Source organism: Hoplias malabaricus, chromosome 1 (assembly GCF_029633855.1).
Source record: "Hoplias malabaricus isolate fHopMal1 chromosome 1, fHopMal1.hap1, whole genome shotgun sequence".
Classification (NCBI taxonomy): Eukaryota; Metazoa; Chordata; class Actinopteri; order Characiformes; family Erythrinidae; genus Hoplias; species Hoplias malabaricus.
Window position 1 is genome coordinate 62763149 of NC_089800.1, and position 272085 is coordinate 63035233.

Here is a 272085-nt window from a genome sequence, read left to right on the forward strand (position 1 = left end):
CTTAACACACCGAACCCAGCTCATGAAGGGCTTGTTAACTGCTGTTCATTAATTGGATCCGGTGTGCTAGAGCAGAGAATACATTACAATGTTCAGTATTATAAACAACAGATTTAGAAAATAAGTGAGAACTTCTCTCAGCTTCCTCCTGTCCCTTCTGTTGGCAGCCCTCTTTATTCTTAAGATGTTGGCTTTTTAGAACACCGAGGTTAGTTATGCCTGTTATTAATGCTGTGTATTCTTAATGAAATGGCTAGTTTTTTCTTTTTTTATTTTCAGGTGAGCTGTTATAGTTTCAGTAATTTAGGTTTTGACTTAAGGACATTTCATGCAGCTAAAGCACTAATTCAGAGGAGTTCTGTTTTTATAAGGTGCATGGGTTTATATATATGCATTAAGTCCTGTAAAACCTGTAATATATTATTTAATAAAATATTTATTTGGGCTTGAATGCATATTGCAGTGGCAGGTACACTGACAGATTGCTGGAACACTAAGTCATTGATGCCATAGTTTTCTTTTTCTATTTCTTTTTTGTCTTGGTAGCCCTTCGCTTATATTGGCAGCAGTGTGTAGTTAATAGAGTGTGCAGAAACATGTAGAGAGTGTTAGTAATTTTGAAGAGCATCCTTGTGATTTGTTTGCGTGAAATGGCAGTCACTGAAACAATCATTACAAGTGTATGATGCACTTTTTGTATGTGCCTATGAAGGTGTTATATTGGGTTGTGGATGCGGTTGTGGATAGGTTTTAAGCTTTCACTATTTGGTTATGATGGTTTAATGTTTTCTTGTTTTTTACTTCATTACTACACTGCAATGTATTTTTAATTGTACTAACCAACACACACATGCACACAAATACACACACACACTTATGCATGTAGTACTCATGTAATCATTAACTTTTAGTTTATCTACCACATTGTCTGAAATTTGGCTTGGTAATCCCTCTGTCTGCATGACCAAAGAAGTGTCCACCCTGTGGGCTCGCCATGCACTGTCTGTACACTTACGCTGAATGTTCAAAGTGAATGTTTTATCTCTCATTTCACACAGCACTGAAAATTCATCTTTTATTTAAGCTGAGGGCAGAGAGGAATATGTGGACGTTTACACTCTCTTCTGAGGAACTCTTGAACATTTTTATCAAATTTTAAATACAAAGACTTGAGATGTTAACTACCAATTATGAATTTCTATGATACCCCTAGACAAAACAATTAATTCTAAGGTAAACGAGTTCTTTGAACTTTCTAAAATGTTTTTTTATTGTGGTATGCCTTCACTCAAGTAGTGAAAAGTTTCCCCATTGACTCTCTTTGATACATTTTTAGTTCTGTTGATAAAAATTTCAGTTTATTAAGTCCAGACACTGTCCTCTCTGAACAGTCCTCTGTTTGCATTTCCTCATTTTTCCATCACTGCTTATAAGATACTGTAAAATATTATCACTTCTGCTTCATATTCTACTCTCTGCATGTGCTCCAGGAAAGAGAAAACATTACCAACACTCTAATGCAGCTCCAATAAGCTTGAATTATTCTTGTAAATAGGGTCATTATTGTTTGAGATTTGTATTTATGGTTTGTTTTATGTTGTATTTTTGCAGTTTTTATTTACCCTGATTTCATTGCTCCACCATATTCTTCCCAAATTCATTTTGCTTGTGTGCTTTTTGGCCCTGCTTACACTTGGCACAAAAATGCATCCTGTTGATAGAAGTTACCGTATACACAATTAAAAGACAAATGTAACTGCCTTTGTCTTTGAAATCTGTTTGCATTTAACTCCTGATCCCAAGGTAGTCCCAGCATGCATTGTGATCAGATCTTTGTGTTTGTATAAACACATTATGATTGGATCTGTGTGGGTATAAACACATTGCAGCTTATCCACATTCACTACCCTCCTATTCCATTATTGTTATATATTCAGAGCACTGAGATAAGCCTGTTTATTAACCCTTAGTATACGAATACATCCAAGCTTCACTTGGTGCTGTATGCTTTTTTTCAAACTGGTTTTCTTCAGGACATAAGGTGCTTGTGCTGATGGCATTACTAAAATAACTTTTTTTTTTTTTTTTTTTTAATATATTCTTCATGTTTTACATTTTGTTTATACTGGTTAGTACAATTTAGCATTCAGATCCTGCATTTGAAAAGATCAAGTGTTAACATGCCATATTTTGATTGGATAATTATCAGATCATGGTCATTGGATGCTAATACCAAGCGTAAACAGGGACTTTTACGCCGTGATGTTATATGTGTAATATATATGAGGGTTTATCAGATATAGGATGCACCTTTATGTGTGGAATCTATTAAGCAACATACCTTTAATAACTATTGAGCTTCAGAATAAATAAAAGATACCTTTTTTGTTGGCAATCAAAGTGGGAGTATCTTGTGTATCTGGACATTTTTTCTGTCATTGGAGCAGCTAAACCCTCACCGCATTAAGACTGTCCAGTCAACTAGTCGCCTTAAAAAATGTGTGTGTCTTCCCTTTGTGGGTAGGGAGTGATGGGACAGTGTGTTTTAAAAAGGGACCAGCTTCATCATAAACCCAGTCTGGGGCCAGAGGAGATTATATTCTAACATCACTAAAATCTATTACCACTATTGTGATGTAATGAGTGATATTTTTGAGGTGGGGTGTGCAAGATAAAATGGAGGATGTTTTAGACACTTTAAAATTGCTATTGTTAGTCTGTACTTGAGCTTACAATGTGGTATGCCAACACAATGTATATGCCATGTAGCTTTTTTTTTTTATTTTTTTTTTTATTTTTTTTTTTATCAAGTACATAGGTTTGAGAGCCTGTATTCTAGGGACAGTTTTTTTGTTTGTTTCTTTATTTGTTTTTGATTCATTTTTTCCCTCTTTCCTGTCTAAGAAGCATATAGTCACTGACATATTGAAAGTAGTTGTCTCCATCTTTTTTCCCTACATCAGCAGCTCTTTACATTGTGTCGGTATATGATGATAAATGGACAAAGAGAATTGCTTTAAAATTGCTTTGATCCAAAACGTGTTACAAAGTTTTAGTATTAGTATTAGGTTTCCAAAAATGTTTGGGAAACAAAATGCAATGATGAGCAAATCATTTAAACCCTGTATTTAATTGAGAACAAAGATGTTGCAAAATAAGAAATTTTTGAAATTGATGTCAGTAACGCATACCAGAATAGGTGGGACAGGGATATGTTTACCACAGTGTTGCATCACGTCTTATTTTAACAATACTTTGTAAAAGTTTAAGAACTGAAGAAACCAATGGCTATGGCTTTGAAAGTGATATTTTATCCCAGTCTTCCTTGTAATAGGATTTCTGCTGCTCAACAACTCGAGGTCTCAGTTATAGTGTTTATCTTTTCATGAATGTTTTTCAATGGTTGACAGATCTGGAATAGTTTGTTGTTCAGTAGTTAATATTGTTTATATTGAAAGTCTCTCCGGTCATGTACTGTAATGCAAACCCATACCATCACTGATTATGGCTTTGGAACTGTGTGCTTATAACAAGTCAGATGGTCCCTTTGCTCTTTAGCCTAGAGGACATCATGATTTCTAAACACAAGGCATTTTTCCACTTTGTCTTAGTCCATCTTAAATGAGCTCAGGCCCAATCTGCATTTGCATTAACTGTGTTCACATACAATGGATTTAGGAGGTTTCTGAGCCTATGCATTGGTTCCCACTACCTTTCCAGGACCTGAAAATCACAGCTAGTCAGTGTTGGTTTTAGTCCTTGTCCTTGCATATAGAGTTTATATATTATGTAACATAGATGATGAAATACCTAAGGTCTGTGCTATATTAAGTTAAGAAATGTTACTCTTGAATTGTTGCACTACTGTCCTATATATTCTTTCACAGAGTGGAGAACACTTTCCCATCTTTAGTTCTCAAAAGATTCAGCCTCGCTAAGATGCTCTTTTTAAACCCAGTAATATTACTGATCTGTTGCCAAGTAAACTTGTTTTGTAGCATGACACAACTTTAAAAACATTTCTTGCCCACTCACAGTTCTTTTGTAATGTGTTGCTGGCATCAATTAAAAAAATTGAAATATATAAAAACAGTAAAATGTCAACATTTAAAATATTGTCTTTGTACTATTTACAATTAAATATATGGTTTAAATAATTTGCACAAAATTGCATTGTTTTATTTACATTTTAGACAGCATCCTTACTTTTCTGGAGATTGGGTGCATACATAATTGTAAGACTTTTTTGTATTTTTTGCATTTTTATTTATTTATTTTATTTTAATTATTATTGTTATTATTATTATTTTCAATGACTCACTACAGTACTGAATTTTGTTGTATTTAAAATGGAATATTAATGGTTAATTAATCAGATATAAAATACATTTAAAGAGCAGTAATTCATCTTTAAAGAATATTGTGCCCCGTCTAAGGAGAAAGTAGTATTAATTAAACCCATTTGCTGTAATAGGAAAATCTGTAATGCTTTACATTTCTATGAGACCACTCTGTTTGCTCTTTCTGCTGTCTGTGAAACAGTCAGTTTTCTCCTCTGACAGTGTTATTTCAATATTAATGCATAAGAAACCTGTATATCACGGCTTCTGCTCTCACTACATCGCCCACTACATTCATGTTGTCTCCCTTTACTCAGTGTGAGCTCAATGAATCTTCCAAGGGGCTATGTCTGCTATTATTTATGTGACCATGTCTTGTTCTCCAACACCCTAATTTATTGTAATACTTCCTAATTATAGCTTTGTTTATATTATTGATGTGGTTTCCACCCTATGTTTATCATCCAGGTCACCAGAAACAATACTGTACAGCCTCAAAAAAAGAATGTGAAAAAGGAGATAATCCATTGTACATTATTGTAATTATTTATGTTCTTTTTCTTTTGTATCATATCAATGCCTTGTACAGTGTTGTTTTTTCTTTCTTTCTTTCTATTTCATTTGAAATTGTTTTGTATTTTATTTTTATAAACTGGTTATAAATAAAATATACATTCAGCATGCCAACTGATCAACTATATGCTATCATTGCATTGACCACAGCTTTGTGCCTACCAAAGCAAACAATAAGCTGGTTTGTTCACCGGACAGACTTTGACAGTGCCGCATATAATCTGTGAGTACAAACAGCACATAAGGCCAGGTGACAGTCATCAGACATGTCACCAAAGGCTGACAAAACAATGGATGTATTGACAACAAATTGTAAAGCATCCTTGGGTATCTCGAAATATGCTATATATGTGTAATTATCAATCAATCAACCAATAAATACATTGGAGAAAGCACCTTTGGCAAGGAGGAATTAGGTCACAAAGTGACCCCTTAGTAATAAATAAGTAATTTGAATAATTAAAATATAAACAAACAATATTGAATATATACTGTTTTAAAAACATTGTACAAGGTGAACCTAAAAAGTACCAATGGGGCATCTAGCAAAGGTTCATTGAGAGAACACTCAATGAAAAATAAATAAATACATTTAATATATATATATTGAAGTTGTTTTCAAATGATGACAAAATGGTATGCATATTTTTCTGTGCAGTGATGTGTCAAGGTAGCATTGATGTGGGGACATATTGATGTTTCAGAAAGGCATATACTATTATATATACCAATTTTCTTGGGATGTTTATGGTTATTTCAGCAAGACAGACCTCATTCTGCATGTGTTACAATGCTGCATAGAGCCACACAGTGCTTTACTGGCAGTTCTGCAGTCTGTCTCATAAGATCTCTTGAAGAGGATCAGGAAAATCAGAAAAAGGGATGTAATACAGGGATAAAATGCACCTAACTTATTGCACTGCAGATCCTTTAAGGGTTTAATCTCTTATTTCCAGCAGGAAACACCAGTCATTGGCAGCTTACAGTCAATAAGTGGCAGCCACTAGTCAGTCAGTGATAGCTGCCAGTTGGTAAATACAGCCGCCAGTCAGTCAGTGGCAGCTTCCAGTCAATACTGCTGCCAGCCAGTCAGTGGCAGCCACCTGTCGGTCAAAGCAGTGGGCAATCAGGAAAGGCAACCACCATTTGGGCAGCGGGATCTGCCTGTTATGTGTATTCTCATCATCAGTAGTTGGTACACTTTACAGTTTCAGTCAGCTCTGATGAACTTGTAACAGGTTAGCCAGTTAGCAGTGAGGTACCTGACAATTAGCTGACAATTTACAACCATAACATTTGTTTTTCATATTATCATATTTACCATTTTTTCACTGACACTTAATAAAATTAATTCATTGTAAAGTATGTACATTTTAATGGTGTTATGTAATATCACAAGGGCACTATAGGCAGATGGCACCAGGGAATAATTTGGGCTTGGTGTTTCCACGGCCACCCAAATCCCCTTGACACTGGATACTGCCCTGCACCAAATACACAAACACAAACACTATACATTATAACCCCAGTTATGCAAATAACAACCAATGTGTGCCCCCAAACAAAAACATCCCCAAAATATTCCATGAGTGTAGCCGCTAGCCCTCACAGGGGAGCTTCCAGCCCCATAATCCAATTATACATTAGCTTAAATGGATAAATTCAAGAAAATATATGGAGCAGCACGGTGGCCCAGCAGGTAGTGTTGCCGTCACACAGCTCCAAAGTCTTGGGGTTGTTGGTTCGAGTCCCTGCTCCTGGTGACTGTCTGTGAGGAGTTTGGTGTGTTCTCGCTGTGTGTGCGTGAGTTTCCCCTGGGGGCTTCGGTTTCCTCCCATGGTCCAAAAACATACTTTGATAGGTGGATTGGTGACTCAGGTGTGGGGCCCTGAATATTTTTACATTTTTAAATTTCAATTACATTAAACAGAAAAAGATACCCTTAATAAAATTACTTTACATCAAAATTTATGGATAAAAAGCTAAATTTACTTTGGTTGCTAGTGCGATTATAATGCTGTTCAATTAGTTAGCTACACAGCTAACTAATAAAATAGCAGGGCTACCCACAGTAACGCACAGGCCATTTGACCTTCACAAATTGAAATGACCCCTCATCTATGGTCACAGATCCAATTCCAAGGCCAGTGTTGAATATGGGCAGGTGTGGGCTCACACCCCAAACATGTCTCTTGCCCACCCAATCAAAAAGTAAGAATTTTTCTGTCAATGGCAAAATGGTTGATTGGATGTTTTTGGTTGGTGGACTTTTCTCAGACCAGGGGTGTCACAGAGGATTTAATAAACTCCAGCAGCAGTGCTGTGTCTGATCCATTTGTACCAGCTTAACACACTAACACCACCACCACGTCAGTGTCACTTCAGCGCTGAGAATGATCCACCACCACATTATATCTGCTCTGTGGGGGTCTTGACCACTGATGAACAGGGTGAAAGGAGGGTCAGCAAAGTATGCAGAGCAACAGGAAGTGGTCATAATGTTAAGGCTGAAGGGTGTATACCACATGTTCATAAAGGAATTTTAGAAAAGATTTGGTATTTTGCTTCTGGGCTCCCCTTACAGTTGCAGAGTGTAATTCACTTTTACATCACTGTCCTAAAATCAAGGAGGAGGGAGGGCCCGGTGTCCTTCTATCCACCAGAAATGACATACTGCAGTCTCTGCAGTGTTGAGCCTGGAGCAGCAAGGACAGAGTCTCCATTCTCCCTAAGTTAATTTTGTTGTACTGGTAAAGTAGGTAAACATATTGCCTACTGATTCTTTTATACCACCTATAGCAGGTTACAACTGGACTTGTTCAGTTCAAAACCCTGTGTGGAGAAAAACACAGTGCTGGGAAAACACACTGTGATGAAGAAACATACTTTGGCATACAAGGAAATGATGCTACAAGCAAACACCACCAGCCATACATACAAAAAGAAAACTGCACATGACAGGAAAAACACTTGTGCGCACAGAGTGAAAGGACTGATTATGAGTGAAGAAAACAGACTGTGGTAAAATATCTACTCTCTAGATAATAGTAACTGTTCAGAACAACACAATAAAATCACTCTCAATTATAAAAGGTCAAAAAGACCTGCAAATAATTCAGCATAAAATAATACCTAATCAGACATAAATTGCACATGATTTTCTTATAAGGCTCCTCCAGTCATTTGTACAGAGAGCATTAAATTACCACATCTCAATCTAGCTATGCCCAGTCCCTCCATTTTTCTGAGAATAACTTATAAGACACTTTGAATGAAAGTGTCAGTTTAAAGTCATATATGTAAATATACCATAGGCATGTAATTTACACTGACGAAAGTAAAGCAACAACAAGTTCTATTTTTGTACTTTAATATGACTGAAAAATAAATTATATATAGTGTATAATTAAAACAATTAAAGAAATATAATTTATTTTTTAATGTAAGCTGCTTTGTTGATAAAATTATAAATGAACTATATTACGTTATTAAATGAACATTTTATGTTTTACTTTTATTAGCATATTTATTTATTTATTTATTTATTTTTCCAACAGATTTGTTATTGGATTTGTATTTATTTATTTACAAAACACTTTTTTTGAAAGTCAGTGAGAATGAAAAAAAATGTCACTGGACATAACTTCATTGAGACGTGTGATGGAATTGAATTATGTGCATTTGCATTTTTCAGCCTCTAGGTGGCGCTTCATTGTCAGTTGCGATTCACAACTGAAGCCTGACATTGGCAGCTACATCCAAATACAGTGCCAGCGATTGTGAGCTACCATTGACTGCCCCTTCCCGCTGCCAGCTGTCAACTGAAGATTGAACACCCTCTCTGCAGATAACAGATTACTCCATTACCTTGCTTGTAGTAGAATGATATACAACATGATATATTGACTGTTGTATAAAATGTTGTCTCTTTACCCTTGCCACAACATTCTTGGAGTGTGTGACAGGCATCAAATTACACAGTTGTACATTTACAAAATGCAATCGTCAGTGAAAAATACTGAAAAATTGTAATTTGTAATTATGTCAGATAAATAATAATTATCTGTGTAGTTCTCCAAGGTGGGGATTTTGGGCTAAAGTAGTGTCTTATGATTTTTATTATTATTATTATTATTATTATTATTTTGTAACACTTTTGGGAAGCGAAAGAGAATCGCTTCGACACAAGAATTGTGGCAATCCTTGATCCATGATCATATGATCCTTCATCAGCGTTTATGTTTAGCAGACGTCCCAGCTTTTAACTTGAAAAATCAGTCGCCTTCTTCCTGACTTCAGTCGCAGCCCGCCGTTGGGTTACCGTGGAAACCAAAAAGTTGACAAAGGATAACTGAAGTATAACGCCTTGTGTAACCGTGGTTGGCGTGTGATTGTCGCAGAAAATCACAAAACTGTCTGTTGCGGAATACATCATGGACTTGACGACTAATTTAAGCTCTCTGGGATTTGAGCATGGACTCAGTGAACATGAAAAAGAGTTGACGTTTCTCCGCAGTCGGTCCGCGGCTTTAACTCTTAGTGGTTGTGGACACGCAGCGTTTCTCTGTAGAGTCTCCTCTTTAGTCAGGTAATCAGTTACAAAGTAAATTATTCAGTCACGTTGTGGAGGTACGTTTTCATTTATATAGCTAACGTTCATTAAAGTGTCTTACCAACCATACTGTAATGAACTGACTCACATCTTCCACACTTTAGGCCAGTGCAGTGCCTAATATATATATATATATATAAACAGCTTTATTGTTATAATTAATGTAGAGTTTGTTCTTGTTAATGAATTTTTAGTCATGATGGAAATGGCATTGATGTCACAGCCTGGCAAATTTTTAAGCGTTTGCAAAACGTGCATAGAGTATAAAGACAACCCAGCAAAGATGGCTAAAATGAGAGATTATGCTCACTCAATTGTAATTGCAGGGATAACCTTTTCTAATACACAATGAATCATTGTCATTTAAAGGAAGAGTTGCTGAAACAGGGCGCTTGAACAGGTCTTTTTAGACAGAGTAAGAGAAGTGCTTACTCCTTGTGGTGTTTTGAATAAAGCATGTCACAAATGTTTCATTAGTTCCCAGGGAACTGTGTTCCTATGTGGGAAAAGGGCTATAATATTTCCTTCTTCTCTACTACAGGGAGAAATTAAAACAATTTATGGATAAACCCCAAATTCCTGGCCTGAATATTGGCATTCTTGGAGGTGGACACATTGGAAAACAGTTGGCAAAAGTTTTACTAGCCTTGCATCTGTTCAAACCATCTAACATCTGTATCTCAACTAAAAGGCCTCAGACACTGCGTGAGTGTTTGAATCAGCTATACACTTTATAACAGCCCACAAACATTGTGCTGCATTGTCCTTTGGGTATTGAAAATACATTTACTCAACCCTTTGGATTCTGATTTTGATGAAATGGTCAAAAAATATTTCTCACACTTCCCCTTTCACACCTCATTGCTCCCTAGCAGCTACGCACAGACTCATAACAGTCAACAATGTTCTAGTTAATGTGATAACAAAGGTTATTAGGGGCAAATACTGTATTACGCCCCTTTCACATGCTCACTAACCCAGCACTTATCCATACATTATTTGGAGCAGCTGTATGTGTAAACACAAATGCCCATAATATTTAATGTAATGTAATATAATGTCCATAATTGAGCTCGACAATATCCAGATTTTATTGTGCTAGTGCCCTTGTACATAGTCTGGGTAATGTCCAAGTGAACAAATGTAAATAGAGGTAGTTCCAAAGAATCTACAGTGAATGCATGCCATGCCGTCAGCATGTGCTACACAGGTGTTGACCAAGCCTAAACTATTCCAAAACCACACACAACATTGACAGCTGTAAGTATGCATCTGCCCTGTGAAGGACTGGCGCCCCCTCCAGGGTGTATTCCCACCTTGTGCCCAATGATTCCAAGTAGGCTCTGGACCCACTGCGACCCTGAACTGGATAAGCGCTTACAGATAATGAATGAATGAATGAAGTATGCATCTGACACAGAACCCCCCCCCCCCCCCCCCACCCCCCACCCAGCTGTAAGCTACATGTCTGGAAGGGCAACTCCAGAATATGTCTGGACCAGAGTCCTACATTACAATAATTAAACTGATCAGAACTGATGTCCATTCTATCAACAATGGCTAATAAGGGGACTTCTGAAATAATTACACAATCTGTCTTAAATTGTAGAGGAATTCTCAAAGAAGGGGGTGGAGTGCTACTTTGACAACTGCAGACTGGCTGCTTGGGCAGATGTGCTTTTCCTCTGTGTGCTCCCATCATATCTGCCTCAAGTGTGTGCAGAGCTTCACTCTCACCTGCCTGCACACTGTCTTGTATACAGTTTCACCGCTGCAGTGCCATTACACAGGTAATATTTCACATATTAGCTGACACAAACACCAAATACAATAGTGTTTGAATTTTGTTCTATAACTCTGGTACAAGAAGATATCTATATTTCTGGCTTTCCCCCCCACAGACTTGCACTTCTCCTTGGCCACAATTTTGTCCTTAGACCCCATTATGATTTTGTAGTCTGTGATTCTGCTGAGATTTGGCTTCACCATAGTGAAGTATCGACAGCGTTAAAGGACAATGATGTGCTGACTGCCTCATGTCCTCTTTCAATGAGTGGTAAGTTGAAACCACAAGAGTCCCACAAATTTACTATTTGCTTTACTTCCAGAACTTTGAGTCTGTGACAGTGTGTTGGCTATTAAATAACTGCTGTTTTTATGGTCTATGTAAGGTGGTCTCTTTTTAGATCAAAGATGGGTACCTGCTGTGCTGTACAGTCTCCTCAACATGTGCACTTCACAGCATTTGGGATCCAACCCAGCCATCCGACTTCTGAATGAGCTGTTTCAGACTAATTCCTCAGCTGTTTCTTTTACCTATGAAAGCTTTGTCAACTCATCCTGTGCGACTGCACTCATTGGCTCTGGGGAGTGAGTGTCTGCAGTATGAGACTGCAAACTATTAATAGTTTAATTTCTTTTTTAATGTTGATTATTATAGTTATTGTTATTATTTCTTGATCTGCAGGCCCTTTCCCTGGATCAACTTGATTGATGCACAGACAAAGGAGACTCCATTGTCTTCCTTTCTATTGGGATCTAAATCCTTACAAGACTGCATTTCTAGATTGTATAATAAAACATTTTCTGCCCCGTTACATGGGAAGAGCGAAATTAAACAGTGAATTGGGGAAAGCAGGATTAAGAATAGAAAAACAGTTCTACTCAACAGTGGTGGTTAAAATGTATGTAGAGCATAATGTCACTGTAAAAACAATCTCATATTTACAAAACAATCCTTATATGTAATGTATGTTAATGTATTGGGATTTTTAAGTATACATTTTAAGCATTCCTTTTTGACAAAATATAAAGGACAGCTGTGGTTTTAACACCATATGAAAAATAAAGTTTTTGTTCAGAGAGCGACTGTAGTTGTATTGAAGTGAATACAGTTGCCTCATTAAATAGATCCAAAATAGCTAGAGATAAACTGGCACTTAAAATAAATGCTAATTAATCTCAGGGGATTGATGAGAGTGTCTGCTGTAAACCTGCTGTGCCTCAATTACCACCATAATAGTAGTGAACTCTCTGGAGGTTTTCTAGCACTTGTGACCTACTCTGACCAAATATTGTTATGTACTTGCTAAATTTGAATTTAGACAGGGAACAGTTTAAAAGATAGCAAACAGTAAAAATGATCCAGGAAAAGTGTATGTATCCAAGCTGCTGGTTTTGTAATTGTGCATTAATAATTTAATCCTTAAAAAGCCAGTATAAGCTCTAACTTAAATGTGCATTTTGTATACAAGGGTCTTGTGATACATATATGTAATTATTACATTTTAGTGCATTCAGTTATGAAATAGCAAACACAAAAGGCATATTTACATGTACACAAACAAATACAAATGTATGTGTTTGGGAACTGAGGATACACATTTTGAAATTGAAATGTTTTCCCGTACCCATTCGTTGTCTGTGTTGCAACATTTTGCTTCAAATTCTATATATAGTGTTTAACATTAATGATTTTTTGACAGATATGCAGATCACTAAGCCAAATGGAATAATACACCCCCCATACCATCATACAGCATCCACGAGTCCCTGTTCCACTTTGTGGATTGAAAATATTCTTAGGATGATCATAAATGTAACCAGAAAATTTTTGCAGTATTTGCTGGACTCGTGTTGTCTTTTAGACACTTTCATTTATATAAATGTTGGGATTTATAAAATTACTTTTAAACACTAGTATTTATACAGAGAGTGTTGAAAACAAGGTTATAAATTGTATTTTTTAATGTATTATAGTTGTTGTCAATATTAGTTGTGGTAGTGGTCAGAGTGTCACATTAGAATCTAAAACTGACAAATTCAGGCTTTGAAATGTCATCAGCCTAGGTTCCGGTGTTTCAGAGGTGTGTATATATATGTCATTTTGATTAAAAGAGATGTATATGTTATACTCGATGACCGGAGGTGGGGTGGGGGACAATTGTATGTCTGCGCTCCGTGGGACTTGTATTATGTAAAACATTTGCATGGTTGGGGTTGTGCTATGAAGCGGCAGATTCAGCTCCGCCTCTTATTTCTCCCCGGGCTCTCAGCAGCACACACCGCGGTGGAGCTCATAGACTGAATTTTGTTTACAGTTGCGTTTTAGCAGCGTCTTCCAAGCAGCAGCCGTCCAGTCCAGGAATACACAGTTTAGCCGTACTACAATTAAAGGTAAACACTGAGCTCAGTTTTTACCGTGAGTCTACGATACGGATTTGCTCATCGCTGCTTAATTGTTCATTAGCGACATTTTCGCAACGTTAGCTGTGTTTCAGCTGGAAGAAGTCCGTACGTGCGCCTTCCAATTTTAAACGGTGATGTCTAAAGCCGTTAGCAGTCCTCATTCAGGAGTCGTTATGATATCGTTAACTTTTCTACTTTAAAACAGCACCGCGCGCAGTTTTCAGTCTCAGACCGGTGTAACTGCGAGCGAAAGCTACCCAAAGACAAGAATTCGAATTTTCTGTTCCACCTTAAATGGTGGTGTGCCTTCTGGAGCCTTGAATGTTACTGAAGCACAATTTAAGGTGGAAAGAAAAATAAGAATATGAAGTCAATTTCAGCTGCATTTCTTTGGGTAGAGTTCGTGAAATAAGAACCCTATTTGTGCCTCATCAGCAGCCTCCAAAATTATTCATTTATTTCGTGTGACTGTGTTTACTGCAGGCTGTCAGTGACAATAAAGCTTCGCCTGGAATGATGGTAAGGCTTTTTAACCTTAACTGTAGCTAGCTAATTCGCTGACCTAGTGATAACTATCTCGGTTTTGTTATGTGCGTCTGTGTACTCTGATGTTAAAGTAGGGAGTTTTTGTTTTTGTAGAGATGGAGAAACTAGAGGCCACGTCAGAACTCCAGTCCAGGCTGTCGTCCCTATCTGTTTCCTCTTTCTCTGGTATAGCTTCGGAAAACTGCGATTCAAACCCACTCGACAGGTAACTACCAGACTTTGTTCCTCTGCAGCAGTTATAGAAAATAACGTACTTGCTGGCCTTGAGTCGAACAGGCCTAACCACTAGACTTTTAATCTACTAAAACAAAACTGAATCCCCGTTTTTCATCCTGAAGGCTTCAAAGTACAGATCTTTCCCAATCAGTAATATATCCTGACAACCAAACCAAAATGGATGACAACAGCAATACCAAAGGATTACAGCAGCACGGAGAGGTAATTTTCTTAACAGTTTCTGTGCTTCTTTCATTCTGATTTTGTTCGCTGTTCAAGGTGTTTTATTATCCTTTTCTTCTTTTTCTGTTGTCAATAGGATGGAAATGCTACCTCGGAGCCAGCTGCAGGAGTTGAGTCACATGAGAGCAACACCAATGAGAAAAGCTCACTCCCTGGAGAAAGTAAAGGTTAGCATGCCTCTTCCTTGAGGGCCTGTGTTAAGTTCTAGAAACCATCTCATCATCTTTCATCATGGCCCTCTGAGAATGTGCCGTTTTATAAAAAGCCTTGCCTGTCTTAGACACACTGCCACTTGAGGAAATATGGCAGATCACAAAAATTATACAGTAGTGTTGTTTGTCATGCCTTGAATGATGTTAATTCTTTTAAAATTACCTCTCTTGTAGGTTAAGTCGTAAGTTATTTTTCTGTCTGGACCTATTTAGTCAATGGGGGTGAAACAACCCTTCAGTGACAGTAATGAAGGGGTATTCCTGAGCCCAGATCGAAATAATGACAAAAAAAAGCAACACATTATTTAGTTTAGATTTTTTGTTGCCAACACTGTATGTCCATGATAAGAGTTAAAGTTTCTCTACATATCTTAACTAGCTGCTTGTTTGGCAACAGAAAAAGCAGTGTTCAAAAAATTGCAGTGTAAAATCCAAAGAAAAAAGACCATGTGATATGCCATGTGAATCCTCTCATAGATGCTCAATTGAGAGAGGGGGGGTGGGGGGTCAGGTCTTTATTGACTGTGTATACCACTTCCATATGCCATACAATGACAGTGGTTTGCGTATGTTATTTTGCATGGCACTAATATGGCCCTTTCCTGCCAAAGTAGGCAGTTCTGGGACATATTAAGCAACAAAATCCCCTAGGCTCTCTGACAGTAGTCACAAGTCTGGCTTGCAAGACTAATCCAGGCTTGACTAGAAGTTCTGTTGTTCCCCTGATTTGTTGTAAGCTTGCCAACAAACTTTAAATTATTATATAATCCCTGGCTTACAGTACAGGATAACTGGAACTGCTCCTCCTGACTATAGTAAAAGGTCAGTTTGAGGGTGCTCATAAACAATGATCTTCCCAGATCATTCCGTAGTGTGGGAAGTCCATAATCTAATTTTTATGCTTCTGATGGCTGCCTCATTCGTGAATTGTAAATATGAAACATTCAATATTTATGACTCACTATACTGTAGTGTGGTGTAGATGCTGATTCTCTGATATGAAACCCATTATTGACATTGTGCCTGAAAGACTGTCAACTAATGAGAGCCAAATTGAACGGAACTTCTCAGTATGTACAGAAGAAGTTAAAGCATGGCTGCTAAATCCTGAGCAGAGAGCACTCCCCAAAACCATTACAATGGTTTGCAGTCATCCGCCATGTTTCTTGGCACCTAGTTTGAGGAAAGATTTCCCTTGTGCACTTTTGATGTAACAGTTTTTGAAATACACCTGCAATGTTTTCAGGATCTGAGCCATTGATGAGGCATAACCTAAAATTGTGTGGTGTTTTGCACAGAAAAAACAGTAAGAAAATATCATTTTGTATGGGATGTCTTATGTGTTCAACATCAGTTAGGATTTTTTAAATCCTGTTGTGTGGGCCAGGCATAAATGGCATTGGGGAGTGCTTCACCTTGCTCAGAGGTAGGTGCTAGATGTGTGACATTCATACACTTTGACAGATGAGAGAGGGACCCTGCTGTCCTATCTCTCCTAATAAGAGCACAGTTCGTTGCACTGTCAGGAATCATGGCCTCAAATGACCTTTTTGAATGAATTTTACTTCATGTCATTGTATTGCAGACTTACCCCCATTGACACCAGCCTCCACATGGACCTCTATGGCCCTTAAGGAGCTGAAAGTGAAGTTACGGCAAGAGAAGGACAGCATGGTGACTGTATACCGTGGTGATATTATGACGGTCCATGTACCAACAATACCAGAGGCCAAACGTGTTTGCTGGGAGTTTGCTACGGATGGCTATGACATTGGATTTGGAGTTTACTTTGATTGGTCTCCAGTCACCAGCCGAGCTATTACAGTGCACATCAGTGAATCTAGTGATGATGAGGATGAAGATGACGAGCTAGAAGGTGAGGGAATGTATTATATCCCATTTGTTGCCTTTGATCAGGTTAGTTTGTAGACAAATTGTGTCAGCTATCCATAGACACAGCTGGAATGGAAATATTTTGCAAATGCATACTAACACTGGCAATTTTTTGGTGCTGCAGAGTATGTATTAGTCCTTTATTTTATGTAGAATATCTGAATTTTGTACAGAAATCAACTGCAGACCTGTGATGGTTGAACAAAGATATGCCTGTACAAAAACAGTGTTCTCAGCTCTTATAAGTACAAACAGGTTAAGCTAAGCAGCTACATGCACCACAACACTCGATTGTTTGTTTGTTTTTGCAAGTCTGTACATTCTTATTAGATAAAATACATTTTTGTGGCAAAATTAAGTATGATGAATTACTACCACAGCTTTGGAAGACAAATTAAACTTCATCTCACACTCGGTTTTCTCAGTCATCCTTTTCTGTTGGCCTGCCACAAACCTTCTAATAGAAAAGCACTTCATGTATTCAGTAACACATTTTATATTAAGTAATTGAGAGACACTCTCTAACTCTGAAGCAGCCACAGAAGTTGTAAAGTTTAATCACAGTCAAAAATGAAAAGAAGAAAAAATAGCCCATTTTCTGGTCTTTACTGTAAAATGCAAATGACCTTCTGCCAATCACTGAATGTTTTAGTGTGTTCTTTGAGCATCCTGCAAATCATGTTTGATGGTTTGGCAGAATAAAGCAGTAATACACTCGAGATTTGTGCTATAACCTGAGATATTGGCACTGATGTGCTGCAGTCATAGACCGAAGATCAGTACACCAGTGCCAGTATCTCATGTTATAACATTAACCTCGAGTGTATCATTGCAATTATACCACAGTTAGTTATTGCTGTTTTTATTTGTTTATTGTAAAATAGTTTCATTCTGTCCCACATATGCTTTTTGCCCTTTTCCACAAACTCTAGTTCTGTTCAGGAATTTTAAATCTTGGTTGTCTCCAGCGAGCTGGTATACACATTTACACCATTTTAATGGGAACCAAGGCTGGGTTATTCCCAGCCACTCTCTGTCTAAATCAGAACAGAGCCAGAGAGAAACACAGGGTCAATAAAATGTTAACCATTGTTTACAGTGGGTTCAGATCATAATGATATCATATGCTAAACGATGGCATGTTTTATTTAAGTTAAAAGAGAGTATTTTGGAGTATTGCTCCATAGCCGTCCTTCTGAGCTGGTGACTGAGTGATTGAAAAAAAATGCCTCGAGTTGGACACAGTCATAGTATTTTCTTTTGTTTACATATCATAACCGATCCACTGAGCTAGAACAAGATGTTTGAATGGCAACTGAACTGGTTCCTTGTTGGTGAAAATGTCCCAGCACCCCAACCGATGTCTTGTAAATTGCTAGGTTACATGTATTTTGCGGAGTAATACTAGACGTGCTTTGGTCAGAGTGGAACATCTCTCAGCCAATCACACTTCAGGGTCACATTGTGAATGATTTGAAGCAAAACAATTCAAGCTGGCTACACACACCATGTCCAGATTTGACTGTTTTTATTGTGTTCAAAGAATATGTTCACTGCAGCCCTAAATTCTTACATAAAACAACAATTTATGAATTGATTAACGTTTCAGAAAAGAAGCTTGTTTTATGGCCCATGGTCTGTAAATTCATGTAACTGGATGTAAAACAGAAGAATTGGACCATAACAGTCTAAGTGTGTTATTCTCCAGCAGGGCCTGTGATTCCTGGAGATGTGGAAAAAGGGTCTAAAACGGTGGCCAACTCTAATTTGGGAGAAATCCTACCTGTGTACCGTCAGGACAGCCACTTGGCTGTTCAAGGAGGCAGTCACGACTTCCCTGGAGAAGGCACATACCTCCTAAAGTTCGACAACTCTTACTCGTTATGGCGGAATAAAACTCTGTACTACAGAGTGTACTACAGTGCCTGAGGATACAAGATTATGTGCTAATGAATGTTTTAATGATATATATATTTTTGATCATATACATACAGCACTGTATACATATCATTCCAGCTATTCTTAATTTGTACATTGATTTTATTTAGATCCAATCACTGGCCCAATCAGATCAAATACATATGCTAGTGTATATGACATGGTTTTATACTTGAGAGGGACCATGAAGCTTGGTCTGTGTGCAATGTGTTCAGTGTATCTTTCAGATGCTATGTGCAAAGAATTAGTGAAGTGCCCGTATATGTTTTGTACACCACAAATTGACTGTGGCCTCTAATCAGGTAATACATCGGTTCAGGGAAAGGTGGTCTTTCATGCTCATCATGAGAAAGCGGAATAGGAAGCACAGGGAGAAAGACAATGTGTGTGATGTGGCAACATCCACCGTTGAGTCAGGTGATAATGAAAACAAAAGCTTTTTTTACATGTTTTATATTCAGGTTTCAAAGGAATACATAAATAACGCTGGCTATGAATTACATAATATTTAGAACATAATATTTTTGCATTCATGTCAGAAGTTTATGGTACCTCCTCTGCAGATTAATAAACGTGCAACTCTTACAGTGCTTACAGAGAATTTCCAAATGACATATTTAATGTATACAGTTCAAATCCTGCTTTAACTCATGTCTTCTGGCTACAGACAAAACAACTATTTAATCAGTCACCAGGGATACAACTGCAGGGAATGGTCACAGTCTGCCTTTTTATGACTTAAGTGAAGACCTGTTTCCGTCATGAAAAGCTAGTGTTACGTAACTGATTCAATATTTACAAAGCCCTGGATTAGCACCTGTTTAGAGTCTGGATGGTCAGATCTTTGTAGATGTTGACATGTGCCATTTAACAGTTTTTAAAAAATTCTATTATGTTTGTGTGCTGCTTTTTCTGTGTTGGTAAATGTGCAATGTGTTAGACAAAGCTCTATGTTGAGGACTGTAGTGTTGTGTCTATATTTTCATTATTTTTTGCAGATTGTCCATAAATACCAAATGACTTTGTGTTGATGTGATGTTTTGTGAGACAGCATTATGACAAGGGCAGCAAGCTTAGCTCAAGGGAGAGATCTGCTCGCACACCTGACACCTGGTCCCACACGCACCATTTTACGACTTTCTGCATGTCTCCAAAGACTATTGTGCTGCTGAAATACCCAAAACTGCCAATGTGCTTTGTTTGTCTACCATTTTTATGTCCTTTGTGATATATGGAAATGATAATTTGCCTTTGCTTTTATTCTACTTCTGTCTTTTGTCTAATAAATATATTAAGTAGTAAACTTGCTTGTTTTGTTTTATTTGATTTTCTATCATAGTTTTACCCCACATACAGTGGATAAGCTAAAACATGTAAAGTATCAATAAGTGTATAAATAAGTAATGTTTTCTTTACAGTGAATGAATATTCATTTACAGTATCAGTTGAAATTTGAAACATATTAATGCATTAGAAGAGCTTTCTTCCTTGCTGCTATTTCATACATATAGAAAAATAATGAAGATTTTGAAACTATACACAGGCAATTAATAAATATAAATCATAAAAAATTAACACAATATTTAAGGTCATGTGAAACTACAGTGAGGCCAAATCAACGCACTGAAAGTAAACTTGTGGGTGGAGTGTTTGTGACTGAGACTACCTACCCCACAACATCAATGGCTATGTTTGCATGCAAAGATTTCCTCCAATCCAATTGAATTAATACGTCCATTCATTCATTATCTGTAACCGTTTTTCCAGTTCAGGGTCGCGGTGGGTCAGGAGCCTACCCAGAATCATTGGGCGCAAGGCAGGAATACACCCTGGACGAGGCGCCAGTCCTTCACAGGGCAACATAAACACACCTACAGACACTTTTGAGCAGCAAACCCACCTACCAATATGTGTTTTTGGACTGTGGGAGGAAACCCACACAGACACAGGAGAACACACCAAACTACTCACAGACAGTCACCCGGAGCAAGACTTGAACCCACAACCTCCAGGTCCCTAAAGCTGTGTGATTGAACTAATCCAGATCATTATTATTAATTAAGATTGACTATAAATTGGATTATTAATGCATTATCATACTGCATGTAAACATGGCCACTGCCACCCCATCCTCCTGTTAATAATCTCACAATCTCACTGAAAACAAACCTTGCCACAAACCACCACACCCCAACTAACCCATCCATCATCAAACCCACAAACTGCCAATCCATTGCAATTCCCTACACCACTTCACTAGCTTCGACTACAACTATTGTTGTTTTAATCTATTTTTCTGTAGATTAATAATGGTATTCATTTAATTCGGGAGGCGGCTGGACGTTGCATTAATACAAGGGCAGCCGTATTTAGTATCGTATCGTAAACTCCACTGAAAAACCCATTCACTGTACTATTTGGCGGGACTATTATATGATGTCATGGAAACGCCCACGTATTGTGGGTGGGGCTTAATCTCTGCCGGCTGCAGTAGTGAATGACACCCCGTTTAAAAGGAGAGAGACGGTTGGTAATGTGGGGTGAAAGTGGCTGGCAGATGAGTCATGGGGAAAGTTCACTTTTACGCTCTGTGGTCGTTACAAGAAGCCCCTCGTCAGTTTATCAGGTAGAGTCTGGGTTAGCCGAGGGTTAACAGCGGTTTTTAAGGCATGCTGCAAATACTGTCTTTCTTACTGTTTCTTCAGCAACGTGAATCGCAGGAGTTACCAGGTTCAGATGCCGTTGCCATTGCCCAAGCAGCTGATGATTTTCAGCCTTGGAGAATGGACTAAGTTTTCCTGTGACACAACAATTCTAATTGAAGTTTCCGTGAGCCCTGACGTGAAGCCCCAGAAAATTGGCATTCTCTCCCCAAATTCAAGGTAAACACGCAGCATATCTCCATCGAGTACGAGCACCCTGACTGAGGATTGCTAACCTTAGTGTTTCTATTTGTTTGAAAGGTGTCTGGTTTGGGAAGGAGACTGGACTCTCGACATTTTAGCCCACTCAGCAGAGAAAAGCAGGAGAGGTCTATACGCTAAAGTGGTCCTCACTGTTTGTGGAGAGGTATTTTCAGGATTAATTAACTTAGGGCAACGAGTTTCCTCCACACGGGTTCTGAACGGTGTGTAAGGTGTAGGCCTCATTGCTGGTCTGTGACGCATGGGGTTGGGCAGCGTTGCTGCTGGAGGGGCTTATTAAGGTAGATGATGACCCTCCTGCAGTTGAAAGCTTTCTAAAGTCATGGTAGAGGTTTTTCACATGATACCAAAGCTTGATGTCTCTACTATGATAATTTCAGATTGGCAAGTAACAAGCAGTGATTAATAAATGTTTTCAGAATTGCTTGTTATATGAATGTTTCACAAGCCTTTTGGTTTTTTCATAAATGTTGTCACAATGTTATTTCCTGTATTTTATGCAGATTTATTCTATAATATCCATATTCTTGTCAAACGAAATGTAGTTGGCAAAAAACAAACAAGTGACGTGTGAAATTTATAAGTGAACACATGGAGCAAAATACAAATGTTGAATGTTAAAAATTAAAATAATCATGTTAAGTTTTATCATGAGATCTCCCAGTAAGACATCTGAGTCTTGTGAAGGAACAGTTTGATTTCCTGTGTGAAAAGGAGTGATAACAGCTAATGGGGAGGAAATGGGCAGAGATTAGTGTGAATAGTTCAGCTGAAAAACTAAATAAAAATAACCTTTTTGAAAAAATGGTTAATATTTTATTATGAAGGCGAGGCAGCACAGTGGCACAACAGAGTGTTGCTGTCATACAGGTCCTGGTTTCTGGGGATGTGGGTTTACTCCCTGCCTCAGATCAGTGTCTGTGTGGAGTTTGGTGTGTTCTCTCTGTGTCTGCATGATTTCCTCCCACAGTGGAAACTTGGTCAATAAGCATTGTGTTGTATTGAGTGATCTGTGAATCATCCACTCAATGTTTAGTGTGTGCTTGTGGGTGGGGTACACATTGTGCCCTTTCATTCATAATATAGGTTGGAGCCAGCTTTGTTAGTAGTACACCACTGGTTTCAAGAAAACGACGATCTTCCAGCCAGTCCTCCAGACTCTGCCAGATGCTTGTGGGCAGTGGTAGCAATAATGTGAGTAATTTTTAAAGCTGAATCTGTAAGTCTAAGCTGCCTCTTGAGTTCAAGGTATGCAACGTCACAGCTAAAATATTGCTTGGATGATTGCATACAAGTGGCACCAGTTAGTCACATAATTTCATAATTATAAGTTGTTTTTTATTTATTTTTATTTTCTTTAAATAAAAAAAGTGGATATTAAGAACCAATTCGTTTAACGGGGCTCATGTCTTTCCTCAAGATCACATCTCAGAGGTCATTGCCAGAGGACAATGTCAGTTATGCTGATCTCAGAACAAGTAAGATGGAAATGCAAAACACAAGCCTTGGAGTGTGGTCTGTGGTAAGGATCAACAATCTGGCTGTTTAAATAGATAGAATAAACCTACATTTTTAATATTCTTAGTAAGTGTACAAAATTAGCTAATATTACAAAGGCCATAATCCAATAATGGCTCTGTCTTATTATTATTATTATTATTATTATTCTGAAGCTGCTATGATGCAAACATGCTATTCTCCTTATGTCTGAAGGATAAAACCCAGAGGCAGACGGTGATCGGAAACCGAGAATATAATTGGAGCAGTGATGGTCCACAATCACCCGAGACGTTAAGTCAAGCTCCAAGCCCAAAGAAGCTCAGACTGAGCATTATGTCTGCATCACAACATGAGAGGCAAGTTGTCAAAAGGAGAAGGAGCTTTAGAACAGGTAAATGTTTTGCTACACTTTTTGTTTAGCTGATTAACAATGGTTATTGAGGTCTATCAGAATTCATTGATTAGTTGTAGGATTAGTAGTAGTGTTGGGTTCAAGTTGAAGCCATAGCAGGCTTTTTCAGTAAACTTAATAAACTGCTTAAAGCTGCTTTGTAAAATGAAATGAAGGAAGAAATGTTGCTGACCAGTTTTAAAGCAAGAAGATAACAAACTGGCACAGTATTAAAAAAAGCATATTTTGAGAAAGCTTAGTGATTATTTATACATATATTAACTGTCAATGTATCCAGAGCGTCCATCAAAGCGTTGGAGCCACACCATGTGTTTAAGTGACCCAGACACAGCTGTTCTGATTGGTGGAGAGACTGCGGACCAGGTTCACTGTACAGACTCTGTCTGGAAGCTGGAGATTGGTAATTTGAGTGTTGGGTTTGTGGCCTGTTTAGAACATGCTGCAGTAAACTTTTCTTCATGCAGTTTGTTTTAAATGCTATGCTCTTCACTCCCTTTTTTAAATATGTAAACAGCACATTAGGTTTCTGTATGGCTGTAATTATTGATGGTAGATGTGGGAAGTAATGCATTCAGTAATGGGAGAAGATTGGCACATCAACTTAGTCTTAAATTTGTATTATATTTGGAATATATCACCTCTTTACAGATGGTGACTTTTGGCTCCTCATGGATTCCACTGCAGCAGGCCCCTCCCCACCCTGTGCTCAAGGCCACTCTGCAGCCTTTGACCCTGAGAGTAAAGTTGTTTATGTGTATGGTGGGTTGAGAGAAGGTCAGAGATATAATGACATATACATGCTGGACACCTTAACCTGGAAGTGGAAACTCATCCTTGTGAGTCCTGTGTTCTGCATTTACTTAAAAGCATATCCAGAATATTTCTGCAACTATGCAGTGAATGATTATTAGGATATCTGTATCTACCAGGCTAAAGGAGATGTCCCATCATTGGCATACCATAGTGCCACCATCTATAAGGGTGAGCTATATGTGTTTGGGGGGTTGCAGCCCAGTCGTGGCCCTGGAGGCAAAGCATGCAGTAATGCTTTGTACATTTTCAACCCTAAACATGAATTGTGGTACCAACCAATTGTGGAGGGTGACCGTCCTCTTCCCAGGTTTGGGTCAGTGTGCTTCTTCATATCAGTTTTATCCCAAGTCTTTTGAGCATTATTTCATTTCAAGACACTTAATGTCATCTGACCTTTCTCCGCATGCTGATGCTCCTTCACATTTACAAACAGGCACTCCACCACACTGCTGCCTGACAAGCTTGTCATATTTGGAGGCCAAAACACTGCTGCCTACCTCAATGATCTCCACATTTTAGACCTTGGTAGTAGATTTCACTAACTAAAGTATACGGCTAACCAAAATAATTGTAATAACTGAACTGATATCATTCATTTTAATGATTTTTTTTTTTTAAAAGGCTTCATGGAATATGCTGCAGTGAAGTATGAAAACATGCCACCACTAGCCAGAGGGTAAGAATATCGGCTACAGGTGTAACTTTTATTTATATATATATATATATATATATATCTGAAGTACATTTTCATCAGTGTCATTTTATTCATTCAGAAATTGGTGTATAGCTGTTTCTCTCAGTATTGAATATCAGTGTTATGAGCACTGTGAGATTGCTTGTACTAAGTAGAATTCAGATGTCTGGGAAGCATATGGAGTAGTGCAATGATATTTTTCTTGTGTGTGTGGGGGGGTTCAGGTTTCATGCTGCTCTGCCCGTGTCTGACAACAGGGTGCTGATCAGCGGAGGCTGCAGTACTTTAGGAGCTTTAAAGGATCTACATCTTTTCAATACAGGTTAGCAAAGTCATTAACTGATCATTGAAAATGTACTTGTTTTAACTAGAAATACATTGTCAAGAAGCAGATGTGATTGGTCCAAAGCCTGTTTTTTGAATTTTTATTTTTATATATATATTTTTTTAAACAGATACTAATTCCTGGACATCACTGGTGTGTCCAGTGCTCTGCTCAAAACCACGTGCTGGCCACAGTCTTATCTGCCTGAGTGGCACTGCTGTTTCTGATGCAAGAAAGCAGGAAGACTACAATATCTGCCCCTCCACACACAATACTGTATTAGTGTTTGGGGGTTCAGATGGTGCAGGAATTTTCTATGACGATGCCATCAAATGCAACATTGAAATCCCTGCTGAAAAGCAGGGACTAGACACAAGGTGTCTAAAATACTAATTATGGGCTAGACATCTGACTTTTAAGGGGAACTGGAAAAATGTATTTATTTTTCTTTCTAGTTAGAATAGAATTTCATTACAAATTATGAAACTTTTTTTTTTTTTCCCTTCCCCTCGTCATTTTATATTTTAGACTTGAACAGCTGTTTTGCAGCTACGTTAACCGTCTACTGCAGACAATGCAGATCTCATTTTCAGTAGCATTCTGTTTTGCAACTTCAGAAATTTGATAACAACCTGGATGTCATTTGTGCAATAAATACTTTCATGCATCTGCATTTTTTTTTCCCTCTTCACTTCTATTTGTCTTTTCACATTTAGGGGTATTGTTTTGTTTCTTTTTTTTTTAATGTATGTCTCACTGCAGCATGTTTTCTCTGTAAGTTGCAATTAAGCTAATGGAAGTTCAATATTTCAACCAAACAATAAATCACAAATCCAATTTGATTGCTGTATTTTTTTATTTTTCATTTTATTTTATTTATTTATTTATTTTTTGCATTAGTAATTTTAGAATACACCAGGGCCATAATTATGTTCGCAAGTCATCAGGAGTGTCTGGCTGGCAAGATGGATGGCTCACTTTGAAAGCTTCAAGCTCCATTAATGCCTGGTTCAGCTGCTTGATTGTGGGAAACTGGTTAATATCCACTTTGAACCTTTTACCAAAAAAGACCAGAAAACAGTTTTAAAAGGCGTATGGTGCACATTTGACAAAAGGACTGGGAAATATTGTGCTACAATAAACCTGAAAGCAAAATGATCCTGATTAAAACATAATGCATCATGATCAGTTTGCTTATGAAAATGGGAGGAATATTTGGAAAAACTTAGTGCTTCGAGGAGCATTTTTAGTAGGCTTATTTCCCTGGTAATACAGAAAGAACCAGAGGGGGAAAAATGGCTAATGCAAATTACCTGGTTGGCAAGTTTCTTCTGTAATAGCCTCTACATCAATAGAATGTTGAATTATGAGGGGAAATTTCTAATGGCTGTATGGTATATCTGCATAGATATTGCTTAGTGAAATGATAATTGTAGATGGACACTGAACATGGATACAATTTTGAATTGTGCCAATGCATAGCATGACAACAAATTAAATCCTTTTTAAACTGTTTTAATTTTTACATAAGCCACATACCTTTGAGCATTGTAGACCTGTGGTACAAGACAAATGTCTGCCATGGATATCTAAAGAACAAAAATATTAACAAAATTTTATACTTTTAAATTTTTTAGATCGTGGAAAAAATACACAGGGTTCTTAGCATTTATGCAGTCAGATAAAGAATGTAGTATTTCACAATTTAAGCAAAGTTTTTTTTTTTTTTTTTTACTCCAACCCCAGCACACTGGACTGAATTTCTATAAAGATTATAAGCCTTTCCCAAACTGTTCCCTCCTCACTAACACTCCACTACGGCATATGACACTCCGTATGAAGTTATACTCAGTGCAATAGAGGCTTCTTGTTAAGCAGAAGAGTATAAATGCAAATCTCAAAATGTATATTTTACAAAATAAAGGCGCTTTTCTTGTAAAGCATTTTAGAAAAAATTATTTATCAGGATTTCAGAAATGCCAACAACAGTATCACCCAACGTTATCACCCAGACAAGGCTTAAATGAAGGCTATATGAAGTGCACCAATTTTAGTTTCAGAGCACCAAAATTAATACCTTTTTCATGTTTTGTTCCTGGCTAAAAAAAAACCCTGTTCAGTCAATACCCACCTAGGCTACCCTGAAACCACGCTATAAACTACATTGGCACTAATTATATAAACCACAAATAATTCTGTCATATCTAAATTCATCATTGTGTAACAGTGGGCTGGCAAAATAATATTAAAGAATATTTTCAAGTATGTTTCGCTTTCTCATGACACCAAATATTGAACACAATACTACCTTTTAGACTCTGCCTAATGATTTACGTGGAAATATGATACAGAATCACATATTTTGATTTTCCATTCACATTGACCAATACTGATAGTGGACTGCTTTACTGAAACTCAATTTTCCTAAACTCCATACTCAAATGACACATGTCCATATGTTAGCTTTCTTTTGTATAAAATAAACAGGTGTCTGAGAAAAAATACTTCTTGTCCAATTACTTTTTGTGTTTTCAAATGGAAAGACTAAAATAATTTCAAGTCGCCCAATATAGATGTACGTTCCCTTGCTGTAGTACAGAGCCAAAACGATACATACTGTATTGCCTCCCTCTTGAAAATTAAATAATTGAAACAGAGTGTTCCAGGTTTGTATGTGTGTATAGCCAAACACAATTTAACACTGTTTCTTTACCTCATCTCCAACACAGTATTTTCCAGCTGTTTGCTTCAGAATGGGCTCCAGGGCTGCAAAGGAGAAATCTGATTAGCACGTGAAGAGTGTATAGCTTTTGGTCTATTAGAATATGGTATATGATTCATGTGAAACAGGTATGATTTAAAATATTTTTGTACTAAATCTGCTCTAGAAACTCACCCTCAAAGCCTCGGTTGATGAAATGTTGAGCCCACTGTACCTTCTCTGCCTCAATTTTCTGTATTACATACAGATTCTGTAAAAATGTCATCAAAATTAGATTTTAGTGCATTCATATGGGGGATACAAATAAAAGAAACAGGAATTTGTAATTATAAATGATGTGGACCCCCAGCAATGTCCAGAAATATTTCAGAGCTATCCAGACTTTCTCTAACAAGCAAAATACCTGCTTGCAGTGCAGATATATTAAGAGTTGCTAAACGAAAAAGCAATGTCACTGTGGTGAAGTTTATCCTCTTTCATTGATTCAGTCATTCATTTGTAAGCGCTTATCCAGTTCAGGGTTGAGGTGGAACAGAAGCCTAACCAGAATCACTGGACACAAGGCAGGAACTCACCCTGGAGGAGGGCGACACACACTCACACATTTACTCACAAACTCACACCTATGGACACTTTTGAATTGCCAATCCACCTACCCACGTGTATTTTTGGACCGTGTGGGGAACTGGAGCACCCGGAGGAAACCCATGCGGGCACAGGGAGAACACACCACACTCTTCACAGACAGTCACCCAGAGCAGGACTTGAACTCACAACTTCCAGGTCCCTGGATCTGTGTCACTCTCCTCTTTTATTATATAAAAACATCAAATTTAGTGTATATTTTCCATATGTTACATATTTTCAACTATATTTTTTTATTACTTTGTTAAAAAAAAATAAAATGGCATATAATTTCTTTATCACAGCTTTATTTTGTTTATTATTTAACACCTTGTTTCCATTATTTGTGAGCTGTTACAGGCAATGAATGAATCAATTTTGTAGCAGATTCCTAGGAGATAAGAATGCATTTTCCATGAAAGCATCACAATATGAACACAAACTTATTATTATGGTTTAAATGGGATTAGTATGGTTCTTGTCTAGAGAAATGCAACTCCACATTCTGGACAAGCTTCACTGAAATTGCAGTTGGCTGACTTGTTGTCTCAGTCACTTCTAAGCATTGTTTTTCAAGCCAAGGAAATTATTCAAATATATTCTTATTATGTAATATATGTAAAAATATTTCTCATGCAAATCATTGAAATTTTCAGCTTGCAGAGGTGAAATCAATGTCAATTTAGTTTGTACAACCATTTCAACACACATTAATACAATGTAATGGATGTGATTTCTAATCCAATATACATCATTTTTGAATCTTTTTTGGATGAGTGTCCACAGAATTTGCAAACACAGACAGATGTGAAGTTCACCAAGGCCTATTTACATCTAATCTCCCAGCATTCCCAGTGCTTTGCTAGAAAATATTTTTTATACATTGAGGCAGTGCTGCTGTATGTCTGTAATCTGAAAAAAGGTGTATATGAGCAAGGTTGCTTTTCACAAGAATTGGACTTCTGATAATTTTTGAAAGTAGACCACACATCACATTGCCGTTTAAAAAAATTTATGTAAAAGACACAAAATGTCAGGCTGTGGGCAGCCATGGTCTTGAGGTTAGAGAAGCGCGCTTGAGGCTGGAGGGTCCCCAGTTCAATTCCCGGGACCAGTAAGAGAAAATTCATTCACGGTGGAAGTGCCTTTGAACAAGGCACCTAACCCCCAGACTGCTCCCCAGGCTCAGAGGTGTTGGCAGCCCCCTGCTCTGGTTGTGTGCGTGTTCACTGCGCCTAGTATTCGTGAAGAATTACTCACTAGTGTGCCACAGGCGGGTCAAATGCAGAGAAACAATTTCCCTAAGGGGATCAATAAAAGTTTTTCTTCTGCTTCTAAAATGTCAATGATACAAATCAATGTGGAACATTTTGTTAGATGATAGTATCTAATAAAATTACTGCAATAAAATGTCTGTCCCAAGTTCAATGACAATATTTTTCTTGTGTATCGGTGTATTGTTTTCTCCATTTCTCTCTTTAATATTGAGATATCCCTGCTAAAGACAGGAATCCTCACTAATGTGATTACAAATTGCCCTGCATTCACATATTTCCTCCATTTTGATTTGAGCTTTAAATTGCATCAAATTTGGCATTGACTAGGCCGAGGAATATCAGTGTAATTTATACTCAATAAACAAACCTGTAGTGGCTGGATCCCAGAGGCGATGAGGTCACTAATCATGCGCACCTGAGCCCGCCGCTTGGGGTCAGCAGGGAGGAGTCGTGGCCCTGGTCGAGTTTCATCAATGTACTGGATGATGGCCAGCTGGTTGCATAGTCAGGATCAGACATTTACACACTATACCCACGATAAAATTGGTTGCATAGTTTAGAATAAAATTTATAACGTTGAATTTTGTAAATTGTGAATCCTATGTAAAACACATAGTAGAACTTACTGACTGAGACAAAGTAATGCCATCAATGGTAACAGCAGGCACTTGCTTCATTGGGTTCAATGCTTTAAACTGATCTGTAAGCTAAAGTGGGTATACAATTAGAATATATATACACAAAATGCACACTATACTAATAATTCACTGAATTTAATATAACACTGTAATTGGTTTTACATGAAACTCCCTACTATTTAAGGGGTAGTTACTGTAACTGTCTTCATGACTGATAAATGCTATCAGACTCTGACTGGCTGCAGTACTGTACCACATTCAGAAGGCAACAGTAGATGAAACATTTGTTGAATCTTCATTGTGGAGGCTAGGATGAATAATGAGGTAGATTTTGTGACATAAAAAAAGACTGCAAAAAGAGGGCTTCTTTTGCAAATTACTTTCAAACTAGACACAATATCTTATTTGTATCAATTATATGTGTACCCTTTAAATAGATTAAAAATAAACAGAAACTTACCTGCTGACCCCCATCCTTAACAAGGTTTACTGGTATTTGGTCATATTCAATATTCTTCAGGGCAAAAGCTAGTAAAGTGGAACACATTCATATTAACTGGAGAAAGTCCATTTAGATATAGACTGAAGAATTATAGACAAACTGCTTACCTATTCGCACTCTCCACGAGCAAGAACTTCTGAAATATCCATGAAGCACAGGCTAAAAAATGAGAAAAATTTTAATATAGAATTGGCTTTCAGTAGTCAAAGTATTCAAGAAAGGTAAGGATGGCAATGTTCAAAACTAAACCTTAGTCTGAGCAGCCATGGTACTGACATGTAACTGTATAAGTGAAGTTCTGGAGTTATGTGGGTTGAGAAAATCCTTGTATTCAGCCAATGAGGTGGCTTCTCAAATGTTCCTCCTCTTTTCCAGAGACTTTGGCTGTATCTTAAATAGCTCCCTGTTCCCTATACAGGGTACTTTATGAGTTATAGAAATTTGGCTTTTAAAACCAAACCTTGTACTTTATGTTCAGGGAAAAGTGTGCACACGAGTGTGTAAAGCAAATATGTCTTTCCTGTAACTAACTGTTTGGATTCAGGTATCATTAATGTAATCACTACACTGGGCACTACGTAGGGAGCATTTTAAGACGCAGCCCATGAGACAATTGCACTTAGTGGACATAAATGGGGAAATAATATCTGTATATAAAAAATGAAAAACTCCAATTAGAAGTCTTATGAGATTCTGTAGTAGTGACAAGTAGACCATGCTATATTTGAAGCAGGTAGTAAACTAAACCACAACTGCATCATATGTGTATGTGAATTACCTTCATTAAACATGCCAACGAGGTACGCATTGCAGAGCTGGAGTGAGAGGACGAGTTATAATACAAAGTTCACTTCATTGCTTATTAATTACCTGTTACAGAGGGTGTAGAAGCGCCCCTGAATGAGTACAGACTCGGCCACTGGGTTAAATGGCACTACATACATACACACAATGCTAGTTTAAAGCACAGAAATATAATTCAACACAATTGTTCATATCTGTGCAGTAAAATTATAAATCGTTAAATGCTGAAACCTCCCGTCACATCACCTCTCCAATCATCTCCCACTTTACTCACTAAGGACCAGATCCTGAAACAATCTGCGCTATGATTGGCTTACACGCACACAATTCTGACTAATTGTTGTCCGTTTCTGGTGGGAGTATTCGTCACGGGGCTTTTCATTGGCTTAGCGTCGCTCTTGTCCCACCCACTTCCAAAGCGGTGGAGGGTTAAAGGGTAAGTTTAAAGGCGCACTCTGGTGAGCGTGTTCCCGTGGTGCTTTTGGGTGTCCCAAAGAAGGTTCGGCCTTTAATCCCCGTCCTCCATCATGGCAGCGACGATAGTGCGGTCTCTGGTGAAAAAGAGGGTAAGAGATTTGTCCGAGGAATGAGCCGTTATGATAGCAGAGAGCTTTGAAGATGGTTTGTGTGCTCTGCTTTCAGAGTGCTATTAAAGTAACCCGACACTAAAGTTCGTTAAGGTTCAACGGCTGTTACACATGCACCTGAGCTGCACATACTTAACCGTAGCTGCAAAAAAGTGCACACATTTAATCATTTTCAGTGTACTACACTGCTTGCATGTGTACTGTGCTGTCTGCACTGTCAGTAACATAAGCTTCTCTAATCGCTTAATAAGACAATTTCAGTCTTCAGTCCATTAGTCCTTCACCCACATTTCTCAACACTTTCACTCGTGTTATGTTCCTTTTGCGCACACACCTATAAAGTGTAGCCCATTTGCAAGAATGATACGCTGAACGTTTTCACATTGAACATTTTTAGTATTGATTATCCATCAAAGTTCATCAAAATTAGTCATTAAGTGTTTTAACAGTTGTTGAGAATAACTTTATTTGAAATGCTCTGTTTCACAGAAAGCAATTAAGAATGTTTTGCAGTACTGATGAAAGGAATCAGCTGTCTAAGAAATTTACATTTTCACTAGACAGTTCAGTTAATATTCTAACGAGTACAACATGCTTACAACAGCTTAACTCCAAATAAAAAGAAAGTTTAATACATGCATGTAATCTTCGTGTTGTCCAATTAAAAACATGTATCTACACTTTGTCAAATTGTATTGCTGTCCAATGCTTAAGATACCTTTTTTCATTAACTTCCATTGAAAGTTAAAAAAGGTGTATATATATATAAAATCTCAACATGCATGCATTATGTTCCTGTAAAAAGGCTATTTGAAAAAATGTTCTCAGGCACAATTGTCTGTCTTTGTTGTTGTATTTCACCTGTTTGCCCACTGGAGGTCACCTTGACCAATGCACTAGTTAGTTAGGAGTTAGGATGCGGCAGCTAGGAAGTTGAGCCACAACAATTGTCTAGTACACATTTAAAGCCCCAAAAATCTTAATAATCTTATTGTAAATAGTACAGTTGTTACAAATATTCTGCAATAGCGATTTGACTATGATTTGTACTATCTCACTGTATTCTGCAGGTGCCTCTTCGGGTGGGACGCATGTGTTACTCATCCTCTGTGGTAAGTTATCAGTTCATGGTGTTCTGAATATAAAGTGATCAGCCAAATGATTAAAATGTTTGAATCATTGTACATTGTTTCGGCTTTATTAAAGGAACAGTTTGTAGTTTTACAATTACAGAATATAGAACACATATAGTAGATTTTATGTTGCTCTGCATGTTTTGTTAGGTCCCTTGATCACTGCAGAGCCAGTTTTATTTATGTGGTGGATCATTCTCAGAACTGTGTTAATGCTGATTTGGTGGTTAGTCCACTGCTGGACTCAATATTCCACCAACAAAAATGTTTAACTGACACGACCTGTTAGCAGCATCCTGTAACCACAGATGAAGGAATAGCAGATAACTAACATAAACGGAGCAACAACAGATGAGCTACTATTCTGGCATTGTAACTACAGGGTAATAAAGTAGCTATTAGCAAGGTAGATGTGTCTAATAAAGTGTCCAGTGAGTGGGCACTGTGTATAAAAACTAGCAGCACTGCTGTGTCTGTACCTCTCATACCAGCACATCAACCTCAGTGTCACTGCAGTGCTGAGGATGGTCCCCCATCCAAAATATAATGCTTTGTGGTGAAGAGCAACAGGTGGACTACAATGTATGTAGTAGAACTGAATTAAGAGACGCGTCACATTCTTTTGATGTTCATAACTATACTGAGCAAAGTATTTGTATTCATTGCTCTCTGTTTTTTTTTAGCCCACAACAAAGTTGTTCATTGATGGGAAGTTTGTTGAGTCCAAGAGTTCAGAATGGTTGGACATTCACAATCCGGTAAGTACACTGGAACCAAGAGGATTCATAGTACATGCATTGAATGCTCTTAAAGGAAAGATCACTTTGATTTATTAGTTCACGCTCTCCAGTATCTTTGTTAATGGCACTATAGTTTTTTGTCTTTCTGCATTTTAAAGTAAATAAGAGGAAGTGCTATCAGCTGCAGTGTAATTCATGATATGTTTTATTCTTGATCCTGCTATATTATTGCAAAAATGTTCTAAGATTCTTGATAGTTCAATAGAACTGAATGGTAATGTTTACTGTAAGAAGAAATCTCATTTGCCAGTTACAGCACTTATTACAACTTTGACCTTGGTAATCTGCATTGCTTAAAGACAATAGAGCAGTAGCGCATGTCTGTGCCACATATTTCCACTTTCTAGATAAGATTTAAAATGGTACTTAACTTCCATTAGTTTTCTGAGAAATGTTCTGTTGTGTGCTAACAAAGTTAGAGAAGGTCAAATGCACTTGTATTAAAGTTCTGTGCTGAGTATATTGTAGTTCATGATCATTTTGAGTTGGCAAGATATTATTTGCCTTTGTAAATGTTAGATTATTGCTTTTGAGAAAGTTCAGATTCCAAATAGTATTTATTTGCCTAGAAAAGAATTTCCTTTATTTCTTGGGGGCCATAGTTATTTACATATCACACAATATACTACAAGTTATTTGGCTCTATTATTGGTTAAAAGAAATAATGAGATTATTTCATTTGCAGCAAATCTTTTACTGGTTATGGCTACAATTTAGCATCTCATTAATTCAGTAAGTATTAGTAAGGCTAAAGATGTACTGCAGCTAACTGATTGTGGAGAAGCAAAGGCTTAGATCTTTGTGACTAATATTGTGATATTGAAATGAATAGTATAGCATGGTACATAATACCACTGCCCTCAATATGGCAGACTAGACTGATATCAAAACAATGCTACCTTTAGATAGTACCTCATGGAGCTGGCTTGTAACTCACTCGCTCATGCACACTTTCTCATGTTTAGCAAAGGCTCCACAAGGGTGTGTGCTATTCCACAAGGGAGCATTTAGCCCCAAAGATGCTGTGTCTTTATTTTTCTAAATCATTTGAGCATAGCATCTTGTTTTTGCTTTGTATGAATGTTGGATTGATGGACTAAGATAAGTTGAATGTTTTTTTCATATTTCTTTTAGGGCAGAAGGAATACTTCTCATGTTCTTCCCAAATATAAATAACTTCCTTTAGGTCAACTAAGTAATGATTCAGGTATTTTATCTTGCAGGGTGTATGTTTTCTGGCATACCTTTGTGTCATGTTTCTCAAAGGTAAGAATTTTTCATAATGGAATTCCTTGTCTTTATGTCTTTTGCCTCTACTCAGGCAACAAACGAGGTGATTGGTCGTGTGCCCAAGGCTACACAGGAGGAGATGTTGGCTGCTGCGGACTCTTGCTCACGGGCATTTCGCTCCTGGTCTGAGACCTCAGTTCTGACGCGCCAACAGATCTTCCTCCGTTATCAGCAGCTAATTAAAGATAACATTGTAAGTTCTAGTGTATGGTGCTGAGGATCATCAACAAGCCTTTTAGCATCTGTATATCTAATACGATCATTCCACAGTGCCCTGTCCAGGGTGTTTTCCTTCCATGTGCACATGGGTAGGTTCTGGACTCACTGCCATCCTCAACTGGACAAGCAGTTACAGACAATGAATAAATGATCAAATGATTCCATGGTATTTCTACAAAATTATTAACTAGATGTTGGTGTAACAAAGTTTTAGGACCCCGTGTTCTTGGTTGTAAAATTTGAAACAACATACAGTGACCAGCCATGGCATTAGGACTAAATGCATAACTTTGTATAGAATGCCCTCGTACTGCCAGAACAGATCTCAGATGCCAAGGCTTGGATTGCATAAGACCTCTGAAGGTGTCCTGTTGTATGCAGAAATTTGAAAATCTTTGTAAAAGTAAAATAAAATTTAACCTTCCTCTACAGGCAACTCATTTTTTGGCATTTGCTGTCAGAGAACATTTTAGTGCACAGTTTCTATGCATTTGCTGAGCTTGACCAATCGGGGCATGGGTGAAGGTTTTAAATAGAAGAAAATATAATTTAAAGTGATTTTACCCCAAAATTTAGTTCTTTTAAAAATGGCAAAAGCGAAGAATTTTTCACTGCATTTGTTATGAGTTTCCATCAAGGAAAAAACACTGCACTATTTGCTTAGACGATTTATATATAGTGATATTGATATTAGCATTTGGGAATGTAGTGTAGTTATACTTAATTTTTAGTATGTGATTTTTCTTTTAATAAAATAACAGTTGTAATTTTAATACTAGCGGGAGAATGTTTGAATTTTGGATTGCAATTATACTTTACACAAAAACACTTATATACCTAATAACATGTTGCAATTTTTGCCAAATACATCTTTTTTTTCTGTATGTATGTGCATCAAAAACTGCAATGGTGCATTTTCAATTTGTGGAATTGTTCTCTTTTCATAATGTTTAACATTTTTCCTTAGGTAATTGACAAAAAAGGCAGCCAAAACTTTTTGTAAAATTGTATCTATAAAATTGAATGTTCACCACAGTGCTGCCCTCTAAGAATATCCATTTCCATAGTGATGGTGCTCTTGGCTGAGGGTATGTAACTTATTAGTATGCTCTCTTGTATGTTGTATTACAGAAAGAGCTGGCTAAGCTGATCACTCTGGAGCAGGGTAAAACACTGGCAGATGCCGAGGGTGATGTGTTCAGAGGATTACGTAAGTCTTATGAATCGTCTCCCTAATTACCAGTCTTTTATTTATATAGAGGAAACTCGCAGATTTTCCAAAATTCCTGGGTAATTAAATTATTATGACATAAGCAGTTAATCACAGTAGTTTGATATGAACTTTTTCAGTGTAGAGAAATTTGCCAAGAAACTTGTCAGAATGGTCACAAAGGTGATGACAGAAGTGAGACATCCAAAGAGTTTAATGCATATTAAAGCTACAAAAGTTAAGTTGTTATACTAGTTGTATTGACTGATCATTTAAAAAAAATATATATAATAGTTCTGCCTGAGGTATCAGTAGTCTTTTTGGTCAGTGGACTCACTGTGTCACATTACATCAAGGCCTTATTTTCACACCCAAAACCTAGCTGCCTGTATGTAGTGTTATTTATATTCCTCAGTTTCTGTTTGGTTCCAGAGGTTGTAGAACACACCTGCAGCATCACCTCTCTCATGCTGGGTGAAACTCTGCCCTCCATCACCAAAGACATGGACACATACACCTACCGACTTCCCATTGGTGTGTGTGCTGGCATAGCTCCCTTTAACTTCCCTGCCATGATCCCGCTGTGGATGTTCCCTATGGGGATGGTTTGTGGAAATACTTACCTGATGAAGCCCTCTGAACGAGTGCCAGGCTGTGCCATGCTTCTAGCCAAGCTGCTGCAGGACGCTGGAGCTCCAGATGGCACGCTAAACGTCATCCATGGCCAGCATGATGGTATTGACTACTTTATATATCATATTATAGAGACAATTATTTATCAGTTCAGAAGTTCTTAACACTCAGAGCTTAATGGGCAAAACTGTGCCAAACATTTTATTACAACAGTCTTTTTGTAGTCTGAAGCCCTTTATGAAAAATATCTATACATTTTTATGACTACCATTATTTGCAGTGCTAGTGGTAAAAAAAAAAAGCAGGTAGTGTCGCAGTCACACAGCTCCAGGGGCCTGGAGATTGTGGGTTCGATTCCAGCTCCTGGTGACTGTCTGTGAGGAGTTGGTGTGTTCTCCCCGTGTTCACGTGGGTTTCCTCCGGGTGCTCCGGTTTCCTCCCACATTCCAAAAACACACGTTGCAGGTGGATTGGCAACTCGAAAGTGTCCGTAGGTGTGAGTGTGTGAGTGAATGTGTGTGTGTCTGTGTTGCCCTGTGAAGGACTGGCGTCCCCTCCAGGGTGTAATCCTGCCTTGCGCCCGATGATTCCAGGTAGGCTCTGGACCCCCCGCGACCCTAAATTGGATAAGCGGTTACAGATAATGGATGGATGGATGGATAGTGGTAAAGGAAAAATGTCTGTGGACTAATTGTTAGAATGCCAGTTACATAACAACTTGCTGTATAATGTTTGTATTATATACACTTTATAGCAGTTGTTTAAAACTGATCATGTTTTGCTTAATTTAGTGTAGCCCTTAATCTTGCGTTTTCGTAGTGAAAAGAGTCCTTTATTATGGTTTTGCTCTTTCAGTTAGCATTTCTGTTTAACATTCAAATATGTCATCTTGAATTTTTTTTGTCTTTGCAGCTGTAAACTTCATCTGTGATCACCCTGCTATAAAGGCTATCAGTTTTGTTGGTTCTAACCAGGCAGGCGAGTACATCTATACGAGAGGCTCAAAGAACGGCAAGAGAGTGCAATCTAACATGGTTAGACTCTTATATTATACATTTATATCATAATGGTGTAACAATGCATTGAGTAATCGTAATGTAAATCTGTGACTCTGAATTGAGGAAAATGCATATTCTTGCATATGAAGTGTGTTCTACTTGTACTATCCTTGGTGCTGGTCGGCTACAACTACTACTGAAAGTAGTTACATGACCCATTTCATTGGACCCATTACATCCTGAAAAAGTAGAAAAAAATTGTTTATTTACATAGAAAAATCCTACAATCATGGCTCATAGTTAAGTGCTGAAAGCTTTCAGGGTGATTTACGCAGCTTAGCATGTATCCTGGAGTAACTTCAGAGTGAGCACACAGCATTGCCAGAATACCAGTCTCTGTGTAACTTTTGAAATACAAGCTCCAGAGACAATAAATGGACAACTGCCCAAAAACAAAGAATCACAGTCAACATTCAGTGAGTCGAGCATCTCTCTCTCTCTCTCTCTCTCTCTCTCTCTCTCTCCCACCCCCCAACAAATGATTTTTGAAAGTGAAGGTTCAGCCTCTGTTTGCTCTCTATAGTTTAATTTAGATTCCACAATGTACAAAGCCAATTAAATTCATTGATCAATCCTTTTATTAAATGTATTGGTCAGTTTTTATATGCTCTGCCAGTATTCATAGACACTACCTTCTAATTGGTTAATTCCTCAACTTTAAAGACATTTGTGCACACTTTGTGTAATTAGTGTATTATGGTATAGAACAGTGGATTGCAGCAGGTTGGATAATTGCATGAATGTGTTTTATTACATTAAGTGGTGGAATATTAGTTTTCATTAGGCACAAACACAAAAGGCATGTTTGTTGAGTTGAAAACTATACTGTATTGCTGTGATCAAATTGTCCTGCACCAGAGAAATCAGAAAATAGGAAAATATGCATTTGATCAATGTTTGATCAATATTTGTATCTTGCTAACCTGATTTTTGGACTGTACTCTTGTACTACTAACATTAGGTGACCTTGTTTATTTTTTTTTTCTTAAACCATGTAGTTTATGCATGAAATTTTATACCATGGGTTAAACCTTGAGCACTTGAGTCTTGAGCACTTTTGTGTTTTTGAACACATTTGTGTTTGAGATATAAAGACAATTGAAGTTCGAAATAATATACATTACATTGACCTTGGCAGCCATGTTGTTTATTTATTTGTTTGTTTGTAGCTTAATTGTTTGTTTGTTTGTTTTTAAGAGCTGTTAGCCCATGATATGGTCCTCACCCTACTCTTTTTAGTTTTTAGCCAGATGGTGGCAGCATCAGCTAGAAAATGAAAGTCTAGCTTTCTTATTCTTAGGGCTATGAATGCTTGCTCTGTGTCTTCAGTGTTTGGTGAGAACATTGGTAATGATCTCAGGTGTACGTCATGGTGTTAAAATAAATTTAGTTTAGGTATTGTAGTGGAACCAGCAGTTAAATGTAATGTTGTCTAAGAAAATGGAGGAAAACAACAGGTTTTGTTTGTTTTGAAATAAGATGCACATATGTGATGCCAGGGCAAGAAATTGCCCTGTTCAAATTAAGCTTGTAGAGCATTCTGCTGGATTGAAACTCTGAGAACACCGAAACACTCTGCGCTGTGGTTTTGACATTTAACATGCAAGAACACGTATTCAAGCAGTTTCCTGTTTGAATATGATGCAGAGTATAAATGCAGGACTCATGGTCTTTTTATTTTCTTATGCTTTTGGCCAGGGTGCAAAAAACCATGGTGTGGTGATGCCAGATGCTAATAAGGAGAACACACTGAACCAGCTGGTGGGTGCTGCATTCGGAGCAGCTGGCCAGCGATGCATGGCTCTCTCAACAGCCATTCTTGTTGGAGAGGCTCGCAACTGGCTGCCTGAACTGGTGGAACGTGCCAAGTTACTACGTGTTAATGCAGGTACGCAAACGATACCTCTGTTCAGATGCCAAAATTGTTCATAAACTGGAATGTTTCTGGTTAGTGCTCCCCTAAAGAGAGACAGTATATTTGAAATGATATAATGCATTAATATACATAACTGTAGAGATTTGTGATACTGGTCTAATTCTAAATTATTTCTTGCATGTATTACACTATTGGCAAGGTCAGATGAGGATAGAAGAATAGCCTAACACTTTACTTGAATTGGCTAAAATAATGACTAAAAGCATCAGCTCAGAAAACTACTCAAAGGAACATTAGGTCTTTACCTTAAAATTACAGATTCAGTACAGCATGTTTCACTGACCTGTAATAGGGAGAATAGAGTCTCTGTTGTTGCTACTTTAGGCTCAGCACTGCATAAACTGCACTATGTAACTGTTGAAGCAGGGTAGAAAACTACCTCTCCTTTCTCCCCCTCTACCCCACGCCCCTTGATTTCAACACAGTTATGTAAAAAATAATTACACACCAGTGGGGAGCCTAGGAACAAAAATACCACATCTTACACTTGTTCCTTTAAATACTGGGTAACTTCTTGAACTAAATTGAAAGTTTTTGTATATAAAACAAATTTGGTGGATCTAGTCCTCTCATTTTGTTGCACATTTAGTTGGAAATAAAATGACAACCTTCACTTATACAAAGCACATTTCCAAAGTTGTTGAGACACTCTGCAAAATGTAAATAATAAGAAAATGTAGTAATCATTTCATTTTATTTTATATTTTTCGCACATTTTAAATTTTAATGCCAGGTTGCCCAAGAGCTGAGACAGCTGGGAGGTTGCCAGGATCCCAAACAGCTCAAGGGATGTTTGAAAATTTGGGAACAGAGGAGATCAATGGCTTTAGTTCTGAAAGAGAAATATTATCCCTTACTAATTTATTATAAGATTTCAGCTGCTCAGTTCCCACATTATAGTGTTTCTTGTGGCACAGTGGTGCAGCAGGTAGTGTCGCAATCACACAGCTCCAGGGACCTGGAGGTTGTGGGTTCGATTCCTTCTCCGGGTGACTGTCTGTGAGGAGTTGGTGTGTTCTCCCCGTGTTCGCGTGGGTTTCCTCCAGGTGACTGTCTGAGGAGCGTGGTGTGTTCTCCCTGTGTCCGCATGGGTTTCCTCCGGGTGACTGTCTGTGAGGAGTTTGGTGTGTTCTCCCTGTGTCTGTGTTGGTTTCCTCCGGTTGAGTGTCTGTGAGGAGTGTGGTGTGTTCTCCCCGTGTCTGCGTGGGTTTCCCTTGGGTGCTCTGGTTTCCTCCCACAGTCTAAAAATACATGTTGGTAGGTGTATTGGCGACTCAAGCGTCGTTAGGGGTGTGTGTGTGTGTGTGTTGCCCAGTGAAGGACTGGCTCTCCCTCCCTCTGTTTAGAGTTTAGTCCTCAGACCCCTTTACTAAGGGGCCATTCTGCATTGGTCTTGTATTCTTTTCTTCATCTTAAATGAACTTATGCCCAGGGAAGGTGGCAGCGTTTATGGGTGTTCTTTATAATGCAGTACCAGCTGAGGGTTCAGATATCTCAGCCAGGTAGGCAAGGACCTTGTCTCTGGCATAGATCGATTTCTCTGCATTCTTGTTATGCATTACATTTTGGTCCTGAGTCAGAAACTTATTTATCTTTAGTTCAGTACAAAAGAGCCTTCATTCGATTCCCATTTTCTCATTCACAACTTTTGTTATTTCACCATCTTAAAATTTCCAATCTTGTTCTATGTCATATTTGATCTGTTTAGTGTCTATCATTTACACTCATCTTTGTGACATACTTTTTCATTGTTTGATCTAAATCATTTCTTACTCTCTTCCCTATATTATAATTTACTTATGCTATGGATTTGATTCCCGCTCAGTGCTTTCCAGTGGACCACCCAAGCCTGGATGACCGCGCCTCTCTTAAACCATCCCAGCTCCAGATTCAGAACAGCCCAAGGGAAAAGGCTCAATTTCTTGTCCATACCACAATTTGAAACATTGTATGTGGTGTGGAAGATCATAGAGCGGCACGTGTTGTTTGAATGTTTCAGAAAAAGAAAAGATTAAATTTTTCATATGCAGGAGCACTGCACTGAAGCATTGGTGGACCCATGGCAACTGTCAAACAAATCCAAATCTCTCAGAGCAGTGGCCCATGGTGCAACAATCCATGTATGTATATGCAGTGCAAGTAATTTTATTGTCTCACTGCAACACAGTAAGCACAAAGATTCTCCATCTCATGACCTAGGTCAGTTTTGACATTTGGCCTAAAGGAAGCATTCATCTGATGTCATTTGAGTTTTAGATTGAACACATTTTTAAAAAGAAATGTCCAGTGGAGTTGTAGTACTGGCAGGTTGAAAAGAATTGGTGTAGCCTTTACACGTCTTTGACAGTATGTGCATCTCCCTTTCCCAAGTATGTGGGTGTGTGATCACCTGTCACTACCTGCTGCACCATCGTGCAACCCACAATTTTTTACAATTCGGGAGGGAAAAAAAATCATAACTTAAGGCTCATCTTTGTTGACAGGTGACCAACCAGGAGCCGATGTTGGACCCCTTATCTCTCCTCAGGCCAAGGACCGTGTGAACAGACTCGTCCAGAGTGGGGTAGAGGAGGGTGCCACTTTGTTACTCGATGGCAGGAATATAAAGGTCAAAGGTTATGAAAATGGCAACTTTGTGGGACCCACCGTTATCAGCAATGTCACAGTGAGTTCATTGTGGCCATTTAAATAACACAGTTATGCTAATGAAAGTGTACAGAAATGAAAATAATCAACCTATGAGATATTCAACAGTAGCTTATCAGATGAACATTTTCCCCCAACTATTTTTATCTCATCCTTTTTCTCCAGAATGAGATGCAGTGCTACAAGGAAGAGATTTTTGGGCCTGTGCTTTTGGTCTTAGAAGCTGACACACTGGATGAAGCCATTAAAATGATTAACAAGAACCCATATGGAAATGGGACAGCCATCTTCACCACCAATGGAGCTGTAGCCCGAAAGTTCACCCATGAAGTAGATGTCGGCCAGGTAAAGATTTACTCTCAGCTTGAGGACTGACTTTACAGAACTCTTCTGTCTTCAGAAGAGGAAAAACTTGTCTGAAACATGATTGTGAATTCAAATAATATTTCAAGAATTGCTGAATACTACAAAAGAGTTCATGCTGGTGACATTGCCATAATGTGCTTGAAACTTATTGACAATGATAAAAATGCATGATGTATTTGAAAATCTGTAATTATTATATATTTTGTCGCAAAAACTTTCCACATACAGAAACCATTTTTTTTTTTTTTTTTCTAAAATGACATAGACATGTTGTTATAGTAAGCAAAGCATCCGTACATGGTTCATACTCACTGACAAGGCCGTTCTAGGTGAAGCGTTCCAGACACTCTTCAAGAGTCAATATTAGAACATGATGTAAACATAATGTGTAAAATCCCTTTGGCGCCTCTCCTCTAACCCACAGGAGGGAAATTGTCGAGCTGTCCCGTGTTGTAGCCTCAGCTGCCATATCTGACCCAGAGCGTAATGCAAGCCCTTGTCCAAACTTTCATGGAAAAACAATTGGTTTTCCATGGCATATTTTCTTGTTTATCTTGAATTAATAAACCAAGCTTGTTTTAATGCCCCCTTGAAACAAGCTAGCTCCAAATAGCCAACAGCAAATATGTGTTGTTTAATCAAAACAACATCCAAAATATTTAGCTTCTGTTAGTGTATAAAAGGGCACTCAAAAGGGATTCCTTGCAACCTGTTGATCTGGTGGTTGTGTAAAAATGGCTTGCCTTCAGCTCATTTGTTTGCATGGGGCTCACAGTTATGCTGTGTGTTTGCCATTCACATGGCACAGAAGACAGCACAGACCATGTACTGACCTGGCTCCCAAAATCTCTACGTACAATAAGAACTTCTATTGCTTTCTCTTCCTTCCCTCACACCCCACCCCAAACCTGTCTCCACCTTTGGCCCAAAAGGCCTGACTGCCATGACCACCCTTTCCAACATTTCAAGAAGCTGTGCCAGTTTCCAGTCTTCACCCGCCCTGAGAAACAAAATGTTTTGTTTAGTTATCCTCTGCATGCATTGCTTTTCTCACTGTGTACACAAACAAATGATTGTGGGTTTCAGCTTTGTGTCATGGTGTCATTTGAATGAGCTGGTTGTTCAGCACTTTCCATACACAGCAGTCAAAGCTAGGCAGCAATATATAGTTTTATGCGCATTTGGTTAAAACAAAGATCTAACCTTAAGTAAAGTGAGGGTTAACCATAAGTAGAATGACTTGCCCTATGTTCTTTTAGCAAATGAGTGAGAAGAGAAAAACAAGAGAAAATTAGAGAAGTTGTGTCATGCATTTGGTTGCAGTTGACATTTTAATGCTCTTGATAAATAATGCTCTTGATTAAAAAAAAAAGGTTTTGTTTTTAGATTCATGGGTTCTTGTAGTCATAGAGCTGAGCTAACACTGCACACACTGAGAAAGGTGCTAACCTATGACTTTACTGGCCAGTCTGTGTACTCTCTTACTGGCACAGCACTGCATAACGTACAGCTGTGGAAAAGAAAGAGATGTTTGTATTTGACGGTTGTGTTGCTCTCTTAACTGTCATCGGGGTGTGAGTGGTAAGTGGGAGATGGTGGGGGAGCAGTATGGCTCGTAGGGACAGCCTGGGAGCAGCTTGTTTAACAAGATGTTTGCTTCTCACTAGTGTGTTCCATATTCTGATATTTTTTTTATTTTTTCTCTTCAGATTGGAGTGAATGTTCCAATTCCTGTTCCCCTGCCCATGTTCTCCTTCACTGGCTCCAGAGCCTCCTTCCGAGGTGATACCAACTTTTATGGCAAGCAAGTAAGTAGACAGTGCAGGTGAAGTTTAGTCACTAGTTAATAGAGGGATAAAATGAAAGGTAGTCTAAAAACAATGTGAAAGCTGAATACAGCATATTTTAAATAATATGAAATGGGTGGGTTTTGACAATTTGAGGGGTGGGCTTGCTGCAGTTTGTGTCTGTCAATGGGCTGATGTGTCCTGACAGCTCAGCTACTGAGAAGACACTTTCTCCAGAAAAACAGACATGAAGGATGTATAATTTGTGGCCATTCCATTATTGTTTTGAAATGGGAAAATGTAAACACACAAAAAAAATAGTAAGGAAATAAAAACAGGAAAATTCTGTCTGTGTGCTTGCTGGGGCTGTGCTTTGGGTGACTCGAGGAGCACTTTCTCAGGACAGCACCAGAGCAATAGATGCATAAAGTCAGAGTAGAGTCATGGTTAATCCACCATTTACAGCAGGTTAGGATCATAGTAACATGTGATTCTCCTGTGGAAATGTTCACTCCAGAAGGTGTTAGCAAATTCAGACAAAATTCTGAATCATTAGCAAAGAGTTGATCTCGATTTACAAAGAAGCTCCAGAAAGAGCACAGAGGCTCAAACACACAGGGGCTGTGCAGTGAAGCAGTTATATTGCCTGCGGTGGTGTGCTGGGTTAAATACCTGCAAACCAGATGTGTCTGTGCCTTTTTGTTTTGAAATTGGGAAAATAGAAAACAGGAAATGACAGATTTTCTAATTTGAAAAAAGGAAACCACAAGGAAATTAAAACAACAAAAAATTGGTGCATCTGTGTTTTCAGGGGCTTTGGTCGATGCAACACATTCTCTTGACTTTTCTACTTTTGCTATTCTCACTGTTCAGAAGCTCAGAATTTCTCCACATAAACAATGCTCACATTTTAACACAGAATTCTGCATCATTCATGTGTATCATAAATCACTCAGATCTCAAACTGCTGTAAACAATATATATATATATATATATATACACCATGACTCTGTCCTGACTGTGTCTGTTGACTTCTGGCTCTGGTGCCAGATTCAGTGACAACATTGGAACCAGGAAACGCTGCAATGCCATCGGTTGCTGACGTACACTTGGATATCATCAAAGCTGGTGGAGACCAGTTCACTGATTAGCACCACAGAAAAGGCTTAATCTTATAGTAGGAGGGCATTTACAGAACCATGAATCATCAGCCAGTAGCGTTCACTTACAGCAATGGCCCTGATCCCCAGCCCAAACTCTCAAAACCCACCCATTTCAAGACCTGAGCGCATGTATAACTATAAACTTCTGTCATTTGCAGTAATGTTACTCTTTCAGCTAACAAAAAACAAAACACCAAACCTAGACACTTCTCAGTCCTAGACACTTCTTGGCTGAAGTTTATGTAACTTCTATCACTACGAAATAGTCTTTTATAGTCTATGCATTAATAAAAGTTACTAAAAGTTATAGTTAAGGAATAAAGGTGAATATATAAAAGCTAAATATTATATGCATATTTTCCTGTAGGCCAGTCTCTGCTTTGGTACAGTCTTCAAATAAATTTTGACTGGCAAATTTGTTTTGGCTCCAAATTGCCAGTTGTTGTGAATAAGATTGATGTAGGAATAGTTTATTGTCCTGGTAAAAGCAGGCTTGCAAACCACTCCATTTGTCAAGTGAGCTCATTCTGTTTTTGAAAAGGCATTACCAAGAAACAAGTGACTAACAATACTGAGTCTGTGTTTTCATTATGATTCTGAGTGTTCTGGTCCTCTTGCCTTCACAGGGCATCCAGTTCTACACACAGATCAAAACTATCACTTCACAGTGGAAGGCAGAAGATGCTACATTAAAATCCCCAGCTGTGACCATGCCAACCATGGGACGTTAAAATGTTGCAATATGAAGCCTAAATCTTGTGCTCTCTGAAAAGGCACCCCCACCCCCCCCCTTTTTTTTATTTATTTTTTATTTTTTATTTTATCCCCCTCCTCTCTTTCCTTGCTAGTGTACAGATGGGTTTCTTCCAGATAAACTGACATTACCACAGCTAAGCCTTAATGTGTAGTGAGACAGTACTTTGTACAGTGTCTGCAAAGTTTTTCTTTAAAGATCACCATCTTTGTGACCTGTAAATGTAGCTCATGTTCCACTAGACTATTTTGGCTACTTGACACACTCTGATACCATAGATATTTCATTGTTTCTCCCAACTTGCTGCACTTGCTCTCCTTGGCACTGCATAATTTTTACATGGTGCTGCCAACCACTATTATGAAGTTTACAGTTATACCGTTAACTTTTTATATGCTATGGTCTCTACTTTTTAAAAAGACTGTTCAATCTGTAGCTACATAAAGCACTGAGATATTGTCAGGGGGTTCAAACTATTCTTCATCACCTCCAAAGGTTGCTTTATTTGTTGCCAGCAGAGGAGTTTGATGCAGTGTTTCAGCTGCAAAGCAAAAGTGCACAATTCATAGTGACTGGTCATTAGAGCTGCTGCAGCGCAGCCCTTCTGAAACAATGTCTAATCAGTGTTATTCACCAGTAAATGCATTAATGAGTTTGTCCTTCAGGTTTTCTTTTCTTGATCAAACAAGGTTTAAAACGTTCTCCAGAGGTAAGTTAGAGCACATGTACCCATATTCTTTATTTTTATGCTTAACCGTCCATTGGAATATAGTAAACCTGAATGCAAAACAAGGGGTAAAATGCCTGATTTAATCCGTTAATAAATATCAAAATACATCCATGTTGTTGTCATTTAATTGACTCAGAAAAACAAATTATAGCCTTTGCTAACTTTATATATTGGTCTTAGTTTATATCCCTGCACAACGCTCTTTCGATAAAACCTAATTGCTAGGATCAGCTATCTGTCTTTCTGTTACATATGGAGGTGGGACATGCACTAAAATCTGAGTAGATAGAGATAGTATTTTTTCTTGTTTGGTTACATGGTTATGATTACACATCGCTGATGTGACCAAGATTCAGGTTGTTATATGTCTGGCAGGACACAGGGGTTGGAGGTCAGGTTGGACAGTGCTGCCTGGGTTATGAAGGTCTCATGAGATTCTCCATCTGTGGCCCTGTGAAGAAAGGAAAAATGGACAGGACGTGGAATTATACAGCTGGCTGTGGCGAGACATAACAGAAAAGATACCATGCTGTATTATAAATCACTCTAGAAAGATCATTGTCTTTGTGAGAATGCTTTAAACCTGCAACCTCAGAAAGACTAAATCACTCAGATGCTTTGTAATTCTGTGAACAGAAGAAAAAGAAAGTGGCGCATCTCTTGGCATGCTGCTATCTCACCCTGGATAGCTTCCATCATGGTGTCTCTTAGAGGACGCAGTCAGTGCCGTAGGCTCAGCTGCTCTTCTGTGGGAAAGCGCAAATCAAGAGGAACACAACTTTTTTAAAAATACAGTGCAAACGTTGCTCGGTTGTGATATCTAATATTTGCTGATTTGGTCTCCACTGGATTGATGTGTACTCTGCAATTTGTAATTTCCAGTCAAAATGGTCTGAAAATCTCACATTCCAAGTAATCCCATACACATTCAACGATAAGGTCTAGGCTCTGATCTTGGTATGAAAACAGTGCTATCTTTATATCTGTGGAAACGTTCAGACCAGAAGCACAGAGTTATCTATTTATTTCCAATTATTGATGCTTGTTTTATGATCTGTTTAGAAATATTATCAGAAATGAAAAAACCTGTACATAATGAACATTTTGACTGAAAGAAAAATCCCCCAACAGAGTCAGGCTGCAGACATGCACTCCCTGCCAGACACACTATATCTCCCTGACGTCACATGCACATGCATTCTCTGCCACAGTGACAGAAACGCACAGCAGAACTGTTTTCTTTGGTTTCTACTTAACGAGTCGAGAGAGATCTTAAAATGGTATTATCTTTATTGACTTTTGGTGCTATATATGATTATAGCTAGAGAAATTCAATTGAATGTGCTTCATGCAGCAGAGCAGTAGCTTGCTGTTTCTGCTTATATAACAGATCCAGTGACCTTATCGTCATGATTCCATAATCACTATTTCATTCCATTATTATCAGTATAGAGTAGCTATGTATATGATGCATTTGGCAGACCTGCACACTTTGTACTATGTGTACTATGTATAGCCTGCTCCCTCTGTAGATTGGAACGTATCCGGTTCACGTGTGTGTGTGCTGTGTATTTTTACAAGCCGAAGCTCTTAGCAATAAAGCAGTTTTGTGTTGTTTAACTCAAGTCTTGAGCTTGTACACTTGACAATCATTATGACAAAGCTTTGCATGACAAGTTAATAACAAGTTAGTATGACAAATTCATTTTGTACAAATTAGGTAAAACAAAACTAAATCTGTCTTTTCATTTATTAAACGTCAATTCTGAAAATGTATAACATTTTGTTTTTAATTTTAATGTATAAAAGTTAATTACAGCTAGCCCCCTCCAGGGTGTATTCCCGCCTTGCGCCCAATGATTGCAGGTAGGCTCTGGACTCACCGTGACCCTGAACTGGATAAACGCTTACAGATAATGTACATCTAAAACCTACTAAACTAAAATGTAACTTATTTTACAATAAATAATGTGCCAAAAACAAAATTCTAAAGTTACAAACATGTTAGACACATATTACAAACCTTTCACCATAAAGCTAATTATACACCAGACGATACACTGCTTAATCAGTGTAATCTTTAACATCAGCCGCACACATGAAGCACCTATGTATTAATCAACAGACACAAAGTAATTCAGTTTCCAAGGCAAAGTGCACTGTTGTCATGAATAGGCTAGCGGTGCATGTGAGCCAGAGAGTACATGTCAGACCCTTCTTGAAAAATCAGGTGTGGTTGTTGACATTTACACAGTACCGTAGCTTACAATTAATGCAAGCTTATACCTCAACAATTAGCATTCTTGTGCAAACTACATTATTAAATTGTCATGGTCTTGCCTCAAACCACACCGAGTTAAGTAATCACAGACTCATGCTTCGTGCTTCTGGGGTTTTCTTACAAAATTCAGGCTTTAAGATGGCTGTTGTCAAATACTTTTTGTCCAATTATTTCAAGTGCCATACGTCATACAATGGATAATTACTGGATTAGGAACACCTCCCATTATTTTATCAGCTCCACTGACCATACAGGAGCACTTTGTAGTTCTATAGTTACAGACTGTAGCCAACCTGTTTCTCTGCATACTTTTTAAACCCTGTATCCACTCACTGTCCGCTCTGTCAGACACGCCTAGCTTCTTGGTCCACCTTGAAGATGTAAAGTAAGAGATAGTATGTTGTTTGTGTTGGTTGTTTACATTAGTCTACATTAGTGGATATGTTTGGTTGGTGGACCAAGGCCGTAGTCACAGTATATACTGGTGTGGATTACTGAAGTGAACATAAATATTTTATTAGAGTGTAACACAGCCATGTGATGGTTTAGGTATAGAGTATGTATGACACAAATTGAATTAAATGTTTAAATAGTTTTAGCTCCCATGCAACACTACTAAAACAAATTTAAGGCCTCAGATAAATGACTGACTACAGGAGAGGTTCCCAACCATATTCCGCAGTGCCCCCACTTTTGTAGATGAGAATATTTTTAGCCCCCCCAACTCCAACACACATGTACATGTCATTTGCTTCCAGCATCCACTGGAATTTATTTTAAATCACCTTTACAGAGGAATTGTTACCCCACTCCCAACCCCTACAACAGTGTCTGCGACCACACTCTGAGAACCATTGAACTACATATTGTCTGAGGGGACAACTGTGCAAATATTAAGTTTTGCTGAATTATTGCTTTAGCTGTGTAAAAGAATTTTTTAACAAATATAGAAGTTAGCAACATCCTTCTCAACAACGTCAACACGAATAAAAGCTTCTTCCAGCATCCTTCCAATCCCATCTTGCCTCCTGCTCCTTGAATCTCTCTTCCCTTTGTGAAGAGATGTTTTCCAGCTGCCTCTGAAGAACCACAAATGCTCCAAACATGCTAAACAAGCTGCTGGGTGCACGTGAATGCAGGCAGCAGGCTTTAGCTCTGCAGCCAGATGGTTCTTGCCATGGACATGGCCCTGTGGCTTAAGAGCCCCTATTTTTACCCTTGGCCCTGGCTTTCCCTCTATCCACTGTCCCAAAACTGCTGGGTGGCTTTTCCAAGCAAAGAAATCAGCTAGCAAACTGCTCAGGCTTTAGTGTAAAACACAGAAAATAACAGACTCTTGGTGGGAATAACAGGCTTGAGGGGGAAACTGTTTTCATTTTGGGGACATGTTAACAATAATTCCAAATCAGTGGCATTGGGTCATAAATTGAAACAGGAGCATAGGAAAAGACATGGTTGTTTTTAAAAATATAATCTTCTGGGTAGATGGTTTGTGAATGGAAATTTTTATCATGTTTCCATCATGGTGCAGACAGCTTCACATTTGTAAGCCTTACTATGATGATTGCCAGTAAGCTTGTGGTAAATTGAAACTAGTTTAATTGTCATATATTCACAACATATGTATAGGCAGCATTTATAGTATTAAAGCATTTTACCAGTTCAAGTATGTTATTGGACAGCTGAATTACTTTATATAGTCTGCTTCTTGCAAATCTGTGTAATTATTTTTTCCAATAGCTGGATTCAAACATTTCTTGTCAGGATCTCAAGAACAGTACTAGATATGTCCTGAAAGTCTCTGTTTGAGACTTGAAGCAGTACTCCTTACCTTATTTTTAAGCCATTCATTTTTGCAAAGAGCAGTCGCAACACTTGCTCTTTCTGCTCCCAGGTCAGCTCAGAGATGTCCACTTTACAGCTCTGAATGTTGCTCCTAAAACACAATGTATTTATAGCTGTTCAGTGTTGCATTTAGAACTGTGTATTTTCTTGTCATCTCATTGGTAAAATATCATTTACCATCATATCAATATTGTGTGTGTGTTTTTTTTGTTTTGTTTTTTGGTTTTTTAAGTGTTGTATTTTTTGGGCTTTTTTTTATACCTGCACTGAAAACATTTGCACATTACTTTTCATTGTACTGGTTACAATGACAATAAATAAAGAATCAAAGAATTACTTATGCACCTATGCAGGGCTTCATTTTATGTACAAAGCCCATGGAGCTGAGCTTATTCACTGAGTCTGATTAAAAGCTTTTTAAGAAAAACCCAATTGCAGCAAACATTGAGCAAACTCCAGGCCTGACTAACCCTATTGTGGATAAGGGATTAGTGTAGACCATGGGTACTCTAATCCGTCAAGCAATAATCTGTTCTCTCACCATTTCTCAGCTTCTTCTAGGTCAGTGTAAACATTATTTGTGCTGTGGGGAGCCTTGTTGAAGGTTCGTATGCGTGGATACTCCATTCTTCCTGACCGTGCTTCACTCATCCGTCTGCGATATGCATCCATTGCTTCCTGTCTTTATACAGAAATATATCTCACTAAAGATTATAAATAAGTTCAAAATTCATGATTGTTTCAACTGTTCACGGTTTAATCACATACATGTTCAGTCATTACTTAGCTCTTGCCTCTTTTTTTAAGAAATCAAATTAGGTTTAATCACAGCATTTTAGAGCAACTTATGTGATTATGTTTTTGATTAACATCTGAATGCCCCAATTAAAATAAATCTTACCTATGATTATTCATAATTAACTACAGGAGATCCTGCATCATTTCTCTGTGCTAATAGCTCAAGAAGACACTACTCGTTTTCAGCCTTGTGAAATCCAGCTGTCCTCATTTTGTAGCGCATGTGCTGGGTGTACCTGTACTGGAGTTGGCTGGCTCTGATCTCCTGCTTGACCTGAGCGAGAGCCTCATGGAAGAAGAGTTCGAGCTCAGTGCGCTGCTCCAGAATTCCACGAGCCAGCCTCTTCACTCTGCTCATCTCACGCTCACGCATGGACAGCAGCTTTTGGAGCTTCTCCAGCTCAATGCTGCTGGCCTGAGTGCTGACCAGAGCACGCTCCTGCACAGCTGCCTTTTCATGTTCAAACTCGCCCGCCATGATGCCCAGGGCCTGCTCCAATGTGGCCACTTTGGCCCTGAGCTCAGAGATCTCGCTCCGCTGCGCTGCCAATTGGGTCACGTTCTCTTTCATCATCAGCTCACTCGTCTCCTGTGGGGGTAGTGAGTCAGCAGACACTGGAATGGATGGCCATTATGTAATTACATAATATCAGTGTCTGGGTTAGACAGTTCACAAAAATGCATACCCTATTCATTTATGATTTCCACTGACCCCCTCGGCTTACTACACTGTAATGTGTACTCATGTCCACAAGACATTTCAACACAGCTGGACTGGACTTGGCATACATTTGTGAAAATTACTATGCATGTGTTCATTTGTACCATTATAACCACAATGACTCCCATTAATTGCATTTGTCATGTCAGCATAGGCCAGAGTGGACAGCGGGAGACGGCAGACAGAGAATGAGAGACTGAAAGAGAGAAGGAGAGGGAGTGTTGGAAAGTATGCAGCCTGCCAGGCCGCAGGGAGACGGGAGACTGGCTCCCAGAGTGGAGGTGAGGGGAAAGGGCCTCCACAAGCGAACACAAACAGCCCAGTGCAAATAAATGCCTGGGGGGGTTAACGTTCCCAGTATGCCCAGAAGAGATCAGGAACCACCAGAATATGAATATATCTTTAAGTTGCATTTGCCATTTGCTTAATCATTACTTTTAAAAATGGCATCCCTTTGTCTCATGTATGTTGGTTTTGGCTCAAGGAGGATTTCCCCATGTCTGTGCTAGCAATTCAGTAATCATGCTTTTCAGAGCTCCTTCAGTAACTTGCACACCACTAAATATAGCTGTTGCCTTAATTACATTTAGAGGGCATTTATGCTCTGAGGACACTGGGAATGTCTCCAGCCCTCACAAGCTGTCAAATAACGCCATTATCCAAAAATAAGAAGATGACAGTCTGGCATTTTAGCTTTCATACAGAGCAGTCAATGAGAGGCCATATTGGGGGAAACCCTGCATAAGGGGTCTGTCTGTTTGTCAGCTTTTAATTGCAAGAGAACCTTGTGATTTCTTTTTTTTTTTGAGGAGGTATATAAAACATCATTATTCACTGAATATCAATATTGTGTAAAAAGAGTAGTTTGAACAGTGGTCAAGAGACAGAAGCTTTAATGATGGTACCTTATGCAGAGCAAAGGAGGTGTTCTCCTCTACCAGGACCTCATTGGTCCTCTTCAGCTCTTCCACCTCTTTCAAGTGGTACCCCAAAGCCTCGTTTAAGCGCACATTCTCCTTGAAGACAGAGCGGGACGCATCATCCAGTTGCCTGTAAGAATAGACAGGGATGGAGTGCTGGAAACATGTAGGTAACTTAAGATTTTAGCAGCTTGCAAACTATGACACGTATTACTGGTAAATGTTCGCTACATGTCTGTGTATAGATTTATGTCCAGAATAATAAACAAATTTTTCACACAACTGTATAGAGGAAAAAATACAAAAAGTGAAACTGCCCAAGTTTACACACTATATTCTGCCTACCATCAGCCTAAAATGACTAAGACACCAAAAAGATGTCAAAGGAGCAGCAAGCTCATGTACAATATGGCTCAAACTCCTTCAATTTGTCCTGCAATTTCACAGTCGCACAGTTCTGAGCTATTGGCCTCGTTTTGATGTCACTTAGCTGTGACTCATATAACTGAATTAGCCTGACATAAAGTGCTTGGTTTGGGGAAGCAGGTAGAGGATTTTCCTATAAAACACTCTAAAATAGCAACTCCCTGGGAAAGAGTCTTTCTCCCAAAGTGCCACATCAAGAAATGTGATATCAGGTTTGCAGTCATGATTTGGTAAACTAATCATGCAAAACCAACATATGTCGTTTGCTGTGGCTACAGAAAATGTCCTCATACATATACACACATGTTCAGACATGAACACTTTCATACACACTGTTAGGAGCATAATCTCCTCTGTTGAGGATATAATCATTGGCTTACATGGTGTATACTATCTCCAGGAAGAAAAATGTAGTGTGGTCACGAAAATAACCTTGTTTTTCTACAAAGGTTATTTATTTTCCCTCACTGTGTGACGGTGCAGTTTGAAGAGTAAAATTAGCCTGTAATTGGAAGGAGGTAAAAGTGGGAAAGATGGACAGAAAAGACACTCACACAATCGCCTCATTGTGGGCTCTCTCTGCTAGCTGGGCAATTCTCTGCTCTGCTTCCTTTTCCAAACGAACCTTGACAGCAGAGGATACACAAATATCACTTTTTTACCTTCTCTCTTTTCATTTCTCAAAACAGGATCATTTTTGACACGTCTCAGCATTAGAACAGCAAAATATAACTTTCATGTTAGTTTTGCATTATGGAGAAAATTGCAAATGCAAATGAGCCCTGTAGTCAATTGCTTTGTATTTACTTTAAGTTGTGTTTTGAATATGAAAATACCAGATGTTTTTATAATAATAATAATAATACATTTATAATAACAAATCTAAAAGTGCTACAAGGTAAAACAAGTATTTGTCTGAGTCTTGAATATATATATATATATATATATGTGTATATATATATATATATATATATATATATATATATATATATATATATATATATATATATATAAATGTGTATATATGTGTATATGTGTGTATATATATGTGTTTTTTTAAATATAAAATACAGCTCTAATCTGCATACCTTCTCTCTGAAGAATTTGTGCTCCATTCTTGCAAGATTGTCTTGGTGTTCACGGTCAGCAATATACATACTTTCTTTAATCTGGAATAGATAATGGGCACTTGCTATGAGGCATGTCAGACTTGACACCCATTAAACTGCCATCACAACTCCTATCATGATGTCTGGCATCACTGAGATGTTAAATGAGTATTATATCACTGTCCAGTTTGCCTGATGGTCATCATCTGGGACTGAAGCACAATCTAGATGATTTTAAAATACATACAAATATTAATAAGGACAGAAGACATTAAAAAAAATCATAAGTTTCTGTTTACTCTGTGGCAAAATAAAATGATTTTAACGTCTGGATGACACTATCTAGAGCAGCGGTTCTCATACCATTCTTCAGGGGACCAGGACCATTCACATTTTTGCTCTGTTCCTAAGTGTTGGGGGTTGGGATTGAGCAAAAATATGTGCTAGCTTAGGGTCCCTGATGGCCATTTTGAGAACTGACTCTCTAGATACCTGTTTTGTCAAGAAAACACAATAGAAAACTAAGGTGTTACTATAGTGGAAACAGTAATTATGATGATATGTATCCCTTAATTGCCAATGGCGTTAATGTTTTCATTTATTTGTTTAAACAGTAACTTGAAACTACCCCAGCTGAATTCCATAATCAGTATTACTGTACAGTGCTCAGCTCTTGTTCCATCTGGGCCTTCTTCTTGCGGAACTCCTTGATGGTCTTTAGTTCCCCTTGAATCATATGGAATTCATCTGATCTCTTCTTAAACTTCTCTTCCAGTTCATTAATCTTCAACGTATACTCTGCAACCTACAACAGCCAATCAACAAAAACAAATATCACAGCACTCACAATAACAGGAATATCTTATTTTACATTTTTACATTTCATGACAAAACTTTCTTTGTCTCTAGAATTCTGTGAAGCTGCTTTGTGACATCAGTTGTAAAAAGTGCTATACAAATAAATTTGATTTGATTTGATTTGATTTGATTTGAATAGGCTTTTTCCCCCTTAATTGTTCCTCTGCGAAAACTGTCAGTTGAGGCACTAGGAACATAGGGAGGCACGTTTTCTGAGAAATGACTTTTACATACAGGATTTCTCTGGGAGGGCAGACCTATAACCACTGGGATAAGAATTACAAAGTTTTGATTGCCTATGGTCTTTCCTTTCAGACCAAAGCAAAGCATTCATGGCTGCCCACTAGAAAAATGCCAGTAACTGGAGCTATTCAGAGACCACTGTATCCATGCATTAAACTTTCCAAGTGAGCTGCAACTTGATCTTTTGCCTCTTGTCTTGTATGGACCACATACTGGTCACACAAGCCCTAGACTTTTGAGTTTAGAGTTGACAGTGAAAATGACTGAATATAAAAACTATGTGACATCTTTCTTTATTTCCCACTGGCATAGTGAACTTCATCTGTGTTCAGATAATCCTACTGTGCTCTCTTGTCTAAGCTGTACAGTTGGACAGACAGTTAAGTGAATCTATGAATATTCACTCAAGTCTGGCTTAAGTGAAGGATTTGTTGTAAATGCAACATCACATTTAAAAAAATGCTCCACTTCAATGTCTGTTGAAAAAATTCTTCAAATGTTCATATATAAGTGGAGCTGGCTTAAGTTCTATTGATGACAAATTACCAATTGTCAGATTTTATTTTCAAAACTAAAACAACATTAATAAACCTAGCCAGTTTATAGTATAAAATAGTAAAAGTATTGCTTGCAGCACTGGTCCAAATAAGAGTATTTGTGCAGATTTAGCAGCATTTTGTTTTTTATTCCTTTGCTTAAGTGGCACTTTTAATTGCTGTCAGTATGTGGCAAGGGCACAAGGCTACATCTGGAAAAGTCTTGATGAAATAATACTTTGGCTGACTGACTTTCTCCCGCAGCTCAGTCACATGTCAGACCATTTATTTAACAAAAGCAACAACAAAAGCTGGCGCCCCTTTTTTCTCATTTCTTTTTTCAGCTCTGTGACTACTTTAGAGGGTTTCCATTAGCTAAGTCCATTTTCAAGATGAAGTGTTTTATCACATTATAGAGTCCAAGTGGGGTTAGCCTTGAAATCACATCTGAGTCCACCACAACAATGTATTTTCCAGAATAATGCAACATGGGCAAATGTGACAGTGCCATGAGTGTCTAAAAGGGGGATGTTTTAAGTTTGTCCAGACCAAGGGTTTTTTTTCTTCCAACACTTATTGGGACCCATTTTTACCAGCATGAAGTAAGAGATGGTAAATGGAAAACAGCTGTTGACCAAAGTAGTGCATTTTCTAACTTTTTACAGAGACAGCTGCTGTCACATGTTGTCTAATGGTTAGCTACCATTTGGAATTACATAAAAAATCATTGCAATGCATTCATGTTTAGAGTTTGGGCTTAAAAAAGCTTTCATCGACATAATAATAACGTTGAAGTGACATTTGTAATTTGCTACTAAGAAACCGTGAGACACGTGAGTATGAATAACTTGGCGCAGATGCATTCCGAGTGTACATAGGTTTTAATTACAGAGTTTTTGGCTCCACAGGATGGGATTACATGACTGCACATTCTGGGGCTCTGTTATAAAATTTTAACTATTTTTCACTATATATGAACTAACTGAACATGTGTATAATTACAAACTGATTTTTCAAAAACATTGGGACAGTTTTTGATGTGTGTTGCAGGCATCAACTTCTAAATCTTTTTATATTTTACATAACACAATCAACTTGGTCAATGTAATTTTATTTTTAATTAATCACAGATTCACTTTTTTAATTGCACTGGATATCTGGTTGTAGAAGGAAATTCTCATTTAGGGAGCAACACTATACATTCTTGGAGATTCTGGGTTTGCTGTATGTGCCATTAAGCAACCCAACAGGCATCAGTATGTAATTCAGGAAATATTAAAACTGGCAGGAAACTGTCTATTGGACATTCCAGGAACTGGCACTGCTGGCTTTGTCAAAATGTCCTGTGACAAAATCTGACCTGCTTGACGTGATTTATCCATCCAGCCTGTGTTTTGGTGTTCAGCTTGTATGTTTAAATTTAAAAGCTAATTAAACAAATGCTGTTTCACCTGATTATTATTTGTCAGTCTTCCTGTCTGTGGGTACTTACTACAAGCTCTTTTTCTTGTAAGGCTTTTGACTTCTGGTCTTTTAGCTGTTCCTCCAGTGCAACAATCTTTGGAAGCAAAGAAGAGGATAATAAACATTGTGAACAGATCAGAATGACAAGAAGCTATAACATGTTGGCACACATCTGCTGCATGATGAGCAAAAGCTGCATCATGAATTGCCAAACCAGGGCGTGTGCATGCCATTACTTAAAAAAAAAAAAAAAACAAAGTAAGACCAACCTTTGCTTCTTTTTCCAGGTCCTTCATGTTCAGGAAGGCAATTGTGTCAATTGTGTCTTTCTCAGCTCTGTACTGCTGATTTGTGAGCTCTTCGTTTGCCCTGGCTAGTCTGCGAGCAGCTTCACGGTACTCCACTCGTGAACTTTCTGTCGCTTCCAGCCTGGCCTCCCATAGGTCTGCATTAGCCTTAGCCCTCTCCACATCTGACTCTTTTTCTGACTTCAGCTCATGTTTTCCTTCTTTCTGTCCTTTCCTAAAATAATAACAAAAAAGTGATTAAGAAGTGATATGTTCGTTAGTTACTTTTGATAGTTACTTAAGTTTGTTAGTACCTCAGAGAACATTTTTGTTTTCATTATGTTTTTATATAATATTTGTTTTCATATATATATATATATATATATAATTTAATATTATATTTATATTTAATTTATATTACTTGCAGAGGACTGTAATTAATTAATTAATTGGGTGCATTTGGTTCTATGCATTTTCTTCTTTCACATCTTTTTAATGTTATTGCAGAAATATTTTAAATCCTACCGGCCATGTGATTATTGGCTGAAATCTGTAAACTGCATTTTGATTGGGCCCTTAAAAGAAGACCGGAAAAAAGGCGCGAATTTACCGAATCCCGTAAGTCTATTCCAAAGACGTTAGTTTTTAATTACGTATTTTACGCTTACGTATTTAAAACACCGGTATTTAATAATTGAGCTGTAAAAATGTAGTTAACGGTCGAAGGCTGACGCTACTGGAGGAATAGGTCCTGTAAATTGGGACGTCCTAAACTTTGTGGAGTCCTGTTAAGGTAAAAAAGCAAACACATTTAACTAGGATTAATGACACAATAATAAGGTCACAAATTGATGACTTTTTCCCGATGTTTAATATTCGTCCGATAATGTTAATTTGATATTCAAAAGTTTCTTACAAAGTGCTAATTCGCGGAAAATGTCCCGACTCTTATATTTGCGTCCCTACGTATGTGTAAACAAGAGTCGGTTCCTTGATTCCAGGTGTATTCCAGGTTCCTTGATTCCGCTTGCCATAGGTCGACCCCATATTTTTTGACTCGGTTGCATACAGAAATTCTTCAGCTCCAGCGATAAGCTCCCTCACAGAGAAATATCTTCTACCGACATACAGTCTTTATGAAAAATACATGCGTTATCACATAGCTAGGTAGTTGTTCAATTGTTCTGTTTTATTTCATGCTCTTCGCAATGTCCTTGTGTTTATTGAATCTAGTAGATTGAGCATTTGTTCAAATACGTTTTCACAGTGCCTGACGACTCAATTTAGACTGAACACTGCACAGGACGCCTTGATAGCAGTTTTGGTGGAGTGAAAAAAGAAAGGATCTATGTATAGTTAAAATATCTCTAAATGTCTCTTATTGTTAAAGGGAAAAGTGAGCACTGCGTTCTCATGGCAGGCCAAATTGTTAGTAATAGTTAACGATGGCTAGCGTTACAATGACTTCTTGATATCTTTCTCTGAAAAACGTTTTTTTTCCTCACCCTTTCCCCTTCTTTCCCTTCTTTCCCTTTTTCTTCGGCATCTTAGTAAGGAAGCAGTGAACAGTGTGGACCAGCAAGTCTCCACAGCTTTTCTGACGTCTTGTTTACAACTGTTTCCATGGAGACGACGAGAAGCGGAGACTTCTTTGTGATCTCTTTTCATCGGTGGTGGTGTGGTTGATTTGCTCATGGGAGTCAAGCACGCTAATAGGCTTTACATTATTTTGTGGTGCCAGTTTAAACAACACACATTATTGCTACGTCAGTGATAGTTTAGGTGCAAGATAGTCTTAATCATGAACAGCATTTAAGTTTAATCATTTAGATATAACGTCTCCTTTTTGTTTTCTTGGCTCATTTGGTAATTAGATAGTTCAGTGCCAAGGCCTTGATCTGTAGGGACATGCAAGACTGACCATTACCCAGGTTTAAAAAACAAATTCTAACCATTCCTACTCTAAAGGAGCCATTTTGCCAATTTCATACTATTAACATAACTTGAGTTTGAAGAACAATGTTTTGTTCAGATTCTCTTTGATTGCATGAATTTGTTAAATCAACAGCACACATATTTTAAAGTCATTATTTACTAACTGGTAAAACTAGGTATTGGATGATAATCTAAAATAATACAGACTCCACGAGGAGTCTGTACATCCAACACATTCACACATAGAATATCACACTCAATGGAATAATGTTATTTGGTTTTATTCTAATGTTGGGCATTATTTGTTGTTTGTTTGTTTGTTTTTAGCAAATGAATATTTACTGCTCAGATAAATAGCTTTTTAAATCTCAAGGTGCCTAAAATCTTTGCACTGAAGAATCTATGGTTTGTTAATTTACTTACATTTATTAAATAGGAAATATACAAGGGAATAATTTTGAATGTGTGTACAGATTCAAACTTGATTTTATTTTTCTAAATTTATACAAATTTAAGATTTGATGCCTGCAAAAAAAAATTGAGAGTATTGTCTTGAATTGTGCTGCTATCTTTCTTTTTCCCAGGTATTCATTATCCAACCAACCTTATTGTTGGATATTGCATTTATGATATCGCTGCTGTCCAGTTAAAAACATGTATCTCCCAAAATAGTAACTTTACCAGAGAAGAGAAAAACCTCCAAGACTTTCAATGAAGTCAATATAAAAAGCATTTCTGTTGGTTTATCAAGTTTTGGGAGTTGTTAAAATGCAGTGTTAAAATGCTGTGTTAAAATGATACAGTAAATTAGACATCCGCAAAAATGGAGACACATGTTTGTAATTGGAGAGCGATTATATGTTTATTTAGTATTTTTCTTCTTTTAGGTACAGGCACTGATTCCTGTATCAGCTAGTAGATGTATCTAGTTACTTCAACTGTAATTCGACTCTAATCTATTTGTACTGGATGGGTTGCATTCTCTGAGCAGATAACAAAGCACCTCGATATCAGCTAAATTTAACGGGAAATGAAAATGGGAAAGATGGTTACTACTATCTTAGATCACCTTTCCTTTTAATGACCTTTTAATCATTTGGGAGCTGAAGATACTCAATGTTGAAATTAACTTTTTTCACACTGTTTCTTGATACAAAAATTCAGTTATATATAAATCTGTGGTTAGAATTGTCTGATTGACCACTTCATAATGTTCCATACGTTTTCTTTCTTCATTTAAAAATATTTGTATACCGCCTTTTAGTTTTTTTTCCGTATTGCTGTATTTATCACAGTAGAATGACCTTTTTTCATTATGCAATTCTTTCTGAGGACTCAAATTTGAATATACTGTATGTAAAATTTACTATTACTTTGGCCTGTCCCAGTGTCTTGCTGGCATCAGACACAGATTCTTTTTTTTAAATTGTGTTTTAAAATGTTCCAGCTTTTCTAGAAGGTGGGTTTGTAATTCTATTCATAGTTAACGCTTGTATTAGGGGACACACTGATGTGGACATTTTTGACATTGCCAGAGTTTATACCTATTCAGACGACTGGTGGACAGAATGCTTTTTAAGCAGGTGTTTGTCAGTATCGATTATGAATAATAATCTGTTGCTAATTTTCAGATGAACTTACCTCGGACATGGCAAAGTCATTTCGAAACTCCATTCCCCATGAACATTTTTACATTTCGACCACTGCCAGTGCATGGTCTCCAAAGGTCAAAGAACTAAAGATATAAAGGGGGAGGAAGGCTGGGTGCATTTCCCATTGTTGTCCTGAAAGGAACTCGGTTTGGGTGATTGACAGATTGAGACGTCGTGCAAGATGTAAGTATAACTAAAGATTACATAAGCTGCGGACTAGCCACAAAAGTTAAACAAAATTGCAGTTGACTTAGCATTCTCAGAAAGCCAAGCCCTCTGACAAACAATGTAAACTTAGCGCAGAACATCGTTTTGGATCCGTCCAGCAGCACCACCCTGGCATTGCTTGCCTGCACCCAGGCCAGTTGCTGGCTTTCAAACTACTCATTTTTTTATGAGTACTCATTTCTGATGTAACTGGGAGATATCAATAGAACATTCCACAAGCACAAAAAGCCAAAGGAACATATGGAAAAATTTAGGGTGGAGCTACTGTAAACTTATACAACATGTATGCTGTTAAGCAACTAAATTTAAAGCTAATTGCTAAGACAGGCAAAAGCATCCCATCCCCCAGCCCCCTCCTCCTCATAGAAATAACCTTGAAAATTTTCAAGCTGTCATTATCACCAAAATTGTAATTACAAGGTTTTGATTCCTTCAATGGGAGTTGTTGGGCAGGACACCCACAAACAAGGCATTCCTGTGGCATACTATGTCGTATATTTATAATGGGTTTCTAGGTCTGGAAGGATCAACTTACAAAGCAAGGAGGACACCTTATGTTGGTAGGCTCTTGAGCAATTTGAATCTGTAATTTTGTAATTTTGTAGCAATGTTTTGTTACAGTTCTTTATATGTGACACTGGTGACAAGTTTAAAAATGATAACTTCTGTCATTTTTCTTTAAACAGATGACAGGGGCCTTCAGCAAAATGTGACATCTATGTAAGCTCATTTGACCAGATCTAGGTCTAATTGTAAGTACACAAAATTTGTCCCTGACTTGAATGGAGTGAATTAAGTAATATCCACAATGTGTAATTTGTAGAGGATAAAAATGACATTAAGAGCCTGATTTACATACTTCAGTGGCACATGTTGAAATAGCACAGACAATAAACAATGAATCATGACAAATTCATTGCCCAATCACTGGTTTGCTCAAATGAACAGATTGGTTTGCTAAATCAGTTTCTTTTTATGACCAGGCAAACTTTATTTTGTTTCTTATTGTTGCCATTTTTTTATATGCTGAAGTAGTATTCCATTGTTCTCAGAGTGCTTATTTTCACTGTAATGTGAATTACAGGATGCTGATCATCATGGTTGGGCAACAAATTCTTCCAAATTTTCATTGTTCCTCTGCGGCAAAACATCTGTCAGTCCAGAATGCCTAAATGGGTTTTAAACTTGTCAGGCTTTGCCTCCATCATCCCAGCACATTTTTCATCACATCAGTTAGATAATGTACTGTAATTGCTTTGCTTCATGGTGTAAACACAATTTATGATGTATTGTGAGCATCCATGGATGTACAGAATGCTTTGTCAGTAATTGTCTGCAGTTATGCGCACACATAATTATGTGTATGCTTCATCTTAAGTCTGTGAGAAAAACAAGGCAAGTGACTGCAGCCAATACTCATTACCATATGGTCTTATATCTTACACTGTCAAGCAGACTTGATGCTCACTGCAAGAGATTCTGTAGGCGACCGTATAGACAGGGTATAGTCATTCCTTGGAAGAGAGTGAGTGCATGATCAGGACACTAAACTGGCAGCCAGCCATAATTTAAATAAATGATTTACTGAAAAAAACAACAAAAAGACACAATTTCCCACAAAATTTAACTATAGCTGGTCAGCCAAGACATGTTTGGTTCTATGAGCTTTGGTTCTACAATGGTGATATGAGGTTAATTTAACTGAAAAGTAATTATAATTTAAAACTTTTGAGAATGGAAACAATAAGTATGTAGACTAACCATTCTTCTTATGCTATATTGTGTTTCATTAAAAAAAAAACAATAGTTTGACAGTTGCACAGAGAGTATACTTTGAACACTAAGCATGTCTCTGTTGTTTGAGGTAGGGGATAAATGAACAATTCTGAACAATTCTTAACAATTTCTGTAAATTAGCTCATAGACAGCATACAGCACTGTTACCACGGCATGGGCAGGAGTGTCCTCTTAAATTGTCAGAAGTCAATAAGAGGTCCAGCACATGCATGCTTGGCAAGGGAGAAAAGACCATAATGGGGTACCACAGGATTTGAAAAAAGCAGTAAAAGAGGAAAGAAAGTGTAATATTTTTAGGTCCAAATTACAGCGTTGGAACAGTTGCTCTGCTCAGCCGAGTGGCCTGGGACTGGAATGGCATGATGGGAGCACAAATCCTGCCAAACTCCACCCTTACTCCACCCCTTCCCCAAGCCCTCCATCTCTACCTCCCTTTTTCTGCCCTCTCAATGGCCCTCCTTCCTGCCCGGGATCCTCCTTGGCCCATTCCATTTCTTCTCTCTCCTATTTGATTCACGCTTACACAGAGCAGTAGCGGTTCATGGGAGCCATTCTTGAAGCCGCACTGTGTGGTGAACCACGTTCATTTGTAGCAAGAAAAGAAAAAAGGATGCGAGTTGCGGTGACCCACCTAAACCCTACAGAGTCCCACAAAACAATCCATTTGGCAGTGGGGGGTGGGGGGATTTCACTTAACAGGGTGGAGAAAACCCCACACTAAACTTCACAGTTCACTTAAGGTCTCCTTGCCTGCAGCTCTACATCACATCACAGCACATGGCATGCTTGCACCCCAAAGCAAATGAAGAAACAGCAATGTGAAAAATGGCCAAAATACAAATTTTCTCCGCCAGCAAAACACCTACTTATGTAGGAAAGCACAACCACTCATAGTTCTCATGCTTTCTCTTTAAGCCTGGAGATATTTTCTTTTCCAGTTGAAAATCCTGTGGTGGTTGAATGAGTGGGAGGTAGATGAATTTTCACATGCTTTTTGCTGCCAGTTTCAAGCCACATGCACACACTAACTCTAAGAGTGATAGGCATTTTGAGCATTTTATTGAACATTTTTGGTCATTTACTCACAGGCAGTTTTGTAATCCTGAAATGTTTCTTTATTCACACGTTGTGTAATATCAGTAGTCTTCTTGAATATGTAGAAACACCAGCTCATGCCACTTTATGGACTGCAATGTGTCAGGTGGAGAATTAGAAAACAACACATGTAAACGCTATGTCCCAAAATTACTCACAGGCATGTCTGTGTCCCATCGTTTCTGTTTAAGCACTTTCAGAGCTTTAGTTTTAATGATTATAGTGCAATTTTATGATCTTCCCACAAAGTCACACAATAAATTAGATAATGTCTATGTTACTCTGCTTTTTAAACAAAAGGGAAAGGAAAAACTCACATTTACAAGTTATGAGAGGAATAATAAACTCAAATTAACTATGTCTCAGTTAGCTGTCACTGTATGTGTAATGCAACACAATGCACCAGTGAGAAGCAGTTTATGAGCTTATAGTAGCTGATTTGTGCTATCTAAATAATTCTGGGGCATGAAGGCTGACTCAACAGATTAAATTAAATTAATGGAAGTTTGCATTGTGTTTAAAATTAGAAAATGTGGTTAAATAGCAAAAGTGACTAAAAGCAGCAAGTAAGAATTTAAGTTTTAATTAAGTACGCCCATAAAGTTTATTTTAAAAGGCAATGATCATATTCTCAGTAATCCAACCTGTTTTGAAGTCTTAATATATACATTTTCTTCTTTTAGAAGTCATTCTTACGAGCCTTTAAGACACTTTAGATGTTGGTGGGTGCCCTTTGGAGCCTCTGGTTAATAACTGAGGAGAAAGAAAGTGTGCTATTTAGCAGGTATTCCAGACCTTTTCTTTGGTTAGAAAGGGGAAGGGATGATGGGGGATGGCTCCAAGAGGACCTGAGATGCAGAGGCTCAGGATTGGTCGACGGCCTTGCTTGGTGTGGCCCCCTGCCAGGCCCTTATGTCTTTATATACTGTTAACAGATGACCATCCAGTCCTGAGCGTGTGTTCCTTCACCCTCTCTGTCTCTTTCTTTCCTACTCTTTTCTCCTTTTGCTGCTGCTTTTTTCCCTTTTGCTTCTCACCTCTTCTGCTGACCTTTATCTGCATCTGCATGCTCCTCATCCTTCTCCTCTCTGCAACAACAAGCAAAGAACTCATCCGAAACATCTTCCTCCATTCAAAATTGTAAAGAAATTCCAGTCTCTTGTTGCTGACAGTGTAGGCTTGTGAAACCATGCCACAGCAGATGTTGCTCCTTTCGGTGGTGTCTGTGTGGCTTTTGGCTGGGTTCTTCCTAGCAGAGGCTACATACTACAGCCAGCATGCATACAACCTCCGCCACCGCACATATAGCCACCGCGCCAGCAATGTGGACAACCAGCTGCCACTAGAGGTACCCACGGAGATGCCTGTTGAGGTTGAGGTTCCTCACCCACGCAATTACAGCCGCACCTACTACGGGATCATGTTCGATGCAGGCAGCACTGGCACCCGCATTCACATCTACAGATTCATTCAGAAGGACCCAGGTGAGTTCTTTCTTTACTGTATTCCCCTTTTGCCTCCTGTGAGTATGTCCTTAACTGACCATAATTGTTTGTAGATCTTGTCTCATGCACAGGTAAGTCTTTGGTCAGTCTTTAAGCCATAGATTTAAATGTTTCTTGCTCCAGTTGCTCTGTTATTCCAATCTTAAGCACAATCCATCCTCAGGACATGGCATTACAGCCTGAACTCCAAATGATCCTGTGGAGTCCCGCCTTGTACACACAGCTGACTCCTCTCTCTCTCTCTCTCTCTCTCTCTCTCTCTCTCTCTCTCTCTCTCTCTCTCTCTCTCTCTCTCTCTCTCTCTCTCTCTCTCTTTCTCTCTCTCTCTCACTCTCACTCTCACACTCACTCTGTTTCTCTCTAAGCAAGGGCTGTCTCCTTACTGCGTCTGGGCTTACTGCAGCCTCTTTCACTCTGTGGTGCTAAGACAAATAAAAAGCTCCAAGTGGAGGGAGAGAGAGAGAGAGAGAGAGAGAGACGGATATACAGTAGTTTATACTTTGAGACTCTTTAAGTGGAAAAGATTACTGGGCTGGAATGAATGGTGGTAATGGTAATTATTATTTGATCCATCGTTCACATGGACCCATGGCATCAGCCGATAATGTGCATTCAAGAAACTGCTAATTTGCCTGTCGGGAAAAATGTGGTGGACAGCATTCCACAATGCCCAAATATCCAAGCACAGGAACATTAGCATTGTAAGACTTGAAGAAAGGAGAGAGTTGTCCAGAATACAAAGCCAATGTGATCCTTCTTTTAAATAAGGTCTTCTGTTGTTTCACCTGACATTTATGTGTGTGTTTGTGTGTTTGTAACAGCTGGACTGCCAGTGCTTGACCATGAAATGTACCATGCTGTGAAGCCTGGACTGTCTGCATATGCTGACAAGCCTGAAATTGTAAGTCCATAATGTTCTCATTACATTAATAGGGAAACTATTCCTATTACATAAAAATAGCTCTGATGTTTTCCATGAAATATAGACAGGAGAACCATGAAATTACTTGATTTTAACCCATATCCTCAAAGGATTGCTTAATAATAAAATTTTAGTACTTTCAGTAGTTTGGAATCTGAATTCCAGATTGTCCAGCAGTGCATCATTTAATTCTGTGACAACACAGGTATTTTCATAGTGGTATATTTACTTTTCCAGCTTGATGCTGACCTACTCTAAACCAGTAATACTACAGCTGGATTAATTCTCTGTCCTTAACATTCAGTCAAATATTCTACTTTTAATTGATACTTTGTAGATGTTGACATTTACTTGTTTCCTATTGGTCTTGCTCATAAGCATCTACAGTAACGCTACAATTATATAATTGTTTTAATGTTGGAAAACACTTTCTTGTTCCTCAGGGTGGGGACACCATCAGGCAGCTTCTAAGAGTGGCCAAAAAAACAGTACCTAAGGTGGAGTGGCCACAGACCCCCGTGGTACTGAAAGCCACTGCCGGCCTGCGGCTGTTACCCGAGGAGAAAGCCAAAGCCCTGTTGGATGAGGTGAGGCAAAGCTTTCTTTTGCACTCCTTCATTCCTCTTCTCCATCCCTCTTTACTTCAGACAGTTTGGTGGAGAAACCGGACATTCCGCCAAAAGACAGGGGGATGTTAACCACGTTGTTTGTGAGACGAGAGAAAAAGAGAGAGAAATAGAGAAAAAGAGAGGCTACTACTGCATAAAAAGCAGCTGTTCTGAGGCTGTCTGGAGTAAAGGGAGCCAGACTGGCGTTTGAATTATTGTATTTTTCACCACCACAACAACCACAGATGTGGTTAAGATCTCCCCCAGTTACAGATGACTTTGCCCAAGATTGATTCAGTGTACTTCCTTCAGACTCCAGATAAAAGGGATTGGTTTAGTTTGAGGGTTTTGTTTTGCCCTAACATATTCCAATACACAAAGTAAAATACACATATTGAAATACACCATAAACTCTAGAGGTTTCATTCTGTTGTAGTAATTGTGGTCAACAATTAAAATATATGCTTGTATCTACAGGTCAAAGAAATATTTGATGAGTCTCCTTTCTTTGTACCACACAACAGTGTCTCTATCATGAATGGCACAAATGAAGGTAAGTTTTAGGGCTCAAAAAAGTCAGTACTTTTACTTTTTCTCTGTTTAGTCTGTGTTTTTCAGTTTGTCTGTTATAATGTCACAAATTCTTGAGTATTTGATACTTTGAAAGCTGCCTTTCTTTTTACAATGATTTGTTTTCTAATCAGCCTCCCACACATGACTGTGTATTATTAAAGAGTGCTCCACATCCTTCTTCTCAGTGTGGCTGACAAATGTTTTCATTGGGTGCTCAGATGTACATGTCATTACCTGCTTTTATGAGCTGTAAGACCTGTCTGATTACCTAGGCTGGTCCATGATGGCCCTGAACTTTTATTTTTTATTATGAAATTAGATTTGACCTTAATGAAGAAACATGCAGTGCATGCACTCCACATTAGTCTGAGGTCTGTGGCAAAACCTAAAACCACTAATAGCAGGTGGCACAGTTATGGCAATGACTCAGCTCTGGCCCCATATCCTAAAGTAGGGACTAGACTGCCAGCAGCAAGAAATTATACCTTGATAATACAGAAAAAACAGTTATTGTTATCTTGAAACCAGTACTCATTACAGCAAAATTACTCAAAAGCATAAATTATTTTAGGCATACATTTTTAGAGCATTTTTCAGCACTATATTATTAACAAATAGTGACAATTAATGTGAGAAAGTAAGTGAGAAAGTGATTGCAAAAAATTGTGTTGTCTTCCCTGGATGATCAGCCCTTTTCTGAATTTGCCATAGTATCTCAATCTTACGATTTCTCTCTTTGTCTCTCAACAGGGGTTTTAGCATGGGTTACAGTGAACTTCTTGACAGGTTAAGTATTGCTCATGTTTGCTTTAGTGTTGTCCGTGACAGCTAGTAGTTGATTGGTGTGGAGTTTTGTGGCCCATGACCCAATCCACACCATCATCCCCCTATCCATCAGAAATCTCACTTTAAGCAATGCTACCACCAGAACAGATGTGATATATTTAGAAAACTCATAAACTCTGTAACTGACAGATATCCACATGCTACAAATCATGATACTCTATCATGCATCATTCTGTCTTTTGGACAAAATAGGTTCTTGGGGGCTTTAAGTGTTGAATTAAGGGAAATTATGCAAATGTATTTAACAGTGAATGAAAAACAAAAATTGGCAATTAGCATTTATGATGTTAACTAGTAGTTACTAGCTATAGTTATAGCTATAATACCCATGCTAGCATGACCAGTCAAGCTAGTCCTTGTACTACGAAATGGACAGAACTTACTGTTCATGACAGACTGTTTCTGCATATATGCAAATATGGTCAGCCTGACATTTAAATAACAGTCTTTATAAATTTGCTGTATTTTATTTTACAGGTCACTTGTATGCTAAAACGAGAAAAACTGTGGGAATCTTGGATTTGGGTGGAGGCTCCACTCAAATCACATTCCTCCCAAAATCAAAAGTAGGTCTATAATAAATGGATTTATTATGTAAGAGCCACACAATGTCTAATGCAGTTTGTCATATTCTTAAAATTTTCTTTGCTCTTTTTGCAGAAAACTGTGCTGACCGCTCCTCCTAACTACATTGCACGTTTTGACATGTTTAATAGCACCTATGAGCTTTACACTCACAGGTATCCAGTGGAATCTCTTTATATTGTACATTTGTATACTGTAATAAATATTTTTATTTCACACAGTTCCAAAGTTTATTGAAAAATCATTCTTCAATCTCTGTTTGTTTTTTATAGCTACCTTGGAAATGGACTCATTGCAGCCCGACTGGCAACACTTGGTGCACTTGGTGCAGATGGTAATTGTATTTTTTTATTTATTTTTTTTTAAGATTTTATTTGCATTCAAAACAGCTTTCCAATATTGTTTTGTGGTTAAAATACTTTGGCCTTTTTTTCTCCAGGTCTTGATTGGAAGGTTTTCAGAAGTTCTTGTTTACCAAAGAAGTTCAGAGAAGACTGGACTTTTGGTGGGATCACTTACAAAGTCGGTGGAATCCCAGATGGTAAGAGCTTAACGAGGAACGCAACAACAATAAAAATAAATGGCAAAGCTTAGGTGTTCAGGCATGAAATGCAGTAAACATCTTATAAGAATAAAGCAATTACAGTTGTTCCAAAGTTACATGAAATGAGTAACCCATTACACAAGGCTTAGTAGACTGATTTTAAGACATTAATCTGACAGTGGCTTAGAGAGGCATCATTTTGGAATTGTGGAGTCAAACAGCATTTCAGCATTTGGCCTACTTCATGTAATGGTGTGCTGCTCAACAGGCATTTGAACAGTAATAATACTGTAAACATTGTATTTAAGTGAAGGGAAAATTGTTAGTTGAGTTACTCTCTTACCACAGCCATGTAGCCATAGGATTCTGCTTTAGTCACACGCTCATGATCTTACCCTTTTTTGCAAAACAGCAGAATCACGGTGAGTAATGGCCAGCAGAGGGGTGTACATAGTTTCCTGCTGCTAAATGTGAGCATACAGACAGTTCATTTAAGTTCGTTCTAAAGCAGTCTGTTTGGAGCTTCATGAGGGAAACCTCTCTTCTGAAGTGTTTGTGGTAAACTCTTAAAGGAACAGACCTAAATTTTTTCTTAAAAACATTTTCCCCAGGTTTTCAGAGTCATGTGTGCCTTGTGTAATGCTTGCTTCTGAAATTAGATACCACTCTACATAACCTCCCACAGAAACACAACGATTTTGGATGCAATTGACTACATAAAAAATTCTTCAAACTAAGGTTGAAGTACTATCTTGTATAATACAGCCTTGTTCGCAAAGCATTTCACAGAAATGTCTGTAGAATTTGTTTTAAATTATTTATTCATTATATCATTTATTTAATTTACATTGACAAAAAACACTTACATTTATCTGCAGTATAACATTGCTTATGTGTTTTGTTGCCCTTTCTGGTTGCCAAACATGAAGCTATCATTGGGCACTCAGGGAGCAAATGGATTCTGAGAGTTGAATGGTCTAAAACTTCATCAGATCTCATCAGATCTTTTATTCACAGGTTATGCAGGATACAAACTATGCTATTATGAGGTGATGAGGGTGGTGAAGGGGGTCATCCACCAACCCTTTGAAGTGAAAGGAAACAGCGTCTTCTATGCCTTCTCCTACTACTATGACAGAGCCGTGGAGTCTGGCCTCATTGGTATGAAGTGTTTATTTTATTTTATACGATTTTATTTAGACTGTAGTAAATTATAATTTTCAGGTCATGAGAATTGCATAAGTTAATTAAAAAAGATGTCTGACTCTGTTTCAGATGGCTCCCGAGGTGGTGTTGTAGAGGTCAGAGACTTTAAGAAAAGAGCCAAGGAAGGTAAGACTGCAGACTTTGGAAATATTCCCTTGCTCATAATTCTGTGTGGGTCAAAGCCTTTGCCGCACTCACTGTACAAACATAAACTCTTGGTGCTTATTTGCATTCGAGGCTCCCGACAATCGCACAGCCTTCACAAAATGACAGCTCCACCACCACATAAACACACCCTATTCCTCTCCCACACAAATACCTGACTCTGTGTGTTCTCCTGCCCCTGTATCTCCCTAGCCTGCTACCTTGGAGTTTCTGAATATGGCTGAGTTATGCAATTTCTGAGATAATGCCCAACTAAGGGCAGTAAACTAGCTGACAATTACATGAAGCACAGCATTTAAAAAAAGCAGAACTTGACATATGAGATTTATTTATTTATTGCCTAATTAGCCTGACTTAGTCAAATACAGGGGGTCCTCGACTTACGACGTTGATCCGTTCCTAGGTCGCGTCGTAAACCGATTTTCGGTGTAAGTCGGAACATACGTACATACTGTACGTAAATAACATACTGTAAGCACTTATCCTATACTAACACCTGTCCTCCTCGGTCCCGAGCCGCGTAACCGTGTATTCTTCCGCCGCGCACACCACACACGAAGTTCGCCCTACGACGTTTACGACGCAAAACCACTTAAGTCGAAACAAGGCTGTATACAGTAAATGGGAGATGTGTCGTAACCACGAAACATCGTAACTCGGGACTGACGTAACCCGAGGACCTCATGTAATGTCACTTAAATGGCAGATTTATCATGAGGAATGAGGTGGTGTCTTATGTTTAGTGAGAACATTGCATCATGGTCTTGATGGGCCACATTGGGCACTCTAGTCATCCTTGGCAAAAGACATCTCTCTTTGGCTGTTATACACTTGTTGTCTGATATATGACAGGAGGCACCAAGGCTCCATGGCATGCCCACTCTGAGAAGACTTGACAATTTGGCACAGCTTGCCTGTTGAGGCTTGACACCACGTTATAACATGAGCAAGCTGCAGCATGAAACAATTACTTAACATTGTCAGCTAAAGAACGAAAAATCTCAAAACAATGTGTGGGCTTCCATTTCACGACAATGTGACAGACGCTTAGCAAACGTGATTCGCGTTTTTCTTTTAGTGTATTATGCAATTCTTCCCAGAACCCCTGTAACTCTTTTTTCAGCAGGTGCTTAAAAACTGAACTGCAGTTTTCTAAATATAGCAAAGAAAAGCAATCTAAACTAACAGTCTCTTCTCTTTTGAAAAGTTTGCAACAAGATGACCAAGTATCGTCCCATCAGTCCATTCTTATGCATGGACATGACATACATCACCTGCCTGCTGAAAGAGGGATTTGGCTTCAAGGACAGCACTGTTCTGCAGGTGAGTCTCTCGACTGGAAAATGTCAGTGAAAACCAGAGGCTGATGTGTTTGTGTAGCTTCGAATAGTGATTTTCCTTTTAACTTGGCTTTGTAGAAATGCAGTAGATGTCTATTTACGGCTTTGGATGGCAGTAACATAAGCTAATTTAGGTAAAATAATGAAAATGAGCTATAATCTGCCTTTCTATCTCCCACAGCTATCCAAAAAGGTGAATAATGTTGAAACGAGTTGGGCTTTAGGGGCCACTTTTGATCATTTCCACAACCTGAACATTCACTAAGGTCTGCAGAGCCATAGTGACCCTGGGCCGGGAAAACACAGGGTGAAAGCAGGGAACCTCGTCTAAACCCTGAAAACAACCAGCCCTGTACTGCAGCTTACAAACATCTTGCCCTCCTCCTCCCTCACTGCCATGCAAACATCCGGAGAACTGTCCACAAAGAAATCACTATATTTTTGTAAAGATGGCCAGGCCAACATGTTATTTCTACTGTATGTTTAACCCATGATTAGTTTATTTTTGTAACTTGAGCGTTTACATTTTTTTCCCACTTTCGTCTCACCTGAGGCGCTGCCTGTCTATTTTGGCAGTCTTTAAGTTTGTGATGTGTAGTTAGGTTTACTGCGACTATTCACAGCTTTTCAGGGAGTTCAGCTTGTGCTGTGGTTTAGAATTTTTTCTGAGGGGGGAGAAAGCTTCTTTAATGTAATAATTTAATGCTTCCTGTAAGCTTTACATTATTATACTGTCATCTACCTATTAGTACTTGTTGGTATAGTATCAACACAGTAAACTTGTATCAAGAAATAAACGGACCCCATTTAGGAAAATTAAATGATTAGATTTTACAAATCCCTTCAGGCTAATACATAAACGTACTGTAGCTGTTTTTGCTGCAGCAGTAAATGTAGTGTTGATAAGAATGAAACGTGTGGAACACAGGTAGTGATAGATATGGGGTAAATCATCTTGTCACTCAGCTGAGTACATGAATGCTGTTGTATGTATTTATGTACGTGTGTATTTATGTATGTCTGTTTGTATGTTGAAAAGCTTTGCTGTTTAAACATTGGACTGGAATATAGGGTACCAACAGGAAGGCTGCAGGTACTTTGGAATTACAAGTAAGATACTGACAGAACCAGAGAGTAAAATTATTGATCTGTATTACCTTTACTCGGGTTTTCACCTTAACTACCAAGTTGTCCAGTGATGTTAATACACTGTTTACTTAATGTTATATTGTCACATTATAGATAACACCTCCATGAGAACTTTCATATAAACAAATAAGCAAAATGTTTAAGCTTACTGCTTAACACTGCATTTAAAGAAAAAAACTGGGATGCTGTGCAAATATAAATAAAAAATTGAATTTAATATGAAAGGCATTTAAGCCCTACATTTATTTCATAGATAACACAATGATAACATTTCAAATGTTGAAACAATTTAACTTTTATTAATAAAATACTAAATTTACATATATTAAATGTAATTTTAGTATATTTTGAAAAATATATAGCCATACAGAGACTGATGGCAGGAACACGGTTGCCTCATCTCTTTTTTTTTAACTACACTCTTTATATGTTTGGGAAATGAGGAGACCAATTGCTGTAGTTTTGAAAGTTAAATGTTCACAGTCTTGCTCCATATAGGGAAGGTGGTGGTTTCTTTATTCTGTTCACATATTGTTTCTTCTTTGCATGAGTTTTAACTTGAGTTTGTTGATACAATGAAAAACTCTGTTCATAGACAGTTGTTTTTGGAAGTGGTTCTGAGCCCAGGCAGTGGCGTCCACTACAGAAACATGTCTGTATTTGTTTGTAATTTGCACAATATCACAGCTTTTTTTTTTTGTATGAAAGGTGTTTATACTATAGAAGATGCCATTTTTTAAATTACTGTATAAATATTTATTATACATGGATATCCACCTGAATCAGAGCATTCATACTCATTTACGTGTATCTACCCAATGACCATTTCAACAAACTATCCTTACTATGCCTATACATATGTACATTAATAATTACTCTGGTTGTGTGTATATATATATAATTTGTGTTGTTGGGAGGGGGGGGGGGGACTTTCTTCTTATACTGAAAAAGGGTGGCACACGCTATAAATATGCTTATCAGTGTTGCGTTTAAAATATGTACATGCTCCATTATAATAAAAAAAATACATATGTCAACACTCATTGCAGAGCCCTTTTGAATTTCTTAAAAATCACTTCATCACATTAAAAGTGACACACTTCATTTATTAAGAAAATATTGTGAATCTATTTAATGGTGAGCCATTTTGATATGAACATAATTGCAAAACTATAAATAAAAACAACAACTTCCATTGTAGACTATATGATCTGTAATAATACATTTATAACAAGGTGCTTCAAGGCTAGGGTTATGCAGTTAAAGAACGGCAGTTAATCCAACTTTTCTCAAGCCACTGATCTCATATCAAACATCCTATGGTTTAAATAAGTTATAAATGTTGTGAATCGCTGGGCAAAGACTTAAATTCTGGAGGAGGCTTAGAATGTTGTGTCTAGGAATCCTTGGGTTCCTTTTTGTCACTTTCAAAAGACACCAGGCAGACATTTCTTGAGAACTGCTTATACAAGATTATACTGTGAATAGGAATCTTTTAATCCCACACTTGGGCATAATTGGTTTGTAACTTAGATGAAGTCAGAGAATTTTAAAACCTGTTTAGATTTAGAAAATAATTTACATACAAAAACATCATTTTTTTTTGCAAATCATCATATGTCCCAGATCTGCATGAATATACAATTCAAGAACACAACAAGCCCATTTGGATCCGGTTTTTCAACATTCAACTAACAATATCCTCACCCCAGGGCTATACCTCATCTAAAAAAAAGTAATAATTTTGATTAAGGGTGTTTTGATTAGTGCTAGCAGACATAATTAAAAAGCTTACACAAATGCAGAAATTAAAATACAATTTATTAATTTACAATTATACATTACAATAAAATTCACTATGCCATAGTGTAGACCCATTGCAGAGCTGCTTGTGTGCAAAGTCTTTTACTTGCTGGCATATGCAATAATCTGCTCCTGTGGGCACAAGAGAGAAAACATGTAATTAATCTTTGGTCAGCATTTCCTTAGCTGCAACTGCACATACAATTCAAAAAACTGAACGAAATGCCCATTTCCTCCTTTGATCCACAAGGGAAAAGTACATATTCTCTTTGTCACAACCCTACATTCAACTGGCTTAATGGTCTTAGCATCTACCGAGGAAGCCTTTTAGCTTTCTGGGAGAATCCTTTGTGACATATTATGGTCTCACTGGTCAAGATCACTTAGTAAAGGAATGAAGCTGGTTCAGCGGCCTGTAATAAAAGGAGTGTGAAAACACAGGACAACATCGCTTGTGTGCAACCTTGCAACTCCACCCACACACTTTCGGTAACAGTAAATTTGGGGCTAAACTTAGCAGTACTAGCTCCTGACCATGTAAATTACAGGCACAGTTCAACTTATAAAGGCATGTAATCAGAGGACAAGTTGGAAGATGGGTTTAGAGAGAAAGGAGATTTTAGAGGAGCAAAATTCAAAAGATGGAGTAAAATTGGGAGGCGAGAGGAGGCAGAAATCAAACTGAAAAATATGAGGACCTGTTTTGAAAGAGGGACTTTGCTTTTAAATCCACCACAGAAGGATACTGAAAGTTGCACTAGATTTATAGGGACAATATGTCTGTCCCAAAACTTAGTGAGCTGTCTAAGTAGGCACTGACAACATAGGCAGCGTTCTAACGATCATCTGTCCTGATGAGGCAGATTAATGAGAATCTCTAGTTAGAGAACGATATCATTACGGCTTGTTTCTGCCCACTGCACGTGGCAGGTGTTTACAAACCTCAGCAGCTAGCTTTGCCTCCAACGCTACGGATTAACGTCTTCCTGTTTTTATTGGTTTAATTTTTTTTGCTCTGGAAGAAGAGAAATAGATGGGAGTCGTGCTTGCATCATAGGATTGCCTTCGCGGCTGAGGAAGGGTTTGAGGCTGCCTTAAAATTTGTCCAGATTAAGATATTTCAGTAAACAGAATAATGGGGTATCTAAGAATTGGGACTGCCTACGTGTTGGAAGCTCACACACTATGCTCATTACTGAGACAGCTCACTAGGTTTTGGGACAGACCCAATGTATTAACTTCCAAATAAACTGACAATACCGCACTCAACTGAAAAAAAAAAAAAACCTATTTACTGTTCTTCCAAGTAACACAAAAGTCTGAGTGTAGCCGCCATAACTGGGAAATCCAAAGATGGTTCTACAGGGAGGCATAAGTTCAGTAGATCACGGCTGGTCTCTCGCTGGTTGGCTAGGCTGGCCTTCTGTCTTCCCCAGCACTTAGTGCAAAGCTAACCAAGTGAGCATCTGTTAAGAGAACTGGAGAGTTAATGTTCTTCTCCAAGAGTGTTGCGCTAATAGCTTTGTATAAGTTACAATCTGAAAATAATTGGTAGCTTCACGTGTCTTGGAGGGAGTGTATGCTAGCTTTCACTCTCCCAGCTTGGTAGCACTGTGTGTTTGGGAGTTACTAGCAAGTAGATGGAAGCGGCAATTTCTGACTTACCTTGAGGGGTGGCAGTGAATTGGTGGCTTGCAAGCCCAAGGTTCTGAGCAGCACCATGGGTGCAGCATTGGTGGAGTAAAGCCTCTTCATGAGGTCAATAGCTGCCATCATTGGCAGATTGTGTCGCTGCCGCTCAGTCTCATATTCCAAAAGGTGTTGCATTGCTCCTGAAGATCAATGTCACAGCTTTAGAGCAAAGGACTTTTGCAAATGATATACAGCATAGAGGTTACAAAAGATTCAAAACCTGTTCATCAGTCTCCTTAAAGCCTAAATGCCACTTAGCCTGTAATGCTCATACACAGTACCTTGCATTGTGTACTCTTCTCGACACAGATACCAAGATTTCCATTAAAATTGAAAAGTAATGTACATACATAATTAGGCAGAGTAGCAAAGCAAATGTTGTAAAATGACCAAGAAGGCTCTGTATATAATTAAGATTTTTGAATTTTTTTTATAGTTTGAGAAATGGAAAAGGACAGATGAGTGGAACTTCTGACCACACATCAACCAGAGCCTTGAAATTTCATGGTCATTTAATGTGACATGGTTACTCTTGATGGAATATAAATAATAGGTTCTTAATGCATTTTTCTGCTTGTCCCCCATGCAGTGATTACCAATACCCACTCCGCATTTTTGCTGAGACAGAACACAAAGGTTAACTCTAATGCAGTATTCTTCTGTTCCAGTCTATGAATCTAATTTCTGGCTTTGTAATTTCACAGGGTTACACAGAACTGTTGCTCTAACTGATTGGACCTTTAGGTCATGCAGAGCAGTCAGAACAGTGATGACAAATTCCAGAAGCAGACACTGGATTCACAGTTTAGATCTGAAGACCTCTGTTTCAGAGTCTGAAGGAATGGACAGAGAAAATCTGCCTGGCAGTCATTTCTCAATGGCAAATACAACATTTGCTGTTTACTTATGTTTATTAAATAAAAAACAATATTTGAATCTATGAATATAAGACAAATAAGAAAATGAGTGTACACAGACACATTTATCCGGCATGGAAACGACTTACCAAGGTCCTTTCCGTTAAATGCTGCTTGGCTTAGAACCTGTGTCAGACTAGCCACATCCCCAAAGCCTAGATTGGCACCCTGGCCTGCTAAAGGATGCACCCTGTGTGCAGCATCCCTGAAAAAAGAAAACAAAAATAAATAAATAAATGAGAAAGTAAATGTTAGGAATAATCTAACCAGGTTTTACTTATTGCTCGTATGACACACTTAAATACAACCAATCAGCTCCACCAAAAATAGCATAAATCATGAATGCATACAATTGTGTTTAGTTGAGAAATTTAAAATTTCTTCATCTTCAGGACATCAATAGTCTGTTATGTTGTGTCTTTAATGAGCCTTTCAGATTTTTGAAACACTGAAAATAAAGAGATAATATACGCGGATGGAAGTTGTGTTCGTATTTCGCCATCTAGCGGCGACAGAATGCAACTAGTGCAGCATTTAAGGTGAAAGAGAAAATCCTAATGAATCGATTGCTCATCCTTTGTATCCCGGATGTGTGATGATTTAGATACAATATTTACAATGAAAATAAACGTATTTTGGCGTCTGAATTTCGTCTACAGAATTTGAGCAACTTCGAAATGTATTGTTTAAATTTTTTAAGCTTGATTTTTTTAATATCTGAATTTTAATATCTGAATTATTCATTAACCTTGAATAATAACAGTGAAAACATGTTCTTGAAAATTCACAAGTTCAATTCAAGAGCAATTATATTCAGATGCATAATTGCAAAGCAAAATATTCAGAGGTGGAAATCTGAAGAAAAACAAAATTCAGATGCATAATTTCAGTGCTACAAATTCAAAGGTGGTAATATTTCAAAGTCTGATGAGACAGATTTGCTTCCATAGAGGCCAGTGTGGGTTGATGGTTAAGGGTAAGGTAGGACTGTAAAGCTAGCTTGGAGGGGGGTGGGTCTGAGATGCCAGACTTCACTGTTGAGCCTTCTGGAGGTGTCATGGGCTTAATTCAATGAAACACTGAGGAGGGGAGGTGCCTACCTGATGACCAGAGCAAGTGGTGCAGTGGGTGGTTTGGGTACTCAATGAGTAACCGTAGATGTTAAGGGTAGCTGGCTGTTGATCAGATCATAAATGGCCACAGCAAACTTAGGGTGTAGCTGTAGGATTGGAACAATAGAAATTATGTGGCTGCTGGTAGGAAGGGGGTGGGGTGGGCCCTATGTGAAACTCTAATGGATTGGCATAGGATATTTTACATTTCATCTTGTGTATGATTATAATCACTGAATTTGCTTTAGCTCTACAAATTTAGAATGCTAAGTGCCTATACAGTAAAAATAAATAGATTGAGAAAAAAAAATCCACATGGCTTGCAAAACCACCAACTGGTGCCCAAAAAAGCTGCAGATAAACATACCCAATTAGGGCCACTCTGTGGCGAATGTACTCAGAAGCATGGCCCATGCCTAGAGGGAACATGACCCGGCTTTTTGGACCAATGCCTGCCACGCTGGGTGGAAGTTGGCGGGTGGAGGTACCGTTGGGCATCAGGATGGACAGAGCAGTGCGAAAAAAAGAGCCAGCAGCCTCCACCAGCTCTGTCTGGTTCTCATTACTCCACTAAAGAGAAAAAAAAAAAAAAAAAAAGTATGTGATGAAACCAATATCATCATTTTATTTATTAGCCCAAGCTACTTAGTTGGCCACCTTAGATCAAGGGAATAATTCATATAGACATGCTCCAAAGAGAACACTGCATTTATTGGATTGCTTATCATTCTGCATTGAGATTTACAACGTGTCCGTTGTTTAACTCATCACTGTTAATTATTAAATGACTAGCTGGGTTCCACTTACAGGATGACATCAAATACATTGGGTTATTTCTGTGTACAAAGCAATTGTTGGTTAGCTTCCTTCATACTTGTCTGACGTTTTAATCTGTAAACAGGTCTCTATGTTTATGTGCTGCTGTCATGGCCAGGGCGCACTTGTAAATGTAATTTTTGATCTCAATGTGACTACCTTGTGAGTGTCTCCAAATTGGTGCTTTCTGCCGCTGCTACTCTGCTGTACGAGTTAGGCTTTTAATCCCGCTGTTACTTTGCTGTACAAGCCGGCCCAGTTAAGCCGCTATCTTCACTGTACTGCCGACAGAGTGGGTCTGCCTTCCTCACCGTTACTCTGCTCTGCGCGCCAGCCAAGTGTGTCTGATAACTTCCATTTATACGCCAGCTGAGTGTTGCTGCCATCTCTGCTGTACTCAGATTAATTCATGCAGGCTCGTTCTGTATTCTATATTGTTTTGTGTTGTTTTTTCTGTTTATGTCTTTCATTCCCTCCCCATAGCTTGGTAAATAGCTGGATAACTAGCAGCTAGCTTGTTTACCAGCTCACCAGTCTCTTTGACTCAGAGAGGAGGCTTGGCTACGGTAGCAACGTGATTGGTCAGGGTAATGGTGACATAAGCATTACCCACTTTTAGGACTGCCCATTCTACATCGAGAGGAGAGCAGTACTTGATATATTGTATTGCACTCAGTAACTGTATAGAACACAATTCCTTTGCTCTACACTTGGGAATTTTGTTGCACTCTTGATGTTGGATAACGCTTGGTGTTAGGCATGGTAACCTTATGTTTGTGTGTGGCTTTGTTTTTTATTGAAGGATGCATAGCTGAACAATGAGTCTATCTTACTGTAACAGAATCAGTCTAGAAGAGGTGTCTACAACCTTTTGGTTATATAGTGTAAATTAATATTTTGATGAATGCTTCCTTCTAAAGAATACTGGGTCAAGAGGTAACAGAATACATGGGACTAAACAACGCACATTCAAAAGGGTGATATGTTTTTTTCTATAAAAATAAGTTGCCGACCACACCACAATATTGAATGTTTGGTGTGAATAAAAAAAAACACAAAACATTCCATGCAATAATGAACAACGCTGGTAAAGCTTGGGTTTAATTAGCAAACCAGTCATGAGGGCAAGCATGACTCAAACTTCCAGGCCTGTGACCAGCAGCCTCAGTAAAAATAGCCAGCTTGGGAACAGGGGTTTTGTTGGCCTTCAACATATAAAACCCTGTGAGGTATGTGTCTGAGTGAAGGTCATGTCAAAAGTGTTGAGCCTCAATGAAGTGTCTCCATGCCAAACATTTTGTTAAAATGGACAGTGAATGTAGATACAAGGTAGATGTTCCTCAGCTCCACTGACCATACAAGAACGCTTTGTAGTACTACAATTACAGACTGTAGCTTACCAGTTTCTCTGCATACTTTTCTATCTCCATTTCACCCTTCTCTTCATCAGACCCCCAAAGGACCATCAGAAAGCAGGTATAATTTGGGTGGTGGATCATTCCCAGTGCTGCAGTGACACTGACATGGCTGTGATGCGTTAATGTGTGTTGTGCTGGTACAAGTGGATCAGACACAGTAGTGCTGCTGGAGTTTTCAAAGTCCTCTGCGTCACTGCTGGACAGAGAATAATCCACCAACTAAAAACATCCAGTCAACACAGTCCTGTTTGTCCTCTACAAGTTGGACCAACAAGGCAGGTGTGTCTAACAGTAGACACAGTGTTCAAAAACTCATGCAGCACTGCTGTTCTGACCCACCTCATAACAGCACAACACACATTAACACATCATCACCACGTCAGTGTCACCGTAGCGCTGAGATTTATCTACCACCCAAATCATACCTGCTTTGTGGTGGTCCATGTCACCATTTTAGTTAATCTTCCCCAATCAGACCCACTGAAACCAGCTTCAGGAGGAGGATGGGGAAGAGGTGCTTCCTCCACGTTACTTGATTTGTAATTGAATTGGCTCCAAAAACCACATTCCATTTGTTTGGTCACACTACCAAATTTCATAGAAGAGCAGATTGTGTTGACTTACAAATGCAGAGTTGATGGCATCCACAAAGCTCTCCTCATCCATCTGCAGGAGCTCCTCCGCATGCTGGTTACTGGTAGACCAGACAAGGGAGCTCTCTGTATTGGACAACTAAGCACAACACACAAATGCACCTATAGTTAAACAAAAATCATTTTTAAAGAAAGCAAATATTAATGAATATATAGTTTCCATAATGTCACTTTTAGTTATAGCTGGACCACAATCCAAATATTTTCCCTTTGCCCCAAAAGTATTTTATATGCCAAGCCACATTGAATGTGGCTTGATGTGGGAGAAGAGTGTTTACATGCCTAATGCAGGCACTTTTGACATATCAGCAAGAGCATTCTGACTAGTATGCAGCCCAACACACAGCAAACTGGGATGCACTGTGTGTTCTACGTTTTTCTACAGTATATTTTCGATGGGATTTGACTATATGGGCTAGCCTATGATCCCTATACACATCAATGGACTTTGCGTGCCCATGACCATATCACCAGTTTTCCTTTCTTGGACCACCTTGGTAGGTATTGACTGCTGAATAACAAAAACAAAATTGGCATTTTGGGGAAGCTTTAACACATGAACTTGATTATTTACATGCTACCTAATATATCACTCTCCTTTATAATTGCTATTGCAACATGATAATCAATACTGTTCATTTTACACTTCACAGGTTGTAATGTTGTGGCTGATCAATGTATATAAGTAATTATATATAGACAGATAATGCATATTGAAAATAAAACCAATGTAGTTGAGATTACTCAATAACCTAACATAGTTTGAAGCAAATGTGTGATGATTTAGATACAATATTTACAATGAAAATAAACGTACTGTAATCTTCCAGTACTGGTTAGTTACATTAGAATTAGCACGCCAGAACAATATTTAGGCAGCAAATTTACAAAAAAAAAAAAAAAAAGTATCTTGGCTGACAACATTTAGCTACAGTTTCATTTTGCAGCTGACTGGCCTCAAGTGTCAATACTCTTCCACAGTCAGTGACAGCTTACCGGAAGCATTGCAATGGGTCCAGTTGGGAGGAACCTCTGCCATGCCACGTTGTTTTCAGTGGGCTGAAGATATGAGAAACAAAAAACAAGAGAGGAAAGTAATGTTAACTTTGAAACGATTAAACTCTTGGTTAAGTGCCAACAATCATACACAGTGGTGACATAGATGCCAGTAAAATTTTGATTATATCTCTATTCATACCTCCGATAAATGCAAAACCGCTACAACAGCAGACTGGTCATAATTCCAATTGACAGTGGGGATCCCTGCCTCCCTCCGCACCATGGAGTTGGGTCCATCAGCCCCGATCTGAAACAGCGGGCAGCCTAGTACATTACACAAAACCCTTTCATAACGTTCTTATATAATACAAAATGAATCACACACAGACTATATTATTCTCACCAGAAGTTTGGTTTGCAAGATCTGTCCACTGGCTAAGGTCACTTGCACCCAGGGGATGGAATCAGCCACCTGATAAGGTCTGGGCCAGGTATACTTTACCACTCTTGTTCTGTATTTCACTTCAACTTGATCTAGAAGAAACATAAAAAGAAGGCACATTGGAGCGAGTCTTACTTTTTTATTATTTTTTTTTTTACATGCTTGTATTGATTATTACTAGGCTTCAACAAGTAAATGACTCCAGACATGTCTTTGGTATGGGCGGTACGGTGGCACAGCAGGTAGTGTCACAGTCACACAGCCCCAGGGACCCGCTCCGGGTGACTGTGAGGAGTTTGGTGTGTTCTTCCCGTGTCCGAATTGGACACTCAAAAGTGTCACTAGTTGTGAGCGTGTGTGTGTCGCCCTGTGAAGGACTGGTGCCCCCCTCCAATGTGTTTTCCTGCCTTGGGCCCGGTGATTCCAGGTAGGCTCCGGACCCACTGCGAACTGGATAAGCAGTTACAGACATTGAACGGACGTCTTTGGTATTCGACTACATTTTGCGTAAATTGTATAAATCTGAACTATGTCTTTAACTTGAAAATGTTCTTTGTTCCCCATTTCCTCTCAGAAGGTTTGAAAGAATAAGATTTATAATTCCTCTGGCAAGGCCAAGTTCACACTGACAATTTTCTTAATTAGATTTGCAAGCCACACTGCACTGGCTAATCGTGTTTATCTACACATGTCATAAAGACACTCAACAGCAAAAAATTAAGGAACAAATCCACTTTTCTTAGAATCACTGGTGGTCAGTATCCCAACACATGAAAGGATTCAGAATTATGCCCTCATCTGCAGACCATTCACTCCACATAATTGAATGTTAGTCCTTGTATACAAATTGACAAATATTGGCTACTTCAGCTGACTGCAAAAGCACAAGCACTGCCAAATTCCAGCTCACAATATCTGAGCAGTTCTACAGTAGTAACAGAAGCAGAAGCCAAACAGAAGGGGGGGGGGGTGTGACTGAGAAAAGAAAGCTCAACTTGCATGTGAATCAACATGTGCTGCCACATTTATGGTGGGTAAAATTTTCTTTTTTCTTATTTTCCGTTTTAAAAGGATGTTGCCTTTTATTTATTTATTTATTTTTAAAGGACAAAACTATATTTGCAGAGGTGGCCTGAGAGCAGATTGGCTGATTATAACAACAATTTGTTACAGCTAAATACTGTCAGCACTTCAGTGCCCAGTGCCTTTGAGATGCCACAGTGCAAAAATGTGGTTTGTCAAATGGGTCAATAGACCACTGCACGTGTCTGCACATGGCACCACAACCTTATGGAAACTAATTCCAAACAGCAGAAATGTGCTGCATGATTGAAATAGCAGTGAAAACATGGGCTCATCAAAAGAGGCTAGGACTTTTAAGAAAAGCAAAAAACGTTTTAAAAGGAAAAAGTACATGTAAACAAACTGGACAGGAAGGAAAAACTTGTGGTGACATGTGCCAGGGCAGCTGTAGAACCAACTGAGTACACTGCAGGCTTCAGGCCCATTAAGCACCATAGGAAGCTCCCAATATAAGAAGAAAAACAGCAGTAAATAATGAATAGTACCATGTTGTTAGTGGAAAACTGAAGGTTGCACAGTAGCAGGAACCACAACTCACAGTTTTTTAAGTTCCAGAAAACCAATGTTTACTCAGTTTGTACATGATGCTGACCAAACACAGATTTTAATCTCACGGTTCAGTTTTTTGCTTTAATCAAAACCCACAGCTTAACTGTTCATAATGTAAATCCAGAGTACCAAAACAAACACATAAATTACTTGATAATTAATCAAACATCAAAAATAGGGAGTTACCAGAGAGCGTCTGCAGCTGCTTGGTCAGGGCGGCCACGATGACATCGTTCTCTACGACGTACGCCATCTCGTCCAGCAGATTCTCCTTATCAAATGTAATTAGGGCATCTGAACAGGCATCCCAAACCTAAAGCAAAGGGCCAATTACTGCTGTGGTTCACAACTCTATCCTTAGGCGCACTACGCAGCTCCTATTTCTGGACTTCTAAGAGCACAGAATACTTCGAACTAGAACACATCAAAGATATTCAACTATGGCCTAATGTTGGACCAAAAACACCAACCAAACATCAGTCTGGCTTCAGAAAGTCTGGCTTCACCCATTGGGGTTGCATGGTTAACTTGTCTTGAAAAAAAAATCCAATAGAGAAATATGTAATACCATTCTTTATGTAGATTTACGCTTGTGTTTCAAGTTTGTAAAACAATAAATAAGAAATATGTGAACATTACTGTCAAGCTAAAATTTTCTGTTCTTTGTTTGAGGCCAGTATCTAGGGTGGACTGCTTTTCAGTGAGTAAAATATTAGATTTACTTTAACACAAGAGCATGACACAGTTGACATTGTTGACGCAGCTGTTTTTCTTAAGACAGACCGAATGGTTACCATGCAAGCAATCCAGTCCATGGGCAACAAAATGCAAAGGCTTTTTTATCTTTTCGGTCATAAAGCGCTTGGGATGTGCCCATACTGAAACCACTAACAGGGGTGGGTTTGCACTTTTTTGATACATGGTTGGGTGGAAGATTTAAAACGTGACCAAACCCAGAATTACAATTTTACACATAGGAAAAACACAATTGTTGAGAGGTTTCATGTTGCTGTGTGTTGCTATGTACTTTTAGTCACTGCCAAATTAAAAATGCCAAAAATGAGCCTTTTAATGCAGCTATTTTTGCTACAGAGATACTTGAAAAGGTACAGACAGACCACTTTGGAAAGAAAACGCTGTCTGATACCTCTAAAGGGAACCTCCAAAATGCCTTTAAAATATTCTTTTTTGTATGTTGTAGTTACCAACTTATTTGGTGTTTGGTCTCTAACCACTTAATGGAAGAATGAGAGGGATCCATGTTAGGTCGGCCTCAATTCATTGCATTTTTTCCCTTGTCTGAATATAAAACCATATTCAACACAAAAAAGTGTAGAAAAAAAGGTATAGGGGTGAGGGATCTCCACACGGCAACCTCTGATGACATCTTTTAACTTGCCCAAAAACCACAGGATTTCTTTTGGCTTAAGAAAATTTCCACTTCTTATGAGGTGGACCCACATTTCTACCACAGAGCACAAACCAAGGGTCCTTTGCTGCGGACAATCTCGAACTCCTGTTTTCCCACAATTTCTCCTAATTAGTAGATGTGAGAAATAGGTTATTTCAATCTGCTGTGGAGATTGAAGGCAACATATCTCACATCCTCATACATACATACTAAACACAACTCTGTATTTTATATTTTTGCTTTCCAAATTAACTTCTTGTGTTCTGAATGATGACGTTTAAAGCCTTATTTCTTAGCTGGCTTTTTACATTTTTTGGGACTTGCACAATAGACAAAGCAAAATATGACTTCCAGAAAAACTCTGTTCCATACCTTTGCAAATGTAGGAGTTTAAATTTGAAATAATGAAACCTATTTAGCATTTTTATTGTTTTAATGATATGTTTTTGAAAATTGGCATCTCTCTCTTTTAAATTAAGCCTTACTTTTTTCTATTTAAATGTTACAGGAAGATCATCTTAAAGTTTGACCCCTTAGTTCCACATTGCTTGTTTACTATTTGGTTGTGTAGTTTGTTACAAGACATAAAAGTAGTTTGGACCAGAAAGAAACCTGCAATGCTGACCCACCCAGTGCAGATAAGAAAGGCTTTTTCTCCCTCAGCCTATGGAGCATAAAAATGCGTTAACATAAAACAATGATTTCCTGAACATAAATTTAATGACAGTCATTTTGTATTACACTTTATTGTCTGTATATTATTTAATATTGTATTGTATACTAACCTGCATTTTCTGATAGGGTTTGCATCTCAGATTGACAATGTGATCCCAAGCGCCAAGACCTGTTTCAATAAAATAATAGAAGCTTAATCACTGTATTAGAGATAATACAAAGAGATAAACAGAATAATTAGGCTTTGCTGCTGCTTACTCTCACTCATACATAGTTGCCATTCATTAAGGATTCTATTCATTACAAGCTAAGGAGTTCTGACTCTAATTAAAAAGAGGAATAAAAGACCAAAAGAATGTACAAACTTTATAGGTCAAAGGATGAAGGCAAATGTGAAATTATGTTTGAAATTATTACACCAATTATTTACACATGATTAAAAATAGATTTAAAACAGAATGATACATTTGTAGTGGACACATTTTATTTACTTTTAAAAACAGTAACGCAAAAGTGTTCTTTTATTCCAAGTTAGATGACTTTTTATTGGTATATTCACCTTGAATATTTCACATAATGTAAAAAGCAGTCACAGGGCTCGAATGAAAACTGAAGACACGAGGTTATATATAACTTACAAGAACATTTTTAGAAACCTCACTACAATCCCATAATGCACTTAGTGTTTCCAGATATTTTTGGAAGGTCCTGCTAAACCTGGTTCTTGTTTAGATACTGAACCAACAAGGTTGCCCACATGCTGTATTTTTCCTCAAATTGCCCCAAACAGTCTAAGTTAAATGAATATGGTAATGGAACAAAATTAATAGGCACAGAAGCCATGCCTCCAAATTTTTTGCTATGATCGGTGTGCAAGGCTGCCAGTAGGTCATTCACTGACCTACTTCCTGGTGGATCTTCTATACACAACCATTGCTGCAAATAGTCTTAATGACAGGGAGCGTCCTCTCTAAGAACTTTGCTATCATTGGACCAAATGTATTTTTCCCTGCCAGGTACCCATAGATTGAGATAATGCCCCTCAATTAACCAGAGCGTTGGTTCTAAATGAAGCCTTCTATGTTTCATCATACAATCAGCCATTTATTCTTTTACAGGATGACACATGGACAGCTGTGGAGCAATCTAAAATTACGTTTCCTCTGTTTAAAAAAGAAAAACAAAAAATCTTAGTACTGTATTAGTCCGTTCAATGTTTATAAACAAGGCACTTTTTTTGCTCAAAACAAATTAGACAGAACTAGACTGATTCTCCCATCAGACCTAACAATAACACCATGTGCTTGTTTCTAAACTCACTGTCCATTCTCTCAGCTCCACTGACCACACAGGAGCACTTTGCTGTTATACAATTACAGACTGCTATCCATCTGTTGTTCTGCATACTTTGTTTGCTCCCATCTTACACTGTTCTTCAATGGTGAGGACCCCCATGGTGCAGGTATGATCTGCACGGTGGATCATTCTAAGGGCTGCAGAGACGTTCATGTGGTGTTGGGGTTCTAGTGTGTTAAATCAGTATGAGTGTATGAGACAACAGAGTGCTGCTGGAGTTTTTAACACTTGTCAGTAGCTCATCTGAATATTTGTGTTTGGTGGACCATTCTCAGTCCAGCAGTGACAACAATTAGTTTACAAATTCTAGCAGGAATGCTGAAACTCATAACACAACACACAATAACATACATTAGCCAATGTATCCAGACAGTTGCATAGATACACATTATTGCCAAAAGCATTCACTCACCCATCCAAATCATTGAATTCAGTTGTTCCAATCACCTCCATGGCCACAGCTGTATAAAACCAAGCACCTAGGCATGCAGACTGAAAGAAATCGGTGTCTCTCAGTGTGGTACCATGATAGGATGCCACCTATGCAAAAAGTCCAATCGTGAAATTTCCTTGCTACTAATTCCATAGTCAACTGTCAATGGTACCAATTGGGAATGACAGCAACTCAGCCACAAAGTGGTAAGCCAAGTGAGATGGTCAGCAGATGCTGAGGCCCATAATGGGCAGGGGTCACAAATTTCTGCAGAGTCAATCACTACAGACCTCCAAGCTTCATGTGGCCTTTAGATTTACATTAAGAACAGTATGTAGAAACATTGTGTAATGGGTTTCCATGGCTGAGATTCTGCACCCAAGCTTTACATCACCAAGAGCACTACAAAGCGTTGGAAGTAGTGGTGTAAAAGCAAGCCACCACTGGACTCTAGCTCAGTGGATATGCGTTCTCTGAAGTTACAAATCTCGCTTCTCTGTCTGGCATTCCAATGAACAAGTCTGGGTTGCCAGGAGAATGTTACTTGTCTGAGTGCACTGTGCCAAGTGTAAAATTTTGTGGAGGGGAGATTATGGTGTGGTGTTGTTTTTGAGGAGTTTGGCTTGGCCCCTAAGTTCCATTTAAAGGCATTCTTAATGCTTCAAGTATATCAAAAGAGATTGTGGATTTGGGATTGCCCCCTTCCTGTTCCAACATAACTGTGCACCAGTGCACAAAGCAAGGTCCATAAAGACAGGGATGAACAAGTTGGGTGTGGAACAACTTGACTGGCCTGCAGAGTCCTGGCCTCAATCCAAGAGAACACATTTGGGATGAATTAGAATGGAGATTGCAAGCCAGGCTTTCTCATCCAACATTAGTGTCTGACCTCACAAATGCTCTCGTGGAAGAACGGTTAAAGATTCCCATAAACACACTCCTAAACCTTGTGGAAAGCCTTCCCAGAAGCGTTGAAGCTGTTATAGCTGCAAAAAGATGGGCCGACACCATATTAAACCCTATGGATTAAGAATATGTCGTCACTCAAGTTCATAGGCATGTGAAGGCAGATGAGCAAATTCTTTTGTCAATATAATGTATCTGTGGCCTTTTTCCACATTGTCTTTTGAGATACTGCTAAGAAATAATGTTTCTCATAACATGCACGGCATTTTTTCCTTGCATTTCAGTCACAATTTAACAATTATTTAATTTTTAAATATCACCATCTTGCGGAGAGTGTCCTTTATAGTTTATTACTTATGCAAACAGAGGTGAAAAATTGATATATTTATATATCATACATAGCCTTTCTTCCTGTGCTGGAGAGGGTCCCACAGATATTGAAAATCCTGAAGTACGTCACTTCTATGTGTCACGCGGCTAACAGAATCCTGCTTTGTTTTATGAGGAGGAAAAAGCTGTTATCTATTGTTAGCCTTTTTAGCATTTCCATGATTAAATCTGCTTGTGTCTAAATGTGTGAACGTTATTCATTCACATACAAGCTTCAGTAACTGTGGTATTGCACTTGCATTTTAGCATGTAGGAGACATATATATATAATCTTATCAAGACTGTCTGTCTGTATATATGAATATCAAGTCAGTCCTCAAAATTGCATCTACTATACACAATAACGTCATGAAATGACATTAATGATAATCTGAATAAATATCTGAAAAACAGCACAATAGCACTTAAAAATACTTCAAATTTTCAGTTTCTTTATTTGATTTGTTTCTACTTATGGTGAATTGCCGTCTCTCAGTAGCAGCTGCTTAAATGTGCTAGATCCTTTCAGATACATAGCTGTGGTGGTAAACCAGGGCTGTATTAGTGCATTCCTGATTTCTCTATATTTTCAACAATGTTTTTAAGTCCAGTTTTAGACAGATTTCTGACTCAATGTCCTAAAAATTAATTCATTTGTACTTAATTGGCTATTCTGAGTTTAAATTAAATAAATGAAATGTTTTCTCTGGCTATTGTACAGTAAAGTCATTGTCAAAGTCAAGTAGAGTACATAGCAACAACCAAGTCCCTAGAGCTGACAGAAACATTATTAAAAGAATGGTCTCCCCACTATGCACCTGAACTTTGTGAAAGTCTGATGCACTTGTATTATATAGCAATGCGACATGTGATTACAGTACACTTCTGTACAGTGACTGAAATGTTGTTCTAAAGACTGCACTGAACCAAATCCGTATGCATCATATAGCTGTCAAAATCATTAGTTCAATACGAAGACTGAAGGCCTTAGAAATAATATGTAAGATCTAAAGTACCACTCAGGAGTGTTGCTGAGCCAGGGCTGATTGAGCTGACTCTTGTGCTGAACATCTCAGGTGCTTTGTCCATCTCTTTCCTGGGTCCTGCTTCCAACAGAAGAATCTTTCTGCCTTGCAAATTTGGATCAAATCCTGTAGATACAAAATCAGACACTGAATGCTCACACATCAGTCGTGAGTGGGTTTTCTAGAAGAACGATAGTCAAGGGAACTTGAGCTCATTTCATGGAAGTGGTGATAGAGAATTTTTTTTCATGAGATGTGCATTTTAATTGCATCTTGGGCACGTTTACACCCTGAGACCCGGGAGTGTGTTTCACCAAAACCGCAATTGCAGCCTTCACTGTTGAGGGCAGTTATTCGCTGCCTAACTAAATACTTCCATCAAACAAAATAAGTGCTTCGCCTTCATGTGGAGAAGGCTGGGTTGGAGAAAAGTGAGGGGAAAATTAACGTTATGGCTGGGACTTTTGACAACGTTGTACTTAAGCAAATCGTGGGAGATTCTTAACACGCACAAAATCGTAGAACTGTACAAAACTAGAGACGTGAACGGATTGTTCGGACATAAAGACTCGGAGACGAACAAGTCGGTTTCCTACTGGAATTTCCGTTCCACCTTAAAATGCGCGGCAAAGACATTGAGGCGCCTCTGGTAGTTAAGGTGGCAGGGAAATTCTGAACAAGAAGCCAGGTCCAGCCAGGTCCTGCATTGTTAGCAACTGCCATTAGACACTCACCTAGAGAGCACGCCATAGCGGTCCCCACCATCCCTCCTCCGGATATTATCACGTCGTAAACATTATTTTCACCTTTGCTCGACTCTTCTCCAGGCTCAAAGGACGATATGTTTCTGTGGAAGTGTCCGACTTTGGCTTCATGGACGCTCCTGACAGTAAATTGAACATTAATACACGACCGCCCCGCAGCTATAGATGCGGCCACTCGAATTCTCCCTAAAGACAACATCCCAGAACAGAAGCAGCGGAACCCGCGGGTTCTAGTCCTCCACAGAACCCAGGCGAAGCAACTGTCCTTCAGCGGCTAACCTGGTGTCACAACAGCGCGAATGCTAGTTATCAACTTTCGCTCCTCTGGCCATGTTACTGCAGCTGCTGCAGCTTAAGAGTTCAGCTTCCTGTTTCGTTTGTACATGTATTTATGACAAAAAAATCAAGTCACATCAAGCCCTACGTTAAGGACCACTCTTCACACATTTTCTCTGACATGAAATCTATATTCCACTTTACAATATACACAACAATGATGCATTTATATAGTTTATTCAAGATTTATTAAACATACGACAACTGGCAGATTTTAATATTTACTTAATATTCAGAATACACTGAGTGCTATAATCATGGTCTTGAAGTACGACGATGGCCAATAAACACACAAATTTATTTCTTTTCTAAACACGGTTTGGTTTTCGAATGATCGCCATCTATCGCTTTGGCGGGAAACTGCAGAATGAATTGCAAAAGGACGCTTTTGCAATATTACAATCACCACCCACCCCGACAAAAAAACACGTCGTTTGTTAAGTGTGCTTCAGTGTAACACCAGATCATATTCATCATTTTTACTGCGTATCCGTATATGAAGAATGGTAATAATTTTCAGCCCCGTTTTCAGTTCAAAGCCCAATCCCCGGGCGCTGGTGGTGGGAGGGGATTAGAGCTTGGGATCATGGCCAGATGATTTTGGCCACCCTTGCGGGGAAATGAAAAGTGGATTCTATCATCGGATTATATCCGTTGTCGTCCGTGACTGCAGCGCGTTCGCCGCACCGCGCATAATTACAGGATACTGGTGAGGAGACGGGATCAAACCGTTGCACGGAATTTAAAGCTGCTTTAACTTACAGAGAGAATGACAATTATGCTACATAGCTTTGTCTAATTTCTCATTCACAGACAGCTTATTTAAGCGATCACACGTACGTCTCAGTGGTGTTAAGTTAGATACATTTGCTTTTACGGGTTTTCCACCAAAAATGCCGTATGTTGTGGAGTCGGCGTTGTTGTTACCATAGCAACGAGCCACCGCTTGTTGTCATGCGACAGGCGCTGTACAAAAGCAAACACAGCAAAAAACGACTTCTTACAATAACAAAAACTGGACCGATTTATTCACACCTGCGACTTCAGAAAGGAATTCTTCTTAGATGTGCGGGTTTTTTTCTCGTAAAATCACACATACATGTAAATCAATATAGAACATATTTATGCTTTTGGTTCATGACCTAGATCATGTTTATTATTATTATCAGAGTTTATTGTGGCATCCTGCTTTTTCATAATTTCTAATAAGTGTGAAGACCTTTCCTTCTGATTACCACAGGTAATGTCTGGCTACAAGTGTGGAACTTATTAACTATTAATTATTGATTAGACTGGTGCTTTACACCACTCACTTGGCATTGTGTTTGTTGATATAAGGCTTACATGCAGCTGCCTGGCCATGGAAACTCATGTCATGAAGCTCCTGGTGCATTGTTTTTGTGCCGAGGTTTGGAACTCTGTAGTTATGGCTGGCTATGTCTGAAACAAAAGAACATTTGATGTCTTACAAATCAGTGCCTTAAAACTTAACATTTTGAAATAAGTTGCATTTAAGGCTTTAAAGGCAGTAATATGTCACCAGTTTGACAGGACAAAAGTACACTAATATTCACGTACTAAATCAGACAATGTTTTACATGCATTTGGTTCAGACACAACATAGCACCTTCCTCCCTTACATGATCTGCCACATGTCTGAATTGCTGTGGTTCCTAAACACATCCATTGATTTTGGAAAAAACTAGAGGGGAAGAGATTTCCCAAACTGACTTTTTGACATGGAGACATCCTATTATAGTACCATGCTTGAGTTTGCTGAGCTTTTTTTTTTTTTTTCTCTTTTTCATCTTCATAAAAAAATAATATCAAATAACCATCTTGAACTTGGGTTTTAGATGAAGGTTTTGTGGGGTTTTGATAGGGAAGAAAATTACTAAAAGACTGTCAGGGACAGGGCAGATCTCCTTTCCCAATATTTTCAAAGACTCTTAGAAAAAAAAATAAAAAAATACACGCATTAAGTAAATAAACAGGTCCAAAGAAAATACATGAGCTGCTTTGAATCCTGTCTCTGCGCTTCACTTCAGTTCAGCTTAGTTGCACTGTGGTCAGTGCTATTACGTGATATTTATGCAATGCTTTCCACACAGTGGTTGATTTTACAGAACAAATTACAAAATTGAAATTTTACAGAGATAGATGAATATTTGTAACAGTAAGTCTTGATACAAACAGTAATTAATAATAGGCATGATTGTTTTCTCCCATGTCCATGTGAAACCTGATTCCCATTTAAAAATCAATTGGAAACTTTCAGAAAAACAACACAACACCATTCACCAACATACATTTCTCTCTATCAAATTATCAACAGTCTGTTGTTGTCAGTGGGCCTCATATATGAGGCATTTATTGCATTTAAGGGTTTACAACTAAAAGCATTTAAACAACTTAAATTGGTCTTAGGTTTGCCTAAACTTATGCCTAGCTGAGGACTAAATGCAACATGATTCCATGGCATTGCCTAGAACTCAAAGTCAACATGGTGTTCTTTCACACATATTTTAACATATGACGTACACCAATCAGTTATTATATTAAAACCATCTACCTAATATTGTATACATCCCCCTTGTGCCCCCTAAACAACTGTAAACTTCTGAGACATGTCATTTATGAAGGTGTCTTGTGGTATCTTGTGCCAACACATTAGCATTAGGGTTGGGACAAAATGTTGATACAGTGATATATCATATTGCTATATTTTGCGATTCAATATAGATATATCAGTGCCAAATATTACATTTTTTTATTGAAATAAAGTAAGTCCAATTTGACTTATCAGAGTAACTACATTGTATCTTTACGTGGTGGCACCAATCGAATAAATAAGCTAAACCTGTGGTGAAGACAAATTAATTCAGGCAAGTACCATCTTCTTTTAAGTCTTAAGTCTGGGCCCACTTCTGCTTTTGCAACAGTGAAGGCACAAACAAAATGGAAAAAGTCATTTGCAAGTACATAGGATATTTACAGCTATTTACTTTGTAATGATTACCCACTATGACCTGGGCAGGATACAGTCATGTGTGTTAGAGGAATTAAGTTAAGCCATGCACTTTGCTGTCTTATATTCGTTGTCAGATTCTGTGAAATTGACACTAATAAATACATAATTCCTTCTGTTTGCCTATTTAGGAATATTTTATCTTCTTCAGTTACACTGATATTGTGATTGCCTTGCAGTATATTGAGATCTGGGGAGTTTGGAAGACAAGGCAAAATCTTTGACCAGCTGTCTAGCTGTCACAGTTCAGCACTTACCAAAGTCAATCAGATCGTAATGCATGTCCATTTTTCCTGCTTCCCACAAAACAACTTCACAAACTGACACTCTAATGATATAATCAATGTAATTCACATAACCTGTCTGTGGTTTAAGGTTGTGTTTGGTGTATTTTAGGCCACATAATAGAAATGCACAAGCATTCGACCTTGTGATTAAACTACTATTTTTTCACAGGCCTTCCCTCACTTAGAAGATCAATGTCAGAAGAGAGCATTGCTCACGCCAAAATGATGAGAATTTCAGAGAATATACATTCCTTTCTAGATGACAGGGAGAGGTCTGGGATATTTCTGGAGCAGCATTTAGAATCCCTGAAAGCTACACACCGACAACAGATCCAGACTATTGAGCTACAGCACCAGGCTGACTTAGAAAGAAGAATCTTAAAGAATTCCCTGCTTGTTGCAAACACAGACTCATGTAAGACCAACGGACAAAAGGAACGTCCCAGTAGTGAAAGGAATGGTATTAAAAAGAGAGAAAGTATCTACAAGTAAGTTCACTAAGTCGAAATCTATTTTGTTGTAGATACAGTATTAGTCAAAACCTGGATCATTTTAATAGAACAATCTGACACCAAGGTAGGATAAGAAAATATTGTCTACTTATATGATTTTTTTTTTGCCACTGCTGCATATGGTAATACTTCTGTCTTTCTGAACCTCTCTGAAAGGTTTACTAAACCAAAGAGATCCTCATCCACACCTGACCTAAGCATAAGCTTGAACAAGAAACAATCTTTCGATACAGCTCAATCATGGGTCACGAGTCCAGCTATGACCCGAACTCGAGGTAGCCAGAACCAAACTCTCCTCCAGGTCAAGGAATCGAATCAAGCCATATCTGACAGAGAGGCAGTAGACTTGGCTGAGTGTCACAAACAGGTTTGTGTGACACCTGTCCCTGAGCATGTCTTCATGTCCCTCTATGACAACTTTGTACATGAGAAGGAACGGATGAGAGAGGAACGACGGAAGCAAAGGAAAGAGTTCCTCCTGTCCATGCAGAAGCCTTTTACATTCCACCAGCGAGAGCAGAAGAAAGAGGAGACAGCAGTTGACAAAAAGTGTGAAAATAACAAACATACTGGGCGGAGGACAGCTATAACTAAAGCAGTAACAGACCCAGCCATCTCTGAACATTTAAAAGGTAACTTTCATACAAATATGCATACATATAACAAAGGTGCCCTTCATACAACATAGATATTGAGGCATTGATATTGCCTCAGTCCTAGCCTGTTCCATGCTTTGTTACCACTTGTGGTCAGAGTTTAACTGTAATTGTCAGATATGTAAGCAGCAAATCAGCTGTAAAACTGTTAGCCAGGCTCTGTGATTCATATTTTTTTCATTCATAAATTAATTTCTGTGAAAAAAAGCATTGCAATTTTGTCTTTTATCCCAAGTGCAGTCAATTAGCTAGAGAGATAGATTTACTGTCAGAAGGATTTCTGTTTTCATTCTGCACTGGAGCTATGATGCTAATGCTGCAAAAAAGTAATGGATTTTTGTTTGCAACATGTTAACTTTAGTAAATACAGAGGTTGGAACTAGACCCACATGGATTACAATTCTGCTTAGTGTAGTAAAAAATATATTTTACAATAAAACCATTATCTGCTACATTGATATATATTTAAGTAAATATTCCATGATACTAATATGATTTCAATGTCATTGGGCATCACATTTTCAAACTACATGCAAAACACTCCTTTATTTTCATAACTAATTAAATCTTTTAATATGTGAAGTCTCTCATTGTGTGATCCGTTGATCTATTAAATGTACATCCGTCCATTGTAGCCTGGCTATAAACAGTAGTAGCAGTTATTTTAAAGCCTCAGATATTTTGTCTGCACTTTTGTCATTGATGTCCTGCATTGTCAGTAATGTTCCTCACTTGTCTTGGCCAGTTTATTTTATTCTGAGTAATGGTATAACAGTGTAAATCTAAATTTTTTGCTGAACTGGTCCATTGCATAGCATAATGATAAGCTGTTAATTATTCTAATGCTTAGCCATGAGAACTTCATAACTTTTATAACTGTCACTTTAGAGGAGGAACAGAAGAGGAAGATCCGCATTCAAGTGAGGGCTCAGGAGACCCTCAGGGCATCCTCTGCCCCCGTCCTGAGCCAGGCGTCCAGAGCGGATGGCCAACAAGGCCGCACTGCCCAGAGGACCAAGAGCAGGGTACTTGGCTTCTTAGAGAAGAAGCCATCCTTCCAACCAAAGACCAATGCTCAGGTGCCAGACTTTGATAAGCTATACCAGGACTTCCAGAAAAAGATGATGGAAACAGCAGAAAAGAGGGAGGTTACCGTTTGCCAGCCATTCCAACTGCGCACATCTGCTCTCCAGCCACGTCCCAGCAGCAGCAGTACAGAGCAGACATTGGTAATGTAACTTTAAATGTTTTGCTTTATTTGTTTGATTGTATGTTTTATTTGAGGTTTCATGTCAGATAATATTTGACTTACTTTCCAAATTCCTTCCCCCAGCAATATATACTCAAACTTTAAAATGTTCCTTTCATTAGAACTGTACAAACAAAGAGAGTTTGAAGAGGAACAATTTCTGTGGTGGCTTGAGATCGTTATCCATGGATACTCTTCCAACTTATATTACTGATGCTGCCAGGAAAAGGTCCATGGCAATAAGGTGAGCAGGAAACCCTAGAAAGGTAGTAGTAACCTAAAGCACTTTTTTACATTCTATTTACTTCATTTAGTATTCTGTAAAGCAATGAGCATTAGTCTGTGCTCAAATAGAGGACACGGTAATATTCATTCATTCATTCATTCATTATCTGTAACCGCTTATCCAATTCAGGGTCGCGGTGGGTCCAGAGCCTACCTGGAATCATTGGGCGCAAGGCAGGAATGCAACCTGAAGGGGGCGCCAGTCCTTCACAGGGCAACACAGACACACACACATTCACACCTACGGACGTCAATCCACCTACCAACGTGTGTTTTTGGACTGTGGGAGGAAACCGGAGCACCCGGAGGAAACCCACATGGACACGGGGAGAACACACCAACTCCTCACAGGCAGTCACCCGGAGCGGGAATCTAACCCACAACCTCCAGGTCCCTGGAGCTGTGTGACTGTGACACTACGTGCTGCGCCACCGTGCCGCGCTACACAGTAATATCTTAATAGATAATCATGTTCGGGTCTTAAATATTCTTAATACTGAACTGAAAGCTGAATGTAAGTTAGAGCTCTCACGATAGCTGTTTTTTTTGTGGTTGATATATTGTCCCAGAAATAAATGCAATGAACAGTATTACTGTCATTTTGAGACCACTTTGTGCCACTGTTATAATAATAATCTAATAGCATAATAATTAATTGACATCCTTTTAAAGAGCAATATTTCATGCTTTCTTCCATGATCCTGGTTTTACATGTGCTCCTTTAGTGCATGGCTCTACTTGGTTTGATCTAATCTGCATCTTTGCCCTGCACTCTCATTATTTTTCCTACCTGAGCCTCCTTTGTAATCCTGGCCCCTTGTTATGTTGCCAGGTGTTCCTTGTCTCTAGTCATGTGTGTATATATATACCCCCTTGTTCTCAGTGCTCTTTGTCTGGTCTTGTGTATAGATGTGTGCTTTTTGTGTTTGAATGTTTTTCTGTACGCCTACACCAGTTCATGATTGTTTCCTGTTAGTTTCTCTTTAGTTCTAGTTAATGTTTTTGTGCTTATTTTCAGGTTGTCCTTCGTTTGTGTTAGCTTTTGTTTATGTTAATAAAGTCTCCCTTGCGTGTGCATCAGCCTCCTCGTCCCTGACTAGCCTTTTAGTAAAAATGTAAGAATATTCAGACATTGGAAGTAGAACAATATACAAGATATTTAAATATCCTAATTAAATAAAACATTAATAAAATAAATCCACTGTTTTCAAAAAAAATTGACAGAAAAGAGAGAATGCCCCTGAACAGAGAAACCAGACAACAGAACAGTGTGATTGGGTAAAATATTGGTGATGTTCAATTGGAGATTAAGATAAAAAAAAATGTGTACAAGAAAGTTGACAATGTAATAATTGTGACAGGCCTAATGTCAGTTGAAACAAAATTTGAACATTTTGTTTTTCCTTTTATTTTCATATCATGCAGGAAGTCTATGGAACTGAAGGACAGTAAGGAGCAGGAAAATGCAGAGTGGATGAAACGACACAGAATGAATGCTCAAGCCATCAGCAGAGCAGTAGCTGCACGGGCCAAAGCAATGGACCCCCATAAGAGTCTAAAAGAAGTCTATCAGGAGAAACTCAAGCAGCACAGGCAAGCACTCTTCTTCTGAACTGAAGAGCAATAGGTGACACCTATGTTTTTATGAAAATACACAGTATATATATATTTATTTATTTATCTAAATTTTTATTCTATCTATAGGAAGGCTGATCAAGAAAGAGTAAAAGATTATAAAAGAGAGCTGAAAGAGATAAAAACTCGGGTCACAACCCGTCCATATCTATTTGAACGGGTCTCACAGGTACAAGTACAGTCTTTTTTTTTTAAATATGACTTGTGATCAGAACTTGCCTTTAATTTGTAAATGTGCAGTACTTTGCAAAATTTATTACATTTCCATTCAAAAGAGCTATAAAAATGCAATACAAAAATGGAACAAATGGAAGCTACAAAAAAACAGTAAAAGTGGACCCACTACAAAAATAACCAAATATTTTAAATATATTTAGTTTGTAATGGTTGTGTGTAATTAAAACAATGTGTTCTTCATTACACTGATGAAAGAATAACTTTTTTTGGCTTTTGACTGGAAATTCAATAAATGAATATTGTGATCCCTATCCTTAACCCAGTACCCGACATTAACTGTTTTTCAAAAGCCAGAGCTTCCAAACATGCCTGAGTATTTCAATATTTTCAACAGACTAAGGTTTTCCTATCATTCTGCTACACAGAAAAATGCTAAGACCGATGCAGAACGCAGATACCGGAGCACTCTAGAACAAGCAGGCTTGGATGAAAATTTTGTGAGATCCAGGGGAGAAAATGACAAAATCCAGACATCAAAAAATGAGGATATTGACTCCAACAGTGATGATCAACATAGCTCTGTCACTGAGGCAAGGTATGAAGACATTTGTTGTACAAGCTCATTTCATAAGTTAATTCAGTTTACACAATATCTATACAAAAGCATTGCCAGTATAGTTGGAAGGTCTCTAGGAGCAGCCCAAGAGTCTAGAGCAGGGGTGGGCAATCTTATCCACAAAGGGTTGGCGTACCTGCTGGATTTTAGTCTATTCAGGCCAGAGCACACCTGATTTCACTCCTCTAATTACTTGGTCTCAGTAAAACTGATCATGTGACCACCTAGTTGGTTGGAACAAAAACCAGCAGCCACACCGGCCCTTTGTAGACAAGATTGCCCATCCCTGGTCTAGAGGGATATGAAAGAGGGCTAAAAATTGAATATCTTCAACAAAATACCATATTTCAACTATTTGGTTCATCTTATCCAATGATACACAGTATACATATTAAAGTTAAATTGGTCTCCCCACTTCAAATTCAATGAACCATGTGCTAAAATTTCATATAGAGTTATGTGTTATATTACACTTGGAGACACTCTCTGGCTGTCACTGGCTTTGAGGGAATGTGAGCATGTACATTTATGTAGTAGAGATTGTATGAATAGAGGGTGTAATAAGCTCCTACTGCAGCAGGCAAGGAAACTGGGAAGGAAGCGGGGAAGACAGCGGACGACACGAGGTGGGAATGGAAGTGAGAGTGAAAACCAAAGAGGAAGATTTCAGCTGACAGGGAGCAGGCAGCTGCAAGAGGAATCCGGTGTTTGTTGAATGCGGCAAGGAGTGCTCCGCGGTCAGACACAAAAACAGTGGCGTCCTCACACTGCTTACATCAATTAAATCAATCTGATTTAAAGATGATTCTGAACTGTGGGATCTCTATGTCTAACATCTCAACAGAGATTCACTGCCCAGAAATATTTTGGGGACATATTGGCCTTTGTTTGTAATCTGGATACTCTTGCTGTGTATAGACTTCTAATCCTTCACAGGGCAACACACACTCACATCTATGGACACTTTTGAGTAGCCAATCCACCTACCAAAGTGTAGGAGTGCAGACACAGGGAGAACACACCAAGTTCCTCACAGTCAGTCACATGGAGTGGGGTTTGAACTCACAACCCCAGGGTTGTGTAACTGGTTCCAAAAAACAGAACACAAACCTTAAATCATCAAAAATGACAGAGGCAATGTAATCATGTGCTTGGTATCTGCTAGTTTAATTTTTCTTTTTAATTTTTAAAATAATTTTTCTATTTAATTTTCTAATTGTGGTTTATTCTGTTAGAATGAAAATCAAAGTGTGAATCATATTTCTTCATTTTACCGTACCTCTCATTTTCAAGTATTATCGTGCCCCTTGGAAATGAGTTACAACACTGTCAGAAAAATTGTTATGTGATGAGATTGTTATTTTTCCTCTCCATCTGGAAAAGAGTATGTAATGTACCTTTAGGGAACACAACTGGTCTCTAAATCCACTGTTGGACCTTTAAAGGGAACATCTATGATTGTGGGGAAACGCAGTTCTCTCTGGTTGTTTGAGGGGCAAAACAACAGAGACTGGTGTTCGTATGTGGTTTAAGTTCATCTTTGCTGTTTGAATTACCACAGAATATCTTTTGTAAATCGAGTTGTTTATTTTTGTAGCATTTCTGGTAATGCAGTTGGCCATCTCTCGAGTTTGGATCCGAAACAGCAAAAAAGGCAATATTTCCCACCTATGGAGCAGAAACAGAGCAATATCCTCATTTTGGTTCGTGCATTTAAAAGTTTGGAGTTCTCTTTGTTCTTTAAATGAGACTATTACTGAGACTTGTATAAAAAAGTGTTTTTGATTACAATAGTTAATGTTGCCTTTATAGGTATATTTGCACAATTTGTACCTTCAGTGCCAACTTCTACCGCACGCTCCGTGTGACACCCTGTAAGGAGTTTAGTGTGTTCTCCCAGTGTCTGGTTGGGTTTCTTACTGGTGCTCCGTTTTCCTCCCACAGTCCAAAAACACATGTTGGTAGGTGGATTTATGACTCAAATGTGTCCCTAGGCTTTAATGTCTGAGTGTGTTGCCCTGCAAAGGACTGGCACCCCCTCCAGGGAGTGTTCCAGAGTCACCTCGACCCTGAACTGGATAAGCAGTTACTGACAAAGAATGAATGACTAGTGGGATTTGTGGGTTTCTTCGGTCGCCTGCATTCCCACTTGCCAGTGATTCACAAGAAAATCATAGCCCTTTGGTTGAAGTGTGCCCCTGGAAAATGGGGTATATAGTTGTGCCACTCAGCCCTACCCCTCTTACTCAACAAGGATTGAGACACCCCTATCATTATGCCAAACAGAGGTGTAGGCCTAAGTGGTAGAGCTAAGGAGTTAAATTGGATTCACACAAAGACAAATAAGGATTTATTTTCTCATTTTTAATTAGTAAGATGAATTAATGACCTCACTGGAAAAAAAAAGATTATTACATATGAAGAATGTACATGATTTGTTCAACAACCAAAAGCAATGGAAAAATATCATTAAACTTACATTCCACTTTCAGCTGGTGGTACAGTACAGTGCCAGGTACATTTGGGAAACAACTGTATGGAATTTGATTTTGTGTTTTTGACCTTCTTTTTTTGCCAAATAACAAATTAATGATCACTGTGCTTTATGCAGATATTACGCAGTGAAAAGTAATTCATTTTCCTATTGTTTTTTTAACCGGGGTGAGGGTTGGGGTGGTAGTGGGGGGTTTAATACAGTTGTGTGTTCATGCCCCACTTTGGGTGACTGTCTGTGAGGAGTTTGGTGTGTTCTCCCTTTATCTGTGTCAGTTTCCTCTGTGTGCTCCCCATAACCCCCTGTAATTGAACTGTGAACTTTAAAGGAACATTTACATTTCTTATATACTAGGAGAATGGCTTTGATTCTATAATGTATTCAGGCTATTAAACATGCTTCACAAATTAAACAAGAAAAAGCAAATATATTCGGTATTTTATGTTTCTAAATGTGTCAGTGCTACAGAGAAACACTTGAAAGACAAAAAACAAATCCTTACTTACCAGGAGAACTGAATATTAAAAGTTGTGTGTTTGCTCAAGTTTTATATTAAATCATGTTTGCGACCACACAAATGACATTACACCTTTCAGAGTATGTGGTGGTGGTCCTGAGGGTTTGTACCAACAACAATGAACAAACATCAGTTTAGGGAAACTTTACCATGGGATACAAGAATTACCCAATTTGTCAACTATGGGACTACAAAGAATGCAGTGATGGACAATGATATACAGTAAGTATTACTGGCACAGTAAACTGTTTTAATCGCCAAGCTCCATTGGAACACATACAGGAATAACGCAATTTGACAAGTTCCTTTTAGGACAACGACCATCTGAAATTCACATTTCAGAAATGTAAATCTTGAAGACCAAAGACTGGCTATTCTGAGAACCACAGCACCGCTAAAGTAAACAGCTATGGCTATTTATCTATCATCATAAAAAACCCTCATGTTGCTGTACAGCCCAAACTGCCCACCACATCACACAGCATCTCTACTCTGACTGAACTCGCAGAGAACACTCCCTGAAACCTATTTCTGATGTCTTTGATGATATATGTTTTAGAAATTAAAAGCATAAATGTTCCAGCACATTTTTAAAAGACTTAAAATTTCTTTGATTTATGTAACTTAAATATACATTGTGCAGTATTTCTTTTTTTTGAAAGTTCAAACTAATTTTCCTATGGGGTAAAGGGAACATTTAACTTTTCCTATGGAGTGTATATTGTGTGTGGCTTTCTTGTCAATATTCTGCACTTTGTGATGTCACACTGATAAGTGCATTTTAAATGAAGAAACTATTTATTCGAATCATTTTTAAATGTCAATTTTCATTGTGGATATTTTGTAGTGGAAAAAATAGCACATTTTGGTTGTAGCTTAATCACATTTAAAAAATATCTGAGGAATTTTTATATTTTTGTGCAAGAACCTTAAACATCACTGCTATATATGAAAAAAAAAACTTTTTCAAGCATCTTTTTTGTGAGTAAATTGGCCAAAATGAGTGTCAGTGCAAATGTAGCGCATAGGTGGGGTTAAAGATAACAGACAGCTAGCACATTTATAAGTTTCTTAAAGTGATTCATATTGTTCATGTGGAATCATATAATACACCCAAATGTAATTACATCTACACCTTCACAGATGTTATTCATGCCAGGGATACTAAGAGACCCCTGGACCATTACAAACTGGCTGAGTGCTGAGCATTGCTTCAAAGTATTATAACTTTCCAGGATTCTCCTTTTTTGTACATAGTCATGATGGCATCACTGATTTAAGAGGTTTACTGGAACTTTCACAATGTTCCCAATTGTAAATGGCTTTACAAGTGACTGCTATCAGGTTTTATTTTCATTTTCCTTACTGAAAACTTTTTATAAATGCAGGGGGTAAAATAAATTTTATAAATTGTATAAATATCAAGGTATTTTTCCCATTTCTAATCTACAGTCATATTCCAGTTAAACTTATGAGATGTGAGGCATCACAAAACTTTAGACATGGTGCATACCCACTCAAAGTGTTATGTGCTATACCATGCAGCCTGAGGAGAACATAACCTGGGGTTGGAGAGACATGCTTTGGCTAGAGCTTTCAGCATCACATGACAAAGTTCAAGGGCTCCTGCAAGGTCGCCATGGCAACTGTGTTCTCTCCTTCTCCCCTATGAGCACACTGAGTTTCCTGACAGATTGTCCCTCACAATGACTGCACTGCACTTCTGAACCTAGGAAGATGAAGGCAGTCTTTCTTTTGTATCAAAAATCACTTAAATAATAATAAATGCTTTCCTACATGCTCCACAATTACTTCCACTAATCTGGAAAAGTGATGAAGTGTGATTATTTTCTGTAAATGTGGTGGCTATGAAGTACATTTTAACTTGTAATTAAAGTAACTTACACTGGGTCTCTGATCAGGCCAGTATTTGATATGGTGTTTCTGGTCTTGTGCTGAATCCTGGGTTAGCTGTTGACTCCTGCAAAATTGTAAATATCTATAGGACCAAAAAAAAAAAAAAAAGAATAGTCTTAGATTTCTGCCACCATTTTACAAAAAAAAGTTATTTATATAATACATTAGCAGACAACACACACATCACACAAAAATGAAAAAGACATCAGTGATATTATTGTACATTAGACACAGAAGACTACTGTTGACCTTTTTATTAATATTATATAATTGTATTAAGTATTACTTAATTTTTAACTGTAAACCCTAAGAATGTGAACCAAAACAAAGTCTGCTTGGCACAAGTAAAAAGAAAAAAAATGAAATGAAAATGTTGCTGTAATCGGTTAAAATAATAATTTAAAAAAGCTGAAAACGTGTAAGCATTTTTTAAAAATACAATTTACTTGAAAATGCTGATAGATTTAAGATGAACAGAGTTTAAAAAATGCTAAAATACGACATTATTTACAGATTATGCTCAAATCATGCTGCTGTTGTGTAATGACAATTAGTTAGACAAACAGACATGTGACTACAGTCATTATTTATCATATTCACAGCACACATGTCTTTATCGATCTTGTTTGGAGTATGGAGTGGTTTCTTTAGAGCAGCGCACTTATAGCCTTGGTGTCATATATTAGCTCTGATTGAGAAAGAGTGGTTTCCTGTGCTCAACGCCAGGGTCTCACCTGCAGGAGGAGCTGTGGCTTGTAACATCTTCATCATGTGTCGTGCATTAAGTAACACAGTTATGTCCCTGTTCACTGTCTATATGAGCGCACAGTGTATAGGAGGATGACAGTATGTAGGAGTATGTACAAACAAGGCAGGGAAAGGAGAGGAAGGCAATAACATCATATACCTTGCCATCTCACTTACCATCTCAAACGCACGTCTGTGAAGGAGCAAAGCTTCGGTGAGGGGAGTGGGAGAGGGAGTGAGGGTGAGAGACGTAGAAATTGATATAGGGAGAGTGAGCAAGAGGAAGGAGAGAGGGAGAGAAAGACAGACAGAGAGAGAGGGAGCAAACACTGCAGGCTTTACATATTCAACACAAATCCCAATGCCCGAGAGAGAGGCACAGGAAGCTACTGAGAAAACAAAGTCTATCTAGAGCAGGCAAGCAAAGGTAGGTCACCTTAGCAAACAAGACTCCCTGGGTTTAGGAGGCTAATTCAACCAGACATTATTTCTAACAAGTTTTGCTGATTTGATAATGGTTGTATATTTTATCTGATCTGTTTTCAGGTGCAGAAGAGGTAGAGACCTTCCTTATTCTGGGATTAAGGAAATGGAAGCAGAGCCTCAGGAATTCCTGGTTTAATTTGGTGGAACTAAAATTTGATGCAATATTCCTCGAGCTAGCTCAGGCAGCGCACACACCTCAGAGACTGACAGCATGGAGAAACTCTCAAGCAAAGACAAAGAACTGATCCGGGACAGCTGGGAGAACCTTGGGAAAAACAAGGTTCCACATGGCATTGTAATGTTTACCAGGTAGTATATACATGCTTTACCTCTACTGCAGTTAGAGACCAGTGATGGAATGACATTGTAGTATATTGTAGGATAAAAGTCTCCTGATGCTGTTCTGGAAGTTTGGACAGATTCAAATATCAGACAAATTAGAATATCAAGGATATACATTTTCAAAAACTGCTCAAGGTTTAACTAATTTTTTCCAAGTGTCTAAGACAAGTGACACTGATGTTGGCAATGGCAAGTTAAAGAATGTTATAGCGGATGCTCTGTTGACAGCACTCATTTAATTCACAACTGTCTGAAATATTTAAGAAAAATGAAATGAATAGATGACAGATATTTTGTAGGAGTATTCTGAGTTTGTAAAAGCCTCATCCAAATGAATCAACCAAAGTAAACAAACATCAAATATTAATCTTGCGGTTGTCTAATGCTTCTCGCCACACTTCACACAGAGGCTTGACTTGTTGCTTGGCGACAGAATCTCTCTATTCCTGTTCAAATTGACTGCCTCTTAGTAAAGTATCACTGGAGATCTAAAGCACTGGTGTTTTTTTACAGGCTTTTTGAGTTGGACCCAACTCTGCTTACCCTGTTCAGTTACAAAACCAAGTGTGGAGTTGTGCCAGAGTGTCTCTCCAGCCCAGAGTTCCTGGAGCATGTTACCAAGGTAAGGATATTACATTTTCAGTTGTCTGAAAGTCCCTAATACAATTTTACTGCTAACACTGGACCAGGGTGTATTCGTGAATTAACTTTATGAATGAACTTAGATATTTGGGTTGGACTGGGAGAAAGAACATGTAAATTATTTGTGTGTGTACCTGTGCATCTGTTCAGGTGATGCTGGTGATTGATGCAGCTGTCAGCCATCTTGATGACCTGCATACACTGGAGGATTTTTTGTTGAACCTGGGCAAAAAGCACCAAGATGTTGGCGTCAAAACCCAGTCCTTTGCTGTGAGTATAATAATTTTTATGCCTTAATAATCTATGCTGGAGCATAGTTGTTTCTGCAAGTCAAAAACAAACAAACAACAAAAACAATTAGGGCTTAAGGGTAGTCCTGGACATGACAGCATTTTGAATAGGGATTTTCCATTGAACGGGGGGTGTAGTCTAGGACTAGGCTTAATCCCTGTCTGGGAACCCAGTACTAACTTTAGTTTTCCAAAGATGATTTTTAGACTGAATAATTTAGTCAGTGAGGACTCACCAAGATAACACTTCAACACAAAAAAACATTGGTTATCCAATTTTTCAATACATTTGTTTCAAAGTAAATGACTAACACATTATTACCAGAGCTTACAAATCATGTACATCTTGGTTAGGGTTAGAGTTAGTACATCACAAGTACACCCTAACCCTAACTCTAGGCAAAACTTGCTCAGTACTTGAAAATGAATAAAAGCAGAACTGCTTTTAAAGTCTAAAACGGTCAAGATCCTATTTAAGACTTGTGCATATATGCATTAGAGGTACTTAAATGGTCAATAATTCTATTTTTTACAGATAGCATATGATTAGGGATGTTCTGATGCAGTGTCAAATTTGAAAATCTGGGGCCAATTAAGGCATTTTATTGAACTGATTTGTATCATGGAAGTCTTTTAAAATGGAGAACAAAACCAGCATTTCTGCATTTCAAATTTGTTTTCTTATAATATTTCTTATTTTGAGTGTTCTAGTTTTACCACTGCAATGCTGCAGTAAGTAGAATTTATACAAGCTATTTATAAAAAAATACTTTGTTAATTGGTTAAAAACAAACAAACCTTTTAGCAAAGCTTGCATGCAGACAATTTTTTTCTTAATGCACTAAAGCTGCCAAGCATATATAAAGGGGATTCAGTATGTCTTCAATATCTAATATCCTCACTCTATAGTCTGGACTTATACCAGAGTTACTTTTATCTGTTCCCAATTAGAAAAATGGGATAATGTATAAATGTTTAGCATGATTAAATAGAAAAATAAAAAATATTATACAGTCTTATGTATGTCCCAGATGATATAGAATTAAGTTTGAGAGTGTGAAAATATGAGCAAAAACACATTCTATAACTGCTATGGGGGAGGATTGGGCATGATATATTACTCAATGGCTTTTAACAAGAATAAGAATTTGTTTAAATGTAATCTCTGCATGTTTATATTTCTGGTGGTCAGGTGGTTGGAGAAGCCTTGCTCTACATGCTACAGTGCAGTCTGGGTGCAGGTTACACAGCTGCACTAGGCCAGGCTTGGCTCAACATGTATAGTATTGTGGTGTCTGCCATGACCAGAGGCTGGGCCAAAAATGGAGAGCACAAGAGCAACTGAACAGAAAATGAAGATTTACACCAAATCAACCAGTGGCAGATATACAGCTGCATTGTAATGCAGCTTTGACAGCAAACACATACCAGATGCACTTTGGATGCTAACTGCTTGAATGCTAATGTATGCCATCTGATCTTTTTCTAGAAAGTGGTATGAGATGAGGAAAGTTTTGGTGGCAATAATTTGTAGGTTAGATCTTCTGATAAAGAGAGACAGCATGGAGATGGGTAGTTTAAGGGTGATTCTTCACAACTGGAATTTGCCTTGTATATAACAGCTCAATGTATCTCCTCAAACTATCTGTAATGACTGTTGTGCTGTCTGTGATGTTCTTTCAATAAGTTTAATGAAACATTGATTTGACTATGCACCAGTCATTCTGTCCAACACAGAGGTAAAAGACTTGGCTAAACCTCTCTTACAGCTCCTCTGAAAAGCAACATCCATTAGTTCTGATCTACAAATGACTCATTATCTGATCAACTGTTAGCAGGTATAATGTAAATCATTTTACAGTAAAGATGCATGGATCCTTTTCCAATTATGAAAGTAGAGTTTCTGGAGTACAGCAAGTAAGCAGTAAGAAAGTGATGAATAATAGTTTTTAAAAAATGACAAAATTCACCATCAGTTTAAATATTATTGAATGAATGAGAAGGACTGTTACAGAAGTTTTCTCACAAGATTACAAAGACTGTTTCTGTGGCACATTATTACCTTACATATTCATATTTCATACTGTTATTTTTATACACTCTCAGAAAACTTGGCCAGACTGTTACTTTCTATGAAGAGACTGTTACATCACGTACAAGATGATCCAGCTACAGTGACTGATCTCACGGATTCAGAATAGATGGTGTTATATTAATCACCGGTGCAACTGAAACTGGGATATTATAAAGATTACGTTTGAAATCATTTATTTGAACCAAGGCTACTTTGGAACGATCTGTTTTTGTTTTATCATTAGTATTTTGTATGGCTTGCAGACTGTAACAAATGAATTGGGATTGTGAACATATTTGTTTGCATAAATGTGAGCCCTAATATGCTTTGAAAAGCGATGATATACTTTTTGCTGCTACAAACAGAATGTCAAACTGCCAAAATGTTGTCCTACTACTTTTGGGGAAATACTTTATCTGATAATGCCAAGTATATAAAAAAGATGTGCCAAATGACAATGACAGTGTGTAGTACATATAAGCTTAAAACACAAATGTACCTTCAAGTTACTGGTCTACTGCATAATACTCATTAATGTGTATCAAACATGCTATTGTATTTATTACCTATTTTTGTATTGCAATTTGTATGTGGATAGATAATAGTATATTGTTATGTGGTGGTGCTGTATTACATTTTTCCATGTAAAATGTTTGTTCACTTACTCAAGAGTTAAAAGCTGTTAAATCAAAGGACTGGTTCTCCAGTAGTTCCTGAGGCAACTCTCAGCTTAGAAAGTGATCTTGTACTGATTAGATGAAACATCAAGGCAAAATCTCCAAACCTTTTCAAACTGTTATGATCAATGTAAACAGTGTGTAAATAGTCCCATATGGCTCCAAGTATACTTGTTGTGCTACATCTCTATTTATTCTTTGATGTGATGTGTTAGTGTAATGATGTGTTTGTTTCAGTAATATTCTTTATGCTGTTGGTATTCTGTAACTGAAGTTTCTGGATGTCTACCTCACTTATGTAGCTGCTAAAGAACAGCGATGATATGTCCTGACCCTCAACCAAAAATACAGATGCTTCACAAACACTGTACATCTTCGGTTTCTTCAAGCAACCAGGCTATATCTCAGACAGTATCAGACTCTGTCAGTTTTCCATTTTCTGTTTTATGTGGTCAAATTACATGAATAAATATTATTCCATGTGTCATTTTGATAGTGTAAAATTTATTTAAGGAAACACCAAATTGTCTTGTCTCCTCTGTTTTTCTATACATTTATGCAAGGTGGGTTTTATACAGGTGTCTTCCAGTATGTTGTTACTCAATGATTGTGTCAAAGTTGCCTTATAAGTCAAAGAAATTAATTAAAATGATGCATTAAGGAAAAAAACCTAAGCCATATACAAGCCCAAGATAAATGCATAATGAATTATCAACCTTTTCCATCCTTATTTATGAGAATATGCCATATTTCAATATGTGTCTATTGCTGGAGCACACAGAATAATGTCAGTCATTTCTCAAATCTCTGAGTAGCAATCATAGCACATAATTATCCACATCTTATTTCCATGAATCAATGGTTTTTAATAGTGGTAGCATCCATGTTCTGTTTCTCTGTCTAAGGCTCCATAATAAGCAAAACACATTTTGACAGTATCAGGGTTGCTGAGATATTAAAGTTGCTTTGAGCTCCAGTACCCAACACTACTCGCTGGCTCTCTGCAGCAGACGAGATACAATTACCCTGCATTATTGTAAATGTCACTTTCCAAGTCTTGAATGCCCACACGGACCAAGAACTGCCTCCTACACAGTCTGTGACTAGTCTTATATCAGTTTTTGTTCTCATATTTAAAGCCATCTAAAGCCATGCAGACTTCCATACATTTGAAGTTTTCTATCAGGCTGTGAGATATTTGCAAGTGTATAGTGCAAGAGTTTTGTTTACCCCTTTCCAAAAAGCTTCAATTCAGTTAGGAACAGCCATACTCTTCTTGGTAATCTCAGGAAAGAAAAGATTAAAAAAGTAAGAAAAAATGTATATATATATATATATATATATATATATATACACACACACTTGTGCTATATCTATCCCCCGAACCTGAAGCTACCAAGGTAGAAGGAGCGGATAATAACTAATAAAAAGAACAACAAATTAGACTGGAGATATTATTTTTAGAAAGTCTGCGCATGTTTTGGAAGCAGGGCACTAGGAGTCACCATGGCAACGGCTGCGAAGCCGAGAAAGAGAGTCTGAAGTGGGGCTTGTATCTGGAGACGGAGACGCACAATAAAGCTTGTAGAGTGGCAGGGAAAGCCATGCTGGGAGTCGAGGGCTGTGATGGCTCTCTTTGGCCGGCGTGCATACTGCCTTGCTGCAAAGGCAGCTGTGTTATTGAAAGATTATTGAGGCTGTCTCAGCAATGCTGCCCTCAGTACAAGTGCCCTTAATGTGAGAGTCACCTCTACATATTTTACCTAGTATGGTAGCACAAGAGCATACTAATGAACAGCAAGGGAGGTTAGTATCATGTAAATGGGGCATTCCAGTCTAAAATGTTCTTTGTAGTACAATATTTTGTAGGTCTGCCTATCATAGCCTCACCGTATTGCTGTTTTTTATTATACTATTTTGCTAAGGTACATAGCAAATATCTGTGTGCTAATAAACACACCAATATCAGCATTAGAGTAAGCATTAGTCTTACCTCAGGAAAAGCTGCTCACTTTTTTCAGCAAGTGTATAGCCTATTAGATAGGGTGGCCATATTTTGGTTTCCAAAAAAGAGGACACTTGGGGCAGACAAACACCTTAACATTTTATCAACCAAGTAATCTATACTTGATAAAGGAACAGGGCATCGCTGGGAGCATTTATTACTGACTACATGTCTGACTGATAAAACGGTGTTGTAATTCACAGTCCCTTTTATTTTGAATAACACTGCGCTCTGGTGTTCTGCCTTTAATAATCCAGAGATTTTTCATGTAAAGTTATACAAAAAGCAGTGCAGATGTAATTTACTCGTCAGTAACACATGTCCGTGTTTTTCGTTAGTGAGCGGATGCTCACTAACTTTCTGCAGAGTCAGTCGTTGAAGACCTCTCAAATTAGCTCAAGAAAAGTGCAGAGAGAGCCTCATGGAATGAGTTTCCATTGCCGAGCAGCTGCATTAAGCCTTTCATCACCAAGTGCAATGCAAGGTGTAGGATGCAATGATGTAAAGCATGCTGCCACTGGACTCTAGAGCAGTGGAGATGTGTTCTCAAATTTATGTGTGTGAGGCAAATGAGCAAATACTTTTGGCAATATAGTGTATGCTCACAGTCAAAAAAATCACTGCAACGAAATACATAAAAAAGCCTGAGTTTAAATATGCTTATACCACAAATGACATGAATTTGGGTTTACTTACTCTTTAATGCTGTTGTGTTTTCAGCTTTTGCTTGCTTTGTAAATATTGTTGTCTCTCTCATAGGCCCAGTGCACTTCTGTCTATAACACAACCACTTTATTTTTCATCCAAATTACTAATGCATCTTCCAAATCTCATATTGTTAATGCATGTAAAAACCAATATTTACACTGCACCTTTTAAAATAGAAGGCCCAAGGCAATTTTGATTTTTCATGGCATGTTATAGGCTACTAAACTATATCAAACTTTCAAAACTTTCCAGTTTAATGGAGCTGCTGACACCTTACAGTACATGTCAGTCCATGCTGTTAATGTTTTCTCTCTCTCTCTGTCTCTGTAACGGGTGTCCGTCTGTGACACAGCTTCTGCCAAGACCTCAGTGCCTTCTAAACCTCTCCACTGCTTTCCTCGAGAGTCGGGCTACTTATAACACACATTTGTTGTAACTGTGCCCTATCAACTCAAATTCACTAAAGCCAAACTTGCAGGCAAAACATGATGATGTTATGAAACATGTCTGCAGCAAATTTTGCTTTTGTCCTGGTAAATAATATGCAGATTTTACTGATGCAATACTCATACCTACCGAATCCTCATATTCAGATGCTCTAAATGGTTTAATAAACTGAATCAGGTGAAATTCGGTTCTTCAAAGGAATATGTTAATAAAAATATGTAAAGATATTATAGGTTTGTAAATGACTCCTAAAATGAGTTGATTCCAGCCAGAGCTTTGGACTATATGAAAAAAGCATCCACAAGTAGACTGGCTGTTTTACATTGTGCAAAGCTGAAAATATCTTAAGATTTGGAACTGGGATATTACTGACTTTTGAAATTAACTCAATTGATCCCTATGACTTGGAATTCCAATGGAATTCAAATCAAACAGCTCTGGGGCATAAACCATAAAACTCTCACTATAAAATACAAATAGCTAAATAACTCAGATACAAATATGATAAAAATTTATGTCCATCTAAGGGTTCAGTTTGGTCTTAGATTTTTTTTATATAATGAATTATAACAGAATAAAACATTATCAGCAAAAGCACCACAGGTAATGTGCAATGCAGCTGTTTTTTTGTTTTTTTTTAATCTGTTCTATTTGTAGCATATGTGCGGCCTGCTGGGACTTCAAAGGCTGTCTGTTCAGGGAATTTGCTTAGTAAACTGAGATAAACGTCAGGCAGATTTCTCATTTTCCCTCTCCTGTGATGACACTCAGAATGTGCAGAAGGTGTGTGTTCATGAAATCATATCAGAGATGGAGGAGCTGACTTACACTTTCTCTTTCAAGATAAAGAGAAGCAGAGAAATGTGCATATTACAGTCCAAGTGAAGTGTTCATTTGAGTTTTATGAAAATGGCTGGAATATACCAATTACTTTAAAATCCAATCTTTCAGAAAGATTGATTTAATTAATCCTTTATGATGTTTGAAGATGTATTACCTACAGTTTGACACAGAAATTGCCAGTAGAGAAGTATACATATGTCGAGATTTTTGGCAATAACAACAATGAAACTATATTTGCCAGAGTTCCCAGCAAGGCAGTTGAAAAGACGTGTTATTAACTGAACATATTATAGGGACCTGAGTTTCGCCCCTAACAGGAATCTGTTGATTAGGGGAAAATATAAAGACATTTTCAAAAAATTTTCAGAGTAATATCTTCAAAATTGAATATCCCTGATTTATTTTGCTGAAAAATGTCTGTAAATAGATTTTCAGTCTTTATATTTTGGGTTTTTGTTAAGTGTATATCAATTTTGTGTTTGACAGACCAAAGCATCAATAGCATCAGAAAACATCCCATATTAGTTCAATCATTCATTTGACTTGTCCTAATACAGCACAGTGGCGGAGCAGGTAGTGGCACAGTCACAGTTCCTTGGCAACTGGAGGTTGTGGGTTCAAGTCCTGCTCTGGTTGACTGTCTGTGAGGAGTTTGGTGTGTTCTCCCTGTGTCTACGTGGGTATCCTCCGGGTGACTATCTGTGAGGAGTTTGGTGTGTTCTCCCTGTGTCCACGTGGGTATCCTCCGAGTGACTGTCTGTGAGGAGTGTGGTGTGTTCTCCCTGTGTCTGCGTGGGTTTCCTCTGGCTGACTGTCTGTGAGGAGTTTGGTGTGTTTTCCCTGTGTCCACATGGGTTTCCTGCGGGTGACTGTCTGTGAGGAGTGTGGTGTGTTCTCCCTGTGTCTGTGTGGGTTTCCTCCGGCTGACTGTCTGTGAGGAGTTCTGTGTTCTCAGGTTCAAGTTCAAGTTCAAGAAGTTTATTGTCATTTCAGCAGTATACAGTGTTTACAGTACACAGTGAATCGAAATAGCGTTCCTCCAGGACCAAGGTGCTACATAAGACAATACACAACATTAAAGTGCAACTAGTGCAAAGCTAGTGCAACATAAAACAGTGCATACACATTAAAGTGCAAAAGATATTGCTAAGAAAATACAAAACAATATCCATACAGTACAAAATCATAAGTACGGGGGGGAGTTAGAGAGGCACTGCAATTTAAAGTGTATTTCTGCTGTAAACGGTAACTGGATGTAAACAGTACACTCATTTTCAGTCCAACAGACCAGTCTGATAGCATGTGGGAAGAAGCTGTTACGGAGTCTGGATGTGAGGGCTCGAATGCTTCGATACCTTTTTCCATACGGCAATAGGTTGAGGAGTGTGTGTGAAGGGTGTGTGTGATCTTCCACAATGCTGAGTGCTTTGCGGGTGCAGCGGGTGGTGTAGATGTCTGTGATGGAGGGAAGAGACACACCGATAATCTTCTCAGCTGTCCTCACGATCCGCTGGAGGCTCCCTGTGTCTACGTTGGTATCCTCCGGGTGACTGTCTGTGAGGAATTGGTATGTTCTCCCTGTGTCTGCGTGGGTTTCCTCCGGGTGCTCCCGTTTCCTCCCACTGTCCAAAGACACACGTTGGTAGGTGGATTGGCGACTCAAAAGTATGTGTGTGTGTGTGTGTAAAACACTGAAGGACTGGTGCCCCCTCCAGGGTGTGTTCATGTTTTGCGCCGATTGATTCCGTGTAGACTCCGGATCCACCGCGACCCTGAACTGGATAAGCGGTTACAGACAATGAATGAATGAATGAATAATTTAGCACTATCTATCAGTCTAGCAGGTGGCTAGCTGTGTTCCATCCAATATCAAAATCGCTATATAATTACATTTATTCTAACAGTTTTTTCATAAGTACATGTGAGTGGACAATATTGCATCATTTACACAACAGTATACTACAGAGGGAAAAAATGTAAATTAGCTTAGATTCTGTGTACTGGGATATGGATGGCACACTTATTAGACTCTTATGACAATAATCTTTTTCTCTATGAGGTTTAGCTGAATGGTGCAAATGTTACATTAATGTGAATTACATATATAAAGTAGTAAAGATGAGCAGTTCAGAAAGGCCTAATGTTAGTCCTTTGAGACCAACTAACAATGTTCAAGGTCATCATTCCCCATTAATGAACTGCAAACGACGCGATTAAAACCATCCTACTTCAAAAAGTTATAACCAATTAGCTAAACAACAGAGTAACTTTCCAGTTATTTAATTTACGAAAGACTGAAGATAAATTTACTGAAGAATTTTAAAATCATTTAAAGGGTTAAAGGAAAAAGTCCACTTTTTCTGGCTTTAGTTTCGCCATTTAAAACGAATCAGACATTCACTCACTCATTTCACCAATAAATAAATAAATAAAATATAACAAAAAAAGGCTAAAGGGTTACATTGTGACATATTACTGCCTTGACACACATACTGAGCTTTTTTGACTTTATGAAAATGAGAAAGTTTTGTGGGGCTAGAGCCAATCAGCTCCACATGGTGAATGATTCTGTCCAAGGGCTGCCAGCCTCAGACCCCTCACCATTATACACCACAATCAGTTAGGAGATTTTCCTTGCCACTGTCACCATTGGCTTCATTGTATTTCTGAGTGAAAATAAATTGGTGATTTATGTTCTCTGTCTTGCAAATATAATAAGTATATGAACATATATCAGAACAAAAATGAATAAAGGCATACACGTTTTAGGACTTGTGTCTCAGATGATCTCATATTCTGAGGAGGAACCAAAAAGGGTAGATGAAAAATAGGCATGGAAACCAAAACTAAACCACTAAGAATGACATTTAAAATGTGAATGAAGAAATAAATATCAGATATCAATGTCCCTCTTGGTTATTTCCATAGGCCCCTTTTTTTCCTGGAGCACATGGAATATCATTAGTCTTCTTTCAGTTCTAACATGGTATTTTGGAAATTTCCATTTGCACTCGGGAATATGACTTGAATCCTTTTTATGGCAACCTACTGTTGTGGTGTCTGTAAAAAGAAAAAGAAACACATAAGGACACATCTTTATGGAGAACAAATCATGGATTTTAAAAGGCTGTGAAGAAATGCAAAACTTCAGAAAGCACATTCATATTTGTATTGTGTGGGCTTTTGCTTTTTGGGAGCTAGGTTTTCCCTGATGTATAACACAGACTATTGTACCATAGCATTAACTTCATTCATTCATTATCTGTAACCGCTAATCCAGTTCAGGGTCGCGGTGGGTCCAGAGCCTACCATGCTATTGTACCATAGCATTAACTTCATTCATTCATTATCTGTAACCGCTAATCCAGTTCAGGGTCGCGGTGGGTCCAGAGCCTACCTGGAATCATTGGGCGCAAGGCTGGAACACACCCTGGAGGGGGCGCCAGTCCTTCACAGGGCAACACAGACACACACACACATTCACTCACACCTACGGACACTTTGGAGTCGCCAATCCACCTACCAACGTGTGTTTTTGGACTGTGGGAGGAAACTGGAGCACCCAGAGGAAACCACGCGGACACGGGGAGAACACACCAACTCCTCACAGACAGTCACCCGGAGCGGGAATCGAACCCACAACCTCCAGGCCCCTGGAGCTGTGTGACTGCGACACTACCTGCTGCGCCACCGTGCCGCTAGCGTTAACTTTTCTAATGGTAATAGCACAGAACCTACTGCAAAAGCATAATTGGCACTTATGAAATGGTCAGATTTAATAACAGATTGCTGGCATTCTTCTGTTTCTACAGTATATTCACTTAATACAATTTAGGGTCCTCAGGAAAAAGTGACACTCCATGTTCAAGGGTGAAATAATAACGAATTGCTCAATCAAACAATTTACTGCCTTGCACCTCATGGAACTGCTTTGTAACTCACTCACTCATAATTAAAAACATGCTCCATAAGGGGCACTATTTGGGGCTTTACATGAATGAGAATATCAATGTTGCTAAAAGGATTCACTCACCCTTCCAAATCATTGAATTCAGGTGTTCCAGTCACTTCCAAGGTCACAAGTGTATACAACCAAGCACCCATGAATGCAGACTTGTTCTACAAACATTTGTGAAAGAATGGGTCACTCTCAGGAACTGAGTGAATTCCAATGTGGTTCTGTTATAGTCCAGTTGTGAAATTTTCTCACTACTAAATATTCCACAGCCAACATTCAGTGTTATTATAACAAAGTGGAAGTGATTGGGAATGACAGCAACTCAGTTTCAGTATACCAGAATTGGTAGGCCACGTAAAATGGGGAGTGGGGTGAGCGGATGCAGCAAAGCTTTACATCACCAAGTACAATGCAAAGCATCGGATACAGTGGTGTAAAGCACGCCACCACTGGACTCTAGAGCAGTGGAGATGTGTTCTCTGGAGTGACAAATCACACTTCCCTGTCTGGAAGTCTAATGGACAGTTCTGGCTTTGGCAGTTGCCAGGAGAAAGGTACTTGTCTGACTGCATTGTGCCAAGTGTAAAACTTGGTTGATGATGGATTATTATGAGGGCTTGTTTTGAGGAGTTGGGCTCAACCCCTTAGTTCAAGTGAAAGGAACAATTATATGTTCCCAACTTTGTCAACAGTTTGGGGATGGCCCCTACCTGTTCCAACATGACTGAACTGGAAGAACTTGATGGGCCTGCACAGAGACCTGACCTCAACCTGATAAAAGACCTTTGGGATGAATGGAAACTGCAACCAGGACTTCTAGTCCAAAATCAGCGTCTGGCCTCACAAATGCGCTTCTGGAAGAATGGTCCAAAATTCCCATAAACACAGTCCTAAACCTTGTGGAAAGCCTTCCCAGAAAATTTGAAGTTGTTATAGCTGTAAAGGGTGGGCCAACATCACATTAAAAATTATGAATTAAGAATGAGATGTCGCTCAAGTTCATACGCATACGAAGGCAAATAAGCCAGTACTTTTGGCAATACAGATTGTATTTATACATGTCTTGATAAATGAATAAGCTCACCACTTTCAATGTGTGGAAAAAATAACACAGGACAGCAAAGTTCTTTTTTTTGTGCCAGTTTTATGGTCTGCTCTTGTAGTGCAGCAAGTTAGAGTGGATTCAGCAACTCACCAGTGTGCTCCCTGTCGTACCTAAGACATTCCACAAATCTCCACCAGACAATGAAAACAAAGTCAAACCATCAGATGCAAGTAAATACAGTCAGCACAAATAGATTAAATGAATATTCATCTCTTAGTACTGCTTATCTACTCCCTAAAGAGGGGTTACTGACATCCTAATATGTTTGCATCAGTGTGTGTGTGTGTGTGTGTATGGTTGTGTGTTAGTAACTGGATGCACTGATGACTGGCTGAATGCTGTGTAAGGATGATGTGCTATTTAAGAGGATTACTTGTCTTCATATTTCATTGGTAAGTTTGGGAAATAGAATGGGTATGTATATTCCACAGGACAAAGTGATAATTGTATGGAACCGTGTGTATAAATTGTGTACTTGCTTGTATTCTCCTGCTCTGTAGTCACCAGTCCATGCAGCATTTCATAGGCCATGCTGGATTGTCAGACATAAAACAAAACAAAACAAAACATAAATAAATAAATAAATACCCCCCTCCCTTTTTTTTAACGTTCAAGGCACAGCAAGAGAGCACAATACAAATCACAATTCATTTACATTCAGTCTGGCAAGAAAACCCTCCCACCCCTACCCTTCCTTTCCAATCCAAGAACCACTAGCAGCAAAGACCAAATTACAAAACTTACAAAGAGCATTAGAGTGTTACAGAAGCTGTGGCAACACTTCACAAGTTAGAGAGCGCCATAGACTAAAGGGCCTATATAAGAAAATTATCATAGTCTTGTAAACAACATGCGGCCTTCGAGAGTCTGGGCATCGACTTGGCAAATGCTGGCATGACGCAATAACTGCATAAGTTTGTATTACAAAACAACTTGTTTTTTCATGTGATTCTTTACTTTCAGAACCAAAAAAAAAAAAAAAAAAAAAGAATAAAATGCAGAGATAAACGTTTAACACAAACATTGGGGATTGTTAGATACTTGTCTTACTTTCATGTGTTCTGGGTGTTTCTTCTGTCCTTGGGAGCTATGTTGCTCGACAGAGGCATGAGTATTCATTGAGTACTGGAAATAACATTGGTGTACCTTAAGTGGGATGCATGATATATATCAGTGGTTGATGTATTATTAATCAACACATGGAAAAACACAAATATTATAATTGGCCGGAATCAGAAATCTTAGCTAGTCCATGTGTTAGCTAAATAACATTATCAGTTAAATTATATTAACTAACCAGTTTGAATCATATTTGTAGCTCACGCATGCACACACACACACACACACACACACACACACACACACACACACACACACACACAAAAGCATGTGTAAACATGTGCAATTATTCATGGTGTACATTTCCCTACAGTGCCAGAGTGTAACAGCTTCAATATTTAAGATGTAATTTGTGAAGTAGCTGGCGAATAGGAAGCCAATTTCAGTTGCATGTTGCAGTTGCAGTATGTTTTACATTATCAGTACCAAACCTGGAAATGTCTTATGGATTCTACCTCTATATCTGCACTGATGTTGCAACTAAAAGATTAATGTTCAAAAAAAACTATTTGGCTGATCCATAATGTATAAAATATAATGGGAAATTCAATTACATTTACATTAAGTTGTTTTGTAACATCAATGAAAATATTTTGCCCAAGTTCCACCCTAATCCTTGGGTAAGGAATCAGACCAATATTCAAAGAAAATGGTGGATTGGACATTAAAGGGAAAAATGTTTATGCGGAATGTTTGAGAGCGTGAAAACTGCTCCTCTTAAGTGAAGTGCATCCGTTAAAAATAGGTCATTTAAAGCTAGGTAGTATTTAAAAAAACAAATATTGGATTGATTTTAGATACTCAAGGCTTCAAAATTGATATCAGAAAGAATGTGGTATTGTAATATCTCTAATGAATAAAAGACAAACACCTTTTGGGTCAAGGATCAGTAGATTGTTTTTACACTCTCACTCGCTGCAACAAAGAGAAAGACAAACTCTTCTCTATGAATCAACCATAAAAACACCCAGAATCACCTGGTTACCTGAAATAATAATAATGATAATAATAATAATAATAATAATAATGATAATAATAATAGTAGTAAAGCACAATACTCCCTTAATAAAAAGGTTACACCGTTACATAAAATCCAAATAGCAAGTTAAAAAAAAAAAAAAAGACATCAACCATACATTATATTGGGGACAACAAGATGAAAGTCAGCTATTAACACGTTCAGATACAACACCTCCCATGTCCAGTGTCTATGACGTTCTGCCCATATGGAAGTCTTAACATTCTGAGAACCACACGATGAGAGAATAGAAAAGAAAATTAAATGACACAGAGCAAAGACATGACCTCTGAAAGCAACAGGGCTGAAATTCTCTTCCAAAGCATAAGATCCAGTTTTCCATGCTTCCGTGGGCCACAACAACCTCAACATAGACCCAAGAAAAACAGAAGAGTAAAGAAGACAAAAGGCAGAGGAGAAAGCAACCAAGAAGAGAGGCTGCGCACACCTCACTGTGCCAGATTCACTTCTAAAATGGACGTTTTTGAGGAACAAGGAAATGCAGCATAGTGCCTCTGGTCAGCCTCTAGCTAAGATGAGGCAATGGGGCTTTAGGTTTTGGTGGGAGAGCTGACTCTAAGCCGTTACTGGTAGTCCACAGGGCTGTCCATGAGTGGGCTGGAGCAGCAAAGACCTGGAGGGCCATCCTGGAGTTCAGTCTCCAGCGTCTCCTCCAGCTCCTTCTCTGTTGCCCCCTCATCATCCGGGGCAGGACCCTGGCTGTTCCCCATAGTGCCATAAGTCTGGTGGGCAGGAGAGGGCATAGGAGTGAGTCCCAACTCTGGCTCCAGCAAAACCGATGCTATAAAGAGCTGTGAAAGAGAGAGAGAGTGTAAGTGGGTGTACTCTGACTGTCAGAGGGCCCAGATATGTCTGGTGCCCAAATTTAGCTTCTACAACGCAAAGCGTAAATTTAAGTTAAGGGGAAAAGTAATTCTAATCTTTGTTCCTTTGACACTCAAAAAGCCAACTGAATCTTTTTGGACTGAGATGCAACATCCTTGAACAGCCAAAAAGCCACATTAGCTAGCAGTGGCTAGCATTGTATTAGGTTAAGGAGGAAAGGGAGGCAAAGCTACAAATAATTTATGCACTATTGCGCTTGCTGAGGATTGGCTGAATGCTTTGCACTTCTACTACTTCAACTTTAAATATTACTTCAATTAAAAAGCACATAAAATATTCAGAAGCAGGTACATTAGCTGTGGTCGTGGTGGATGCAGTGCTTCTCTCCGTATCACTGTATGCTCCCTCTGCTGTTTGATCAGACATCTGAAACATAGGAATAAGGACAGAAAAATTAAGGTTTGAAGAATGGGTTAAAATTAGACAGGAAGATGTTTAACTCTGACTACATCTTTACATAAGAAATTTATGACACATTTCCATATAGTGAAGCCCAACATTATATATACACATGCAATCTTTTAAATGTTTTTGGAATATTTTTAAAAAAAACCTTTGTTTGATCAACGGGTGTCAAAATAACACAAGTGACATAAAACATATGGCACTGTGCTAGAAAAGTTAATGACAAGTAACATTTAAAAAGTATTGCTACCAAAGTTTGCCATGTATAAAATTATTGCAATTTGTTGAAATTATTGAAAATATTTGAGAAAATACTTCAATTGCATTTCAGATGTTCAATGTAATTTTCACCAAGTTCTACTGCACTATAATCAACGATAATTTGAAAACAGCTGATGCAGTAGATCTCTAGTGTTCCTATTCAATTTCAAATCATGGCTAAAACCAAAGAGCTGATTGAGGACATCCATTTGCTTTCTGTGGCTGCTAACAAGACAGGGAAAAGCTATAAAGCCATGTCCAAGTGTTTTCAAGAGTCAGGGACCACAGTGCAAAGTATAATCAAAAGAAGTACAAGGAGTTCCGTAGTGAAAAATCTTAAAGGACGTGGTAGAATGTCATCAGTTCCCTGGCTAGAATGGTATGCAAGAGGCCAAGAAGTATCCAGCGATCATCACCAGTTTGCAGAAAAACCTGGCCTGGGCAGCACTGGAACTACCAAAAGAAAACCATACAAAAACATACAGGCAAAAAAAACAAAACAAAACAAAAAAACAAACAAACAAACAAACAAAAAAAACACATAAAATGGCTAATAGACCACTATGAACATTTTGCAGTGGCTCGGCCAGAATCAACATCTGAATTAAATCTAGAATCTGTGGAAAGATAATATTTTTATATTATCATTGAACTGGGTAAAAAAATGTATGTGCTGGAGATGAAATGGTGATAATGAATTTAACTTAAAAATAAACAATTCATATAAAACATGGTACATTTATGCTTCCTAACTAAATGTACTGAAGATGAAACCTTGAGGGTACCACCACAATGACAGTCCTTCTGAGTGTGTACTATCTCCGACTTATGAATGAATGTTATGATTTATAAATCAACTCCTCAGGGACCAGAAGTTGTTCTGTTGAATTTTTGGAATTGTTGTTTAATCTTATAGCTTAGTTGTTTTAATATATCTTTACTTTACCTACAATGTTCACGTAAAGCCCTTTGAATTACCCATTGTTTATAAAAGATGCTCTTTAAATAAATTTGCCTTAAACTGTTTTTAACCTTAGAGCCTCAGATGCACTTTTCTTGTATACCTGATGAAGGAACTTCATCTGGAACATCCTGTTTCTTTTGAAACTTTGCGTTCAGTTCCACAAATGTACTACATTTTTCAGCATCTACAACTACAGCCAACAGCAGCTGGAATTTTTCATGTAGTTGTAGATGGAGAGGAAGTAAATACACCCACCCACCAACCCACACACACACACACACACGTTCTTGTTTCTCTGCTTTTTTATATTGCAGCAATTCTTAACTTTTCATGAATGTTTCATCAACAGTGGACTGATGATAATGCTTCAAAAGTGCTTGGCATAAATGTGTCTCACTAACAAATATATAAATGTCAAAATGATATGTTATGAAAACATATATTTATTGACATAAACAACAAGCAATTTTACACACTTCAGCTCTAATGTAATATGAGAAGCACAATATCTAAGACTGCTACTCACCTGATAGCTTGTTGGTCGGTCAGGTTGTAGTTTTTTCAGACAGAGGCCAAAAAAGGAGGAGACGATACAGAATAGTAAAGACACAAAAGTGAAAAGTGTAATGGGTTGGACTGGACCTGAAATCAAAAGAAAATTTTCAGTTATGAAATTATATAATTTTGCCACAACACTTCTTATGTTTAGTTTAAGAGTTTTAAAGGTTAATTCCTCAAGTAACAAACAGTTCAATAGTACTTTTCCCCAAAGGTATCCCTCAGAAATAACTGATAGGTCTACTAAATTCTATAAGAATCACAGAGGAATGTGCATAATGATCTGCAACAGATGAAGAAATTCAAATTGGACCGTTACCGAATCTTAGCACAGAGAAGAAGAGAAGCCAGAACAGACAGAGAATGGGTGCCACCAGCACCTGACTGATAGCAGCTGAGTGGATACGCTGGCTGAGCTTTGTGGGGATGTAGGCGTAGTAGATGTTATAACGGTCCACCATGTGCTTCAGAATCAGATACAACATCCCTAGAACATGTACATAAATACAATCAGAAATCATTCTCAAAGCTTTACTTCTTAATAAAAAACCTATACTCTATCACACATACATCAGTGAGTTTAAAAAGATTGATAATTTGTAAGATATTCTTTAGCAAAAACACATTATTTCCACAAAGATACAGACAGAGGTTCAGACAAAATTTGAGTCTTGAAATCTGACCGTGAATCCTATTTCTGCTTCTGGATTTTGTAAGCATTGGAACAAATGATAGATATGGTACACATGGTAAATAAGGTAGGTGCTGAACTGCTTGTACAAAATCCAAGACTGGAAGCAGGCTTCGTAGTCTTGATCTGATGACTCTGGGTTAGTAAGTGTAGTTATAATGAGACATGATTTTCATTTGGGAGTAAATATATGTTGTGATATTTTCTGTATGTCATATGTTGAAAATGTTATTCAACACCACTCTTATTAATAACTACAGGGTTTGGCTCCAGTGAAAATTAACAAAATAAAGACATTAAATGAATGCTAAAGCTCAAGTAGAACTTATTCCAAAAGATTTCTGTGTCACACTCAGACCAAATAAGCCCCCAAAACCCAGTCTGAAACTTTTTGAAATTTTTTGGCAAATCATTTCAGAAAAAATGAATGAAAAATGAAAAATTTATTCTGAATTTAGATACAACAGACCCATAAATTCACTGCAAAAAGTGTCGGATTTCAGATAAACAGGTTGATTAACTAAAAGCAGAGAAAAAAATTTAAGATTTTTGCCAAATATGACTTTATGTATTTACACAGCAAGTCAGGAATGGCCTGGTTGTTTTCCATGGGGACTTTATCAGAGTGTTGTGCAATCATAGCCTTCTCGTCCACTGTAAGATATCACACACAGGTGTGCAGAGTCCTGCAGAGTCTCAGAGTCCAGATTTAGAGAGTAGACGCCAAATGAACTCAGTAGCAAGGGGAAAATGCTGCTGGATAGCAGCGTAGTAAATAAACAGTCATAATGCGCGGCGGTGACAGAACAGGCGTGGAGTGGGCGTCTGGCTCGCGGCTAGACGGCTCCGAGCGTCTGGAAGATTAGAGCAGTGTTCACACCTCGCGGCCATGTTACACAGAGATACTGAGATACTGTTAGAGATATGGCTCAGACTCCCACGCTGCACACACTCCACTGAGGAGGAGAAGCACAGGACATGAGTGGAAGATGCAGATAAAGCAAAAGTAGGATGCAAGGGATAGGTGAAGGGGAACAATCAGAGATAAAAAAAGAAATGAACCACCAGGCCAACAGATGAAACGTCAAACTCAAGTAAGCTGGAAGATAACTGTTTACTGAATATACGAATTAGTTATAAGAAGATGTTGTTGAAAAACCTTTGGGTTTACATTACTCATAAAAATGGAAAGAAAAACCATAAAGCCACTTTAATGTTTATCCAGATGTTTGTAAATTTATATAAATATATGTCTCTGACAAAAGAGTAAAATGTATTTATTTATTTGTTTGCTTTTAAACATAAAAACAACAATGTGGTCTGATACTGATACCGGATTATTGGTTTTGGATCAAACATGACACTCCAGCTCATCTCCGACATATTGGACGTAGCTCCATTACTTCAGAGAAAGCAGTTCTGCTGCTCCAAAGCAAAATGCTGGGGGCTTTATATCTCCCTAGCGCACACATGGCTTTGGGTATTGTCACCTTAAGCTTACTATCCAAACTATGTTCACAGCAAGTCCAGTAAGGTGTACTCCTTAAAGCCCAAACAGAATAGGTGTCTACAAACTTTTGGAATTACAGTGTAAATGCAAACAATTCAAAACTAAAAACGTGGGAGCCCCCATTCCCTCTAAACCTCAAGCAAAATCAGAGAAAACCAATGATAGGGAAACCACACAAACTTTAAAAAAGCAGGGATTTTAAGTACTGAAGACACCAAGGTTGACCAGATATATATTTTCTATTAAAGCAGGCTTGGGACTATTGTTCAATAGGATGCCCATAATCAGCAGGAAATTGTGGATGGGGGAGTCAAGGAACATCACTGTCTCTTACCCCAATGTCCATGGCTGAAATACCCTTGAGCAAGGCATTTTACCACCAACTCCTCCCTCAGTGCTGGGAATGGCTCCCCACCACTGTGTGTATGTGTGTGTGCCTGCTCACTGCCCCTAATGTACTAGTGTGGGTGTGTTTGTGTATGTACATTGCCACCATGGATTGGTTAGATGTGGAGAAAATTATTTCATTGTACAGTGCACAGTGATGATAATAATCATAACAACAATATTTTAATTATTTATCACTTTTCATGAAACCCAAGTGCTTGCAAAATATCAAAAACAAAAGAAATAGCACATTTATTACATTTTACTACATTTTATTACGGACTCACCAAATGGTACAATAACAGGACAGGTAATGCTGTAGGTCATGCTGACAGAAAAGATGCACATGGTCCAGGCGTACTCCAAGCCAAACTGGAACTCATAAGCCTGACTCTGCAGGGAGAAGGGAATTAGTAACATTAGACTGAATTTCAGCTCTTATTTCTTTAATCAGTTACTTTGTGGTTCAGAGCTGCAACAAAAGCACAAAAACAACACTGGCATCACAACTGGGCCAACTGCATCAGCTTCATCATTCAACAGTGAATATAAAACAGCAGGTGAGTTGATGAACATCTGCCCTAAAAGTTAGATGAAGTTAGCAGGTTTCTGCTGATTAAACTTCACAAATGACCCTGAATATCTAAGTAACTTCTGAGTAACAAGCATTTCTTTTCATGTACAGCCAAAAGTTTCACTAGGATCCATTTACATTTTTAATGTCACTCACTTCACCATAAACTCAAGAGTAATAATGTACTCACTCGTCTGACATGAATGCGTTCAGCCTTTGACTTGGCAAAGCAGAGACGCACTGAGTATACAAGCAGTGCAGGAATACGCAGTAGCTCCATGGCTGTTCCAATCAGACTCGAAGTGATTACGTAGTTCACAAAAAATGCTCCATTATCTGGAAGGAACACACACCTGGGAACATTTTAAAGACAATGAGAAATTGTGGGTATGAATTACATTTACTTTGAGATTGAATTTACATAATGATACAGTTAACTGCATAAAATACAAGAAAAATGTGTCTAGCTTTGACTTACTGGAACTTCACTTCTTTTTCATCTAAGAAATTAATGTCAAAGAGCCACCTGAAGAAAAAATCCAAACTGGACAGAAAAAAATGGGTTATACAATCCATGACAAAAAGACATAAGGAATATGAAGATAATATGATGAACAAGGACTCATAGGAGTCATAATGCATGTACTGATTTGCATCCCTTTTGGAGCACTTAGCTAAATGTGCACGAGTGAGCAAGTGAATGAGCAAGAGTGTGAGCAAATGTATAGGTGAGAGAGTACATTCATTGGTGATTGAGGGTGTTGGTGAGTAACTATGAAGTAAGCGAGTGAGTTTATGTGGATGCAGGCGAGAATGTAAACGTGTATGTGTTTGAGTGAGTGAATGAGTGACTGAGTTGCTGTGTTTACATGCAACAACGTTCAACAATCTGACTGTATTCATTTATAGTATAGATTAAGACTGTACTGTTTACATGCTCACTCTGCTCAAAAATAAATAAAAATGTAGATTCAAAATCATGTGCAGGGTTAGGGTTGCACAGAGTACCAGAATACCATGACAATACTACTTTATCATCACGGTAAGCAAAGTGACATATGAAACAAGTTTGCAAATTCTGTCTTTTTTAAGTTCCATAGCATCATGGTGCTGCTATATTTACTCTACTACAAGGTGGCCTTGCCCTTAAGCTAGGAAATGCTTTGCACCCTGCGGAACAGCAATCAACCCACTGTATTTACTTGATATAGAAAATCAATGCTCTACCTGCTGACCAAACTCTGTTCATATACATTCTTTGGTGCTATTTCAAGAGCTTTTTTTTATTTTTAAGCAAATCTTTGTACCCTCTGCAGTTTTTGATTCCTGTAATGCTACACATTACTTACAGGTGTTTACATGTTTATTACTCATCTATTTAACTGTCACAATTACCCACATCATTCAATCAGATAGCAAATGTATTCGGTATGGCCTCAATCAGAGTAGTCTGTTCCAACCGTGGTGTTACAGGGACGTATTCTGTTTAGTACTGAACTATTTATTTGATTATTAACAGATGATCAGGTTTCATGTAAATGTAGCCTATGAGTTAATTACAAGCCAGTTTCATAGAGGCCATGAAAATTGAAATGTTACTTAAATATTAAGAAAAAAAGGTTTGGGCTTAGAGGTTTCTGTACATGCAGAATATACTATAAACAAAACATACCTAGATAGACCAAGAGAAGGCAGAATAATGACCATGAAGATCAGCAGTAGAAAGCATTTGTGCATGGTGGTCTGATTCTCACTGGACCTGGAATAAGACACAGCACGTACACATTATCACATTCTGAATCTCAGTCTGTACCGTTGCTTTGATCTGTTATCTGTTACTTCGATCTGTTATCCAACTTCAACAGCCTGACTGCAGTGACCAACTGATGTACACAAACTGAAATAATAAAATGCATTACTTTTAATGATCAGATATCATTTTAATCATTTAATTTAACTGGAAATATATTAATAAAATAATATTTTTTCTAAGCCTTAGATCAGAGGAACTGTGTTATCTGTGTTAACTTATGTGGGTTACTGGATTTGCTAAAATTAAATCCATGTTTGTTGAGTTATGTGAACAAATTTACATGACTCACAAAGTCACATGATTTATCAGGAAACAAACTGAAGTGCACCTTTAGTGTATGCAAGAGCACATTTGACACCACCTGCTCATTCAAAGTTTCCTTCCAAATTCAGAGGTATTTAAAAGGAAAATTATCCTCTATTGGTACATTTATAACATCTACCCTCCTGAAAAGCATCTACCCTAGATGTGGGAACATTTGATTGCACGCAGTCCGAAGAACATAAGTAAGGTACTGTTGATGGGTGATTAACTATAACTTAAAGGGGGAAAAATTATGGAAAAATAACTTTTTTCAGTGTATTTTCAAAAGCATTTGGGGATCAGGAGCTCCTACAAATCCACAAATGGTGAAATAAAGCACCCAGCTGTTGTTGTTGTGTTTTTTTTATTGGTGTTTATTTGTTTATTTATTTTTGTGGTCTAGTATAAACAAGTAATTCTAATCTTGTGCTGATGTATTACTTTATATTGTACTAGGTTTATTAATTAGGTGCCAGGCGATTCAGTACTGTCCTGTCCCTCTTTGTCTGAATCTTTACAATCAGAGCTTAATCAGTGTTTATGTGAGAGCACAATAAGATGTTAAACAGAGAAAAACAAACAGAATGAGAAATAAGAATACCGAATAAATATGGCAAAAACAAGAACTCAGAAGAAAGAGAACAATGTGAATAAAGCAGGGTTTCTGCTCCTCATTTAAAGAAACAGGCTTTGAAACCTGTCATCCTCAACAGGGCAGTTTAAGCAGGGAGAAATTGCTGTCATGTTGGATCCCTGTGGTATATTGAACAACGATTTTCACAGATGTTTCATTAAGACCCAAAGAACTATACTTACATGTAGAATAATACATGTACGGGTATAATATGTCCCCTTTAAGGCATTGGATCAATATCACTCAGGTTCCACTACTCTACAACTAGTCTTTAGACCTCTTTAGTTGACACTTGCCATTGAGCATGGTGAACATCTGTTACCTTCTTTTAATTTTACATAATGTGTGTTTACACGCTTGGACATAGTGTATGAGGTTAGTCAGGATGTTGTAAAACTGTATTCTGTCAGATATTCATGTGCATATTGCATCCAACTTCAGTCTCAGTATTGAAAAGACCATTATCACAATAAATTGACTAAATTATATATGGCACAGCCCTTCTTTAAAGACTCTCCTTCATTTCTTCCCCATGCACATGTAGATCAGCTATATTGACGGACAGTGGCACAGGATACAGATGCAACTGTGAGAGGCCACCACTGTGAATTCATTATTCCCTTATTGTCATCACTATGACAACAAGACTGCAGAACCTAGCAAAGTGTGCTAGTGAGTGAGTGACGGACAGACAGACAGACACACACACACACAGGCTGAAAGTCGTGTGTGTGTGTGTGTGTGTGTGTGTGTTTCTGGGTGGGAGGTTGTTCTACTGTTATGCAATATGTTGGTGCACTGCATTAAATATGTCAATTCAGAATACTTAAGCTATGTTACACTTTCACATGAAACATACAGTATATGTCCAAATATTTAATTTAATTAATAATTTCTGCTACTTAAAGGTGCAAGATGTTTCATGCTCCCTGGCACTGGTCTGTGGAGTAGTGGAACTGTATTTTCTACAGTGAAATAACAAAAATTGCTTTGGGACAAGCAGGAGTGGCAACTGTGACTTAATCATTCATCATCAGGCAGGACCTGACCTCAGGAAAAAGGAGATTGTTTTTTGTTTTTTTAGAAAAACACCCTAAAATGGGCAAAAATATACCTGTCATCTATACAGCTTGTCATTAAGAATTAATGTTTTATTGTTGCTATTATGCAAATGTTTTACTCAGTTAAGTCTGCAACACTCTACTGTTAGAGCTATGGGTGTACGCTAATGTCTGTTTTTCTTATGTAACAGAGTCCAATTTTGTAAAAAAAATAAAAAAATAAATATATATATATATATATATATATATATATATATATATATATTTTTTTTTTTTTTTTTTTTTTTTTTGCTGGTTCCTTTCACGCAAAGAGTCTGAAACTGCCGTACTGTGACAATTTTCCAGTTAAAACCTGTTATATATTCTGTGTTGCTTTAAAATCAGACTGACCAATTAGAGCTCCATTGTCAAGGTTGCAGACAAAACAATGAGTATCAAGACAGCAGAAAGCAAATGCTTATAGAACAAGCAAAAGGTTTGTATAAAAATGCAAAGGTTGAAGTTATTATAGTCGTTTTTAAAAGATGGGATCCACATGCAGAAGCACAGCTTCAAACTCCTCCACAGACCTACGGAAAAACCTTCAGGTGTTATATAGCTGATCCTGAATGAGGTGTTGGATCTCCCCATGCTTTTGTATTTTCTGTAGAATGGGGTGAACCTAGTGTTTGCGTTGTTTAGTTGCAGTGCTTAAAGGTAAATTGAAAACTTTAGCAATGTTCCTACGCAAGATATACATTTCTTCTTCCACTTCCAGCATTTTCCTTCAGAGTGTTTAGACAAAAAAGTAGTCTGGTGTGATGGTTCCACTGTTAAAACTCACAACCATTATTTTTCATCCAGACTCAGTGTAAGTAGGCCCTAAGCCCAAGCAATGTAAACGGAGTAAATAATAGAAGCTGGTTCCATGAGATTCTAAGAATAATAATACAAAAATAATAATAATAAAAAATAAGAATAATAATCATTTAAATTTTCATACTTGGTCCAGTGACATTCGAAGAAGGAGGAGTAGTATACAATGAAGGGCAGCAGCACAGAGAATGCCCACAGTAGCAGGGTGGGGAAGAACTGTGTGATCACTGGATTCTGGAGAAAGCAGAAGAGAGACAAAGACCCAGTCCCTAAATGTGAGTATGTGACAAATGGCACCCCTTGTAGTCAAACTGAGCGAGTGAGTGCGTATGTGAATATTCTGTGAGTGAGTTATAAGCCAGTTCCTGTAGAAGAAATGGGTGTCTGTAAAACAGCAGTAACAGCATGTAAGTACTATAAATAGTCAAACAGTGCTAGAAACCACATAAGTAGGTCTATTTACTGACTTAAGGAAAGGAGTTTGCACAGTGCTAATTGCTAAGGTATAATCTTCCTCTCAGGGTTGAGCAGTAACTACTTACAGTTATTCAAGTTCATATACCTAAGTACAATTTTGAAGGCTTAGTACAAATCCATTTCCAGAAAGGTTGAAATGTGTAAGGTAATGAAATGGTGGGTTGTGGCTCACCACTTTATGCCAAACTTGAGAGAATTTTGAAAGTTTAAAGAGAACATTTCTCAATGTGGGATTGCATTATAGTATGTAATATTTTGTTGAAAGCCAGGATATCCGGAGAAGCCTCATTCAGTGTAGAGCAAGGCCTGAAATCACTGTTAAATAAGCATGATCTTTAAGCCCTTAGATGGCATTGTTACAGATAAATATAGCCACACTTACTTGGGAGTACCTCAGAGAACTTTTGTCACTTAACACAGTCCACTGCATCATCAAGAAATGTATGCAGTCTGCTATGCTGCATCATGAAGCATTATTATTATGTAGCACCTTAGTCCTGGAGGAATACTATTTTGTTTCACTGTGTACTGTAAACACTGTATACTGCTGAAATGACAATAAACTTCTTGAACTTGAAGTTGAGAATTAGACAACAGAGACCACAGACTATCAAGCAAGTATGTGTGAATATACCACTTGCAACAATAAGTATCCTCAGGTCCACTGGTGGACTGGAGATGTTCTGACAATCAACCGGGTTCTGTCCCTGCCCAGTGATTATGGATAGGCTCCAGACCCACAGTGATTCTCATCATTTTACAAAAAAATCCTAACCTTTCTGTAAATGGGGTTGTACATTATAAAATGTTTTTCATACATGTTTATGATAAGTAATACTTTTACTTCTATTCAAGTAAATGAAGAAAGAACTCTACCTTTTTCTTAAAACAATTTAGGGACAGCATCTGTGCAGCTTACCACATTTTTTGTGATAAATCATTTTATTAAAAGACCAAAAAGAAGAACAGACCTGAACACACTTCAGTTCCTGTGGTGATGTGGTGAAGGATGTATTGAGAAATTCCACCACAGTTCTGTAATTTACTGAGTAGTTTTGTAGCTGATTCTTTTGTACCTTTTGTAAGTTGACTTTTGCTTGGCTGTTCTAATTTGAGTCATTATTTACCGAAGCCACAATACTTTTATATCAGTATGGATATAATACTGTCACAATAATTAAATTATTGAGGCTTGTACAACATAAGGAAATTTTTCAGTTATTTTTGCTGAGCTCAGAATTAAAAATGTTTTTTTTTTCATTACTACAGGGACTCAAATAGACATTGAATATTTTACTTAACCTTCAACCTGACATCTTTTTTTCTGAGTTAAAAATGTTTTTTTTTTTTTTTTGTTCCATTACTACAAGGACTCAAATAGACATTGAATATTTTACTTAACCGTCAACCCAACGTCTTTTTTTCGGGGTTAGAAATGTTGCTTGCATGCAGAAATATTATTTAATTTTCTCTGCAGTCGTTCATTGATTTCATAAATGTAACACAGTGTAGTTTGTTTATACACAGCACAAAGGCAAAAAACCCTGTTATGCGCAGTGTTATTTCATTTAAAATTTCAAAAGGGTTTTGTGGCTCCCAGTGTTTTCTTTACTGTCTGAAATGGGTCCAAATTGCTCTTTGAGTGGTAAAGGTTGCCGACCCCTGACCTAAATAATAACCATGAATAAACCAATTGTATATTGTTTATAAACTTTTATAAGTGTAGTCTTATTCTAAAGTGGCACAGATTATCCTATGTAACATTTTTTTTGCTAAAATTTCATTGCTGTTTAAAGTGGTGTAATTTCATTATTATGCTCATATTATTTAAACCAGGGTATAAAATGGTCTTAAAAAGACAATTATTTCTGGGGCAATATATTACAAAACATGTCTATTGAGACAGGCCTAAGCATGGACTTGTAAACTCTGCTTTAATTACTTGTTAAATATATTATTCTTGTAGATATAGTGAAAAATTACCTAACTCAATATTTGAGATTTAATGGAAAATTGTGTAAGTTTTATTTATGGCTAAAGCACTGCTTTATAATAATATTCTATTGCACATTGTAATATAAAGAGGTATGGGCAGAAGTTGCAAAGTAAAACAATAAAAGTAAAAATTATTTCCAGGATTTCACTCCAATGGTCTGGATTCTCTAATTATATCAAACGAGCCTGAAAACTGTCAGTACATTTGAAACAAAACTCTGGAAAGGACTTTTTATTATCTCTGGTCAGAAGGTTTTTAGGCCACTGACCCGCAGACTGTCTACTGGGCGAGTAACGTTGAACTTGTCCATGGTGTTTACAATGATGGCAGGAGTAGTGAGGAAGAAGAGCAGGAGGAAAAGGAAAATGTTGAGGAGGACGCAGCGTAGCCACCAGCGAGAACCACACACAGAAAGATTCTCCCTGAAGAAACACACATACAGGAAATAAGTTTATGAGTTACTACCTGATTGGAATGTACATAATATATCATCACTATTCAGTCAAAAACATTTCTCTTCTATAGTGAAACTTAATAAGAGAAAGAAAAACCTTCTAAAAATACAATGGAAATCAACGTAAAAAGTAATTCTGGAGCATTTCTCTTAGTCCATTCATCATGAACTTTCTAAACAATGTGAAGGACAGCTGCTGTGCTCAAATGATGTAGTAGACTAAAAATCTACAAATTTGGAATTACATGATTTTGAATGGACAGCGACGATATGTAAACACCTAATACAAGATACATGACTGATTTAAACAACTGGAATAAAACAGAATGTAAACAAATAATAATTCCTGTTAAAAGTTTAAAAATAATAGTTTGGCAAGCTTAAAATATATTTATGTTTTTCGCTATGGTTCGCTATGGTATGTGTATTTTTTTTTTTAAATGGTATATAAAATCAGACCCCAAAGTTCTATAATGTATACAATTGTGACTCATTGTGCAGGAATGATACCGGATATCAAAAGCCAATGATGTGATATTTTTTCTTTAAATTTGCTGTTTCAAAATGTACTTGTACACACGCATTCAAAAGTGTATCATTGTTCAAAGACTCTAATAGTCTACAATTTCACAGGAAGAAATATGTAGCAGACAATATGAACAGTGTGAGTTTCTTTTTTGTTGTTGTACTGATATCATTTTCAAATCATTGGCCACCACAAATTACAACACAAAAGGATGATTTATGCTTACAATGGAAACCTGGCACTATCAGAATTTAAACTTGAATTAAAACTCCCTTCAAAAGAATAAACTCATACAGCAGCACTTGGGATTCATGTCTAATGCCTGTCAGTTTTCTTTTCTGACAGTACCAACCAATATTTATCATGATGCAATTTATTGTGATAGCAATATCATATTATCATATTGCCCTGTGCTGAGTATAATCAATGGCCTTTTGATGTTTTAGCCGTGAAAAAACGACTGTAGTGTCATCTTATTTTTACTTCCCTGCAGCTTGCACAAACACACATTTTAAAGCTCATTTCTTTTAAGGGTGTGTTCTCTGAACTATCTGACTGTGAAGCCTCTAAATGCAGGAGACCACAAAGCCAAAACAGCAGTCAGGCAACATTCAGTGGGAAAACATCTACACTTCAGTGAATCTCTTTAATAAGAAGCTTGAGAAAAACAACCTCTTTGACACACACACACACACACACAGGATTACACCGTATAATACACTTGCTAAACGAAGCATGAAGCAGAAAGCTGAGTGATACTCCACTCCCCACACACTCACATACAAGCTCAATATTCACATATATTATATAAGGGCGGCTGCCACAGCGACTGTCTAGGCACACAAGCAAATCTGCAGGGAGCAAGACTTAATTAATTAAATTCTGTCTCTCCAATCAAAGTCAAATTCACTGGAATAAAGCATGTTTACAAGAAAAAGCATGGTATTAAATGAGCTCATCATCTTTTTCATATGCTGAAATGAACACATTAACTCAGTGCTGCAAACTGGAGCGAGGGAGTGTGTGGAAAATATGCACTTCATACATTTTTCATCAAAATTTCAAAAACATATTGTAGCAGTTGAAGATCTTGCTCGCAGCAAAATGCAAACACTGCAATAATGAAGACCTACACCAAATACACTCTCCAAATATAATGATATATTGTAAGACTGTGCTACTTTTGCAAATGTATTGTATTTTATTTCTGTAATACTGAAGTGCTGTTCAAAATGTAAAAACAGTTGGACATTTCTAATTATTCATAAAAACCGAAAAAACCCACCAAAGTTGTTATTATTATTAGGTTTTTAATACGGCATTACTGAAACATTAGATCAAACATATTGTCGTGTTTTATATATATCATCACTGAAGTAGCAGTGCAAAATTTGGATATTTTAAATTGCTGTATCATAGAATTTAAAGTTAAATATGACCCACAATGTGCACTGGTAGGTGTTTTTGTGTAGTTAAACATCATAATGACTTCAATATCGGTTGATAAATGGTTGTTGTTTCTATCTGTACGAACCAGATGATGTCGTTGGGAGCAGAGGCATAGTGAACACCCCACTGCTGAGAGCGAACCACTGTAGTAATGCTGGACTGCTGCAATCTCCGACGGCAATGCGTCCTGCCATAGTCCTTGACGATACTGCACAAATACAACATACCAGCTTTTCATATAAATGTTGCAACTGTAATGTGTATTTCAGTTATTTTGTTTATACTACTGCACTGTTAAACAATTTTGTGGTTTTGCAATTTCAGGTTTTATCAAGATGTTTTCATGAAACACAAATGTGTTGATACTCAAAGTATCTAAAGGGTGTGCCAAGTATGTTAAGAAAAACTGACATGAAAAACTGACAACAAAAGCAAAATGAATTTGTGCAATAGGGGGTTAACCATGTGTATCCCTGCATGACCTTGAAATGTATTTTTCCTTATCACAGAACAACACAGTGAGGGTATGTGCAGAGCTTACACTGCAGTCATCCTTTCATCTCTAAAGGTGACAAAGGCAATACCCAGTCTCTTCATAGTGATACGATTCTTCTCTGCATTAAACTCATCTGTAAGCTTCTCCTCTAATTCACTATAGTACTGTTCTGCATCAACCTGAGGAAGAGAAGAGAAGACAAGACAAGAGAAGACAAGACAAGACAAGACAAGACAAGAGAAGAGAAGAGAAGAGAAGAGAAGAGAAGAGAAGAGAAGAGAAGAGAAGTTAGTGTGCAGTGGTCCCCAGTGGTGAACCTAAGAAGGTGCAATGGCAAAATAATACTCCAGGACTGAAATCAAATAATTTCCTATTTTCCTGCCTAAAATTTTTAATATTATTATATATAATATATATAATATATATATTATATATAATAATTTTATAATTACATTTTTAGAATTAATTACCATAAACACAAATCTGTTTGAAAAGAAAGCCACCATTTTCTCATAAATAAATTGAAGCTGACTAAAGCAATTTTCAGTTGTGGTCCAGGGCCCATGATCTTTGACTGAGACAGAGCTTTCTGACCCTTGACAGTACAATTCACTTCAGAATGCCTCAATAGTCTTGAGATTTCATGGATCTTGTCTGTCACTCCAAAATGATGGATTGACCTTAAGAGTTCAGTTTGGTTCTTTGTCTACCATAAGCACTATTCTTCTGTACAATCTGGGGTCAATTTTCCTCTTGTGGCTGCATCCAGGGAGGTTAACTACGGTCCCACATACTCTAAAAAAGTTTAACATTTGCAACTGTATTCACAGGAACGTGAGGCTGTTTGGAGTTGGTTTTATAGTCTTTACCTTTAACATGCTGATCTATATGCGTCCTGCTTTGGCTCATGTGCTAGCTTTCTTCACAAAACCAGAGCTGAATGCCGTCAACTTGCCAAAGAAAACTTCGACATCAAACTCAGAAAAGTATTGAATGGCATATACCTGCTCAAAGCCACAAATGTCACAGCAAAATATCTGAGCACAGGGGTGAGTCTTTATCATGATCCTTCCTTCCTTCTGAGACTTCGTAGTGAAATACATCCTCCCCTTCATTGCTTTTCGTCTGTCAGAAAAAAAAAAACCAAACATGCCTTAAATAAAGATCTGAAGAGGAGGATCATTTAAACAACCAGCGCTGCAAAGCAAAAGTCAATGGATTTCAAGTGTATTATAATTAAATATCCGAGTGTGTAGCTTCTGAATTGAGATGCTCTAATTATAAATGGGGGTGCGCTGTAGGTGAACTGGAACTGAGGGAATTAATTACCTCTCTGAGTCCAGCTTCATTAACCTTTGAACATCGAAACAGAAGCAGATGTCTGTGACCGTGCAGCTGGGATAGGCCTCACTGTTGGGAGATCAGATTTATTCAAGAAATCCAGTGTAATCAAATTTTAGAGAACATTTCGACTTACAGGACAAAAAACAATAAAAAAAAGACACCAGAGTTTTCTTTGGACAGCGACGTTATGTATTCTAGCATATCAAAAACCACACATGGACATGAAAAAAATGTTAAAAATTTAAGGGAAGAATGCCTTTAAAAGCTTTTAAACATATTACAAAGGTATGCTAATGCAGAGTCTAATATAATGTTGTGGTCCTGCGAGGGCTGCGTATCAGACCTGCTGTGTGGATGTCGGGGTTGCTCCCCAAACTATATTACAATACCAAATCTGTGAGTAGGAATGCTTTATAAAAAACTTTCCCTTATATCTATCTTACCCTATTATATCTTTAGATTATTAGGACATTTTGGTCACAGTTTCTCAGTTATTTTATTGGGTACCAAGAAACATGGTTGTTAAAAGGTAGTGTTAATGGTAATTCATTGTATGATACAGAGGTGACCAATTCGAGAGAGGAGCCATTTTGTTGTAGTATATGTTTAATGTTCCTGAGATAAAGATGAAAGTTTATTCTGTTACTCACTGAAGGTGTTTGGTGATGAGCCCAGGATCAGAAATTTCTCTGGGGATGTTGGTGATCATTAGAGTTCTGGCAACCTGTAGAAATAACAAACAAACGTCAAACAGAGAGAAACTAATAAATGGTGAAGCTGAAGAGATGCTCACACAGAATAAGGTTTCACAAACCTTTTCATCCTCCTTATATTCTAGCCGTGAGGAGTGGTGGGCCATACACAGCACTGTAATTATAAAATACAGAAGAGCGAAGATACTGTGTAACCACAGAAAACGGTCCCTGTACAGAAGAGGGGGCGATTGAAAGAAAGAAAGACAAATAGCAAGAGAGAAAGTGAGAGACAGTGAGCCAGAAACACAGTGCAAAAGAAAGAAAGAGTCTGTAAGATTTGTGCTTTGCCAGTAAATTCACTATTTTACAAACAAAATATCAATGATCTGTATTCTACAGAAATAGAGGGAGCTGATAACCTACTGTGCTGGTACGTTAGCCACAGTCGTCCGACCAAAATTTTGAGGGCTGTCATCTGAAAGAGATAAAAATAAAGAATTACTCACACATACGATAATCCATAGATATCAAGCCCTAATGGTTGATGAAAACATTTGGAAACTGTATTATGTACAGGCAAATTTAAATGGAGCCTGGAGAATTCCAGCAAGACTTTGCATACAAAAAGGTGCATGCAAAAACATAAAAAATGAACTTGAGACAGTACAGATTAAAGATTGAATATCTGCGGATTAAACCTGCCTGGATATTTAATATGAATCTATACCTCAGTATGCTCATTTTTCATTGAACCCAAAATTTATTTGTCAGAAAATAAATGTTGTCTTGTGTGATCCAAATACTTAATTTATTCCATCATTTATTTTCTTTTACCACTTTATCAAGTTTAGAGTCATGGTGGGTACAGAGCCTACCCAGAATCTTTGGGTGCAAGGCAGGAACACACCCTGGACAGGTCACCAGTCCATCACAGGGCACCACATGCTCACACATTCAATTACACACTCACACAAGTGTGTGATTTCACACAGCCAATCAATCTATCAATATGTGTTTTTGAATTGTGCCAAAACTTTGAACTCTTCAGATTTCAGTTCCTTAAATATCTGCAGCTTTGTCATTTACTATTCGAGATGTTTAAATCTGACACATCAGCTTCTAAAGCTGCAGAGATGATAGAAAACATAACTTAAAATCTGTGGAGAAGGACATGCATCTGTGTATTATTCTACAATGATTAAAAGTCTAGGGGTTTGAAGAATACTCACTGGCCCATGTGGTTATATTTATCACAGTAGCATGATGGTTTCTCATGCAATGCCATCTGAGAGCTTGAATCTCACAAGAACTGAACAGCAGTTTCAAACCTTGCCCTACACGGTCTGAGATTTCTCCAGATTTGCTGAATATTTTTACAATATTTTGTACGGTAAACGGAGAAAGATCCAAATTCTTTGCCATTTTCTACTGACGCATGTTCTATCTGAATCTTTTGACAATTCCCTCAAGAGATTTGTCACAAAGTGGTGAGCCATGACCCCCTCGTTGCATACAAAGATACATTTTTTTTCTCTATTCTCTAGCCCCTGTCACACTTTTAGTGTGGTGCAGGAATCCAGAAATTCTAGATTTGAATATATTTATAAAATAAGATCAAGTTTGTCAGGTCACTTTACAAGAACTAAAAAATTAAAAAAATGGTGTACATAATGTGTTTTCCTTAAAATGGGAATAAACAATTACATGCTTAAAATTTATAAAAAGAGAACAAAAGAAAAAACTGTTGTCACAAATAAAAGAATTACACTTTTTAAGAAAATGTTAAAGTGACAGAAAAGGGTGGCCAGACAGCCAAAGAGACAGAGAGAGGGACAGAGAGGGAGTGTAGTAGGTACATATGGCTGCTTTTCAAAATTCCTTTCTTGTGGTAGGGACAGTCAGTGATTTTCCCATGACTTCCCTTGTTTTGTTTGGCTATGCTAAGCCCCAACTGTGCCGCCTGACCATCTGCAAACACTGTGGGGTGGTCCCAACATGCCCACCGGGCATGTCGACTAATAACTGGGTATGTACGAGACTTCCTAAAACTTCCAGAGCACTTCCAGACCTTCATCATTATATAATCACCTTGTGAAACACTATTCAGAGAAAGGTAAGAGTGAGTTACTTAAATCTTGGGTGCTGTTGTTATCACTTGTAGTAAAATAATGTTCTACTAATTATTATAGCAATTTATAGCAGTATACTGATAAATTACTCTAATATTTACTATATTATTATAGTAATTTATAGCAGCAAGAATTTTTTATTCAAACCTGAATGTGATGAAATGTTTATATATCTATATAGAAGGCACAGGACATGTAGAACATAGAGAAGCAATCAACAAAGTTGATGAAAATTCAGTTTTCCATGGTATGTGCTCTTTAAATTCCATCCAACACTTCTATAAATTCCAATCACAGCAAATGACAAAAGGGATAGTTCACTTTCAGAAACTGTCCTGTCAGCTGGAGTATACATTGGAGTATGGTTAATATCGTGTGGAGAATGCAGCAGTTTTTCTGGTGACAGTGCAGTTACACAGAAGGTACTCTTGGATACAAAAGTGTTATGTCTGTTGTCATGAGGGCTTTATGGTGGTGGAGTGCTGAAGGAAAAAATAAAACAGCAGGAGGTAGAGGTTACCGAGAAGGCTGCCTGACAGGTTGACCGGCAGAATTATGGTCAGTGAGAGCAGACACACCACAGCCATCAACAGGATGATGTGACGCTGGAAGGACAGGTATGTAACTGCATCGATTCCACACTTGCTGCGGATCTCCTCATCCCTAAACACATTATATTAAATCCCAAATTGCACAAATAAAATCAGCAACATTTTAACCAACAATGGAATAGAGTTTCAGAACACACACAGGATACATTATTTCAGCATATTTAAAAAGAGCAATAAGGATGTTTTACAACAAATAAGTATGAAACAATATCTATGTAGGTGATAAGTAAATAAAATATAGGCCCTGAATGAAATTTATTCTCCATAGAGGCAGTTCCCCACATAGCTCGCTTAAACTAAATGAATCTCTGATAATGTAGGCCACTAGGTGTAATTACAATATTATATTCCATTTATATAACGCATTTCACAAGTCCAAGGTTGCTTTATATAGCGGTAATCACACCACGGTATAGGAACTATCAGTCTGAAAGACCTGCCAGCCGCAGAAGAGGGGTTAATGTAAGATATTGTACATAGACTGTACAGTTGATGAAGAAAATGAGAGAATGAGTTGTAGGGACATAAAAATAAAATGATGAGTAAGATAATAGTGACTGAGTCATAATATAAAGAAGAAATACTAAAGAAGTAAGACTGAATGCTCCTTTAATAATTACTGCTTGCTCTTTTTGGTGATAAAAATGACCTACTGCTCCTTTAAGTCTTAAGTGTTAGGCAACAGTTAAACTGAGCCATTCAGTTTGTTAATCTAGTGGACTGGATAAAACATATCAACAACATCATAAGACATATGCAACATGCCTCCTTTACGCATTGTCTATATGGTCTTCAGACATCAAACCAGCTGATTTAAAAAAATGCAGCAAGAAGTTAATTTGTAAATGTAAAAATGTATGTATTTGTTTATTTTAGGTCTAAAACAATACATAACTGATTTATGTCACTTATTTCATCAACCATCTATAGTCATAAAGACTATAAAGTTTTCAACTTTTCATTTTTTCTCCTTGGATAATGTAATAATGTTGCTTTTTGGAATATGCCACTATAAACTGAACATGTGCCAATATCATTTCAGTTCACAATTAACATATTGAAAAAAATAACTTAAATATAGCCTTAAAAATGACAAGTATTGTTTTGAGACGACAAACACCATACTGATGTTTGTTTTTTACAAGCAAATATATTTTTATTTTGAGGATTAACAAAGCAAATTAGGGGTGTGTTAACTTATAGAATTGTAGGTTTATAACTTTTATAATGGAAGACTTAAATAGCTGTAATGTTATGAGCATCAACCATAAATAGCATGTAACCAGTGTAACATTTCTCGTGCTGGTGGTCTGTATGTGTGGGCTTTTCTAGCTACGTCCCAAATAAGACATACATGCTGCATGTTATAATCATTTGTGAAAACAAACACATGTAAAAGCATATATTCACATGCTCATATGCGCACACACACAGAGAAACACACTTCTGCCCTTGCCCCACACACATCCAGTGGTCTCACAGCAGGAACTCTCTGTCTCCTGCTGAAAAGACCACCATCACTGGGGACTTCTGGAAGGTTCTACGGCAGCCAGCTAAATATGGCATTGCCGTGCCAGCCTGACCACCAAATAACATCCTGGAAACCATGGGAACAGAAGAAGTGAAGGCTTTGCAGCAGCAGGAGGGTTCTGAGTGTGTCTGAGAGCCCTGCAGACCTTCGCCCTGTGTTTGTTTTTCCTGCTAAATGAGATGCAGCACCAATGAGCTTGATGCTGGCTGATGACATCACCGCCACCAGCGTACACTTACTTCATGTGGTAGAGAGATGAGAGCCAGGAACAGAAGCCCTATAAAGAAAGGGGAGGAAAGACGGCGAGTTCATAAAAAGGTCTGGGACACAATAAAAGAGGCAGCACACACAGAGTGTCTGGCTTGCTTAGCATCTGTCAGAGCCATTTGCCCTACAAGGAAACACACGGGACTTTTCTAATGGAAAGAACTGTGCAGACATGTAACGTCTCAGAGGAGTCTGCATTGAAGTTTCATGCAAAAAGAAACCTGGGAGACATAGTGTGTCCAGAATGGAAAAGAGATGTAAGCCCCATATTGTAAAAGACTCATAAGACAGTTGTTGCACACAAACACCTTAAATTTATTTATGTATGCATTTACGTCTGAGATTAAAAGCACAGAGTTAAGAATTCCTGATCAAAAGTTTAGAATAATATAATGCCAGTTTTGTTATATATATTTTACTGTGCAAAATGACAACCCTCCTTTAATTTATAGTCAGCTGCTGCTCATACTACATAGTTGCTGCTGCTCTGGTCATGGCAGTGAACATTTACTGATAAGTCACTACACCTGAACCTGGCTGACTGCCCAAAGCAGCTACCGCTTAGCCTGTAGCAAGTGTCACTAACTGTCCATGGCTGATCGGCAGTACTCACTGATTTACTGGTTAACTGCCCTTAGCAGTTAGTGGTAGCTGCCTGATTGGCAGGTATCGCTTGTTGTTTACTAACTGCTACTTGCTGCACCTTCTTGCTGCCAAATAGAGATTGATTAATTCTCAAGTTAAAGAAGAATCCCTGGCAGGAATCCCGAAAGGCAGGAATACACCCTGGAGGGGGCGCCAGTCCTTCACAGGGCAACACACACACTCACACCTACGGACACTTTTGAGTCGCCAATCCACCTACCAACGTGTGTTTTTGGACTGTGGGAGGAAACCCACGCAGACACGGGGAGAACACACCAACTCCTCACAGACAGTCACCCGGAGCGGGATGAGTAATTACATGACACAGCAAATAAAGTACATGGTTTACAAGTAAAAAAAATGTAGTATAATACATGGAATAAATGTAAGAGATAAAATACATTTTTAAAAACCTACCTACATTCTTTATGCAGTCATTTGGATACAAAATAAATTGCACATAAAAAAAAATACACAAACGGCAGAGTGGCATGAAAGTGGCTCAAATCAGAAAAGATCTGATCTTTGTGTTCACACAGTTTGAAAAGAAAAGCACATATGTATGTTATTCATGCAAAATGATTAGTGCCATTTTAACCCGTTGTTAAAGGGGTCCTTCTGCAAATCAGCTATGAGTGTTTTGTGTTAACCTTTGCTGTTTTTGTGTGTTCTCACCATGTCTTTGGTCTCAGAGTCTGAGGGGCTGGATTCAGAAGGGGACTTCTCTTTCTCACTTTGTTCTCCATAGAAGAGAGAGGTTAAGCTAAGAAAAAAAGAAACAATGTAGCAATGAATTAAACATTCCTCTCCTTCTTTAAAGTGACCGAGTGCCATTTTTAAGAGCCCCTAAATGCATCTGCATGAAGAGCAGAAGGAAAACAAAGACATAAAATCAGTGTATGACATCAAGGCCTTTATCAGTTGTTTATCAGTAACAGCATGAATGAATGAGCAAAGCAGTGATGATTAACAGAGCAGGAAAACAAGAGAAAATAAAGCATCGGAGCCTAAAATCAGCATCTGTCCCCTGCACATACACAAAACACAGACTAAAACACACAGAAAATAGGATGGTGAGGGGAGAGAGAAAGAGAGAGAGAGAGAGAGAGAAAATGAATGAATGTGTCTTACATCCAACTGTGCCTCCTGAGATATACTTCATTAACAAATCATTAGCTCTAATTCCTCAGGGTGTGTGCGCATGTGTGTGTGTGTGTCTGAGTGAGTGAGTGAGTGAGAGGAAGCAAGAAAGAGAGAGAATGAGAATGTGTGTGTATAGGTCCAACTAAAAGCATCCCTGCCAAGTATTTTTCAACTAGAGAATGGATGTTTTTAACGATATTTATTACACAGCAAATTCACCAGTGTTAAATCAACACCATTAGTGTAAAAATGTAAACTTGTTAGTGTTCATTTAACGCTAATAGTGTTGACTTAACACTGGTGAATCAGCTGTGTACCAATCTATACAGTACACATGGTTGCGGTAGGTATTATAAAATCTGACTTTGAAACAACAATAACTTAACATATTTTTTAATGGAATTTAATGATCTTTCTGTGTATAACCATAGAAATATTATTAGGTGATTTTTTGGCTGGTGGCCTATTCTGATTTTGTTAACAATATTCAGAATGACTCTTTTCAAACCAGGATTTAAACATAACTTTAGGGTTAAATACCTCTAATAGTAACAATAAAAAAATTCAGGATAGATGGAAGGGTAGACGTAAAAAGAATAATGAAACACCATTCTCTTCCACAAGATGGTGCCATTATCTCACCGAGTCGAGCCCAGGAGGTGCTCAGCCTCAGTGACTGTTATTTTTTACAGCTGCATTTGTGTGTGGATCGAGTGAAGGGCAAAAGGAAAGTCTCAAAATTAAACAAAAATAGAGTGTCTTGATCCACAAATGCAGATGCAACACTTTATAAATAAATTTTAAATTTGAGACTTAGACTTTACAAATATATGCAATTAACATTTAAACAAATGTAATTTTCCCATAAATATAATGATATTTCTATAAAAACAAAAAAACATGTATTCATGAAATTAACTGTAAGACCATAAGACGCAGACTGGGTAGGGTGGCCAGACGTCCTCTTTTACCCGGACATGTCCTATTTTTTAGAAAAAAAAATATCCGGGCGGAATTTCACAAACGTCCGGGATTTTGTTTTTCTAGAGCTTACAAAGAATTTGGAGAAGCGTTTCACAAACTAGTCCCGCCCTCCCCTACTCCGATTGGTTCGCTTGAGTGAGAAGGGGGAGTGGTGAAGTAGCCTAGAATCTTCTGATTGGACGGTCTGACTGTAGATCTACCGTTATTGGTCAATAACCTTCTCTGTAAACATTTAATTGGTCAGTCTGCGCGTCAGTAATCCTTGTTTACGTCAGGCAAAGCTCGTGTACCATGCACCATCTCAGATCTGGTCACCCTAAGACTGGGACATATTTATTTTTGAATAGTGAAACATATTTGTTATTTGTGTCCAACTGGTGAAATGATGTACACATTTTGTCAGGTATTTTGAGACTAATCTTTCTCCATACCACTAGAGGCATTACACATATACTGAAGTTTACAAACATTTCATAGATTGTTAAAAAGGGTTTAAATTAGGCAGAGTCTGGGTGACAGTGTGATGCCATGCTAAGAATTAAAGTTACTACAAACTCCATTTCCAGAAAAGTGGGGACATTTATTCAAAAAAAAAAAATATTATATATTAATATTATATTTATATAAATTTACAAGGAAAATATTTACTATCCTTTCACTGAAAAAACTGAATGTATTTTGCAAATATATAAAAAAATGCATATTTTGATATTATATATATATGTATATATTGGTGTGTAAATACCTGTCATTCTCCACCAGCAGAGCCAGACGCCCATAGTCCCATGCAGCCTTCCTCAGGCATGAGAACACAAGCAACAAGAACTATATAACATAACACCAAAACAAAGAAATTTTTAATCAATTTATTCAAATCAACTCGAAATCAGCACCTCACTCCTTGCACTGGTTTACACTTTATTAGTCTTCACAATGTCAAAGAAAATAAACTCCAAAAGAGCCATTTAAATATGGACATATATGTTTAACTGATCATATTCATTTGGGCACGTGAGACAATGTTTATGAAGTTAATAGGTTCAGACAGGTAGTACAAAGCAACTTATTTGCACTTAGAAGGAAACAAAATAAAAAAAAACTATTTTCAAAATAAATGTTTGGTAAAATGAATTACTGCTCTGTTACTTGAGTTTATATCCTCTAAATCAGAGGTTACGAAATTTTGTGTGCTCTTGGATATCTCTCTCTTTCTCTCAACAAAGTGTTTCTCCCAGGAAGTCCTCCTGTTCACTAGGCCCATATGAAGCAGTAATAATTAGACATTTCTTTGGGCAGGGAGAGAAGAGGTGAGTGGTTGTCTTGGAAACTGTCAAGCAGTGAGGTCAGTATGCACACAAGTCACATAATGACTCCAGCAGCAATGCAGTCCGTGACAAGACGACGAGAGCACAGCAACAGGTCTGGCATATACACCACCTAGTTCAGATGACATTTCTCAAGCAATGGTGCCTGTGTTTTTAATAGCTGAAAATGGCTTAGCAAGTGATACATCCTGCCTTAATTTTGCTCATAGCCCTGCTTTGATGTATTAGAAAAATTATTCCAGTGTGCATTTGCTTCAAATGACCAAAGCAAACTAATGTGCAACTAATCAAACCTTCTTACACTAAGTAAACCTGATTTTTTTTTTTGTAATTTTTTTGGAGATGCAAGGTTTAGTCTTGTGTGTGTGTGTGACTGGGTGTGTGTGTGAGACAATATAAAATAATGTCCCATAGTGGCATTCAGAATTAGGGATATTTATATATACATGAAAAATTCCTTTAATAATATTCTAGTTATCTTAGACAAATCTAGATGTATTTAAAGGCACAGTATGAATAAACACTTCTGTGAATGTGCCAGTCGGCTGACTTGGCTCATTACTAACTGTGATATAATGACGGAGCTGCATGATGAAGCATTCTAAAGTAACAGAGCTGAATCAGTAACAGTAATACTGGTCTGGCATACATATATATGATGTGTATGGAAGAACCCTTTAATATATAAGGTTTTTTATATATATATTTTTTTATATAACATACTCTAAACCAGTGCCATAAAGGCCTCAGTGCTGTTCTTGTGTGTACAGAGCAGAAACGGGATATTTATGGCCTCTTCCTTCAGAAGTGATTTATTGTTTATTGACAAAACCTGTCCTGTATTAGAGATCCATGAGGGGAAAGGTACTGTACCAGCCAGATGATGAGGTTGATGGCGAGGACTGTGGGTACTCCTCCAAAGGGCAGACCCTGAAGGACGCTGCTGCGTGAGTGTGCACGGTAACACGTTTCAACTGTGCTGTTCTCCTCAGCTCCAGAGTCCAGCTCACCCAGAACATCCAGCTCCAGAGATTCAAACACTGGCTTCACCGTACCCCACACATTAGAATACACTGCCATGACTATGCCCTGGGTCTCAGCAAACCCTGCACACTGTCAAAGCATCACTGACAAGAGAGAGAGAGATTCAACATCAAACAGCAGAAAACAGATTATTATCACTGTCTTATGAAATCCATTTTTTCTCCAAAACACTTCTATCTATAGAGTTAAGTACCCTTAAACTACTCCTAAAGCCACAATATAAAACTTATTTACCACTACTACTAATAATAATAAAATGTAAAATATTTTAATGTATTATTGCTGTGTCCAGAACACAGTCATATGAACATGAATATATGTGCAAATAATGCTGCATACACTGGGAGCTCAAATTTTTTACAACTTGGAATATCCCACTTCCCACATTAAAACACTCACGCAAATTCAGACATCTAAAGTCGCAAATAAGAATACTCATTGTACACTGGCACATGTTTAACTGCTAATCAAGCCTCTAAGCAGTTCATAAACAAGCAGAACTAGCCTTTGACAAACACATTTGTTAGTACGGAGATCTGCACATTAAGTAAACATGTTATTTTATAATTTTCCCAAATACTGTAGCTCTCTGTTATGAAAGGTTCTTTTATATCTTTGAGAAGGGTAGCTTGCACCTCATGGTACAAAGAATTCAAAATGAAAAACTGCTGCATCATGAGGTTTACTCATGACAGCGAGACACTGTTATACAGCAAGAACATGTCGTCATTGCTAAGACATAGTATGAGACTGGCTCCTTAAGCAAGGACAAAGCCTGGGTTTCATTCAGTGTTCAGTACATATTAATTTTATTTATGGGCTTTAATTAACTTTTCAGATATAGCATTGAAGCTCTGTTCTTGCAAATAACGCATTTGAAGGACAAAAAGTCTCACAGAGGGTCATAAACTGTGGGCAGCATTCACTGGCCTGGTCTGCTGCTATATATTTTGCCAAGAATTATTCAGGTCTCTGCTTGCCATAGTAGTGTCTGTCCAATACTCCACACTATAATTAATTCTGAGCCTGACAGCATTAATATAATATTTCAGAGAATATTATTACATTTACCCAAATGTAGTCAATTTGCCAAGATCTGTTGGGCACCTGAACTACTTATTTGCAAAAAATGAAACTCATGTTTTTAAGCTATGTTTACATACATTTTTATCATGGTTTAAAGCATTATCACAAAATTATATAAAAGTATCTTGGAAGCAACTTTACATAATGTAAACATCCATGTATCAATATAATGGTGCCTCCTAGACACGTTTATACTTGTTGTAATGCAAAGTGAAATTCAGGTATAATATCTAGGCATTTGAACTACATTAGTAAAAACATGCTTTTGAAAAGCTTTTTTATTATTTGTCTATATGTGAATTCAATGCTGTTTTTAATCTCTAAAAGAATGTGGCTTGACAATTAATCAACCATGGCGGATCAAACTGGATCATATCAAAATTTTTAAGTTCCGCGCTCTCTTTCCAAGTATATTATACATACATTTTTTATAACCGTGTATTCAAAATATGAAAAAAATTTTTTACAAAACAGTATATATTTATTAACTACTGAATTTTAGAGCATTATCTGCTGCTTGATGTAAAATCCAATTTAAAATCCATTTTACTGCAAATACTTTCCCTCTCTCTTGAAATCGCCAGTTCTCACTGCCAATTTTCATTCATTCATTCATTCATTATCTGTAACCACTTATCCAATTCAGGTTTGCGGTGTGTCCAGAGCCTATCTGGAATCATTGGGCGCAAGGCGGGAATACACTCTGGAGGGGGCGCCAGTCCTTCACAGGGCAACACAAACACACACACACACACACACACACACACACACACACACACACACACACACACACATCTACGAACACTTTTGAGTCGCCAATCCACCTGCAACATTTGTTTTTGGACTGTGGGAGGAAACCGGAGCATCCGGAGGAAACCCACGCAGACACGGGGAGAACACACCAACTCCTCACAGACAGTCACCCGGAGCGGGAATCGAACCCACAACCTCCAGGCCCCTGGAGCTGTGTGACTGCGACACTACCTGCCGCGCCACACTGCCAATTTTTCACCATTTTATTATTATTATTATTATTATTATTTACTTATTTATTTTTATTTTTTTTTGTTGCAGCCATCACCAAATGTCGTTCTGTAAACTACTTTGCTGTCCCAAAGAAATGAATGCTGTTTAAGGTTAGCTTAGTTCATTAACACAGTGGTGTAATATCCTATACATTAGCGCACTGTTGCCACCACCAAGGTAAAAAAAAAACTAGTGACCAATTTATTCTTTAAAATGAAGCCGCAGGCCAATTAAAATCTTACAGCGGGCCGCATTTGGCTTGGGGGCTGGAATTTGGACACCCCTGGTAAATGAATCACCAGTGCATGCTTTTACCTTAAAACCAGATAAAAAAAGTATCTCAGAACACTGCTAATAGCTGCAGCATTAAATAACATCAGTTTAACTTTAACTTTTATTCAATTTTTAAAAATTTTGGCAGTAAAACGATTAACCTGAAGCTTCGCTACACCTGATGTCTCTTTTAGGGTTTGACCCCAAATGTGGAAAAAGAGGAGTAAGGCTGGAGCAAGGAGCTGTGATGTCTCACTTGAAGCACGGTGTCATGGTTAAAAAAAATCTGCCAAAATTCCAGAAGAAACTCCATAATTTAACTTTTCCTATAATTGTGTTTTTTTTAACAGACTCTCTAAATTGCTGAAATCATTTATGAAAAGGCTTAAATGCTGCTTTCTGCATGAAATTATCATCAGTATCTTGCTTGTTATTCAGACATGCGATTAATATATTAAGCACACCACATCATGTAGCACAACAGCACTTTATCAATCATCAACAGCATGAAGCAACTGACTGTGTAGTGGCTGGCTCTGATGAAATTCCATCATAGCGATGGAAAACTTTAATCCCTGTAGCCTTCACTCACACAGCTTGTGATTTGGAGAACCCTAGATTGTGTATGGAACTGGCAGTGACTAAAATTGGATGGTGTAAATGTAAAAAACAGATAAATAAATCAGACAAAACGACATGAAAATATTACACATTATTTAAAGATGTCTGCATGGTCACATTGCACTCCAGAGGCAGAGTATTTCATGGGAACATTTCACTTGCAAAAATATGTCAGCAGCCAGAATAGAGTCCGGTCATTGAGCTAAAGTGTTGCCACAAAGGTTTTCACTGGCCAAGAACCCTTAAGGTGACCCTGTGCATTGCCCACCCCCCTCTCAATTAATGAGTAAGAGGTAAGGCAGGATAACAGATGATAATCACACACAGGGTTCTGATACTCACTGTAATAATGCTGTAATTTCCTGATGTTTTTTAGCGATGTCAGTCAGATGGCTCTCAGGGCACTTTTGCACAGTCATGGATGGCAAAAAGATCAATGTGTTTATAAACCAATATATCTTAGAAGCACTTAGAGGCACAAACAGACACACATTCTGAGGGTGACTCAACCAGCATGAGAGAGCTGCGCTGCATAGATCTGTGCAATAACATCATAGACCTAATGTTGCTATCCCAGCAACTTGCAGCTGAGCTATTATTTACTGACACTGTGCCCACAGATATAACAAGCATCTGAAAAGGAGAACCGCCAATATATCATTGAAAACCCATGTTTATTTCTCTAATAAAAAATATAATCATGTGTACATTTGCTTTTGCATTACCTAATAATTATTTTGCAGAATAAAGCAAACCAGAAACAACATCCCATTTCCTATTGTAGTCTCACAAGGCCAAACATATCCTAAATAAAGGGATGTGCAGACAGAAGAGGCAGTGCCTCAATACTTGTATTGCAATAAAAAATAAATGTTAAGAAAATTATTATAATATATTTATAATATTTAAATTCATAATTATAATCCAGACAAAGCACAGTAAAGTGCAGCAGCAGATGTTGCCTCACCTCGGACTGCACAAATCCCATTAAAACTGAACTGAGCGCAGAAGGAGTGCATGCCTGTGAGTATTTATGTGAATATCACCAACATAACGTTTGTAGATCACGCATTTACACATCATCACCTTCCTTAGGGTAGGTAATTTATTTCAGGTATATGAATATTATATTTAGGCTTGTTGCTATCAATAAAAGAGCAATGAAATACCACTACCATTATCTCTGCCTCAATGAGGGTGCTCATATGGATTTAATTTCTAAATAAAGCTAAGACTACACAATGTATATTTGTTTTTGTATTGCATAGATGCAAGCCAGTGCCACTCAAAAAACTTGACTTGAGGCTCTTCTTAGTCCGTCTCACACCTTTCTATCAAGTGATAATTAAAATCAGGGTTAGATCAAATGCACAGAACACATCTAAACACAGAAAATGTGACTCCAATGGACTATGCGTGCATCAAGAATGTAAAATTAAATAGGAAAAAATTACATTGCCTAATCAAAATGAATTGATTAATTTAATCCATTTGGGGTTCATATATATGTAAAACTGGCACTGTCCTGACCTCACTTCAAGTCACTGCCTTAATATGTATGTAACCTTACACTGAAGAAAATATTAGGCATTAAATTTGCCTTATGCCTCTATCAAAACAAACATTGACACAAGGGTGGATACACTAACTTTATTCACTCTAGCTGTGTTGTTTACTGTTCATGCCAAAATCACTATGGTATAACATGTAGCTGAAAATGCCAGTGTTGTACACCAAGATAATAAGGGGCAACAACACTATGTTTCTAAATGTTTGTGGGCACCCCTACTAAGTGAATTTAGATATTTTAATGCACACACATTGTTGACAGACTTGATCCATTGTACCCAGCTAATATAAACTCTATACAAAAGCACTGACCAATAGAAACCTATGCTTTAGAGTAGCAGCAAATGAACACTTTGTATGCCTGACGGCAAGCATGGGTTAAAGGGGCATGAGTTAAAGAGCATTTGTTGTGGAGCAGTGGAACTGCATTCTGTAAAGGAACAGTTCATCTAATGCTTTTGAGACGGTCAGTGATATGGCCACAAACCTTTGGCCATACAATGCACAAGATCTTATCATATTTTTGCATGTAGTCATCATAAAGTAACACTGACATTTCTTGGAGGTGAAAAGCCCTACAGCCTACATCATGAAAACAGATCTTTAAATCACCAGTACTGTTTCCACATCCTGGGATGCAAGTTATGAGACACAATAATAGACAAATAACATAGAAGCAAGCAGGCAAACTGAGAAAAGATTACTTTCTACCAGACCTAAAAAGCTTCATCCATCCATCCATCCATTATCTGTAACCGCTTATCCAGTTCAGGGTCGCGGGGGGTCCAGAGCCTACCTGGGATCATCGGGCGCAAGGCGGGAATACACCCTGGAGGGGGCGCCAGTCCTTCACAGGGCAACACAGACACACACACATTCACACCTACGGACACTTTTGAGTCGCCAATCCACCTGCAACATGTGTTTTTGGACTGTGGGAGGAAACCGGAGCACCCGGAGGAAACCCACGCGGACACGGGGACTAAAAAGCTTCAGTGTCCTTCTAAAAAAATTCCATGACTAGAGATGAGTAAAATGAGAGTAAATATTTCTCAACATATTTCACATTTTAGAGCCCAACAGGAATAAAAAAATGGATGTAGAGTTGGCTAATTTTCCTCTGAACAGGTAGCCTCTGTGTTTCAGCTGGCAAATAATGCCAATATTAGCCTTGTACACTGACCCATTTAAGGTGGCACTAAATGTTTGAATATGAAAATTGTGAATAAGAAGCAAACATCTGTCTCCTAAAATGACATTTATGGTGAAGGGTAAAAATCAGTCAAAAAGATAACATCAGCCTTTTGTAGTCAAACATTCAAAGTGAAAATTCAAGTAAAATATGAAGCTGGTAAATACAGGAAAAGTGACAGTGACAATTCTCTGTGTAAATAGGTTGATTGTGGCACATTTTTTAAAGTTGAAGTCCAGCGACAGGTTACTCACCACAGTTCACAGGATATCAACACCTCTGTTACTATTGAGGATAACACCAGCACAAGTGTACAGGAGAGTGAATTTGATGTTAACCAGAGGGATGGTGGAGAGCAGGAGAGGGTGAAACAAGGGGTAAAAGAGTAAGAAATTGGGCAGGGAATAAAAGTAAAATGGCCAGGTTCAGTAGATAAGGTAGGGTGCAAGTGTATAAATGATGATTTGAACGGTATATTGGCTGGTTTGAAAAGATCAGCAGAGAAGAAATTAAATTGTTTAGGTAAAGTCATTTATGAATATGGAATGGCAAGGTTTGGTAGGCTGCAGAAAAAGCAAAGAGGACAAGATATAATGAAGTCATGATGGCAAGTACACATAGATAAACTAACCTAAAGGGGTTAAAGGCTATTAGAAATCAGTGAAGTGAAGGCGAGTAGGGGAAGAGGAAAGAGAGGTTATTAAGGTACTACAGAAAGAGCTTAAGGGTAGGCAGGCAGTGTTGAGAAGAGCAGAGAACTTGAGGAAAAGGAGGAAAAAGAAGGAACATGCTAGGGCTGTGTTCTTTAGGGATCCTTCTAATTTTGTTAAGACCTTATTTGGTAAGGAGAAATCTGAGAGTTTAAAAGTTAGAAAGATGGAATTATAGGAGCATTTCAATGATCAAAGGAGCTAGAGTTGCCAGAAGATATTCCACCACTAGGTGAAATAGAGCGGCAAATGGAGATTAGCCCACCAAAATGGAATGAGGTTCAAGATGTAGTGCATCATGCAAAGGCAGGTTCTGCTGCAGGGCCTAACGGTGTGCCATATTGGGTGTACAAGTATGCACCTGAAGTTTTTGTGGAGGTTGATATAGGTTGAGGCTGTGGGTATAGAACAGTTTCGGCCAACAAGTCTTCTTAATGTGGAGAGTAAGATTTTTTTTTTAGTGTGAGACTTGCTGCTTATTTGAAAGCAAACTAATGAATTGATACAACAGTACAAAAGGCAGGGGGTTCTGGCACACAGGATGTTTGGAATATAGCTGCATAATCTAGCATCAGATTCAGACAGAAAAGAAAGAGGGTAACAATCTACATGTTTTCCTAGATTTAGTGAATGCATTTGGCTCAGTGCCACATAATCATATGTGGAAAGCTTTTGAATTTTTTTTTTGTACAGGGGAATTTGTTACATTATGGCAACGGATAGAAATAGGTAAAACGGCTGCATGTACGATTTCACCATTAGCATATATGTTGGCGATGGAGGTAGTAATCACTGCCTCTAAGTGTGTCGTAGGCAGGGAGAGTTTGCTTGATGGTACTCGGCTTCCCCCAATCGGGGCTTACATGGACAACATGATGATCCTGTCGACTATTGTGCCTTGCACAAGGCGGTTGCTGGGGAAGTTAAATTATATTCTAAGGTTGGCTAGGCTGAAAGTTAGATGGGGTGATGCACGAGATTGGGAATTGCTGGTGGACATATGTAAAAATCTGCAGGTCCAAGAACGCATTGCATTAACTGCACTAAGGCCAGATATGGTGCTGTACTCTGAAAGCAAACGGATAGTTTATTTCATAGAGTTAATAGTTCCATTTGAGGATGCAGTAGACAAGGTATTCGAAAGGAAGAAGTTGAAGTATGCAGACTTGGCGGCTGAGGTGAGAGAAGGCGGGTGGCAGGCCCATGTAAGACCAGTGGAAATAGATGTTAGGGGATTTGTAGCCAAGTCTGCCACATCCCTGCTTGTGCAGTTCAGCATCAGGGGCCAGAAATTGGTGATTGGTGATGTAGCACATAAAGATCATAAGGAATTGGTGGCACTGAGCATGCATTAACAGTGCCAATAGGGCTAGGTACAGCCATAGTCACCAGGGAGGCTAGTGTAGATTTACGGTTGTTGATGCTTAAGGGTAAGGTACGATTGTAAGTCTAGCTTGTAGGGGGTGTGTCTGGGATGCCAGGCTTCACTGTTGAGCCTTCCGGAGGTGTCGTGGGCTGACTGAATTCACTGAAACACTCACCAGGGGATGTACATACTTGATGACCCCTGTGAAGAGCTAGTGATGCAGTGGGTGCTTTACGTATTCATGTGACGGGTTCAATGAGTAACCCTAGATGTTAAGGGTAGCTGGTTGCTGATCAGATCATAAACAGCCAGAGCAACCTGTGGGTGTAGCTGTAGGATTGGAAAAATATAAATTATGTGACTGCCGGTAGGAAGAGGGTGGGGTGGGCCCTATGTGAAGCTCTAATGGATTGGCATAGGCTATTTTACATCTTATCTTGTGTATGATTATAATTTACGCAATGAAGGTCAATTCACTCATATTGGTTCAACTGTCCTCAACCTGGCAACTTGTGTGAGCTTCACATCTGGAGGGGAGAGGGAGCGGTAGCAGACAACTCTCTAAAGTGTTTTGAACTGCAGTACCCATTTTAAACACATTAGTATTACTGACATTACTGATAACTCCTTTAAAAGTGGCCTATAGTGTTTTAGAACTTTTATAACAATTATAACTTTCTATAACACATATACTGCACACTACAGATAGCCTGCATGATGTGATGTTATCTGAGCTAAGCTTCACCTACTTATATATAAAAAAGGCTCTGTTGAAAAACAAACAAACAAACAAAAATCTTCTATGCACAAAGTAATATATAAAAAATAGGATCTCCCACTGATTTGAACGTAAATGAGTTCTAAAATGTTCCCAGCAAATCAAAAGTGTGTCAGCACGGAAACAGAGCTAACAGACTAGCAGCACATGGCTCTGTTTCTCATGTGCAGAGTCTAAATAGCAAACTCATTTCACACTCAGCTTTGCTCCTTTCACAACATGAACTGTGGACAGAACAGAGCATGACACTAAAGGCTAGAAGACAAACACAAATATGCCACAGATGACCATGAGTCAGTGATTCTCCAAGTCTGCCAGTCTCAAAAACACATGCACAAACCTGCACGCGCACACACACACAAATCAAATTATCCCTAAAAGCTTATGCCATGTTTAATCACCTGCTCACTGTTTGCTGAACTAATGGTCACTAGAGAGAATGTTTGCCCTTCATTTTTCACACATGCAAAATGTGGAAAATCAGAGATCACTTTATCATCTCCCTGACACACGTATAAGAATTATTCTTAAAGAATATTTTTGGGCCATTCATTTTCGGATTTTTAATTACTGGCAGTTATTGGACAAAATTATTTGCCATACTTTCCATGTCTATGTCTAAGTTTTTGGAACAAAGATATATTTGCAAAAACAAATACAGCAAAGCTAGCCTATGAAAAAAAAAACGTATACAAATGAAAACAGATGATACGGTTTAGTGTGTTCCACAGCTTCCCTCCAACTTACTACAATGTACCATTAAGAGTCCTTGGGCAAAGCTGTTAATGGTACATTTACCTACATTTTTTTGTATTATGGTGTTCAGCTGATCCATATATCAGATCATTAACCTTTTCAATATACCGTTATCAGCAACAACAAAAGTCTTAATATTACTTCTTTTTCACTGAAAAAAGTGTTAAAATAAACACAGAAATTTAGTCAAAGCATAACACCACATCTTTGTTTTTTATGAAGCAATAAGGTAAAACAAAATCTGACAAATTTAAACCAAAACTGCTTTCTGTGTATCTCTACTTCCCAGGCACAGGCACAGATACACTCCTAGTGGTGCTCAAACACCTGCCCTTTAGGCGTCACACCCGGTGAAAACGCTTGCCTTTTCATACTAATGTACTCATGTAGTCATGAAATACCTGGTTTCAAAGCCTTGTCCAGCTGTTTTTCATGTTTAATGAAGGGGGAGGGGAACAAACTGCAGCAGGCAGACTGACAGAGAATTTAAAGACATTTTTACTCTTTTACAAATTAGACAAGTTCACAAGTTTTGTTTCATTTAAAAATCTTATTACGTCTGTGCATTTATTTACGCCATTTGATAATTTGAGTTATTTAATAAGATGTGCACTGATTGTGTTAACAAAAACAAATATATATGTTAAATATCCTACTATTTTTCTTTTTTATTTTATGAATAATTTTGCCAATGGGTGCCCTTTTTGAGCTTGAGCACCTGCCCAAAAAATATTCAATTCAGTTCAAGGGGTTATTTTAGATTTAGAAATGTACTAAGAACTATCATACCAAATAGTAAATCAATGCTTATCATAAACTGTTGAAGTAAAAAAAATATAATAATATCTAAGCTCCAAATAAAGAATCTTAAAATTCTTTTAATATTGATTTATATTTAGGGCCTAGTTGGTGTAGGACAACTGAATACAGAAGCTAAACCTCTTCTGGAGATGATAAGGAAGTCCAGAAAAGTGATTAACAGCAAGTGGTGCCATCAGAGTGATGGCAACACATTATATTAAAAAATTTGGTTGACAATATTGATTTTTCTGATGTACAGCATCATCCAGAACTGAAGATGTTCTTACAGTGGAGTCTTTGTCGACTAAAGAGTCATTATCTGCTCTGCCTAGCAGATGATTCAGAAGGAGGACACACAGAGGGAAGAAATAAATCCTGCAACAGCAAAAATAGACATAAGTAACTGTGTAAACTACAATCACACAACTTGTCAAATTGTCTATTGAGAAATTGTCAAATTGAGATAAACTACAGCTGCCACAGTGGAAGGGGCTAAAACTGACCATGAATTAAAAAAAATATCATGTTGTACACACACACACACACACACACACACACACACACACACACACACACACACACACACAGGGAAATGAGTGCAAATTCAACATGTCCCTATTCTCCAGTATCATGTTTCTTCAGTGCTGTCCTGTGAGGTAGCTTGTTTTGATGGTGAAAACAGTGCATTACATTTGCTTCTCGCCTCAAAGCCACACAGCTGCTGAATAAATATGAGTCTTCACATTTTTAACATTCTCATCTGGTCCTGGAGTTGGATTGCAAGGCAGATCATTTCTTAAATTCAGGGGGATATCTTACCACTTGCAGAAGATTTGGAATTGCACAGCCACTGTCGTGTTTGAAATGCCTTCGCTACAGACATTGACCAATTACTTTCAATAGTAAAACTTCCAACATTTCCTAGTCCAGTATACAAATACACTGCTCCTCTTAAAATGTGTGCTGTTATGGATGAAAAGTGAGATTAATACAAATTAAATAATATTGGGACAAGCAAGCATCTCTGCAGGTTTTCATAAACATGGCAGATGATTCTCTTGGACATACAGGGGTTGGACAATGAAACTGAAACACCTGTGTGGGAGGTTTCATGGCTAAATTGGACCAGCCTGGTGGCCAATCTTCATTAACTGCACATTGCACCAGTAAGAGCAGAGTGTGAAGGTTTAATAAGCAGGGTAAGAGCACAGTTTTGCTCAAAATATTGCAATGCACACAACATTATGGGTGACATACCAGAGTTCAAAAGAGGACAAATTGTTGGTGCACGTCTTGCTGGCGCATGTGTGCCCAAGACAGCAAGTCTTTGTGATGTATCAAGAGCCACGGTATCCAGGGTAATGTCAGCATACTACCAAGAGGGACGAAACACATCCAACAGGATTAACTGTGGACGCAAGAGGAAGCCTGTCTGAAAGGGATGTTCGGGTGCTAACCCGGATTGTATCTATAAAACATAAAACCACGGCTGCCCAAATCACGGCAGAATTAAATGTGCACCTCAACTCTCCTGTTTCCACCAGAACTGTCCGCCGGGAGCTCCACGGGGTCAGTATACACAGCCGGACTGCTAGCCAAACCTTTGGTCACTCATGCCAATGCCAAACGTCGGTTCCAATGGGGCAAGGAGCGCAAATCTTGGGCTGTGGACAATGTGAAACATGTATTGTTCTCTGATGAGTCCACCTTTACTGTTTTCCCCACATCCAGGAGAGTTACGGTGTGGAGAAGCCCCAAAGAAGCGTACCACCCTGTTGCATGCCCAGAGTGAGGCATGGGGGTGGATCAGTGATGGTTTGGGCTGCCATATCATGGCATTCCCTTGGCCCAATACTTGTGCTAGATGGGCCAAGGACTACCGAACCATTCTGGGGGACCATGTGCATCCAATGGTTCAAACATTGTATCCAGAAGGCGGTGCCATGTATCAGGATGACAATGCACCAATACACACAGCAAGACTGGTGAAAGATTGGTTTGAAGAACATGAAAGTGAAGTTGAACATCTCCTATGGCCTGCACAGTCACCAGATCTAAATATTATTGAGCCACTTTGGGATGTTTTGGAGGAGCGAGTCAGGAAACATTTTCCTCCACCAGCATCACATAGTGACCTGGTGACTATCCTGCAAGAAGAATGACTTAAAATCCCTCTGACCACTGTGCAGGACTTGTATATGTCATTCCCAAGACGAACTGATGCTTTATTGGCCGCAAAAAGAGGCCCTACACCATACTAATAAATTATTGTGGTCTAAAACCAGGTGTTTCAGTTTCATTGTCAAGCCCCTGTAGGTTCTAACTGAAAAATACACTCTCAGAACACTTAGGGAATATAGTGATAGTACTGTCAATTTATGTCATGGTAAACAATGGCCGATGAGATGAAACTCCATGAGATAAGCAAAAGATTATCAAACCTGACACTGCAAAACTGTTAACAGTAGCAGGTGTACAGTGGGGTGAAAGAAACTGAAAGGTTTTCAGACAAAAATGAAGCCAACGCTTAATACAAGAATACAGTTCTGTGGCTGAGTAAAAATAAACTCTTCACACACATATTCACTGTAGTCAAGCTAAAAAAGATCCTTGAACATTAGAGACCACGCTAACAGCCAGAGGTGATCCCAATTAAGGCAGACTGGAAGTGACGGCCTGTAAAAACAGCCTGCAGCCTCCATCCCTGATCTGTCAGCAGTTATCAAAGTAATCACACTGCCACATTAGACACATTCCAACACCAAGAAGGAATCCAGATTATAAAGGTGATGCATCCACACCTTTTCTGAAATGCGGCAATTATAAAATCATTTAAGGTGACAGAAATTCAGGTTTCAGGGTCACATTAGTTGATTTAGTTCTTGTTAACACTCAGGAAATCATGTTTTTCCTCTGTCAAAAATAAAACATCTAAAATAATTAAGCAATTTTGATTACACAATAAGAAAAAAAAATATTAAGTGGAAAAATCATTCAAGTTCATTTCGTGTATGTACTGCAGAAACAAACTACAGAAAATTGCTCACAGTAGTATGTAAGCAGCAATCATATGTGGATATTGCCTCTAAGAACTTAGACCTGACTTGTAACATGTATATTACCTGCAGCTTAAGAAGCTTTTCTATAAGAGTTTGGTGTAAAATCTGCATATTATTTATCATCAGCATTATATATAGGAGCTCAGAAAATATGTGGAGGTTTTCCATTTAAATTAAAATTAAAAAAAAGAAAATAACTATAGCACTATAATCCATAAAGCAGTCATAAAGTTGCTCTACAATGTTTCACATCAAAACACTTAATTACTTTGTTTTCATGTTACAAAATAATTTACTTAATAAACCTTAAACATGAGCTTGCAAAATAAAATCTGTCTTTCCTTGTATTTTTATACTTGACTCAAACATGACAATATATGCTGAATTACACATACCATCTAACACATGCTTAAAAGCAAACTCATAAACACCACAGTCATAAATACATATTCATACACACGAATGAACTGCTTTTTCCCTATGGCTTTTATAAATAGCTGAGTTGACAATAATGTGTCTGAAATGTATGTTGCCAAAAGCTTCCAATCTGTCAGCTATGTGGCCTTGTGCTTTTCTCTTTATAAACTTGTCATTCTGACAGGGAGGTCAGAGCTTAAGTGCCCTGCTCAGCCTGTGTGTGGTCTCTGTCTGGGGATTAATGTAAAAGACCCAACTGAAGATGATCAAGTAATCATAAAAAATAAAAATAAAATAATCACATCATTAAACACAACTATTTTATAACATAAAAGCTGTAAGAGAGGATGTTAGTTAGTGGATTTTTAGTTTACAACATTATTTGAACATAGCAACAATGTAGCTTTCAAATTGATCAATGGACCAATAGCAATGCTCCAAAATTACTTGAAATCAAATATTTTTTACATTGAAATCCAATGAAAAGCAAGGTTTTTCCCTTCTGTAAAGTTGCTTTTTTTGGGAGATATATGTTTTTCATTGGACAGTGACAACACTATATGATGTGTATACATCACATTTACATTAGCAGCATCAGTAAATATTGCATTAGTAAGTATTCAGTCGTGCATGCGGAAGATGCTTTATATCGTAACTCAGCACAGTTCGGACAGAAGGAGGTCATTAGTATCCCTGCAGTAAGAAAACGTATTGGATAATAAGACTTATAGAGTCTTTTGCTCTTTTATTTAATCCTTTTATTTTATTTTACATTTTATCTTTTGGAAATGACTGTATGATAAAATGAAAAGATGGTTCTTCTTATCTATGAGAATAGTGACAGAAAAGATAGAGTACAGTTTTCACCAAGTGTTACTGTGGAAGGGCAGCTCTATAGGTGACAAGAGACCCAGCTGATTGAAGTGAGTGCTCTCCACACAATGAATGAGTTCAGTGCAGAGACCACCTCAGCTCATGCCCTCCCCACCCTCCTACAGCTTCTGAGGAGAAATCATGACATGCTGTGGTTCTACTGCAGAGGGATGTATCACTTTTCAATCCCAGCCAAGAGCGCCATCAAATATTCATGCATCTGTTGCATGGAGATGCCAAACACACAACATTTCACCTTGGAATGTTTGTTGATGCTCTTTGAAATTCATGCAAGGCTTTAAGTGTGGCACCACTAGGTTCATAAATTCCTAAAATGTTCCAACACATATGGAGCTGATTCAAACACATATGAAGCAGAGTAGCAGAGTTACATCTTAAATGAAGGAACAACTCAAGCTTAAATAAACAAATGCTACTGCAGCCCTCTAAAGGTATAATCATCTCAGAATTTCAGTAAATAGGTTTTACATATTCTGTTTTTTTTTTTCCTTCAGTAAAATCATATGATGTAAACTTGATGAAGCTTGGAGCTGTGGAATATAATAGCAGTCAGCTAAAATAAATGTGGTTTATACAGTAATTCTGACAATTTTACTTTATTCTAACTATAGCTCATGTGTCAGGAAAAAAATATATGGACTTATATTGTTGGGCGTTATAAAGGTAATACTGTACACTGCGGTATTTAAAAATGTGGATGGTATCTAAAATTATTCTATTTCAAAATGATGACATGTGGTGTGTCAAATTTATGTTTTGTGTCTAAGTGAAGTACAAGGCATTTATGTGACCCACAGGGAGGGGGCACTGTGGGAGCTCACTGACTGCTGATGTCATACTGAAAATGGGTGGGGAAAAAACACAAGCATCTGTTGTGCTGTGCTAAATCGTAAGTGCCTGTTAATTGGCCACCTATGCTTCTTAACAGTGTAAAACCTTATTTTGCTTATTTTCACATTTTATTCTGTTCTTCCAGCACCAGTCGCTGAAATCTGCTCTCTCAAACTTGGGTTTTTATCGTCAACATGTATGCCAGTGTGTACTGTTGTTCTGATACTGCCTAGCACAAAATCCCTTCACTCGATTTTCTGCTCACAGATATGAGGCTCAGCACAGCCCGACTGTGCACACACCCACACAGACACAGTAATACCATAAACAATGTTAAAATTTTGAGACGGTATGAATCTGCCACTACAAACATCTGTGAAAAATGCGTCATCATAAAGAGCTCACTGAAATTTGGTGTGACACAGTTATAGGATAGGCCATGGTTGCAATGTCAGTACATGAAATTTCTTTCTCAGTGATTCTTCAGACTTTTTCAGGCAAAAAAAAAAAACCCTCGATGGCCACTGAACAAGTCAAATTATGATATTTCCACACCATGCCACATGTAACCATTTCTGCTGTTCTCCAAAGCAATCGTTAAGTTGTTAAAAGGCTTTGGCCCACACTTTATTTAAAAATATTTCCAGTGCAAGTGTTTATTAAACCTTATTTGAAATCAAGAAAATACACTTCAAAAACACTTTTTTTTTGCTGTTTTTTTTTTTCAGTTTAACAATGAGCCAGAATTTTTGCTAAATGTAATATCTGTTTCAGGGTTGTTTCTACAGTTGAAGTGGAGGATGAGGAGAAAGAGACTGAAGCAAGAGGTTATTGTGTCTCACAAGAACCACCAACCACAGGTCAATTGACAATTGACAATATTTGCACAGGATAGAGCTCCAGAACACTCTGCTCCTCATGATTTTTCCCAGAATTGGCCTTTTTATAAAAAGAGGATCCCTAAATTCTGGTCCTTGTCTGAATAACAAACACCACAATAGAACAGCTCCTCGTCAAGTGACAAAAGCATGACACATCTGACCAGCTAAATCCATCATAGCAGCTGAGAAATTTAATCCCTACTTCCCTATATCCCTATATATTCCATGATTAAATGCTAGAGGTATTATTAAAAATTGGAAGCCTTTAGGAACCACAGCATTTCAGGAACAAATTGGCAGACCACATAAAGTTTCAAAGTGAGGTAATTGAGGGCTGAATGGCACAGTACAGAAAGTTTGACAAGTCCCTGCTGACTCACTGCTTAATATAAACACAAAAACTCAGTAGCATCATGGCATGGGTTTCCATGGTTGAGCAGCTGCATGCAAGCCTTACATTACAAAGCACAATGCCAAGTGTCAGACGGAGTGGTGTAGAGAATGCCATCACTGGACTCGTGAGCAGTGGAACATGTTCTATTTAGTGATGAATCAAATGTCTCTATCTAACAGTGCAGTGGACAAGTATATGACAAATACAAGGAAAATTGGAAAATTGTATGCTTTCAACTTCGTGGGACAAGGCCTTTTTCTGTTCCAGAATTACTGTGCCCCAGTGCACAAAGCAAGGTCCATAAAGGCATAGTTAGGTGAGTTTGGTGTGAAGAACTTGACAGCTTCTGACCTCACAAATGCTCTTCTGAATGAATGGTTAAACATTCCCATAGACATTACAAAAAATATGGGGGGCTATGGATTTAGAATGACTGGAATGTCATGAAGGCTCCTGTAGATTTAATGTGTAAGTTTCCCCACAATTTTGTTAATATATTTCTAAGGTTGGTGAAGACATGAATAGGCAGATGCATGTGCTGAAATGGATTTTTATTAAATAAAAATGTGAACATGAAAGTAGATCCCAGGAACAAACCCAACGGTTACACATATGCAAACAGAAATAGAACAAAACGCCCCACCCGGCATGAGACAAAGACACGGTTAAAAACTTAGGAAACGTCTTTGAGCTCAGTCACATGACAGGTGTGGGGCATGATTAGAGATACAGGATGAAGACACAAGCACAGAAGTACGACAATAGTGTTTTGGTGTCAGAAAATTTGCTTCTAGTCAAGCTAGGAGGAGAATTCAGCTAAAAAAATACTCTTTCAGATTATACTGTCTCATAGCTTCACTGAAAAATTACAGACGCAAACTAAGAACACCATCTTGGGAAACTGACTACACCTGGTATAATTGTGTACATTCTATTTTTTAATGAACTATTCATTTAAGGACCATAATAAAAGTATATCATTGGACTTAGATGAGTATTTGTAATTGTCAGTGCTGTGTTAACTTCTATATGCCCTGCCCTCTATGTTTATGTCTGATCTAATGCAAAATACAGTACATTAGCATTTTCTATTACTGCTAAATTGCATCACTCCAGGAAGAGATGGCAGAGATTGCACACAATCTATTGGGCACAGTATGAAACAGCAAATAAGTAAGCATTTCTGTAAATCATCACCCATGACACATGACTCACCCATCAGAGCTCATGAGCCCCCAGTTGGCCATTCCAAAACCTCCTCCACCAGTAACAGGAACGTCCTAGCACTTCCACATGAAAATATCAATCAAGCCAGTGTCTCCGTCTCAGTCTCCCTCTCTCTCTCTCTCTCTCTCTCTCTCTCTGTGTTGTGTATTCAGCACAATACACCAACTGTGACAACAATTTGATCCTCTAATCTTAGCTAGGGTTGAGAAAGGAGAAATCACATATTGTATGCTTGTTGCTAGGATATGAGAAGATAAATGGCTGTTTATCCTCAAATTAGATACATAAATTATAAAATGTAAGATATCCAAGTGGGTCTGTGGAAATTGCATCCTTCCCAAAATAACATAAACTGAAGTTTCAGTGATGTGTTTTATATTATGGATTTCTGGACAAAACAATGAGAAGAACAATCTTCTGTCATAGTATACCATTAGCACATGAAAAATAAATGTGGACTGGTACCAAATTCAGTCCAAATCAAATGCCAGGCTTTTGTGTGTGTACTTGAGAAACATCTGGGACAGTGTTAATAGATGTGAGGTCCTGGTAACATTTCTCCAATGTTAATAATAATAATAAAAAAACTGGGGCTGAGGTGAAGAGCTAAAGACATCAGAGCATGGCAGGTGTGCATTCTAATGCTTTATTCATGATGGCCCAATTAAAAAGCACTATGAGAATTCTGATATAAGTGCAATGACATTTTAAAAAGGCTATACTCAAGCCTTTACAGACACCTTGTTGATCATGCATGTGAGTAAATGTCAACCTGGCATAAACTATGCAAGTGATTTCTATTAAGAGCAAGTGTTGTTGTCACATTCATAATTTTCATTGAGATCCACACCACATTGTAGCACTGGCATTTAACAGTTTGTGAAACTTGCATTTATAAATCACTCAGTTTACCCAGGCTTTCTGCAACATTTCCACTTCTTAGAGCATAGGAAGTGTGTAACTAGTTAAGCTATAATACATCATTTTCAGACCATGAGCACAAGGATTAATGTCTCATTAAACAAGCTTTATACACATACCTCATTCCCATCTGAAACCAATATAATGATATTTTTGTCCCTTAAACTGAATTATGCTGATAGCAGACATTACTAAATATCACCGTAATTAAAACATGACATGCAAATTAACCTTTGTTCTGTTTTAAATGTCATATATTTTTATGACGTTATCTTTATTTAATCACTGAATTTGTACAATCAATCTAATCTATTTTTAGTTCAATTGCACACATTGATAGCCTACAGAACAAGAACACACACATATACTTTCATTCATTCATTCATTCATTATCTGTAACTGCTTATCCAGTTCAGTGTCGCGGTGGGTCCAGAGCCTACCTGGAATCATTATGTGCAAGGCAGGAATACACACTGGAGGGGGTGCCAGTCCTTGACAGGGCAACACACACACATTCACTTACACACTCACACTTATGGACACTTTTGATTCACCAATCCACCTACCAATGTGTGTTTTTGGGAGGAAACCGGAGCACCCAGAGGAAACCCACATGGACACTGGGAGAACACACCAAACTCCTCACAGACAGTCACCCGGAGCGGGAATCGAACCCACAACCTTCAGGTCCCTGGAGCTGTGTGACTGCTACGCTACATGCTGCGCCACCGTGCCACCCATGCCGCCACAAAATGTACGAAATGCCGCCCCTGCCGCCCACAAAATGTACGAAATCTTGGCATACAAGCTTTTTTGTCCATTAAAAAGTAAAATTATGAGTTTGTCCAGGAGACAATATCCAGCTTGGTAATTATCAAAGTGCCCATATAATGGAAAACTCATTTTCCTCGCTATTTCAAATTTGCATTTCAAATATAATGCACTCAGATATGGAAAAAAATCATATGTATCTGCCTAATCGTAACTGTATATGAGAAGACAAAACCTTTGAATTTGTGTACGGTGGCTTTTTTAAGCTACAAGTCATTCTGGAGTATTGTATTATTCCATTCTTCAGAAATAGCCTATGCTTTTTTTATTTGGACAGCAATAAGTTGTAAAAATACCATTTTGAATTCACTGTCTGAATTTATCTGCATGCATCCATTTATTCAGGCTACAGCATATTTGTGCTACTCGCTCATGCTGATGTTACAGCAAGTGTTTTGGCATGGACTGCTTTTGAAATGACAAAACAGAGCAGGCAGTTAGAACTGAGGTTGAAGCCCAGTAACAAAACCAGCTTTATAAATAATAAAGGATAACAAAAGGTTTGCCATATGTAAAGGTCATGGACAAAGAACTGTCACAGATATGGGGAATTAATGTTCATTAATGTCACAAGTTTACTTTACTTAAAATGCCCACATAGGAGATGGGCTCTTTAAGTAAAATTGTCACATTCTCACTATTTCTTTACATCATAAATAAATATATACACTAAAATAAACTACAAACTATAGCCTGAACTTATCAGAGAACAATTAACTTTTTTAAGTGTCCTTGTGGAGGACTACCTTTATAGAACTTATTTAGATTTAACTGTTATTACAAAACAAACACCAGGACAGATCTATCCAGATTATCAACACAGTTGGGGGAGGGGGTGTTAGTATATGCCAGAAGATTCTGCTGCGTTGAGATGATTTTCAGCACAGCTTTTTAATGTTTCTATAAGAGCTTTGTTGACAAATGGACATCTCAGAAAAGCTGAATGTAGGCCAATAGAGCATTCAGATCCACAGAACTGTGCTAAGCCCCACGTTTCACCAATCTCGCCCTGATGAAAATCTCTGTAGACCAATCACACTCTCTAGGGACACTCAACTCTTCACTCTCCCTTGTTTCGCGTACAATAAAGGAGTGAAAAGAGCGAGAACTGAATCTGAATATGCAAGACACCGGGGCCATAAAGCACAGAGCAGGCTACTACTACTACTACTAATAATAATAATAATAATAATAATAATAAGGGGAGTCATAGAGTTGCCAGCCAATGTCTAAATCAATTAAACATTAAATTATCTCAAATACAATATCCTTTTAGTTCGTATACACGTGTACACTCGTCTACAATTCCAGTCCGACAGGCGACGTTATTGGCTGCGTTTTTCTCACTTATCCATAAAGGCTCATGCTGCTGCAGCATCTATCACAACACAACTGCCAAATACGCCCACTTCCAAAAAACACTTCAACTACATTTTAACGAGAACGTAGCCTGGTTAGTCGTCTCAGACGGAACTGAAATTTAAGCCCCCTACCTCGAGTAGAACAGCCCAGTTTATGATCCTGAATAATAACAGCATGGCTCACCTCATCAGTATTTTCTGTAGTGGAGGCTACGTCCGGATGCTTCTGGCTGTCTGCATCAGCGCCAAGAAAGAAGGGGAGCGCCCATCTGTTTAGGGATCATCTACAAACTCACCCCCAATGCAGAGGCTAAGAGACCGTGTCGGTGTTTCCCCTCTGATTTGTTCAGTGTGCTACCACTCTGCGCCTTGGGGAGACGGTAAGACTGGCACAGACAGAGTTTATATCTGAAATGTAAAACAATTATTTAGGCATTACACCATTGTGGGGCCCACGTGGGCAGTCCAGCTTGGTATCAGGATGTTTTTTTTTCCCACATGTTAAATATTGGTCCCAAATATGGACGCCCTGCAGGGTCAGTGATGGAACCAGGACGGATTAAACAGCACCCATCTGTGTTAGATACAGAAAAAACAATCTTTCTAAAATAAGACACACCAATATGGCCCTGAGCTCATATGAGAGTGAGCTGCCCACATTTATTTATTACAGGCATCCAACCTGTGTCCCACCAATAATCCCTGCATGGAGGAACCAGTTATATTGAAAATAATAATAAAACCCAAATTAAATAAATCATGATGCTGCAGGTGAACATTCCTCATTATTTTTTTGGTTTGTTCTAGGGCCCTACTCCTTTGTCTCTTAGTAAAAGGCTCCACCCCCTCATTATCTGTTCTAGTGAAGAATAAGAATTGTTTTCTTAATTCTGCCAAATGTGTCTTGTTAGTTCTGAGTGTTAATGTTTAGGTGACATACTTGTATATAAACTGCGTTTTATGTGACCTCTCATAATTCATCCAGTGAATTTGACTTATTCATCACAATATTTATTTTTTGAAGACACCCTCCAGTGAGGGGTTTTTAACACTGATATCTTGTTCATTATTGAAATAAAGAGTCAAAGCCAAGGCTGAACATTTCTGCTTTGAAACTGCAACTGAAACTCTGCAGTCTTAAAGGGACTGATTCAACCAGGGTGCATAAGTAAATGGTGATAGTTTCATATTCATAGATGCATTGTGAATGACGGCAGTTAAATATAAATACATTTTAAGATGCTAGGTGTTTTATTTTCTTGGAAATATCTTCTAAATCTCGGATTTAAATGACCAGAGAGAAGTTTTTAGGGTCTTATCAATGAACAGAGGGGGACACTACAAAAGCCAACAGAATGCCAATTGATTAAGCTGATTGGATCAGATGCTATGTCTGAATAAATTCGATTCTGGTCTATGCTGGCTTGTAATTCTGGTCAAAACCAAAGCAGAGCAAATCCTGATTGTAGCTGTTCTTTGCTGGGATTTCGCAGCAATTATATATTATGTAATTACTGATTTTTGGGGGGATAACGAGCTGTTCAACAGAAAGAGTCGACTCTTTATGAGTTGAGCTAATTGATCTGACTCACTGAATAGATCCAGATTGCACATCACTAAAGGGGATGCAAGAGACGTTGAAAACATGTCTTTGGGATGCTGTTAAAATGCAATGCCATCTGTCGGTGAAAAGAGTTATCACGCGTGTAATGCAGCACATGAATGTAAATAACATAAACCTCTCACAAATTATTATGAACAGCATTTCATTTGAGACCAAATCCCCCCTCAAAACCGGTTATGGAAAATGCCCAAACATACACTGAGACTGGATGAGTATTAGAAAGTCCACACACAATAACAGAGACATGGTTCCCTATATAAATCTAAACATATATTTATCGTTAATCTTTATGTTTCCTCCAGAAAGGGTTGCCGCACCAACAGGAGGTGCTACACTATCTATAGACCGCGGAAACATGGCATGAAGGATGCAAACACCGTCTTGGCAGCAGTGTTTCCTGAATGAGGTGTAACGAGTCAGGGATGAAAACAGGTCCTCGGATGTAACGCGGCTCAGGTAAATGCAAACGGTCCTCGTTATAATGGAATATACGCAGCGTTAATGGAAGCTGTGCGTGTGTGGGCGTGTGTGAGAGAGAGAGGGAGACAGATACTACTGAAGCTGTTGGTTGACATAAAGCAGGTTAAAATTTCAGATGCTTCAGATCCTCACTTCGTGTCTGTGTCCATTAACACACTGATTTGCTGTTGTATCTCAATGTGCCAGACATGCAGCATATTCTCAGGCCGTAGCTGTTGATTTATGTAGTAATACCAATTACTGTATTTATAATCCTGATAATCCTTTTATGTATTTGATAACATTCATATCGTAAATTGCTATTATTTTGCAGCCTGTTACGAGATTAAAATCTTCAGGGTTAAATTTAACTCTCACTGAATAAACGGGCAAATGCATTTAAAGGTACTATTTTGTACTGTATGATATTTTCCCCTATTGTCCACTTATGACATTTGTATCATCATTTTCAAACCTCTCTTTATCCAATAAAATTAAACTGTTTATGTTACGTTTCCATTTAGAGGCATAATGTAAAATAACTCTATTCTATTAGATAGCTGCTTAATGTGCCTTCTTTAAACAAAAATTAAAAAGACTAAATGTGGAGAACGGGGTGAAGCAAAATAAATTGCTAATTGTTATATAATATATGTAAATTATATGATGAAAAAAAAGTTATTATTAGGGAGTGAACGGTGCATTTTGAAACTTTAACAGTGTGTGCCTACATACATCAAACTCTTCCATTTATGAGCCCTTTAAAGCTGGAGTAGGTAATTTATTTACAATAATTTTAATTCTGTATTTTGAAATAATTTACATCCCAGTAGTAATCAGTAACTGTTCTGATGCTAATTCTGGGGGAAAAAATCATTATATATGGTAGCCACAAGACCGTAAACCACTCAGACATTTTATTAAGACTGAATGAAAAACATGGCAGAATACTTCTCTCAAATAATCTCTCAGGTGGGCTCTTCCAGCTGTAGCCAGGCAATGTGCTCCTGTGTCTTGGGGTGTGGCTTTGGAAGGAGGCTTGAAGGTAGGAATGGGATTATTTTAGTATAATATTTTTAAAAACAAGCCTGGTTTCTACAAAAGTACCTACTCCACCTTTAAGATAAACATCCTCAGTCTGTAATTCAATTATACATTTTAATCAACCTTTATGGAATATTTTCATTTAAACTACCTTCTTTTGTTGCAGCTAAACACAGGGATGTTGGTCAGGATGCTGAAACTGCGAATGCTCAATGCCATTGCACCAGCCTACTTCTACATTGCTACAGCAGTCACTGTTGTCCTCCATTTCTTGCTGTTCATCCCCACTATTTTCCAAACTTCAGGTTTTACTCTGAGTCCCATCATGTTGCTCCCCACAGCAATCTTCCTCTTCCTTATGGTAAACGCTCTTGGTAATTACACTATGACAATATGGTTCCCAGCAGAGAGTGTCAACGAGAACATTATTCCAGTCTGTTCACCAGATTGTCCGGACAGAGTGGACGCACACTACCTCCTCAATGGCCGGCACTTCTGCAAACTATGTAAGAAAGTGATTATGAAACGGGACCACCACTGTTTCTTCACTGGGAACTGCATCGGGAACAGGAACATGCGCTACTTCATTATGTTCAGCATCTACACCTCCTGCACCTGTCTGTACTCTCTGGTGCTTGGGGTGGCATATCTCACTGTGGAGTACTCCATTTCCTTCGAAAACCCCTTGACGTTCCTGACACTCCTGCCCCTTTCTACTGGATACTTCTTTCTTGGTAGGTTGGTTACCTTATCTTTCCCTCCACATCTTTACAAAGAGCAGTTTTAGTGTAGTGTAGTGTAGAATACAACTGGACATTATTGTCCAAATGTGCTAAACATTTACCTATGGGCTCACCTTGTCACCCAGTAAACTCATTATTAACATTCTTTATAAGACATATACAAATACAAATTATACAATACATTTTAAAGTTGGGCTATGATTAAAGAACCCACATGAAGTTGGGTTCTGGAGAGCCTACCAACCCACAAACTGAAAAAAGACAAATCTGGTCATTTGATGTGCTTTGACTGAGTCAGTAAACATGGGGTAAAAAGAGTCATTCTGATTTTGTGCCATGTCTTATGTAGATTGCAGATTCTTTACAGTTGTCCCACTTCCTTGTCTGAGTATTACCAATTACAGCGTGGGACCCGTGTTTATGTGAGAACACAAAGATTAAATTAAATGATACAAAACAAAAACAGTGTGTGTGGAGAAATTATACAGAGAACAACCAAAGAGAACCAAGTGAAAATGGCTAAAATCCAGAGCTTGGAGTCCTTGCTCTTCACTCCTGGGCACTTAAAGCTATGGCTCATTCTCATGTAAAAGGACAGGTTTACCTCCTTATTAAAATTTAGTCCCTCAGCAAAGATGTTTGGTGTCCAAATTTTGCCACATTAATGTATTGTTATGCTACAATACCTAGGCTGCCTAATTCCTAACAATTGCCTTAATATTCATTATTTAAAATGTATAAATTTCCATGTGTTTTATCTGTCAAATGAAACAGATATATGTTTTAATTAATGATTCATTCCACAGGCGACTTACACTTTAGACCCAAATGAAGGGTTAACTACCTAGAGATCTAGTCACATCACACTTCTACACTCTCAGAAAAAAATGGTACAGTTGAGGTACATTATTGGTCGCTAAAGGTACAAAGTGTAATGTATCTTTTAAGGTCCAACAGTGCCTTTAGAGTCCAGTTTTGTTCCATAAAGGTACATTACATTCTCCTCTCATGAAAGAGAGATAAATGTTTGTAATATTTCATTATAGAACTGTGTAAATTAATAGAACATATTATAAGTCCAGGGGATAAATTTGGGCGTATGAAATCAACACAATTTTAAAATCTACAATTGCTTAATTTATCTACAATAGATTAAGGTACAATTATGTTCCCTAATTAAAGGTACAAATATGTGCCCTTGAGTGTGCCACCACAGTGTAGTTTTTCTGACAGTGAACCTATCCTCTAAAAAATGTATGGCTAAATATTGGGCCAAAATATACACTAATTTTCTTCTGAAATGATGACATTAATCAGTAGTTTGCCCATCATTGCTGAATTAACCGATTTTGTTCTTCTGGAAGGTGTTACATTAGATTTTGTAGCATTTATGTAAGGATTTTTGGCATCCAGCATTGAGAACATTGCTGAGGTGAGCTACTGATGTTAGTTAACTATTTCTGGATCTCAACATTCCCACTCATCCCAATATTATTAGATGTAGCTACATCACTCCAGAGTGCACAGTTTCACAGCCCAATGCAAGTCAATTACATTTAATTTATTTGCCATAATGTTGTAAGAATTATTTAGGTTGGCTTTGATGTGGCAATAGCAGTGAGAAGAATAGCTGCCTCTGTTGTTGTTGACATTATAAACCATCGTCCAGAGTAGAAAAATTCATTCTTTATTCATTAAATTTCATCTCATGGAAATTCTCTCTCTTTTTTCCATTTTCCCTTGTAGGTACTATCTCAGGCCTTCAGTTCTTCTTGGTCCTGATGCTCTATGTTTGGCTGGGCATTGGGCTGGTCAGTGCTGGTTTCTGCTGCCAGCAGGTTTTGCTAGTGGCCCGTGGACAGACCTGGTGCCAGCTGCAGAAAGGGCAGCTGGTGGAGAGTCGAGGAACATGGCGTTCCAATTTGAGCGACGTGTTTGGTTCCTGCTGGATTCTGGGCCTGTTCTTGCCTGTACAGACTGTGGAGACCACACCAGGAAACTGGCAGAGATACCACGAGCATAAACATGACTGACCTGTTGTGATATCACTGAAAAAACACCATTGAGATGAAAAACTTGTATTACATTTGTCCTTCTAAAGGATCTGCTAGGTCATGGCATTATATCATTGTTATACAGGTCAACTTAGTCATTGAGATGAGCTCATACACCTGTCAGTGTACGTATGTGGGGTATCAAAGCTGAATATATGGTGATTACATCACATGCCTTGAATTAGGCCGTAGGTTGGATCAGCTTAAGAAATGTTTTCTTGATTGGTAAAAAAAAATCAGCACAAATATACAGGACAGTGTGTATGATACCACTTCTCTAGCATAGGTTACAACACAGTGATTACACAACTGGCCTGCTAAATAAAAGACCACCATTATATCACTCTCTCATTGCACTACATAGTCTAACAGGGAACAATACTGTATCCGAAACCTAATTATGATTAAAAAAAATCCTTGTCCAGTTCAGGTCATTCATTAATAAGTGCAGTTAATCAGGTTCAAATATTTTTTAAAGCCTGTCACTTGACAGTCAAACACCTCTTAACATGACATAACTGTTCTTATAACCCAATATCACACATTTGAAGCAGCACTCACACATAAGAGCGAAAGTGAAATATAATTGGCTGGTGTTAAAAATGGCCCAAACTTTGTCCTTCCAATACAGTAGACAATCACACCATCAGAACCCTTACAATTCTAATTTAGTTATATATATATATATATATATATATATATATATATATATATATATATATATATATATATATATTCAGACATGTGCTGATCAAAGTATTACCTAAGGGATGTGTCCCCATTTTGCTGCAGTAACAGCTTGTACACTTTTGGGAAGGCTACCATAGATGTTAGAAATTTGCTGTGAGGGTTTGATTGCATTAGCCACAATTTGTATGTATAAGACCTAACTGCATGCCAGTATGCCTTAATGTGTGTTTTTTTACCTGTATCCTTCAGATTTGTCCTGCTTAGCCCCTTCCTTCTTTAGATCCATTACTTGCCCAAAAAGATAGTGCACTTGTAATCAGTGCCTATTAGTATGTGGCTGTGCCTTTGACCAAGTAGTATTAATGGGCTTCACAAATATGACACACGTAACTGTTGTGCAACACTGCAGTGATCCAGGGCCAATGTTAATAACTAGGTTTTAATTATTCTAAGTGCATGTCTCTTTCTTAAAGCTTACAGGTCACTTGGTAACCTGGCCGCCAGTTTCCTTTGCCTGCTTCACCTCTGGATAATCGTTTCATCTCAGTGCTTCCCAGCTCCCCATTTACATCCTAACACGATCAAATCTCAGTGGCATGTTTAAGTCTGGGTCATTAAATGTTCAGGAGCTGCAAATCTGTTTCCCTAAGCACTGCTCTGTTAAAAAGGCATTTCACCCTTTTCTGTTCTATCTATAAGATAGTGATCTCTCCACTCTGCTTTTATTTGAGAAACACAGCAAGCAATACAATTTTCTTGCTATCTAAATATTAATATCTCTTTTATTTGGGCATAGTTTGAAAATCTCAGCTGCTGTTTACATTGTGCTAATGTTCAGAAAGGAATAGACAATTAAAAAGGACCTGAGAAAAATCATGTTCCATTAACTCCATGTGAAGAAGGTTAAGTTTAGGTAAAGTTATCCTTTTGGAGATAAATGTATTTTTTTTCCCAACAGTAATGTTTATTACTGTTGTAGTAAATACAGTGTAGTATGCCTTTATAATTTTTATGACAAATCATTCCTATGTTAGAAGCTACATAGTTCAAAGCAGTGGTCTTCAACTCTGCATCTTGAGTTTGGGTTTTTTAAATTTTAGCTGCAACTGCTAATGTACCTGACTGGCCAGGTGTAGTGTCACACCAGCTGGTCATTTTAAAATCCTGGCCTGGAACCTGGATCCAAGGTCTGAATTCAAAGTCCTCTGCTGTTACTGCCGTTTTGTAATCTGTACCAACATCTCAAAGGGCTATAGGCACTACATCTGCTGTAGAAATGTTATTAGTCAGAAGTACCCCGATTTTTTTTCTCATCTGTTTTTGATGCGCATGTTTTGACCCCTAAAAAAGCAGTTGGGGACAATGTGACACTGGATTTAAGCCTGTTGGATTTAGTGCTGATTTTGGAATGTACTATATGGTCAAAAGTTTGAAGGCAACGTTCACTCAATACTTCCCTTCAGTATTAGGCCTTCTGAGTAAAATTAATTCATTATCTGTAACCACTTATCCAGTTCAGGGTCGCGGTGGGTCTAGAGCCTACCTGGAATCATTGGGCGCAAGGCGGAAACACACCCTGGAGGAGGCGCCAGTTCTTCACAGGGCAACACAGACACACATTCACGCCTATGGACAATTTTAAGTCGCCAATCCACCAACCAACGTGTGTTTTTGGACTGTGGAAGGAAACTGGAGCACCCGGAGGAAACCCACACGGACACGGGGAAAACACACACCAACTCCCCACAACCTCGAACCCACAACCTCCAGGCCCCTGGAGCTGTGTGACTGCGACACTACCTGCTGCACCACCGTGCCGCCCTGAGTAAAATTGTATTTAAGTATTTTATGTTCCATCTCTTTGTTCTTTAAAACCATGTGCTGCTTCTGTTTCATCTCTATAAATATACCTAAGTCTAAATACAGCTTTTACACTCAAGGTTCACAGCTTGATGTTAGAATTAAATCTCATGCTGTTAGTTTATTAGATTGTTTTGTAACAAACAGTTTGGGATTAATTGCAGTGAGAGTAGGTTATTGTTAACTTGAAGAAGTTTCTTTCTAGTCTTTGATAGGGTAGATACACTCATGATGACACTATTTATGTAAATGTACCATTGAATAAAACTGATTAGGATCAAACTGTGATTTATAAAGGATCTGTATTTAGAAGGAGCATGATCCCCATTTTAATAGAAATTAAATAAAGTTTGGGATATTCCATTCATTGCAATAATGTCCTTGTGAGTATGTACATATGATTATGTAACATTTATTTCAGTCCCACAGCACCTTTGGGCAACAGTACTTTCGATCTCATCACCAATGAATGTGTGCTGTGAATAGCCTGTAAATCATGCCTAGATGTTTCAATTTTCAAATTTCACAGTTGTCCTTCCTGTGTAACCCCATTCAAAAAAATCTTGGAATTGCCCCTGCTAATAAGGTTTTTTATTTAAATGTGAATTCAAACATAGTTTCCTTCAGTTAAAAAAAAAAGAAAAAGATCTGCTTAAGCATCAAGCTGAACTCTTCCTGACCACAGTGTAGGCTTTAGCAATGGATTAAATTAAAGAAAAATATAAGAAATATCAAGTAAACTTGAAATACGATTAAAAAGCACAAGAAATACGTACCCAAATTAGTAGTGAGGATTTTCCAATCTCAAATTGAAAAGCACATAAAGCACCCTCTCAACTCAGATAAACCTGGATGGTATCCGAGTTCAGTATAAAAGATGGAATCAACATGTCTGCTCCCAACAACCTTGGGAATATTCATAATTAAAAGATAAGGGCATGTGAAAACCTAAATGTCATAATTCTAGGCAGATGCTCTGATTTTCCATTAGGCCAGACTTTCAGAATAAAGGTGGAGGGAGGTCCAACATAAAGGCAATGATAGTTGCTGATAGTTTGACCAAAAAGTGTATATATAATTCTTCTGCACACAAGAACTGCTGAAGGCTTAAAATTAATTGTCATCCACAAGGGGGAATAAATTCTGAGAGCTACAATTTCTTTCATTATAAACATAAAGAACTAGTATCATCCAAACTTGCAAGACAAGGTGTGGGGTTTGGACTTTTAAGGTATCAGTGTTAAAGAGCAAAATACTACTATTCCATTCATTCACTTTGTAACACACTGGTCCATCACAGAGCATCACTTCCTCGACCAGTCACTACAGTATTTACAACTGTCTGTAAACCTTTCAGCTCTCATTGACATTCATGACTTGGGATATGGTAATAGCACGGGGACCAGCAATACTTTAAAATGAAACAAGCACCACAATATAATATTGATGCAAGAAATATGTATTTAATAAGGACTGATCAAGCATTCAATATGTACATCAACAAATGGTTCTAGGATGTTTTCCTTTGCTGAATGCTGGGAAAGGATATTCTGCTTGGAAATCATGAACGGCTCTACATGCTGTGCTGCCAAGTGCAACATTAGAAAACAAATACTTTACAACTTTCCATATATATTATTTATGCTCTTCATATATTCACAAAACACTTCTCTCTTCAGTTCATTCACTTAAAAGAGTGTGACATTAGGAAACAATTATTTACACACAAAATTAAGAGCTGTAACAGAACAGAAGTGCTACTGTTTTGGCATAGTGCAGTGTCCTATTATGTAAATCCAGGTGTTATATACAGTACTGGACAAAAGCCTTAGGCTTCAGAGAAACATGTTTGTCTAGGCAGTAAACATTTATTTTTATTTTTTTGAAGAGTTCTAACAGTACAACAAATACAAATAAACAAATAACCGATATACTGATTTCACATCAGAGTGTTAACCACTTCCAAATATCTCTGTGAGGAAGCTCAACATTTACTTAGCTATCCTGTACTTAGGTCATGTGATAAGTCCTTCATTAAATAATGAAATTTAACTCATTTATGTTACAAGTGTATTCAGTAACACTGAATAAGTGTAACATACCTGTGTTGTTCTTCTGTTGCTGTTCTAACTTTTGAAATACTTTAGTGTAAAAAAATGTTTTAATGTCCTGTTTGTTATGTTCTCATTCTCATTTTAATGTACTGGCCGAACTGTGTTTTACTGTGTAAACATAGTTTAAACTAATTTTAGTCTGCCTAAGGCTTTTGTTCAGTGCTCTATCGCTTGAAATTAACAGCCAATAATAAACATGTTCATATTTATAATTGTGGGATGAGTTCTAAAGATCACAATGCACTGGAAATTACTTGATAAGTTAATAATCACTAAGGTGCTTATATTCAGGCATACAAATGCCCAAAAAGTCATCAAGGCATATATTAAATTAGTTCAGATTTTTGGCTTACTTTATGCCCAAAGAAGTATAGAAAAAACGACCGCAGGCGGTGGAAACTCTAAGGCAGAATTGCAGATGTAGATTTCAGAAAATGAAAAAACCCTTAATGAAAACAAAAATCCATACAAAAAGGAACATATACATTTTTAAAAAATCTATAATGTCCTTCATTTGAAAGTCAAAGTCTAATCATGTTGGATAAGTCAGTTATCTATTATATGTACAATTTTATAGAAAAAAACAAAAAAACAAAAATAGAAAGATCACCATATGAACAGCACTGATAAAGCAGATTAGCCCTAGACAAAAATGAATTAAATATAATGTACAGAATATACCCATATATCTAAGACACAAGGGCAGTAGATTTGATTACACACTATAATTATTTCAAACAGCAGTTAAAACTCAGGGCCTTGTATAAGCTTTATATATAAATTTGTATTTAACTGTATTGCCTAAAATCCTGCCCAAGTCAATCCTGGACTATTTGAAAATATGACAACATTCATGTACATGGTTGACTACATGCAGCCAATTGCAGTGCCATCTATGTCCATGCTTCCCACTGTGTCCTGCTTTGACTCCTCTGAACCCGGGCTCTTGAGAGTGAGCTGCAGCTTGGCCCAGATGTGAGGGTCTCTGCTGCTCATGGCCTCCAAAAAGAGGTCAGTATGAGCCTGTAGCTTCTGAAGCTGAGCCTGGGAGCGTTTGTTCTGGCGAATTAGCTCCTTTGTGCGCATCGTGATGCCCAGTAATCCTGACCGATTCAAAATGTTATACGTGTTGCAGAATCGCTTGCGTTTGCTGGGGCTGTGAGACAGAGATGCTGGAATGCTCTTATCATCCTCACCGCTGGAATCATATATGGGGTTTCCTTCAGACAATGGAGAATAACAATCGGTACAGTTGAGGAATGCAGTGGAGGCATTAAGCTCCTGAAGGTCAGTAAGCTTTGGTGAAGAACGCATGTTTACAAAACTATGATTATAAACACAAGAATCAGCAGAATGACTTCCAACCGTGGTAGCTTCAGAGATGTCCTGCTTCAAAGAAAGACCCTGAGATCGCTTCTGGCCATGGCGATGTTTACCAGCATGACTGTGGTCTGTACTGCCCTTATGAAGAGATCTTTGTACAGCATCTACTGTGGCCTCATGAACAGGGTGGGGAGCAATTTTCAGAAATGAATTTAGGATAGGGATATATTTTTTGCATTGTCTTTCTGGGTTAGTAGAACTCTGGGAGGTGTAGTTGCTGCTGGGTATAATTGGCTGAAGGAGAACCACTGGGGTCGGAGGTATCACTTCTAGTGATGGGTTGAAACCCCAAGCTTTTAGTGCTGGATTCACGGGGTTGGACTGGGAAAGAAATCACAAGCAATTGTCATTATACTGTAATGACAAATTTCATAGTGTTAGTATTATATGTGGATAATGAGTATTAAGAGTATTAAAACAGAAATGTAGGATGACTACCACAGATTTTTTCTTTTGCAAACAGGAGGGACTCCTGAACAGTGTGTTTATGATGCTGTTGGACTTATAAGGTGTGTGTGCTTTTTAATTCAAAATAATCTGAATGGTCTGGTCACCCTACCTGCTTAAGAAAAGTATTGTTCATTTTGACCATAGCTGAGACATCTTGGAACGATTCAGGAACTAAAGGCACTGGCGAAACGGACTGTTTATTTTTTGTTGAAGAACTGCTGGATCTTATGTCTTCAAACTCTGACTGGTCCACAGCACTGAAATATCCAGAACTCACATCTAAAAAGATCAAATTAAGGGACAAAAAAAGGTAGCAATTAAATTCAAGACCAGCTTTAAAAATGTTATAAGTTATATCTGACCAGTGAATATATTCTATTTTCAGATTTTGGCTTGGGTTATATCCCATAAATACCCTTTAAATACATTTAAACTATGCTCCATACAGAACTGTTAAAAAGAATAGTGATAGATATCTAGATAACTAGATATCTAGGCTTCCTCACAGAATGTTATTACATGAACACTTAAAAATACACCAAAACTAAGATAATCAAATCAATTAATTAATAAAGGAAAGGCATAATAGGGTGTTACTATCGTTATCATTTTTACATATAAAAATGAATGAAGAAGTGTAGGTTCTCTGGTTGTTTTTTGATAGCAAATATCTGAACTCCCCACATATTACCTGATGACGCCAACATTTGGTGAGTGAGTGAGAACATGCACATGCTTTTTCCAAGACATACAATATCAACCACCTCTTATTTTCTTACTGCTACTAATGTGGGATTATTGGACAGCCCAATAGAGCAGCACCAACTGCCTAGGTCTCTCACATAAGCTGACCCACAGCTGTGTTAAAGATAACACCACAAGCAGAGAGATCTGGGGAGAGTGGGACCATCCTACCAACCCAAATAAAATGGTAATATTTGAGGTGAATTTGTACCTGGTTCCTATGACTGTCAATGTGTAACGCAATCAGAGTTTGTAGGTTTCTCTACTGTAATGTGTACTGTACAACAAAACACTCTCAAAGTTTTTGTTTACATCTAAACTACTGGGCAGACACTTTGCAGTGTCCCTTTAATGTAAGATGAAAATCTTAATTAAGTTTATCAATGCATTGATTGATTTATACAGACAGACACCTGTGTCGGCTACAAACAGGAGCAGAGAGGAGGGGGAGAGTGGTGCCATCCTATCGTGCCAGACATCAAGGGCAATTGTGCTCTGAGCGACCACCAGTGACTGAACTGGTGATCTCTGGCTATCACTTCAAACCAAAGACAGCTCTATTTAAGAGGTACAGCTTCAAGTGGGAGGTACATTCTAACACTGAACCTATGCCTAACGCTAAACCTAACCCTAACATCCCACTTGGTGGTCTCCAACCTTAAGAGAGATATGGCCAGCAGTCAGACTGCAGCACCGTTCCGGAGCCTATGTTTTATTTGTATGAGTACAGTTAAAGGGTATTTCTCCAATTGACCAAAAAAAACTGGCAATGTAAATCAATAAACCTGAAACAGTTGGTGGGATTAAAATAACAAGAACCATGTTAAGAAAGAAAAAAGGTCAGTTTACAAACCTGAAAGCCCAGAGTCTCTCTCCAGCTCTGACTTGGACATTTTGTGTTTCTTCGCCATTGTGGCACGGTGTCCTCTGTGAACCTCCAGTTTGTCAGTTTTGTCTGTTTTCAGTTACAATGCAGGAAGCCCATAGACTTACATTTGTTTCTGAATGACAAAAACAAACAAACAAAAAAAACAAAAACAAAGAGTGTGTTCATAAGTTATATGAAAGGATTCGTATAGTCAATGAAGTCTACATTTGCCTCGCTTCGGTTATAAACGGCATCACTTTTCAGTAACCTATCGCTGACGGGTTGAATCTAAACTGGCCGTTTGTAGTGGCCGCGGAACATTTCAGAACGTAAAACATTAACCATTATGTTACTCATAAAATGGCTTACAGAGCTAATTTTCTGTGGATACAACCTACACATAAAATACTTTAATAGGTAAATGACCCTAGTTCTTATTCTAACATTCCAGTTCCACCTTAAATTCGTCGGGCGTTTTTCTAAAAGGTTTACAGAAAGGAAATAAAACAACTGAGCTAAAGAAGCATGTCAGAGGCCTATGTAAGATGTATTAATGGTTAATAATTAGGTCGTTAAACACTTTAAAACAGCAGTTCAGTAATCTATAAACGTACAAATATCTGATGAATGTGATAATCAGAAGAAGCTGAGTGGTGCAGTACTGAAAGATCAGACGTTTACATTACAGATGAATTGGAGCTAATTTACCAAACAACCAGTCTCTTCTGCCCTTTTGACAGTTTAACTTACTATTTTCCATCAACACTGCCACACATTTAAAACCCTTTGTAAGAGTCATCTTCATTGTAAGTGATCATTTTAACGCGATGACTCATAACCCAATCCCATCATGAGCACGAAAGAATAAGATCTCCTCATTAGGGTGAGATGGGACGAGACATTACGACAAATTTTTAAATTCCACTATAATTATAATTATGAAATCTGGAAACATTGTCGTTATTATGAGATTAGGTCATACACACGAAAAGTCTGGTCATGAACAGGCAGTGACCGTACAGTCCGTGGCGGAGCGCAACACGATGCCAGACACGAGACCTCGCACAGGCACAAACACGAGACACCAGCAAAGTAAATAAACAACAGCTCCCGCGCTCCACAGGATCACTCACATTAACCGGGACCCGCGGTCTCCTTTAGGCGCTGTCCCTTCAGAAAGAGCAGACTGCGTTGTTGAAGTGGTTCTCGGTTCTGTTTTGTTTTGTTTTCGCTGCGCTCCTCGACCTTCTTCAGACCCGTGACTTTACGACGATACTTCCTCCTTTGCGAGTTGCTTAGATTGTCGTTACCGGAGAAACAGTCCGTACGTCATTTCATTAAGCTTGCATGACTCCGCCCCTCGTGTCCTCAGCGGCTTCTTATTGGCTGGAAGAAAAGGCCGTGCGACGAGGAACGTGACTTACAAATCCAGCAGCACGGCACCTCGAGGGGGAGAAGGGCTGGGTCCAAACCACGCACACACAATACAACGTCGAGTACACTTCTATTGGTGACACAGTCGTTTTTACACACTATGTAGTGCTCTAATGCACTGATTTGATCACAGCCTACGAAGTAAACACTAGAGGCTGCTTCCATGTAAACACCCTCAAATTTCAAGGGTAAATTTAAAGCTGTAAACCTGAATAAAAACATTGTAAGTCTGAAAATACAGAACTGTACATCCAGGGTCTAAATGTCATCTGAGCAATGCAGCAATATTTCTATCTGACTTATATTATTAATCTTACATTTCTTTCTTTTTTCACAGTTTTTGAGATATGCATATTGTGCCAACAAATGAATTCGTCTAACAGCACCTGGGAACATGCAACCATTCAGTATTTCCTTCAAATAATATAGTACATTTAAATTTTTTTCTCATTTATTTCCACCCTTTCCTGGATTGGGGCCTTGTCGTGGCAGAAGGGCTTGTGTGGTCTCATGACCTCCAGGGCTATGTTGTCTGGAGCTGTTAGCTCCCAGTAGGGTCTCTCATGGTGAAGAGGTCTGGAGTGAAGATCCAGACAAACATGATCCAAAAAGCACCTTTATGAATATCTTAAAAGGATTAAAGTGTACCCTGCTCAGGAGAGGGTTATTGGGACCTACCCCTGGAGCCAGGCCTGGGTGTAGTGTCCGACGGCGAGCACCTGGTGGCTGGGCAGCTCACGTAACCCGGCCGGGCTCAGCCTGAAATCGTGGGAGGATCATGTGTGCTCACCACCCGCACCCGACTTTAATGCTTACGTTGGCAATGACTGGGAAACCTGGAGAGCAGTGACTGGGAGGAGCAGCCTGCCTGATTTGAACCAGAGTAATGTGATTTTATTGGACTTGTGTGCTAGTCATGGTTTGTCCATAACAAACACCATGTTCGAACATAAGGCTGCTCATAAGTGTACTTGATACCAGAGCATCTTGGGCCAAAGGTCAATGATCGACCTTGTGATCGTGTCCTCTGATCTGAGGCCATATGTTTTAGACCATCGGGTAAAGAAAGGGGCTGAGCTGTCAACCGATCACCTTCTGGTGGTGAGTTTGATCCGATGACGGGGAAAGCTGCCAGACAGACTTGGTAAGATCAAACGTATAGTGAGGGTGTGCTGGGAAATGCTGGCAGAGGGCTCTGTCTGGATGGATTTCAACTCTGACCTCCGAGAGAACTTCTCACATGTTCCGGAGGAGGTGGGGGAATGGAGTCTGAATGGACCCTGTTCCAGACTTCCATTGTGAAAGCGGCTGCATATTGCTGTGGTCAAAAACTTGTCGGTGCTTGTTATGGTGGCAACCCAAAAACCCTGTTGGTGGACACCAGGGGTGAGGGAAGCTGTCAAGCGAAAAAACTAATCTTTTTTCGGGCTTGGGGAACTTCCGACTCTGCAGATGGGTACCGGCAGGTGAAAAGGGCTGCAGGTGTGGCAGTTGCTGAAGCAAAATCCAGAGCATGGAGAGGCCATGGAGAATGGGGTTTGGGAGGTGGAATCTCAATTGTTTGCGGAAAATGTTCTTCTGGCTTCTTCGCACGGAGGCCTCCAGCGTTCACTTGAGCAGTTTGCAGCCGAGTGTGAAGCGGTCGGTATGCAGATCAGCACTTTCAAATCTGAGGCCATGGTATCTCCCAGAAACAGATGGCATGCTCCCTTCAGGTTGGGAGTGAGAATCTACCCCAAGTGAAGGAGTTCAAGGAGTTCAAGTATCTTGGGTTCACTAGTAATGGGAAGAGGGATTGTATGGTTGACCGTAGGTTAGGTGCAGTCGGCAGTAATGCGATCAGTGTACTGGACCGTTGTGATGAAGAGAGAGCTGAGCCATAAAGCAAAGCTCTCAATTTACCGGTCAGTCTACGTACCCACTCTCACCTGTGTTCATGAGCTCTGGGTAACGACCGAAAGAATTATATTCTCATATATATATATAAGCATATATATATTTGGCTGCTTATATATATAAGCAGCCAAAATGAGCTTTCTTCGAAGGGTTGCTGGGCGTCCTCTCCGTGTTCGGGTGAGGAGCTCAGTGATTAGGGAGGAGCTTGGAGCAGAGTCGCTGCTCCTTCATGTTGAGAGGAGTCAGTTGAGGTGATTCGGGCCTCTGATGAGAATTTCTCCTTGATGCCTCCTACTGGAGGTTTACCAGGCACGTCCAGCTGGAAGGAGGCCCTGGGGTAAACCGGGATTATATCTCCCGGCTGGCCAGGGAAAGCCTGGGGATACCCCAGGAGGAGCTAGTGGATGTTGCAGGGAACAGAGATGCCTGGGCTTCTTTGCTCGCCCTGGTGACACCACGAAATGAAAAAAGTGTAAATGGAGAAGTAGAAATGATGATGATGATGATGATTTATTTCCACTTTTCATTGTACATGAAGACATTTTATATAGCTCAGTTAAAGCTAGGCTAGGTGATTTTGTAGAAACCAGCCAGTGTGGGTGGGGTTGGAAAGAAATCCTACTAAAAAGTCCCACCCCATTCTTTCATTTTCAACAACAGTCTCTGTTGTTCTCTGTCTCCAGATAACCATTTGCTATCAGTCTGTATTGATTTCTTGACAGAATACGCACACGTAGTGTTGCCAACCATCCTGTCTCCACGGCTCCTAAACAGAGAATACATTTTCATTGGTCGTCACCTTTATTTAGCCAATGAACAGCCAGAGTTATCTGTTTATCATTCAGTGCTGCAGCCAATGCAGTCACAGTCCCTCCTACAGCGGTTTGTATTGTGGAGGCGCTGAGAGCAGCAGGTCAGAGTTGAAACACTTGAAAGTACAGCTCTGCTTTAGATAGAACTGATGTTATTTTAGCTACTTATGGCTTTGCTTAATCTGTACCTCGTCAAAACATGCTATGAGGCTTAATTCAACTTATTTTTATCGAATACCACTTCTGCCACTGACTTTCATCTCTTTAGTAGTTTACCAGTGCATGCCGTCATCTATTTCTCTGCCATTTTGTATGTATGTATGTCGCCGCAAATGCGCAAACGCATTCAGGTCCGGTGTAAGGGCGTGGATTTTGGGCCGGTAAGTAAATTGTCAGTTAAACCATTCAATCACTTTGGAAAGAAATGATTGGATTAAATATGTACAGGTTTTGTTATTTTTTGGCTTATATACAAAACAACTCTCTTTATGTCATGAGATCTTAAAATGTATTGGCTGCTATCAGGATGTTAGAGTATTTCAAGAAATACTTTTAAGAGAAATCACCTACCTTAGCTTTAAGATAAATTAAAAATGAATGTTAAAGTTCACTAATTATACAATACTTGTCCATCACTAAAAAGCCAAGCCAACTGGGTAAATGTAAACCTGGCTAATAAATCCTGTGGGTGACCAGCTAAAACACTGGAGACTCACCACTTCCTAACAGTGGGTGAATATGTATGTATGTATATATGTATGTTAAAAGTCAGTTTGATCTAACTACTAAATAATAAACCATTAAGAATTGTATTGATTTTCTGTCACCATATTGTGTCAATTAAAATGTATGTAGTTAACCATCCTCTTCACACATTTTTATAAGTCTTCCTTACTAGCTCAATGTTGCACCCCTGCATGACAGTTTGTATAAGTACATGAATTTACAGGTTATGTAGTGTGTCTCTTTATTAATAGTGGCAAAATAGCAATACTTTATCAACATCATATATATGTACAATTTTCATAACTGCAAATTATTTTAAAATTATTGATCGTTTGGCTACAAAACATTTCATTTATAAAACTGAACTGAGCAATGAGCTCTGGTTACATTAAACAAGCAAACAGGCAAAACATCTTCAGAGATATAAAAGTAAATATTGCCAGTTTAAATAGAATATAGTCTTTATTTGGTGGAGAGTTAATGAAACCTTTAGAAATAAGAGAATTTGAACAGTATTAATTTGGTATAAACTAATAGCCCATCCTCCCACCTCCAACACACACACACACACACACACACACAGTGAAACAAAACATTTGTATTCAAGGCTAGTCACAGTCCTATTAGCAGCATTTCTGGTGTCTTTGGTCAATTTCCAAGCTATTGCTGACCTAAAGCCAAATTGTGGGCATTTTGAGGCACTTTAACTAGACAAATATTAACAATATATAATTTATAACATTTAATTATGTTGTGGGACACCTCTTGCCTGATGCAAAATCATGAAATAAATTATAAAACAGTCACTGTCCAAAAAATCTTTACAGAACAAATTGAAATTTTGCAAAAGCAAAAGTAATGGAAAATATTTTAATCCAAGTCAGTTTTGGTGCAGTTCTACTGGTCCAATCTTCATAATATTCAGACTGTGTAGAAAACAGCTGTAGGGTTCTATGTAAGAAATAAGGATTTTGTTTTCTTTTTTTCTTTTTGGATAGCGACTTAATAACACTCATCGGCTCACGAATTGCTGTCCTGTGGGCTACAGTGCAGCAGCACAAACAGTGGAAAATGAAAACATATGGAATTGTCATGTTGATACCAGCAGAGGTCAGCATGTCCCCTGTCAATGTTCCACCCCTGTCAAAAACGTAGCGGCCCAGCACTGTCCACATGTCCCTATGGACTTAGTCAAGAATAATTATTTTGGATTATGCTCATTTTGATTCAGATCACAACTGATCTATAAACTGACCTTAAATGTTATGGAAGTGTTGTACTATGGTTATGAGATAGAGAGAGCAAGAGATAGAGAGACAGAGAGAGACAACCTCTAGTTGTTAAACCTGAACTATCTGCAATGGTTAATACACTATGACAAAAAGCTGATCAAGTCACAAAAGTTGAGCCTACATACATACGTTATAATGTTGTATTAACGTTTTAAGGTGGTACATTTATTCTAATAAGGCAGAGCTCCTACACTGGCAGTCAGATATTGTATTTAGCCTTTAAGCCTGGATGCAGTGGTGCTGGCAAAAGTAAATTTCATAGTACACAAAAGGTTCCATGGGGCTAGGCGTTGGGTTTGGGGGAAGAGTTTGGGCACAGCGCACATTTGTGGAGGAAGTAGTGAGAACATGTGCTGGGCATTTTTTAGTGGAGCTGTGCATTTTTAGCAGAGTCTGCGCGTTTTAGCTAAGCCTGTGCGTGGGCTAGGGGAAGGGTGGAGCAAATGCATTGAAAGCAGCCAAAATTGCATCACATTCTCAAGTAAATTATTTAATAATAATTAAATTGATCTAAAAAGGCCTGAAGCTCTAATATATATATTTATAAATATATATTATTCACAATTTAATAGAATAATCACATTTCAAGTGCAGTTTGAATACCAGTCTGAAAAATTTGCACTTATATTCTCCCCCCATATGGTTCAGCCCTGGTTCAGGTGTAGACAAATGTCTTTTGTGATTTTGATCAGCTTGTCCAAAAAAATAAAAAAATAAGAAATAAAATAAAATTCCCAAAGTGTACTAATGCTATACATTAGTAATCAGTCAAATACAACCAAAACAACTTCTTTCTACTGGTTTTGCAAGCAATAAATTAAAGGATTATTATATCATAGATAATAATAATAATAATAATAATAATAATATTACATCAACTGTCCTGTGGGCCTTCAATCTCAGAGACTGAGATAAGCCCACCGTTTTGCTTCTTCGTGTGAAGCATGTCAGAGGGGTGTCACCACACATCACGCACTTCCTGTATATGAAATGTCCTCCAGGGTGGTGTGGTTAATCTTCCCGTCACCATGACAACCCCGCACCTTGGATATGGAGGAGACCCAGGATGCTGTGAAGAGCGAGTAGGATGGCGGGTGGGATCAGGGCAGAGTGAAGGGGCTGACTGCACAGGACGGGCAAATAGTGGTGGAACTGGCTTTACCTTCGAGGAGGCTGACACCTGAGAGGAAAACAGATAAAATATCATTAAAAAGCTCATTAGGAAATAGCACATTCTCATAAAGCCTTGTAATTCCATGGCACTTACAGAGCATATTAATATAATATAATAAGCACAGAGAAATGATAAAACCCATTAACTGGAAAAATCACTATAACACACAAGTGGCTGATAAGTGTCTTACCCATCACAATCTTTTATTCGCTGTTTCTCCTTCCTTTTCCTTCCCCTTCCTCTTGGTCTTCGCCTAAGTCATAAAGAAGAAGAAGAAATATAAATCTCAAGTAACTATGTCTGTATGGAAGTGCAGATATGCTTACAAAGTCTAGCAAGGTAGGTTACCTCTCATGTTTCGGAGTGGGCTTTCTTAGTCTGAACAACGCAGCACAATTGAGTCCCAAGAGACAGACGAAATAAAAAAGTGAGAGACACATTTAGATATTTTTTTAAGTTGATTTCTGAAAAGCATCTTGTAGCTTTTGCTATTTTTGCTAGATTTACACTGAGCAGAGTTACCATTGGCAAATGCAGCAATGATACAGTAAAGCAAACCATGTGAGTGATGATATTCCCCTTACCTACATTCACAGCTTTTATGCTCCACAAAAGTCATCTCCACATACTCTTGGCCCTTCTCTGCTGGCTTCAGCTTTAATAACTGCATAAACAGATACAACACCATTACTTCTGTGTTGTACATTAAGACCTCTCACTGAAATAGTGTTCAGATCCATTCTTGAAGGTACACAGCACCTTTCAGGTTCCTGATAAAATCTAATCAATAGACAATGGCAAATTTCTTCTCAAGTTCAAACTAATACGTTAGAATTTGGTCTGTTTAAAAATACCATATTATTTTTCTTTATAGCGTGTAACAGATATCCAGAGCAGCTTGTGATTTTTCTTATGTTACTGAGGCAGCAATAAGCAGCATTAGATGACTTGCCTAAGGACCTTTTTCCTGCTTGAGCTGGAAATTGAACACTAGGGGGCTGTGATGTCACCCACAACACATAGCAATCATTACTTTATACTTACAATCATCCAGAATGATGACTGGTGGAAGTGCTCATAATATTCGTTAGAGGCATCATTTAACTATTTATGTATATATATATATATAGTATAAACTATATATATATATGATAAAAACCATTAAAATATGATATACTTTGCAGTCTTAGCCAGGAAAGATAAAAGTCTAGCACATCAAATGCTCTCAGACTGGATCTGAAAAGTAATCATGCAGAACAGGGGTACTCATTCAGTCTTTCATATTATTTTATGTTCTATATTTTCTTTATGTAAAGCATGGTGCAAAATTATGAATCACTTATTTGACAAAATAAAAAGATCACTGAAAGCATGTCATCCACAGTGTCCATAAATATAAAGCAGTGACCAATAAACAGTTAACAGCAGTAGATGCTATAAGAAGAATTCCATGTCCTTGTCATTGTGTATACAATCAAACTGAACAGACAAATTACTTTGTGACAAATTATGAACAATATAAAGCAGCCAATAAGCATGATCTGCTTTGATGTGTGGTGTATAACGTGCAGTTCTTAGATGTCTACAATTACTGTGCAATCAGCCTGTCAGCGGCTTTTCATTTCATACTTGCTGTCTTGCTACAAATTCCCCATTCCTCTGTGGATTATGCAAGAATTTCTTGTCACTCTTCTGTGCCCACCTGCTGTATGTTAGCCAGATTCAGAATATGCTCTTGGATCTTCTAAATTTACATTTGCTTGTTCCATCAGCCATCCATATCTTTGCAAATGTGGCACAAAGGACCGTGCAAGGTGCATGCAGGGTCACAGGAATGTGAAGAATCTATGTAATTTTTAAAAAATTAATTATATGTTGCTCTATATTTAAGTAATTGATTGAGTAAGTGATTGCAGTTCCGGGTGGCACAGTGGCGCAGCAGGTAGTGTCGCAGTCACACAGCTCCAGGGACCTGGAGGTGGTGAGTTCAAGTCCCCCTCCTGGGGTACTGCGAGGAGTTTGGTGTGTTCTCCCCGTTTGCGCAAGTTTTTTTTTTAAGGAACCTGCTATTTTATTAACTCTGTCTACTGTATATTTATACTTGGTGGGGAATTTACCTGAACTTAGTGTTTGCAACTGTAAATTGCTGGCCATAAACAAAGACAGTAGACCTCATTAGCGTCACGGTGCTAGCACATACTTGCATGGTGATGTTGGATGTAAGTGTAGGATGGCATTCCAGGTTCTCATCGCCACAGCAACCAGCACAACGGACCAATGGAACACAAGCAGGGCTGTAGATGTGCTCTACCTCCCCGGGATATTCCTGCACTACTTCCACCAGCTTCTCAATTGTGCGACAGAAGCTACGTCCCCACACCTCCTGAAACAGGATTACTGCAACAAAAGCAAATAAAGAGTCCAAAGGCAATAATTACTAAGATATTAACAATACGGTGCATTGTGTACAAAACAGCCCATAACCTATCTTGTATTGGCCTACTATTATTCTTAGCTGCAGATAGTTACTGAAGTACTAAAAACACGAATGTATAGCATGGACCACATGACAGGATTAGTGGTAGAGTATCAGTCATGCTTTCTACATTCTATGCACAATTGCCCAATAAGTGTGTGCCTCATTATTTGAGTCTCACACAAACACTTAGCAGCTATGTCTTTCTGAAGAAGTCTGAAGACTTTCCTTCCTCCTCAGTTTCCTCAACTATATACAGAAAAGAGTTCCTGAGGAAAAGCACAGCTCCACATTTAACTTTAGGTGTCTGGTTTGAAAAGGGCATACGTTATTTGATGACATTTGTTGTATTTCAGTAAATTAGAATAAATAGGCAACATTGGGTTACTGCTTGTTACACTATACAAATAAGAGTAACATGTAACATATGTATTAGTTTAAATTTCAACATAAAAAATGCTAATTATTGACATCAGCCGATATGTTCACCAGTAATACTGGACCTTGCCCATGGCCCACAATTCCTATATTTGTGAGTCCCTAAAATGTGTTTATGACATATTTTTTTTAATTATTTGAAAGAGTGTAATGGGTTTTACATGTGATCATATAGTGACCCATCATACAGTAAAAGCAGAGCAAAGTAAAAAGGATGATAATTGAACTACAAGTATAAAGATGAAAAGGCATACTAAAAAAAACTCTTCTGTAAAACTACAGTTGGTTATTTGACTGCGCCAAAAATTCTGCAAGCAGGTGAAGAGAAGGACTAGATTAACCACTCATTAGTCATTCACGATCCTGTTCTGAGCTCTTCCTCTGTCAACGAAAGATGTGCCTGGATACCTTCAGCTTCTTTAGACAACTCTCCAAATATTTCTGTTACTCTCACGTCCTTGAATCTGGACAGCTTTACCAATATGTCCTGTACTTTTGACAAAATATTGAGTTCTGTTTGTGAGATTCATATGTTCTTGAAAACAGTACTCCTATAGTTCTGAACACAGAGAAAATTCACTGCGGTCAGAACCTTTACTTCCTTTCCTTACATCTGCTTCACATTAAAAAAAGAGTGAGTGGGAGAGATAGAAACTGGGGTTTTAGAGTTTGAGAGAGTTTCTAATCTCTCTGCCACTCCCTGCACAATCCATCCACTAATGAAAACAGAGTTTCAGTAGCTTTAAGCTGTCCAACCATCCACTCAGAATGAAGATATAGTGTATGAAGGAAGTCAGGTCAACGAGTGGGGATCATTCATCTATACCATGAAAGCCTGGAATAGAAATAGCAGGAATGGGCTAGTTCCATTTATAATGAGAAAAACTTAAAATCTCTGAACTACATTAATTCATGCTACCTCTTTTATAATATGCTTACACCTTGTATGTCTTTATCAATGTAGAAATATCTGAGGATATTAAAGAGAAATTCCAGATTTTATTCAACAAATATTAATATAATATATAACATTAATAATAAATGTATTTAATAATGAAATAATTAAAATGTAAAAGTAATTCGGAGTGGTATGATTTTGTCTTGTCAAGAGGGATTTCAGAATCAAAACATTATATAATGGTGGTGATAGGGGCCAGATGCTGAAACATTTAATACTTATTCTCACCAAAAGTTATTATGCAAAATAATATTCAAAGCATTGCCTGATTCTTTAAAAACCTAAGCTCAAACAGTTGAATTCTGACTAGTAGATGCTATTGTATGCTGGCGACGGACTTACACTTGTGTCAAAAGTGTCAATGTGCTAGTCCATACTTGCATTGCAATGTAGAAGGAATAGTAATGCCTAGGTTTACGGTGACAAGGAATGATAAACATGACTTAGTAAACATTGTCTACATTTGTACCATATTTCCACATGCTTCACTACAGTAGCTCTACCAAATAAAGCTAGCTAGCAGTTGCAGACCTCCAGATTATGACCTAATGAAAACACTGAAGGACCTAGACGACAAATACAGGACTTTCATCATTTAAACATGACAGTTTAAAATCAGTCATAGGAACCCATACTGCTATAAATGTTATACTTTACTGACTTGAGGAAAATATACAGACAACGATCAGTAATATCTGAGCAATAATTTAAAAAATATATATATAATGTTTTCAAACCATTTCAATCTTTTGCTTTATGTACTGTAATAATACTCTTACCTCTGGAAGTGCTGTTTGTAGTAGCTGAAGTGTAACACTGCAAAATATTAAAACAGACAGGTGGTTACATATAGCAACATACATATTTAACATTTAGTATCTCATCTTTATAGATGTAGCTGAATCACAGCAGTGTCAAAATGTTTGTAGTTACCTTCATCTAATGAGCAATGTCTGCATATTTGCACACTAACACATGGATTTAATTGTGCAAACGCAACTTTTTTTTAAAAAATCATAGAAAAGCCAACGCAAGGGGATGCTCTGAAGCAGCTGCACATGAAACTAAGGTCACCATACCCAGTGCCAGTTGTGGATTAGAGGTATATAAAGCCCCTCAGCACTGGGCTAAGTAGAAGTGGAAGTGTGTTCTCTGGAGTAAGGATACACCATCCAATACCTGTGAGATGAGATGCAGTGGGTTTACGATTCAGAACTATCATCCATAGTACCTAACCTCACTAAAATTGTGGCTGTATGCAATCAGATCCATGCTTCAATGGCCTAATATCACATGTAAAGACTTCCTAAAAGAGTTGTCTGTTACTGCACCAAAAATGGAACAAAATCTCTGTTGATTCCACTGATTTCAGAATGAAAACTGGGTGTCTAAAATGTTTTGCCATTGAACTGTACCTGTCCAGTTCAAAGTTTGTTCCCCCTTGAGTGAGAGTCTATTTACTTTCCCACTGGCCCAGCTCCTCTCCTTAGACACTATCCATTAAACCATTGATAAACACATTTAGTTTTCTCCACACTGGAAGGACTCATTAACCAAGCTAGCTTCATGTCAGATCTTAGTAGGAAACTTCAGATATAGTCTAGATAGGGAGTCCTTCCCCTGATAAATTATCATCCTACTTTTCTGAGGAAAATTTTACATCTTACATATTTTCCAAAAATGTAATGCTACGGCAGATTTCATGAGCATCTAATGTGTGAGTCCTTTGTAATAAAGAAGCCCATTCCATAGTTAAATGTGTTTTAACTGGCCTGAGATCCTAAAGGGTAATTCAGCTTAAATGCAGCAAAGCCACAGACTAATATCCAGTCATGATTCACTGGCCTGTGAAATTCCTTGGTCAGAGGTCAGGATTTGAAAGCCCAGATTTTCTTAAATTAATGAATCTGTGACCTGCCATAACTACATGTGACTTCTGAGCATTTAGAGACATGAAAAACCTGACTTAGGCCATAAAAATAGAAGTGTCAAAATGGTTGTATGGGTGATTAGGTGTTCTAGAAAATCCTGGATGGATGGTTCTTTAGAGAATCATTCTTGCAAATCAAATAATAATAGTACATGAGTGTGAAAAACCTTTGTAGTTTGAAGAACATCTACACAGTTTAAAGGCTTAAGGGAGAGCCTTTCAATTGATTAAATTTCATCACAATCAGATTCTTTCAAGATCTTTTTTCTTTGTAAAGAGATTCTGCTTCAATAAAGTTACTTCTAGCAGCCAATAAATCATTTGGATATGTTCAGCTATCAGTGCTGCAGATTGTAATTGATGGCATCATAAAAGACAATGACATAAGACTTTTAACACCCACTGTCAGTTCCTAGTTTAATGAACTCCATCAAGTTTTCCCTGGACAGGTCCAAAATTGTTCACATCCCACATTCAATGATAAAGATGAGAGCATGTAAGCAGAGATTAACATCAAGAATTTGCACAAATGCTTTTAGACAAAAACTAGAACTTGGGAACACTGGTAAGATGAAATAAAGATAATTAAGCAAAATTTCAGCTAGCTATGTGTCAGGGTGGTGTGAGGAGAAGATCACGGGAAGCGGACACACTCGCTACAACACAGATGATTTATTTAAGCGAAAACACGACAAACGAACTTAACGAGAAACACGAGATAACATTAACGAACAGGAAACAGAGCAAGCTAGATGATCAAACGTTTCAAAACACAAACGAAGTAGGGGGTCACGAAAAGGTGTAAGAGAACGAACGGGGAACGAGGAATCAGAAACGAGAAACACTATACAATGAAACAAATGAACAAACTCAAACTCAAACTCAAAATGACCGATACCAGGAAGTGAGGGAAGAGGGCTTAAATACATGAACTAACTAGACACACCTGACACAGATAACGAGGACAATTACAGAGAGGCGGAACAAGAGGTGGAGCGAGTGAACATAAACAAAGCCATGTGAGGAAAAGGAAAACAACAAACAGAGCCACATGGAAGAGGAAAACAAAGCAGAAAGTGTCAAGATGTGACACTATGTTTGAAAAAAGAAAGGTTGAGTGCACAATAATTACAGTGAAACATGGAGTTTGTTAACAAAGAGCTTCTCAAGGAAGTATTAATGTTATTCAGGTCAACAGATCTTTGGTCTATTTAAAGATTTTAAATGGTTCTTAGGAAAGTGTTTTTTAGTGCTCAGCAGGAGTACTTCTTTAAAAGAACCATTCACTGAAAAGTGTTTTTAGGGAACCAGAGATGGTTCTTTTATGTCATTGTTAAACCAAAACCTTTAGACATTTAATTTTGGTAAGTATCACAAATATATTTTTTATGGGAAGGAAGAACATTACAGAAGCAAATATTTTCCTGTTAAGTAATAAACACTCAAAATAATCTCTTGCTGCTACGCATGATTTATTATCTCGTTGGTCATAAGAACTTCACAAATTACCCTTGTAAGCACTGTGAGAAAGCATGTGATCCAAATCAAATTAAATGAAGGGGTTTTGGTAATATTTTGGGCAGACTTTGAGTTAGGATCTCACCAGGCCACAGCGGTTCACTTTTGGCTGCAGTCTGGGATGCCTTTCATTGAGCGAATGTTTGAGGTAGCTGTGCTCATGGTCAAGGAGTAGGAGGACTCTTGGGAGAGGCTAGCGGGATGCAGGTCACTCTGGACAGGAGAAGGCAGACACTTGGCACCTCCAGGCGCCCTGAGCCTGAGAGCAAACTGCCTTGAAAAAAACACTTGGCAGACTAATGCAGCTATGTGAAGGACCTCACGTAGCAACTCCTCACTCCTGTGTATGGAAGCATGCATGGGGGGTGGGGGGTTATGGATTAGCATTTTGATACATTTTTAGGTGACGTGAATGCAGTAGTCCACAATGGTTTGCTTGTTGCACTTTGTAAGAATCATTTTCATTGTTAGGGACTGAATGAGACTCAAAAGGAGAGGCTCTAAATGTTGATCCCAAGCTTATGGGCGTGTTACATGAATTTAAAATGGGCCTACAAGCAGAGACTATGCAGAGAAGACTGACGACAGCTAAAACCACACTATGATTTTCAAATTTGCTTTGTTTACACCAGCTGTTTAATGCATACATATTTATTCTTGAAAAAATGTATAAATAAATCACAAGTGCATACAATTTATTTTATTTCCAGTCAAAAATGTTTTAGCACCACCTTTATTACAGCTTATATTCTTTTTTGGGAAACCCAGTTTCAGTTTGTCAAAGAAATCTGCATGGATTTTTTTCCCAGTTGGTGTACTAGTCCACATTTTCTTCTATCCACACCACTCCTTCTTTTCTTTGCTCAGTAACCTCTTCCTGACAGCTACACATCATTTTAATCCCATAGTGCTGAGTTGTTTTTTCACATTGGAAAGATGAACTGAAACACCTGTAGATCTTTTCAGGTCTGAAGTTGAGTTTGTTCTGTCTCTGAAAGAGCAAAGTTTTTGATACTGTTTATTTGATAAGTGCATTTTTGCTGGTCAGCCTGGACTTGCATGTTTGTTAGTAAATCGTTTAAAACATTTATGAACTCCAAGAGTTTTGGAAACATTGGAGAAATAAAAAAGAAATCTGTAAAGCTACTAAGGTGACTGAATAGTCACTTGTGTAAAAGGTGAATATCACAAATGTTTGCAGTACGTTTTTATTGATAAGAACAGAACAACAGTGGGGTGCTGAAAGGTAAGCGAAAGAGAGATGAAATATGGATTGACTTGATGCTTTCTTGATTTTATGGATAGATTTGATAATATTTTTTTAATGGAATAAACCTGATCACCCTAAATGAACTATCTATAGTAAATACAAGTAGCCTGCAGAAAATTTGTTAAAAAAAACACATTGAACTTAGATCAGCAAAATTTTACTTAAGTGCCTTATTTAACCACTGGAATTCTGGAAATGATTCATGTACGCACCATAATGCAAGTAGTATTTCCATGAAATTGAAGTATAATTGCTTATTGACTGCATAGTTGTGAGATGCCCCTGACTTATTTGACACAAACTGGATTCGTAAGCTTCGAGATATATATAAAATTGACTTTTCCATACATCTTCCAAATGCATATGGACAGATGGACAGATATATGAGAGAAGCCTGAGGCAATCAGACAGCTGAGGGACATCAGGTTTAATGTCCTCTAATCACGTAGTCGGGGGGAATGTGGGGCAGGAAGTTTTGAGAGAAACAGAAAAGCAAACAAAATGGTAACTAAACATTTCTGCAGACTTTTGGCTCCTCATAAAAATGAGGACCATGATAGCAAGTGGGGTCATTATGTTTGCAAATGGGAAAGAAAATGGGAAAGGCTGGGAATTTCCATTTGCAATACAATAAGATTGTCTTACTAGCGTTTGTGATTTCACTTTACATAATGTAATGTTTATTTCATGATTGCTGGCCCTTTCCCTCCAATATCATACATCTTATGGGTCATATGCACATTTTGCTGTCAACTACAACTTCCCTTATGCATACATCATATAGAAAGCACCTATATGGATTGTTTCAAATAAGTCTGAAGTTATACAGAAATTCTCTAGGTCACATCCTCTGTCTGCCTCTTCTCAATTCCAATTGATAAACTGGCCTGAGAGAGGGCCTGCGCCTGCCATTGACAGGAAGAGATTGTGTAAACTGAAAAAGGAGATTCAACACCAGCCAGACATGAAGACATGGGAACCTCTGTTTCAGTGTCTCAAATGATAGCTTCCATGAATAATTAAGGAAAGTTTACAGAACTGGAGGAATGATCATATTTGCTGGTGAGACTTGTCCAAGAATTCTGTACGTCTACTAAACACAGTTAAGAGATGTACAAGGCAAGACGGTGGCTCATATGATAAAATTCACTAATGCGTAAACAGTTTCTGATTTGTAATCATCTAGTTCTTGTGCTTAGTCATCTGTTGAACCAATATAAAAGCCACTCAGTGATGGAAAACGCAAATCCTTTTCATTGCACAAAGTTTTATTGCAAAGCTGCACCGTATGATACATGACATCCTCAGTATTTCAACTTCTTCAGCTCTTGAGAATTCAACATTAGAGGAAACAAACAGGCATGAGGTTAAATTGTCATAGATTGTACAGCCTTAGAGAAAGCAATTATTGTTTTTTTCTTTCTTCCGTTTATAAATGCAGAGGTTTCTTTCTTATTTTGATGAGAATATACTTCAAGCACAATGTAAACAGACATTGTCTAAGTTTTAACCCATGCAATCACTTTGAATATTATCTGTTAAGAATGGTCTCAAATTCATCATTAGAAAACTTCAGTAAGTATTAAGGACCGCTATTATTTTTCTTACTATCATCATTATAACCTGGTAATTTGCCAGATGATTTTAAACCATGTTTTACCTAAATAAAAAGATCCTGTCACTAGCACAAGCTCATATAAACTAAATATAAAATGCATCTGTCATTAAGTGCACTACTACTATCAAGTATCAGTACAACTTTAATTTTAATTACCTGGGATGCTAAGACATACATTAATTTATGCATTATCTGTATGTGCTTTTTTTTCAGTTCAGGGTCATGGTGGGCCCATATCCTACTGAAATCATGAGGCACCACACACTCACACATTCTCTCACACACTACGGTCTAAGCCACAGTTATATGAACAAAACTATTCTATAACATCTATAACATTTCAAAATGTCTCAGTCAAACCCCTTAAAACAGTGTCACTAAGTTTCATTTTATTATCCCTAAACTCTTTTTGTAATGCACAAATATACCATTTCACATAAGAAATGTGCTACTTCAACAAATGTTACTCTAAATGCCTTTTAAGGATCAGGGCTGGTGTAGATCTGTCACATTAGTGTGTTGAAAGAGTGAAAAGAACGGCTGCATTTAGAGTAAGTTAATGTGATAAGTACTAAAACGCCTCTTGCTCTCGAGCTGATGCCATCCAGCTGCTGCTGCTCACTTTTTAAGGTCAGATTTAACAAAAGCTGATGTGGATTTAGCAACTACATTCAACTGGCTAGTGATCAGTTTTCTTCTTTGTGTAAACGCACAAATAAAGTTAGGTCATACTGACCATAAATTGCTGTGGTTCTTACCAATGACCAATATGCTCTGATGCCAAATGATATTCACATGACTTTTTTTTAACCAGTAATCTGACCATGCACCATATAACAACATACGCAAACATGATTCTTTGGCGCAAACATACCCACACACACTTCTGTGATATGGGCCAGCCAAGGATAATTGTGCACCCTATTACAGTAAATGCTGCTGTGGCTGTGTAAACGGGAATAAATTGCCTCCAGATGAGAGATTAAAGGCCACTAAGCAGATGACTGTCCCTCAAGTGCCACCAAAGGAAGGAGAACTCCATATTTCCTGATTGTGATTGCGCCCCGTCCCCTGCGGCCCACAGCCAGCTCTGAACAGGAAGAACCAAAGCTCCTGTCACCACAACAAGCACACTCACAATCTCTCCTGTAATCGCGCCTGGATCAATAAGTCTGCGGAAGAAGGGGCTGGGGTGGGACACTGCAGTAAGCAAAGGCAAAAGTCAGAAGAAAAAAGCCAACATGGAAGTGCTTCCAGGGTGTAGTGATGGCAGCTCAGATAGAAGCACAGCTGTGACCGGTGGAGATATCTGTGTCCTGTACACAACTGTACGTGAACTAGGCTGATTGCTACAATGTAAGATAAGTTTATGTATTCAGGTTTGGGCTCCACTGATATACAGGCTATGTGATATAATCAACCGGTATTAAAGGTGTGCAGACGGGATGTATTGATGAAAATCCCATCAATCAACTACTAATAAAGTTCACAAATGTGATCAAGAAACATTTAAAAAAGAAATTCAGATGTTTCCTCACCATTTGCTAGTTCTCATATATGTTTGCGTCCAGTATTTTAGTCTTTCTTTCTCTTTGTCTGCTTATGGCATCTGGAGTTTTTTTTAGACAATAACAGAACTACAAACGTTGAAAACCATGAACTGAGATGAGGATTTTGATCTATAGCTGCTCCATAGGTGTGCAAATTTGATGTTGATTGAACTGTAAATCGAGAGCTTTGCTTTTCAGCTCAGCTCTCCTCATCACAATGGGCTGCACCGATTTGCCTGTCAACTTCCTGCTCCATCTTTCCCTCACTCTTGAACAAGACCCTGCTATACTTGAATTCCTCCAGTTGAGGCAGGATCTCACTTCCAACCTGGAAAGAGCACTCCACCCTTTTCTGACTGTGTACCTTGGACTCAGATTTGGAGGTGCTGATTCTCTTCCTTGCTGCTTCACACTCAGCTGCAAATTGGAGGTCCCGGCTCGATTAAGCCAACAAGACCACACCAAAAGTAGATATGGGATCTTGAGTCCAGCGACCCAGACACTGCCACTTGGCTATGCAGAGAAAGTTTGTCCGTAAAAGTTATGAACAGAACCGGTGACAACGGGCAGCCCTGACTGAGTCCAACTCTGACTGGAAACCAGTAAGACTTACTGCCAGCCATATGAACCAGACTCCTGCTCTATTTATACAGGGACTGGATAGCTTGTAGCAAAGAGCCCAGTACCACATACTCCCAGAGGACCCCCCACAGAATACCCAGAGGGACACAGTTGAATGGCTTCTCCAGATCCACAAAGCACATGTGAACTGGTTGAACAAACTCCCATGCACCCTCCAGGATCCTAGCGAGGGTGAAGTGCTGGTCTTGTGTTCCATGACCAGGACCTCCTCCTGGATCTGAGGTTCAACTATCAGTCGGACTCTCTTCTCCAGTACCCTCACATAGACCTTATCGGGGAGGCTGAGGAGTGTGATTCCCCTACAGTTGGAACACAACCTCCAGTCTCTCTTCATAAAAAGGGGAAGTACCACCCCTATCTGCCAATCCAGAGGCACTGCCCCCGATGTCCATGTGATGTTGCACAGACATGTCAGCCAGGACAGTCCCATAACATCCAGAGCTTTAAGAAACTCTAGATGGACCTCATCCACCATCAGGGCCCTACCACCAAGGAGTTTTCTGACTACCTCGGCCACCTCGGCCTGGGTGTTAGACAAGCCCTCCCTGGGGTCCCCAAACTCTGCTCCCTCTGTAGAAGATGTGCTGGTGGGATTGAGAAGATATTCCTTCCACAGCCCAATGATGTCCCTAGTCAAGATCAACAACTTCACACCCCAACCATATATAGTGTTGGGGAACTGTTTCCCCCTTCCTCAGTCACCTGACGGTTTGCCAGAATCTTCTGTGAGTCTCTAAAGTCATTTTCCACATCCTCACTGAACTCCTCCCACACCCAATTTTTTGCCTCTGTGACAGCCAAAGCTGCAATTACCCTCTTGTCCACTGGGGTAAACCCCAACATTTAGGTGCTGAGCAGGGGGACTGTGAGTGAGCCCACTCCTGCCCTACACCTCTCACCCTGGGAAACTCGAGTGAAAGAGCATCCAACCCCTCTCAAGAAGATTAGTTCAAGAGCCCATAATGTGTGTCAAGGTGAGCCTGGCTATTTCTAGCTGGTGCCTCTCAATCTCTCGCACAAGCTCAGACTCCTTTCCCACCAGAAAGGTTACATTCCCTGTTCCAAGAGTCAGGTTCAGTAACCCAAGACCAGAACACCAGAGTCGCTTTCCTTGGCTACCACCTGATCCACATTGCACCAGACCCAGATTACTAACTTTTTCACAAGTGGTGGTGCCATGGGAGAGGAGCCATGCTGCTCCTTCAGACTAAGCCCAGCCAGACCCCATGAGAAAAAGTCCGACCACCAGGTGCTCGCCAAGGAGCCCCTCCCCCAAGACTGGCTCCAGGGTGGGGCCCTGATAACATTTCTCCAGACAAGGCAAACACTGTCCTTGTTTTTCATCTGGGTCTTATGGTTCACTCTTTGTCTGGCCTATGACCTAAGACCAATAGTCCCTATCAAGGAGCTACTGCCCTCAACAACACAGCTCCAAGGCTCACATAGGCACGCAAACCTTTCCACCACATTAAGGTAGTGATCCAGGGAGGGGTGAGCAAGCCCCCTGCACCTGTTGTATATGTGTTCTCGACCCCTAGTGTGTGTGAAGAATTGCTCACTAGTGTGTGTTTGTGTGTTCTCTACAACAGATGGGTCAATAAAGATGGAAATGCCTCCAAACACAGGAGACAGCTAACTGCATTATTGAAAGTGATACAAAACTAAACAACTCGAGTTACAAATGAGTTTCTGGGGTAATTTAAACAGTGAATCAAAACTTACAGACGTGTTAAACATCAGTCAAGTACAAACAACAGTCTATTTTTTTCCCTTAGACATACCGATCTACCTTAAAAGATGATGAGCTTAGAACTGCATTTCCCCACAATTGTAGCCATTCGCTTTAAAGCTGCTTTTTTAAAATTAAACTTGTTAGCTGTGATTAGGCAACCAGCAGAGCAAAATATTTGAAGCCCATGTGCTGTTATTTAAAATGGAAATTGCTCCAATCCTACCAAATATATGAAAAATTCCACTAAGTCTTTAAGAGTCACTGGATGTGAAATGGTGCTTTGTAGAGAACACTTCCACCTCAGATTTCACTATAAAGTTGGTGAGAGGAAGCAGTGGACAGTGTTTGAAATGCAAATATTATTCACTATCCAGAATGAGCCATGAATGTACAAGTGTCTTATGATGTTTTATATGTAACGTTGAGAATGCTCAAATGGACAAATCTAGGGTGGTAGAAAATATTTTCTTTAATATTGTTTTGTCACAACACATCCTGAATGTAGCCTGTATTATGAAAAAAATAAAAACCTAAAACATTATTTTGAATTTTCATCTAATTTAAAAGTTCAAAGTTTAATGTTCTTAGATCTACCAATCAGTAAGACACTGTTTCACTAAGAAAAATTATAATATATTTATTGTTAACTTTCAGTGGAGGTCAATGTAAAAACAATTTTAGACCAAGTTATTTTTGAGCATTTCACACAAGGTTAAGGACAGCTTCTGTGTTCAAATGTTGTAGTAAACTAAAAATTGACAAAACTGGAGATACATGTTTTTCTTTGTAACTATATATTGTATTCAAATTAAGGAATTTTTTTTGCTACAGATTTATTTTCTTTTTTGGGTGCTAATTAATATGTGCCTTAATTAAAACATCAAAACACAATATCTTTGCTTCATAAAACGCAATAATACAACAAACATCTGGGAAGTAAATTAGTCACGGCCGAGTCGGACTGAGTTAGGTAGAAATTCTCCAGTGTACACTCAAAAGCTGTGTGTTTACAGTCTGGCATGCCTAAATTCCTAACACAAAATTCCAAAAAACCTTAACGGATGGCACAGAAACATGTATTTGTGTATGTCTAAGTGTGTATAAATGAATATTTAAGTGTCAGACTAGCTGTCCATGTGCTAACCTTAGTTCAGGTGTTTACGTGGCCAGCTGGCCAGTGGCACTTGTAGAAAACAATACACTTTTGGCAGTACTGAGGCAAAAAGGAAGCTCTCCCTCTCTCTCTCTCTCTCTCTCAGACACAGATGGTCAAACTCAAGTATTATTTTGTTCAAGTGCTGATGGAGAGGAAACACCTGTAGTGCAACATGTCCTCTGCCCACATGCTTAAACACAGCAGCTATTACTGACCCCTCTCTCTGTCCATCTTTGACAATAAGCCCTTAAGATGCTGTTTTTCCAGGGAAGAGCTGATTTCTCAATGCTGTTATACTGCAGAGGTCATATTGTCAGATCCAATGTTCCTGTTTTGCTTTTAGAACTAACTTGCTATAACCCTGTATGTCAAACAATGATTTTACTGTAAAAATGGTAATTCTTATTATTGTGTTTATTTCTAGTTTTTGATGAATAAGTAATTTCCAATTCCATCTTTTCCATGAATCAGCTCAGTGAACACATGCTTCCTCAGAGACACATAAGGTCAGCCTACCGCATTTTTTTATTTATTTATTTTTTTACTTCTGCTAGTGCTACTGCTGCACCATTGAACACTTTCCCATGTCAGATAACTCAAACTGTCCAGGCCTGTCACACCATCACACCAGCTGAGAGACACCTGTACTGAGTAGCACCATGAGCAGAGATGTGGGGAAAGGGGGCCATTCTAACCACCCAGAGAGTGAGGCTCTCTATTACTCCAAGCCTCAAATGGCTGAGACATCAGTGACAGAGTCAATACTTAGACCACGGCACCACTCAGAATTGAGTGCAAGTATTTTCAGCTTTGTCTATTTGCCCACTCAGTATGAAACTGACATTTTCAAACGATACATAAATACAAAAAAATCCACTCACTTCTCCTGTTAAAGCTGGGAACGTAACGCTGAACTGTACATTTTGTTTTTTAATATACATTTTATATACAGGTCATATATACTTTAAATGTGAAAAATGAAAAAATATTGGTCCAAAACATCACAGACAAACTGGACAGGAAACCAACATCTACACGGCAGCAGATTCATCAGTCCCTTAGCACCTCTGTGCCTCACAGGAAGGGAGAAAGCTAAGAATATATATATACATCAGAATGGACAAACAAGGAAAATGGAAATGCAGAAAAAAATGACACATAAGATACAAAAGAGGAAGGAAAAGAAGAATGGCACATCATATGACACTTAAAAAAAGAATATGTGGCAACTGGGAAATGACAGCTGATGAGACGCAGGGCTAGGAATTTCACATGGAAAAACAGACTAAACTGACAGGCCAAGCAGAAAATAAACACAGAAATAGCTTATGAAAGGATGTAAAACTGTGTGGTAAAGTGATTATGGAAATGAACTGATTGAAATTCCTAAGGTATTTCATGTGCAAACAGGTGCCTGTTTCTGACGTTAGTCATCGCCTATTCCCACACACCAGTTAATGCTCATCTCTCACACTGTGCTTACAACTGGGGGACAGAGAGTGGGCTAACACATGCCTTCAGAGTCACACATTGCCCGTCACTGTTCTTTTAATACAGCCCAATATCACAGGGTAGCTAAAAGTGAGCACTGTCAAGTTGTTTTCATGTGAGTCAGCAAATGCCCAGGGCTGGAGGAGGTGGTCAAGCTAGTGTCTAGAACAGTCAACAAACTAATCTGAGAGGGGAAATTTTATGGTAAAAAACTGGAGTCTTTCATTGTTCAATTAATTCATTAATTATTATTATTATTTTTTTTGAGAATCATTTTTTGCGAGGTATTTCAATGTAAAGAACAGTTGTAAAGTTAAAACAATCTCCACATAATATTAAAGTTAAACTATATGAGGGTTCCTTGAGTGTTTAACAGATACATATCATGCACTGGTTTCTTTATCAAACATTGTCCTTTGTGGAAGCAAAGAACAAATAGGCTTTTGGTGTCGCCAATTTTTTTCCTTTTTAAAAGCACAGCTAGTGAAGTACAACATGTACAGTGTAAGAACAAAGTGACCCAACTTGGTTACCATTGGTTATATGCTTTTTTTTAAATAGAATATAAACTGTACACTAAAAATGGCACGATGCCATGTTTCTGAAATACAGGTATTGAAGTCTGAAAGTAGGTTATCATGTTCAAACCCGACATAACAGTGCCAGACCCAACAGCTTGGGATTTGTAATGGTTTCTACCTTTGCTCATTTTACTTCTCAACTGGAACATCCAGTCAATCGGAACATTCTGATCTGTTCAACCACACAAAGAGGCTGCCCCAAGCTGAACCACTGTCAAATTAAATGAAAATTCAGAATAGGCAAAGACAAAAGATGTGTTCTCACATATTTACACATTCTCTAAATATAAATTGAGAACAGCTTTAAAGACACTGATCCAAAGACGGATTTCCTCCATGTGCTCAAGCAAGGGCCATACATGAAAATTAAGCACAGCTGGACAAGAGGGCAGGAGAAGACATTTATAAATGAGCTTCCCAACCACATGGCCAATATTTACTTTTCCATTCGGTTTTGCTTTCTCCAAAATGGCTAACAGTAGCCTAACAGTGCAGATAGACAACAGAGAGGGTGAAGGAGATAGAGAGTGTTAAGGAGACGGCATGGGAGGAAGCATGCTCGATTTTCCCAGCACTGACAGATGTTGCCTGGCTGTGGCATTAAAGGTGACCTCAAGGCATTTCATTAGGCCGTCCATCAAGTACAGAGCTGGCCAGGCTGCAAAAAGGGAGTGTAATGAGTTTACTGCTGGCTCCTATTCAGTGATAGGACATTTAGAGGCCTCTCCAGGCCTAGGGCAGGGCAACAACTTGTTAGTGGATAACAGTTCTCTCCTCTCCAATTATCTAGTTCCCAAGCCGTTCACATGGTGGGCCTACTAAGATAGGTCTGTAAAGTGTCTAAAATTGTTACAGTGAAATCCAAATATGAAAAACATTATTGGGATGTTATCCAGTACTATATCCATCCTCTATGAATTCAAAAATAGGAGTCATTTACAAATCCATAAAAAAACCCTATTCATCAATTTAATATCTGTCCATTTTTGTGGCAAGTGTGAGTGCCACGGTTGCGAAATGGTGAGAAATAAAAATATCACATTGTAGCACATGTTTAGATACAGAACAAAAAGATCGTACAACCCGGTTGTCTAAAGCTTAAACCAGTACCTGTTGCATTAAGTATGAGTCAGAGCTACCCTGAAACCTCAGAAGTGGATTTTACTCGATTTCACAAAGCATCTTTGAGCCGATTATCCAGCTTTAGAAACCTAACAGCAACTCCTCTCCTTACTCAAGTGATATCGCTCATTACCGTCATGCTCCATACAAATCCCCTTGAATTACAGCAAAATTGGAGCTTTGCCATATTTATAGTGACAGAGGGTGAGGTGGAAAGGAAAGGAACAGAAAGCAAAAAAGTTGGAACAAACGAAAGCGTGGCAAGAGAGATGAATGAAGCATGCCAGGAGGTGATGGAGTAAGAGAAAGGAACGAATAACTGAGGGGTTTGTGGGGGGTGGGGGTGGTGTGTTGAGAGAATAAAAGAATGTTCCAGAAATTTTCAGCCAAAGCGTTAGCATAAGGTCACATCAATGGGCATTATCAAAAGAAGTGAAGGATCTTTTCCCATGTGTTAAATGTGATAGTGAGAGTCACCCTTGTCTAAAGGCCAGCAAGACAGAAACACTCTTCAAAACAGCCATGAACGAGAGATGACTGCCAGCTCCTTCAAAACACAGAAGACAGTACAAGTACTGGCAGGAGCACAAAAAAGGCGTGGACAAAGATACACTCCCTCTGCCTGGAATAGAAGAGATGGAAGACACTCTGGTGTATTTTTGAGTGGAGATGTACGGTTTTATGGAGTTTTGGGAGGTGCGGGAGGAGATTATTGTTGCTAACCCTGAGCTGAGGACACAGGTGCACCATTCTGCTCAGCCGGCTAAACCTCCTACAACTGTCGGGCTGTTCCCGAAATGGAAACATAGCAGAATAGCACTATAATTCAAGCTGCCTCTTGTCATAGTAATAAGCTTGGAATGTGCTTATTAACCCTTTCCTTCATTGTTAAGATCTGTTAATTGTAAGTTGTAACAAAACCTTGTTTTTTTTTTCTTTCTGTCACAATGCTGTTTCCAGTTTTTCCCCTTCACTTCGCTCTTAGAGTGTTTTTAGAGGGGAAAAAATAACTCATCTACGTTTCTACGCAGATCTACGCTAAAGTAAAACTATTCCTAGTAGTTTGATATAATTTTGCCAGTATAGAGCTTCTTACTGAGTGTTCAATGATGAAAACCAGATGTCCAAAACATTTAATGGTTTTAAAAGCTGCTTTAAAGAAATGATTTGTTCTTATCAACCTTCACTGCATTTTTTTGGCATGATGGATCTCCTTTGAGAAGAGTCTGAGTGATGTTTGTGATCTAAGACTTACAGCCACCATCAGCACCTGACCTCATTAGGTCGCCCAATGTAATACAATCCTCACAGAAATGCTACACAATCTAGTTTAAAGCTTTTCCAGAAGCGTATAAGGTGTTACTGCAGTAAAGGGAGTCAAATTGCCGTTTAATACTCTTAATCTCAGGTTGGATGAGTAGGGGCCCACAAACTTAACCCAGTCTCGAACTGTCTATGTACTTTTTATCTTAAGAGAATGTAAGAGCTGATAGAGCTGCAGGTGGCCGAGAGTTCTCATTCCAGCCAAGACTGAGCTTTACCATCTCACATAACCATCAGATCCATTACCTGGTATGGAGGGCATGGCTTGCTCTGAGACAAAGATTTTCTCAGTCACACTCTGAAAAGTGAGACACAGTTTAGCGTCTGGCCAGTCCTGCAAGAGGCAGCCAAACCTGTCATCTTTCCGTACTGGACCGCAGTGCGTCCATTCACTGTGTCCACTGAGGTCTACTAACACGAACAACTTCAGAAATAGCGGTGTTTTGGTTTGTAAGTGAAAGTGCACTGCGAAAGAAGTGATCTCGCCGTACGCTTCAAGAATGACGCAACACCCTTTCTCCGGCGCGCGGCTGTGAGTTTAACGATGATGAAGCGCGCGCTCGTGACAAAGCAGCCGTGGGCTCTCCGCGGCGATGGATGCAGTTTGTCACGTTTCCCTTCATGACTCGACACTTCTATATGGCACCAATTCAAAAAGAGATCAAGTTATAATCTGTGGGGACAATGGGGTGTTAAAAAAGAAAAACCAACTGCCCCGCAAGGCTTTGCTGAGTGGGAGCTTTCACAAATAAACCCGGCAAGCTCCATTACGCACATTCACAAAGTTATCTTGCTTCTGTAAAGCGGCACGTAGGCTGCTCCGATTCTGCGCCTTCACACATAACAACAACTTGTAGCTAACCGCGAGAGAGCTGAGATAGCTGTTTTCAGGCGGCGCGCGCACTTTTCTGAGCTAATGGAGCACAATACACTGGTGTTTCACTCTCTCACGTGTGTGTGTATGTATGATAAAGTCTGCTTGTCGCCTACCTGGGCTGGAGAAAGCGCCAGGAAAGCAGCCAGGACCTGCGCGAACCAGAGCAACACTAACATTTCGTGCTAGTTTAGCGTCAGGATGGGATGAGAAGTCCTCTCAGGTGTGGTCACGTGAGCCTACGGACTGGAGTATAATCCACGCCGAAGTCGTTCTCCAAACTTTCAGCGATGGAGCAGCCGTCAGAAGCTTGGCGAGGTGCTAGGAGGCTGTTCAGAAATTTTCAGTTCTGCTCGAGCCTTTTATTAGTCTGGAGACTGAGCTCAGGCGTGAGCTGTAGGTCTCTGGTGAATTAAAAAAACACGTCCACCAAACCGGGGAGCGTTTCTCTTGTCTGTTGTTGGTTCCCTCAACGTTGTGATACCTGGTTGAGATGTTGGAGAAGATGGTGGGCCTTTGGAGCGAGTCTTCTGCCGTGCATTTCCTCTACATATTTGAACCACTTGCCCACTAATTGTCCTTCAGCTCCATTTCAACAAGTTGCTCATTGAAATCTCCTCCTCCTCCTCCTCCAGAGGATTTCATACTCGCCCCATCCCCATCCCCACCCTCTTCCTCATCTCTCTCTCTCCACCTTGCTTTCTTCTGCTCCAGGGAGCCAGACAATTGAGTGAAGGTCTTGGCAAATAAGTTGAGTATAAAAGTGCATCATATGTACATAAAAAGTATCTTCATAAATTAATTTGCTTTGTCTTATTGTTTATGTATATTATGGACAAAACTCATACCTTCCTTCATTGTTCTTTATTTCACCCAATAGTGTCAGAAAAATCTCCAACCTGCAGCATTATTATTAGGTAGTAAACATGCTGGAAGTAGGAATGCTGATATTTGTCCATTTGGCACTGACTTGTGTGGTCAGGAGTCTCGGAATTCATCTTTTATTTTGAGTAGAACAGTAAGGGGTGGACAGCTAGACCAGAAAAAGCACAGGCTCAGAATAGGCAGCATGAGAAACAAACCACACACTTCTCTGGGCAAACTGGATTATGAAATTCCAGCAGCAAAGCATTGCTATATCTAATTTTCAATGAGAAAGCAAGAAAACATAAGACAACATCATGGATGTAAACCAAATAATTCAGGGGGAAGGTCAGTTCCATAGACTTTTTTTTGTCCATAAGCTTCCTTCCCCTCACTCTCTTTCACCAGTTCCTCACACAACATTTGTCCTCTGTATAATGGTATGGTGTTTGCAGTAATGTTGGAATGCATGGTTTAGGGGTCTATATGTGGATTCACTGCATTCTTCACACTGCTGAATGACAGGACTGCAGGAAGCTGTTGTAAAGAGCACACTTAGGTGGACAGTGTCAGCAAACAGACACTGTTCCGCTCCTCTGGCTTAGTCTCATACACAGTGGACCACAGAGAACAGACTGAACAGAGGGGCTTCACAAGCACCTAAGGTAATATAACATTCAGGGACACAAAAGACATAATCAGTATCTTCTAAAATATGTGTAAGGGTAATATCCACGATATGAGTATATAGGTATATATTATATTTTCTGTAACTATAAAATTCATTCAGTTATGACAGGGAAGAGTTGAATTGTGGACCTTTATATGAATCATTTTCATAATGAAACTTAAATATATACGTATATATTTTTTGACTGATGATAAATCAGTAGGCCTGGAAATTTGTGAGAGGGCATGTAGTGCTTCAGGAGATATTTCTGAGTAGAGAGATAAGATCACTCATTTTAAAAAGAAAGGAGAAAATGAAAGAAAAAAAACATAATTTAAGAAAAAAGTGTTTGTGTTCACTGTGAGAAAACAATGCTATGGATGTGTAAGGATGTGATTCTGTCAAGGAGCCAATATTGAGAACAAGAAAGATAAGTTGCAGATAAAACAAGCAAACTAATAAAAAGACATTAACATAACTGAAAGTGTTTGGGTTGTTTTTTGTACCAGAAAGTTCAAACTTCTTCTGTGTCCTAGAATGGAAGCTGTAATAATTGCAAAGGTGGTGGGTGGATAAGAAATGTAGATACATTTAATGTTATTTTCTGTTGCTGAGACAATGATTTTCTGTGTAATACATGTCTTGATGCTGAACAATAAATGAACGTATTACCTAATGAGTGAAGGGTGGTGGGTGATGTTGGAATTCTGAAAACTCAGTGCATTTTTTGGCTTTGTGGGTTTATTACTTTCTCTTCTTAAACTCAGAGCTGGGAGGTGTGAGTGTGTATTTGTGTGGTGGGGGTGGGGTCTGTGAAAAAGGAAAAGCTTAAACTAATAGTGGTCATCCCAAACACAACATGGCTTTGGGTTTTGTTTGCACAGGGGCCAGACATGCTACGTGAGGCACGTCTGTGCGAGCTCATCACTGCTGCACTGATACAGGCCTCCTGAGGAAGGTGCAGTCTCTGATACTCTCTAACTGGGGTATTGTAGTGTAAATGGAGTAGGGCTGAAAGAGTTTTTATATCATAATCACAACTGTGCCGTTTTAAAATTGTAAGTGGTGAAATTTTTTAATTATAGCGTCAATCATCCACAGTATTCTCCTAAAGTGTTGTGATTTTTAGTCCAGTGACAGAGTGGATGACCTTCCTGTGGATGAGTTAAACCAATCAGAATCAGCCTAGTAGCTATGCTCTATGAAAGCTTGTATAATCTGCATAGGAAAGCCTGAAATTAAATGGGCTGGTCAGCTGAACATAAGCCATACACCCAGTATTGAGTCTGGAGCAGTGAAACTGTTCTTTAGATGGTTGATGGCGCTCCAGTCTTTACAATGCAAAGAGGTGGAATGACCTCAAAATGGAGAAAAAAAGGCCAAATAATCACAATTTGACTAATCACATGTTGATTAATCACAATGTTGATCATTGAGATGGTAATTAGATATTTCCCCCAAATTTCCAGCACTAGTTTGAACTATGAATGCTTTATGCTGACAGTATAAGCTACGAGAAAGAAGGCAAGAATCTGCAAATGCTTTTCCTGCAGCTAAATGTCCTCTCAGCATGCAGCTGAAAGCAGCTACCCCATGCTTGCGCAGACACGGCACATACCACTTCAACTGCCCTCCTTATTGTTTTCCTTTGGGTCCTCTCTCATCCGCTCTCAAACATCACATCACATGAGTCTGTCCATTTGCAGAAAAGGGCTCTTTCCCTCTTCTGAGGCTCATCAGAGTCATAACAGCCTTAAAAAAGACTTGGCAGCACTTTTACAGATGGCCTAAAAAGTAAAGAAACTAATTAGATTCAGGGAAAGAAAAACAGTTTACAAGAACCACAGTTTAAAACAATGCGTTAAACTGTAGTGGTCAAGATTTCATTCATTCATTTTCTGAAGTGCTTGATCCTGTTCGATGTCGTGATGGGTGTGCATCCTCCTGAAATCATTGGGTACAATGCAGGAACACACGCTAATCAGGGCAACAGTCCATCACTAATTAAATGGTTTATATAATTGTATGATACATTTTGGTGAAATCACAGAGCACATTCTCAAATGAGTGTTATGAGATGCGACTGTGGTGTATGAATTCCAAAACCACAAAAGATTCCATCCCACTTTAAATAGTTCAGGACCCTGCTGTGGAAAACCCCTTTTAATAAAAATAAATCTTGCTCAACTAATTTTCATTCAAGTTAAGTTTTTTTTCAGTTTCTGTAAAGACAGATGCAAATATAACACTGGCTCAATTCATATTCAGAAATTCAGGTGAAAATATCCTGTACCTTGCAAAGCTTAAGGCCCTCATGTCCAGCATTTGTATATTGTGAGGAATAAAGTCTTTAAGACATTTTTATTCCCTAAATTGGACCGAAACAGGAACGGGGTGTGTTATTTGTTTATATAGAACATTTCATATATGGAATGCACTCCCAGTGCTTCAGAATGAGAAGCCCAATTAAAGCACAGTAGGGTTTAGGTGCTTTTTAAAATTCCATGTCATGGGTGCCTGGATTTCTAGGAGGGAATTCCATAGATTAGAAGCGTAAACAACAAAGGCAGCAGCCTGTAATCTGTTCTGGGTTCATTAACAACCCAGTCAGGAATCAGAGCAACTTGCTTGAGGGTTTTGTAATATTACAGCTACAAAAAATATTATAAAACCTTTTCTAAATTAAAATGTACAAGAGTACAAAAGACACATTATATGGAGATTATATTACAAGTACATGAGCACAATCCTTTCATGCGCTGCATCAATAAACTCAGCAAGACTATGTAAGGGCACAGTTGAAACATATTTTTCATTTAAAAATATAAGGCAGTATGATCTTAGCCTACATTTTGGACCACATTCTGTTTTCCTTAAACTTTTAGAACTCTAAGTTTTCTATCATTGAAACACTACGTGATATAATTAAATAATTAGGTAGATAAATATCAGAAACTGGCTGTAACCATCTATTCAAATTTAAATAATCTACAAGGTGGACCACAATCGTCATGCCTTTAAGACAGATTGCTGCTGGGAAAGAAGCCTCTCTGCCTCTCTGCATCAGTGCAAGGTGCTTTTTGAGGACATGACTAAACCGGAGAACCTGACCTGCACATTTACAGGATATTCCACCACCTCATATCCCGTACTGCCATCCTGATTTCACTGTCATGCGTCTGTTATCCTTCTCCACCTGCTGCCTGTGATGTAAACAGTAGCAGGAGAAGGCAGGCCTGGGAAGTGCTCCAGTCTCCAGTTCAATCCCCCAGAGGACGTCTGAGACACGGTTAAGATGTAGAGTTGTGGCTTTAGGGTCTTTTTTTGTGTCACTTCCTATTTACGCCTGAGATGACAGTCCTCGTCACGTCTTTAAGGCCAACAGGTGTTGAGGGTTTCCTCTCATATTGCCCTCCATTGTGTCCATACTTTGTTTTTGAGGAAGTCCGGCACAGCGTTTGTGTGTGTGTTTGTTCAGTCACACGTGGAGTATCACTTGGTCTGAGAATTCATAAGTACAGTACCAGTAAAATGTTTGGACACGCCCACTAAGGGAGGGTTTCCATTTATTTGGGCTATACATGTTTTATATACGTTTTATACTTTAAATTCTTAAAATTAGCCACCTTTTGCTTTGATGACAGCTTCGCACACTCTTGCCATTCTCTAAGTCAACTTCATGAGGTCGTCACCTAGAATGGTTTTCAGTGAACAGCCGTGGCCTTGTCAGGAGTTAAATTAATAACTTGGACCATAACATGGGTTGTACATAGGTAGGGCCTTTACACAGTTCTATACAGTCAATAACCATATTTCACCAGTGACTAATGAGGAGACGTGTTCAAACTTTTGACTGGCACTGTATGTCACAAGGAGGTGAAATGTGAGGAGTGACACTGTCTGTCACATGCTGACTTTGTTTTCATCTACAAAGTTGAGGCTGATATTTCCTTCATCTAAACAGGGAAAAGGGGGTATAATGCCCCCTACTGTAACATTTTTTATGAAGCCCATATTTATAAGCATTTATCAATATGGATATAAATCTTTATATGCTTTGAAAATATACTTAATTACTCTAATAACACCTCATAAGACTTTTATAATGTGCTTTTTTTTAATATACACATGTCATAGGTGTTATAAATCACCTATGATACATATTAACAATCCTAAATTTTTAAAATGCAATCACTAAGTGCTTCAAGTACAGTAAACGAGGAAAAACTTTACTTTTGATACTCAATGATGACATTTTAAACATTTCTAATGTTTTTAAAATCCTTAACATGTATTACGTATTACAGATGCTTTTATAAGGCACATATTAGGCACAGGTCATTATCAATTTAAAAGTCATTATAATGAATAGTGACAATTGTATAACTCTATGATTTATCAGTTACAAAATAATCAATTATAGCTCATTATAGGAACCTGATGAGGCATTATTTGAGTGTATATGTATGCTTACAAATTAATAACTGAAAAGACTTATATAATACGGGCGTCATAGAAAGTGTTACCGAAATATTTCCAGTTAATGCAAAATTAAACCATATCAATAATATTTTAGCACCTACAGAAATATGATGAAGCCTTCTTACATTAAGAACATTTCTAGTCTTTGTGACATTTCAAAAACTATTTGACCATAGTATAACACAGGCTTTACAAAAGCTCTTTTTCTAACTTAGCCTCTTTATTATACTCTCTCTCTCTCTCTCTCTCTCTCTCTCTCTCTCTATATATATATATATATATATATATATATATATATATATATATATATATATATATGGAACACAGAAATTTAGAATATATTTCATTTTGCAGCATGGTCAATAAGCATTAGGACACTCAAGGCTGTGCTTTAGTGGTTATGTACAATATCTATAACTTTACATAGTTAAAGCCACTGATCCAGTTATAGATGAGATGAAGTGAAAAGGCCGGGAAAAACTGCTGTTCATTTCAATAAAGTCCCCAGTAGGGAACAGAACCTCTGATGGAGCTCAAGCTGGAAATGAGTGCAGGGAGACCCTGTGTTTATGTAAGACCTCATTTCATCATTCTCTGCTAGCGATGGGTCAAAAGCCTGAGGCCGCCTGGACGTAATAATACAAGGTATGGAAAACAGTGTTATTTTTGTGTGAGTCTATGCATTGTGTAGAACTGTGTCCACTGGGGTTTGGTGAACAAATGAAGCGAGGAAGAGTGTGTGTTTGTCCAAGTGTTTCCCCAAACTGAAATAAATATTACGGGTTCCTACACATGCTTCAGAGCCAATGGAGGAAAACTACAACTAGTTAATTGATTCATGAAGTTTGTTTTTCAATGGGAAATTTTCCTATGAAATTATAAATCACCAACAGGAAATGTGCACTCATCATGCTGAGAACACAGAGCAGTGACTGACACTGAGAAGAATATGTACAGTTCAATTGTGTTTGTTTTAACGAACATTTGCAAAGTCAGGGGCCTTTCAAAAACACAGTTAATCAGGGAGGCGTTACACCTCTCAGACCCCTGCAGGAGCACTATTGTTTATTATGGAAGGCAGCAAAATATTTTTTTGCACCCAGTAATAAGTTTGTATGTCCTCAGGGTTGAAACTGAAGAGTTTTTTTAAAAAGATCTGTACAGTGTGCACACAAACACACAACTCATGCCCCCCGTCACACACACAAACACATTCTTTTATACACCCCCACACACACACAAAAAAAAATCTCTGAAACAAAAAAAACAAAAGTGCTTGACAAATCTTAAACACACAATTGATACGACGGCATTCACAACATTTTTTGTTCAGTATAGGTTCTTGTAATGTCATTACATGTAGTGACTTAATGAGAATTATTTTATTTGTGCTAAATTAATTACCAATGATTCCAGGTAGGCTACATAACAAAAGGGACCTGCCCTGGGTGAAGTGGTTGTAGATTTAATTAAATGTTTTCTTGTTTAGCTCAATTTGAAAGGCAAGGAAATACATTTTTAAATGAATTTATATGCAATATGACATTCTCCACCCCACCCCACACCCAACTAAAAACTCAGTAACTGTGAGATAAATATGACATTAATCAGTCTATTCCCACTATAGTAGAAACTTCAGTGTTTGCAAACAAGTCTTATTTAGTTCCTAAGAGTTCATTTAGTGGGTAAGATTTCAGAAAGCCTTGCTATAAAATGTAAAACAATTAGTTCTAATTGTAGACTACCCTGACCCTGAACTGGATAAGCAGTTAAAGACAATGAATGAATGAATAATTGTGGTCTGAAGGATGCCTTTTCCTTTAAAATGTGTATTCTGAATTTAAGTAATTTGTTTTTTTTCTCTTTCTCCTTCTCACCAGTATGTGATTGTAGTCCTGTGATTGTTCAATGCAGAGTCATTGAAGTAAATCATTGTATAGCCCCACCCATGAGTGTGTGTGTGTGTCTTTGTGAGTGTCTTTGTGAGTGTGTGTGTGTGTGTGTGTGTGTGTGTGTGTGTGTGTGTGTGTGTGTGGCTATACAGAGCTTAAATGTCACTATGTTAAACAACCACAAGATTACAATCACAAACAGGTGAAGGGATTAAGATTGTTTATACAATGTCATTTGTCCAGGGATGAGATATTTTAGGTGGTAACAGAACAAATTGCTGAAAATTTAATGCTGGCAAAGAAAGGGGCAGGACAAACAGCTTTTTGCTATAGGTTTTACAGTAGCACTTCTCTGGCTTTAGGTTGCTCTTTGCTCACTACATGTAACCCTAAGCCTTGGGCACCCATGACCCTATTACCGGTTCCACTGGTTGTCCCCCCTTGGGCAACTATTAGTATGTATTAACCACTGTATAAAAGGAACACTCCACATGGTCTGTTGTTTTTGGAGATGCTCTGACCAGATCCTTTTCTTGCTTCCAACACATCGACTTTGTTCATCTTACTGTTCATGTGCTGCCTAATATTTTCCACACCAGGTGCCATGAATGCCAGGTGTAATGAGATAATGTGTTATTCATGTCCCCTCTCAGTGGATTTAATCTTTTTTTGCTGAATGTGTCCTTGGTCAATAACCAGGTCAAATCATTGCTGAACTGGACATAGGGTAGCATTGTAAAGAAAACTCACTGCAACTGTAATACAACAGTCAGCTAAAGCAGACTGTCCACTGGTGTGCCTCTTTAAGGTTTATTATTCTGTGAGCACTTCTTTAGCACTTTATTACAGCAACATGATGTAACTTAATCAGGGTTGGAGAGAAAGCTTAAGAGTATCCAGTTACCAGGGTATAAAGTAAGACATGCTAGGGGCAATCACAAGGTGAAATCCATCCGCTTCTCTGGTGTTTACATGAACTGCAGCCAAGCAAAATTATTTTTTTAGGTTTATTTATGTGTGTAGGAATACAACTACTCAAATAGCTCCTGTCACTGCCTCCTGTTGTAGAACAAGAGCCATGTGGAGGGGAAAGGAGGAAATGTGTGTGTGTCATCAAGAATAGGGGATGTTTTGGAGTTACAGAAAGTTAATATCTTAAAACAATACACAGCACAACTGGATGATGAGAATTTGGCAATGTCCTGTTGCCCTGCCACAGAGGAACCAGCTACTGAAAGAGCCCTGGGCTCCAGGGCCACAGTGCACTTGCTAAAGCACTGGCTCTGATTACCTCTGATAGCATCTGTTTGTTATTTTAATGCTGTCCATTAATGGTCTCTGGCACTGTGTCTGCCTGAGAGACAACGCAGTCCAGAAGGACACCAGCTCAATGAGCTCCAAGTCCATTAGTATCAAAGAGGGTTCATGGGTGACACAGGAAATCCTCATCCTGTGAATTAGAGAAGGAGTTATCAACACCTTATCAACGCATTATAACCCAAAATGCATAACGTATATGGAAACTGCTAGCCACTCCTTTGTTTTAAAATAAGCCTCACTGCCATAGCATTAACTGGAAAAACATATTATGAACCTGAATTATTATCACTCTTGGAATGCAGAGGCACATTTTTAAGTTACAATAATTTTTCAAATCAGCTTTGATTGAATGTTTATTATACACCATAACAGATGGGAAAATTGTCCACTTGTGTGACTGTGTGAGTGACTGGGTGAGTGTGTGATGCCCTGCAGTGGGCTGCTGCCCTCTCCAGTGTGTGTTCATGCCAATAAGCAGTGATTTTGGGTGGGTTCCACATCCTTTGTGACCCTGATTAGAATATAGTAATTACAGGATTTAGAAGAATGTAATGAATTAAAGAAGAATGAATGAATACCAGGTGTGGTAGGAATTGCTTTGAGTTCTAGAGTTCTCTGCTGGAAAAAACATTTAAAGAAACAATAAGATGTTTCATAACAAAAACCTAAATATTTCAGCTACACAATCATTGTGACTGGTCTGAAACAGGGAGAAAAGTAACCTCTGTAGTTGCTACTCTGTGCTCAGCACTGCACAATCTTTTTCTAAGTAAGCACAATGTCAATTTCACACTGGTTGCAGATCAGCTTGTGTTAAAACCCAATGCCAGGTTGTTAAAGTTTTGTTATAAATATTATATATTATATAGTTGACAGCTTATGGGCTCTGGTGACTGCATGCATTGTCAGTAGAATTGTTCAGTCACATTGCTCTCAAATGTGGTGTTTTATTTTCATTGGCTGACCACAGGATAAACACATTAACTGAGACACTTCAGGATGGCACAGATAAGATTTCATACTGACATAGGACTAATGGATATATCCCCATTGCTGCTGATTTTTTATTTAAATTGAACAAATCTGACAACCTGGGCCTGATATATATGTATATATTTGTATATATCTTGTGCAACTATATTATTAATTATATAAAATATTATGATTAACAATTTGTGAAAGGAGACCATGGGAATCGAAACTTACCGTCTCTCTGGATAAAAGCAAAAGAAAATAAAGCTCAGTGAATCAACTCAGATGCACCAGGCTGATAAGAAAAGGGACAAATTTGGAAATGAATGACTGAGTTGAAATGACTAATGTAAAAAATGATGATAGAAGAGAATTAGGGGATTTCCCAAAAACTGAAATGTTATTGATAGAATGGTTTATTTATTCTGGGATACAGTCTGCTTGTTACAAATACAGGAGGAAGTCTAGTCAACAGTGTAAACACAGACATGAGTAGTAAGTTGTTACATTTACACAAGTGCATGTAATAATTATATTCTTCATAAATACTCATGGATTTGTAGTTTCATGAGTAGTACTTAGAATATTACTGAATAAAGGAATCTGCTTTTTTACTCTGTTAGATTTATTTATCCTTTTGTATTTAATTGTTTTATTGGTGACATCAGCCTTTCAGCTTCATGATTGGTCACATGTGAATTAAGACTCAAAGGATTCAAAAACAAAAAGATTACTTTATTCTGATAGATGATGGATTTATTGAGCATTTTCACTGCAGTTCTATGTGTTACTCTGTACGTAAGTAGTTTTTGTGCTGCCACATTTGTTCTTCTAGTGATTTAGGAAAATATTTGCGTAATTGATTTGTTTGTACCTCATACACCTTCTACATCTTTCATATAGCTGCATTAATTTCCTCGATGCCACAATCAGATAGTTAGTATAGCTTGCCTTGTGAAGTGAACAGATCTGTGAGCAAGTAGGAGGAGGCTGCAGGAGACACAGCTGAAAAAGGCAGATGTTGTTTCAGTTCTAGGCTCATAATAAAGCTAAATGTCCATCTTATCAGGGAAACAGGACATGGCCCTGGGCATCAGTGATTACATAACCTCACGCTTCCTCAGCCTCTGTTTGATCAACCAATCATTATTCCTCACTTACATTGTGTACATGGCTCAAATGAAGAAATGATTTTGATTTTGATCTAATAATTTGCATAAATAAAGCAAGTATTTATATATCTGCAAGAGAAAGAGAAATGTATTTATTACGAATTCATTCATAACCACCTACTAGTGATCCTATTAAAACACAAATGTTTAAATATTTCAAACCATTTTTAAAAAGAAGAAAGTAGTCTAAATATAAAATGTCCTAAGATGTTTCTTGGCTTGGATACATACACACAGTTCTAGGAAACAGCTCATACTGATCCTGTATTAAGAGTGCTAAAATTAATTCATTCATTTCTTTAACCTAGTTCCACCCACATGTTAAGACTCAGTCACACAATGTTACAAAGCTGGGAGGGCAAAGAGTAGTAAATATTTTCTTTCTCCAAGGCACCTGGAGCCAAGCATTATTCTCTTTTTCCAAAAAATATGGTGTTGGCCAGCCCAATACATGAGATGAATACTAACTGCCCAGTTTTATTACTATGACCAAGAGGGCCCTTGTTAGTTAACTAACTAATTTACTAATTTGCAAGCTAATGCTTGAAATTTTACTGCTGCTGAATAACTTCTAAAGTAGCTGATATTGTGTACATGGTCACTTGTGCTTGAGTAATAAGATAGATTGCTGTATAGTTTTGGAACCATGTAAGTGGGGACAGAATGAAAGTGAAGGAAATTTTTTCTTAATATGTAATTCCAGTGAGATGAGTACTTTAAGGTACTTGGTGATGTTAATTTATTATTATTATTATTATTGTTGTTGTTGTTGTTGTTGTTGTTTATAAGAGGAGTATGGTTTAATAGTGCAAATTCCAGGCACAGCTTGAAGGAAAATCTGGTCTCAGATAACACAATAAGACTTTTATTGTGACACTGCTGGTAATCTGGAATTAGCAAGTATTTCTGATGAGGGCACTGATTTCAAAATTAAGATTTGGCATGAAAGCATTATTATATAAGTAAGGTAATGGGGGGCTGCATTTTTTCTTGTTCATGTTTTGCTCTGTTTGCTTTGGTTCTGATTATTGGGCCACTCTTGCTTTTACGTTTCTTCTTCTTCTTCTTCTTCTTCTTTTTCTCTGCTAAAACTGTTTGTGGAGCCCAAACCATAAGTCATCCAGACCCCACATTTGGAGGGTAGGTACAGTTGGTTACCCACTACTCAGGCAAGTAAAATTACCCCAATTAGCCTGGTGGCGCTATAGAGCAAAGTTTTGCCTTTTGGCCCATATCTCTTTAATGATGCCCTGATAGCAAAGAGATGGCGGAAAACTGTTGGCCCACTGAGGGCAAAGTTGGAGGTCCGCTAGTGTTTTCTGGGCTGACCACTGGTGATTAAACAGAATTTTAGACAAAATGTCACATTTTAGCACTTTTCCATTCACAGTCCAATTTACATTTTTTTTCCTTCATTAGGTTCTCTTGTTATCCTTTATAAATAAGATTAGTAAATAATTTGAATCCAGCACAGTGTCAACATTTTAGCATAATCATTATATATCAGGCTTATACTCATTATTATATCTCTCATAGTTGTTGGTAATATTTGTATTAGTTTGTTTTCCAGAATAAAAGTCTCTGTGAATTTAAAATCTGTTTGAGGAGATTATAAATGAGTTATATCCTGTACAGGACAGTAATCTGAGTGGTCCGATGGTGGACCAGCAGTGGTCTACAGTCAGTGGTGTGCCAGCCTTTTTATGCCAGTGAACCGATATATGCTCGCTGTCTGGGTGGCACCTAGGCTGAAAATTCTTGATTTGGCTCATTGGGTGTTGACTCCTCCCACATACACCACTGTCATATTTGGCAAAAACCACAAAACCATAATTTTTCAACTTAAATACCCCAACAATATAGGTATCAAAATGTTCAGGGGAGTCTCTTGATTTCTAATCTTAATAAAATAATTTTGAAATTTATCAACAATATGGCAGCCATGTGCCAGATGTCATAGCCCAATTGTCATGAAAAACCAAGGATAACAACTTCTGTCTTTACCTTGTGCATAAATGTTTTATATCTTTTTATACAGTGCACCAAGCCTGACAGTTTCATATACAAATGTCCCTCATAAAAGTGGATTGAAAAATGCCCATTTTGAAATAACCACTGGGCTTTCAGTATTTGGTATTAAAAAAAATAAATAAAAATTTGCCTCTTTTGGCTGGAGTACAACAATCAATCCGTGGGGTAATGGGTGTGTTTTTAACCACTTCTGTAATTTATTTTGGATGTTCTAATGGTGATGAAATTTAAAACCCATTTCCCCAATGTCAACCTGAAACAGAATGTTAAATAAATGTTCATGAGTATTTTTGTTATAATGATAATAATTGAAAGAATTTGAAATACTTGCAACAATGGTGCTTGATTCCATATTACTCCACCATTTAAAAAGGCTCAAGATGTGATAGGTGTTCACCAGTCCCTGGTAGTGTAACATGCAAGTAACTGGCTTCTTGACCCATAAGTTCAGGGTTCAAATACTGAGCTGGGTTGCAGAAATGCTTTTGTGAATGCTGTTAGAACCAGTACTCTAGTAGTACTCTTCTCCCAATGATCCCAATCAGCCTGATGGTTGCACTAAAGTTCAACATTTTGGCCCATTTTGTTTGAATTCCAAGCTAGATTGCTGTGACAGAAAAATGCTATTATGAATGCTGTGAGAACCTTATATTCTGTTATATTCTGATATGGTGTTTTATTCTTGCTAATAATACCACAAACCTGAAATGCTGAATAAATTCCTATTTTTTCCCCCCTGCATAAAAACGTTTGCCCAGACCAAACAATAAAATTTAGCTTGCTTCCGTATTACTCCACCCTTTCAAGATGCTCAAAATAGGGCTTAACATGAGAGCAACGGCCTCCTGAGCCAGATTGACAGACATGGTTACAATTGTTGTGGCAGTCTTATACGTAGAGAATGTTACAGGAACTTGTTAGAATGAAAAGATAGCTGGTGTTCGTAGGAATTGATTCATCAATATTCAGTTTCAAACAGTGTAATGAATGATTGAGGAAAGCTGTGGTGCAAACTTTTAGTCCTTTACTTTTAATGCAGACAGTCAGAGGTTTAAATCCTGTGGCTGTTTAGTTTGGTGTATTTCATGCGTGACTCCTTATTCATCCCAACATTAAAAGAGTGCAATGAAAAATTGTCCAAGCACATTCCATGAGTGGAGCAACCTGTTACTGATTGACTTTGGAACTTGACTGCCTAGCTTCAAATCCCACAGATTCTTAAGTAGCTAAACTGGAATGTCAAAAGTTTTCTCATTTAAGGTTATTTTACAAATGGAACATACAATGTATATTTTGACGGAATTACTTCAAAGATTGCTACTCTAAAATGATGAATATGTTCATGCATGACTATATATTGACCCAAATTTTGAATAATGTAATAAATGCAGTGAAACACCAACAACGAGAGTAATGCTACCTGATAGCAGTTGGCTTTGTAACTGAATAGTCTTGGGTTCAAATTCAGCAGCTGGTTGATGTGCTGAATTGAACCTTTTTTAATGCAAACTTTCATATGTTGAATATTTCACAAGTGTATTCAAATCAGAAAAAAAAATTCAGTTAAAGCAAAAAGAGTTGCAATGAAACCCATGGTACCAAGTAATGCCATGTTTTGCTTGGCCCCCTGTAATTGCTACTTGTGGCTATATTTTATATCACTTTGTGAACTGAATCTTGCATAAGGTACATCTGCTCTGGTTTCAGTTCAATTGAGTGACGTCTTAATGGTTATTGAGATGTTGCAATTGCACTGCTTGTCTGTTTATGAGATAATCAGCCCTTCGTATTCATCAGTCTGACAGCCTGAAGAGGTGGCGTGAAAGTTTGTTATTCTTATTGTAAACTAGCTTCCCAGGAGTTCTACTTTCATATTTTTAAATTAAGCCTTGTTTTTGAACCACACCACCTCTGTTATCACCAAATTTTCATAGAAATCAGTTGGGTCATTTGGAGACTTCACTGTACATTACCTACAAAAACATTAAAAGTATCAGTAGTTAAATACGCTGTTTTTTTTCTAACTCACCCCAGAAATTGGTATGATAACCTGTGGGAAGAAGACTATTTAATTTAACTTAGCTTTATGTACTCTTATGCCATGTATACCAGGTGCCATATAGCCTTATGAACAAAGAAGTGTTTCCAAAATATCTATATAATGTGACATTGTTGCAATCAAACCAAACTGGGCAAGTGTATTTTTTTCCAGACCACCACTGGCTGCAAAGCATCTGTCTTAAAAGCATGAACAAAATTAAAAATATGAAAATACTGACTTTACAAAAAAAGCTTAAAATATTCTTGGAAGTTTACTTTTGTTGCATGAAGCATTCTATTGGTCAACGTTCATGGAAGTTTCACAGAATATCAAAAAAACAGCTGCTGTGCTCAAAAAATGTGTAAAAAATTAAAATAAACATAAACGCATGTAGAAGTGAAAGCCATTTTGGCCCAATCAATCACTTCAATTATTCATTCTCTTATTCACCTGGCACATGGGAACTGATTATTGGGCTTTTTGTGTTGTTGTTCATAAATGTGAAGTGGAAAGTACAGAAGTATAAGAGATACAAGGAAACAAGACACATTTTCACAGCTGGAGAAGCCTATTTGAGGGATCCCAATATGATCTTCATGATACAGGGATTTTCCCATAGCAGATGAGAAGCAGATGTATTCCTTGCTCAACCCTCCTCTTTCTTCTCCTTTTCACTTTGTCAACTGTCAACATGGCTTGACGTCAGAGTACGTACATCTCTGCTTTTCACTGTCCCTTACCCTCTCTCATCCACTCCCCCTACACATTTCTGCTCTGGCTTCCTCCTCCTCCTCTTACTATCTCTGTCTATCTCAACCCCCTCCAGCTGCCCCCAACCCCCAATTCCTCTGCCTCCTCCCGGTTCCCCAGGGTGAGTGAAGGAACACAAGCACCATGGGAAGGACGGTGGTCCCTGATCACATGACTAAAGCACCCCTCATTTTGTGGGAGGCATACAGGCCCTAGGTAGAGCTCTAAACTCCATGGACTCTGTCCAACCTCTCTTACTTTCTCATGGAGAAACGACAAAAAAAAAGAGAACAGTTCTATTATAGCGTCTCGCTTCTGTAGATTCCCACCCGAGATGAGTAAACTCAGTCTGCCTCTAGGTAAAAAAAAAGTTCCTGTGCCTAACCCTGACCAATTATTTTCCGCTGACCAACTGTTGATCTTGGAGATGCACTCTGCTCCTCCGGGGAACTCTTACATAGATCAGAGCAACAGCATGTGGACTGCTGCTGAGACCCTCCAACCCAGAAACATCTCAATTTCAATTGTGTCTCAATGGTTTGCAGCATTCTCCTGCACCATTATTCACTCTAGGCCTGACAGATGAATTGCTTTTACATAGAAATTTAAAAGTGCATTTTTCTAATTGTTCACACCCTTCAAATTTAAAATAAGGTAAAATCAATTGATATCAGAACTGATGAAAAGAGCCGGATCAATCAGAAGCAACCTCTCCAGAACTGTGTTCACAATTGTGGTGGCGTTTTTTGGCAAAGAACATGGGGAGTCTGAATTTATATAAAGTAATTTTAACAAATGGGGCGGCACGGCGGCGCAGCAGGTAGTGTCGCAGTCACACAGCTCCAGGGGCCTGGAGGTTGTGGGTTCAATTCCCGCTCCGGGTGACTGTCTGTGAGGAGTTGGTGTGTTCTCCCTGTGTATGCGTGGGTTTCCCCCGGGTGCTCCGGTGCTATCTCCCACAGTCCAAAAACACGTTGGTATGTGGATTGGCGACTCAAAAGTGTCCGTAGGTGTGAATGTGTGTGTTGCCCTGTGAAGGACTGGTGCCCCCTACAGGGTGTATTCCCGCCTTGTGCCCAATGATTCCAGGTAAGCTCTGGACCCACCGCGACCCTGAACTGGAAAAGCGCTTACAGATAATGAATGAATAAATTTTAATAAATGTCACTTACTAAAAGATCTCTCCTCCACTCCTAAAATAAAATGTTTATTTTTGAAATCTTCTTTTAACTGTAACTATCAATACAAAAGTCTATCTGAAGTGCTAGATCTCAGGAATGTCCTAATGCTTTTATTTTTCATGTTGATCATAATTTTGAATAATTTTTAATTTTGTCTTTTCGTTCATTGCTCTACTTTGTTTACCATTTAATCATTATTTTTAATTATTTATTACCTTTTTAATCATTATAATTGCATTTACACTGTTTACCCATTAATATTTCATTATATTTTAAACAATTTCTGTAATGCATTTTGAGCTTGAGATTATTATTGCTATTATTATTATTATTATTATTATTATTATTATTATTTTATTATTACTGATATTATTATTATTATTATTATTATTATTATTATTATTATTATTATTATTATTATCACTTGCCTTATCTCCAGCTGTGAGATACTCATTGGCCAGCATCTCAGAGTCCTGACCATGCTGAGTGTAAACAGATCCGTTTGGCTCTGCATGGGTCACAGGACTGCTGGACAAGCTGTCTGTAAACAAGGGGTTGGCAGAGGGAACAGGAACTCCCTATGGAGAGCATTTACAACATCGAAGGGAAAGTTTGCTGTGTGTGTCGAAGGGGGATGAGATATTAGGGGCTACAGATTTACATGGCTCTCCTGTGCTCATGATGCTGTGTATCTCTGCTAATCACTTTCCCTTGTGAAAACTTAAAACTGATACTTCACCAAATGAACCGAGTATAGGACTTAAGCCTGAATCAGCTACAGCTCTCCAAGGACCAGACTTATATTGCATAGTTGCCAACTATAAACAACGACTTATAACACTAATACGACTTAAACAATGTGCCACTCTGTTCATTCTGTGCCTGAAGCTGTAGCTGTTTACTCTCCTAACCCTATTTTAATACCTCAGGGAATACAGTCATATAGAAATAACCGGGGCAGTTTCTGGTCAGAAATGGCAATTTTCCAAGTCTGGAGACTGCCCTCGAGAGGATAAGTAGCAAATTACCATAACATCTGGCTATTACGTGCGCCATAAAGTGAGACAGTGGGAAGCAGTCCCAAACGATTTGCAGTGTTAGGTCAGGTGCACTTTGAAGTTATGCAACAAACCTAGCTTTGAGGAAAAGCCAGTCAGCCAGTGACCAAGGGATTAAGTGATGATTTCAAACAATCCTCAGAATGTGCAAACATTTGTGCGAAATGTATTCTCAAATTGCTCTCAGTGTCATACGTACAAGTCACTGGGTAGTGTGTAGTATTTGGGCTTGGTGTGTAGTATTTGGACTTGGTGTGCAGTATTGGGGCTTGGTGTGTGAAGTTCTCAAATCACTCTCAAAAGTCAAAAGTACAAGACAGAACCTTGAGCTAGTAGCCTGCATTACAAGTTATAAGACTCTGCTATCACAAACACAGAGCAGAATGAGCTGGTTCACTTCAGTAGATCACATTTTATGAGCTGTCAATGACTACCTCAATTCAAATAACGACCAGCAATTCTGCTGGGACATTTTTTCCAAAGTTGGTTTCTAAAAATCCATTTAGTCTCAAACATTTAATGTTGAGGTCTGGGTTGTGGGGCAGACATTATTGTTCTGAGAAAGCCAGCAACTAGTCTGAATTGCATTTTTTGTTTGCCATTGTCTGTTTCCTATTCTCAGCAATACTTTCTTGACAGCCCCACCTCCTTTAAGACCCATAGTCTTGTTGTATACCCTTAATGAAAGACAGAACAAATATGAGTTAATGCTGAAGTTCTTGCAGTACTATTTTTCTGACATCTTTAGCCATTTTGTCTTGTCTTGCTTTTTTCTTCTACTTTATCCTTTGCCATTTATTCCCTTTGTTCAATATATATTATCTCATAAAAGGAAAAAGGATACTTTGCAGTTAATGGCAAATAAACCTGAAGTTGAAAGGTATATTAAATATATGTAGAGTGTCTGACTAACTCCAGAGTACTGTAATATGTCTAAACTATTTCTGACTCAATGGGTGTGTTTGAACAATAAATGAGTATGTGTTAGTCATAACTATGTAAATGAATAGCTGTTTGATGAATGGGTCAGATTCACTTGCCTAAACAATTTTGCAGTGTTTTGACAATCCTTCCATTATCAGTGTGTTTAATGACTCAGGTAAAAGCACTTAAAGCATGAGCAGGGACCTGCTGCTCAAAGGAAATTCTTTGAAATGCTTCTAAACCAGGGTTCTTGGCACACTTTAAAGGGCACAGTGCCCTTGCCTGAATAGTAAGATGCTCACATAGTTGCAGAGATACCACTTACAATGAGCTGCCTTATTGCAATTTGTCCTACAAAAGGAGGGTTATAAATACTATGAGAGGGTTATAATCCTTAAATAAAAGGGTAACACTTTAAATTACAGCCTTGTGTGGTGTTCCTATCTAAGCTTGGAATAAAACCCTACACTCCAACTTGGAAGGCAGTGGTGCCTCACTCTATGTATTGTAGCATACTTGTCAAAACATGGCACACATGACTACAATTCCTCAAAACACTTGACAGTACACAACTTTTAATTTGATTTCACATCATACTACTGTGGTATAGTGATTATAATAAGTATGTGGGAGGAAAATAGGACAAAAAAATTAAAGAAACTGTTTAGTCATTTTACAGGTATGTCTTATTGAGTTTCATGCTCAATGAACATGCAGCGACTTGCACATGGACAGTGTTCTTGCTACAAAAAGGGAGGTCCATTGTGAACATCAGTGCTCAAGGCTGAGCAAGACAGTAAAGCTTTGTGTACAAAATCTTATATCAACCCAATCAGGACATTAGTCAAGTGTACTAACTGCATATGGCTAATGAACATTTCACTACTTCAAGATAAGAGGGCTCAGAAATACAGTTGTTGAGCCAGCAAGATACGGATAAGAAGTGCTTGGCATCTGCAATGTTTGTGTGAGCTTTAAGGTAAACGAGAAAAATAAAAGATAGCAGAATCAGTGCATATCAAATCTAAAAGTGAGCAGGATTTACGTCAAACTTAAAATGCCTCAGAGTGCTGAGGACATCTGGAGTGTGCAGAGCAAGGGCCATATCCCACAATATCTCATCTAGATCAACTACATAATGAATAATAGTAAGCATGTGATGTTGGAGATGTACTTGTAGGTCTTAATTGAATGTTTGGGCACCAAAGTTGTGTAATCTTGATGGCCATTAAAAATGCATTTGGTCTTATCGGGGCATGAAAAACATGTGTTCCACTAAGACCCAGTCTTTACTTTACTGTAAATGTACAACACTCTCTAATCATTGCCCACAGCCTTGTCCACTTTGCCTTATACTTTAACCTGCATGGAGTTCATTGGGTCTAACAAAAGGTAATTTGATTCAAAAGAAACGCTGTATGGTCAGTTAATCCCAGCAAGCACCTGTGTTTTTCAGCTCAGAAAGACCCTGATGCTGGAAAGAGGTGTGTTGATGAGGGTAAGATAATGATAGGGGGGTGGAAGAGGCAACTTGGTCATAATACCACCTCCACAATAAGAAATGCACTCAACAGCAGAACATCTGCAAGAACAGTATGTGTTGTTTGATGGCATGCTTCTGTAATCATTATATCACATCACAACACATTTTTTCCCTGAATAATACATTAGTATAATAATAGTTATGGCTAAATGGATTCTATTGGCTCTGAGCTCACTAACCTTATTATTGTTCAGTTGTTTTTACCTGAATATAACTGAATTTTTACTGAATACCAATCCTATGAAAAGTCCATCACTTTCAACTCAGACTGCCCAGGAGCATTTTTAAATCTTGTACTAAAAGATGGAAAACTAAAAGATAAATTGGTTTCATAGGAAGTGCCAAGCAGACATATATGTTTAAGAAGAGAATAAATTAATATAAGATTCTAAAAAAACTTACAGTAAATAAAGCCAAGGAATTCTTTAGCAGTTTTGTTTTAAAATGGCTCCCCCACTTTATATCTGAGGGACAGCTACAGTCACTTTCTTGTAACGTTCTTACAGACTTTACGGAATATCATTCATAGTGCATTGATAGTCATCTTTACACAATGCTGCAATCACAAATTTAAATGCCAGAGAGGCAAGAAGAGCACTGTACAAATAGTGACACAGTGTTGTCAAATTTCACTGTAATATATATATATATATATATATATTAATTATATATATATATTATATATTAAGGGCGTGTCACACTCCCGCGCTCATGCACAGGTTGAAAGTGAAAGTGATCAACACACATCTTGTCACATACCAACACCAATCATGAACACAAACACAAACACACACACACACAATAATCACCCCAAGACATCACAACAGTTGGCACAAAGTGTCACTGGTGGAATAGGGTCACTGACTGAATAGAACTGTGTACCACCCCTACCACGCATAACCCAAGTTATGGTCTCAAACACATTAACAAGGTGAGCAGTTCTATGAATTAACTCTTGACGAGGCCACAGCTGTTCACTGAAAACCATTCCAAGTGATGACCTCATGAAGCTTATTGAGAGAACACAAAGCTGTGATCAAAGCAAAAAAAGGTGGCTATTTGAAGAATTTAAAATATAAAACATATTCTTTTTGTTTGTTTAACACTTTTTTATTTACTACATAATTCCATATGTGTTCCTTCATAATTTTAATGTTTATGTATATATATATATATATATATATATATATATATATATATATATATAAAACACAGCAGTTTAGCTGGTATGAATCTAAATGTAGGGACCTCAGTATGCCGTGACAATCTCCACTTCCAGTGCAGAGATAACCTAGAGGGTTTGGACTGCAGGGGGTCCCACTGGACTCATGAGTCCCTCTGTTTCCCTCAAAGCCAACTAAACCATCATAATAGATTACTGATGACAAATAGTGTGATCATCTGCGGTCGTATTGTGGCTTGCGGTCGTATTGTGGCTTGCGGCCTCTGGTGCTGGTTGCTTGTTGGTGGAATTATATCCTTCCCCTCCTGCTATCTATGTAGGATAAACAATAAGGAGGGGGAAGGAAAGAAGGCTAAGCAGACACTAAAGGAAATGCCTCCTTAACTCGAGGAGGTAGCTACTGCATTTATGTTTGTAAATTGTCGCTCTTCTTTCTCGCTCTCCTCTACCAGCACAGCAGGCCCATATTCACCTCATCACCCACACTCTCTCTTCATATTCTCTACATATTTATTAACTCCTTAAACTCTAAGGTCTTGTCTGTGCCACTCTTCACTCCCAAACATATAGGCTACACCCTAAGAGTATATTTTAATAGATCTGTAAAATCCATTATTTTTAAACACCATTTACATTTTGAAATAACACAGCATATTCAAATCTTCTCATTCATATATTATTTCAAAATACATGTTCCTTGCAGACCATGACTGTTTCCAAATGAATCATATCAGGAAAGGTCTTTTAAGACAGCTGAGCATTTTTAATTGTACAGATAAAAGAGTGTCAAAGCTCACTTATACACTCAAAAATTAAAGAGTACCACTGACGACAAGGAATTGTATGCAAAACCCTCATTGGGCTGTGAGGCAGTGAAACTGCTTCCTTTGGAGTAATGAAGCACCATTAAACACTTATGAGATGTGCTGGAATGCTGTTCTTGAGCCAGAATTAATCAGCGAAACATCAGTACCTGACCTCACTAATGTTCCTGTGACCAAATGCAATCAGATCCTGCCATTAAATATATACACTCTAAAAAATAAAGCTTCCTGGATGGTTCTTGGCTTGGATTTACAGAGCAATTCAAGGAAAATCCTTTGCTTGTTGTGGCACTTCTGGTTATGAATTGTCTTTAAACTTTAAAAAAGGTTCACAGTCCTTTGTTCAGAAAAATGTATAAAAATGTCTATATCATTTTTGGTATATTTTGATAGGAAGGAGTATATAGTACATTGAATTCACTGATGTACCTAGATGATTTAATTTAAAGCTATTTTTTACAGCTCCCTAATGGCACAGGCTCTTAGAAATATTACTCACTCTACAGCTTTTGACCTATTACCACTAAGCTTTCCAGATCATTTACTTCATCCGCATATGAGTGGTGTATTATTTCTGGTATTGGTTGCTCATTTTAGTCTTCTTTCCTCATGTCTTGTCTATTGAAAAGAATCAGTAATATATTAAATATCCATCCATCCATCCATTATCCACCGCTTATCCGGGTCCGGGTCGCGGGGGAAGCAGTCGGAGCAAAGAAACCCAGACCTCCCTCTCCCCAGCCACCGACTCTAGCTCCTCCGGGGGTATACCGAGGCGTTCCCAGGCCAGTCGAGACATATAGGCTCTCCAGCGTGTTCTTGGTCTGCCCCGGGGCCTCCGCCCCGTTGGACATGCCCGGAACACCTCTCCAGGAAGGCGTCCAGGAGGCATCCGAACCAGATGCCCGAACCACCTCAGCTGGCTCCTCTCGACGTGGAGGAGCAGCGACTCCACTCCGAGTCTCTCCCGGATGTCCGAGCTCCTAACCCTGTCTCTAAGGGAGAGTCCAGACATCCTGCGGAGAAAACTCATTTCAGCCGCTTGTACCCGCGATCTCATTCTGCACCGATCCGCCTGTCAATCTCATGCTCCATCTTTCCCTCACTCGTGAACAAGACCCCGAGGTATTTAAACTCATCCACTTGAGGCAGGATCTCACTTCCAACCTGGAGAGAGCACTCCACCCTTTTCCGGCTGAGTACCATGGACTCGGACTTGGAGGTGCTGATCCTCATCCCTACCGCTTCACACTCGGCTGCAAACTGGTCCAGCAAGAGCTGGAGGTCCCGGCTCAATGAAGCCAACAAGACCACATCATCTGCAAAAAGCAGACATGGAATCCTGAGACCACCAAACCGGACACCTTCCGCCACTTGGCTAGAAAAGAAATTCTGTCCATAAAAATTGTGAACAGAACCGGTGACAACGGGCAGCCCTGACAGAGTCCAACTCCGACTGGAAACCAGTCGGACTTACTGCCAACCATACGAACCAGACTCCTGCTCTGTTTGTACAGGGACTGGATAGCTCGTAACAAAGAGCCCAGTACCCCATACTCCCTGAGCACCCCCCACAGAATACCCTGAGGGACACGGTCGAATGCCTTCTCCAGATCCACAAAACACATGTAGACTGGTTGAGCAAACTCCCATGCACCCTCCAGGATCCTAGCGAGGGTAAAGAGCTGGTCCTGTGTTCCACGACCGGGGCGGAATCCGCATTGTTCCTCCTGGATCCGAGGTTCAACTATCAGTCGGACTCTCTTCTCCAGTACCCCCGCATAGACCTTACCGGGGAGGCTGAGGAGTGTGATCCCCCTATAGTTGGAACACACCCTCCGATCCCCCTTATTAAAAAGGGGAACCACCACCCCCGTCTGCCAGTCCAGAGGCACTGCCCCCAATGTCCACGCGATGTTGCAAAGACGTGTCAACCAGGACAGCCCCACAACATCCAGAGCCTTGAGGAACTCCGTTCAGCCGCCTCAACAATGGAGGTCCGGAACATGGCCCACTCAGACTCAATGTCACCAGCCTCCCTCGAAATGCAGTCGAAGCTCTGCCGGATGTGGGAGTTGAAGATCTTTCTGACAGGTTCCTCTGCCAAACGTTCCCAGCAAACCCTCAGCACACGTTTGGGCCTGCCAGGTCTGTCCGGCATCCTCCCCTGCCATCTGATCCAACTCACCACAAGGTGGTAATCAGTTGACAGCTCAGCGCCTCTCTTCACCCGAGTGTCCAGAACATATGGCCGCAGGTCAGATGATACGACTATAAAGTCTATCATCGAAATGCGGCCTAGAGTGTCCTGATGCCAGGTGTACTTGTGGACACCCTTATGTTAGAACATGGTGTTCGTAATGGACAAACTGTGACGAGCACAGAAATCCAATAACTGAACACCACTCGGGTTCAGATTAGCGGGGCTGTTCCTCCCAATCACGCCCCTCCAGGTCTCACTGTCATTACCCACGTGAGCGTTGAAGTCCCCCAGCAGAACAATGGAGTCCCCAGAATGAGTGTTCTCCAGCACTCCCTCTAGGGTCCCCAAGAAGGCATGGTACTCTGAACTGCTGTTCGGTGCATAAGCACAAACAACAGTCAGAGCCCTTTCCCCAACCCGAAGGCGCAGGGAAATTACCCTCTCGTCCACTGGGGTAAACCCCAACGTACAGGCGCTAAGCCGGGGGGCTATGAGTAAGCCCACACCTGCCTTACGCCTCTCACCCTGGGCAACTCCAGAGTGAAAGATCATCCAGCCCCTCTCAAGGAGATTGGTTCCAGAGCCCATACTGTGTGTCGAGGTGAGCCCAACTATATCTAGCCGGTACCTCTCAACCTCGCGCACCAGCTCAGGCTCTTTTCCCACCAGAGAGGTTACGTTCCATGTTCCAAAAGCCAGTTTCAGTAACCGAGGATCAGAACGCCAGGGCCCCCGACCCCGACCGCCACCCGATCCACAATGCACCAGACCCGGATTACTACTGTAATCTAGTGATTTAACTATATTAAATATAGTTTTAATAATATGAGATTAGGATTTGAATGATTGACAGAAATGTCAAAGGTACATTCAATCAAGCAAACAATGTATTTCTTCTTGAGGAATTACAATAAAGGGGTGGCACAGTTGTGCAGCAGGTAGTGTCGCAGTCACACAGCTCCAGGATTCTGGGTTGGGGGTTCGAGTCACACTCCGGGTGACTCGAACTGGTTTGTGAGGAGTTTGGTGCACTGTCCGCATGGGTTTCCTCTGGGTGATCCGGTTTCCTCCCATGGTCCAAAAATGCACATTGATACGTGGATTGGCTACTCAAAAGTGTGTGTTCCTGCCTTGTACCCAGTGATTCCAGGTGGGCTCCAGACACTGAGCTGCAGGGGAGGTTGCAGAGAAAGAATTAAGGGACACTCTTTGAGTCGCCAGTGCACCTACCAACATGTGTTTTGGACTGTGGGAGGAAACAGGAGCACCCGGAGGAAACACACATGGACACTCCTCACAGACAGTAACCTGGACTGGGACTGGAACCCATAACCTCCAAGTCCCTGGAGCTGTGTGACTGTGACACTACCTGCTGCACCACCGTGCTATGGATGTTAATGCCGGTAATGGGAATCAGACCATTGACCTTCCAATACCAAGTCTGCTCCTCTAACCATTAGGCCACATCTGCTCCATAGACTCAGTCAAAGACTGAAAAAATAATGATCAAAAAACTGTGTGCCAAATTTTGTGAGAGTTCAAAGTTAACATTTTAACGTTGAAAAAAAAATTTCAAATATAGCCTCATGGGCTGTCAGGTTGCAAACTGAAGCTTTTAATGCAAGGAAAATATATCCTGTTTTACAAACAGTTGTATGTTGTGGTCAAATGAGTTCACATTTTAGTATGTTTTACATCATTTACAATGAGCTCCATGGACCAAATACCAGAAGGATCATCCAGACACTTACCAGCATAAGTTTCAAAAGCCAGGATCTGTCCAGGAATGCGGGGTAAATCAGTGCCAAATTCTAAATTTGTTTATATTTGCAAAATACAATCAAGCTGGTCAGTGAAAACATAAGAAAACATTTCTTTGTACATTTGACAGTTAAATAAATGTTCAGAACTGTTATTTTAATATTTTTTGTTTGCATTATACAAAACAAATCCCAAATTCTAGGAAAAAGGGTTGTAAATCCAATGCTGAAACCTGGAATTAACATAGTCATGGAAACTGTCTGTATCTACTGAAAGTTTATTTGGAGCAACATCTTAAAATGACATTCATGACTATAAACAAAAAAAAAAACACTTTTTATAAAATTCAGAAGATGTTTCCTTACCATTTGCTAGCTCTCCAGTCTGTTTGCATGCTCGAAACCGGTCTAATGTGTTTATGAAGCCCCAGTGTCTGTAAATTGAAAAAAAAAAAAAAAAAGAAAAGTCTCAGTTCAGGATGCTAGGCTTTTTTAGACAATGGACGGAACTCCAAACATTCAAAAGCATAAACCACTATGAGGATATTGTTCTATTCCTGCTCCATAGGTAAGTAAAATTGACTTTTTTTGCTGATTCAGATTACTTAAGTTGGCAATGTCTACAAATTTGGCAGATGGCTAACAGCATTACATAAAGAGCTACTAAACTAAACAACATGAATTACATATGAGTTTCTGTGGTATTTCAAACAGTGAATAAAAACATAAAGACAAGTTAAACCTCAGCCACATTCAAACACCTTGTTCTTGTTATACTGTTCTGTTCTGTATAACAAATTGGAAAGGAATTTGTTACATTAGAATATAACTGAAAAAAAATTACTATTCTCTATAATATTACAGATTTGGAGACATGAGAAGTTTTTCATAGAGTAGTGATATGTGTAACCACTAGATCATAACTTTTGATTATTTGAGTGAAACCCCCAATCCCAACCCCCACTTTCCAACCCCTGATGAACTGATAAATAGCTTCCTTTTTGCAGAAAATAATTCAGTCTTACACAACTGATCCTGCAAAACTCTGAATACTGCATTCATACTCTTGAGAGTACAACCACAGTGACAAGCTTTTTTTTTTTTTTTTTTTAAAGTAGTGTGTAAAACTACAACCACTACAGCTCCACCACAGATATGATCTTTCACAAAGCTCTGAGAGAGAAACTTTGCATGTTCTCCATGAGTTTTTCTTTAATGGAATAAGCTGTGTTAAGTGGCAGTAGCAGACGTGTGCTTGCCACAGAATGACAAAACAATCCAAAGTGTCCAGCTGTCTTCGGTGCAGATTTAAAGACCAGATCAGATGTAGAGTAAAACTGCTGGGAAATATCACAAATTGCTGCCAAGGGAATTGTGAGCTTACAAAATATCTGTGGGAACCGGCATACATTAACAGTGCTAAGTAAATCACTTATATCATCAGTTTGTTGATATTTTTTCTTATTTGTGTTTTTATTTATGATAAACCTTCTCTATCCTCTATCCTATGATGTTACAGCAGAAGCTAGTGAAATACTGACAGCTGTGGCTTCATTCAGAGCTGAGGTCTTGAACTCCTGAGTGCTCCTTTACTTCTCAGCATTAAAAAAAACTCCCTGGAGCCACCTCAAATGTAAAAACACAGGCCAATTCTGGACAACAAGTGTTTGTTTGCTTTGGCAGCTTCTGTTTTGGCATGGGAACCTGTTTTTGGCAAATCTAAAAAGAAACTCAATTAAGTTTGAATGGGAGGGGACTTGAAACTGGGTATTTTGCTTGGCTGTGGGATCGAGAGCTTTAGAAGTGGCAGTGTCTGAGGTCTAAAGCTTCTAACAATTATGTAGTTTTAGGAACAACATTGAAATTATGACAGATTAGGCAGGTCATAGCACTGCAGGTTATGGAAGTTATGGAATTTTACTGAGATAATCAAAAGGAGCCAAATAAACACACATATATTTTGTGAAGTGCATGAAAGTCAGGGAACCATTGAATCGTAAATGTAAGTGTAAATTTATTTTGGAAGTATTGTTGGCGAGCTAGTTGATGTTAGTTTGCTTTATTTTTGGACTAAACAGTGAAAATTCATAATTACATTAAATACTAATAATTAGTGAGTGACAAATATGATTTAGCAACATCTATGAAAGGTATTTGTTAACAACTACATTTATTTTGCAGCAGCTGAATTATTCACAAGCGACTATGAATTGTTCCATAATTAATAAGAATTATTTGCTAATTATTAATTGGATAAAAACTACGAATGAACTGGTAAATATTATAAATTGTTCAGTGTCTACTGTGGTAGGAATTTCCTGATTACTGTTTGAACCCTCAGACATGTCGGTCTGTGCCAGCTTGCTAACTGTACCCAGCTGATTACAACAGAGGGAACCCATTCTATTATAAAGAATATATATAATGCTTAAATGTACTGTACAAATGCTCTCACCATCCATGTCACACAAACTGAGAATGTTATAACTTTTCTGAAAAATATATTTGTATACCTCTCAGTGTTTAAAACAAACAAACCAAAAAAACAATATAACACTATGCCCCCTGGCCGCAGCTGATAGCATGTGGACTGCGCTCAACCCTCAAGATGTCACTAAACTAACTGTGTCCACTGTCCACTGCTCAGACGTTTACAACAGTCTTTTCATCAGAAAGAAATCTGGCAATAAACTTAGTGTTTGAAGATGTCTGTAGTTTTAATAAAGCCTCGTCCAGTCCAGGTGTATGGTGGTCACAAAAAAAGCAAAGAGGATACAATGTTGGGTAGCAATGAGTGGTACCTCACTCTGACACTTCTCTGGCCTTCTAAAAATTCTCTGCATGTTATTAGACGCCTGCACAGCTAAGAGTAAATGACATTTTACTACTTGGCAATTTTCAGTACCCCTTGCAAATCATGGACACATACCTGTGTTAATACACTACCCCTGAGTGTATCTCAAGTCTATTACTTATTCTTTTCCTTAGACAAGCGGGTGAAAAAAGCAAGGTAAACATGGGTGTAGATAAAGGTAATGAACATTCACAAGATGAGCTTCTGCACCTTTCTTGAATGTGCAGATTTTGTACATACTGACTGATTATTTAGGCCCAGACAAGCTTTCTAATGCTGAAGAAATTGTGCTAGTCATTACAAGTGGGTAGATTTCACTGCCAAAAGGAAATTGCCATCCAATCTGTTTCTCAAACACACTTAAAGGGCAGTGTATTTACTTTATTAGGAGGCAGTTTTATTAGGTTTGGCCATCTCTTTGCTATGATTTGATCCTTATTTGAAATGATCACATTGAGTGGAAACCATTCAAGCATATAATCAGGGTATTAGTAGGTTATTTCTGAATAGCTGTCCTTTACAGTTTACACTTTGGCAGGCTTATGTAATATTCATCTGCTTGCAAAATTTACTGACTGGAAAATGCATGGATGCATGAATGAATGAAAATTTGCTACTCTTAAAGGAGCGAAGTAACTGATCTTAACTGGTCAAATCTAATCAAACAAAATCTAAGAGAAATGGAAAACAAACGCAACAATGCAGGGACATGCCTGTTTAGTGAATGACAGTGGCCAACCAAAATTAGTTGGGTCTTTAGTTTAGGCCATAGTTGTCAAAGCCTGTCGTAAAAGAAATATACAACAATGTTAATTTATCACCATCACATGAACATTCTTTGGCCAATGATTCTGGGTAGGATCTGGACCAATCACAACCCTGAACAGGATAAGGCAGTTATAGAAAATGAATGAATCAAACATAACCACCTCCTTTCTACACTCTCTGTCTATTCTCTCAGCTCCACTGACCAGAGGAGAGCACTTTGTAGTTCTATAATTACAGACTGTAGTTCAGCTGTTGCTCTGCTTACTTTGTTTGCCCTTTTCACCTTGTTCCTTAAGGTTCACAACATCATCTGGTAACATTCTGTGTGGACGAAAACCTGAGTTATGGTTTTGATGAAATTCCAGCCCTTTTTTTTTTGAAGCCTTGAGCTAATAATAATGGTTTGGCAAACATTCCCCCAGACCTTACGTTTTTTAAACTCCTTTGTAGCTTAGAACTGAAGAGTAGCTCAGTGACAATTATTAATCATTAGGTTATGAAGCCTTCCTCTCAGCTGAGTGAATTTTGCTGCATTAGTGGGTGTGAGAAGTAGTAATAATTAATGTTTTCCAAGAAGTAGTAATTGTTTTGTACTACTAACTATTTTTAAAACAATTAAGTGTAATTACTACATTCAACATTAACTGTGCTGTGACTAATTCACCCACACACATCTCAAACCGAGCAACAATGAATCACAAAGCAGCGACATTTACTAAGTATTTCCTCCTTATTTAAACAGCTCCTGGCTCACACACTTAAAACAACAGTGCCAGAAATGTTCTTTGAAATCTTACTCTATAGCATCACACTATGAAAATTAAAAGAAGCCACAAAAGAACCAAACTGTGTTCCCTAGAGTGAGCCAAATCTCTTCTAAGTGTTCTTTACCATCATCTAAGAGTTCTTTACCAGTTCAATGGCTCTTTAAAAATGTATTTTCTTAAATGATTTTACATAGAGTAACACCTTACTTACAAAAAATATGCTAAATAAACAAGTTTTTTTTTTATTAGAGAACAAAAAGAGCTTTATCTCTGGAGTTGAGAACCTTTGTCACCATTATCATTGAGACTATATTCATGGCTGTTTGTTGTAAATTGCTTCATTCATCTGTGGCTGGAAGCACCAGCCTCTCTTTGGCTTCCAAATAATGGAAACTCAGAATATTTTTCCCAAGCTACAGAGATGGTTTTATTCAGCCCCGGGGCTTTGGCTATAACTGATGTCTGTAGCAGGCAACCAGGTGGATGAGAGTGATGAACAGCAGGGGTTATGGTATTGCATAACTGAGCTACACAGAGCTCTTCAGAAAGCAGCCTTAACGGAAGCAGGAGGAAGTGCAAATAATACGTTACAATATCGTTTAACTGATGTATTTCTTCACAGACTACTTGCCATCCTACAAAAAAAACGGTTTATTTGGGACAGATAATCCTCATCCACCACACACTAAACTATAAACGTCTAGACATGACATAATGCATTTCGGGCAGTTCAAAGTTACAGATGGAAGCCCACATTTTTGCTTAATTTTCACGCACAGGTCACAAAAGCAGATCAAAATCCACAGTTCGAACATGAACTCATTTTGAACGGAGCTCTCTGCTGCACCCTAGTGCTCAGAGCAATAAAGTAATTGTGTGATCTCTTGCATAACTAATGACAAGGATTCCTATAAAATGTTACTCCTTGGCATTCTTTGGAATTCAGATACATAAAAATAATAAGTAATTTATTTAAAATCAGCTGCGAATCCACCTACTTTCCACAAAAATGTTTAGCAAATTTTTAAACATAACAAACTACAACTATTACTACTATTACTATTACTAATACTACTACTATTACTATTACTATTACTATTACTATTACTATTACTATTACTACTATTACTATTACTACTACTACTACTATTACTACTACTACTACTACTACTATTACTACTACTACTACTACTACTATTACTACTACTATTACTATTACTACTACTTCTATTACTACTATTACTACTACCACTACTATTACTATTACTACTACTACTATCACTACTACTACTATTACTATTACTATTACTTCTACTACTACTACCACTAATAATAATAATAATAATAATAATAATAATAATTATTATTATTATTATTATTATTATTATTATTAAGGAAAAAAATTAGCAGAAATATGTCATTATATAAGGATTTACATTTGTTTGGAAATAATTTTATTTTTTACTTTGAATATCAGCACATTTGACTATATGTGAATCACTAATGCAAGTAGTCACCAGCTCTCAGAAGGTAATTTAGGGCTCTGAAAGTACAAAAAAAAGCATTTACTACTATTTTCAGTCACAGTAATCTGGACTTCAACAGCCAAACTGCTCAACAAATCTTCATCATTACCCAGTGGCTGCATTTTAAGTGGCAAAAGCTTTGAGTTGTTGAAAAACTGACATTAGCACATGGCCTAATTTTGAAGTACTTCATATGGCACCAAAACAGCAGCTCCAGTTGAGGCTGATGGATGATGTTGGCAGTACTACGCTAGAGGGATTTTTGTTGTGAGTTACAAAATTGGGCTGTGATTACACTCACAGGGAAAACAGAAGTGTACATCAGCCTTTCCCAGGGGAAAACAGAACCTGGGAGAGACAGTCACCTTTAAGCCATGACAGCCCAGTCACATTACCACAATTACACATCAGGGGCTAAAAATGTAAATATTTTCAAGTGGCCTAATTAGAGGGTGACCTAAATCTAAGAATGTGATACTTGCATTGGGGCTGGTGTGACTGGTGCTTAACACCCCAGAACCTGACGGAGCATGACTACTTTCTGCTTAAAAAGCAGAAGACGTGTAATTTACTGGCCACTGTGTTTTCACTAACAAAAGACATGACAAGCATCTACAAATGGTCTTAAGACACATGGTTATTACTCAAGAGAAGACAGCTATCTGTTCTATGCAGAAAATAGCATACCATCACTGTTCAAAGGAAAACAAATATCTCCAGAAACCTGCTTTTCTTCCAACATAAGTTAGTGTAAAGTGATTTAATTCTATTCTTTATGTGAATGTGAAGACATCACAACTAAGAAAAAACAATAAAATTTGTGGGGAGTTATTTGTTTATGTATTTATTAATTAATTTGCTTATTTATATTTTGACAAGGATAGTACCTTAATTTTTTAAAGATCACTGGATTGTACTTACGTGGTAAAGTATTTATTTCTGTAAAATTCTCCCTGAAACAGATCTAGATCTCTAAGGATGAGAAGAAAAAAAACTAAATAAACATTATATAGTGTTATATTTATGAAAATCTTTGTTGTTAAAAAATATTCTTATAGGATTCTGCAACGAGGAAGTACTCATGCCATGCAGCTGTACTTCTGCACTATCTGCTATATGATTGTACAACAGAGAATCATATAACAGACATATAACACACCTGGCTTGCACACAAAACTCTTAGGGGAAATTTTTAGATTTCAGAAAATGTCCCAAGTCCTGAGCTCCCACTGGAGGGCAGCAGAGTTGCACATAAACCGTGGGAAAGTCATTTAATAAATTAGACTTCCGCGCTTTCTCTCTGTGGATATGTTTTATCTGTAGCAAATCAACGTGTAAAAGCTTTAATCTCTTAGGCCCTAAGGGTCTCTGCTTAGGCCCACATTTCAGTTTTTTTTACTCTGGCAGCCACATAACTTACTTATTAGTTTAATAGTAGGTGATGAATAATTCACAGTAAGCAGACTAATGCATCTTAAGATTCATAAATGAATAATACACTTGGGGCACAAGAACAAAAAATAACACCTCTACCAATCTATTACACAAATCATTTTTTTCATTATTTATACATTTTCAACACATTTCAGCAGAATAATTATTTAATGTGTATGCTGTAAGGGGATTTCCACTGACTTTTCCAAACTGCTGCATACTGTGAACAGTTTTTTTTTTACCATGTGTCACCCATTTGCAACACAAATACAGCCATTTTAATCACTATTTAAAACAACCAATGAACTCACTGTTTATTACTGGGAGTCTTCTTATTTTTATATGTAAAGTTGATATTGGTAAATTAGTCATAAATCTGAACCTTTCGTTGGCTACCAAGCTGCTTTACAACAACCTACACATATCGCTGTACCATAGTTGTATTTTATAACATATATTCTCAGGTAAAACTTTTTTTAAATTAAGCATGAGGCAATTTGGTTGTACATTTTAGTGAAGTACCCTTAGGGCATTCATCGGATCTGGTCTCTGGTACCTAATAGTATAAAGAAAACACAACAGAGTTGTTTACACCAAACAACATGGAATGATTTTATGTTAACAATGTGACTGTAGCAGTAAAGGTCACTAAAATAAAAACAGCAGGACAACATATTTTCAGGCAACATAGCAGTGTAATCCTATTTCTTAGTTGCATTTCTGTACATCACCATTTATTTGTATTTAATTGGATCTGTTTAGTGTGGTGCGGGTGGCACAGTGGTGCAGCAGGTAGTGTCGCAGTTACACAGCTCCAGGGACCTGGAGGTTGTGGGTTGAAGTCTCGCTCCAGGTGACTGTCTGTGAGGAGTTTAGTGTGTTCTCCCTGTGTCTGTGTGGGTTTCCTCCGGGTGCTCTGGTTTCCTCCCACGGTCCAAAAACACACGTTGGTAGGTGGATTGGCGACTTCAAAGTGTCCATAGGTGTGAGTGAATGTGTGTCACCCTGTTATTCAGGGTAGGCTCCAGACCCACCGTGACCCTGAAATGGATAAGCAGTTACAGACAAACAATTAATTAATTAATTAATGTTTTGTGTGGCAATATCAAGGTGTTAGTGGAAATAATTGACAGGTAAACAGCAAGTTGAAGTCCTTTCACATTAAAAAAGCAAGGGAGCTGTTGGACTTCAACTGTCAACATTACTTGCAACTACATTTTATGCTGAAGTAATATCTGCATATGTTCACTGAGTTAAACCTTGTGTCCCTCCAAAATTTTATTTTTACCCAGTATATCATTAAATGGTAGAAGAGATTAAATCTAATGCAGTTCTTAAAATCTATCAATCTGTTCATCATGACATTTTATAATAACAAAGTACCTGAAGATTTCAAATTATGCAAAAAACATTTAAGAACATTAAAAAACTATTTAAATGTAGATGCAATCAGAAAGAAAATATTAAATGTGCAGCATAATCATATTTCACCCATACAAATGTGCTGTTTTCAGAGTAGTTTACCAGTTTTTCAAGTGCCATGACTTCCATAATTCTTCAGAGACAGAATGAGTTGGCTCCTGCTGCTCTCCCCAGTGTGTCTGTAGGTTAGAGTAGAGGAAGAAGTCACAATGTCAGTGACAAATGGGTTAAATTATCCCCAAAGTGGATTGCAGAGGGGCTGTGGGTTTCAAAGACTTGCTCTGCTTGTGCAATATGTGATCGATACTAAGGAACAGTGCATTGGGCAGATGAGGCTGTGTAGAGTGTGTAGTGTTCCACCACTGCTCTTCTCACTCACACACTGTGAATAATAGTGAAAGGCTGGTAGCGTTCCTTCAGCCATCACTACACGACAGAGGTTTATAACATTTGAGAGAGTGATTGTGATAAACACAGAGCTTCACATTAGCACTAAAGCTAAGAGGGCAGAAGGAGCTAGGTAATAGATTAGAGAGAGTGTCTTCAAAAGCCAAGCAGACACTCAGATTACTGAAGGGAATTTAGACACTCCCCCAAAGACAATAACAACAAAGAAAATCTCAGTAAATGGGTAAAACCCAGTAAAACAGGAACAAATACATAAGATCAAGATTGAGCATCTCCGTCCACCACTGTAACACTTGTGTGCTAAAACTCACAGATTGTATCAAACCTGTAGAGGAAAGTTCAGTATTTGAAGTGGAAACAATCAAATAAAATAAATCTATTATTATTTGTCATTGTACAATGTACAACGAAATGTGTCTACTGCATTTTACTCATCTGTGGCAGTGAACACAGACACATATACACACACACAAATACACACACTAGTGCACTAAGGGCTGTAAACATACACCCAGAGCAGGGGGCAGCCATTCCTCATGCCCGGGGAACAGTTGTGGGTTCTGTGCCTTGCTCAAGAGCCCCTCAGCTGTGAATTGAGGGAGGAGGACCACAATATTCCTGCCAGTCGTGGGAATCGAACCAACAACCTAAGCCCTCTTCTGTAACCAGTAGGCCATGGCTGCCCATATTAGACTAATCGATCTAAAGGACACGTTGGACACAACTTAGTTTGTTCATAATAAATCATCCAAAAGATGTTAGGTATTTCAGAAAACAACTCTAATTGTGGAAATCTTTAAATTGCCTCCAAACTCACACAACAGAAGCTAAAATAATACCACATCCGTGGGTGGATTAAGGACTGGTGTATTTAAATATCTTAGGATACAAAAGATGTAGGTTGTTAAAATCCCTTCAGATACAGTACTGGAAAGAGTTTGTCCAAAATATTTATAGATGCAAATGCTCTGTTTTTCCCCTTCACTCATTAGTAAGTACAGCTTAAGGTTCAAATCCCTCACCGTAAACAGCATTGCCCCAATTCCACTTGTTTGATTTCTGTCCTGTACATATTCTAAAAAAGAGAGTAAATCCAAGAAGATGGAAATACAGTATGTACTCACAATAACTGAATGGGAGACTGGTCTGATTATATGTCCAACTAACTGAAGACCTAGGAGACAGAAATACTGAGTCAGTCCAAAAATAATATTGAGATACTAAGTCAATATATTAAGACAATATCTCATTATTTTGAGACACAAAGTCAATTTATTGAGATAGTATCTCATTGTTTTAATATAGAATCCTATTATTGTGTGATACTAAGTCAATATTTTGAGATTGGTCTTCCATACATTTTCACTATGATACTTGGGCACTAATTTAAACTGAATTACATATAAATTAATTATTTTTAAATTAAGCAGTTGTGCTGAAACAATGACTTGCAGCAAACCTTATGTCTAAGCAAAACTATTAAGTCTTTCAGTGCACTTGGATGAATCAAAAACACTAGAACCCTGTACGAAGCTGATAAAGAGAGAACAGCCTTTATTCACGAACATAGCCAGAGAGTCTCAAGGGCACTCTGGGGACTTGCTCACAACGGACTTGTATTAAAGGCACATTTTGGTTACGTCATGCATGAAACAGTCTAATACTGATTGGTTGTTGCTAATGGGGAGACCTAGCTCCTGGGCTGATATAAGCATTGATTCATAGCATCTAAGGAATTTACACACAAATTCAAAGTACCAGGCCTGGAGTATTTAAACACGGAAAACCTCACTCAAATACAATCTATGGGAGATATATTACTCCTCTTTCTGGAAGTCAGAGCTCTGTTAGAACTCTCTACATCCTTTTACTGCTTCTTTTCCCATGGCTTCTACTCAAGAAATAAATACCGTAAATATCAGAGAAATTAACACACTACTAAGCATGCTTAGATGTCTGGAGATGCTTATATAAAGAGACATCAGGGTCCAAAGGCCCTTAATGTTCAAGCAAGCATATCTATACCACCGAGGGCATGAACAGTACATACTAAGGGCAGTGTCTCCAGTCCAGTAAAGTCCCCTGCTATGACCTCAGAACTGAAGTTAAATTTGTTAACTGTTAAACACAGCGGGAAAGTACTATACAAATGTAAAAGACCAACCCAGCACACAGAGGTGGATAAAATGGCCAAAATCTGTACTCCACATAGACGTGCTGTTACTTGGATAAAATCATCCATCCATCCATCCATTATCTGTAACCGCTTATCCAATTTTAGGGTCGTGGGGGGTCCAGAGCCTACCTGGAATCATCGGGCGCAAGGCGGGAATACACCCTGGAGGGGACGCCGGTCCTTCACAGGGTAACACAGACACACACACATTCACTCACACCTACGGACACTTTCGAGTCGCCAATCCACCTGCAACGTGTGTTTTTGGACTGTGGGAGGAAACCGGAGCACCCGGAGGAAACCCACGCGGACACGGGGAGAACACACCAACTCCTCACAGACAGTCACCCGGAGCTGGATAAAATCAGTTTCTTAAAAAGCAACATATGTAGAAAAAAATTATGTAATTACTTAATCACTTCTAGAACTGTAGTGGAAGTAAGTTTGTGGACACATGCTCATCTATCATTTATCCTAAAAATAAGTGTGTTAAAAGGTAGTTTATCACAGCTTCTAATGTTCTGAGAGGACTTGACTGCAGTCAGCCACAAAATCATTAGAGAGGTCAGGTACTGATGTTGGGTGACAGTTCTTGATCACAAAAGCCTCTCCAACTCTTCTCAAATTAACTTGATAGAGCTCAAGTCTCTCCAGATCTGCCGCTATACAGCCTAGTACAGGGGTCTTTTGTGTCTCTTTTTCTATGAGGATTATACAAGTTTTGTTTGCCTTTGAATGCCTGAGTGAATTTATCAAATTATTTTTACATTTTTATCATGCAATTGCCAGGACACCCTTGCTCTTGACCTTAAAAGAATACTTTCTTTTAACATTTTTATGGCACAAATTAAGCCTAAAACAAGTACTAAATAGCCCAGTCAGTGGGGACTCTCCCCTACCAATCCTGTCTCATTCAGAGCAGGCAAAATCTAAGCTTGGAAAAGCAGCTCTCTGTGCTTTACTCATTAGTTCAAATGGGTGTGCACTTGAGAATCGACCCTATGTAGATGAATTCCTTTTTATAGATCCCCCTACTAATGACCTGTACACAATCAAGAGAGCTTCAGCTGTTCCACAAATTATGACTCTGTAAATCTACACAGGAGAAGAGGTTAGGATCAATAAGCCTTATAAGCATAAATACAAGAGAGCCTGTGTCAAGGTCAAACACAGGAGTCACAACAAAATTGTATTCTTATCTGATCATTCTGCAAATATTAACACCAACCTTTTATAAGACATCACTGCCATAAGAAGAGTGATGTTACCAAGAAATCAAGATTAGTCCATTTATTCATTTGTACATTACATTTGATTTAGATTCAGTTTGTAATGTCTTTATGTGACCATCCAGCAGAACAAATGGCTTGACTGATAGCTAGTAATCAATAACCAAAATGAAATGAAACAGTGAATGATGGTTATTTGCCTTTGTGTTTTTTATTTACATTGCCTGTGACATATTATCCCTGCTTTTCTGTTTATTTATGCTCTTTTCACTAAAAGAACCTGTACCATCAGCTACATCCCCCTATGTATGACTGATATTCTCATTGATATAAACATTGATTCATATTTGAGTAAAAAGTTATAAAAAGGACTGTCTTTGTGAACATTTGGCATAAGGTGAACAAGTGAAATGGAGGGGGTGGGAGTGTTTAAAATGTTCATTTATGACTGATGTATGCATTGTGTTTTAACTGTGTTCATTTACTTGTGTATGTGCCTATTTCCCAAATTTGGTGTTATCCACATTTATATTGTTTTAATTGTTTTTATATTGTTTTACCCCATTCTGTGTTAGGCTGGAGAGTTCTTTAGAGGTCTTGATCAATTACTACACAGTACTTATCCATCATGTTAGGATGTTTAAACTATTTAAAAGTCACTACAAGTGAAAATCTGCTGCCTAGACCCAAGTAGCACACATTAGGGCCTAATCTGTGCCACTTATTACTGCTCATGATATTTGGGCCAGACATTTGGCCCACAACACACCTGATATCTGGCCCATATAAGATGGAGCTGTGGCTGAGATTAGGCAGCCAGATTCACCCTGAGTAAAAGTCATCATTCAAGGCCAAAAGTGGGCCAAAAGAGAACCGGAAAAATGTATGGGATACATTCAGGGCAAACATTCATTGCTATCTGGGAATATAAATTCACACAGACATCACACAAAGTGGGAAACGTCATGAGAGAGCAATACAACACAGATGCAGTTTTCATGTAACATATATTTAACATTCCACTGTGCTATGAGACGTATAAAAATAAGAAGCAGGCCTAGATGACACTGAATTTGAATCAAGAAGAAAACAGGAAAGGATCTTAGTGACTTTGAAATAGAGTTCATTTAAAGGGCACAGTCACAAAGGGTATTATGCATTGACTTAAATGACATGCAGAATTAGAGAAGACATCTATAAACTGGATTAGAAATTGTGGTTAAATTGTGGTCACATTCAACAAGTGCAATGCTTGTGCATTAGTGTGATGCATAAGACAAACACAGAAGACCAACTGTTTCTCAGATCACTGAGGATATCAGTGCAGGACGTGATCAGACTGTGAAGAGACTGCACAGAGAGGAATGGAATAAGGGTGTGGTGCACAACCACCTTATTGCAAAAACAGATGGGAATTTGAGTGGTGCAGAAAACACAGCACTTATCTACAGAGATTTAGACGAATGTGACACATTGGTTCATTCCTCAAGAGAACAGTAGTGGTCTAAATGATTGACCCCTACAGTGCACCAGGGGTTTTGTTATGCTGTAAATCTCTAAGTATAATTCAATTTATATTGGTATTTTTACATAATTGCTTATATAGGCAAAGAATTCATTTACTTCTTTACATTGATTATCAATAACCATATAACACAATGAATAGAATCATGGGGAATCCCAGTAGTGCCAACCAATCCTTGCCCTATGATCTATGGGCTAATTAGTGTAACAGAGCTATGTGACTTACACTGGGCTGTAATATATTACCAATAAATAAATAAATAAATAAATAAACATCTTACTTTTCTTACAGTTTCTCATTCATTATCAATGCCCTTGAATGGGCAGAACAGCAGCTCCCAAGGGCATGATATGTGTCCAGATCGTCTGTTCTCATAGTGTAATCATATAAGTAGAGGTGCTGGACATTGCTGGAAGAAGCTCACATTCTCATTATTTGTCTGAGTATCAGCTGTGGTGGTAATGACAGGCTGATAAGATGGCAACTTTCCCAGGGGGCTGTCATAAGGAGGGATTGGAAAGAGCCCAGAATGGATTGCCCTGCTCTCAGCACCTGGGCTCTGTCTGCCTTTTCGAAGCTCATAACATGGGGCAAGAGTTGATGAATGTCCCTCCCGGGCAAGCAAGCGAGCGAGTGGACGCTGCAGAAAGAGCAAATAGAAGCTGAATTATTGGTGACTGTTATCAAACAGGTAGCGAGTAAATGCTTTGCTCTCAGAGGCCAGTGCATTCTACTAGGAAGCCTCCTGTTCTATATATCGGTGTCAGACAGAAAACTCTTATTTCCAGACTGGTAGCAAATGTAAAAATATGTTTTTAAATTTCAGTATAGAAGTATGTAAATATGATTAATTAAACTCAGTGTTGGACCATTCCCTGTCACTGGGAGCTGGCATTTTCAAATGATGTCATAAAAGTTAAAACATCAGCTCAATCTACAATAATTAGCATTAGAGCCTAGCATACCGGACTGAGACAGTTTGGTATTTTTTAACCTTTTATGGACAACAGGTCTTCATAAACACATCACACCATTTTTGAGCACACAAACACAGACTGTAGAGCTAGCAAATGGTGAGAAATCTTCAGAAATTTAAAAATGTAAAAATTGGAAAAGTTGTGAGAAACATGCACATATTAAACAGACTGTACGACAGGTTGGGGCTCTGACCAACGTCCGTGAATTAAAGAAATGAATTTATAATTAAAAATATATATAGATAAAGTTGATATAAATGTATTTTACATAAAAGTATGAATTCACTGATTTTCTGTGTCCAAAAAAATTTGGATATGTAGTAAAGCTAAGCATCTTGCACACTTCAGCCTTCTGATTCTTATCACTTGAATTATCCATTTTTGTCATAATGATATTTTGAAGATGAAGATTTGTTTGGAAAGGGAATACTTTAAACTGAACAGTTATTTTGCTCATCGTGATAAAGGCTTTTGTTCATTGCAGTGAATTCTCATTAGCTTCATTATATTTTGTTCTTTGATTTGCTGAAATAAAGCAACTAAGATATTTGAAATAAAGTAGTATTAGTCTCAGCATGGCAATTGTGCAGCTACATTAGGCTCAAAACTACTGTGTTCTCTTAGCTATTACTCCTACATACCCACTTGTTTTAACTCTATCTATTCCTGGATGGGCTTCCTCCGCCTCCAGGACCCTCAGTGTAGCTCTCCTTCATCCATCACTCCAGCAGTAGAGAGGAAGGGAGTGTTCAAATTCAAATTGGCTCTTGAGGCCTGTAAATGTATCAGTCTAGGCTCATAACTCTTCGTGGCTTAGAGCTATAGGTGAATTAAACGGCACAGAGACAACGGCAGGACGCTATAACTCTGTCTAAGCAATGACAGCAGGTGTTAGGAGGTCATTTCATAATTGAGATCCAGTAGTTTGGCTGCAGTGCTCACAAGCTTCAATGAAACTGTCCAGCCTCCTGTAACATAAGATGATGAGAAAAGATACTGAGCTCATTACACAGAACTCCAAATACTGAACACTGAAATATCATTTGGCATCCCAGTGTCAGTGGGAGTGAATGGGGGCTGCAACTGTGTCACCTAACACATTGTATGCCTGAATGAGTCCATTAGAGCATAGCCATTAAAATAAACATTGAATACACACTGTAAAAATAGTGCTGTTTGTTCCCATAGCAGAGGTCCAAAACGCTGAGTCATGGAACGCAAAGGGCCTTTTTTGGAAAGTTATTGTCTTTTAGTTAAAATGTTCTATTTGTTCTATAGAAAGGAGTGTATTCTGGACCTTGCAAGGATTCACATTAGGTAGCTGGGAAAAATGCTGCAATAGTTATATCCCCTCTCTCTGCACTTTATATATGTTGCACCCTCTGTGTCCAGGGCACCACTTACCAGAGCGAAATAAACCTTGTGAGTTCAAGTAATGGCTTTTATGGACTTTATTTAGATAGTGCAGCATCTCAGGAGCTGTTCTCAATGAATTGCTTGCTGTGTTTATTGTAGTGAAAAAGGCCTACAAGTGCATTTCCCCAAAGCACTTTGCATTTGGCTGCCGGTCCAAAGAGAGAAATTGATTCCCATTTGCCTCAGTTAACACATGTTGTTTGAGACAATCTAACACAAGACATTTTTAAATCATTGGTTCTTTTTATGTAAGATTATTTTGGCTGACGGTTTTCCAGAGCAACTGATAATGTTTTAATCGTGTTAAAGTGGCAGACTACTGTAGTGTTATGACTCTCATGGTATAGAGTGCCCTTCTGCCTAAGCTAGCAATTGAAGCCTAGTTTTCGGTGTGGATAGCAGTGGTGTTATCCACTACACTATACGAAGTTTTGAATAACTATTTTAAAATGATAACTGAAGTTTATACTTTTTAGTGGCATTTATGTGTAGGCACCATTAAGAACAAGTGTCTAAATTACTTGAGGTAGAACAAAATCTCTCATCCTTTCAAGCTTCCATTTCAGATACATGAGTTTTTAATAGGAGATGGACAGCATTTTATCTTACAATATATTAGAGCTTAACTGATCATCAATAAGGCACTGACACTCCTTGTCAAACCAAACTGCCATCATATAAACAAAAATCCTGTCTATAAGTAAGATATTCTGTGTGTCGCAAAATGGTTTGTACTGCAGAAGCTGTGCATGAATGTTTCATGACTATGGATGGCGAGAGTGATCGGCTGGGACTATGAATAAGACATGGCTTAGCTATTCCTCAAGTGTTCCTCCGATGCTGTGAGGATCAGACCACAGGACAAAGGAAAGATGTGTTCTTGAGGAGCTGTTAGAAGACAGCTAAACCACAGACCACCTCCAGCACTTGTCTCCATAATTTAAATAAATCTCTGAGGGTTTTTAAAAACATATTTCAAACTGACTGGGACACAAGTACAGGAAAGCAAGCATAGAGTAATGAGCCATTAAACATGCAACGTTTGCCTAATTTGGTCTTTGTCAGTTTAATGTAGCCAGCTAGGTTAGCACAAGGCTAGCCCATGTATCTTGCAAGCCAGCCACAGTTCCTTTTCGAACTTCTGCCAACACAGTATAACTGGACACTTGTCTGCACTTGTAGAACATTAAAAACACATTCGTTGTTAGTTAATGTGGCACAATACAGAATGACCAGTCTAATCCCTATCACTTCACCCCATCAATTTTAGTCAGTGTGGCTTAACTAATATTATATATCACTCCACACATGAATCACTACTTATAACTTCAGTGTGAATGAGCAGACACAATATTCATCTCTTATGGATCGCAAGCACATTTTTGATTTTTGAAGTTTGTTCCATGTTTTATTAAAGTATTTTTCAATACATGAATTGAAGCTGTTTCTGGCAGGATATGAGCCTTAAGAGGGTGGTATTTTGCAAAGTATTTTGGAGTTGAAACAGTGGGTGGATGGTAGTAGGAGAGGTTGGGAACACATAGTGTAGAGGCCTTATATAACTTACAGTGTAATGAGGTTATGTTTATCTTGTTTTCTCTCTGGAAACCACTTTAGCAAGCATCCAACCAATCACTCAAGAAAAACACTGTCAAGAACTGGCTTGTTGTACAGAGGAAACACAATGCATGAGTATTTAACCAGAGACAATATTTCTCCTTCCATGTTTGCTGATGTGCACTACATGGAAAGGTCAAAAAATGGAAAGGTCAACAAACACACAGCTGTGTGTGTGTGTGTGTGTGTGTGTGTGTGTGTGTGTGTGTGTGTGGGTGTGTGTGTGTGTGTGTGTGTGTGTGTGTTTGTGTACGTGCACGCCATGGATGATGTGCAATGTCATTTGCTAAGGTGTGGTGACCTCAGCATAACATTTAACTATTTATAACTAAAAAAACACACACTAAAATAGAGACTAAAAAATGAGGTATGTTTCTTTTTTCCACAGTATAATGTGTTAGAACAAATACCACAGTATAGCATAGAATCTCCCAATCATAGTGATGAAGTTTTATTCATTCAGACAAAGCTGGTTATTTTTAGTTGTTCATTTTAATGAATTAAACAGTTAAATTAAACTGATTCATTTTGCCCTAAAATGAACCAACTACAATATCCAATACAGTTTTTATAAAATTCAGTGAGGTTTCTTACCATTTGGTCGCTTTCCAGTCTGTTTCACACCGGAAAAAGGTCCTGTGTTCATATGTAGCCCTGTCTCTGTAAATGAGAAACAAAATAAGTGTCTCAGTTAAAACACCAAATCATTATTCCAGCCAATTAGCAACAGGTGGCATTACTGCTCGTGCATGGGATGGTGGAAGTGGAGAAGCAGGCCTGCCGTATTTCTCCCTCCATCACTGGCTTTGATGTTCCATCTCTCTGTCACTGGTTCCCTCTGATACTGGCTCCGGGGCCCCATCTCAGATGCTGGATCTGGGGCTCTCTCTGGAGACAGTTAATTTTGCATGAAAACACATAACAAACATGTTGTAAAACAAAATAGCTTGAGATGAACTTTTTTGGGAATTCAATAGCTTCTTATTTCGAACAAACCATTGCACCTTAAAATATGCACCAGGTTACATGACTTAAGGTGGAACTGACTGCAAATTCAGGAGACCCCAGCATCAAAATAATCGCATACAAAAAGTACAACAATACTAAACAGCTCAGATTACCAAAGAGGGTCTGTGGAAATTCTGGCATGAATAAAAGCTTATAGGCAAGTTGAACTCCAACCATTAAAACCCTACAGTCAGCTTCTTATTCATATATAGAGTTCCACTTTGTGTTCTCCCTGTGTCCCCGTGGGTTTCCTCCGGGTGCTCCGGTTTCCTCCCACAGTCCAAAAAACACATGTTGCAGGTGGATTGGCGACTCGAAAGTGTCCGTAGGTGTGAGTGTGTGAGTGAATGTGTGTGTGTCTGTGTTGCCCTGTGAAGGACTGGCGTCCCCTCCAGGGTGTATTCCCGCCTTGCGCCCGATGATTCCAGGTAGGCTCTGGACCCCCCGCGACCCTAAATTGGATAAGCGGTTACAGATAATGGATGGATGGATGGATGGATAGTTCCACTTTAAAAGACACACACACACACACACACACACACACACACACACACACACACTCACGCACAAAGCAAACTCAAGCCTTGCATTGGGATTGGAGGAATGAACACAAACAGGAAGGGGAATTTGGTTTGGCTGTAAGAACAGTATTTCTCCATAACTGCATACGTTGCCTTGAGTGAGTAACTTAAGTTACAAACATATTAATACGACATTAATAAAGCTGAACCTGTGGCCGTGCACATGAGGATATAACGAACCATTAAGTCAAAAGTAAGAGATTCTTTGATGCCCCCTTCAGGTCTCAAGTTTATAAGTGCCATGTTTGTTACAGATTTTTTTTGCCCCTAGTGTTGGCTCTCATTGTCTCTCAGCATTTCCTGATGTGAAAACACTAGAGGCCATGTCATCCCCACTACCTAACGTGCATTTTTAAATGCTCAAAAAAGTCAGGGCCCAATTGAAAACAAGGCTTACATTTTTATATTCTCTTGTTTCTGTTGTCAGAGTAAAAGAAGATAAACGAAAGCTGAAATGTATATCTTGAAGTCACACATACCCATGCATGTAAGCGATTAGACTCATTAAATATTGACCAGTCTGTTCTCAAGCTGATCTTTGCTGGTCATCACAAAAATAGGACAAATATGTCCAACCATGGATGCTCCAGCAGCTGGCCAAGGTTATTGTTAGCCTCTCCATGTCTGCCTTAAACCTCTGCCTTTCTCTCTAGGTTATCTTTAGAGCACATGGGATATTTACTTAGCTCAGCTGCAAGACTCCGACACTGATCACTAAGGTGACCGGTCTGAGGGACACAGGGAAACAACTTCATGTTACTTTTCCCCTTCACTTGTCCCTGTGCTTCTTCTGACAGCTTTGTTCTTAATATTACACTGCTATCAGTGGATTACGTTACAGATGAATACAGTGACAACAGGCTTTTTCTTCTATTTCCAGCATTTATTTCCAGACACAGAGGAATATCATGTGGCTGATACTAATACTGTGGAGAGAGCAAGTGGGTTAAGGGAGGCAGACACTGAATCTCCAATCGGTGGAAAAATTCGATTTACATTATTCTTTTCCTTTAAATGAAAATGTAGGATCAGCCAGGATGCATGGCATCTGAAATGTTGCTCTTCAGCACAGCACATAGTGCAGCATTTAAGAACGAATGGAAAATCTGAATTTAAAACCAGCTTCAGCATGATGTTCTGCAGCCTGTCAAGCTGTTTGTGCTGTCAAGCTGTTCCATTTCATATTTCACTGTTACCACCTGTGAATGTAAATGTGTTGCTAGAGTCTGTCATATCAAAAATATAGTCTGCTGCAACAGGTACTGTGTCTCATACTATATTCCCAGTTAGACACACTGCTTCTGTCTGAGAGAATGAAGGAAGTGGCTAGTGAATGGTTGTATATAGACTGTTTCTGTCTGAGAGTTTGAAGGGAAGGGGTTTGTGGATGGTTGTGTATAAACCGTTTCGGTCTGAAGCTGCTGAGTGAGGGAATGGGAATGGGTATACCATATTGCTGTGCTGTATCTCAGGTAGCTAAATCCTCTGTATTTATATTCTAAGACATCACAATTCCAGCTTCTATTGTTTTTGGAAGATATGCTTTTATTTTATTAAAGACATCTTCATGGACTTGCTGATCAACACTGTAAAAATAAATCCATAAAATGTATGGTTAAAAACGATAAATTTTACATTCAAGAACTGTTTTGTTTACAGTATCTTTCTGTTAAAAAACCACAAATACAGTAATCCCTCGCTACTTCGTAGATATTGAGGGAAAATCCAGGAAAACCGTAAGTATTTCTTACGTACAGTACATGTATTGTTCATGTCCACATCAGAGTAAATCACAGCTTAGGAATTACAATATTAAAGAAACTGGTAGGATATCACATGTAGTTCCAGCTGAAAAACCTTATAGAATGACTGTTTAATGCAAAGGGTGGTTGTTAACAGCACAGGGAGGGGTTTAAAAGTCCAAATACTCGTTAAATACATAAAAAAAATATCTTTCCTCGGCTAAATGGAAATTTTTTTTTCGCGGGGTGGTCTTGGAACGCATCCCCCGCGAAAAACGAGGGATCACTTTACACCATAAAAACCCCATGGTATTCACATAAACAATTAATATTTTGCCATAAAATTAACATATAAATAGCGTGACAAATGAGAGAATGGAGACTGAGATATAGCCATACTTTGATATTGCTAAACCGCATCATACGTTCAGCCCTTAAAAGGAGGTATTGCAGAAAGGAGCAAAGAAATGTGTGGTACCTGGGTTCCACAATCCAGCACTTGGAACACAGGCTGGCAGTGAACTTTCCTGATCATCACACATCTCTTCACAACATGCACAGAAGCACAAACACATACACACACACACACACACACACACACACACACAAATAATCGCCCCAGTGCTACCCAAAATCAAAAAGTACAAAAGACAGAGAAAAAACAAAGAAACTCTGAAAATCTGAGAAAATATGGAGCAGCAAGGCATGCTCAGCTCCTCCCAGTACTTGAACACTTGAACCGCCCCTAATGGTTTGTGCGTTTAACAATGAAATAATGTATTTTTTACAGTAAAGGGATGTAAAAAGTGTTTTGGCTGATAAAAGTAATTACGGTATTTCACTGTTAGAAGCTGTTTTCAACCTTTTTAGAGTTTACAGTCATTTACTGTCATGGTTTTACAGTTTTTCACCATAAAATTTACAGACATTTTTACACTGAACTACCTTTAGTGTAAGGGAACAAGTCTTTCTGTTTTCCTTGATTTAGAGTTGCACAACTCAGAAAGTCTGAGTTTGAAGCAGTCATTCTGCTTCTAAGAGCAGAACTTGGCCTCTATCCGATAAGATGACCCTGAGATTTCTAAATATAGAAGCTTAACAGCCACCTGCCTCATTTAGCATGAAGGTCCGGACTGGAGAACGCATTATTGGCCCTTTAAATCAATGAGCGGTGTGACGTTTTAATCTGTGCTGACGGTAGCAGGCTCCTCAGGTGTAAGAGGCAGTATAAGGGGCAGATGTCGCTGGTTTGATAAAATCAGTCTTATTTCTCAAATTTATAAAACAGAAACACACTCTTGATCCAAAAGCGATCTGCTGATTTTTTTTTATTATAAGGTAAGTCTTAGGACATTAGGAATAATGATTCATACATTTCACACTGTAATGTTTTTTCACTTTGATACAATACCTTTTTAAATGCAGTAAATATTTAGTTAGGGTCTGATGCAAATTTTGATATTTTGAAAATTTTTCAAAAAGGCACAGGTGGCAGCATGATGGCACTGTAGGTAGAGTTGTGTCACACGGCTCCAGGATCTCAGAGTCCTGGGTTCAACCCCTACCTCAGGAACACTGTGATTGTGTAGTTTGGTGTGTTCTCCTCGTGTCCTCTAAGTTCTCAATTAGAGAGCTTCTGGCTGTAGTCCAGAAGCATGTTGGTGGTCAATTCGCTGTGTGAATTTGTCCTCAGCTTTGAGCGAGAGGTGACCTGTGCTGGATTGTTGCCCTGTACAGTGTGTGTTCCTGTCTTGTGCCCAATGACTCTGGGAAGTCTCTGTACCGACCTCGACCCTGAAAAGGATGAAGTGGTTACAAAGGATGAATGAATGAAAAAAGTTATACAGAGCTCTTATTATATACAAAACAAATTCTTCCTAGCTCAGACAATAAGCTTCATTTAAAAGCCCCACATAGTATAAGCCCTGCCTTTCCCCAAAACGTTATTCTGTCAGGGTGCAATCAGAGCCCTAGTCGTGGTCACAGACCTAATAAGGCAGGTGGTGTGAGGCTTACGCTATGAAAACACTCGTGCTTATGACGGCATATGGGTGTGTGTATAAGATCACGTTGCTCTGTTAGAATGCAGTCAGGTGTCTAGTGATCACAGACAAAAGTGAGAGTGACAGGGCTATGAGTGACATGCTAGGGACACACCCATGCTCAGTCTCCCCTCCAACTTTACTCTATTAGGATGCAGTCAGATTCCTAGTTTTGATCAATGACAAAATATTGTGGATGAGGCTTACACTGTGGACACACCAGTGCTCAAGACTGGGCATTGCATAAGCTCCATGCCTCACTGCTGTTAAGATTACCATCAGATGCCTAGATTTGATCAATGAAGAAGGAAAATGAGAACATAGTTAAAATCTTAGTGCAATACATTGTGTGAAAACTTAGTCCTGTTCCAAAGTAAACAGTGCAGTTGCAGATATTATTAGAAAGCAGCTATTACTCTCCGGTCTAGCACTTGGTGTGCTTTGAGAGAGTGGCCCTTGAGAAGAACACATTCTGATTCACAGCTGCCTGCGATTCTAACATCATCTCAACGGGAGACATCTATCAGTGGCAGTCTGACAGGCGTTACGTACCGCATGTGTCCACATCCACCCATTTCCTCGTCCCTCACTCCAGATCAAGGTGCGAGTTTGACAGAAAGATCTCTTTTTTATGTCTTTTTAAAAAGCAACGGTAAGATCTGGCGAATCTTTCCGTAAGACAGACTGTCGGGGGATGTGACAGTGGGCACAGATGAGGAGAGAAAAAGGAAAAAGTAATGAGCGTGCCGCTGACATCACTGTCAAAAAATGAGCTTTTTGATGTCTCATTGTCCTGATTCAAAACATCACGAAAAAAAAAACAATTCACATCTGCTCAAGGCACGCAGACGGAGAAAGGTTGTTTAGAGAAAATCTAATGCAAATGTGCAATCACACCCTTCAGTAATGGCTTTTCTCCCCCATCCCTCGATTTCTGCCATCAACCTAATTGATGCAATGTCACCCTGGCATCTCATTACACCCCTATTTCTTCCTTTTGCTTTTTCTCTTATCCCCTCCCACTCTCCCTCTCTCCTTTCTGTCCTTTTCCTGCTCTCTTTCCAGCTTCTACTTCCCTCCCTTTCTCTCTCTGTCTCTCTCCATACCCTTTCTCTGTCCTTCTCCCTCTCCTTCATCCTCTCTCTTCCTCCCTTCTACTTCCCCATCCCTCCTCTCTCATCACTCTCTGTCCTTCTCCCTCTCTCCCCTGCCCTTCTCGCTCTACATCTTCCGCACACTCTCTCTTGCTCTCTTTTCTCACTTGCTCTCAATCTCTCTGTTGCTTCTTTCTGTTAAATGAATGGCTAAAGAGGAGAGACAGGCAGACAGACATTCTGCAGCTCCAGCCACGCATTGAAACCCAGTCTGTTAACTTTCTCATTACGGCTTTGCGTTTGGAGATTGCCACTCCCAGCACGTTTCTAGAGAGAGAGGGAGAGGGAGAGGGAGAGGGAGAGAAAGAGAGAGGGGGGGGGGGGAGAGGGAGAGAGAGAGAGAGAGAGAGAGAGAGAGAGAGAGAGAGAGAGAGAGAGAGAGAGAGAGAGAGAGAGAGAGAGACGCAAGACAGATTCTTCTAGGATTGAAATAGATGGAATTTCCTTTTACACCAGCAGAATAATTTAGAGTCTGGAATGGATCATGGCATGTGCCTCCAGTAGGGAGAGGGAGAGGAGAGAGAGAGAGAGAGAGAGAGAGAGAGAGAGAGAGAGAGAGAGAGAGAGAGAGAGAGAGAGAGAGAGAAAGTGGAAGAAAAAAGGAGAAAAGAGAAAAGAGTAGGAGTAGCAGTGAAAGACAAAGGGATAAAGAGAGGGTGAAAGAGAAGGAGAGAAAGAATGACAGAGAACTGAAGAGAGAGAGGATGGTCCCTCAGGTCCAGCCCTTATTATCATGCAGAGGCCCTCCTCACCAAGGCAATCTGTCTAACACTGCTCTCACACTGCTGACAGTGAGCCTGCAACAACACACCAACCCAGCCCACCCTCAGCTACTGATCTCTCTTTACGTTACAGTATTTCTCCATTGCATACACAAAAAAATGGAACTATGCACACAGATCTGAAAACTTCAAGTTCGTGTATCAACAACATGACTCCAAACTCCAAGATCAACTCCATTTGATTTCACTGAAATATCACACTAAATCACAGTTTTACAAATCTCTAAACATGCACTACATCATTTAGGAAACTTAACTAAAATGAGAAAAAAAGGATTTCTCACATTTGAATATGCATATGCAACATGGCCTCATTAAGCAAAAGCATACATATACTTGTGTGATGGTAGTGTTTTGAACTTGTCATATCAGTGTTTATTTGATGCTCTTTAAGAGATAAACGTACAGATAACAGCTGTGTGTAGTGTTTTAGTGAAAGGAATCAGTTTTGAGGAGAGAGAGCATGGCTCTGAGTGCTGTGTTTCATTTTTCAATTTGTGGCTTTTTGATAAAGTAATAATCTCTTCTGAGTTTGTGTTTAGAGTTTTGATAAATGGAGCCATGTTTCTGGAAATGTGTTTAAACATTTGGGAAAAACTAATAATCTGATAACTGCACAAAATCAGATTTGGTGAATAAAATAAACCTCATATTTATACACTTGGAAAATCAGACAATGGGAAATATCAGAGTTTACATTAGTCTGGCAATAATCTGATTTGTGCTCTGTAACAGCCAATAACATCACAGAAATATGTGACATAAACATCCTGCTGCAGCTTTTTTTTGTGTAACCATTTACCTGAAAATATGGAACTAAATTTCTTATGATTTCTAATATGTATATAATTATTAATTTATTTATTCATTGACGTGGAGGGGGTGCTAGTCCTTCACAGGGCGACACACATTCACACATTCACACCTATGGACAATTTTGAGTTGCCAGTCCAGCTACCAACGTGTGTTTTTGGACTGTGAGTGGAAATCGGAGCACCTGGAGGAAACCCACGCGGACACAGAGAGAACACACCTCACAGACAGAACTCCTCACAGACAGTCACTCGGAGTGGGCATAGAAAGCACAACCTCCAGGTCCCTGGAGCTCTGTGACGCTACCTGCTGCAATTATATAATATATATTATATAATTTATAACTATATAATTTCCCCACTTCCTGTCACTGTTTTTTTGGGGGGGTTATTATTACTTTAAATAATAATATGAAATGATAAACGTTTCATGCCTTTTCATTACTATTCATCCTCCAAATCCACAATTTATACAACAGCTGCTATGCTCAAATGAAAATGAAAATACATATGTTCATATCTGCCAATAAAAACAACCTAAAATTTGGGGGCCCAGTCACAACCAGTTTGTAAGTTCAATACTCATTGAGACCCCAACAATCCTGGAGTTTGTAATTAGACTCATTTATTGCCCTCTCTGTCTCATTGTCTTCACCCTCTCAGCTTGGTATCATTATGTGACTGGGGGACACAGGTGGAATTAATAACAATGGAACTTTGGAGAAATCTGGGTAAAAACATGTTTTTAAAAAATCTAACTTTAAATTGTGAGCTGTTTCCAACAGGAAAACGGAGGTAACAGAATTGTAGGCCCCATGATACAACACATAGGTGTTTCCCTAATCCACAATAACAAAACAAACATTTCTTTCTCCTTATGAACCAAATGGGCCATATTACATTTTATTGCATGAGATTGCAGCAGAGACAACTTTTTAAATGACCATCGGAAAGGAGCTTGCTCTGATCTATGAGGCAGAAGTTCCGAGCTTCAGTTCCATAAGTTGCTGATTTGGCCCCAGAAAGAGCAATGCAGGCTGAAGAGCGGAGTAAGAGGGGAAGGATAAGAGCCTGAGAGAAGAACAAAAGAGCGGAAACAATGCAGGGTGCAGAATGGTTTAGAGAGAGAGAGAGAGGGAGAGAGAGAGAGAGAGAGAGAGAGAGAGAGAGAGAGAGAGAGAGAGAGAGAGAGAGAGAGAGAGAGAGAGTGTGAGAGAGAGAGATAGAGAGAGAGAGAGAGAGAGAGAGAGAGAGAGAGAGAGAGAGAGAGAGATGGATAGTGGGGAGTCTGGCAGAGGAAAGAGACGACGTTGAAACTCAGCATGTGTCCTTCACTCCAGGAAAAATTCCCCCTTGGTTGCTAGAAATCAATTTGGCCAGGGATGGGGGAGAAAAGCCAGCATCAAAGTGCTGAGGACTGGGGCCGCGGCGTGTTGGAGGCTCTGAAATACGACGGCTCGTGATATTGGATTTGCGTTGGCCTGAGCATCAGCACTTTTCTGTTTTTTTTCTTTCTGGCCGGCCTGTGTAAGCCGAGGCTGGGAAGAGAGCCCACAGCAAGCTGCACTCAGCACTGGGAAAGAGATTGTTATGTTTTTTTTTTTCCTGAGGATTTAAAGTTGTGTTACTTTTAATTGACAAGAAACAACTTTGTATGAGTGACTAATGGGATCTTAAAGTCCAAACTATTGTCTGATAGTAAGTTATAGTTCATGTTAACATCTGACCCGTAGTCAGTAGCATAACTATAGTATTAAGGCACCCAGTGAACAGAGTTCCAGGACCCACATCTGAAAATGCCTTTAAAATAAAAAAAAAAAAAACACATTGGGATGTAACTGTTTACTGTGTTTTAAACAAGCTGATGCTCTATTTTAAGTGAATGGTTGGGGTAAGCTGGTCCTTGTAAGTAAATATGAGTAAAACTGGTGTAAAACTGAGTATATATATATTCCCTATAAAACCTTTAGGATGCCTATTCTCACTAGCAATCACAGTAACACTGCTGGTATTTATGTCTGTGTCATAGATTAGAGACAAATTAGCCATAAATGTGACCTTTTACCATAAGATGCTGATAAAGCAGTGCAGCCCAAATTGTAAAGATGCTGATAATGCAATGCACTTAAAGATGTGACTGCTGAAGTGCACTTCAAGCCTTTGGTAAATGTTTCTTACTGCTGGGGAAAAGAAAGTGGCCACCACAGCTCATATATTTAACAGAAAATCACTCAGAAGTGATATAATATTTATATCTAAATGAACAATAATCCATTGGTCCGCTCTATCTTTCTTACAGCTTCCTTTCCTTTCAGGTAGATTGACTTTCATTTTTTTTTTTAAATCAGCAAAGAGACCTCTGTTGTTCATTCTTAGACATTGGTTGCATTTTCTCACTCTCACCTCCCTGGTAACAAAACACACATTCCGTGCGGTTCACAGCTGGACTTTAAGTTGGCAGTGTATGCCTCTGAAGAGGAGCTTTGGTATTTTATAAGCTTGTCTTGACCTTTTTGGCAGTTTGTTTGGGATAATTATTGTGCTGCAAATCATTGGTTCAATCCCACGACCAGCAAGACAATGGTAGCGGTGGGAGTGAAGGAATAGCACTGTCCTCCTCCCTCAAGTCACGGCTGAGGTGCCGTTGAGCAAGGCACCGAAACCACAAATGCTAGCAAGGCGCCGGGGATGGCTGCCCGCTGTTCTGGTAGTGTGTTCACAGCCCCTAGTCCACATGTGTGTGTGTGTGTGTGTGTGTGTGTGTGTGTGTGTTCACTGCCACACATGGGTTAAATGTGGAAGACACATTTAGTTGCACTTTGTAAAATGACAAATAATTGCACATTATCCTTATTCTTTGTGTTTGCTTGTTCTGAAACAACATGAAAGTTGGTCTCATTTGGTCTTGATTCATTCAGTTTTTTACTAAAGATATAAATTTGTCCTGCATTCATTTATCACAAAACCTCAGGATATTGAATGTCTTTCTGATATAATTAGAGCAATATGAACAATCTGTGTAAAAAACGATGGGATTATAATGCAATATAGTACCTATATTATAAAGCAGTAATAATCTAATTCTGCCTCTGTTTCTCATGTCCTTAAGTATTAAAGTACAGCATATGTACAGAACGTGGAGGACTGTTATACACTGTATGTATGGCCAAAAGTTTGTAATTTTAATCATCTTATATTTTCTTCTGAAATAAAAGGCATCAATGAGTAGTTTTCAAACTTTCCAGCATTAACAGACTGTACTCTACCTGGAAGGCTTTAAACTAGAAGGTTAGATGAGGATTTGATGGCCACAACGACATCAGTGAGGTTATGTACTAATGCTGAATGGAGCTCCATC

General features: G+C 38.4%; 14 protein-coding genes and 1 long non-coding RNA gene across 30 annotated transcripts; 8 read left to right on the plus strand and 7 right to left on the minus strand.

Moving 5' to 3' along the window:
* The first annotated feature begins 9249 nt into the window (after positions 1 to 9249).
* Positions 9250 to 12382, plus strand: noxred1 (NADP-dependent oxidoreductase domain containing 1). 3 transcript variants are annotated; one of them, XM_066644267.1, is made up of 6 exons: positions 9250 to 9501; positions 10067 to 10230; positions 11135 to 11315; positions 11427 to 11581; positions 11697 to 11895; positions 11966 to 12382. In XM_066644267.1, the coding sequence occupies exons 1-6, from the start codon at positions 9347 to 9349 to the stop codon at positions 12147 to 12149; spliced, it is 1038 nt and encodes a 345-aa protein (XP_066500364.1). In that variant the 5' UTR covers positions 9250 to 9346; the 3' UTR covers positions 12150 to 12382. The 3 variants fall into 3 exon arrangements, with proteins under 3 accessions (XP_066500364.1, XP_066500372.1, XP_066500379.1); XM_066644275.1 differs by having other exon boundaries at positions 11993 to 12382; XM_066644282.1 differs by having other exon boundaries at positions 9440 to 9542.
* A 1099-nt stretch (positions 12383 to 13481) lies between these two features.
* On the plus strand, positions 13482 to 20053 carry tmed8 (transmembrane p24 trafficking protein 8). Of its 2 annotated transcripts, none has more exons than XM_066681071.1 (7): positions 13482 to 13701; positions 14197 to 14232; positions 14353 to 14464; positions 14598 to 14697; positions 14795 to 14885; positions 16516 to 16806; positions 18535 to 20053. In XM_066681071.1, exons 3-7 carry the CDS (start codon positions 14355 to 14357, stop codon positions 18750 to 18752), a joined length of 810 nt encoding a protein of 269 aa, XP_066537168.1. In that variant the 5' UTR covers positions 13482 to 13701; positions 14197 to 14232; positions 14353 to 14354; the 3' UTR covers positions 18753 to 20053. The 2 variants fall into 2 exon arrangements, with proteins under 2 accessions (XP_066537168.1, XP_066537160.1); XM_066681063.1 differs by having other exon boundaries at positions 13486 to 13701; positions 18532 to 20053.
* Positions 20054 to 21264: 1211 nt separating this feature from the next.
* zgc:163014 (uncharacterized protein LOC100038766 homolog) lies at positions 21265 to 26271 on the plus strand. Its single transcript, XM_066670069.1, has 13 exons — positions 21265 to 21387; positions 21467 to 21643; positions 21725 to 21830; positions 22772 to 22879; positions 23106 to 23207; positions 23399 to 23576; positions 23875 to 23997; positions 24246 to 24433; positions 24527 to 24723; positions 24844 to 24935; positions 25032 to 25086; positions 25329 to 25426; positions 25560 to 26271. Exons 1-13 carry the CDS (start codon positions 21326 to 21328, stop codon positions 25820 to 25822), a joined length of 1749 nt encoding a protein of 582 aa, XP_066526166.1. The 5' UTR covers positions 21265 to 21325; the 3' UTR covers positions 25823 to 26271.
* Positions 26272 to 26282: 11 nt separating this feature from the next.
* Positions 26283 to 32261, minus strand: gstz1 (glutathione S-transferase zeta 1). 5 transcript variants are annotated; one of them, XM_066670114.1, is made up of 10 exons: positions 32063 to 32261; positions 31300 to 31351; positions 31151 to 31218; positions 30944 to 30997; positions 30679 to 30759; positions 30420 to 30545; positions 28326 to 28401; positions 28143 to 28195; positions 26969 to 27018; positions 26283 to 26483 (listed from the first exon to the last, which is right to left on the minus strand). In XM_066670114.1, the coding sequence occupies exons 5-10, from the start codon at positions 30727 to 30729 to the stop codon at positions 26357 to 26359; spliced, it is 483 nt and encodes a 160-aa protein (XP_066526211.1). In that variant the 5' UTR covers positions 30730 to 30759; positions 30944 to 30997; positions 31151 to 31218; positions 31300 to 31351; positions 32063 to 32261; the 3' UTR covers positions 26283 to 26356. The 5 variants fall into 5 exon arrangements, with proteins under 5 accessions (XP_066526211.1, XP_066526195.1, XP_066526178.1 ...); XM_066670098.1 differs by having other exon boundaries at positions 30885 to 30997; XM_066670081.1 differs by lacking the exon at positions 30944 to 30997 and having other exon boundaries at positions 31971 to 32261.
* Positions 32262 to 32424: 163 nt separating this feature from the next.
* Positions 32425 to 48415, plus strand: aldh6a1 (aldehyde dehydrogenase 6 family, member A1). The gene is made up of 12 exons (XM_066670122.1): positions 32425 to 32562; positions 33654 to 33695; positions 34400 to 34474; positions 35838 to 35999; positions 37157 to 37235; positions 37668 to 37970; positions 38781 to 38902; positions 40625 to 40814; positions 43346 to 43527; positions 43674 to 43853; positions 45584 to 45682; positions 47451 to 48415. The coding sequence occupies exons 1-12, from the start codon at positions 32524 to 32526 to the stop codon at positions 47553 to 47555; spliced, it is 1578 nt and encodes a 525-aa protein (XP_066526219.1). The 5' UTR covers positions 32425 to 32523; the 3' UTR covers positions 47556 to 48415.
* Positions 48416 to 48470: 55 nt separating this feature from the next.
* On the minus strand, positions 48471 to 61522 carry bbof1a (basal body orientation factor 1a). Of its 2 annotated transcripts, none has more exons than XM_066670133.1 (12): positions 61302 to 61522; positions 59779 to 60031; positions 59538 to 59603; positions 57070 to 57213; positions 56388 to 56468; positions 55854 to 55924; positions 54859 to 55003; positions 53469 to 53821; positions 52976 to 53116; positions 52421 to 52525; positions 48989 to 49054; positions 48471 to 48759 (listed from the first exon to the last, which is right to left on the minus strand). In XM_066670133.1, the coding sequence occupies exons 1-12, from the start codon at positions 61340 to 61342 to the stop codon at positions 48669 to 48671; spliced, it is 1557 nt and encodes a 518-aa protein (XP_066526230.1). In that variant the 5' UTR covers positions 61343 to 61522; the 3' UTR covers positions 48471 to 48668. The 2 variants fall into 2 exon arrangements, with proteins under 2 accessions (XP_066526230.1, XP_066526240.1); XM_066670143.1 differs by lacking the exon at positions 61302 to 61522 and adding an exon at positions 60713 to 60774.
* entpd5a (ectonucleoside triphosphate diphosphohydrolase 5a) lies at positions 60451 to 76823 on the plus strand. Of its 2 annotated transcripts, none has more exons than XM_066670155.1 (17): positions 60451 to 60589; positions 61348 to 61472; positions 63363 to 63566; positions 64032 to 64363; positions 64696 to 67987; positions 68830 to 68909; positions 69374 to 69517; positions 70016 to 70091; positions 70862 to 70897; positions 71435 to 71523; positions 71618 to 71697; positions 71815 to 71876; positions 71982 to 72083; positions 73104 to 73247; positions 73362 to 73418; positions 74665 to 74780; positions 74979 to 76823. In XM_066670155.1, the coding sequence occupies exons 5-17, from the start codon at positions 67693 to 67695 to the stop codon at positions 75060 to 75062; spliced, it is 1365 nt and encodes a 454-aa protein (XP_066526252.1). In that variant the 5' UTR covers positions 60451 to 60589; positions 61348 to 61472; positions 63363 to 63566; positions 64032 to 64363; positions 64696 to 67692; the 3' UTR covers positions 75063 to 76823. The 2 variants fall into 2 exon arrangements, with proteins under 2 accessions (XP_066526252.1, XP_066526260.1); XM_066670163.1 differs by having other exon boundaries at positions 64298 to 64363.
* A 263-nt stretch (positions 76824 to 77086) lies between these two features.
* Positions 77087 to 94766, minus strand: coq6 (coenzyme Q6 monooxygenase). 3 transcript variants are annotated; one of them, XR_010802568.1, is made up of 13 exons: positions 94340 to 94766; positions 93597 to 93731; positions 89627 to 89685; positions 87617 to 87743; positions 85760 to 85890; positions 85556 to 85663; positions 85354 to 85416; positions 84329 to 84436; positions 81838 to 82040; positions 80448 to 80563; positions 79415 to 79581; positions 79045 to 79215; positions 77087 to 77881 (listed from the first exon to the last, which is right to left on the minus strand). XR_010802568.1 is itself a non-coding variant. In XM_066670213.1 (12 exons), exons 1-12 carry the CDS (start codon positions 94566 to 94568, stop codon positions 77852 to 77854), a joined length of 1476 nt encoding a protein of 491 aa, XP_066526310.1. In that variant the 5' UTR covers positions 94569 to 94764; the 3' UTR covers positions 77087 to 77851. The 3 variants fall into 3 exon arrangements, 2 of the variants coding, with proteins under 2 accessions (XP_066526310.1, XP_066526323.1); XM_066670213.1 differs by lacking the exon at positions 79045 to 79215 and having other exon boundaries at positions 94340 to 94764; XM_066670226.1 differs by lacking the exons at positions 79045 to 79215; positions 89627 to 89685; positions 93597 to 93731; positions 94340 to 94766 and adding an exon at positions 89471 to 89489.
* Positions 94767 to 95157: 391 nt separating this feature from the next.
* Positions 95158 to 106149, plus strand: fam161b (FAM161 centrosomal protein B). Of its 4 annotated transcripts, none has more exons than XM_066670182.1 (9): positions 95158 to 95414; positions 98190 to 98508; positions 98689 to 99164; positions 100077 to 100417; positions 100560 to 100681; positions 102148 to 102315; positions 102427 to 102526; positions 102960 to 103129; positions 103728 to 106149. In XM_066670182.1, the coding sequence occupies exons 2-9, from the start codon at positions 98213 to 98215 to the stop codon at positions 103822 to 103824; spliced, it is 1770 nt and encodes a 589-aa protein (XP_066526279.1). In that variant the 5' UTR covers positions 95158 to 95414; positions 98190 to 98212; the 3' UTR covers positions 103825 to 106149. The 4 variants fall into 4 exon arrangements, with proteins under 4 accessions (XP_066526279.1, XP_066526288.1, XP_066526271.1 ...); XM_066670191.1 differs by lacking the exon at positions 95158 to 95414 and adding an exon at positions 95730 to 95771; XM_066670174.1 differs by lacking the exon at positions 95158 to 95414 and adding an exon at positions 95785 to 95945.
* Positions 106150 to 107788: 1639 nt separating this feature from the next.
* On the minus strand, positions 107789 to 110562 carry LOC136696112 (uncharacterized). Its single transcript, XR_010802570.1, has 4 exons — positions 110430 to 110562; positions 109641 to 109714; positions 108067 to 108160; positions 107789 to 107890 (listed from the first exon to the last, which is right to left on the minus strand). It is a non-coding gene; the product is annotated as an uncharacterized lncRNA (long non-coding RNA).
* On the plus strand, positions 108874 to 113792 carry ngb (neuroglobin). Of its 2 annotated transcripts, none has more exons than XM_066670249.1 (5): positions 108874 to 109039; positions 109372 to 109620; positions 110167 to 110275; positions 110446 to 110565; positions 111778 to 113792. In XM_066670249.1, exons 2-5 carry the CDS (start codon positions 109523 to 109525, stop codon positions 111928 to 111930), a joined length of 480 nt encoding a protein of 159 aa, XP_066526346.1. In that variant the 5' UTR covers positions 108874 to 109039; positions 109372 to 109522; the 3' UTR covers positions 111931 to 113792. The 2 variants fall into 2 exon arrangements, with proteins under 2 accessions (XP_066526346.1, XP_066526337.1); XM_066670240.1 differs by lacking the exon at positions 108874 to 109039 and adding an exon at positions 109067 to 109252.
* Positions 113793 to 123118: 9326 nt separating this feature from the next.
* On the minus strand, positions 123119 to 173809 carry tmem63c (transmembrane protein 63C). The gene is made up of 23 exons (XM_066681138.1): positions 173756 to 173809; positions 152407 to 152660; positions 150954 to 151033; positions 148757 to 148844; positions 147409 to 147446; positions 145548 to 145690; positions 143322 to 143373; positions 143018 to 143126; positions 142854 to 142927; positions 142189 to 142269; positions 141864 to 141984; positions 140905 to 141038; positions 140449 to 140571; positions 138203 to 138356; positions 135589 to 135695; positions 132468 to 132554; positions 131274 to 131339; positions 130986 to 131148; positions 130509 to 130614; positions 127953 to 128120; positions 127602 to 127717; positions 125737 to 125811; positions 123119 to 125351 (listed from the first exon to the last, which is right to left on the minus strand). The coding sequence occupies exons 2-23, from the start codon at positions 152611 to 152613 to the stop codon at positions 125124 to 125126; spliced, it is 2520 nt and encodes an 839-aa protein (XP_066537235.1). The 5' UTR covers positions 152614 to 152660; positions 173756 to 173809; the 3' UTR covers positions 123119 to 125123.
* A 1734-nt stretch (positions 173810 to 175543) lies between these two features.
* zdhhc22 (zinc finger DHHC-type palmitoyltransferase 22) lies at positions 175544 to 180133 on the plus strand. Its single transcript, XM_066641825.1, has 3 exons — positions 175544 to 175651; positions 176865 to 177432; positions 179188 to 180133. The coding sequence occupies exons 2-3, from the start codon at positions 176877 to 176879 to the stop codon at positions 179472 to 179474; spliced, it is 843 nt and encodes a 280-aa protein (XP_066497922.1). The 5' UTR covers positions 175544 to 175651; positions 176865 to 176876; the 3' UTR covers positions 179475 to 180133.
* Positions 180134 to 183520: 3387 nt separating this feature from the next.
* cipca (CLOCK-interacting pacemaker a) lies at positions 183521 to 188885 on the minus strand. Its single transcript, XM_066681150.1, has 4 exons — positions 188738 to 188885; positions 187590 to 187737; positions 186102 to 186271; positions 183521 to 185863 (listed from the first exon to the last, which is right to left on the minus strand). The coding sequence occupies exons 2-4, from the start codon at positions 187645 to 187647 to the stop codon at positions 185027 to 185029; spliced, it is 1065 nt and encodes a 354-aa protein (XP_066537247.1). The 5' UTR covers positions 187648 to 187737; positions 188738 to 188885; the 3' UTR covers positions 183521 to 185026.
* A 5761-nt stretch (positions 188886 to 194646) lies between these two features.
* pgfb (placental growth factor b) lies at positions 194647 to 216126 on the minus strand. Its single transcript, XM_066643118.1, has 7 exons — positions 215734 to 216126; positions 199590 to 199626; positions 197139 to 197335; positions 195523 to 195602; positions 195287 to 195316; positions 195129 to 195191; positions 194647 to 194944 (listed from the first exon to the last, which is right to left on the minus strand). Exons 1-7 carry the CDS (start codon positions 215794 to 215796, stop codon positions 194923 to 194925), a joined length of 492 nt encoding a protein of 163 aa, XP_066499215.1. The 5' UTR covers positions 215797 to 216126; the 3' UTR covers positions 194647 to 194922.
* Positions 216127 to 272085: the final 55959 nt, after the last annotated feature.

What these genes read in the sequence shown, in the direction of transcription:
- noxred1 (XM_066644267.1), top strand. Translation starts at nt 9,347, where the DNA reads ATGGACTTGACGACTAATTTAAGCTCTCTGGGATTTGAGCATGGACTC. An exon ending in TAAAAGGCCTCAGACACTGC is followed by an intron (nt 10,231 to 11,134) that starts GTGAGTGTTTGA and finishes CTTAAATTGTAG; the next exon opens with AGGAATTCTCAAAGAAGGGG. An exon ending in GCACTCATTGGCTCTGGGGA is followed by an intron (nt 11,896 to 11,965) that starts GTGAGTGTCTGC and finishes TGATTATTATAG; the next exon opens with TTATTGTTATTATTTCTTGA.
- tmed8 (XM_066681063.1), top strand. Translation starts at nt 14,355, where the DNA reads ATGGAGAAACTAGAGGCCACGTCAGAACTCCAGTCCAGGCTGTCGTCC. An exon ending in ACTCCCTGGAGAAAGTAAAG is followed by an intron (nt 14,886 to 16,515) that starts GTTAGCATGCCT and finishes ATTGTATTGCAG; the next exon opens with ACTTACCCCCATTGACACCA. An exon ending in TGAAGATGACGAGCTAGAAG is followed by an intron (nt 16,807 to 18,531) that starts GTGAGGGAATGT and finishes GTTATTCTCCAG; the next exon opens with CAGGGCCTGTGATTCCTGGA.
- zgc:163014 (XM_066670069.1), top strand. Translation starts at nt 21,326, where the DNA reads ATGGGGAAAGTTCACTTTTACGCTCTGTGGTCGTTACAAGAAGCCCCT. An exon ending in TCCTCACTGTTTGTGGAGAG is followed by an intron (nt 21,831 to 22,771) that starts GTATTTTCAGGA and finishes TTCATAATATAG; the next exon opens with GTTGGAGCCAGCTTTGTTAG. An exon ending in GGAAGTGGAAACTCATCCTT is followed by an intron (nt 24,434 to 24,526) that starts GTGAGTCCTGTG and finishes TGTATCTACCAG; the next exon opens with GCTAAAGGAGATGTCCCATC.
- gstz1 (XM_066670081.1), bottom strand. Translation starts at nt 32,000, where the DNA reads ATGCGTACCTCGTTGGCATGTTTAATGAAG. An exon ending in GCATTACTTTGTCTCAGTCA is followed by an intron (nt 30,546 to 30,678) that starts GTAAGTTCTACT and finishes CTATGCAACCAG; the next exon opens with CTGGCCATCATCCAGTACAT. An exon ending in CATCAACCGAGGCTTTGAGG is followed by an intron (nt 28,196 to 28,325) that starts GTGAGTTTCTAG and finishes TCTCCTTTGCAG; the next exon opens with CCCTGGAGCCCATTCTGAAG.
- aldh6a1 (XM_066670122.1), top strand. Translation starts at nt 32,524, where the DNA reads ATGGCAGCGACGATAGTGCGGTCTCTGGTGAAAAAGAGG. An exon ending in GGTCTCTGGTGAAAAAGAGG is followed by an intron (nt 32,563 to 33,653) that starts GTAAGAGATTTG and finishes TGTATTCTGCAG; the next exon opens with GTGCCTCTTCGGGTGGGACG. An exon ending in GTTACTACGTGTTAATGCAG is followed by an intron (nt 40,815 to 43,345) that starts GTACGCAAACGA and finishes CTTTGTTGACAG; the next exon opens with GTGACCAACCAGGAGCCGAT.
- bbof1a (XM_066670133.1), bottom strand. Translation starts at nt 61,342, where the DNA reads ATGCCGAAGAAAAAGGGAAAGAAGGGAAAGAAGGGGAAAGG. An exon ending in CCTCCTTTGCTCTGCATAAG is followed by an intron (nt 53,822 to 54,858) that starts GTACCATCATTA and finishes CTACCCCCACAG; the next exon opens with GAGACGAGTGAGCTGATGAT. An exon ending in ATGAATGGCTTAAAAATAAG is followed by an intron (nt 49,055 to 52,420) that starts GTAAGGAGTACT and finishes GCTTTCCCACAG; the next exon opens with AAGAGCAGCTGAGCCTACGG.
- entpd5a (XM_066670155.1), top strand. Translation starts at nt 67,693, where the DNA reads ATGCCACAGCAGATGTTGCTCCTTTCGGTGGTGTCTGTGTGGCTTTTG. An exon ending in CATGAATGGCACAAATGAAG is followed by an intron (nt 70,092 to 70,861) that starts GTAAGTTTTAGG and finishes GTCTCTCAACAG; the next exon opens with GGGTTTTAGCATGGGTTACA. An exon ending in TATGAGCTTTACACTCACAG is followed by an intron (nt 71,698 to 71,814) that starts GTATCCAGTGGA and finishes TGTTTTTTATAG; the next exon opens with CTACCTTGGAAATGGACTCA.
- coq6 (XM_066670213.1), bottom strand. Translation starts at nt 94,568, where the DNA reads ATGTTGTCTTTAGGGAGAATTCGAGTGGCCGCATCTATAGCTGCGGGG. An exon ending in AACCCTATCAGAAAATGCAG is followed by an intron (nt 87,744 to 89,626) that starts GTTAGTATACAA and finishes CCTTTGCTTTAG; the next exon opens with GTTTGGGATGCCTGTTCAGA. An exon ending in ATTCACTGCCACCCCTCAAG is followed by an intron (nt 77,882 to 79,414) that starts GTAAGTCAGAAA and finishes TTGTGCCCACAG; the next exon opens with GAGCAGATTATTGCATATGC.
- fam161b (XM_066670182.1), top strand. Translation starts at nt 98,213, where the DNA reads ATGTCAGAAGAGAGCATTGCTCACGCCAAAATGATGAGAATTTCAGAG. An exon ending in AAAAGGTCCATGGCAATAAG is followed by an intron (nt 100,682 to 102,147) that starts GTGAGCAGGAAA and finishes CATATCATGCAG; the next exon opens with GAAGTCTATGGAACTGAAGG. An exon ending in TATTTGAACGGGTCTCACAG is followed by an intron (nt 102,527 to 102,959) that starts GTACAAGTACAG and finishes TCTGCTACACAG; the next exon opens with AAAAATGCTAAGACCGATGC.
- ngb (XM_066670249.1), top strand. Translation starts at nt 109,523, where the DNA reads ATGGAGAAACTCTCAAGCAAAGACAAAGAACTGATCCGGGACAGCTGG. An exon ending in GGCATTGTAATGTTTACCAG is followed by an intron (nt 109,621 to 110,166) that starts GTAGTATATACA and finishes GTTTTTTTACAG; the next exon opens with GCTTTTTGAGTTGGACCCAA. An exon ending in TCCTGGAGCATGTTACCAAG is followed by an intron (nt 110,276 to 110,445) that starts GTAAGGATATTA and finishes GCATCTGTTCAG; the next exon opens with GTGATGCTGGTGATTGATGC.
- tmem63c (XM_066681138.1), bottom strand. Translation starts at nt 152,613, where the DNA reads ATGGCAGTGTATTCTAATGTGTGGGGTACGGTGAAGCCAGTGTTTGAA. An exon ending in TTCGAATGTCACTGGACCAA is followed by an intron (nt 132,555 to 135,588) that starts GTATGAAAATTT and finishes GTCTTATTCCAG; the next exon opens with GTCCAGTGAGAATCAGACCA. An exon ending in GAAAAAGAAGTGAAGTTCCA is followed by an intron (nt 131,149 to 131,273) that starts GTAAGTCAAAGC and finishes AAATGTTCCCAG; the next exon opens with GTGTGTGTTCCTTCCAGATA.
- zdhhc22 (XM_066641825.1), top strand. Translation starts at nt 176,877, where the DNA reads ATGTTGGTCAGGATGCTGAAACTGCGAATGCTCAATGCCATTGCACCA. An exon ending in TACTGGATACTTCTTTCTTG is followed by an intron (nt 177,433 to 179,187) that starts GTAGGTTGGTTA and finishes TTTCCCTTGTAG; the next exon opens with GTACTATCTCAGGCCTTCAG.
- cipca (XM_066681150.1), bottom strand. Translation starts at nt 187,647, where the DNA reads ATGGCGAAGAAACACAAAATGTCCAAGTCAGAGCTGGAGAGAGACTCT. An exon ending in GAGAGACTCTGGGCTTTCAG is followed by an intron (nt 186,272 to 187,589) that starts GTTTGTAAACTG and finishes TGATCTTTTTAG; the next exon opens with ATGTGAGTTCTGGATATTTC. An exon ending in ACAATACTTTTCTTAAGCAG is followed by an intron (nt 185,864 to 186,101) that starts GTAGGGTGACCA and finishes TTTCTTTCCCAG; the next exon opens with TCCAACCCCGTGAATCCAGC.
- pgfb (XM_066643118.1), bottom strand. Translation starts at nt 215,796, where the DNA reads ATGTTAGTGTTGCTCTGGTTCGCGCAGGTCCTGGCTGCTTTCCTGGCG. An exon ending in TGGCGCTTTCTCCAGCCCAG is followed by an intron (nt 199,627 to 215,733) that starts GTAGGCGACAAG and finishes AATATTTTGCAG; the next exon opens with TGTTACACTTCAGCTACTAC. An exon ending in CGAATAAAAGATTGTGATGG is followed by an intron (nt 194,945 to 195,128) that starts GTAAGACACTTA and finishes TTTTCCTCTCAG; the next exon opens with GTGTCAGCCTCCTCGAAGGT.